General features: G+C 51.4%; 4 protein-coding genes and 3 long non-coding RNA genes across 19 annotated transcripts; 3 read left to right on the top strand and 4 right to left on the bottom strand.

The window, feature by feature from the left end:
• Positions 1-66,917: 66,917 nt before the first annotated feature.
• On the bottom strand, positions 66,918-134,088 carry SETD3 (SET domain containing 3, actin N3(tau)-histidine methyltransferase). 4 transcript variants are annotated; one of them, XR_005024131.2, is made up of 14 exons: positions 133,423-133,616; positions 123,508-123,617; positions 121,611-121,703; positions 119,086-119,234; positions 117,072-117,144; positions 116,519-116,775; positions 80,472-80,530; positions 79,557-79,671; positions 74,551-74,625; positions 73,267-73,433; positions 72,306-72,391; positions 68,853-69,013; positions 67,375-68,278; positions 66,918-67,072 (listed from the first exon to the last, which is right to left on the bottom strand). XR_005024131.2 is itself a non-coding variant. In XM_036882108.2 (13 exons), the coding sequence occupies exons 1-13, from the start codon at positions 134,086-134,088 to the stop codon at positions 67,829-67,831; spliced, it is 1,998 nt and encodes a 665-aa protein (XP_036738003.2). In that variant the 3' UTR covers positions 66,918-67,828. The 4 variants fall into 4 exon arrangements, 3 of the variants coding, with proteins under 3 accessions (XP_036738003.2, XP_036738000.1, XP_036738002.1); XM_036882108.2 differs by lacking the exon at positions 133,423-133,616 and adding an exon at positions 133,886-134,088 and having other exon boundaries at positions 66,918-68,278; XM_036882105.2 differs by having other exon boundaries at positions 66,918-68,278.
• Positions 74,637-79,539, bottom strand: LOC130679458 (uncharacterized). The gene is made up of 3 exons (XR_008992399.1): positions 79,395-79,539; positions 78,273-78,318; positions 74,637-74,753 (listed from the first exon to the last, which is right to left on the bottom strand). It is a non-coding gene; the product is annotated as an uncharacterized LOC130679458 (long non-coding RNA).
• On the top strand, positions 134,016-164,084 carry CCNK (cyclin K). 8 transcript variants are annotated; one of them, XM_036882115.2, is made up of 14 exons: positions 134,024-134,154; positions 143,652-143,713; positions 144,045-144,158; positions 147,574-147,662; positions 148,974-149,221; positions 149,716-149,797; positions 150,619-150,750; positions 154,606-154,711; positions 155,159-155,216; positions 155,893-156,062; positions 156,384-156,646; positions 157,264-157,294; positions 159,933-160,004; positions 162,732-164,084. In XM_036882115.2, exons 5-14 carry the CDS (start codon positions 149,025-149,027, stop codon positions 163,355-163,357), a joined length of 1,737 nt encoding a protein of 578 aa, XP_036738010.1. In that variant the 5' UTR covers positions 134,024-134,154; positions 143,652-143,713; positions 144,045-144,158; positions 147,574-147,662; positions 148,974-149,024; the 3' UTR covers positions 163,358-164,084. The 8 variants fall into 8 exon arrangements, with proteins under 8 accessions (XP_036738008.1, XP_036738010.1, XP_036738007.1 ...); XM_036882112.2 differs by having other exon boundaries at positions 147,574-147,703; XM_036882117.2 differs by lacking the exon at positions 147,574-147,662.
• Positions 164,085-164,541: 457 nt separating this feature from the next.
• Positions 164,542-235,660, bottom strand: CCDC85C (coiled-coil domain containing 85C). 2 transcript variants are annotated; one of them, XM_036882122.2, is made up of 6 exons: positions 234,663-235,657; positions 181,005-181,078; positions 173,386-173,493; positions 169,283-169,378; positions 168,496-168,594; positions 164,542-167,814 (listed from the first exon to the last, which is right to left on the bottom strand). In XM_036882122.2, the coding sequence occupies exons 1-6, from the start codon at positions 235,435-235,437 to the stop codon at positions 167,725-167,727; spliced, it is 1,242 nt and encodes a 413-aa protein (XP_036738017.1). In that variant the 5' UTR covers positions 235,438-235,657; the 3' UTR covers positions 164,542-167,724. The 2 variants fall into 2 exon arrangements, with proteins under 2 accessions (XP_036738017.1, XP_057344138.1); XM_057488155.1 differs by lacking the exon at positions 169,283-169,378 and having other exon boundaries at positions 234,663-235,660.
• A 232-nt stretch (positions 235,661-235,892) lies between these two features.
• On the top strand, positions 235,893-245,958 carry LOC118910713 (uncharacterized). The gene is made up of 3 exons (XR_005024133.2): positions 235,893-236,083; positions 243,790-243,862; positions 245,540-245,958. It is a non-coding gene; the product is annotated as an uncharacterized LOC118910713 (long non-coding RNA).
• Positions 245,959-246,062: 104 nt separating this feature from the next.
• LOC130679457 (uncharacterized) lies at positions 246,063-249,660 on the bottom strand. The gene is made up of 2 exons (XR_008992398.1): positions 248,309-249,660; positions 246,063-247,030 (listed from the first exon to the last, which is right to left on the bottom strand). It is a non-coding gene; the product is annotated as an uncharacterized LOC130679457 (long non-coding RNA).
• Positions 249,661-258,788: 9,128 nt separating this feature from the next.
• Positions 258,789-284,844, top strand: HHIPL1 (HHIP like 1). 2 transcript variants are annotated; one of them, XM_036881997.2, is made up of 9 exons: positions 258,789-259,088; positions 265,983-266,629; positions 269,165-269,308; positions 271,390-271,718; positions 272,165-272,291; positions 274,343-274,488; positions 277,490-277,571; positions 281,125-281,207; positions 283,282-284,844. In XM_036881997.2, the coding sequence occupies exons 1-9, from the start codon at positions 258,819-258,821 to the stop codon at positions 283,815-283,817; spliced, it is 2,364 nt and encodes a 787-aa protein (XP_036737892.2). In that variant the 5' UTR covers positions 258,789-258,818; the 3' UTR covers positions 283,818-284,844. The 2 variants fall into 2 exon arrangements, with proteins under 2 accessions (XP_036737892.2, XP_057344135.1); XM_057488152.1 differs by having other exon boundaries at positions 271,390-271,760.
• Positions 284,845-285,067: the final 223 nt, after the last annotated feature.

Here is a 285,067-nt window from a genome sequence, read left to right as displayed (position 1 = left end):
GTGTTTACTCTGCCAGGTGGAGTCCATCTGGGTCCACTCTGGGGCCACACGGTGGCCTTTGAGACAGAGAACAATGCCACATTGTGGCCCTGGCTTCAGATGAAAGAGAAACTTGGCCTGGTTGCCCAGGCAGCCACGACTGCCCTCCTAATACTAATACAAAAAGGGTGCGCCCACCCCACCCTCGCCACTTTCGCCGTTGCGGCGGTTGTGAAGACTGTGATCGCGCTGCCTTCTGATGGACGGTCAAAGGCCAGCGCGCCGGGCACTTTTATTGTCTGCTGCCTCAGTAATCTTTACCCTCCCGATGGCCAAAGGGCTGAAGCCCAGAGAGACAAAGCAAACATGGGCTGGGCACCAGGCTAGAGCGACTCAAGGGCACCAGGACTGGAGGGGGGCCGTTCACTGCCTCCACTGCCCCCGCTATAGCTGCCCAGCACCCCTAAGCCACGGAGCTGGTCCAAATGCCAGGGTCGAATGCGCAAGGCCAGCCCCCAGGATAACACCAAAATCTCTCTCTTGCTGGGAGTGTGATGAGGGAGCCCCGGGCAATGGCTGCTAGCCTGTGACTGCAGGTTCAGGGAAAGAGGGCACATGCTCACCCCAGCCTATGGCCAAGGTGCAGGGCTAGCTGGCACCACTCTAGGAGCGAACACTTCTGCTGGGGTCAGCCAAGGAGAGAAAGGGGCTAAGTGGGCAGTAAGATCCAGCCAATGACCACATACATCCCCATCGAACAGGCCTGGGGCTCGCCCGCCTCCCTCACTCATCTGCTCATTACCCCTGGGGCCTCAGTTGCCTCACCTGTGAAATGGAGGCACTGACATCACTCAGTGTCCCTGTAGGCTGCTGCCATGTACTGAGCATTCGCCACCACCAAGGACATACTTTGATTCAATTTTGACAACGTCCAAGAAGTGGGACCCCCCATCCACACTTTGCAACAGGAAAGTAGAATACAGAGAGGTGCACTTGCCCAGTGGTGACGCCAAGATCTGCCAAAGGGTCTCAGTGATCCCAAAGCTGCCCTCTTTCCACTCAACTGCACCTGGAGAGCCCTCCTGGCCAACGTGGACTGGGCCCACTCACGGAGGTGCTGAGACAGACCACAGCTCCTTCTGGAAGGTGAGGACAGTGGAGCTCCGTCCCTGTACTGTGAGCAGTGTGTTCCAGTTCACGCCTGAGCCCACTGATACCACATCCTTTTACTTCCTCTGAAATTGAGGAGGGCTGCCCACATCCATGGAAAACTATTCTTGTTGCTCTCATGAGAGCATTTAGACACAAAGCCAAGGACTGAATCCATTTTAAGGTGCAAAGACAGAGCCCCAAGATACCCTAATGGGCCCTGGCGAATCAAGGGTACCTGTGCCTGTCAGCAACCTCACTCTCTGATCAGAGCTCTTGTCACTGTGCAGGGAAAGGACAGAGTAGGAGAAATGGACCGAATCTAACCTCATCCCCACCCCAAGGGCAGGGGCTGCAGATGGGGGGTAATACTAGAGGTATATAGGGTGCTATTATTCTGGTTGGGATTCCTTGATCCCATTTCTCCACAAAGCTGGGTGGGCAGCTCCAGGTCTCTTGTACTGACAGAACTTCCGCCATCTCTGGCTGTCCAGGGCCAGGGCCCCAGCCAAGCCCTCACCAACCCTGCTAATAAAGTTACCTTCTGTGCCTGGGGCAGAAGGTCAGGAAAAGCCAGCAACAGTTTGAAGAAGGTTATGGTCTTGGGATCTGCACCAGGGTGGGGCATAGGGAGGGAGAAAGATAAGAGTGGACAATAAAAGATAGGCAGAAAGAGACAGTGAGGGGGAGGTTGGCACGGGAGTGTGGCCCCCGGTGGTGCCCTCTATTTACAGCCCATAAAGGGCACATAAACAGGCATCAGCAGCAGTCTTATCTCCCCTTCTGGATCTGTGAATGATCGTCCAGAACCCGCTGCAGGCCTCAGAAACCACAGCTGCCCTGGCCACACAGTGGGAACCGAGTCATCAGCAACAGGAAGCCCTGGACGGAGGGGCTCTGCTCAGCTCTGCCCACAGGCTGGACAGTCCTGGGCCGGCCAGCTTCATCCTGGGGCCACAAGGCCTTGGCTGCTGGGCAGCAGGGTCCTGGATGTTTTCTGTGAAACATGCTCTCCTCCAGGCCAGGGCGACCCCCTCCAGGAGAAGGTCCAGGAAGGACAGGGACCTCCCTTCCAACCGGGAGGCAGCCAGGACCAGCACGACATGTGGCTGGACTGCAGGGTCATGCCGGAAAGGGGAACTGACTGGTGCTTTCTGCACCTTTGTGAATGACTTAGCAGCACCCAAAGCAGCCCGGAGAACATTGTAGGCACCCCGTAAATGGTGAACGCTTTTACTACTCACGATCCACAATAATCCTCGTATTAGCCCGTGAGATGTGCCTGACTGTCTGGCCCCACGAGAACGCACCTTGTCAGCCTCCAGTCTCGGGGAGCTCCATTGACCTGCATCCGCCCCAAGCCCCTGCGTTGCTCTGGAAACCACCATCCCCGCTTTTGCAGCAAAGCCAAGGCCTGACTTCCCATGCGCTGCTCCCGTTCAAGGGCTGAGCAAGGCAGGGTCCTCACACCTCTCAGGGGCCAGTGGGCGTAAGGGCCTCAGGCCCCCTTCTAGGATCCTTCTGAAATACGCGGGGGTATCATGGATATGGAACGGGGTTCTTCCCGATGGCCAGGCACGGGCAGCCAGGGCCCAGGGCCGCTCGGAGGTTAGATGGCTGACCCTGCTGACCCTTCTCCGTGTGCCACCACCGGCCCACCCCACTACCCATTCTCTGCCCTGCCCTGCTCTGCCCTGCTCTGTGGCCCAGGGGCTGACAGCCAGCACTGTCGGGGTGGCTTTGCCATCTGACGTTCTGCTGAGTCCAGCCCGTGGGGAGCCCCACTGGGGCATAGGAGAGTGGGCAGAGCGAGAGCCTGGGTATTTCTTGGCTTTCTTAGCTTTGTGCCGCACGGCTGCAGCTTTTGTTGGGCGGCCCCCTCCCCTGCCAGCTGGGGCTCCCAGCTTCCCGCCATGGCTCCCCACCAGGGCACTGCAGTGACCCTGCTGGGCTGTTAGGCAGCTCACGCCTCTGTAAAGGGCCTGCTACTCCTTCCCTTCCTGCCTGGGACCCTGCTCACTGCAGGACTGGGGCTGGAGGCGCTCACCCTCAGCACGGCTGAGCGGCTGGCAGAAGCCCGGTGGCCCTTGACCCTCACCCCGGGCAATAAGAGCAGGTGTCCTCCCTCCCACACCTGCCCACCAGAGCGTCTCCCGGTCAGCCATCTTCTTGGGTGGCAGGGTGGCTGCCCACCCGAGCCCCCCTGGGAAGGGAAAGAGAACAGGAGAGGTGCACAGTGTCAGAGAGAGTGCAGTGCCTCACCTGGGGCTGTGGTATTAGCACAAGATAGGGGGGCACAGCAAGCACCGCTGTGTGTGATGGGGCACGTGAGGGTCCCCGCGGGCCAAGAAGACACCGAGCGAGGGGATGCAGCCTGAGCTCTGGCTGCCTCCTCACCCAAGATGGCCACCTCAGATGGGATGGGATGCAGGTGGGCATCCAGAGGCCACGGGATGACCTGATGCCAGGAGCCAGGCCACGGGTGGACAGGCTGAAGAGAGTCAGTTCTACAACACCAGGGACCTGTGGCCCTGGTGGCCCCCATACCCACCCCCCAAGGAGAGCCAGCGCCTGCACCAGGCTGGCCACCCAGGGGACGTCAGGTCTGCCGTCAAGGGCGAGGGAGCCCTGTGCTAGGTGGGAGGCTGGAGTTCTTAGCTGCCCTGGATTCTGCCCAAGGGCCCAAGAGGTTAAAAGAAAGGGCAGAGGAGATGTGACATGTCAAGATGGGCCAGAGAGGGGAGAAAGCAAAGTCGTTGGTCCCTGGGGTTTAAAGAGCAGGTTTGAAAACCTGAGAGAAAATTATCCTGGCTGGCAAAGCTAGAAATAAGACAATGCCTGGTCACCCTCTGCCTGCCCCCACACCTCCTACCCCTGTGCTCTGTCCCCTCTTGGGACACAGGTCTGTGCCTCCCTGTCTCATGCTAATACCACAGCCCCAGGTGAGGCACTGCACTCTCCATGCTCCAGGGGTGGACCTGACAGAGGGGCCGGCGCGACACACTGTCTCCTTCCGGCAGAGGCCTGGGATCCAGAGCAGCCTTGTGCCTGTCTCCAGCTCTTAAACATTTAATGCATACCTGCTACACGTCCATGCTGCAGTCTATACGCATCTTACTCGGTTCTCACAACGGCTTGGGGCCTCTGCGTGCTGCATGACCCTGTAGCTCTCTGAACCTCAGTTTCTTCCATTTAAAATGAGGCTCATAACACCCCCGTGGCTGTCATAGACTGCAGATTGGGGGGATATGCGTCCAGACTGCTTTGGAAATGGAGTGTCGCGAGCCCTCTGAGGGCACAGACCTGCCCTGTCTTGGCACCCAAGCTCCATGGATAAAACCTGACATGGTGGGGAAGAAACCCCTGGGAAGCATTTGCTAAGAAAATGAGTGTAGTTATTCACCTTTTTGTTTTATAAGTAACTTTTGGGCTTACTATTTTTAAGTAAAAGATTAAAGATATAGGTAAGTGGCATTTTGTGGAAACCCAAATTACAAGGATTAGCTGCAACATGATGTGTCATCATGAATGAAGTCTGTGAATAAACAGAACTGGCATTAAGGTAGCCCCCACCCCATCCCTCATTTTAAGGGTCAACAAGAAATCGCACAACTCCAATGTGGGCAGGGCAGAGGGCACTGTAAATGTGCTCCAGCTCTCGCCACAAGGGGGTGCCACTCTAGCTGGTAATCCCTTCCTGGGCCCTGGTCCTGCTGCCCTTCTGGTGGGAGGCCTGAACCTGGTGCGCCCATACCCCAGGAAGGCCAGGCCAGAGGCCCAGGGCAGCTGCAGGGTGTGGCCTGTGGGGCTGTCACACGGGCCCCAGTGCTGGGGGGCCAGGGGCCGCAGAGGGGTGACACTCCGGAGTCAGAGCCTGGGCCCCCGGCTGACCACACGGGCAGGCCGCCTGGGCAGAGCCTTTGTGGAGGGGGTGAGAAAACACCCCTGAGCTGAGCGTCACGCTGGTTCTCACCTCCACCCACCATGCGGAGGCCCCTGCCGCCACTTCCTCCCCAGACTGTCCTTAGTCACCGAGGCCCTGACTGGTCACTCCACTGGCGCCCTAGGACAGCATTCAGGAGGAAGGACACACTTGCACTGACGAGCCATTCCCGGTGGCACCTCACTCAGGCACACCTCCCCGGCTGCAGCTGTCAGGGCTCCACGGGAGGTCGCATGCCCAGCACAGGGAGAAGCCCCCAGCAGCTCGGGGTGAGCCGGCAGCCCTGGGGGTCCCTGCCTCGGTGATGCTGAGACAAAGCACCTTCCCAGCTGTTCCTGTCCTGCTCCCGGGCCACTCTGCTCAGGAGCCAGGCCAGAGGACCCCGGATCAGCTCACTGAGGACACCTGGCTTTCCTCACCCTTGTGGGTGGTACCACTGCCTGGTCACAGGTGTCGGCAGCTACACACTCAGTCTGTGACCAGACACACCCCAGGGGCCCCTGGGGCTGCTCTGCCAGGCCTTGTCATTCCACAGCTGGCTTACTGGGGGCGTTGGTGCGCACATGCGCACACGCACACGCACTCAGACATGTGTGCACACAGGCACACGCACCCACACACGCCTCCCCCTGCACAGGGGGCCTCAGGGAAGAGGAGTCTGAGGTTTCCAGGGCCTGCTTGCCGACATGTCTGGAACCCCAGTTCTCCCCGTCCACCCCCCCAGCCCAGTTCCCTCCTCTTTCAGTCCTGAGACCCACCCACAGGTCCTGTCCCAGGGAAGCAAGCCACACTTCCTCCCCAGCAGCCTGCCTGCAGTCCTAGCCCGGTTACCGGGGAAGCCTCTTCCGGCATGAGAGTGGTGCTGCGTGCCAGGACCCAGACCCTGGCCTCTGGCTGGTCGCCTGGCCTCAGGTCCAGGCCTCACCTACTTACGTCTTCCTGTGTGATCCTGGGCAAAACTCACCTAACACCTCTGAGCCTCCATTTCTTCCTGTTTTGAAATCTCAAACACATGCACAGGTGGAAACACACCTCCACCACCTCTACCACTTCTGCCTAATTCCAGTTTACTCAACCGCCCCTTCCTCCCGGAAGTCCTCTTTGATCTCCCTAGGCAGTCAGCGCCTTTACCCTCTGGTCCTGTTGTCTGTGTCACCTGTTCCTGTGACACTCCCTGCCTGCTGTGACTGCCCAAGGGCAGAAGCTGGTGTGACCCTGGTGCCCAAAACTGGGGGCCACGCAGAGCCAGGTGGTAGCACCTCTCTGGAAGGCCCCTGGCACCACAGACACCAGGAAGGGGTGGGAAGCAGGCTGTAAGGATGCAGGTTTCCCATCTGCTGGACTCACTCCTCCCCTCCTGCAGCTTTTGCCTGGCGACCCCAGCACCCCATGTTTCCCAACCCCCCCAAGGCTCCGGGAGGCATCCTCCTCCGGAACACGTTTGGGTCCTGGGGACTCTGCAGCGGGCTCCCCCTGCCCAAGGCAGATCTCCCTCCAGGCGCCCCCATTTCCTGTTCCCTGGCTGCCGCTGGCCTGGCATGCTCCTGGCCCTCCTCCCCAGGACTGCCGCCCGACCCTTGGCTCAGGCAGCATCTGTCCCCCCTCAAATCTCCTGCCTGCCTGGGCTCCGACTCCCAGCCCCTGCCCTCTAAGCCACCCTGTTGGAGGGAAGAGAGCAGGCCACAGATTGAGATGCTGAGGTCTGAGCTCGGCCTCTGAGTCACCGTTGCACCGGGGTCTCAGCGCTCTTACCTGCAGACTGGTGACAGAGGCCCTGGCCACGAGAGGGCCATGGCAGTGCAAGTGAGTGCGGGCACCTGCCCCAGACCTCCCGTCATACTGCTTCTGTTTCCCGTTTCCCTGCACCCCGACTGAGCCAGGCCCCTCCTGCATGGCCCTTTCCACTCCTTACCCTCTAGTGCCTCCTCCTCCAGGAAGCCTTTCAGTTGCCCAGCCTTAGGGATGGCTTTCCCCCCAGACCCCTCAACCCAGGTGCAAGCTCCGAGCAGCCTGCCTGGTTCTCCTCATTTGCTTCCTGTCTATTCATTTCTTATCTTCTCAGTCTCTTTGAAGGCGAAGAGAGGTTTTGCCCACAAGGAATTGCCCGGTGGGCACCCGGCCTGGGGGTCAGGGGAGCCCTGACTCCTCCCCTTGCAGCTGCAAATCACTCCACCTCTCCCAGCCTCAGTTCCTCATCTGTGCAGTCAGGGTAAAATGGGTGCCGCCTTGCAGGGCGCAGTGAGGGCTCATGAGTAACACGCCTGAGTACTTAGCCCAGGACTCAGCATGTGGCAGATGTTTAATAAATGGCAACTTAGAAAATAAAGCCCAAACAGTCAGGCCTCTTCCTCTTCCTCCTGTTTTCCTGTTCGGCTAGAACGTGTGGATCCCAGTCCTCGGCCACCTGGTGGCTCGGGTGATTCCAACTGCCAGCAAGCCTCTTCCCACTCGGGGCCTCTCTGTGAGTCTGGGCATTGCCAGCCTGGTAGTGCAGGAGCCCGGACCATTCCGGGACAGGAGGACGGCTCCACCAGCCCCAGCCCCAGGCAGTGGGGCACCCAGGGCACACGCTCCAAGCCTGCCTAGGCCTCCAGCTGAACCCAAAGGGCTAGCAGGCGTCTGGAGAGGCCAGCACGTGGCAAAAGACCTCAGGAACTGGCCCTGCCACTCCGCCTCAGCTATTGGGGGCCACAGCTGCCCGGTGGGTGCAAACCCCAGGGAGGAACACATCTCAGAGACACTAAGATATGAGAAAATGTGCACATTAGTGTTAAGGAGAAGCTGTCCTGGTGTCTGGGTCTGCTCAGCCGCCATAGCAGAATGCCACCAATGGGGGGGCTTCCACACAGAAATGTATGTCTCACCGGTCTGGAGGCTGGATGTCCAAGATCATTCTGAGGCCTCTTCTCTTGGCTTGGAGGTGGCCTTTGCTCAGCGTGGGGGGTGCGAGAAGGTGAGACTTCTGGCATTTCTTCTGAGGAGCACCCAATCCTATCAGATCGGGGTCCCACTCTGATGACTTCATTTAGCAATTCCTTCTTTAGAGGCCCCAGCTCCAAATACAGCCACCCTGGGGGTTGGAGCTTCAACATATGAATTTGGGGGACACAGACATTTAGACCATAGGGCAGGCGACAGCGGCACAGTCTGAATTCAGAGCCCAGTCAGTCCGGGGTGTCTGCCCCGGCCCCAAATGGGAGAGCCAGAAGGGAAGCAAGAGAGAATCGTCCCCCGAGGGTCCTCAGGCAGCTTACCCTTCACCCCTCTGCTTCAGCCCAGAGAGGGGGAAAGGCCAACCACTCGGTGTTCTGGGACCTTCCCACGGGACTCCTCCTGGGCACACGTGCAGGATGTGGCTGTGCACACATAGCCGCATGTGCACAAGGATATTCAGGTATGTTCTCCAGGTCACGTGTGTTGTTTTGTGGCCACATGTACATACAAGATCACATGTGAACACACACACTGCATTTCCCTATGCCCTCCCCTACATTTTGCTGTTATGCTCTTTTATGACAAGGTTTCCTACCAAATCTGAATTCCTGTCCTTGTCCTATCGCTTCAAGATTTATATATTCAAGATTCTGGCTTTTAAGGTCCCAAACGTGCAGAAGCAAACAGGAACCTGAATAGGAATGTGTGTGAGTCACCAGGGACTTCGAAGTCAATCACTGTTGGACTGGCAGGCCCAGGGCCTGGTGTCTCATTATCAGAATTCCACATGGTGGCTCCCCAGATGTCAAGACGGGGGCCTGGGACAAGGCAGGTTTACAGGGACCCGGAAGCCCAGTGGCCCTGCCTGGGGAGACCCTGAATGTGAATAGGAGCCTCAATTTGTCCTCGTCAGCTGAGCCCCATCTCCACTCCCAGATTAACCCAGAAGACAGGCTGGGCCAGACCTTAATTTGAGTCCAAGCTCCATATGCATTAGCTGTGTGACCCATGGCAAGTTACCTACCTTCTCTGAGCCTTGGTGTCATCATCCATAAAATGGGGATAATAGTGAGAATTAAATGAAATAATGTACATAAAGTGCTTAACACAGAGCTACTATTAAACACTAGCTACTATTATTGTTATTATTGTCAGTCGAGGGTCAGGGAACTGGGCCCCTCAGGCTCTATTTGCCTGAAGCCCAGAGAAGCCCCCTGGGAAGGGACCTCAGGCTCTAGGAAGAAGGTGAGTCTGGGTCAGGACCCTGGGCCCCTCCGGCTCCCCCTGGGGGCCATGGCTGTACCCTAGAGCCTCAGAACCTGCTCTTACCTCTGGGAGGTGCTGGGGGCGACTTGGCTCCTGGGGTCCAGTCGAGGTGACCCTGGCCCTGGAAGCCACAAAAGGCAGTGTCTGAAGGTCCCTGGGGGACTAGAGCCAGAGAGGGGAATGGCAGGCCTAAGGGGGGTCTCCTGGGGGGGCTTCACTTCCTGCTACAGCAGGCAGAGCTGGACCACGGAAATATCCCCTGGTTCCTGCATCCTAACCCTGATATTACGGAATGGGAACCACATTTGCTCTTCCTTATTGGCAAGAAAGCAAAAAGGTGAATCGGACATACAGTGCGACCCCCAGGAGGACACTCCAGCCTTCTCCCGCCCCCGTGTGTTCCTAAGGACGGTCCCCGCCGTGCCCTTTTACCTGTGCAGACTTACAGAAAACGATGCTGTTTGTTTACTCCACAAGAATTTCCCAAGCACCCTACACACACCAGACGCTGGTGATTCTGTGTCGGACAAGGCAGACCCCTTCCCTACCCACAGCAGCTGGCCACCCCTCAGGCGCCCGGAGCTGAAGGGGCACAGCTTCGGAGCCAATGGACAAGCTAGGCTTCAGATCCCAGCTCGGCCGCCCACTGGGCCAGACTCTGCTTGCCCATCTGTGGGGTGGGCATGGCCAGCCTGACTCGCGTGGTTCCTGGGAGGTTCATGCAAGGAGACGCCTTTCTGTGAAGTTTCGACAAGTAAAACTGAACAACATACCTTTTCTAATACTTACATGTGAAAAACGATGTGATTTTCTTTTTTCATTGCAAACACAGGAGTCAGGAGTGCAGTCACCCAGGCAGAGCGTGAGCCGGGGCCCTCGGTAGAAGCAAGTCACTGACAACTCCAGCTCTCACGGTGGATGGTGGGTCCATGGGGTTTACTAGTTACATACATGCAACATAAACATGCCCCGGAACCATCAGGAGCGAGTGGCATAAACCAAGGACCCTAATGATCCGGTCCTGTGTTCCTGAGGTTCTGGAAGGAATTAAAACAGAACAAAATGGTGCCCGTAAGGTGCCTGGCTCATAGGAGGCACTTGATAAATGCCTCCTCCCCATCTTCCTTCCTGAAATACGACATTTCCCTTGCTTTGTAAAAGCAGATTCGTGCCATCCCAGGGAATTTCAGATGAGACAAAGAGCACATCTCTGTCCTGAAAAACCAGCCTGCTTCCTCCACAGCTGCTCAGTCGTCACAGTGGCAGGTGACAAGCGTCTACTGTTGCAACCTGTGCTGGGCCCGTCCAGCACCTTGGCTGTCTGCAGCGAGGCCACCTGTGCCCGGCGAGGCCCTCCGCAGGCTGATGCCTGTGGGACCAGCCACAGGGAGCAGCTGCAGCTCCAGGGGCGGCCGTGACAAGAGCTTCCGATTCCCTGTCACCAGGTTCCCCAGACGGGCAGAGCCACCAGTGACCAGACATGCACACACACACGGACGGGCAGACAGAGACTGATTAGAGGGAAGTGGCTCCCGTGACTAGGGGGGCTGGCAAGCACCAAGATGCGCGTCCATCACACTGGAGATCTGGGACAGCCCACGCTGCAGTCTCCGTCCAAATCCGAAGGCCCGAGGCCCGGAGGGGCACACTGGGTGTTGCTCATGGGAGGTCTGGCAGGATCAAGGCCATGGAAAAACCGATGTTTCAGTTCAAAGGCAAGAAAAAAGGGGATGTCCCGGCCAGCAGGCATTCTGGCAGGAGGGATTCCCTCTTAGCTGGAGGAGGGTCGGCATTTTGGGGTGGGGGGTGGGGGCTATTCAGGCCTTCCACTGACTGGGGACGGCCCACCCGGCCCACGTTAGGAGTACACTGGTTTTCTCCGTCTACTGACTTCAGTGTTAATCTCATCCAAAACACCCTCACAGGAACGCCCCGAATAGTGTTTGAGCAGATGTCTGAGCACCCCGAGGCCCAGTGAAGTTGCCACACAAAAGTAACCACATGGGAGCTCAGCGTCAGGGCACCTGCTCACCCTGGACCCGTAGATGGGGCCTGGCTGAGCTGCCCTTCAGCACTACGCCCCTGCGCACGTTAGAGACAGAATCAGAAGCCTCTGGGACGGTTCCTGTTGAGCTGACCCAAGGAGGAGGCTGGCAGCCCCACTGCCCCACCTCTTCTGTGTGTAGGTTGCCAGATTCAGCAAATAAAAATACGGGACAGCCAGTCAAATGTAAATCAGGAAACTGATGAGCAACTGCCTCAGTAGAAGTATGTCCCTGCAATACCTGCCTACATTTGACAGGCTCACCCCTTCCGGCCTCACCGTTGTTTCCTTTATCCTGACTCCCCCACTTCCTTCGGGCCTGGGGGCTGTGGCTTCCCACCTCAGCCTCCCCTGGCAGAACTCTCTCCTCTGCTTGGACCTAAGAGATTTGTCCCCCCGTGCTCAGCTCTTGAATCAGACCTCGCGGGCTGAGCAAGCCTCATTGCTCCTGTGTCCTGACAGGTGTCCTGAGTGGCCCCAGGTCACTCCTCCAAGTGTGTCTGTGTGGCCCCAAAGGTGCTAGAAGCCTAGGTGCTCTGAGCCCAGCACATGAGGAGCCTGTAATGGAAATGCTAGTGCCACGGCCACCCAGTGAGATACTTCTGTTTGGTGGCACCTACACCTCAGCCCCCATCAGACATGCTCACCTGGCCTGTGTCTGATCAGCCATAAGAGATGAGTGCCCCAGACTGAGTTGGAGGAAGCGGGCCCCATCTTCCAGGGAAGGTCACTATGTGACCTTCAGCGAGCCATTCACCTTTGCTGTTGTTTCCTCATCACCAGAGCCCTGCTTGTCAGCCTCAAGTTTGTTCTCCCACCCAAAATCCTGCGATTCTGTTTCTGATGCAGCACATAATCTGGCTAGTGTCAGGAGAGAGAGGCTCAAGCAAGATTCAATCTGCCCCAGAATAAACATTCATCCATTTGTTCAACAAACAGCGAAGGTTTGCTCATTGATGGCGCTTAGAACGAAATCACCCACGCACTTGAAATGCTCACAAATGCTGACTTTCAACGATGCCAATTTTGTGGTGAAAACATTGGAGAGAGTGGTCTGGTCTTCCGAGACAAGATGCCGGCCAAGCCTCTCCAGCTAACGCCAAAAGGATCTGGTTGATCTTGACATTGTGTAGAGCCTACATTTTGCCATTTTATTTGTGTTATGCTAAGAGGAACAGACAGAAGAATGAGGGATGGAGGCCGAGATAAAGGGGATCTCAGGTAGAGAGCGATGGTGATGGAGAACCATCTGACCCTTCTCTGGATCCTGCAGGATGTGAAGGGAATCCTTGTTGGAAGGCAGCGAACGGGTCGATAATCAACTCTCTCCACCTGCTGTGAAGTTCAACATCATCTTGGTGGTGCAAAGCTTTTCCCCAAATGACAGAGTATTCTTAGGTTCCCCATAGGAACAACCTATAAGGTCTTCAGACCCTCCAGGACAGTAATAAAAGTCATTCAAGCCCAAAAGAACCATTAAAATTCAAACTGGGGTAATTGTAATAAATCACCTTCACCAAATATCTTAGCCCATGTTGTACAGATGGGGAGCCTGAGGCTCAGAGAGGGAAAGCGACTCACCAAGATTGCACAGGTGGGTGAGGTGGCTGACAGAGGACCCCCACTCAGGTCACCAAGCCAAATGAAGAGATTGTAAAAGTACTCGTGGCCATGTTATAGGGACCTTGCCCCCCAAACCACCGAGATACCAGTTTGGACACTGCAGAAAGCAGTGGCACCATGTCCATAGCCAGAAAGCCATGTCCATCTGCCCTGCTTCAGGCCACATGGGGGCTTTTACAGTTGCAGGGTGGTGGGAGTCCCTGCACCAGTCATTATTAATTGAATGGCCCTAGAAAACCAGACATCAGTTTCAAAGGGACTCTCCCTGCAGGTTTTAGACAGGGACAGTCGGATGATGGAAAGTCTATGCTGAGACCACACATATATCAGGCTGGCTGTGACGGTGTCTGGAATCCAGGCCGCAGGTGGAGCCCTGCTAACCCCTCCATCAAGCCCTGACACGCCGCCTGCATCTCCCTGAGTCTCTGTGCCTGAGAAAGGGTTGACCCCAATACACAGAGGAGATGAATTCTAGGAATTTGATCTTTCAACACCCAAGAAGCTGGAGCCTGGGGCCAGAAATTCCTGCCTCTTTAAGTGGCTTCGGTGTTTCTGGGACACGACATCCCTGCCCTTGATTCTCACCAGCCCTCCTTCACTCATCCATCCACGGAGGCAGGGAGCACCTACTGTGTGTCAGGCCTGCAGCCACTGGGCCTCAGACTGAGCACAGCCATGCATCCCCACCCCCTCTGTGCCCAACACCCTATGCCCAATTTCGGGGCACACAGCACCCCATCTTGCACCTGCCCTTGACATCTGTGAAACCCCCACCTGACTGTGACACTCACAGGTGGTGACCAACAGAGGACAGGGTCCAGTTAAGGTGAGGTCATGCGTGTGGACCCTAACCCAATGTGGCTGCATCTGTGCAAAAGGAGAAACGTGGACCCACACACAGGGACACGCCAGGTGAAGATGACGGCAGAAATCAGCACGATGCGTCTACAGCCCAAGGAACTCCAAACGCTGCCAGTGACGCCCCGAAAGCTCAGGGAGAAGCTGGGAGCAGGTTCTCCCTCCCAGCCCTCAGAAGGAACCAGCTCAGCTGACACCTTGGCCTCGACTTCCAGCCTCCGGAACTGCGGGAACATAACTTTCTGCCGCTGAAGCTGCCCGGCGTGTGGTCTTTGGGGCGGCAGCCCTAGTGAAAGCACACACGTTAGCAGAGGTCTGGTGGGATCCGACATGGCAGCGAGCCGAGCGCCAGCTTCCTGACTCGAGCGAAGGAGGCTGGGCTGCAGAGCCGGTGAGTGACGAGGATAACACGGCTCACCGCACGCTTCTGGGCAGTAGGCATCCTCTGTGACACGGTCTGTGCTCTCTCACCGGCCTTGCAAGGCAGGCACTGGAACCGCCCTCTATTTAGAGAGGAGGCCACAGAGGTCACCAGCTGGCTTGCTGGGCAGGGGTGGGATCTGCACCCGGGCCATCGTGCTCCGGAGCGGGCTCTGTGTTCGGTCAGGCAAGCATGTGTTGGTCCCAGCTCTGCCTCTTACCAGCCAGGCTATTTAAACAAGGGACTCACCTCTCAGGGCCCTGGTCTCCCCATCAACCAAATGGGGGCCCCATGCCCTCCTGGAGAGGTGCTGCGGAAAGGGGCCAGGTGAAGTGCCCAGGACTGAGCCTGCAGAGGTGACTTGCCTTGGGGGTGACTGTGATGAAGATTCATGCACTGCCAGCTCCGGGACAAGGCTGAGCGTGCTCCAGACCGTCTAACAGGGACAGAGGGAGGGCCGGGTGGGGTGGATGGGAGCGGGGTGGCCTCCTGAAGCAGTGGCCACGCCGTCACAGCTGGCCGGAAGGCTATGGTTAGCAGACCATGACACCCACAGAGCCTGAGTCTCGTCTCCAGAAGGCCTCTTTGCAAGCCCCTGGCAAAGTGCCGTCCACCCCTTTGCCACATTAGGACTCAGTGCTTGGGCCCGTGCCCGCTGGCCTCACATGCCAGGTGCTCCCAGTCCCCATGCCCTTCACAGGACCAAGGTGCCCGCTGCCCCTCTGCCGTTTCACCCTGGACTTTGCAAGGCAGGATTAAGGCCTCTCCTCACGGTCACCCCTCTCACCCACTGGCACATCCAAAGGCAGTTTGAGACAGTGGGGACGGGGGGACAAGCACACGGGAGGCCCACCCTTGGGCCACCTCTCTGAATTGTAAGGGTAAGCCGCCTCCTCTCTCACCTTATTGTCCCGGCCTTAAGCCCCTCTAGAAAGGCGCCCACTGCCCACCCCGATAATCCACCCCCCCCCACTGCTTTGGGGTTGTCCTTCCAAAATACGGCCGTGCTAGGGCCCACACCCAGGCCTCGATGGCCCCTCAGGGCCCTCAGGAGAGAGGCTGGCACTCCCTCCCGCCTGGCTCCTCAGCCTCACCCGCCGTCGCCGCTGACCAGGACCCCCAGCCACGCGTCTCGCACATCCGCCTCTCCCTCTGCCGCTGCTGCTGCATCCTCCCAGAAGGCCCTTCCTCCTCCTCCCAAATCCATTCCTCAACACCCTTGGCCACTGTGAAGGCTCCCCGAGAGCCTGGAGGGACCTCCCGGCTTCCTCTCCCCTTCTCACCCAACACTCCACCCTGCCCTAGAGGTCAGATTAAGTTCCCTAAAATGTGCCGAAAACCATGTGCCTCTCCTGCTCAAAAACCATCCATGGCTCCCACCACTTGTGAGAAAGCCCCCACTCTCTGCCTTCCCGTGCCTGCTGCCGGCCACCCCCCTGCTCCCGCTCACAGGCTGCACTCGTTCTATACCCTTTTTGGGGCTAGATGGACCTGGGTTTAATCTCTACTCCTTTGTAACCTTGGTCATGTCACTGAACGTCTGTCTCCAGGTCTTGGTGGGAAATATTCAACTACATGAGTCTCTAAAGACCCTCACACTCTGAGATGCTAGTGCCGGGGGAGAGGCCGGTTGTGAGAGTCCCTTTGCAGGGCCACCATGCACTCAGGAGCCAGCCAGCAGCTGCCAATAACTTTTGCACGGGGCTCGTGTGCATGACCCTGCGGTTTGATCTGCAGAAACCACTAACCTTTGGAGTCTCAGAGAGGATTAAAATAGGAAACCATCTCCGCCTCCCACGCGGGGCAGACAGTTTTCACAGCTCACACGGCACTTCGGCTCACTCAGAGAACTGCGGCTGCCGCTTTAGCATTTTCAGACGTGATGATCAATACTTAAAAACGGATAAAAACGGAAAGGTGAGTGGCGATGCCGGCAGGATGTCTGCTTACCAAAAGCCTTCACCTGCCTGCCAGAACATCTCCTCTTGCTTCTGGACAGGTCCAAGGTAGGACCAGCGCACACACATACACACGCACACAAGCATTTGTACAAAAATGTGCATAAAGAAATGCATGTAAACATACACTCACAAACATCCACAAATCTACACAGAGCCAAACCCACATGTATACCCTCACCTACCCACAGGTCCATCCAATGGCCAGATGCACACCAGGTTTCCCACCCACACACGTGTACATGCCCCACTCTCTTCTCAGGGTGATGCCCACCCTGACCCTGTGTCCACACCCCGGAGCGCCGCCTCTGGACTCTGATCTGCCTCTAGTCAAAACACAAAGACAGACCCGCACACAGCCTCGCTCCTTCTCTGTTATCTAACACATAAGCACACGCCGGCATAAGCTGCATACACATAAGTGTCCACTCCAGGGTGACTTCCTGAGAAGTGGAGGGGGCTCCAGTGTTGGGGCTCCTCCCTTGCAGGGCCCCTCAACAGGTCTGAAAGGAGCTGCGGATGGTGGGCATGGGGAAGTCGAGGCTGGAAGACCGGCCCCAGCTAGGCTGTTTTACTACACCACCACCAGAAGAGACACTCATCGCTCTGCATTTGGGAGCTGAGGTGGCCCTGGGGGGACCCTAGAGGTCATCCCCTTCCCCCATCCTGCAAACAGGGAGATTGAGGCCCAGGGATAGGAGCAGGTGGGAGGCCTGCTCCCAGGCTGGCCCTTTGTTCACACCTAGTATCCTTGCCTCTCGTGCTGGCACACAGGTGGCCTTTCCTCCTGCTGCCAGAAGGTGGTGGGCAAGTGTTTAGGCCTTGACCTCTACCTACCCCAAATGCTGAGCTCTGGGAGGTGTCATTTGTTCATGGGCAAATGCCGATGGAAGCCTCAGGGTGTAGAAACGAAAGTCGCACCTCTGTCCCGGAGGAGCTCCAGGGCTGGGGAGCCAGGTGTGCCCGGAGGCTGAGGCCAGACAGAATGCACAGGGGGCGGGGCCTCAGGGGCAAAGGGGCCTGGAGAGCCTTCGGGAGCGGCAAGTGGCCTGGCACGGCTAGAGTGGGGGGGGGGGGCGCTGCTGGCACTTGCCCATGGCTTGCCTGAGCGCCAGGGTGGGCTCCTGGCATCAAAGTCACTTCTTCTGGAGCTGCTGGCTCCAAGAACACCGAGGAGGAACTTCCCTCCGTTCCTAGCTAGCAGTTTGCTTTCTGGGCAACCTTAACCATCTCCGAGTTACATGCTCGAAGGAGATTTCAGGGTGTCACACTGACATTTCAACTCCTCCAAGCTGCTCGTCACCTCCGTGTTTTATTTCTATGCAGCGTATAAGAGGGTGGTGTCTGGCCAGCCCTGGAGGCCAAGGAGCAGGTCTGGATTTTTCTTGGGGAACATTTGAAAAGCTTTTGGCAGGCCCTTGAATGCATGTGGGAGGGGGCTGCCGGGCCCACTGGAAAACTCCAGAGAGGAAGGAAAAAGAGTTCCAGAAAGCAAGGGCACCTCCCGAGCCTCCAGTCTAAGGAAAGCACCTGCCAGGAGGCTTCCCCAGCCCTGGCTTAGATGTAGACAGGACGTAACCTGGGAAAGGTGACCTCTCTGTTTGATGCAGTGCGACCCAGGGTCAGCCAGGCTTCCGCTGCTGCAGGAGGTTTGTCTGCTTGATGAGGGTCTTGGAGCCTCAGTCTCGAGATCTACAAAACCAGGGCAATAATCAGTAGCTCATAGGGGCTCTGTGCTTTGTAAAATGGGAAACACCATCTGTACACAAGGGATTATTGTTCTCTAGTGGCAGACAGACAAAGGAAGAACCTGAATCCCAGAGTCACTACCAGGAGCAGAGCCGCCCACCAAACGGGAAGGATGTAGGAACCAGGGACCCTCTCCTGTCTTAGGATACCACGGTATTTAGGGGACACCTCTGTCAGCACAGCTTCCCCTGCCTCCCAGGACAGTGCCCACCGCCTGAGAGCATCATTTCATGTGTGATGCAATTTAACAGCAGCCAGTAAGCTGGGGTTTGGGAGCATGAAAGGAGCAGAAGCCAGCCTGGAGGAGGCCCGGGGCAGAGCATGGGAAAACTGAGTGACCAGTCTTTCAAGGTGTCTTCATTGGAAGGTCACTCGGGGTCAAGGGAGATTTTTTTAAAAGATCTTGAGCTGGTTTAAATATTGATGGGAAGGAGCCGGGTGTGGGAGAGGAGAAGAGGTGAAGTATGGGCAGGGGGAAACTAACCGATTGTCTAAGGTCCCTGAAAAGGGAAGAGATGGGATTTGGTGTGCAGGTTCAGGGACTGGCTGTGTGAGCTACCCATCTCAAGGGGTAGCTATTGGGGGTTAATAAATAATATGAACCGCTTATAAGCCAAGTACTTAGCGAGGTAGTCAGCACATAGTAAAAGCTATTCTGTGTTAAATAATATTATTTAAGAATTAGGAATAAATGTTCATTGGTCAAATACCTTTCAGGCATCTTTTGAGAGAATCACATATGGGGTTTTTCTTATGTAACCTACTGATGCAGTTTCTTATACTAATAGATTTTCCTTAACATTAAACCATTCTTACATTCCTGGGACAAAGTCTACAAACTTTGATGAATAATTAACATGCTATTGAATTTGACTTGTATTTTACTTAGAATTTTCACATCTGTGTTCATAAGACAGGTCAATCATTTTATTTTGAGGTTAGCTTTGATGTTTGGTGACATGATTATTTTAGTTTTGTAAGATTATTCGGGTAGTTTTTGGTCTTTTCTATGCTTCTGAAGAATTATACATCTGTTCCTTAAATATTCTAAGTCGCTTATATATAAAACTACCTAGCCTGCGACCTTCTTTTGAAGGTATTTTTATGAAAATTTCAATGTGTTTTCTATAATTATTGAAGTTTTTGATATCTTCTCAAGACATTTGGTAATTCATAGTGTTCCAGTTAATTGCCTAGTTTCATTTAGATTTTCAAGGTATTAGCATAATTATATATATATATTATTCTTTTACTGCAATTATATCCTCTTTGCCACATGGTAGTTTGTATTTTTTATTTAATTGAAGTCACCAGATTTTTGAAGTTTTTGTATATCTCAAATAAACTCACATTAGTTGGCTCTGTTTCTCACTGCATTAACTTTAGCTTTATCTTTTTTATACTGAGGTTTCAGTTTCCTCCTTTTCTAATTTACTGGTTGAATGCTTAACTCATTATATGTTTTACTGTTCTGTTTTGATAAATATTGCATTTAATACTATGAATCTGCCTTGAAGAATAGCTTTATTCTTATCAGGTATAGTGGTTTTATTTTCATTACTTTCCAAATATTCTGTAAATGTATTTTATTCCTCTATGTTCCCATAGTTAAGAATACTTTTCTTAAAAAAAGAGTTATGCTTTAATTTTATTTTGATCAGAAAATGTGATCTGTGAAATTTGTTGTTTTGGAATACAATGGGAATTTTCTTATGGCCTCACATATCCTGGGCTCTGGTCAATGTCCCAGGGATGCTTGAAAATAAGGTGAATTCTTGCCTGCTAGTACAAAGGTGGACACTTTATTGATATTATCCTTCTGAGAGTCCTTGCCTTTCATTAGATTATTTAACTCATTTCCAGCCTTATTGCTGTTTTCTAATTTTATGCTTCCTGTTTCTTGGCTCCCTTATTATTCTCTGCTCTCTCTTTCTTGCTCGCTATGTAAAGTTTTGCTCCCTTTTACCTGCTGTGGTTGGGAGGGAGAAAGGAGAAGTTACAGAGGAAATGTCTGGGGGATGGATCTGTTCACTCTCTCGCGTGTAGTCATGCCTAAGCTGGTGTCCACTTGTGCCAAAAGTTATGGACTCATACCCCTAAGGTATGCAGTTTCCTGAATGTCTACTATCCCTCAAAGAGCTGTTTGTTAGATGCTTGCCACATTGTTTTAAAAGATTCACATACTCCCTGGAGCTCACGCCCTTAGGACTTCAGCCTCCTCCCAGCAGTGGTCCAGCTTTGCACAAACTCTACGAGTGTGTGTGCCTTCCTCTGTGTTACACCAACGTGACAAACCCTTCTGCCCTGGCTTTGTCATCTAATACATTAGGGGGCAACATTTTCTTTCTATTAGTGATCGCCTTCAAAATAATCAAATGCACACGCAAGCTTACATTTCTACACTTGCAGAAGTCAAGACCAATAGAACAATACTTGACTGATTGCTATGCATTGTCCATAATTTCTCATGCTTTCCTCCTTACTTGCCCCCAGGTCTTTGTTGTTTCAGTCTGGGGTTATAGATCCAGCCCTTTTCTCGGGCAGTTTTTAATGTTATAAGTCTTTTCTTTTTTTTCATGAATTTCGGGGCCTTCTTCATTCAACTGTGCCGCTCTGCTTAGAGCGGAGTTTGTCCCTAAGCCTGCGTGTTCAGTCGGCCTGCGGGGCTTCCATTCCTGAGGTCTGGGTTCTGATTCACCTCCTGGGTGCTGTCCATCTTCGTCTAATTATTTTCCGAGGAAGAAAAATGAGCCGTATTTCTCCTAGTCTTTGCCTATCTAAGGACACTTCCCTGCAGCCTCCACTCATGAAAGACACTTGGCTGGTACATAACTCTGCCCACAAACTTCTGCCCTCACAAATCTAAAGAGAACCCTTTGTTTCTTCAAGTGTGTAGGATTCAGAGGAGAAGTCTGAAGCGAGCCTGTTTTTAATTCATTCTTAGGTAACTGCTTTCTAATATCTGTCTCCTCGGGGAAGAAAACTTGCAAAACACAAAGAAAAACAACTCATCACCTACAGTCACATCACACAGAGGTAAGACTGTGAATACGTCAGTGGGCACCTCTTTTTCATCTTTTCCACTCAGACGTTAAGACACAACCGTATCTACAAAGCTGAGCGGAGAACAAGAGCCACAGACAAAAAATATATCGAGAGATAATGTTTGATTAAACTTTTCAACTATTTGGAAGAGAATTAGGATGGGAATCTGATTCTATGACAACTTTTATTAGTAGAAAACCACTTTCTCTTTGTGCTTCTAAAATTCACTTTTAACAAATATTTAATGAATATCCATGGGGACTGGGAACAACTTTAATTCCTAATGGGTATGTGCGGACCGCATGCCTCACTGTAGGAGGAAAAGGAATCTGCCGTTCGTGCGGTGGTGCCAGCATGTACCCAGGGCCAGGCTGGCTGGGAAGCAGGACCTTCACCTCCCTCCCTCATGCGCGCCCTCATCTGACCAGTGGTGAAGGCCTGTCCTGTCCAGCTAGCCTGCCTGCTTTGCTCCCTGTCTCCCTGCCCCAGTCTAGCTGGGGCCACCCACCTCTCATGGGGACATGGGGACCACTACCTGTCTTGTCTGTTCCGCTCTCCTCACCCCAGATATATCACTGGGCTCACAGCTCGCTGATGCTTCAACAGAACCCCTGGTTCTTTGCATCTCTTGTGTTCTCTCTTCCAGAATGTTCTTACCTTCCTTGACCATCTCCTCACCATCACCTCAGCCTAATTACCCCCTCCCTCCCAGTTCAGCATTATTTCTATGCCTTATCCAAATACCACCTCCTCGAGGAAGTCTTCTCCAACTTCCGCTAAACTCCCCAGCGCTTTCTCCATCCTTCTCAGAAACATTTGCCACGTTATAGGATGGTTCTAAGAGGTGTTTTCCCGATGACCAAAATATTTTCCAAACCAAAATCCAGTGTGTATAATCTGTCTAGAGCAAATAGGCTTTGAGAGAGAAAGAAAAAAATAAAACAACACCACTTAATGAACTTGGAGCTTTTCCAGAAAATCTAGGATATGTGATTGCTAGATTGTTCTTCCTCCACCAAGAGAAAGTAAAACAAAATGGAGCCAGCGGACCTGCTTAACCATTTGCTATCCAGGCAGGCACACCACCCCTACAGCCTCCAGCATGTCACTGTGAAATGACTGTAATTACATTGTCATCGGGAGTACTTGATAGGAAAAAGAGGGACAGTGGTTAATGTGCTTATAATGAATGAAAATGAGCTTTGGAAATTACAAACTCTGTGAGTGGCTTCACGAGTGTCTCCTCTTTGTGTCCCCCTCCATCCCAGTGTCCCGATTTTATGGGAGGTTCAGGGAAAATCCCCTCCACCGGCCTGAGAATTTCTGTCATCACCATGTAACCATTTTCCCCTCTTAAGGAAAACAGATGGGATTAACAGATTGCAGCTATTGTCTCCTGTTCTTAAGCAAGGTACACAAGGATCTGTGTGTCCCCTTGCAGAAGACAAGCTCTATAACTACCACAGGGAAGGGAACGTGTGAGGGCTGCAAATATCCTCAGAGTTCCTCTTTGTTTAGAAGCCAAGCCTGCTTGGTGTATCAATCAGGATTGCACTCAACCACATGTGACTGAAAACCCAAAATAACAGTGACTAAAGCACCAGAGAAATTTATTTCTCTTTCACATTAAAGAGATCCAGAAGTAGGAAATGCAGGACTGACATGAGGGACACAGGACCGTCAAGGATCTGGGCTCCTTCTATCACTCTGCTCCACCATCACTAAGGTGAGACCCTCATGATCTAAAATGGCTGCTAGAGTTCCAGCCATCACATCCATGTCCCAGACAGCAGGACAGGGGAAGGATTGAAGAAGGGCATGGCTCCTAACTTTCTAAGGTGAACTTTGAAAGTTACACAGAACACTTCTTCTATCCTTAATTAGTCATAATTTTTTCATTTTGCTGCAAGGAAAACAGGAAAGCAGTCTTTTGGATAGGTAGCAATTGTGTGAGCTAAAAATCAAGTTACTGAGATGGCCCTAAACTCAGCTGGAAGAAGATTCCAGGGACTCCTGAAGGGGAAAGCATGGTGAGGAACAAGAGATCTTGCCAGGTCCCTTTGGCTTTTTTGAGGGGTGGGAGTGGGGGTTGTTGATGGAACGTGGTCTGATTCAGCCACCCTGGCACAGAAGGAAGTATCTAAAATGCCTATTAGGAGTCCCAGCCAATCCACTGGACCATCCTTCTCTGGTGACTGTTACGAAAATCTCCTACCTCAAGGGAGAGTGTCTGAGTCGCATTTCTGTTGTGACCTAAAGACCAAAGCCTGGAGCTCTGGATTGTGACAGGAGGAGACTTTAGGAAGGGAAGCATGACATTTCACTCCAGGACCCACACGGACGAGGGGCTCTGAGTGTGATTAATGCAGACAGTAAAAGGGATGTGTGTTAATATCTGTATCCTAAGCTGCTGAAAGAGGAACTATCAGTTACATGTGGAAACATGGAGTGTGGTCTGACTGTTCAGGGGGCCTGAGTCTGTCTTTTGCTGGGGAAACCTCAGGTATAAATGCAGGAGGGTGTGATGGGGCAAACTGGAACACACAAGCCTGTGTGAGCACATTAGCCTGACACTTGATCCTAGACATACAAAGAGCAGGTGCCAAGAAGTGTGGAGCAGCAAGGGCACTTAAGGTCACATGCATGCACACACACACACACACACATACACACACACATGCACACATACAGTATTCCAGAGAGGAAAGGACTTGGCCAAGGAGGCACAGGATGGAACCTGTTAGCAGGAGATAACCCGAGAGAGAGATAACTATGCCCAAAGCTACAAATGAGGGGAAATTAACTCCAGCCACCATTTGCCCAGGAAGATGGAAATGATTCTCCAGGAAGCAGATAAGCCAGGGCCCAGGAAGTGGGGCCCCATCCAGGGGCTCCCTGACGACTATCACACCACAAGGCCTGTCCCAAAGTCTGGAACTCAGCTTGAATTCAGCAAGTGGGGAAATCTGCAGAGATGTGGACATGTCCACCCAGCTTCCCAACAGAGGGATGACAAAGTAGGACACGTGTGACCACAGGGCAAGTCAATCTGTCCTGAAAAAGGGCCAAGCCAAGTGTTCCAAAGTCCTCCATGTCTGTCCCGAGGGACTGGAGACGGAGCTGAACATGGACTGATGGTAACACTGCACCAGCCCCCAGGGACCTGACCCCAGACACCTGAGGAATCTCAGGCAGCTCACATAACATTCCTGAGACTCTGCCCTCATCTGCCAAACAGGATGCCTGAACTAAGTGATCTCAAAGGGCCACAGCAGCTCTGAGAGTCCTGCTCCCTATGGAAGTCAGTGGGGACAGCATAAGCCTAGTAGGGCCAGGAAGGGGCGGGGGGAAGGGGAGGGAGGGGCGGCATCCAGGGCACCTGTGTACTGAGTGTAATTTCCATCTCCAAGTGCCATTTCTCCTCTCTGTGCCTCTGTGTCCTCATCAGCTAAATGAAAAGGAAAACCTCTGCTCTGACTACCTTATAGGATTGTTGTTAGGATCAAGGCATAATGCCTTGCCAACTGGCAGGCACTAAGTACCATGCACGGGTGGGCGTTTTTTAAACGTTGTTTTTAGTTAACTGGATGGGGAACGGAGAGGTGCAGACTCCAGGCATGTGACCCTGGGTGAGCCCCTGCTCTCTGGCCTGTTCCTCACTGTTGCAGTGGGAGATCGGTGCACCGGATCCTTGCACTCACGGGCCACTCTTCTGTGAACCAGATGCTGCCTCACCTGAGCCTCCAACGCCCTGAGAAGTAGGAAGTACCCCCATGTGCTGGGACTCTCGGTCCTGCACTGAGCGTGGTGACCTGCTGATGTCACCATCTGCAACTCCGCAGAGGTAGCCGGGGAGGTAGGAGAGGATTGGTTCATATTGTAGTATGTAGGCTGCCCACTAAGTTATTACATTTGTGTTTTATTTGACTCTAAGTGCCGTGCTGATGAATAAATGTTCCCAGAGGAGGCATCTGTCTTGCTTATCCTGGCTGTAGCTCATTTACGTGTCCATCTTGGCTTGCTTGAGTTATAAACCATTTTAGATAGCTGCAAAGAAGTGAATCCTATGCCCTCTGTCCTTTTTGACTCCATCACCCTATTTGGGCGATGTATTTTTTAACCCCCGAGGGCTATCCTCCAGGGGTACAAAGCAAACCAAGGTTTTGTAGAATGCCGTACTGTTCTGCCAAGGGTTTGTAACACTTGGTACTGTCACATGGAATTAGACGGGGTTCTATGCCATGTTCTAGGTAACGAGGTGCGGTTCCCAGATTTGCCAGTGGAGTTCCAGGAAGACTGGTGGGATTTCTCCCACCACTTCCCAAGCTGGGGGAGAGATCCCACTCGGTCTCAGATGGGAGCTGAATAGGGAAGATGGGAGCCTAGCAGGTTTGGGGAGATGGTAGATGCAAAAGGCTCAGGGTACTGAGGTTCAGGTGGCCAAGCCAAGGCCACTTACCCAAGGGAAGAGCCACTGAGTGGAGGTCCCAGGCACAGAGTGGGGTCTAAGTGGGGCATCGAGGAGGAAGCGGGGCCTGGACCAGAACCTTTCTAGAAGACAGCGAAGGAAGGGGTCCAGCCTCTGGGAGACCCTGATGGGCCAGGCCAGAGGCTAAGACAGAGCAGCCAGGTCCCGCGTTCCCGAGGGTAATCAGCGACCACAACAGGCAGTGACAATTAGAAAATGCACTGGATCTGAGAGCTAACTACATCGAAGGAAAAAGCATTTCATTACATCCCTGAAATATTAGTCTCCTAATACTGCTCTTTACTCTCAGTCTTTCCTTCCCCAGCCCCCAGGGCTCATGGGCCGTCCCTCCCCTCCTCCTGCCCCGGAGCTCAGCCCTAGGCACAGAGCCCTCGCGCCTGAAGCAGCCCAGCAACATCAAGACCCCCGTGAAAGTGTCACAGGGCCAGGAAATCGTTCCATATTCCGAGGGGCTGAATGGAAATGCAGTTTCAGCCCCTGCTCCGGCCTCTTGAACAGATTCAAAGAGCACACGGCTTTGCTCTTAGTGGCCTTCATCAGTCTGGCTACACCAGCAGCTACTAACAGCTTTATATATCTTTGCTTAAAAATCCAGAGAACAAATCAAATATTTCCTTAAAATTTCATGGTGTTTAGGAGACATCTTTTTCTAAAACGTGGAGTTCCTGGTGGAAGCAGAGGTAGATTAAGCCAGAAGGGAACCCCTGGCCTTTCTCCATGTTCTCACCCGCTCCGGGACTCGGGGGTCCGGAGAGTGGGACCCCCACTTCATCACACCCGCCATCTGCCTAGCTCAAACTGGAGCTCAAAGGGGGTAAGAATCCCACCAATATATTCGCTTTGTGCACAAATGTGGGGCCAGTGCTCCATGTTTCCTTCTCCCACCTACTACTGCAGACCCACAGCCCCTCCCCTGGCAAAGTCACCCACACATACACACACACGACATATCCACAACACAAGTACACGTGTGCACACACATACACACACACACACACAAGCCCAGGGATTTGGGGGGGTCCTCCAGAGGGTCTTACATAGGTGTATACACAAGAACAGAAGCTTCCGGCCAGTCATGGGGTGCACCCACTGTCTCGCTCTGGGTCCGGCCCTCCCATCACCTAAACCCACCCACCTGCCTGGCCCCAGCACACCTGGAGGGCACCCGTTGCTTCCTCAGGTCACCCTGCATCCCCGACACTACTGCTGCCCCACTACTGCCCTCGGGCTGGGGCTCGGGCTGGGGCGTGTGACAGTCTCCAGGCCACTCAGAGGGATCCCGGCGAAGGCGGAAAAGGATTCCCCCCCACATTACTGTTCCCTTCTGCACCCAGGCCTCATCTGCACCGTCCCCATGCTGACTAGTCAGGTCTGAATAGGAGAAGTTTATGGTTAGTCATCAAAAGAGTGCCAATGGAAAACAGTAGTATTCATTCGTCCACTAAACAGTTACCTTTTGACGACACCATGCTAGGTGCTTTCTGTAGATGAATTAGATTCATACATTTCAGAGCTTAATCTGGTAGAGGAATCAAACACAGCAATAAATTATTCAGAAAGGTATATTAAAGTACAGAGAATTGGTAAACTCTCTGTAAATGGCCAGAGAGTAACTCTTTCCGGCTTTGTGGGTCATGTGATCTCTGTCACAACTACTCAACTATGCCATTGTTGAGCAGCCCTAGACACTGTGTATGTGAATGGGTGTGTGTACCAATAAAACCTTATTTACAAAAACAGGCAGTGAGCCACATTTAGCCCTCAGGCTATGGTTTACTAACCCTCAGTGTAGGGTAATGTTAGCTGCTGCTATAGACAAACTTGAAAATGTCCTGATAGAAGTTTCTCTTCCACTTATGAAAAACCCTAAACAGGCATTTCTGGTTAGTGGGCAGTTGTCCTCCAAGTTTTAATTCAGATTCCAGACTCCTGCCACCCAGATTCCAGCATCTTCCAGCATAGCTCTGAGGGCACCCTGCTCGCCAAGCCCTTGAGAGGACAAAAGAGAGAACAGGAGTCCTGCTTTTGGGCGCCTTGCCTGGAAGTGGCACACGTCACTACCCGCAGGCCCAGCTGGTGAACACCAGTCACGAGGTCCCCGAGATGCCGAGGGACCTGGGAAAGTCCCTCCCAGCCATGACTCCACCCTGAGGCCAGCTGCATGGCCTTGGTGAACACCTGGCCTTCTCTGCCACAGACAGGTGATAGGAAATTACTGGAAGGAGGTACAAGGCACAGAAGAAGGCCTGATATAGTCTGGAAAGAACTGAGATTTTGAGGCACTGAAGTCCCTCGGATGCACAAGGGTGAAAAGGGCCTTATGAACTGAGAGCCCAAAGGAAGACAGGCAGGCAGCTGACAGCCAGTGGCGAGGGGGAGGCAGGTCCCGAGCAAGGAGGCCCTGGGCCAGGGCACGAGGATGCAGGCCTCCTCTTTAAGGCCACAGAGAGCCAGGAGTGGGGTGATTTTATTAGATGTGTATCACAGAAGAGTTATTCTTGTGTGGTTGAGATAAGAGAGCTTGGAGGCTGGGAAATCAGAGCTCCTCAATGGTATTTACAAGCAGGGAAAAGAGGGAGGGCTCTAGGTCATTTCAGGATGTACTGCTACAAATTGTGTCCACAGTTAGGCGTGCGGGTTTCTTGGCTCATGAGTGGGTGGGTGGTGAGGACACTCACAGAGATCAGAAAGCCACAAGGTGCAGATGTGGAGAGAGGAGATGAGTTTTTTGGACTTGCTGAACCGTCTGTGGTAGGGGACACCCAGATGAAGAGAGAAAGGGCACCAAGGCCGGGCCCGGTGAGCTGCCCACTGAGGTCTGGACATCAGGGCACCAGTGAGGCAGCAGGGGTGCATCTGCGAGACAGCGCTTGCCCCAAGGAGCTGTCTGGGGAGAGGGTGGACCAGGCACAGCGCAGGCGGTATGTCACAGTCTACACGAGAGAATATTGATTTCAAACAGGTGGGCAATACAAGCCAGTGAGGATAGACGGGAAAAAGACCTTGACAGCCATTCATCAGGGGTTGCGGATCAACAAGACCAGATGTTGCTGCACCAAAAATGCAAAGAATTTCATAAGTTATCCTGCAGACAAGAGAGCCTGTTAAGGTGGGGGCAGGCAGCCTGGAGTTGCAGGTCAGCCCGGAACTCTCAGGTGGGTGGGGGTGGGGAACGTGACAGCCGGTTACCAGCTGATGCCTGGCGGTGTCAGACACACACCTCCATCGATGCCTGCCATGGGGCAGAGATGCCACCGTGGAAAAGCAGCAATATCAGGATCCAGATGTCCCCGAGCTGGGCTCCTGGAAGGGGCCCATGTGACCCCAGCTTTCTGAACATCCCTCCTCTGGTGCCCTTGTGACTGAAACCCCAGTGTGGCTCTTGCCCCCCTTCCAGGGGCCAGGCCCTCCCCTGGGCAGGCCGCCCCCATGTTGCTGAGTCTCCGCACAGCCCAGGCCTCAGGGACTGCTCCCGCTATTTGCCTGGGGTCGGGGGCAGGGGAGGGAGTCCAGGGGCAGAGAAGGAAGGGATGTGTCCAGCCCCCACTGCCGGGACCCCACAGGAGCCATTTGCACACAAGCTTTGGAGTTAGAACTGGAGGTCTACAAAATAATGAGTTATAAGAAATACATACTTGGCCATTCAGAACAACCAAATATAAATTTCCCAGGCATATTTGGTCTCCATCCACAGTTCTGAAAAGACTTCAGAGCCTTGAAGGTGACATGGGAGTCTTGTCACATTAATGAGAGACTCTTAGACCCCACCCAAGGGCAGGGGCTGGAGACTGAATCAGCCACTGGCTGATGATTTAGTCAATCCTGACTAGGCAGTGAAGCCCTTACAGAGGGCTCTGAGGAAAGGAGGTCTCCCTTTTGCACCCTGCTTCTCTGCAGGAGAGAGCCAGAACACCTCCACGTGCCACCGAGCCAGGCCCCCAGCTCCATGAGGATAGAAGCTCCTTTTTTTTGCAACCCTGACCTGTGTATCTCTTTGCCTGGCTGGTAACTTGTATCCTTTACAGTATCCTTCATTAAACTGGCAAATGTGTTTTCCTGAGTTCTGTGAGTCGCTCTAGCAGATTAATGGAACCTAAGGGCAAGGTCGTGGGAACCTCCAGTCTGCAGCCAGTTGGTCAGAAACACAGTAAGAGCCTGGGGCTTCCCGCTCGGGCCTGGAGTTGGGGGGTGGAGGGCAGTCTTGTAGGATGGAGCCCTTAACCTGGGGAATTGGTGCTGCCTCCGGGCAGACTGAGAACTGAGTTGAGATCCTGGGCACCCACTGGTGTTTGAGAATCACCTGGTGTTGTGCACGGGAAGACGCCCGCCCCCCCATACAAGCATTAGAATCAGATCCGGTGATCTGAGAGGAGTTGCTGGGTGTTGAATAGAAGATCACATGAGTTATTATTTCTCAAGTGCTTAAAGAATGAATGGTCAATTAAAAAACACAGTTGGGACTCTCAAACCTAGTTCATTCTGTTAGGATCCGGTTCCCAAGGGGCCTGCAATGGTGTATCAGTGGTGCCTAGCTATTTTACACAGGCAGCATTACCCAATGGGTAATAATTTCTTTCTGAGTTTCCAGAGCTATGACATTTACTCTCACAGCAAAGCCTTGCATTCTGTGAAATCAAGGCCTCTCACCTGGGGGGGTCTGGATTCAAACTGAGCCCGGGGCATGTTGAGGATAGATTGGGAATGTGGGCTTGGCACCCCCACAGGCCAAATTCTCAGCAACACATCACAAGGTTCATACACCATGACCATGTGGGGTTGATCTCTGGAAGCAAGGACTCATCAACATGCACAAATCAATCAATGTGTATTAACAGAAAGGAAGATAAAAATCATACAATCATCTCAATAAATGCAGAAAAAGCATTTGACAAAATACAACATCCATTTATGATAAAAAGCTCAACAAACCAGGGACAGAAGGAACATACCCCAACGTAATAAAGGCCGTCTATGGCAAACCGCAGCTGACACCATGTTCAGTGGTGAAAGGCTGAAAGCTTCCCATCCAGGAGCAAGAACATGGTAGATGCCCACTCTCCCCACTCCAGTTCTCCAAGCCTTAGCTTGGAGCAGTCAGGCAAGACAAAGGAAAGGAGGAAGTAAAATGGTCTGTATTTGGAGATGGTACGCTCTTATACAGAGGAAATCCTAAAATCTCCACTAAAAATAACTGTTGGAACTAATCAACAGATTCAGAAACTTACAGAAATCAATTGCATTTCTATACACCAAGGACAAAACATCTGAAAAATAAACTATCCCATTCACAATGGCATCAAAAAATAAAATACTTAGGAATAAATTTAACCAAGGGAGTGAAAGATCCTTCCCATTCCACTGAAGCACAGTGGAAACTACAAGACTTTGATGAAAGAAAGTGACAAACAAATGGAAAGATTCCATGTTCAGAGATCAGAAGAACTACTATTGCTAACAGGGCCATACTACCCAAAGCCATCGGTAGGTTCAGTGTGATCCCCATCAAAATTGTGCCCCCGAATCGCTCCTTGAGAGGGACCTCACTAACTCAGCCCATCACAGACCCCCTCCCACCTTCCAGCCGCCTGCAGCCATGGCTGCTGCTGTCCTCCGCCCACCAAGAGCCCTGTGGGGACAGCCTCTGAAGCACCCACGGGAGGGGATGTTGGCAGCCGGGAGGTCTGCACTCAAGCCCCCGAACACACAATGATAAGCGCCAGCAGGGCAGGGAGACGGATGTGTAAATGACCATCTACACGCCCGCAATGGCCCCTGGAGGGTAGGTCTCTGCTCCTCTGTGTCCAGCCTGGGCCTGGCAGCTGGCAGGTGCCTGAGATGCATATGTGGTGGGGTCTGGAGGAAGGGGTGTGTAGCGAAATACTGAGGGGAGGGAGGCAGGCGTTTGGTGGGAAAGAACAGATTCCAGGTCGGGGGATTCCTCTGGGGCCACAGAGGGTCCCGGGTGGCTGCCTCGCTGGGCCTTAGGGAGAAGCCCCCACCCACGTTCTGTGTGGGCCTGGCCGCCCTCCCCCCAGGCCGGGTCAGGCATCCTTTCCCACAGGGCCGACTGCAGGTTCTCACCCACTTTCTGTGCCCCTCGCCAGGCTGGGACCTCCGTGGGTGCAGGGACACAGGCCAGGGGCATGGAGAACACTCAGCACTATTTGGACGAGGAGTGGACGGGCCTCTCTGAGGTTGGGGGCTGGAACGGGGCTGGATAGAGGCGGCGGTGCAAGGGGGAGGGGCTCCCCTGCTCCCCCCGCCCCCACCCCGGGCCCCTTCGGTCCCGAGTGGCTGGGCCCCAGCGAGGAAGCCGGCCGGCAGCGGCATCCAGACTGCCGGGAGTGGTGACTCAGCTGCCATCTGCTATTTAACGAGAAGATGACAAGCCAGTTGGCGTGCTTCCCCCCTTGTCTTTAATATGGCGAATCGAAAAATGTGACTTTCTTGATCTGTATTTTAATGATTCTGACTTGCTCACTCTTACTTCTCTTAATTCATCAGTAAATAAAGCTGTGATTTGCCCAGGAATCCCTACTAGGTGTTTTTTTTTAATTTTGCTTTGGGGGTTTGGGTCTTTATCGGGGTGCCAGGAGGGTTTTGCCACTTCACACCCTTCCCGACTGCCCCAGAAGAGGCCGGTTCAATTCAGGGTTTGCTCCTTGACTCACAAAGAAATAGGGGCTGGGAACCCTGGGAACACCCTCCCCAAATGCAGCCCATTTTAGAGAAGACGGGCGCCGGGTCAGGTGGCACGCTGGCCGCGCAGGGAGGTTGAAGCCGAGGCTGCCCGGTCCCAGGCGGGCCGTAGCTGGCCCCGCGGGACCCTGGGCAGGCCCCTCTCCGTCTCAAGCCTCAGGTGTGGGGCTGTGGGAGGACGGCGGCCTGGCCGATCCCCGGGGGGCCTGGGATTCAGCTCTACATTTCGGGTTCTCCTGGGCAGACTCTCTGTGGTTTGGGTGAGCACCACGTTCTAACGTTCCGGAGGGGACGCTGCCCCCACCACGTGCTGCTCACCTGACCTGGGGCGCCCTGCCCGGGTGCGGACATGCCTTGGGCTCAGGTCTGGGGGGGAAGCATGACCGTGCCCACTGCCCTCACCGAGCCCTGAGGACCGAGGGCTGCCATCCGTGCAGGCGCCCTGCCGGGCCCCCCGCGGGGCGGAGGCACCAGGAGGACCGCGGTCCCTGACCCTCAAGCCCGTCTGTCGTCAGGAGGGGCTGACTGGGGGCACCCCTCCTCGCCTGGGCCCTGGGCCTCTGACCCGCTAGCCCGGAGCAGGCTTTCAGTAGCTTCCAGCCAGGGAGGCCACTAGACTCGTGAGAACACAGCTTGCGGAGCGTAACAAACCAGAGACTGAATCTCTGAATGGGCCGCCTGGCCGTGGGCGAGAGACTCCTGGGACTCAGTTTCTCCGTCTGTGCGGCAGGGCTGGAATGCCCGCTCACCGTGGACAGGAGGAGCCCACGAAATCGTGTGCCATGTCACGGGGGCGTCTGGGTCTTGAGACGACACTGCTGCGTTTTCCTCATGGGCGACAAGCTCGGCTCAAGCGCCCAGGCACCGGGCACCCTGCCCCCGGCTTGGAGCCAGCAGACCCCCGCCCGGACAGAGCCCCCCGCGGGAGAGGGCTGCGATCCGGCCACGTGCTCTGCCGCAGGCCAAGAGCCCCGCTCACGTGACCATCGGCAGTGGATTGATGAAATTAAGCACAGATGGCTACTTTGTTGTTGTTCTTTGAACTGACAGCTGCTGGTATAAAAATAAATTAAATTAAATTTCACATAAGTCAGACTTTTTTGTGTTTTTTTTTTTTAAGTGATCTAAGTTTTTTGTGTTGTTGTCGTTAAATTGTTTTCTTTCTTTTTAACATACGGAGGCAGAGAAAACTCCAGGGCAGTAGAAACAAGAGTTTCAAGGAGAACACTCCAATGGGACGCCCGGACTTGGAGAAAAGTCCCACCTCACCTTCCCACAGCCCCACGCCCTTCAAACCTTTGAAAGTCAGAGAGGGGCAGGGTTAAAAAAAAAAATCTTGGCTCCTTTGTTTTAAGAGCTAAGGGCCAGGGAGTCAAACAGGGCTGGCTTTGAATCCACGTTCACAACCAGCTAACCACGTGCCCTTGGCCGAGTCATTCACCTTCCCTGCAGCCCCATGTTTCCTATCTGAGGGACAGATAATGGCAGTGCCTCCCTGGAAGGCACCTCAGTGCTCAGCAATTCTTGGCTTATTACAAACTGCGTGACCTTGAATGAATAGAGATCTGTAGTCCCAAGGGCGGGTTCTTATGAAGCCTATATGCAAGAGTATATGGGAAGAAGCCCCCAGGGCCACCTGTCTCCCAGCCAGCTCTCAGAAACCACCCCCAAGGCCGGCCTCACCTATCCACTCAACCTCTTCCACCCCCATTCCCCACACCCTGTGCTCCAGGTGTGCGCTGAGCACAGCCACATGCATACACAGAAGTGGGGGCTTGGCCTAGGTCTGGAGTGGGCGGCCTCCATCCCACCCCTGTGGCTATGTTCTTGGGCAGCCCACCTCCTGGCCCCAGCTGACTGGTCCTGAGGCATCATTTGGCCCAGGCAGGGCAATCAAAGCCCTTCCCTGGGAGAGAGAGAGAGAACCCTTGCGTGGTGGGTGATAAGCTGTGCGCCTCTGGAGAGGTGGTCTGGAGAGAATGAGGCCAGCCTGTGAATGTGGCAGAGGTGGGAGATGGGAGAGGAGGCCGGGTCTGCTCTCCTGCAGCCCCCCTCCCTCCTCACCCTTCCCCCAGTTCAGCTGCTCAACCTGGCTGCAGCTTCCTCCTCTCTAAGCTTGCTTCAGCTTGGTGGCTGTCACTGTGCCCCAAATGCTGCATGCATCCGTCCCTGGCCAGAGGACGAAGATACGCTACTGATGACAGTAGTAGGTAGAGCCCATGAAAGATCACAGGAGGGCTGAGACAGTAAGTGGCAGGTGCCCCAGGAAGCAAGAGGCCAGCTCTACAGGGAGTGTGAAAGCTGCCTAGGGGAGGCAGTGCTAGAACAAGGCAGGAAGGACAGGGTGGCTTTGGACATGGGGACAGGGGGACTTCCAAACAGAAGGAGCAGTGTGAGCAATGGCACGCGGAGGGGAAAGATAGGCATGCAGCCATGTGCAAGGTGGGGTGAAGGGAAGATGGGAAATGATGCCAGGGAGGTGGGCAGGGTCAGATCATAGAAGGCCTATGTGTCATGCTAAGGGGTAAATGTTTCTCTACAGTGAGGAATGGCCAGAATGTGAGTGTGCATGTGCGCGCGCACACACACACACACACACCACTACTCTTCCCTCTCAATCCTCTGGCAGGCACTTCTTATTGACCCAAGCATTCCTCCCCTCTAAGGTGAGACATGGCTTCAGAAGCCTTCTTAAGAATCAGTGTTCCAGGCTGACTGGAGGTGGCATGTGGAGTACAATCTATTTGCCACTCCAGTCACGCAGGATGCTAGGGCTCTGCACACACCCACCACCCGCACCCTACCCTCAGGAGACTGACTTGGTGCTGCCTGGGTGTTAGCAGGGGCACTGAAGGCTGCTGGGAAGAATCAAGCAAAGAGGCAGGGAGATGAGACAGGCGGCCATAGAAATAAACCAAATAGCCATGGTAGGATCAGAAGCCAAGATGGAGGAAAGGAAAGGCATGAGAAACTTTGAAGGGCTTGGCATTGGCTGGAGGTGAAGAAGATGGGAAGGGGAAACTGAGGACGAGTCCAGGTTCGCACCTGGGGCCTGGGGGCAGGATTGGGTCTGGGCAGATTTGGGTAACAGCTTTGCAAAGAACCTGTGACCCCTCTAGGGGCCATATGTCCAAGCCAAGCCTCCAGCAAGAGGGCTCTAGCCCCACATCTCCGGGGATGAGTTCTCAGGAAGGGTGCCGGGGTAGCCCAGAGGGTGGAGGAAAATAAGCAGGAGGCCTGAAGGCTGGGAAGGAAGGTGAGCTCACCTGCCCCCAGGAAACAGCTCCCTGAGAATCTAAAGGTATGGCCAGGCCCCGCGAGCTGGCTGCTCAGCCATTACTGGCTTTAGACAAGACCCTCCCCTTCCCTGGGCCTCCCACTGCTGTCCATAAACAAGGGAATGGACAAGACCAGCGGCTTTTAAGTTTGTTTTGTTAAGCAGTTGAACCCTTTTCTTAAATTCCACAAAAGCCCCTAAGTATATAGAAAGGGGTCCCAAATTAAAATCACACTCCACCTCTGTCTAGTGAGAGGAGGCAAAGAACCACTTTGGGTATTAACAGCTCCCTGCCCTGAGGGCAGAGGTGTGCCCCTTTACAGAGAGAAGAAAATCGGAGCCACTGCATTTCAAGGGCAGGAAAGGCGAGCAAGGCCCCTGAGAGAGGGAAGCGGCCTGATGCAGGGCCCTGGCCCAGCCCAGTTCTGATGAAGCACCTGGGCACAGGTTCCCTGGACCCCGGCAGCCTGCGGGACTGAAGTGCTGGCCTCAAATCCCGTGACCCAAGCTTGGCTTGGGGACATGGAGCACGGGCCTCCTCCACTGAGCAACAGGGGGCCCGCATTCTCCAGCAGACAGACGGGACAGTTCTGGACAGCACAGAGCCCCCCAGGAGGGAGCACGGGGCCGGACTCGGGCACTCTGGGCCGAGAAGGAGGATGAGCTGGCCCCCTTCCTGGATGGCGCAGCTCTGGGGAAAGGGCAGGGCCATCCAAGCAGAGGCCCTGGAACGCCCCGTTGATGGAGGAGCACTGCTGCTTCATTAGATAGGTGACGCACCACGGCCACATTTTCACTAGTTTACAGGGTGCTTCTTACTCATTTTGTGCAAACCAGGAAACAGAAGTTGCTCTTGTTGGAGAAAGATGACCGTTCCTGGATCTCATGCCTGCCCACCTGCCCCAGCAAGGTGGCCCTCTGGACCCAAAATACATGGTGGGACACCCAAGGCACAGAGAATTTCTAAGACTACCCCCACCCCCACCCACACACTCGAAATGCTATTCTCCATGGGGCCTGGAGAAAGCTCTGGACTAGAAGTCAGAAAAACAGGGTTCCCGGGCCCCGCTCTGCTGTGTAACAGCCAAGTGGCCCTGCACAATCGCTTCTCGCCAGCGCTGTCTGATAGAACTTTCTGCAGTGTCAAAATATTCCATACTGCACTGTCCAGCCACTAGCCACAGGTGCCTATTGAGCATCTGAAATGTGGCTGATACAACCGAGGAACTGAACATTTTAAATGTTATTAAATTGTAATAGCTGCATGTGGCACCCATGCTGGGAGTCCAGCTTCAAATTCTGAGTCTCTATTTTCTAATCTATAAAATGGGGCTGTGAATCCCTACCACTCAGGGGATGTGAGGGGTGAAAAGTGCTAATAGGTACAAAGGAACTTCACAAACCAAAAACTGGTGACACGTGGTCACCGTGCTGGAGCACAGGGCGCTCCTGACTCTGACGACAACACGTTATTCAGCAGGAACTGGGGCTGATGGATCCTTTCCCACAGGGAGCTGACAAGTCAGTCCAGCTGTTTGCAAATGCAGGTGCTTTTATTTTCACCCATGGAGGGGAGAAGAGGCAGAGGGTAAAACAGAGACCCCAGGTCAAGCACGGCATGATGCTTCTCCTGACTTGGTTTCCCAATTTTTAAGGAACAGAAGTTGCATCAGGTGAGCTTTTTGGTATGTAACTGGTTTGATGCTCTCTGGTTTCAAAAAATCTGTATAACAATAACAATCATTTGATGATGATAAACAGCAGTAGCAACTACCACTTTACAAATGCTTTGCACTTGTGTTTCAATCCCCATCAGTGAGGTACGGTTTATTGCCTTCCTTGGATAGATGATGAAGCCGAGGCTCAGAGAGACGAAGCAGCTTGCGCCAACTCAGCGCCCAGCCAGCACAGCTCCGAGCCACCCTCCTGCACAGCTCACAGTCCGATTCTACCTGTGACATCGCATCACTCCCTGCCTTACAGGGGCTGGCAGACCTGAGGCTGCCCCATGCCTGGAGTCACAACTCTCAGCCCTGTAGGCAGCACCTGATCACATCCCTCAGTCAAAAGTGGGGACCAAGGCCTTGAGGACAAAAGGAATTCACTTCAGCCACATGGCCAGTGAGCAGGGGTACATCAGACTAAAAGTGGCTCAGGGAAGATCAGAGAAAGGTTGCTTCCCGTTGTGATGGGCTCCTTGCTGACACGGGCAGGCCTGGGTGTGGAAGGAGCCCCTGCAGCAGACAGACAGACCGCTTGAGGGAAAAGTCCACTGAGCACTGCTGGCTGAGCAACCTTTGTGGAAAATGACTGCTGCCCCCTTCCCCAGCACAGGGAAGCCACTTTAGATGCAGCTGTCGGTACTCAGGGGCACTTCTGTCCAAGGGCTGAATCCAAGGACTCACGTCCAAGGTCCTAGCTGCTTATTGAGTACAGGTGCTTGTGACAGTCAGCAGTCCTGGCCAGGTGAGGGCCACCCTGCTGCCAAAAAGGTCCCTAGGAAGGGCATGGAGCTATGGACTGGCAACAAGTTCCTCCCTCCATGGGGCTGGTCCTCAGGCCTGGGTCCCCGGCCACATGGCCAGAACAGCCTGGCAGCTGCCTGTCCCAGTAGCACTGAGAGAAGAGGATTTCAAGTAAATTAAAAACAAGCATGTGTGTTTCTCCTTTGCCCATCTGTGGCAGTTTCTCGAAGCACCAGCTCTTGGAGAGGGGAAGGAACAAGGCGGAAGTAAAATGGCTCTTGGAGAAGCTGGAAAAATTAGCAATTAGGAGGGAAAATTGTAATGAGAAAATGAGCCTTAATAAGGCAAACACAATACTGCAGTGGCTTTTTTCTTGCTCTCTCGCCGAAAACAAGCGGTGACTTCATGTCTGGGTTTCTCTGCTTTCTTGTGGCAGAGCCAACTGGGAAAGAGCTGGAGAAAAATGCCTCCGTTGTCCCTAGACAGCGTCCCTAGCATCCAGGGAAGAGAAGGCCCCCTGACCGATGGTGAGCAGGAGAGTCCGACGGCGCCTCGTGTGGGACACCTGCTCCGCTCTGGGTGCTGCACGCTGGGCACACACTCCACTAGTCAGGATGGGCTCACTTGTGCTGCACTAACTACCCAGATTCTCAGTGGCTTAACCCAACAACATCTATTTCTCACTCATGCTATAAATCTGACACAGGTCGCTCAGCATGGTCCTTCAGGGATCTGGTTCAGCCAGAGGGTCTGTCCTGACACCCACTTGCATGGTTGTCATCTTCAGGGCAGGGGAAGGAGTGGGTACTGAACCTCTGGCTCATTCCTCCAGTTCATTGCCTAAGCCAGTCACATGGCCACACCTAACTTCAAGGGGGCAGGAAACTATAATCCTAATGAGCCCAAATGAAGACCTGGAAAATCTGTGACCAGCCCTAATGACCCCCACACGTGTGTCATCCATCCCTCGGGTAGGCAGCAGTTACTAATGCTACTGTCCTCACCTCCCAGGGAAGACTGAGCCTCAAAGATGGGACATGATGAGTTCACTCACTCACCCATGTATTCACCCAGGCTTGGCGACCTAGGTGTACATTCATTCAACAACTAATACACCTTGGCTTCCTGATTTTCTGTAATTCATCAACATCCAGCCAGCATTTCTTGAGAATAAGCACTGGGCCAGGCACCAGAGGTGGACAGAACACATAGTCCCTGCAATTATGGAGTTCATGCTCTGGGGGTAGACAGACTGAAAAGAAAGCATGTGAATAAATAAGAAAGTGACAGATTGTGAAACCTAAGAAGGAAATCATTAAAACAGTGAGATGAGCATTCTGGATGAATGAATGAGTACACACGTGAGGGAATGAACATTTTTCACACTTACCCCTCAAGACCCAGCTCAAGGGCTAGACAGACAACCAAGAGCGGGATGCTGGAATCAGAAGTCAAGGTGCAGGTTCCATTTCTGCCACTTTCTAGAAATATAAGTTAGATTACTTAATCTCTGTGGGCCTCAGTTTCCCCACTCTATGAAGAGGATAAAGTAACCTGCAAAGAAGTCTTTACTTATTTAAAGAGATTATATACAGTGTCCATCACAAGCCAGGCACCCAGTACACATTAAATAAATGGTGGCTGGCACTCTAATGATTGCCACTCACAGAACATAGATCAGATGAAGGGAGAGAAGCCCTAGAGGTGACTCAGATGCAAAAAAAACTGAGCAGGAGACTGGTGGGGGCTCGGCTCTGCTCCTGGCTGGGCCACCTTCCAGTCTGCAAAGTGGGAAGTTTGGGTTTTGCCTGGGCCTATGATTAACATCTTTAAGGGCCAGCAGACAGATACCCTCAGTGCAGAACAGCGGCCTCTTTTATAAATATCGATACTGATCAGTATCGCTGGGCCTTGCGTGCAGAACTTCAGCAGTCTGCAGACCCTGGAATTCATCCATGGTGACATTGCTGAAAGCCTGTACCTGGCTGGCTGCCCCCGAGCAGGCCTCTAGCCACCTCCAGAGGACCGGTCCAGGGACCCATCGAGGGCTCACCTGGCATCATCCGGGAATTCAGCCCCAGGGCACCAGCAGGGCGCCTAAGCAGAGCCCTCTGCCACAGGTCAGGGGCACGGCCATCACTGAGCACTTAGAGTGCCCCGTGAGCAGCTCTGATCGGCTCAGGTTGCTGCCCTCTGCGGTCGCCTTTGGCTCCACCCACGAGCCCCGGCCCAGCCAGCTATGCAGGCTGGGAACGCCATGGCACTGCGCTCAGGACAGCGAGCGGTGCCTGTTCAAGGCCGCCCCACTGCCAGGAGAGCTTGGTCACCTGGGCTGCCGCAGCCCCTTGCCCAGCACTGATCATGGGGAGCCACTTCCTCTTTCACCCGCAGAATGGGGCAAGTGGACTGACAACCCCTCCTGGTCCTGATCTGATCACCTTACACCCACGCAGGGTCTGATTCCTGGCCAACTCCTGCCCCATCCAGGAAAGGGCAGCCCAGCCACCACATGCGTGGACCTCAAGGACGCAAGGGGAAGGCAAAGGCATCCCAGAAGGCGGCCTGAAGCTCCCAGCCCCTTAGGTACACAGCGGGCGGGCAGCACCTGGGACACATCATCTGGCCTCTCCAAGCCATTTCCTCTCCAGCTGGCATTTCAAGCACCGGCCCAGCTAGCGGGGCACCAGCCCCATACCGTCTGTGGACTGAAGGCTCCTCTCTGCAGAGGATTAGAAGCGAGGTGAATTAAGGCCCAGAGTAGCCGAGCGTTTCCGGCCCTCCCACAGGCAAGCCGGTCCCTTCTAGCCCGGAAAGGCCAGCGCGGGAGAAACAGCTGGGCCGCCTGTGCAGTGTAAGTTAATGGGAGTTATAATTTCTCCGGTGCCTCGGTCTAGAAATGGGAGTGATGTGCATAATTTATGGGGGTCTGGGTCTGCGCAGCCAGGCGGGGCGCCTGCCTCCTCACAGTTGGATGGATGTGAGAGAAAAGTAAAGCACTCCAGGGGGGGCCTGCCCAGAGCTGCCGTCCTGGCCCGGATCCTCAGCCCGGCTCTTTGGAAAACTGAGCACCCGGGGGTGGAGGAGGGGCCTCGAGCTACCACTGCCCTGGGCTCCAGTTTCCTGGGGCAGCAAGGTGCAAAGGGATGCCCAGTGTTATCACTGGCGGTGACGTTTACAGCTTGGAGTCAGTCCAGCTGGAGAGGAGGCATTCCAGCAGCCACGGGATCCTCTCATTTGCGCAGAGTCCTGATGCCAAGCTGGGTGTTTATTTTTCGACTTACCCCCTCTAGAATATCAGCTCTATGAGGGCAAAGGTCCCTGTGGGTTTCATTGACTGCTGTTGCCTCGGCATATAGAATAAGGTGCAGTCCATATGTACTCAGTAAATATTTGTCGAATGACAGAGCAAGCTCAGGATCTCAGCAGAATGAAGGAGACAGGGTGTAGAGTTCAACAAGAGACACGTATTTGAATCCTATTTCTACCACAGACCTGCTGTGTGACCTTGAACAACTTAAACCTCTTTCTAAACTCTGTACCTCTGTTTCCTTCTCTGCAAAGTGGTAATTACTGGGTTGTCATCTTGGAACCCTCATGGGGCATCCTCAAGTCGGGAACAAGGCTAGTGAAGAAGACACAGCAGCCACGAGGCCCAGCTCCAGAGTCCAAGCCACTGACCAATGGTTTCCAACCGGAGGAGATTTTGCCCTCACCCTCTCCCACCCAGGAGACATTTAGCAATGGACACATTTTTCATTGTCACAGTGGAGGAATGCTACTGACATCTAATGGACGCAGGCCAGGGCTGTGGCCAAACGCCCTGCAATGCACAGGACAGACCCCTGACAGAGGATTACCCGACCCAAAATGTCAGTAGTGCTAAGGCTGAGAAACCCTGGTCTAGACCACGGAGGGTGTCAGGGCCTCAGATTCCCCATCTGCAAAATGAGAGAAAGTAAAGGTGATCATAGTAAGGGTGGACTGCCACCAACTCAGAGCCTTCCAGCCTCCAAACCTGCCATTGTTCAGAGGGCAGGAGGAGAGGGAACGGTGGGCAACAGGTGCCTCCCAGGGAGAGTATGCTCCCCTGAGCTCCTGAGGGAGCGGGTGAGGGAGCGGGTGAGTGAGCGGGGGGCTCAGGGTCTCTCCCCCAGCATCAGTCAGCACAGGAAGGGGGAGCAGGGGCAGCCCTGATGGATGGTGAGCAACTGTGTCCCTAGAAAGAAAAGATCTTTCCAGTGTTTCTTCCTTAATTATACCTTTAAAGGCAAACCAGACATCAGTCTTCACTCCTGCCAGGTGCCCCACAAACCACGTTTCCTTAGATGGGCCCTGCCCCCAGAAGGCTCAGGGAGGGCCCAGTGAGCTCTGCACAGGGTGACTGGGCGCTCAGGTGTCCAGACTGGGGAACAGGAGGTTCTAGAACCACCTCCACACTTCCAGAGCCACAGACTCTGAGGGTCAGGAAACACCAAGGTTCCAGATCCACCCACCAGGACTCTACAGCCAATGGCTGTTCGATTCGGGAACTGCACACCATGGCGTTGGGCCCTCTAGAACCATGCCCAGGAGCTCAAGGGAGCAAAGGTTCAGGAGCAGTGAGTCCCCTGACTCTGGAAGCAGGGGCTTGAGTACGCTACCTCTTGCTTAGAGACCCCGTTCCCACTGACCTCATGGGGTCCAAGCCATCACAGAGACCCAGGGCTGCCAGCCGCACAGTTCTGCATGTTGCAGTTGCATGGCTGACCGAGTGCTAAGACTAGGGTGCCCAGAATCCCAAGTTTTCCTGCTGGGCATCAGCTCCCTGCAGGAAGTGAGGGAAGAGTGTCGGCCACCCCGGAAGATCCCGCACAGGCCAGGCACCCAGGGCTGGCTCCCCCTGGAAGCGCATCCTTTAGGGCTTCTACCAGCAGGAACGCAGCTGAGCCGTTTTGTCCAGGAGTCTGGTTGGAAAGAGCCCTTGTGCTCAATAATACATTCCCCCAAATGAGGACATCCATCAGGTGGCAGAGGGAGCCGGCAGCCCCGCCTGGGTCAGGCCAGGACGGTGCATCTGTCCCGGCACAAGGCACAGGCTGCCTCCCGGAGCCCTGCCGCTTCCCCGGCCCACGGGGGCCTTTAGTGCGGCAACAGCTCAGCCAGCCTGACAGGCTCCGTTCCTCTGCCCAGCAGCCTGAATATTCCATGCGCTTGAATAATGCAGGCCTCCCCCACCAGCAGACCACCTGGGGCTGCCGGGAAGCGTGGAGGGAAAGCTGTGCTGAACTGCGGAGGTTCCTGCTAGGCTAGGGCCCAGGCCTGATAACATGCGGGGTCGGGGTGTGGGGAGAGGGTTCAGGGGCGCCTTCCCACTCCCACCCTCCGGGGCGTTTAAGCATCTGTGAGTTGGAAGGGAAAGAGGGAGGTGGGAGCCAGGTCTCGACCCCGTGACTCACGAACCGTGGGCCCTACACAAACCACTTGGCATCACTGAGTCTGTTTCCAAATCTGTACACTGAAGATACCACCTTGGGGCATGAAATGAGGCTGGATGGAGGAGAGGAAAGTGCCAACGGGAAATTTCAACATGCATTAACTCCCTCTGCTCGCCCACGTGGCATCGCCACCCCCACCCTCAGCCCCGCCGCGCCCCTGGACCGGGCAGGGGCCGGAGGCCTTGCGTTCGTCACACCCGCTGTTCTGACTGTAAAACATCCTGACCGCTTCACAGAGTATGTCTGGCCCACAGATTTGGGGGCTGGAAAGGAGGAACTTTGCTGAAGACAATCAAAATGTCTAGCTGCAGAAGGTCAAAGAAAAAATCCCCGAAGAAGAGAGTCCCCAAACCTTGCTGCCCAGCTCTTTAAAAACTCCTTTGTTTATTAAATTTAAAAAAAATAGTATATGCTCATTATAACAATTCAAATAAAAGCATACTTAAAACCCTAACAGCCTCTCCCACCCCAGCATAATCCCATAAGAACAATGATAACCAAGTGAATTAACGCACATTCATTTCTGTTTCCATGTTACTCTGTACTAGTCTGCTCGGGCTGCCGCAAAACAGTACCGCACACTCAGTGGCTTAAACAATAGGAATCCATTGTTCTCAGTCATCTGATCTCACTTGATGTGCAAGAAAAAGGTATCTGCAGGGCTGTGTCCCTCTGAAGGTTGGACAGTATAACTCTGGTCTACACGTGGTGTTTCCCTGTGAGGGTATTTTGTCCAAACATCTCCTTTTTGTAAGGACTCCAGCCATGTTGGGTTAGGGACCACCCTATTTCAGTGTGACCTCATCTTAACTCATTTCATCTGCAGAGACTTTATCTCCAAGCAGGGGCTGTCCTTAGGTACTGGGGGTTAAGAACTTCAGAGGGACACAATTCAACTCAACGCTTCTGCAACTTTCTTTTTTCACTTAAGCATTTATCATAAAAAATCTCTCCAGGTCAGTATATTGTTACATCTCATATATATTCAGCCATAAAAAAGAAAGAGAGCTTGCCACTTACCACAACATGGATGGAGCTAGAGGGTATTATGCTCACTGAAATAAGCCAGGTGGAGAAAGACAAGTAGCATATGATTTCACTGATTTGTGGAATCTAAAAACAAAACAAAACAAAATGAACAAAACAGCAGTAGACTCGTAGACACTGAGAAGTGAGTGGTGGTTACCATGAGGGAGGGGTTGAGGTGGGTGGTGGAGTGAATAAGGGGGATGAAGGGCCCAGAAATCTCAATTCATAATATGAGTTGGTCACAGGGACAGAAATAAAGCATGGAGAAGTTAGCCAGTGGTTCCGTAACATCTTTCTGTGTTGACAGACAATAACTGCACTGGTTGGGATAAGGAGGTAATAATGTGGGTAACTGTTTAACCACTGTGTTGTATATTTGAAACCAATATAAGATTGTGTACCAACTATACTTCAGTTATATATATATATATAGTTACATAGTTATATTATTATAGCTCATTCTTTTAACAAACAAAAACAGCTTTATTGAGATATAATTCACATACCATACAACTGACCCACTCAAAGCATGTAACTCAACGGCTTTTAGTATACTCATATACAGTGGACATCACAGTCAATTTTAGAATATTTTTATCATCTCAAAAAGAAACCCCTATTGTTTAACTATTGTTCACCCACTTACCATGCATCCCCTAATTTCCCTATCCATCCCAGCCCCCAGCAACCACTAATTTATTTCATATCTATAGATTTGCCTATTTTGTGCATTTCATATAAAAGGAGTCATATACTATGCGGTCTTTTGTGGCTGGCTTTTTTCACTTAGCATAGTACTTTAAAGGTTCATCCATGCTTAGCATGAATCAGTATTTCATTCCTTTTTGTAACAGAATAATATTCCATTGTATGGATACAGTACATTTTGTTTATCTGTTCATTAGTTGATGGGCATTTGTATTGTTTCTAACTTCTGGCTATAAATAATGATGCAATGAACATCCATATAAATAAATATCTGTATACAAGTTTTTGTGTGGACAAGTATTTTCATTCTTCTTGGGCATATACTGAGTAGTAGACTTGCTGAGTAATATGATAACTTTGTTTTAATCATTTGCCAGATGGTTTTTAAACATGGCTGCGCCATTTTATGTACCCAACAGCTATGTATGATGGTTCTAATTTCTGTATACCCTCATCATCGCTTGTTATTATCTCACTTTCTAATCTAGCCATCCTGGTGGGTGTGATGTCTTATAGTTTGACTTATATTTTACTAATGACAATGATGTTGAGCATCTTTTCAGCTGCTTATTAACCATTTGTATATCTTCTTTGGAGAAATGTCTATTCAAGTCCTTTGGCCATATTTAAATTGGATAATTTGTTTCTTTATTATTTATTGTTACATGAGTTCTTTATATATCTTACATATAATTCTCTTATCAGATACATGATTTGCAAATACTTTCTCCCATTCTGTCATGGGTTGTCTTTTAACTCTATTGATATTTTTGAAACAAAAAGCTGTAATTTTGATGAAGTCTATTGATCCATTCCTTTGTTGCCCTTTCTTTTCTTTTGTTGCTCTTCTGTTGTATGCCTCTGATGTCATATCTAAGAATCCATTGCCATAACTGAGGTCATGAAGACTTACCCATGTGGGGTTTTTTTAATTGAAGTATAGTTGACATAATGTTATATTAGTTTCAGGTATATAGCATCATGCTTCAAAATTTATATATTACAAAATGCTCAGCACAACAAGTACAGTTATACAGTTACCATCTGCCCTTGTGTCTTCTAAGAGTTTTGTAACTTCGGTCTAGTTTAGTTTGGTTTATCAGGTCATTTTGAGTTAATTTTTGTATGTGGTGTGAGGTAAAGATCCGACTTCATTCTCTTGCATGTGACTACCCAGTTGACCCAGAACCATTTATTGAAAAGACTGTTCTTTCCCCCATTGAATGGTCTTGGCACCTTTGTAAAAAATTTTTTAAAAATCAGTTCACCAAAGACACATGGGTTTATTTCTAGACTCTCAACTCTGTTCCACTGACCTATATGTCTAGCCTTATGCCCATACCACAGTCTTCATTACTGTTGCTTTGTCATAAGCTTAGAAATCAGAAGTGTGTCTTCTAACTTTCCCTTTTTCAAGATTGTTTAGCCATTCTGAATCCCTTGCAATTCTATATGCACTTTAAAAATTATCTTGGCTATTTCTACAAAGAAATTAGCTGAGACTCTGATAGGGATTATGTTGAATCTGTAGATAATTTGAAAAGCATTGCCATCTTAACAATTCTAAATCTTACAATCTATGGAAGTGGGATGTTTTGCCATTTATTTAGATTTTAATTTCTTTCAAGAGTGTTTTGTAGTTTTCAGAGTATAAGTTTTGTGCTTCTCTTTTAAAGTTTATTCCTAAGTATTTTATTCTTTTTGATGCTATCATGAATGAAAAATTTCAAGTAAATTTAAAAATATTTTTTAAAAACTTTTGTTCCCATTGCAAATGTGATGATTTTTCCATTTCCTTTTCTGTTTCTTGCAAATATAAAGAAAATCTTTTTTTTGTTACTTAGGTATCTAGTATCCAGCCACCTTAGCTTTTTGTTATTGAATTGCTTGAATTTTCTAGATACATAATTATATAACCTGCAAATAAAGACAGTTGTATCACTTCTTTTCACATGTAGAACAAAGACTATCTTCTTTGTTCATTTGCTTAAAAATTACTAGAGCTAGAACAATGTTGAATAATAATGGTAATAATGCATCCCCTCTTGGTCCTAAGTAGCCTTAGAACTTCTGTTTGCTGTTCAGTCTGGGTGACCCTTACATGTGTAAGTAGTTTTCTTATATTCCATTTTACTTAGGAGAGTATAGTATTTAAAATCATTGTCTGGAATCAGACACTATAAATCTCAATTATAAGTTACTAAATTTGTCACCTTAAAGAACTTATTCAATCAGTTTCCTTATCTGTAAAGTGGGACTAATAATGGTTCTAACCTTATAGTTGTTATGATGATTGCATTATTCCTCTATCTTCTGACGTCCAGGATGCCAAAGGGAAGTATGATTTTAATCTAGACTCAACTCTAATAGTTTAACCTTATTCCTCTGCCTGGAATTTTGAAAGCTTTAAAAAACTTTTCCCTGGAATTTAAGAATTTTGCCAGGCTAATCCTGCCTGAAATGTGGTGTGCCCTATTGATCTGAAAATGTTTGGGAGTCTATTGAGGGGGGTAAAAGGCAGTGACCTCAGACTTCTGTACTTGGTCATGATATCATTCATCTGTGAGTGCCAAAATTAAATATTTTTTTTAAATTCTAGACTATGATGATGTCAGTTATTGATGTTGATGTAGAACAACAGGAACTTTATATACTGGTGGGAGTGTAAATTACCAAAACCACTTTTTACACTATGTAATGAAGTTGATGAAATGAATATCCCGTGACCCAGCTTTTCCACCCCAGGGTGTAAACCTTAGAGGATTCTGGCGCATGAATCCTCTGGGATTCCACCCAAATTTCCTCCCAAAACGAAACCACCCAAATTTCATCAGGAGAAGAATGAACCCACAAACTGTGGTCTACTCATAGGACAGAATGCCACACACGGTGAAAAAGAATGAACCTCTCCATGCATGATCTTGGGAACATCACTTGGAGCAAAAAACAGAGAGGGCAGAAGGATAGGTACAAAATACTCAATTACAGAAGGATCAAAAGCATGCAAAACTAAACATCGCCATGCTTAGGGCCACACACACGTGGTAAACAATGATAAGAACTGCAAGAGAATGATAAATGACTAAAAATTATGGCGTATGATTGCTGAATGAGGGAAGGCAGGCAGAGGACGGGACCTGGGAGGGTCCACAGAGGGCTTCAAAGTTGATATCACCCCGTTTATTAAGCAAGGAGGTGGGTACACAAGGGTTCCTATATGGTTACTCTTTATACCTCGTGCATTTTCACAAATGCTCTTTTGTTAGCCTCACTGTCTAACTGAGCAAACATTTTATAAAGAATGTGGCTCATGAGGGGGAAGGGGCTTGCTGTGAAAGGGGGAGGCAGTAGCCAGAGGGCCATGTGGGGTTGGGATGGTGGCATACCAGTGTGGGAGTGGTAAGAGGGATCCATTCAGGGGCATTGTTTGTAGAGAATTTAAAACATACTCAAACCAACTAGCCTCAGTGGCCCAGACGGCACGGGCTGCCCACCTTCCACAGAGAGCCCGTTCATGACGGCACGCTTTCTCTGCACCATGTCACAATGCAAAGAATTAATACTTTTCTCCACTCTAATATCCCCAATAAATCTATAAATTCAACACAATCCCTATCAAAACCTGATCAAGATTTTAATGGGATTTGACAAGCTGATTCTAATATTCAGAGGGAAGAGTAAATGTTCAAGAATAGCCGAGACAGCTTGAAAAATGAAAAAACAAAGAGGGGAATTTTGCCCGACAAGATGTCAAAGCATATTATAAAGTAATTTTAATAAATATAATGTGATATTAGGACATGAATAGATAAATAGATCCTTGGAATAAAAAATAGAAGGTCAAAAAAAACAGGCCCAGGTATATGTTGGGATTTAATATATGAACAAAGGTGGTATTTCAAATCAGTGGGGAAAAGGTGGATTATTCAATAAATACTGAAATAATTTACTACCTGAGAAAAATAAAATTCCCCTTCATACCATTAACAAAACTTCATGGCATAAAGACAAATGTTTTTTAAAAACCTGCAAGAGTAATAAAAGAAAACATAAGAGAATATATTTATGACCTCAAGGAATCAAACAAGATTTAAAGAAAAGAAAAATTAATAAATTTCACTACAGAATTTAAAAGTCTGTATGAAGAAAGATAATATGAAGTTAAAGGAGAAATGACAGATTTACAATGTTTATAACAAACTAAGGATTAGTGCCCAAAATATATAAAGAAATTCCTTTAACAAGAAAATAAGGAGAAGATATGAATAGACAAGATGCAGAACAGAAATTATAAAGGGTTGAGACCCATATCAGAAGATGCTCAACTTATTAGTTAAAAAGGAAAATGCAAATTAATTTGACATATTTTTTTCCCGATCAGATTGGCAAAAAATTTGGATGTTTCAACAGCAAGTGTTAGAGAGCATGAAGGGAAATAGGTTCTCTCATACACTGCTGGTGAGACTATAAATGGGTAAAGTTACTTTGGGGATCAGTCTGGCAATCTCCATTTAAGTGGAATATGCAGCCTGCCCTCTTCCTTCTTTTTTTCTTGAATACTCAGATCAAAAGCCCCTGGGTAAGGCTGAGCAGGACATGGGAGCCTGGATTCTCACTGTCAGAGGAGAGAGTTACGGGTATGGAAAGGAAGAAAACGAGGATCAACTCCACGGGGCTGCAATGGAAGCAGAGGTGTGAAGTATGCATAGAGAGCATAGAGATGTAAATGGGTGTGTGTGACAGGTGTGCGTTTAGCTCTGCCCAGAGACAGCCTGGGAGGCCAACACCACAATAATAACGAGCACACCTACTGTGCAGATCCTGGCTGCTAATTCTAAGGCCCAAGAAACAGAAACAGGAACAGGGCTCCACGGAGAAACAGTTGATTATTGACAAGGTACATCTGTAATATCTCGTTGCAACAGAAGATAAGGAAGTGCTCAAGGAACGATGAGGACGTGAGGAACGCCTGGAAAGGCTGGTCCGCTGGCCAGGTAAGGGACACGTTGAATACTGAAATAAGGCAAAAAACAATCATAATGATGGTAATAATAGATGAGGAATGAGGTATTTCCATATCACACACACAAAATCAACACTCCCCCCTTGCACACACATAAGATACTTCCTAGTTACAGAGGGGAATGGAGTCACCCTGCAGTTGGCAAATCTTCCATGACTGAATGAACAAAGCCACCCTCGCTGGCCACAGGACGACTGGAGGTCTTGTACCTCCTCAGGGGCTGCAGCGACCAGAACAGAGCCACTTCTGCTGTGCTCCTGAGGAAGATGCAGAACCTGGATCTAACCATGAATAAATAAAACACACCCCAAATGAGGGGCACCCTATCACATCACAGGCTGGCATCCTCCGAGTGTCCAAGTCAGGAAAGCCAAGGGACTACAGAACTGAGGTGGCAGGACGCCCGGATGTGAGACGTAGTCTGGATCCTTTTGCTATAAAGGGCGTTGTCAGGACACTAGCTGAGAGCTGTCTGGGCTTCTCCTGCTCCTCCTGACCTTTTGTGGGTGTGACTGGGGGTGGGGCGGCCAGGAGCTCCCCAAGGGGTGGCCGGGTCTGTCTCTGTCACCAGGGAAGTGCTGGCACATTGTAGGCACTTTGTAGGTGACCTTTAAAAGGGGAGCGTTGGAATCACAAAGCCAACCTGCTTAGCAGGGAAGGGCTGCTCCTGGGACTGTGTTCATCTCTTGATTCCTTGAGGACTACATCAGCTTTGTGATTTGCGGCAAAATCTTGTAACTCAGCCTCAGTTTTCTTGTTGGTAAAATGGAAACGATAATAAGTTCGACTGGAAAATCTGTTGCAGCTACGTGGAGAGAAGCTGAGCTCCCGGTGTCCGTGACGGGACCCCCGGGTCACACCCTTCCTCTCCTTCTAGACTCATCTATGCTGGCTCCTGTCTCCCAGGGCCCTGTGGTCAGCCAGCCCTTGAGCCAGACACCTGGGGGCCAGGATAAACCAGCCATGGTCCTCCCTTCAGTCTGTTGGGAGCAGCAGACCATAAACCAGGACACAGTGGAACACATGCCTGGGGGACCCCCAGGGAAAGAGAGGACGGCTGCCCTGGGTTTGAAGAGCGAAACCACTGGACTGGACTGAGGCAGGGCCCAGGCGACCATTTCACCCCGGTGCCCCACACAGCGTGGAGTGGCATCAGTGACAAGCCCAAGCCACCCTCAGTTTGAGTCTGCTCTGTGCTAAGCAACCCATTCAAAGGATTTCACGTAACCCATAAAGCAAGCTTGCAAATAGGTGCTATTCCTGCTCCATTTTATAGATGAAGCAATTGAGGCATGGGGAGGTAAACTCACCCGCCCAGGCATCTATGACTTGAACACAGGCCTGCCTGCTTCCCATATTGCAGCCCCAGAGAATGGACAGTGGGGCCAGGGGGCCCTTCTGCAGAAACGCCAGCCTCCCCAGAGCCGGCTCCTTGCCTGGCCACTGGCCGGGGCCAGCGTCTGCCTGCCACACGGGCACCTGTGCAGCTGAGAAGGGGCCGATGAGCACCTCAGTTAGCCCAGAAGGATTTGCATTTTTTTATTAAAACTGTCACAGGAAGTCCAGACATTTGAAGCACTGCTGAGCGTGTACACATTTGATATTAATTAAAGCCAAAGATGACAGACTCCAGGAAAAGGAATAATTTTCTTCTCTCGGATAAATGACCTTTCAGGAGAGCTTGTTCTTCAGCTCCGGGTGGTTGTTACCAGAAATTACTGAGTGTCTTCAGTGAGGCTGGGATCACTGGCTCCAGTCACAGAGTCCAACCTTCTGGCCAGGGGAGGGGCTGCCCTCCCCAGGACCCTGGCCACCTGCTTCACCCGCCAAGCCACAAGTGATGTCCACGGTGAACAAAGAACAAACTCCGCTGGGGATGCAGCTCTCTGCCTCTCAGGGGCCCCTGCAGCCGCCCGGAGGGCAAGTCCTCACCCCGCACCTCAGCTTCCCAGCAACGGGACCTCCTGCTTCTCATCCGCCTCATCTCAGGCCCACGTCCACGGCCACCCCTGACCTTGGTCTCCCCTCCACAATGCAGCTCCAGCCCCTTTCCGTCTGTCCCCACACACCCCGCCTCCCCAGCCCCAGCACCATCACTTTGCAGTTCTGGGGCTCAGCCCGGAGACCCCGCCTTTTCATCAGCCTACCGCCCACCTCTCAAGGGCTCGCCTGCTACCGCCCCCAGAGAAGCCTCAGGCCCTCACACCCCGGCCCCTCTTCCTCTAAACCCCAAACTGCGGCTGGCATTTTGCCAAGTGGGTTGACCTTCATCCTCCATCCCTACACCAAAGCAGCCCACACGGCTGGAGAAGAGCGCCCGCTGTACTAGCAGGCTCCCCTGGAATCGGCGCTCACTGGGTCTCCTGGCACACTCACCTGGCACACACCCCCGTGTGCCAGCTCTGCCACCCGCGGGACCGCCTTTCCCCCTTTCCCAGATGTCTGCTCCTGCTCCCGGGCTTACTTGCCCTTCCGTCGCCTCCCTCCCCCGCCCACAGTGCGCACACTCTGCCTGCCCCCCAGGTAGTGCCCCTTGGCCTATCCACTGGTCATTTATCAGGCCGACCGGCCACCAGTGTTCCCCACCGCTGACCGCTCTTCCCAGATGCTCCCTTTTCTCCCGCCCGTGGGCATGGCCCTCCTGATTTCCCTCCCACCCCCCCAGCCTGAGTGTCAGGCTGTCCTGGACCCTCCTCCCAGTGCGCTGGCACGCAGGCAATCCTGTGCAGACCACCTGAGCCTCCGTGTACCACCGCCGCCCTGCCAAGTGCTGGTCCTGGGCCTGGACTGAGCACAGCTAGGGCGCAGGCAGACCAGGCGAGAGGGAGCGCCCCTGGCCCAGGATTCCCCACCAGGGTGGTGCACAGCTGCACTTCTAGTGGGGGTCCCAGGGGACTGTCAGGGAGGCTCAAGAGCCTTCTGTTCCCAAAGCCAGACTAGGCGGGAAGCCTGAGGCTGCAGGAGCCTAGGCCTGCCTGGACACATGCCAGGGCCACCTCCCAGGGGCCTGTGCACCTCCCTGTCCACCAGACATCAGGGCAGGAACTGGCCCCTCAGACCCGAGCCCCTCCACCTCTGTCACCCTCGGCTTGTAGGCTGAGGCAGCCTGGTCCAAAGTACTGTTTGGGAGCGAATGCTGCAAAAACCAGGAGGAGTCTGGCATGTCCGGACGCGCACCCTGGGCTCCAGGCCCTCCCTGCTTGCATGGCTCCACCTGCAGCTCTGCCTCCGTGCCCCCACCGTCCTCCTCACCCTGGAAACAGCTATCACCTCCCTGCAGCCTGGCCTACACCAGGTGCCACCCTGCTCACAGCCAGCTCAGCGTCTGGGCGCCCCAGTCCGCTTGCTCTCCCCACCCGGCCGCTGGCCTCTCATTGCCCTCACCGCACCCCCAGGCTCCTTTCCAGCCCAGGGGACCTGGGGCGGCTGCCGGATCATAGCTCAGCACGCATCACCTCCCTGAACCCGCCCACCCCACCCCCAGCCACCTGCCAACCTGCCCCGGCCTTCTTTCCCTGGAGGTTCTCCTCATCCTCTGAAGTCATCTTACCTGCTTCCTGGTTTGCTGAGTGATTCTCCCTGCAGAGCAGGAGCCCCACGAGGCCCCGAAGCTGTAGCCCCATCTCCTCCCTGATGCAGGGCCCAGGCGGCGCAGGGGCCGCACAGGCCAGGGAGCAGACGTGCCCAGCCCCAGTTCAGTGGGAGCCCAAGTCCAGCACTGGCTTTTCTCTCGGAGCCTTGGTTTCCTCGTCCACAAAGTGCACAACACCCCAACCCGCAACCCCACCTAGCTGGGGGCCATGCGGAATATCAGACCCGATTGCGTCTCGTTGGGGTAAGGGGTGCAAAGTTTCCTACATGACCTGGCCTCACACACGCTCCCTCTGCAGGGCTGCTGGCAAAAGCCGAGGAACTCCCACCGTCCGCCCACTCTGTGCTCCGTAAGCCTGTTTATTTTCACAAAAAGGTGTCTGGTGTCCCGAGCTATCTGTGCACGCCATCTGTGTCAGTCGGCGCACGCACTGCGGTGATCCACACCAAGCTCCCTCCTAATGGAGAGAAAGCTTCTCTAGGAGTACTGTTTTTTGCAAGATAAATAGCTGGTGGGAAAGAAATACCACATAATAGAAACAGTCAAGGAAGAGAATAATATAGCTGGATGCAGAGTGGGTAGTGAAAACAGTTCAGTTTGCTTTTAACTAAGAGGAAAGAGAGGTGAGAAGTGGCAGCCTCGGGGTGGAATTTCCCAGGCGAATGCCTGGCCCTGGAAGGCGTTCTTCTCACTGGTGACGCTGTGTCGGGGAAGGAGGATGCACCAGTCACAAGGCATAATAGCTTCATCTTCCCATTAACTGGGAGGGAACGAGTTTGCCCTCTGTGGGCCTCGGTGTGCCTCCTCGAGGCATGAGGGTAATAAAATCTACCTTCTGGACGTAGAGATTTAGCATGCATGGCAAGGGCGTGGGGTCGGAGGGATCTGCGCACTCTCATGGAGAAACAAGGAGTGGTTTCCAGTGGAGAATTCGGGCAGATGGTGAAGGCATAGCTAGGCCCATCACGTCTTTACATCCCCCTGCTTGGAGAAATGAACGTCCTTCAGGGAGGGGCACTGCGGGATGTCTTTATGACCCAGGGTTCAGAAACACGATGTCCCAAAGCTGAATCTGAGGAATCTCTGACCTTGGAGAATTCATGTTTTTTTTGTGTGGAGGCAGACAAAAACAGATCTTTAAGCCCCCTGGGAAGGCCAGCGGGAGAGGCAGCGGGAAGGACCTACTGGCTTCGGGGAGGTGCCACCTGGGCTACATTCTGCAGGAAAAGTTTTGGTTGTCATGGCAAGACGTGACTTGATCACTCCGATGTGAGGTCGGAAGGACCACTTCTAAGCCACCAGCAGGAGCTGCTATTGGCTGAGCTTGAAAACATGCCTGAAAAACCCTGTCCTTTTCCTTGTGTGGTCTACCAGGCTCTCAGCATCTCATTTGGAAAACCAGAAAGCACCACTTGGACCCTCTGTACCGCTACAGATTTGTCTGATGTTTCATCAGCAGTGGACCGAGGTTGTGCATCTTGGCAAGAATCTCACAGAGGCCATATTGTCCTGCTCAGTGTCCTGTTTGGGGATTCATGGTACCTGCGTCTCATCACTGTTGACATGGTCCTTGGCACTCAGTCTGCTGGGATTCTCCACTGTAAAGTTCCTGTCTTTCCCTGGTAATTAATAAATTCTTGGGGCAGGTACTCTGAGACCATGCAAATCTTGTTTCTGCACAGATGAGCAGATACCTGTGTATCCCCTCCTTTATCACAAGAAGGATAACAAGCTATAGAAACACTCTCTTACTTTTCTATTTTTGCTGAATCCTATGTCCATACCAGGTCACAGAGGCCTTCGTTCCCTTCTCTACGGCCGCGCAGTCCTCCATCGTGTGGAGGAACCAGGGTTTATTCAACCCCTCTCCTACTGATGACCTTTGGAGGGGTTCCCAATATTTTGCCATTGCAAACAGCCCTGTGATGAGTGACTGTGCACACCTCCTATGGCATCGTTGCAGGTGTACCTTCAGGATAGATTCCTCGGAGTGGGAGCACTGCACAAACAGGTGAGCATGTGTGCAGTTCTGTTTCGTGTTGCCAAGTTTCCCTTTGAAAGGCTTGCACGAATTTGCACGTGTTGCATGCGGGGCCTATTTCCCCACAACCTTACCAACAGAATGTGTGCTCGGTTTAATTTTTGTTCATCTGTTGGGGAGAAATGGTACTTTGGTGTCTCTCTAAACCGCATTTCTCAATGATGAGCAAGCTGGGGGAGCACTTCTTATGTTTGAGGCCTTTATGTGTGTGGATTGTCTGTCCGTGTCTTCTTTCCATTTCTCTTGCAAGTTTTTGGTCCTTCTGTCTCTTAATTCTTAAGAGTTAATGTATATAGTAGAGATACAGTGTTTTGCCCATGGTGATTGCTATAAACATTTCCTCCCAATTTGTTGGGAGAAAACATTTTTGACTTTGTTCTGGCAGGGTTTTTTTTTTCCATGCAATTAAAAAAAAAGTTATCTGGTCAAATCCATCCATCGTGTCTTGCCCCTGGGCTTTGAGGGACAGTTAGAAAGCCTTCCCCCCACCCTGCACAGTCCTTCATTGAGGACCCTGGGGCAAGACGGAGCAGGCAGAGGATGCCAGGCTTTGCTGGAAACAAGGCGGGGCCAGTTTCAGGGAGCTTGGGAGGATTGCAAAGGGACTTGCACAGGTGGCCCCTGCACACTTCAGCTTTGGGTAGATGTGTCAAAATTGAGGTAAACACCCATGCTTCATGAAGAAATCAGATGATTTCATGCGAGGTCCAACTGTGCAGGTCTCGGCCCTCGCCAGACACACCTGGAGAGAGGAGGGGCCAGAGGGGCCGAGCACGCGGGCATGCATGTGTGTGCGTGTGGTGCTGTGGCCGCTCCATGTTAAGGCGCCGCTCACCCATCTCACAGATGGGAACCTGATGTTCCGTCAAATAGCCTGCCACCGTCAGAGGCAGTGGTGAAAGAGCTGGTCCCGGTCCACCTCCCTTCCTCCTCAGCTCTGAGGCTGTTGGCAGCTGGGCCTGCTCACTTCCCTCAGGGCCACTGCTGCAGATGCCTGGGCACCTTCCCCTCCTGCCCAGGGCCCTGCTACACTGGGCAGGGCCCTATAGGGACCTCGCCAAAACTCAGAGGGCCTCCCTAGAGAAAAGCAAGCTTCTTTCGCCTGCCAGGGGAGGCGCTGTGACAGGCCGCAGTCCCCTTCTGAGGGGTCCTCATCATCAGCCCGGCCCCTGGCTCCAGCCTCCAGCCTCAGAACGGCTGGGCACCACCCACCCCACCCACCTTCCTGTCCACTGGGAAAGCTGCTGCTGTGTGCTGGGGGTAGGCTCCCTCGCCGCCTCCTCTGGGCGGCCCTTGTGGGGGCACTTGTCCTTCCAATGTGCCCAGAGAAGCCCTGACCCCACCCAGTTTGGGGGTCTGGCCCTCTGTAAATACTGAGCAAATTGTAGATACAGTAAAATCTCTAAAGCAACCTATTGTGGAAAAGGGAGCAGAGAGATGGGACGGCAGAGAGCAGCGGCCCCAGTGATGGACAGGGATGGAAAGCAGGGGAGCAGGAGGGCAGAGGAAGGAGGACCCAGGGAAGATGCCAAGTGGGGCGTCTTGCAGACTGCAGGGGCAGGTCCCCTAGCAGGGCAGAGGTCAAAAGAAAAATGAAGGCCAGAGTAGCCTTTCTATAGCTTCTTGTAGGCCACATGGCCTATTTTAGCACCAAGCCCCACAGAGGGCTCCTGGCGTCAGGTGTGCTCAGATTCCACGTGGTGTACTGCAGGGTACTTCGTTTGGGGCACATGCTGCTCTGCTCTCCCACTTTCCCTCCGTGGCATCTGCGTGCAGGTGGTCCTCACTGCACACAGTTCCTGAGGACCTGGTGCTAACGGGGTTTTGTAAACCAAGTCAAATTGTCTCTCAGCTACCAATCTTTAGGAAAGTGATCTGTCCTTCTTGAAACTATGTAATCACCCTCTGAGCTTCTGTCCATCAAGGCATCTGCCCACACTGTTCTCAGGCATGACCTTGGTGGAAGTGCTGAGAGTAAAGCATTATTTACTGACTATTAATAGTCAGTCACCATTCTAATAATTTCCCGAATTATATATATTTTTAAAAGACTACTTTTTGTTGTTCATAGTTCCAAGCCCTCTTGCTGAGCTAAACAGCTTGAACTCCTTTTTTCTTTGGCATTATTCTGGGCACCTGCGAGGTACAGCAGACAGACAGACGTGTAAATAGGGCCTCGGTATCAACTGCAAAGTGAAATTGTGGCCAGGGCGCCACGGAGACGGCCTCAGTTGTAGAGCTAAGCATAAAGGACAGGTGGGGACGACATCAGGGCCTGGAGACTATGGGGCGAAAGAGGCTGGGTACTGCATCCTTGGTGCTTGTTGGATAAAGGGATGCAAAGGGAATGTGGTTGTTACCTAACGATTCCATAACGCTGTGCTCATCTGTACTGAGCAGCCCTTTACACAACACGGTGACCACAGCAAGCCCCGAGCATACCCCGTGCAAACAAAGCCCACCTTCTGCATCAGGCTCTTGTCTATACCTGGGAAGATACCTGCTTTCGGCGGGGAGTGGGACGTGGGACGTGGGACGCAAGATCCGCACCTGGTGGGCCCGTCGCAGCCGGCACTGCCACCGGGGGGCGCAATCGGAGTAGGGGACAGGGGATTGCCCAGATAGGGGCTCCCACGAAGGCCTGTGGGGAGTTGGGACCCCGGACTGGAGAGGCGTGCAGGCTTGGTGTTGATGCGGGTGGAAAAGGAGGTATAGGTTTTCTTGGTGGACTTTGCTGATTCCCAGGCCGTGAACAGGTAGAAACCCCCTTCCTCACCCACACACCTGTGTGGTCCAATCTAGGGGGCTACACAGCGGTGTGGAGGAAGGGGCTAGAGCGCTCCCCACCATCATCTGGCACCCTTGGCGTCTGGTTCCGGCGACCCAGCCGCCTTGATTGCTCTTTCTGCCTGTCGTCTGTGGGTTCATTGGAGGGACGCCGCCAAGCAGGTGAAACTCTGGTTAACTCACGTTGTACTTTGTGCAAGTTTGCAGAAATTACTTATTTTAAAATATGCAGATTCAATAGTTGAAGCCTGAAATCTACATAATTGAATGACTAGAATCCTGAGATGATTTAACAAGCGCATATACTCATATTATCCTACTAACTGCACACATTATTTGGGCTTAATTTTTCTATTTCCTCAGCTTGTAATCTACTTTCCTTCCCATCAGATACACAGCATTCTATTCTTCCAGTATCAGCTGTTTTATGATCATCACCCTGACAGCAGAACTACATCCTTGTATTCATTTAATAACTATTTATCATACCCTATCTTCCCATTTTCAAAAAGGAATAAGTTAAGTGCTCCAGAAATTGGAAAAAAATTGAAATTTGACCTTTATTAACTGGGTTAATTGTCAAAATCTCTGCTTGTAAAAAAAATTAATGACCAAAAAGTGTAACTTTTAGAGTTTCAAAGATTAGGTTAATGTCCCAAGAAGTATAAACTTTGACCTTTTTGACACATGTCGTAAGTAACATCTACCCTAATAAATTGCTAGCTGTGAGCAATTATAAAATTTTCCGTGTATCCAATCATGCAGTTTAATTGCTGCTGGAAATTCTGGCTTCCTTAAAGATAACCTGGAGAATGACTTGATGCCTATGGGAGTCATTTTGTATTTGTTTTGGGGAGGTATTTGTTCATTTGGATTTCCAGACCCTGAAATGTCTATGGATGGAGAGTCTCAGCACCTTGACCAAAGGCCCCTGGGGCAGCCAGCACAGGGCTTGCCATGGGAACGAAGAGGAAGCAGAAAACTGGGGCCCTCTCATTTCCCGGTGACTTGTCCACTTTAGGTAGACTGGGGTAGTTGTGGCCCTGTGATTTTTTGTCTTATTGGCAGACAGTCAAGTCCACCCCAAATGGGCAGGGAGTTTTGAATGCCATTTGGGGACCAGTGTGTGGAAGTGGGACCCAACCCCCCACCATTCACGCTCTCATACACCATTCTCAGCACAGGTCTCGGTTTCAGCAGAGGACACAGGGACTGCTCTGTCATTTATGGAGCAACCCCCACACACACTGTGAGGCTGTGGTCCCCTCGTGTGCTTCCCTCCTGTGATGTACCCCCTTGCTGGGGATATGGAAGATCCCAGAATGTTGGAAAACCTGGAAACATAGTATCTACAAACATGAAGATGATCCTGGTTCCCTGAGGCATCTTTTCAAAGCATTTAAATTGTGAAGAGAAATCAGAGACTTAAATCCTCTATTATTTGGTGTACTATATATATATAAGGTGCACCTTATAAGAAATAGGAAATGCACCTTAGCCAAGGGAGGGGGGTAAAGGTTAGAAAGAACACACAGGTAATCTATGACTTTGCACACTGGGGAAGGAGAAGCCCCGGCCAGTCCCTTTCTGTTGGGAATAGAAGAAAGGAATGTGCGAGAAGACCTAGTCTGAGCGGCCTCCCAGCAGGCCCTCTGCAGCCGCCAGGGATGCACTGGGTGTGGTCCTGGTCCTCAGCAGGTTCCCAGCCCACAAGCGCTCCCTGCCATGTTTGGTACCCTGAGCCAAGGACAGTGCCACACACATCAGACACTCACTGTCAGGTGAGCCAGTGGCCGTCACAGACTGGAAGCACATTAGGAAAAACTGGCATGAGACTCCATCGCCGCATCTCACTTTCCCACCAGCTCAGCACGGTGAGTGGACCCAGCTTTGTCAGCTATGGGACAGGGCTTCTGCTGCCCACCTCTGCCATGCAGGTAAGCAGGTGACAGCAGATCACATCCACGTGGGCCTAGTGGGGAAAGACCTGCACCTTGAGGGCCTTGAGTCTCACTGCTTGGAGCCTCAGAGCAGAGTGGGAGTAACCCACGTCTCTCCTCTGCTGGAAACTAGGGTCCCGGGATGCCCTTCCTCACCCCTTGTCCCTTCCCCAGGCCAACTTCTGTTGAATGGCGTAAGGTGAATACCCAAAGGAGAGGAGAGCTCTCATGTCACCGCAAAGAGCTGTGAGCCACGTGTCACTTGGCTTCTGGCATACTGAGTACCCAGCCCAGCCGACTTGCACAGAGTAGCCAGGCCCACCTGTCAAACGGGCTTTGCCAAGATGGTAGCTTTTGTTCACGTCTTGGCACGGGAGTCACTGGCCCTGCAGCATCTCAACATGCGGTAAAAATGCACACAACCGGGCTGCACTCCACCTCCAAAGATGCTCAGCGCCCCAGTCTAGCAAAACTCACATTGTGCAGTCTTTATGTAAAACGCCACCTTGGTTAGAGCCCATGCCTCTGTTAGGGCTCCTGCTTGGTAAGGGAGGAGGACAGAGGGGGAGAAGGGAGGGAGGGAGGGTGACAAACGTGCCCGGCCCCACACAAGAGGGCAGGGCATGAATTCCTATTGCCCCGTCCCCCTGCGACCACATCTCAAAAACACCGTCAGGACCTTTTAAAACCCGAGGAGGGTCCCACCCACCTCCCGTGACTGTAATCACACTGCGGCCTTAATGGTGCAGCACTTAATGTATCAGCCAACAGAAGCCCAAAGCTAGTCTTCTGACAATCGCCAATGACCAAAATACAACTTTGCTTGTAATTTTGTACAAAAAAGCAGTAACTTTCTCTAGATGCATGTCAGGATTCACTTGACAGCATGATCTGGTGCCAGCTGGAGTATTACTTCCAGAACGAGGCCTGTGGAGGCGGCGCGGTCGCCACCGCTGTCTCTGGCAGTGCCGGCGGTTGTCATCTGCACCCGTGTTCAGAGGCAAGCTTGTTTTGAGTCGCCTGTTAGATTTACTTGAAAATGTAGAGCCAAGAAATTCAGAGGTGCCTGCTACAGGATGGTTCTTCATACTTAAAAATATATATGTAAAAAATAAGTAAATGAAATGTCTTCAGTCTAAGATACCTGCCAAGTGTGGGTGACGACGGTGAATGAGACAGTGACACGTTGAACTGGAGCCCCCAAGCTGGAACCACAGGGCCGATGGCAGATTTCACTGTCCACGCAAGACCTCTCTCTTCCAGGATACAAAGCTTGACTTCTACTATTAGTTGAGTTCACAGGCTCACTGCCTTACCCATCCCGTAACACTGGGAGCCATTTATTGAATACGTCCTATGACCCTGACACGACGCTAGACTGACATATTGTTGCGCGTTGTGTGGTTGCTCCATTTTGCAGATACGAAAGCCGAGGCCCCGGGCATTAGGACACTTGCCGAGGGCTCAGCCCACGCCAGGGAGCAGAGTGGGGGAGGGCTCTGCATTAGGGCGGCCTGACCTCGACGCCCGTGTTGTCTGGGCAAGCAGGTTCTTCTCAGGGCTGAAGTCTTACAATAGGCTTGAAGGCAACCTCCCGACGGGCCTCCGAGTCTTGCTAGTTACACTGCAGTGAGTCTGCTCATCAGCTCCTTTTAGGAAAAGCAAGTTTGGCATGAATCAAAGGTGGAGAGTGTAGGCATGGGGAGCTCCTGGGAGTCCCAGGACCCACTGTGCGGAAGGAAGGGAAGGGGGGCAGGGGACAAACCCACCACCGTCCGGAGGTGCACACCAGTGGCTTTTGGGGCCCCCAATTGAGGCAGAGGCTGCACCCTAAAGGCAGCTCCTCAAAACCATGTATTGTTAAGATGGAAAGAGATGTCCTGGGGTGCAAGTCACATCACACTGGACGACTTGACACGATTCCTTCTGACAGAAGATAAATAATAAGTTAGAGGAAGACACGGAGTCACAGTGGCCAGTGCAGACTTATCTGCTTTTAGCATCTGACGCAGGACCTCGGGTGCCCACAGCTAAGCTGGGTGGCCAATGGAGTAAACCTCATTGGAAACATACCTGGAAAGACTTGGGTGAGCCCACACGGTGGGGGACTGCACCAAGAAGGCAGAGCCCCTCGGGAACAATCCTTACACCCCAGCTAGCGGACCCTTAAAATGAGCAGTGGCTGCAAGGCTGCTGTGCCACTGCATGAAGACAGTGCCCGGAGGGCGGCTGCGGAGGCCCTGCCCTGCAGGAGGTACCGGACACAACTCCAAGCCGATGCGCGACTGACAGGGCCAGGGCTTTGGGGCTGGCGCTGGGCCACCCCCTTCCTGGCCGGCTTCTGCATGGCTGGCCAACTGCCTTTCCAACATCTCCGTGTGACTAACAGGCGGCAGGTCGTGCAATGACTGAGTGGCTCGGGAATGGAATACTGGCTACTCTGGTCATTCGAAATTCCCCCAATCCTGCGGCTCTTATCTGGTCCTCCCGCTCACCCAGCTTCACAGCTTGCCCCCTTTCAACCAGAACACTCTTGAAGAGTCAGGGCACAAGCAGGAACAGGAAAGCAGCGGAAGGAGTGGGGTCTTAATGCCCACTTGGTGCTGGAGGTAGGGCCTCCTACCGTGGGAGTGGCTGTCCCACCCATGCGGAAACCACCCCTGGTCGCAGCTCTAGGCCTGGACCATGCCACCTAACTTCCCTGTCGCCTGAAGCTGAAGAGCACAAGCTCCCAGAGTATTATACACACATATACCCACATCCATTTGTGCACATGTATACATGTATGTTTATGTGCATAAAATGGATAGATGGATGGACACACACATGCACACATGGGTGTGCTAGAGCTGGGCCACGAGTGGCCCCCAATGAGGCTAAAAGAGACCGGCAGCAAAGACTCAGAGTTGGAGCTGGTGAGTGTGACGACGTGTGCTAAACTGACCAACTCCACCAACCACACCAAGGAGTCACAAACACAGGCTTCTCTGCCTTTTCATGTTGTTTCTGAACAAAACACCAATGGTGGCATCTGTGTTTAAAGGAGCTGATCACCGCTGCGTTTTTGCACCTCAGAAAGCCTATCATTACAGGCAGGGGACATCGCAGTGCTCTCCTCACAGGCACCCGGGCCCCTGCCCGGGCTCAGCATCCAGCCCCCCGCCAGGGTTTCTCTGGGAGGCCTGAGCTTCCTGGCGAAGTGCAGGGTCTACCCCCTCTCTTGAAACATCTGCCTGGGTGATTTGTTCAAATGGCTGCCTCACCGCCGCAAGGGCAACAAGGATTTCCTAGGAATCTATGAGTGAGCCACAGAAGCTGGCAGCACCAGAGTGCAACTGTTGCTAAGTCCGGGCCTGAAGTTCCCTCATCCACGGGCACATGCAAGCTGCCACCTGCAGAGCAGGGTGACTTTGCTGCTCCAAGTCCCACTAACATCTTCCGCCTCGCAGGATCAGCTCAGAGTAAGAAAACCGTACCAACCAACACGTACTGAATGCTCAGCACATAGAAGACACTCTGCCAGAAGCTTTTATACGCATTACCTCACTTGGTCATCCCAGCAGCTGCCAGAGGCAGGACACAAGACACCCTAAAAGGAAGTAACATCCCAGGCCTGCCCCCATCCCCAGGTCCCAGGGCTAGCAGGAGGGCAGGCTGTCACTGGAACCCGTGTGTGTTCTGAACCTGCACTCCCAGCCACCATGGGCAGCCTCCCCTGGTCTCTGCAAAATGATTGATAAAATCAGAGTACCCGGACATTTAAAATACCCTCTTCATGTCCGCCGCCCCTCTGACGGCCGGCAGCCTGCCCACATCCACCTGAGCAGTGAGTGTGGCCCCTCCTTCTGATCCACAGGCTGTGACTACGCCGTCTACAGATTCCCAAGAGGTCCCAGTCCTCCTTTACCAGTCAGTTCCTCAAATACATGCCTTCAGGAATCATGTTCCCACAAGGCTTCCTCCACTGCCCAGCATGCCCAGGACCAGCGCTAAAGCTTCATTTAAATAACAAATTCACCCACAGTACATTTAAATACAACTCTGAGCTCCTCAAACTCAATGCATATGCAGAATTTTAGGAAAACACTGTATAAGATGCTGCTGATTACAACAGTAGGATAAGCCCCAGTGAAGTTATTGATTCCACTCTATACCGACCTGAAATTGACATTGAAATACAAGTGAGCCAAATTCTTGGGCCAGGTAACAAGCTATAGCCCATTAAACATGTTCATTTGACCAGTCAGTAATATAAACATGGCCCAAGAGATGCCATAAACAGCCTCTCACCAGAGCCATGGCCGGGGACGACACCTTTCCATCCGGGCACTCAGGGACTTGCCCCCTCAGAGCAACCACACTCATTCCCTGGTGTCTGTGGCCAGTGCTATTTTTAGCTCTGAACTCAACTCATTGGTACTCTCTTTGGATTGGTTTTTAAAAATTCTTTCACTCCAACATGTACGTATGAACCACCAACAAATATAATAAGCAATGATTCACAGGAAATTAATTCTCTCATTTTTAAATGGGGGTTTACTATAGCATAAACCTGTGTGTTGAGAACCTTGGGTTTATTTTTAATGTGTCACCCCATGTCTCAAAAACAAAAAATTACATACATCTTCTGGTGAGCCTATTCTAAAATCTATGGGAAGTCACCTATCAATTGCCAGTTTGTATGGAAAGACTGGGTGGTTTTTCTAGGCTGGTGAAATCTAATTGCTAACTGTTTACACAAATAACACACAGAGCTAACGAAACAGAAGCAGAAGCTGGCATTTTTCCAATGACTAGCCTCAACAGCCTCATATCCAAAAGCATTAAGAAAGTAAACTTTAAAATGATTTGAGGAAAAGGTCTATTTTCATGACAGATGGCAATGAGGGTTCTTCAATGCCAATTTCATCACTTTCCCTCAATTTTCAAATGCTTAAGTTGTGGCAAGTGTTTATGCCAACCGTCAGCGCACCAGCACTGATCTGCCCAGACTTCATGGGGCAAAGAGGGTGGCCAGCGTGTGCTGGGGTCCTGCCGACCTCCAACCGCTGTTCCGGGCCCTTCGGCCCCAGAGGAAAGTCATGCTGTTCACAGATACCTGCCTTTCAACACTGAGAAAATTCTGTTCTTATGAGTATCACTTTTATGTCACAAACACAGAGTGTCCTCAATTAGGAGCCTAACTTACATGATCAATTTTCGGTTTGATAGCCTCGGCCAGCAGACCCTGTCCATGAAGGACTAATGGGCAGAACAGTCTTCAGGTTTTAAAAACAGATTCAGCACCATCTTTCACCTTACAAGTAAATGTAGAGACAGGCCCAGGAGGGGACACTGCCATGCCTGTTAGCAGTGCCATGAGGGCAAGATCTTGCACCCCAACTCCAGGTCCCAGTGCCCTCCAGGGCCTTCTGGGCCCCAATCTTTCCAAGGAATATTTTGAGCACCATCGCACCTCGTAATGCTGTTTTATACCTGGGCTTTATATATAATTTCAAAGAACACACCTAATAGCTGGGCTTGAAAACTGTCCATCCGATGAGGGAACGTCTACAGGCGAGTCAGGCATGAAAGTCCTGGTCTCCGGGGTGTCTGCGCCAAGCAGAAAACTCCTTCAATGCCACAGTCCTTCTTGTCTTCTGGGAATTAATATGGGAGTTTCACAGACAACTTCATATTTTTGGTAAAGGATGTCAGGCATAAGACTGATGGTATTGGCAACCGCAGGCACACTCTTACTAAGAAGTTCAAATCGTGTACACATCAGCCATGTAGGGAAGCTACAGGCCCTCAACACCAGTACATGTTGCCAACCTCATGGTCAGATCAAAGCTGCCACTGGCATCGATGCAGCAGGCGGACCTGACCCACCCAGCTCTCTACAGCCAGGGGTCCTCAGGAAAGAAGCAAGCAATGTATCTGCTGATCTGTGTCTTTGCCAAGGAGAAACACTGACAACATCCTTAAAACTACCTATAGGCAGGAAGCAATGCTTGCTAAAATGGTTAGGTGAATAATTTATGTAGTGTTTTTCAAAATAAGTGATGTACTTAATAGTTAGGACATCAGAGACAATGTAAAACTTTGTAAGTGAGGAAGACTGGCAATGTGTGACCTGGAAACTGGTGGCCTTCAGGAGATAGACCCCATCCCCACCCCAGGTCCCCATTCCAAGCCTTTACTTCCCCTAAAACGCAAGTGCTCTCTTTTGTGTGTCCCTGCTGCCACCAGGCCCTCTCCGGGGAGCACTGCGGGAGCTGACTAGAGGCCTTTCATGCATCTGCGAGTTTCCAGGGCCAGCCCGACACACAGCACGGGCCAGTGCCAACACTGCCCAGGAGGTAGGTAAGATGGGCTGCATAGGAAGGGCTCAATGCAAAGGGCCTGGCCCACTCTGAAGAAAAGGAACAGACAAAAACATTAATCATGTTTTCCTTTTAATAAGGCTTTTTACTCAAAAGTGTAGCTTTGAAAATCTCTAGCTTGTTGTGAAAACCAGAAGAGCCAGGGAGCCGCCTCACTCTGACACCACTACGGGAAGCTGTGGCCACCGTGTTTGTAATCTCTCCATCACCAACGCTGGAAATCAAATGCACCACTTTAAAATCAGAGTCAACATTTAAAATTAGGAGGATGATGCATGTCCTATTTTGATTTGAGGAGAAAGGACAAGTTCTTAATACAGTGAAACAAAACACACAAAGTAAACAAATCTTTAGAAATCACTAGATCTGTGTGTGTGTGTCTTTATATAATTAGGATTATCATCAACATTTAAAACTATTAAAAATAAGGTTGCCACCTTACCTGTTCTTTTGGTACTGGGGTGTTTTTTTTTAAGGGGGAAAAAAAGATTTTGCCAGACTCTCAAATTTCCTAACCTGCAGCCTCATCTCCGCCGTGCCACTGCCCCACCTTCACGCTGGCGCCCAGCGCACCACCGTCAAGTCCTGTTGGCAGGAGGCAGAGCCGGCTCTAATTCTGCTTGTCAAGATGACAGGCCCACAAAAGCACGGCCGAGAGGGACTGAATTCTTCCCCAGGAAGAAAATACACGTGCCCACGACGGGTCTGCAGAATCTTCCAAGGCGCCTCTTTGCCTTTGTTGCCGTGGTTTGAGAGCTCGTCTGTTTTGCCAGGGAACAAGATGGCAATCTCAATCCAAAGGGAAGCTAGATTTTTAAATAACTTAAAAAATCATTTTCATATAAAGCAGCAAAAACATATTTTCCTCTCTGTGGAAAGAAAAATGTGAACAAGGAAACACAGCAATGTAAATGGACTGTTCACAAACGTTTACTAAACTGAATTCCCCAGCAGCCGGCGCCCCTCAGAGCTACCCTTTAACGTCCCCAGTGCTGTCTGAAGAAGATCCTTTGGCGTCTTCAGTCGCTCTTTTACTTTCCTCTTGATTTACATTTTCCTTTCCTGACCTGGCCCCGTTGGGGATAGAGTTTTCGCCATTTACGAGCCCATTTTCCACAGCCTTTGCCCTGCTGACGGCCTCTGAGAGGCTGAGGGCCTCCTGCCCGCCGGCCTCCTCCTCCAGGTTCCTCAGCACCAGGGGCAGCCGCGCCCCGGCCGCACCGATTTCCAGCGGTCCGGGGCTACTCTCCTCATACTTGGGGAGCAGGGCCTTCACCTCCATCTGTCTGCGGTAGTATTCCCGGTTCACGGATGCACTCTTCACTGCTTTTTCCAAAATCTCTTTCTCACCTAAGCGCAACTTGACAGCCATGGTGGCCCGAACAGAAAGGTCACAGTTTTTCAAGAAGGACTTGTCTTCCTAAAAAATGAAATACAGCAAAACTAATTAGAAGACGCCTAAATCAGCAAGAACACAGTGACGGAAGGCAGATCAGTTGGTGCCGAGGATGGGGACATAAAGGAAATATGGGGGTGTGACAGAAGGCTCTAGAACTTGACTGTTGAGGTGGTTGCAGGACTATATATGTCTATAAAAATGTTCACTTTAGAAGTGTACTTGATGAAACCATCATAACACAAGATAAGTCTAAACCAAACAATGCTCTGACACCTGTGACAGAGGACTCCTCTTACTCTCAGGACTGTCCTGCCGGGTACAGCGATGGAGCCCCGGGGCTCAGCGCCCGCCTGAATGAGTGAATGAAGGAGGGCCTGAAGTTACTGGTTTGACGGTAAACTTTGAAAGCACTGGTGTCTCAATGTGATCCTTGTTAAGTGCAAACATGCTGAGTGGAGAGATATTAATAAGTTGAATGGAAAATGTCAAATACCCAATGGTTTGCTGAAGAATTATAGTAACTTACATTTAGGGAGGAAATCTCTTACTAAAAGTCTTTAAAACATGACAAAGCTCATTCAAGCCATCTAATTACCTCAATAGTTGTTTTATATGTTTTTAGAAGCAGCAAGGCTCGATCTTCAAGAAATGTCCAAAGTCTGACTTCATTGTCCCAGCTGACAGGGTATTCAGAGTTACCCAAGGTGAAGATTCTATCGATAGCATTATCTCCTAGCAAATGCTCCTTCAGTTCTTCTACAAGAAATGCAAATGGCCATCTGTTAGGAGGACAGCATTACTTCTCATTTTAACAAGAAATCCACCTTAGAAAATACAATCTCTCACATCATCTTCTTGTGGGTAAAAGCTCTCTCCCTATTCAATCAACCAGGCCATTTCTTGACCCTCCAGAGGAGAGCCAGAGCTACGTTTCAGGAAGGAAAAAGAGGCGACATCTTCTTGATTTGGAATCCAGATCAAGCCCTGGCAGAGCACTCCATTTTTCCCTGTTCCTATGAGGGACACTGAGAGCCTTTAGACGGGCTCACAACACACCTTTAAAAGACCATCCACAGTGACATACCTCAGTCTAATAATACCCTTCTTGCAAGGATAAACTCAGTCACAACCGGGTCAAAAGACATTTAGGTGAGCAATGTAAACAGTAAGAGAGAACAGCACAATGATCCAACAATCTTTCTTAATTTAAATCAGATTGGTGCTTATTCCAGTAGTTGACCTGACAAAGCTATTTATCTCATCTTATAACAAGTAAGCCACAAACTGAAAGAAACAAGAAAATGGACTATAAAAATCTTAGTTAATGAAAAATGTGTTTTATCCCTCACTGGTCTGGAATTTAAGTAGGAATTCACAAATAAACACAAGTGAACATCTCAATTACCTTCAAATATATTTAAGAAGAGGCAAGAATTCAGCTACTGCTCTGAGCATTCTATCTCCTGGCACATTATCTTCAAGAGACCAAAACATGCCGATCCTTTTCACGTTCAAGAAATATACCCATGCTTCTTATGTAATTATGAGACAGTATCTCTTTCAGAGCAAAATGCCCCACAGCTGTCACTATTTACAATGCAAATGGAAGAACTTCTGCTGCCAGCAAACCAAACTTTTATTAGTATTAGTTAGAGTAATTCAAAGGACACACTGATTGTCTTGACATGCCAAATTGTCTTTCTATGACTAAAGAGAAACTAAAATGATTCCAGCAGGTTTTCTTTAAAAAAAAAAAACGAAGTTAATCTAATGTTCAAAATAGAAATGTATCAACACTAAACTATGTTTTCTACCTTTATCTTGTATCTACCTACCACTTCAGCATTTTATTAAAAATAATAATAATAAAGAGAGAAATGTGGTATCCACATATAAATCAAGTATAAAAACCAAATGAGTATTCATATTTGAACTGACTGTTTAGAGTTCATAATGCATGAGCAAAACCGAAAGTTTCTGTGATGACTGCCCTTGTACTGTTCACTATGTAACTTATTCATTATGTAAGAATTTGTTCTCCATGTAAGAACTTGTTTGTTATGCCTCAGAAGATTGGAGACTGACGAAAATTAGGCTTGGGGTGGATTAATGATTGTGCATTGAGCACTGACTCCCCTATACAGAATTTTATTGTTGTTAACAAGCATTTGATCAATAAATATGAGAGATGCCCTCACACACACACAAAAAAAAAGGACAGACTTCCAATGGTAAAATAAATAAGTAACCGGGATGTAAGGTATAGCATAAGGAATATAGTCAAGATATTGTAACAGCTTGGTAGGGTGATAGCTGGAACCTCAAATTATGTATATAAATGTTCTACCACTGTGTTGTACACTTGAAACTCATGTAATGTAATACTGTGCGTCAACTACCCTTCAATAAAAAATAATTATTAAAAAAAAAAAAAATAGAAATGTATCAAGCTGCATTTGTTAGCAAAAGATCATGGCAAAATTCAGAATTTTCAGGTTTTGGTCCCTCAGTTCATATTCTTTCTATAAAGTAATGAAGATTTAAAAACTTTCCACAGTGGTAGAACTTCTTTTCAGGAGACCCCAATATTAAGGTTACTATTCTCGTTTTCTTCCTCAACACACCCAACTTTTGCCTCCAGTGCTGGCGAACGGGAGGCAGAAGCGGCGCCTTTTCTCCAGACTCACTGCACAAAGGGAGAGTCAGAACCAACGAGAGGAGCCTGGGACAGCTTCGCCGGGAGACCTGCCCTGGGACACTGGGGAAGCGACCCAAAGGCTTCAGGAGTGGGTCTCCCTCCCTGCTTTCCTCTAGCTAACAAACCCCTGACAGAGTCCCCACACTTTGGCGTCGGCCCGACTCTCTGAGGGGCGTCTTGCCTTTTCCCGGCCTCCGTGGGAAGGTGTGCCTGTTCACCCCAGAGGCGGGCCGGAGACCTCGCTCGTGGGCCTGGCCCCACGTCGACCACTGGTTCCTCCTGACCCCTAGAGTGCCAGGATCTGCTCCACGGATTAAGTCATTTGTGAAGCAGCACAGTGGCTGCCTGGGGCATGGGCTCTGGGTTCCGAGTCAGGCTCACCCCTGCTAACTGCGTGGCCAGATCACAGATCACTCATCCTTGGACAAGAGTTTCTTTCCACCTCCGCACAGCACAGTGGGAATCCCTCTCTGTTGCAAGGCTGGTGAGGACTAAAAAAATGTGCACCGCATTTAGCATGGTACCTGGCACACAGTGGGTGCTCACAAATTACAGGCACTGTCATCACCACCCTTTCTCTTAATTATAAATCCCTTCAGGGTATGATCTGTGACCTTCAGTTTTGTAACCCGTATTACAGTACATGAAAAGCCCAGAGCCAACCCTTACCCGGTGTTCACTAAGTTGGACTGATGAACACTAAGTACACAATTGCCAAAAGCTCTCACTTGAGTGATGCTGAGTCTACAGCAAAATGGCTTAAGCAATACACATTATTTAACTCTTTCTGTGCCTGATTAGAGGCTACAGACAAGAACATTTTACACTTTAAATGGATTCTATTTGCAGTGTTATCTACTCTGACTGGATGCTAAAAGGCCTGCTGGCAACTTCAGATTCAGAATACAGAGCTGGTTAACAAATGAAGTCCTGTGGCCCACGTGGGCCATGGCTGACCACATGGCTTCACAGTGTCAGGGATCACTGCCTCTAGGCGAATTAGACAGAAGTATACTGTGGGGAAAATAAGGCTCTCACTCTTGGCTAATAAACACATCAAACACTCCCATCTATAAATACATAATTTTGATACATTTAAGACAATCCAAGGCATTTTAAATTTTCTTCCACTGCAGTACAGAATTGTTTTATTATAAGAGAATACTGACAACACATCAAGGATTTAATAAAACATTTAATCCACCTTCCTTCTCCAAAACTGGCATCTTACCTCCCCCCAGAAAGGGCTTTAGTTTTAAGCAATTTTATCCTTAACCTGAAACCCTAATGCTTTATTTATACTTCATGAATTTTTAAAAAGTCAACATTTTTTTTAATAAAATGATTTACCTTCCGTCATGCAGAATACTCGGAGAAAAGCCAGGAGCTGGGCGGAGATGGGCGGCTCCGTGAAATGCAGCGCAAACACGCTAGAACTGACAAGAGCAGGAAGCCAGATCAATCACCCTGTGTGGGCACCCACTTGCTCCCAAGCGAAATCCCTAAACCCACAATCCACATGCTCGTCCACTGGGCCAGGCACGAGTTACTCCAGTGCCTCATCTGAACCATGAAAGCAGAGTCTTCAGCCCATGCCAAACGCAGAGGGCAGGCATGGGTTGGCCGCTGAGGACTACGGCAGGCACCTCTGCAGGCAGTTCTCACGGCCTAACAGCCTCATATTCGGGTGCACACAACACACTGAGAAAATCAAGCATACCCACGGTGCTGAGTCAATGTTAACAATACCTCAGGTTGAGTTCACATTTTTATCATTAATTAAATATTGCCAAGTTCAATAAAGAAAGTCTGGATAATCCATTTTCACTAAACTTGGTTCCTCCATTCTCTGGAGAACTAATACATCATAATTCTTATCATTTTTATCATTTTGTACCTCAAATGCAAGAAAATCTTAAAGAATTTAACCAGAAATTCTTGAAATCACTGAGGGACATGACTTCATTACAGAAACTAATGGTGGCTAAGAATTACATTGAAACAAACTGATCCAGGTCAGTCACCTTTTCAAGGTGGAGTAAATGAATGCTACCAAAGTAATAACTTAATTTTATGAGGATTTGTGGCGATATTCTCTAGAACTGGTTGTGAATGCTCCCAATGACATACTATGTTTATATGAAAATGCTGGTAAATCACCATGCATCTCAATGCTTCAAATATGTAATAGGGACAAGGGGACAAAGACAAACTACTGCAAAGAAATTTTATTAACACACCAATTAGAAACTATGCAACTGGAAATATTTCAGGTACCACAGGAAAAAGCTGACCGATTTTGTCTACGTACGTGGGGATGCCAGCGCGAGCCAAGACCTCGGCCTTCATGGCGTAGAGTCTGTCACTTTTACTCACTCCAAGCTTTATTTTCACTCTGTCGTGTGAATTATTGTCAAAGAAAAAACCACTGTGGATCACAAACTCTGCATTTGACCGAGTGCCATAAAAAATGTAAATCTGAGATGCAGTAAAGAAAAAATAAAGGGATATAAAAGAAACTTAACATCCATTCTCAATACAGAGCCGGGCAAAGGATCAGTTCTCAAATAGTGCAACTTCACGCTAACGAGACCACATACACCTATTTTGAGTATCTCCTGTAGGCAGGGTGAAGGCTCACCAACACCTGCAGCTTCCCAACTTCCCAAGCTGTCTGATGGAAAGGAGCACCCACCCAGCCACTGGGGGCACAGGCCTGACTAGCATACAGAGGAAGGAGCAGCCCAGGGCCCAGAGGGCACCCAGCCTGCCTCACAATCCCCTTCTCCTTCTGAGGGACAGCAAAACCATTACTTTACAACTACACTTCACAATTCACCACGGTCTTCCCCTCCTTTTAATACAACAGAGTCTCTTCTGCAACAGAAGTTAAAGCAAGATCTGTCTCATTTCTAGGCCCTGTGGCAATTCTGCCCCTGGCAGGAGGGTTACCAACTTTCTGCAGAAGTAACAGATGAATACTTTGTCAGACTACTATTTTTCATTCTGTCCTAATTGCAACACCAATGGCTTATGTGACTTCTCTTTCTTGTATTATCTGCTTGGCCATAAGGCTGATAGGTAGAATGCAGGTATTTGTAGATGTGTGTTTTCAAACTTACTGAAAGGTTTAACCCTGCCCAAATTATTAGATAAAAATTCACAAATTAAACTCAAAGTACAAGAAGACAGATCTCTGGGTCCCAATTCCCTTATGTTCTTGCCACTTAAATTGCCTCTTTATAAAGAAGGTTCTAATCAACAGAACAGGAAATGAAAACAGTGCAGTTTATGCAATTGAAAAATTTGTTCTGTTGTCACAACAAAATATTTTCAGTTGACAGCATTATAAATATTAGGCCAATTGTACAAATAACTGCATTTAAATCTTTTTTTTCTTTGTAGACCAAAGTTCCAGTTTGAAACAAAATATGTTTATTACAACTTTAGGCCCCAAAATGTGTTTCCAAAACAATCCTAAATAAAAATCCCCAACTTTCCTGCCCAACTTAAATACCTTGTTAATGGTATCAACATGACATGAATTCAGTGCCCCCTGGCTAGCCTGTAAGATACCACATGAGATGAAACCAACCTGCTCTCCAGCCCGGAAATCCTGCAGCGCCACGCACTCGCAGCGGTCATCCTCCAGGTTGTAGCCAGTGGTGATCTAGTCAGGGAGAGAGGATGGAATGATAACAAGCCGAAGAGATCGACACGCAGGAGGCTTTTTTGATGATGAGAGGATAAAAGATATCCAAAGGTACTGAAGAGGGTGTACCAATGTGCTTTATAAAACTGACAAAAAACAGCTTGGTTATTTTAATTAATTCTGTTGACACCAGGAATTCCTATGGGAGATTCCATACCTGAAGTAAAGGACAAACTCTTAGGAAAATACATTGCATAGACAATCGTTTGCTGGTCTCAACCAAACAATCATTTATTACAAAGTTACTGCCTTTGAGCCCACAGACTGAAGGAGTATCTCCACCTCAAAACTCTAATTGATTGGCAAACATCATCTTTCCTTCGTATTTGGCACTAAGAAACAGAAGTGGGTCTTCTATTGGATAAAGAACCAGGGAAAAAGCTTTGTTTCTGAATTAAGTATATATTTTACTCTGAAATTAGAGAAACTAAAACTTTCAGATAAGGCAAGGAAAAATAACTTAGCTGTATCCTATTCACATTTTGTTTTCATAGCTGTTACAGATTTTATTATCTGTAGGGTTTTTTTCTTTATTGAGGTATAGCTGATATACAGTATTATATTGGTTTCAAGTATACAAATAGTGACCCGACAGTTATCTACATTATTAAATGCTCGCCCCAACTAGTGTAGTTAGTATCTGTCAACACAGAAAGATGTTACAGAACTATTGACTGTATCTACAGTCTTCCACTCTACCGGCTGAGCTGTGGACAGAAGTACCTATTCATTTTCTTTCTGTTGAGAGCTATATTGTGAGTGTTTCTGAGCACATTACAAATAAATACAGAAAATCCACTAACTACATGAAAAGCCACAGCTCGTCCTCATCTCTCCTGTCCTAGTGGGAGCCAAGCAACGTCATGGTCGCAGCACACAAGCACCAAGAAACTCTTCGCACCACAACTGGTCAGCATTTTATCTGCTGAATTATCCTTTGGATTATTTCCTTCCCTGTCAGTGCCCTGCATGGCTGAGGTCCTTACTCTTTCTTGCTTGCTTATGATTTGCAAAAACCTTCCAACTGGTCTCAAATTCCAGTACCGTCCCTCCTGTATCCATAGCAAAATTACAACACTGACCTCCTGTTTAAAACCCTTCAGTGCCTTCAGAAAAAAAAAAATCCCTGTTCTTGAGCAAGACCAAGAGGATCTTTACAAAGGGGCCTCCACCTCCCTCTGGCTTTTCTACAAGCCACTTGCCCGCCAGGCAGGCTCCCTCATGCCTGGAACTACCTTCGCATTTTGCCTGAGCCCGGGCTTCTTTGGGGACACCTCCCCTCACCCACCCACCTCTCCACCCCTCCCTCCCCTGATCCCCTGACGTCCCTCCCACCCAACACCGGGTATTTCTCTGTGCACCTGCCCCACTGTCAGCCCTGGAGCACCCTTTTGACTGCATCCCTGGTGCTTAGCACACTGTACCTAACACCTAACATTGCCTTTGAGAATATTTACTTGATGCATGAACCCCCAGAGCAAAGAAAAGGGTCCCCAATTCGTATTATAAGCTCCTGCTCAGAAGAGTCTGTCTCTCAGAGCAGCCTCCAGTCTCTCAAACCGTGTAAACTGTAAGTGCTCATTAATCCCTCTGACCTCCTCATTTTTTCTGGGAGAATCAAAATGCCAAGACAGCTACAAGTGCTACCTGCTAAGAGAGGCACCGACAGCTTGGAGCACAAGATTACTTCTGACTCCAGGAAACAGCATTCAGGGATGGAAGGCCATGTGATGCTAATCTTTAAACCCAGTACCCCCAAAACCACTGGTTTATCAATATATCCCAAAAACCTTCCTACTTCTGATTTGTAGGGACTAATGAGAAATACGAAAGCAATGAGAAATAAATGAAGCCAGGGATTCTGGCACACTTCCACTCACAGAACAGTTTAAACACCTGATAAAATCAGGTCCATGAAGTCCCTGCCCAACATTAAAACCACTTTTCTGACCCCAAAACATGACCTTGATAATAAGATATGGAATAGGAATTGCCCTGAAAGTCTGGCATTCGATGGTGCATTTGCCTGGGGACCTGACAGGTAGGTATGCAGGAGGGATGGGGGAAGGCCCACCAATACAAAAAATAAACAGGCAGAAATACAGGACACAGACAGTGGGGGTGACTACAGCAGGACAAGAAGCGAGGGTGCGGAGGGAGCTGTGGTGGTCTCACACCAGGTGCTCAGGACACCTTGTTTGAGGTCTGTGAGCAGCCACACAGACATCTCAGGAGCTGTGTTTCAGACAGAGGGCACAGCCAGTGCAAAGGCCCTAATGTGGGTGTGTTCTGGTGTCTGAGGAACCAAGCAGGCCTGTGTGTGTCCAGGGTACAGTGGGCATGGGCTGAGCAGGGGCCTTGTCTGCTGCTGTAAAAACTCAGGCTTTTACTTTGAGACTGGAAGCCTCATGAAAACCTAAATGTTTTAGATTTTTTTTGATACTCAAAACACAAATACTTGAGAAAGAGCCCCAGAAAAATTCACACATATTTTAAAGATATATTATTTCTTACAGCTTCACAGTACAGCTTATAAGCTTATCTAAACTTGTTTCTCCAAGTTCACATTTGCCAGAATCTCTTGGCCTAGGTGCCCATCCAGCATTTATTTTCTTCTGTATCTCCTTGTTGCTACTGGTGTGGGATTTCTGTCGCACACTTGACTCTCCCATCTCTACTCCCATAACCAGGTTTTGGGGACACTGTTAGGAACACACAGGGTTCCTGGGTTACAAATTTCTGCCTACTCCCTCAGTGACAGTCAGAATAGACAGACAACAATTGTCAGGATAGACACACAAGAAAGAAAACCTACTGTCTGAAAAGCCAGGCCTTAGCTTCAAGGACTTTATTTTTAAAAAGATTAACTGTTAATACATATAATATACAACTTGATAGTGTTAAAATAATCCTTAAATTCTATCTTTTTAAGAAGATTAGCTGTTACTACATGTAATATACAACTTGATAATGTTAAAATAGATCCTTAAATTCTACCTACTAGACAATATTTCCCATGAAGTCTTATAATTACAATGGGAAACAGTTCAATGAAGGTACAGTTAAGTATGTAGGAAAATAACCACTTTAATAAAAAGCACTAATGTCCGGTGTAAACCTTCTCAAGGTTAGCAATGTTTCTGCCAGGACTGTGGTAGTTAAAGCCTTCATAAACAGACTAGAGAAAATACAGCATTACTGGTTGTCATCGATTAATTATTTTTGAGATACTTTTTTTTTTTTTTTACTTCTAGAGGGTAAGAAGTGAATAGTTTAATCCTATTTACATAAAAGCAACACAAAAACCAGGTGTGTGGGTTTGTGAGGGTGCAAAAGAACAGCAAGGAGGGGTTCCCACAAAGACATTAACCAGTTACCCGGAAGTGCCGAGGATGGACCCAGGGGCTTCTGGGCCAGGGAAGCTCTGAGTTTACTGCAGGGGTTTCTGTATTGTTTGGTTGGTTTTGTTTGTTTACAATAAAGTATGATTTCTTTTTAATTTTAGAAATAAAAGAATAAACTCTAATGATCAATAAGGTTTGGGAACCAATGTCTAATCCAATAAAAGAAAAAGAAAGATACTACAGTCAAATATTAAAAGCTACCTGAATAATTTTAAGACTTCAATTTTTTCATCAGTTTAAAATGGCTCTGAAGGAAAAAAAAAGAACAAGAATGTAAAATTTTCTTCATTAATGAGAGTGAGTGACAAAATAGTCACTATTGCTTAATATGGCTAATTAAATTAAGCATCTAAATTAAGACAAAAATATAATGATAAAAGTGGAACTATTCTTTCTTTACAATTTAGGAGGGTACATATTGCTAGGCCTTCCCAAATTCACACTAGGATATTCTACCTGAAGTGTCTGGCACACATTACATGTGTTCGGGCCATGTAAGTATATGTGGAAGTATATGTGAAATACTCATTTACAGCATTGTTTTAGTGTATTTATAATACTGCTAATAACAACAGAGAAAGCTGATACTGAGAAAAGGTGAACACAGAAAACTAACCAAATCAGTAAATTATATAACATTTAAAAATTCAAAATATCCTGAAGTTGATCATATTTCTATCTACTAATATCGGGAAATCTTCTCAGACAACCATCTCCCAGAGAGTGTGTCAACCTCCACTGTCGCTTGGAATCCGAAGAATGCTGAGAAACAGTGCAGAATCCTCGGCTTCCTCCTTACCCATCCTCACTATACATCGTAATCAACAATCATCACATTTCCCTATTTCCTTAATGTCGCCTACCCAGTACTTCCTATGTCTGATGATGCCAACCAACTCCTGTGTTCAAGGCCAAGAGCCAAGCACCTTAGTGCGCCCTCTTCCCACCCCACACCACGGAAACCAGCACCAGCCCCTGAACAAAAGCAGGTTAATAAACAGGCCAAGGTTGTGTCAGAGTATCAGGTGGAGGGAGAGGAAACGGGAAAGAATGAGAGAAACATGCATAACTGGAAATACAGCCAGCAAAAAACGAAAACAAGGAACATAAAAGGAAAAACAAGAAAGAAAGGTTTTTTCAATAAATCAGTATTTTTAAAAAGAAACTTTGGATTAGTCTGTGGTTCAATAAGACAAGAAAATGAATGTTTAGGCTAGAATTATGGCTTAGCAAATAAATGCAGTTCACTGTGGTTTTAGAAAGGAGTATAAGATTCAAGTTCCCCGTTTGCAGGATTAAGTAAACACAGTGAGAGAAAAATACCAGTTTCCATTTGTGGGAGGCAGGGAGAGGTGGCCCCATTTGTCTTGTTCGGTCCCTTTGAAGGGAGGCAGCAAGGGGAGAATGACTGGTGAGTGGAACGCCCCCTTTCAAGCCTGACCATCACAGCTTCCCGGACTCAAGACAAGCAGGGAAGGTCGTTACCAGGCCGTTGGTGTGGTTGCACATGTCCCATAATGGAATCAGCGCCAGGGTTACCCGGGAGCCATCTTCCGTGGGAATTTGGTTTTGTCGGGTCATAACAGAAGAGACAGCCCACCTGTAACGATCAGAGCAGAGGTGACCATGGTGTGAACGCTTAGAAGCTGTCACAGTAATAACTCAACCAGAAACTAAGGTCGGACTTCTCTCCGACTATCAAAACCCTTCCTTAGTACCAAAGCTATGGCCGCCGTCCTTCACTGTCATTTCACATTATACACCTAGAGCTCAGGGAAAGAGCAGGGAAATGGAAGGGAAAGGGGAGCCCCAGGAAACCCCGGAGTGAGCGATGGCGGGAGGATGTCCAGGAAGAGAGAGGGCCCGGCAGGAGGGCCATAAACGGGGTCTTCACTTTGCCCAGACCCCTTCCCCCTTCCCCCTCTTATACCCAAATGCTGACTCTGCACCTATTTTAAGCTCAGTGAAAAGGAAACAGTATTAACTCCTTTCTGATCAGAAATCCTCTAAGAACTCTACAAAATGTGCCATGCTATTTTCCTTACGTTGTGCACTGAATTAAATCTCTTTGTTAAAAAAAAAGTCCCCATATTACACTAAATTAGTCTATTTAAAAAGAAAAAAAATCCTCAAGACCACCTGACAACTAATGTTAGTCTGTAGCATCACTTGGCTGCCTCCACTGATCCCCAACCACTACAGGTTAAGGGCGAGTTCTACATGGCTATTAAAATGCTGATATTTATCCCAGCTGTCCATTATAACTTCTGAAAGGCTTTAAACGGTCACAGCAGGTCACTACTTACTGAGGTATTTCTCACTTCCAAGTTCCCCCCACTCCCACAACACACACACACCCGCCATGCACATATCTACCCCAACACGCACACACATACCAACCTGTAGTCCTCGTAAGTGAAAGAATCCTTCAAGGGCAGTTTGTTGGCATGAGGATGGGTCTGGGAATTAGAAGTTTTGGAAAGCGGAGTGAAAAGACAGAAACGAAGTACAGAAGTCAGTCAGCAGAATTCCATTATTTCGTTGCCTACCAGGTCCTAACAAGAGCCAAATGAAGCAGGAGGCATCCCACCGAGCAACCGAGGGATCATCATGCTATTAAGCTCTCATACATCACTGTCAACTTAATTTGTTGTGCCCAGCAGCCGCCATAAATCTGCTTCTTCATATTTCGATACTAGAACCCACGGGCACCACACAAAAATAAAATTTAAGGTGGACCGACTTCACAGAAGTAGGCACACCCACACGATGAGTATCTGACCCAAACAGAGCCCTCGGGAGCCTCCGAGGTGGATGCCCCTCCAGGCCTACCCTCGGGTATCTGGCGTGATACCCTGCACATGCCTTACGAGCAGATTTCAATCTCTTCTCACTCCAATAAAAGGAATAATTAAAGGCATTCTAATAAATGGAAAGTTCTTTCATTCATCTCAGACTTAAATCATTTGGATGGGAATCACCTTGTTATGTGCAAATGAATCCCGTATAGTAAAATGCAGCTCAAGTACTGAAAATCAAGAAAAATAGATTTTTGAAATTATAAATGTCACAAACAAGACAAAGATAAAACAGAGACTGACATATTTAGATGTTACCACTTTTGGGGGGGGGACCAAAGAACATTTGGTAAAAATACCCAAAACTTCACACTTATGAGAAAATTTTATGCATTTCATATTCTCTCTTCACAATGCCCCCCGACCTCAGACCTTTCAGGCACTTACAAACTTTGCTTCAATTAAGAAATTAAAAGCTGTAACAGTATAATTTTAATCTTCAGTTTCAATTACAGTCTGATAGACAGATTGCAGTAAGTGATCAAATGAACAAATGGTTATTTCTGAGACACAAATGGAGTTCTGCTGCACGTCTGTGAACCACTGTTAATGCACGGGCTCCGTGCTGTATGCAGTTTTTACTCTTGACGCATTAGCATCACAAGTGCACAGTAATTCATCATCGCTCACTGTAATGTACTTGCTGGCACCGTACACAGGACAGTAGGGGATGAGGTAAAAGTGGCTCAAACCGTAAATCAATTAGAAAACAAAAGCTTGTGCTCAGTGCGCAATTTTAGGCAAATTATATATTACAAAAGACTGCCAATTGGGTGTTAGCTCCCAGGTGCCTGCTTCTTCCTCCTAATTCTTAGCCCAGTGTTAACCCTTTGGAAGAAAAGTCAAAATATAAAATTATAATTTATGTAATTTTAAAGCAATGTGATAATATAAAGGAAATTGAAGAAGATAATATGTACAGTAACATATTGCCCAGGATCATTTTCTAGCAGCTATCGGAAGATCAGGAAATCGTACCTGTGGTGTAACAAAAAAAAACCAAAAAAACCCAATACCATGGTCAACCACAGCGAGAATCCTAGAGACTGAAGCTTCCTATCCCCTGCTCTTCGCCATGAATGAACTCCACGGCTATGTTCTAAGAGTCCCAAAGATGCTTTCCATTCAATTATGAAACAATCACAACAGTGTTCAGCAGATAATAACATTCCCTCCACCCAAACCTAATCTGAAAGACCACAGAAAGACTTCAGAACTTTAAAGAAAAGGAATTCTATTGCTAAAATTTCCTTTCACTTATAACAACATGAAACTTCACATCTCAGCCCCTGGAAATGCTGCACACCCCTTCGCTTTCCAAACTCTAAGAGGTGGGAAAGCACTGCTGTTTTTGTTATTTTAAAATACTTTTAATTCATTTAAACTATGGAATACACTTCGGTATTTTGAAAGCTGGTAAATCCCAATGCTAAATTCAGCAAGTACTAAAATTTTGATCTGCACCCCCCCCCAAAAAAAAGTTTGACTTACTGAATAGGAGAAAATATGACAATCTTAAAAATTAGAATGCTGAACGTCAAAATGACTTCAGGAAGAATCTTCCAACATTAAAGATCTTGAAACAGCTTTGGATTCTACAAACACCATTCAAACAAGGGTGACTTTCTCAAGAACCAAAAAGATGGAAAATTAACCCTCCAAATGTTGCCCTTCCTACTATTTACATACATTTCTTACTGAAAATGTTAAGTGCATGCGTACAGTCCTGATGAAGCCATAAAGAGAACTCAAGAAAAGAAACGTGCAAATGCTTTCTTCAGATTCATTTTGAAGATTTCTTTGGCTATAATAGGGTTATGTAATATTTGCAGAATCTGTTAGAATTAATTGTTCTTATCTATTTAAAAAGATAGGGTGTGCCTACGGTACATAATTCTGGTATAAAAAGCTATTCTGCCACAGACACATGCACTTAACAGTTACACTGAAGCAAAATTCAATTTGACACGATGGAGAAAGGCAACTTCCATGTCAACAGGGCTCCCACTACTGTGACACTACCGCCACCTACCGGTGTCATGGTAGAATAGGTTACAGTCCACCACTGAATTACTTCCCGGGATAGGCCTTCATAGCAACTTACTGTAAGCCCTTACTGGGTTTACAGGGAACGGCTACTGTTTCAAGCTTTACTCAAACAAAATGCCGTTTCTAGAAAAACCTACACTACCTCTTAGAATCATTATCTAATTGTTTTACAAGGATCTTGAAACAGACAAATACTGAAAATGATTTACATATGAAAGACATTTAACTTTGAAAAGAAGTATTTTCACATATCATGAACAAGGTATAATGAACAAGAATAAGACAATGTATATTCCAAACATTTTTTTAAATTTAAGCTTTAGACATAATTTTCTTTTTTAAACACCAAGCCTTTTTTTCCTTGAAGAGAAGTTAAGGTTTAAAAGTACATCTTTGCAAAAATTATGATATAAACCTAAAGTTATTTGAAAGTCCCTAAAATGTTCTTAAATCAAAATATTTAAGGTCATACTTTACAGGAACTGAACATTCCTCATTTTGTAGAGCAAAATCCTCTAAGGGTTTTGTTTATCATGATATGATGTCTCCAAGAGAAGACATTCCTAACCTGCACTTTAAAAACAAAAATGTAAATTACAACAGGAACTTCTGTGGCCAGTTAGTCTCAGCTGTGATTTGTTTCCAAGGCATAACTGACTGCACACGGGATGCATGCGGCAGTCTTCTGGCAGTGTCAGAAGGACGGCAGTGATGGGGTCTCCCGGGGCCCTGGGAACCAAGGGGCGCAGGTCTGGGCTCTGCCAAAGTCCTAACTCCCTCCCCACCATCCACCCCCATAAACACGCAACACAGCTTTCTGGCAGATTTTTTAAGTGACTGATAATCGTACTGCTGTGAGCATCATAAAAATTTGTAGTTGGAGACACAAACAGCTGCTATAGCTCATAATCAGACTTGAAGCCCTGAAGAACTTGCTTTTAAAAGAGGATTCTCATTTCCTTGCGCTAAGCCAGACAATTCAATGAAGCTCTCTTACACTCCTTTTTCTACCAAAAGGAGGTACTCCCACCAAAAGAAGAGGCACAGTAATATTGTACCTAGTACAAAATAATCACTGTGTTTGGGAAAGATTAATATCTAAAATCGTTTGTTTGGCTTCAATAAAAGGAAGTAATATTGTTAAATATGTAAGTATGACATTTTGAAGAATTTACCATATGCACGGGCCTGGTAGCTATGCTTAAGGAAATTAAAACCACTACAGTCAGCATATTTGATCCTTATTAAAGTTCCGTCTTGAACTATCACTCACATAAAACAAAAATAAACCAAGAAGAAATTTAAATGAAACCTATGGATTACAAGAGTTTGAAGATGAAAAAATGAACAATATTCTGGCTTTAAAAAATTGATTTAGCATGCAGCTTCTCTTTATAGTCCCTTGATAAAAATGAAATCTCCCTAACAAACACTTAATAAAACCTGTCAATATCTCTGGAAAGAAAAATGACACAAATGCATTAAGTATTAAATACCCTTGGAAAAAGTCACATATTCCATGAATTTTTGATGTACTATCTTGACATTAATGTAAAACCTTGATATTTATAATTGACAGATATTTAATAAAGTATAAAAGAAGACGGCTGCTCTGCAGCATGCAAATTTCTTAGGATGATCAGAAATGAGAGATACAGACACATACTTAAACTAAATAAACAGTTAATATGTGTTATACGAATCAGCTGCAGTCTTATTTTAAGCTTGTACAACAAACCTTTGTGGAGAACCAAATAAGCAGAATTCATTATTATGTGAATTTCTAATTCAGAAACATCTAGTATATGAAACAGCTTTGAAACCTTAAGAGAGTCTGCAGAGGAACAAAATGCATTTAACTTAAAGGGTATTTTTGTTTGTTTTTAACATCTAACAAAAAGCATTTTTTAAATGAAATAAACACTTTCATATATAGATATATGTGGAGAGGTATTTCCTAAAACAATTCTCAACAAACATATCTAACCTTATAAAAAGATTCAAAACCCTCTAAGGCCAAAAACAAAAAAGGATTAGAATACATATATGGCCTCTAAGACATAAACATTTCTCAAAATCAGATCTTTACTTTTCTAATAAATGTGCATTCATCTCTACCTGGACTGATTTTTATAAGGAAACCAAGTTGAAAACATTTAATAATCACCTTCAATGAGGCATTCAAATATACTACATCTTGGCTCAGTTCGTAAAAATGATTCCTCAATACTGTATTTTAAAGAATTTATAGCCTGCTACAGTATATAATCAATTCTTAATTTCAAAAAAATATATAGTAATTCAGTGACTTATTAATGGCTCTACCGTATCAGAAATAACAAAATATAATGTAGAAGTTGTACTTAGTTTGTCCTGATAAAAACACCCATAAGAGCATGCAATTACGATTTTCTAACTAAAATGTCCAGCACTGTACGTGGCTTTACTTCTTAAGCATATATTAAAAGGGACAGTTAGGTTAACTAACTGTGGATAGATACACCTAATTCTAGTGATGGCTCCATTTATTTTACTTCCACAAGGATAAATCAGTCACAGAACCTCAGATTTGATCTTTTTGGGTGGATGCAATTGTAAGTTTTGGAAATGTGACCCCATCTCATACAACCAAGAGATCTTCGGTGCTTTCAATGCCACTTGAGAAATTCCTCCAGAGGACAGCCCTGTGGCATCCACCCCAAGCCCAGCACAGACCAGGTATCTCAACAAATGCTAGGTTCTCTGCAAGAAAAGAAATGGGAAGAAACAGGCAACAGGCAGCTTCACCAGCCCTGTGAAGCTGGACAGAGCCCCGCTCCTCTTCCTGCAAACCTACACCGACTGCAGAGGGAGAGAAGTAAAGAGGGATTTCCTCCTGACGGAAGCGGAAGGAAGGAGACATGGGAAAAGGGAAACAAAAAGACGAAAAGTAGAATCCTGAAAGGACAGCAAAAGATGGCAGGCAGAGAAAACAGAAGGAGGGTAGAAAGAAAGAGCAAGTGGGGCAGGGAGGCCAGAGGCAAATGAGCCCCGAGCACACTGAGGGTCCCCCTTTCCCGAGGAAGGCTGGTCAGGAGCAACAGGTAAGATGGCACGTTTCTAGAAGGTTAATCAACCCTCTGCTTAGATTTCATTTTCTAAGTGGACATATCATGGTTTAACAAAATGACAAATCAAAAAATATCTACTCAATCCAGAATTTAGTTTTGATTATCATAAATCAGAATCAAAGCATGGTACGTGAATTTGGCTCTTGAGGGAAAAAAGCAATTTTTAAGACTTTTATTTTTAAACACAGATTACATCCAACCCTTCAGGGAATTTTTCATCATGAAGTTCTTTGAATTCACTCAACACCATCAAATAAATATATCAATACACATTAAACTTAAATTGTTTGCTGTTCACTTATATATATTTAATTTTTCTATAACAAATATGCATTACCTTATAATAAAAAATTTTAATTAAGAAAATGAGATGGAGAAATATCAATATTGTTCAATAAATTTATAGATTACTTTAAGATGGAAGAATGGACTTTTTGAATTTGAAAGACATTTAAATCTATAACCTACATCCACTTTAACCTGAAAATTGTTGAAAAATAGCAAATGGTATGCCTCTTGAAAACCTGTTACCATTTGTAAACCCTGAAGATGGACAATAAGCTATGAACCAAATATAGTCATAATGAATCAACATTTTTGACTGTCGACCATTTATCCATTCAGCAAATATTTACTGACTTAGAGAAAAGATGAAAATAGGTTAGGACTAGAAATTCATTCACTCAACAAGTATTTTATTTCATGACTGTCTCTGAAGTGGAAGGCACTCCGCTAGGTGCTATGTGACAGATGAACAAAAAAAATGTTAACATCTTCAGGGGGTTCTGCCTAGCAGCAATCAGGTTAAGTGACTTAAAAAGAAAATAGGAGATGTTAACACTCAGATGCCCCTCCAACCACGTTTCCCTGCTCTGTGTCCCCCCAACCCCATTCTCTCCTTTCCCAGGCTGACTGTGCACATGCGTGTGTGTGCATGCGTGTGTGTGTGTGTGTGTGTGTGTGTGTGTGTGTGTGTGTGTGTGTCCATGTCTTTTTGACCACCAGGAAATCCCCAATGGAGATTCCATTCACACAATGCCACAAAGAAATCCTCTTCCTCCAAGTGAGAAGGAAACACTCCTGGTCCTTTTCCTGGGACATCATGGCAGACGCAAACTTAGATTTCCTGGTGGACTTAGATTTCCTCTCTATGTATCCATAATGTCCTGAATGACAAGTAAGAATACAGAAGGTGACAACTTCCCAAATCAGCATGACCCCAAAGGGGATGAGATGTAGGGCCCGGGCAGCCAGGTAATTGGGCTGTAATCCGATCACAACCCAGGGCAATCTGGCGTCCACCCTCCCCTTCAGAGAGCTCCAGCCCACACAGATAACCATGCTGCAGAGGCCTGTCCACAGGCTTCCGGAGAAACACCTTGGTTTCCTTCTCCTTCATCTTCCACTTCTTAAAAACAGAATATGTGCCCACCACCTAGGGGTCAGAAACCCTTCTCTCTCTTTTATCTTTTTCAATCTCTTTAAACATATTTATTTGAGAAAGCTCTATGCTATTTTAAGAATCTAACAAGAAGCAAAATGGACCAAGCCCAGCCAGCAGTCCACTGTACCAAATGCTCACCCCGTTTCTTTCCACCAAACTCCAAATCAGCCAGCAGAGTGCGCACCTGTGAAAAGGGCAGCCCCTCACTCAGAGCATCTCATGCCAGCACACCCAACCCCTGGGCTTCCGTTTCCTCACCTGAGGAGCAGGTCAGACAAGCCAGTTCTAGCTTCTTTTAAACTCTAAATCCTTTATTTATGTGCCTGTTGACACCGCCCTCCACCCCCAGACAAATGATGTCAATTTGCTGATTAACTTAAGGATCTTAAACCATGATTAAACCTCTGCTCTGGTCTGCAAAAAGATTATTCTAACACATGATCAGTGCTTATTCATAAGGTACATATACTTGCAGTTCCTCAAAGTTATCATTAAAGAAACTAGAAATAAACAGAATGGTAAAAAGCAGCTATTGTTTCAGAAGAACACATTTGCATCCAAAAAGAGGCTAGAATTTTTATCAGCTTCATAGTAATTTATCTTTCATTTCAAGCTATTTTAGATTTCAATGATTCAAGACAAAAACTTTGAAGAAATTTAATTTCTGGTTAAATTAATTAAGCTAGCATGATCAGAGCCACCAGGCATTTACAAAAGGAAAGCACTACGACCACCATTAGGAAAACAATTTCCTTGATAGGGTGACTGACATTCAGAGCATATAACCCTTTTTCCTAGAAAAGGTACTGACATGGCTTGGTACGTGGGAAAGCTCTCTGTATTTCTGAGAGAGAGAGAGAGACTGAGAGAAAAGGAGCAAATTACGATCTGCTAAGCACTCTTGAGAACTTTACATGTATTATATAATTTAACCACTGTGATTCCTATGAAATAGGCACTATTATTCGCCCCATTCTACTGATAAAAAACCAAGGGAGAGAGAAGTTAACAGCATGTCCTAGGTTACCCAGTTAATAAATGATGCGGATGGTATAATGACCTAGGCAACAGTTTTCTGAACAATAGACACAGAAAAAGCATTTGACAAAATTCAACATCCATTCACAATACAAACTCTCAACAAAGGGGGTGTAGAGGGAACATACCTGAACAAAATAAAAGCTGTATATGACAAACCATAGCTAACATCATACTCAATGGTGAAAAGCTGGAAGTCTTCCCTCTAAGATCAGAAACAAGACAGGGAAGTTCACTCTCAACACTTTTATTCAACATGGTCCTGGAAGTCCTAACCATAGCAATCAAACAAGAAAAATTTTAAAAAGGCATCCAAAATTGTAGCGCTCCAAAGTCTTACAACTACAGACTATTTACTGTTAAAAGAACATATGGCATGTGAACAGTCCCCAGGAATGGGTTGTTTTAATTTGTCTGATTTCTCTCAGACTGTTCAAGTTCAGTTGGACAATATCCACCATATCATAGATAAGTTTTCACAAATGCCTAAGGTGCCTTAATGGTTTTCGTGGTTTCACTGGAGATGGCTGGTAATTACAGGTATGCTTTGGTTAGGTAACTATACTCCTATTATGTTAATGTGTGTGCGCAATTTAAGTAGTAGCTTAAAACCTATATATGCTGAAGTTACTCTACAAGAAGATATGTCAAAGAAATAATCAATCTTCCCATGTTTTCTTCCGCCTGCTACTTCTATAGCTTTTCTTCTTCCTTCCTAATTACAACCCTTAAATAGAATTTGTGCCTCATATCAAATTTACCGAGTATCATAATTCTTCCAAGTGGTAAAGATACCTCAAGACAAATGCTGGGCATAGAAGCCACAGGGCATAAATATGCAAAGAAGTAAAAAGCTAACCATTTCAAACAATAAGGCTTCTCTCTCACTTACCAACTTTACATTTCCCTGTATGGCCCCGGAAGATGACTGGTTAGCCAGAGACGGGTAAGATTCCTCAAGGGAGGAACAACCTAAGACAGGCACAGTCACAGGGGGGTCATCAGATGAGAAATTGGGGATCAACAGAGGTGAGGCTTAGAACCTCACCCCCCCTGTTCTGAGAGAAATCTTCTGCATCCGTGGATGTTTTATTGCCCTTGTCTAGCTTGGATTAACACATAGTCTACAGGCACACACCTGATCATCTACATTTGCTCTCTTACAACACTAAACTATGTTTTCTACCTATATCTTGTATCTACCTACCACTTCAGCATTTTATTAAAAATAATAATAATAAAGAGAGAAATGTGGTATCCACATATAAATCAAGTATAAAAACCAAATGAGTATTCATATTTGAACTGACTCTTTGGAGTTCATAATGCATGAGCAAAACCGAACGTTTCTGTGATGACTGCCCTTGTACTGTTCACTATGTAACTTATTCGTTATGTAAGAATTTGTTCTACATGTAAGAACTTGTTTGTTATGCCTCAGAAGATTGGAGACTGACGAAAATTAGGCTTGGGGTGGATTAATGATTGTGCATTGAGCACTGACTCCCCTATACAGAATTTTATTGTCGTTAACAACCATTTGATCAATAAATATGAGAGATGCCCTCACAAAAAAAAAAAAAAAAAAAAGGACAGACTTCCAATGGTAAAATAAATAAGTAACCGGGATGTAATGTATAGCATAAGGAATATAGTCAAGATATTGTAACAGCTTGGTAGGGTGATAGCTGGAACCTAGAATTATGTATATAAATGTTCTACCACTGTGTTGTACACTTGAAACTAATGTAATGTAATACTGTGCGTCAACTACCCTTCAATAAAAAATAATTATTTAAAAAAAAAAAAAAAAGGCATCCAAATGGGTAAGGAAGATGTAAAATGATCACTATTTGCAGATGACATGCTACTGTATATAGACAATCCTAAAGACTCCACCAAAAAACTATTTGAATTAATCAACTCAGTAAAGTTGAAGAATACAAAATCAATACACAGAAATCTATTGTATTTTGAATATATATGAATAATGGAACTAGCAGAAAGAGAAACTAAAAAAAAAAATCCTATTTATGATTGCATCAGAAAGAATAAAATACCTAGGAATAAATTTAAGCAAGGAGGTGAAAGACCAGTACTCTGAAATCTATAAGACACTGACAAAAGAAATTGAAGACAATCTAAAGGAAAGATATACCATGCTCATGGATTGGAAGAATTAATATTGTTGAGGTGTCCACACTGCCCAAAGCAATCTACAGATTCAATGCAATCCCTATCAAAATACCAATGGCATTTTTTCATAAAATTAGAAAAATTCTAAAATTTTTATGGAATCACAAAAAATTCAGGTTAACCCTGAATAGCCTAAACAATCTTGAGAAAGAACAACAAAGCTGGAAATATCATGCTCCCTTCTTTCAAACTATACTATAAAGCTATAATAATCAAAATAGTATGGTACTGGCACAAAAATAGTCACATAGATCAATCAAACAAAATAAAGAGCCCAGAAATAAAACCACATTTATAAGGTAAATTAATCTACAACAAAGGAGATACAAATCTCTTCAATAAGTGGTCTTAGGAAAACTGTACAGTTACATGTAAAAGAATGAAACTGGACCACTTTCTTACACCATACACAAAAATAAACTCAAAATGGGTTAGAGACCTAAATGTAAGACCTGAAGCCATAAAACTAAAAAAAAAAAAAGAGTAAACTCTCAAACTTCATCATTAGCAATTTTTTTCTGGGTATGTCTTCCCAGGGAAGAAAAACAAAAACAAAAATAAACATGTGGGATTACATCAAACTACAAAGTTCTGCACAGTGAAGGAAACCATCAACAAAACAAAAGGGCAACTGACTGGATGGGAGAATCTGAAAATGATATATCCAATCAGGAGTTAATACCCAAAATAAATCCAAAAGAATTCATACAACTCAATACCAAAAAACAAATAATCTGATTTAAAAATGCACAGAGGACCTGAGTAGACATTTTTCCAAAGAAAACTTACAGATGACAAACAGACACATGAAAGATAGTCAACATCACTAATCATCAGGAAAATGCAAATCAAAACTACAAAGAGATATCACTTCACACCAGTCAGAGTAGCAGAAATAACAAGTGTTGGTGAAGATGTGAAGAAAAGGGAACCCTTCTGCACTTCTGGTAGTAATATAAAATGTTGCAGCCCCTGTGGAAAGCAGTATGGAGGTTTCTCAAAAAAATTAAAAATAGAAAAACCTTATGACCCAGTAATTCTACTTCTGGGAATTTACCTGAAGAAAACGAAAACAGTAATTTGAAAAGATACATGCACCTCTATGTTCACTGCAGCATTATTAACAATTGCCAAGATATGGAAGCAATCTAAGTGCCTGTCAATAAATGACTGGATAAAAAAGACACGGTGTATATATGTGATGGAGTATCACTCAGCCAAAAAAAAAAAAGAATAAAGTCTTGCCATTGTGACACCATGGATGGACCTAGAGGGTATTATGCTCAGTGAAATAAGTGAGACGACACTGTATGATTTCATTTACATGTGGAATCTAAAAAACAAAACACAACAGAAACACTTATACATACACAGAACAATCTGATAGTTGCCAAAGGGAAGGAAGTGGGAGAATGGGCAAAATAAGGGAAAGGAATTAGAAGGTACAAACTTCCAGTTACAAAATAATAAGACACTGGAATGCAATGGGGATATAATCAATAATACTGTAACAACTTTGGTGATGGACTGCAGCTATACTGTCATTTGCACTTTGTAATGCATATAAATGTTATCACTATGTTGTAAGCCTGAAACTAATATAATATTACTGTATGTCAACCTCACTTCAGTGAAATAAAATAAAAATAAAATTCAGCATAGAGCTATTTTAAAGGATATTATAAAGCTTAGAGGCAGGCAATATTAGCAAAACTAAGACTGAATCTATTATTTCCCAAACCACCAGAAAAGACACCATATTTAGCTAAAAGTTACTATCTATAGTCCTAAAACCCTCAGCCCAGATGGTAGCTTAAGAGATAATATGGCCCAACTGCCTTCACTGGATGTGAAGAACCCTGGTCCCAGAAAACATATACATACGAAATCTATGTATGTAGGTTATGCATACTCCTTCCCTTCGTTACATTTTACAACACAGGAGTCATATTTGGAGTTTATTTTCCAGTATTTTCTTCAACAGAATTATGCCACACTAGTGTCCCAACAACTTCCAATATTCCTATCATTTTCCTGATAGCACTTAACAGCCTCTACAAAACCCCACAGCTTCATCAATCATTAAACCAGTACAATCTCCAAGTTCCCACACAGCACTCTCTCTGCCTACTTTCAACTCCCCTAGTTATTCTGCGGATAGGGAAGTGAACCTTGGCCCCTTAAAGGTGAAGCTGAATTAGTTTATGAATAGCTGCTAATGAGAAGTGAGCTGTAGGGGTTGTACCCCTTAATGTGAGACCCCGTATATATCAGACCCGGGACTCTGACAAAGATGGGCCAAATTCTGATGAATCAATCCCAATGATTAGGAGGACCCCCACAATTGAGTGAGCCCCTGAAACATCCACATGTCAGGCACCCCACATGAATCCATACATCACATATGCTCCTTTGTCACCAGCTGCCATGAGTTTACTTTGGTAAATCCCAATGATAACAGAAACTAGGGCAAAGACGCCTGCTGCACCATGTCCGGGGCTGGATGCAGGAGGGCTGAGAACACAGCTCCAAGGCCCAGCACGCATCCCCAGGCACTGGCACACGGGGGCTCCTGGGCGCGGTCTGGGGACACAGCTAGTTGTGAGTGAGCTGGTCCCTTCTTCAGCTCAGGATTATTCATGTCCCTCCTTTTCTCTATTTCCCATGCTTAAACTGCTCAAAAGTTACGAAAGAGAAGATTACCAACACTATTTATCTGTGTCACTGTTGCTGGAGCAAAATTACAATTGCTCCAGGGGAGCGAAGAGGGGTGCAGAGGTGCCTGAACAAGAGTTAACCACTCCCTCTTGCTGTAACATACATCCTGCTAAAGAGCTAGTGCTCAGAAAAGCCTAGGTGCCCTCCTGAAAGGGGACTTTCAAACGTGATTACCCTGAAATTTGACAAATAAAAGAAATATTTTCATTATTAGTGGTAAAAATAGCCCCACTAAAACTGCAATGAACTGAATTATAGGGTTACATTTATTAGAGTTAAAATAGAACATTATTACAGTAAGTCAAGACACTCACTTGACTAACCAAATGTAATTTAAAATGTCTGTATGGCTTTGGCTAGAGTAGCTGAGAGCTTTTCTTTTTCATTAAGCAAAATTATTTTATATTCACTTTCAGTTAATAAAAAAAAAAATCCTCTCTCATTTTACTAAGTCCAAAATAGGTACCAGGACTCTTTCAAGCATTTTTGCACCAAAATGGGGGAAAAAAAAGATAGGCACTAAGATGTCATCAGTAATTTACTGGCTATATCCCCCACTGAGCATTAAACTTTCTTAGAAAAAGGAACCATAAAGAAACACTTTTGTTAGATCTCCATTAAAACTGAGCCAGGTATAGAATGGAGAAGAGGAACGGGGTGCAGGTAGGCTGCGCTGGGGCGACACCACGCTCTGCCTGGCTTCCATCTCTCAAGCCAGCGACGGTTAGCAGGAGTCAGAAAATGCACATCTGACTGCGTCCTTCTCTGTAAAAATGATCCTTTGCCTTATATTTTAATTAAATGCTTTACTGACCAGTAGTTATGAAGTGGATTTCATTCTCATTTTCTTCAGAAGAAATGTATCTCACGTTCTAAGAATAATACCATTTTGTTGGAGCAATTTCTGGGAATAAATTTTCAATAAAAGAATAGCTTAATCAGTTCCTATTGTTTAAGCACTATCTATAAAACAGACAAATATTAAATTGTTTACTTGGAACAGAAAGCAAGAAATATACTGAGTTAAGTAATCTTTTGATGTAAGATGACTTTTGATTATAGTCACAGGGGAGAAAAGATTTCAAACTGGATATTGAAGACCAGGTCTAACTCCTAACCCAGAGCCCTGAAACCTGGGAAGCACTTACACTCAGGGAACAGGAATGGCGGTGTGAGAGAAGCCCCGGGGAGGGTGAGCCTGAGAGGGAAGAATGGTGGCAGGGCGAGGAGGCTGTGGTCCCAGGACCCCCGAGGGCATGTCCCTGGCAGGGCAGTGGAGAGGACCCAGGCCGCAGGGGCTTGAAGAGCTCTGAGTGTGGAATAGTCTTGATAAATGCTGTGGTTAAGACAGAAGATGGACAGGACATTATCTCAAAGGCATAGGGACATTCTATACGGCGGGCGGATAAAGCTAGGATGGAAGGAAAGACGGAGGATGAAGGGAAACAAAGAGACAGAGCACAGAGCACTGTCACAAAGCTCCTGACAGGCCACGGGCCTGCCTTAGTGGCAGGGCGTCACCCCTCAGAGGGAGAAAAGGAAGTGAGAACATAAACTCAGATGCAGACAAAAGAACAGAAGTTGCTGTCACATGGTCTTAGTTTTCTCAGTGAAGGAAGAATGGGGGAGCCCAGGAGCAGCTCAGAACTGAGGAGACTCGGGAACAATTCCCAGAGGCACAAGGTGGAAGATGGCAAGGCATGGGGATGTATCTCTCTGCATATGACTGTATGCAGGCTGAGAAGGTTTGACTTGCCTCAGCGTTAACTGTTACCCAGACACTGTTCACAGCGCCCCAGAGCCCTGGAGCTGGGAGAGTGGATGATAAGGAGGCCGTGGGGTCATTGACAATCATATGCAGTAAAGTCAAGATGGGAGAAACCTGAGAGGGCATCGGAGGATGCCCATGGTGGAGGAAGGAGGGCTAAGTCTGTCTCAATGAAGGGCTGACAGCTGTGGCCACAGCAAGGCCAGCTTTATTTTACTCTCCACATCTTTGACAATAAACTGCACCATGTGAATGGTTACCGGCTGCATTACCACGTCAAGTAACACTCAAGTAAGGCAGGCAGGCAGGGACTCTGCCATCAGCACGCATACCATGGCCCTAACCTCGACAGTGCAGGGCGCCTGTGCAGCCAGCCCAGCAGGCAGAGAGCCCCAGCACAGTCCAGGGTCCAGGCAGCCTCAGTGCCCAGCCCGTGCCAGCTCTGCATGAGTGACCAGGAGCAAGAGCCCGAGGTTTCTGCGGGCGGGTGAGTGGTCTCAGCAAAAGCAAGCATTCAGAAAGCGCCAGCAGATATCTTCTCTGTCCCGCCATATCCACTCTATGCCAGTTGCAGGCAGCGTTCTGACTCCAAACGCGGCACTGACGGCCCCCTTGCTGCAGGCCTAGACACAGCCTGGGGCTACTGGTAAAGGGCAACACGGCCGCCTCCTTCATAAGAGACACGAGGCAAGTGGAGCTCAGATTTAGTCTCAAACTACGCAGGCTGGGGAAGGTGTAGAAGAGAACCTCTTCCCGAACACTTAATGAATCTACTGCAAAAAGAAAAAAATCTGTTTTCCCATCTGCACTTCCAGACACATATAATAAAGTGACATTTTCCAACATAGGTTTTTCTAGATCATTAGTTTTGTCAATTAAGACTCTATGCTCAGCAAGATGACCATTGTTTTTCCATTCATCTTTTAACTTCTGAATCAGAAAGTTGCAAAATCTGGAAGTAATCTTACTTTTCCCTTTAAAAACCTGATATGGAAAAGTATCCCCCCAATTTTCACAACTAATACTTGATGTTACTTTCAAATTAAAATAATATACCCCTTTCTACTGATTCACTTAGCCAAATCCTAAGATAGTCTAAGATCCCTCCTCCTCCAAACCTACATATGAACTCCAGTGACCTCTGAATTTCTAACACACGCAGTCTGCAGAACCATACATCGCACGTAACTTCACCCCATCTCACCCCATGTTGGATTGCTCAAGCTGCTCCACAGCACACGTTCACTCAGCAAGTATTAACGCAGGCTCCCTGCAGGGTGAGATGCCTGCCAGAAGGTGGAGAGGCAGCAAGGCGGCTCTTAGCTTCTGCCCCATGGAGCTTCGTGTCTGGCAGACGGTGGGATCAGACAGGGCAAGGGGGACAGTGCAGAGCAGGGAAGAGGGGTTCAGGGGCAGGAGACAGGTGGCTAGAGGGGCTGGGAGGGGGCAGGGCCTGCAGAGAGAGCCCAGGCCTTTCCCCTCAACCTACCAAAGCCAGGAGCTGGTAAATGTGCTGCATCCAGGCACACTGTTCTGGAGTCATCTTTTCCTGTCAAGTCACAAGCTCAGTTTGAAGGAAAAATGAGACTGCCTATCTTGTGGTGGTCATTCACCACTGTGGAGATTTCTTTTTAATTAGCCCTTTATTTAACTAATAAAGAGGGGGCCTCTCCAAAGCAGAGGCTTATTTGAATTAGAAGAGCAGCATGTGGATACCAGGAAAGGCAGCTCCCAGGCACTCCTGGGGGCGGAGTCCGCCAGCCTAGTGCACTTCCTTGTCTGCCTCACCCCCTCACACGAATATGCCCCAACACGCCAGACTCGTGTCTACTGATAAGGCAGGTGGGGCCCGTGGTCAGAAGTGTGGACTGGGGTTGCATGTGTGCTTCTGAAATGTGGCTGGAGAATCCAGGAGCTTGGCAGGCCAGTCCCATCACAGGTGCAATGAAAACAACGCCTACCCGCCAGCTAGGTTTGCTGGCACTTGAAAGGCATTTACACTTTGGTATCCCACCAGAGAAAGGGAATTAACTGGTGAATTAATAGAAATGATGAAGAGGGTCTTTAGGGAAAGTAATCTACCATAGGATGAAATCAAAATGGAATGGAGAAAGTAAGGAATGGGGAAGGGGGCCGTGAAGTTTGGGAATCTGTAAAAACTACTGCCTGATGTGGCAAGGGCCTGAAGGGGCCTCTGGCCAACCACCAGTAAGAAACTGAGGCCTTGAGGACCACAACCCTGCCGTCAGTCCTGGGAGTGAGCGTGGAAGCAGCCCCCTCCCCACCTGAGGCTTCCACGAGACCACACCCTGACTGCAGCCTATGACAGACCCTGAGCAGAGGGCATGGCGAGGCCACACCTGGATTTCCGATCCACGGCAACTGTGAGATAATGAATGTGTGTTGTTTTAAGCCTCAAAAAAAAAAAATTAGGAGACTGGGCTAACTTCTCAAAAAATTCACACAAGCACATACACCCTTTATTAGTCAGGACAGGCTCGGGTTTGCTGTAGTAACAAGAGTTTTCAAAATCTCAGTGGCTCCGAACAACCAAGTTCTGTTTATCACTCAGTACATGTTCACTGTGGGTGTGCTGGGCTCTGCTTCACAGCATCTTCACTCCAGAACACAATAAATGTTCGTGCCTTTTCTGCCTTTCAGGAAAGAGGAAATGAACATACTCGCAGGAAAAATGGAAGATGCACGAGATGGGGAGTAAGTGACATGAGGCCTGATACCACCAAGGGCCTGGGTAAGAGGCACAAGGAGAGCAAAGCGATGACAAAAAGGCTAGAGAAGATAAAGGGGAACTTTGAGAAGGACAAGGAGAGACCAAGGAAACTAAAGGTGGACAAAACACCTCAATTCTCTTTAAATTGGAAGCAGGAGATTTTGCTTAGAATGAGGGGTGACTGGTCTGTTTGATGATTACCATTAAAGTGGTGACACAATTTACTGTCCCTTTTGCCTCCCCTGCTCCCTTATGCTCAGCATTTACTCACTCTCCTGAGAAGTAATTCTCCATTGCAATCCTAAGTTTATAGCTTTTGGAGCTACCAAGTTCTTTGAAACATATGCTATATACTCTGAACAAAGGCACTGGCTAGTTAAAATGTGATAAACAGTTGCTTCTGCACTGGTAGTCTCAAGCAGCATCAAATCCAATATAGAAACCCATCTGAGTTCTCTTTAATTCCAAAGTCACTTATGAAAATAAGGCAGTCTCCATAAGGTCTATCTTACGTGCTTATGGATTTATTTTGGTCTCAGCGACTCCATACATGTTTTTGTTCTTTGAAACAGATGCAAATCTTGAAGCATAAGGGAAATATGATATTCTAGACAGGTTCTGATTGCAAGCACTTTGCGACCCCAAAGTCCAACAGTCCAGGACACTGTTCTCCAGGTGTGCTGCATCCGGGCCTTCAGCCTGCACCTACAGATCCCCAGAGCTGAGCCCAGGTAACACCATTCTAAACAATTTACCCAGGTGACTTACGCTCACTCAAGCTGAATCAAGGAACTGGTTTTATTGGTAGCTGCCACCAAGGAGGAGAATAGTCAGATCTCTGTTATCAATTAAACCCCTCCTGCCCTTGCATGAAAGATGGCAAAATGCAGTCTAGGAGAAGCTAAATTTCACACTAGGGTTTCTGGCTTCACCTTTATCCAGATATGCCCACATGAGTTTCTAGGTAATTGAAACCCTGCCAAACAGAATAAATAAAACTAAATTTTCCTCCTTAAGCTATTGTGTATTTTCTAATATTTTCTATTATACATATGCATATAATTTAAAAAATTATTTCACTTAAAAAAAGTCAAACAGGTCTCTGGCACAAAAGGTAAAAGACTCCAGGCACATCGCCCTTTTTCTCAGGGTCTCTAACATAGTCTGACCTGCAAATAATGAGAATTTATTCAACAGACATTTATTACGTGCCAAACACTAGGCTGGGAGCTGTAGAAACAAAATGGAAAAAAAATGTGTTCTCAGCCCTCCAAGGGCTCAAAATGGCCCAGCTAAAGAAATTGGTGAAATCCAGCAAGTGATCATTAATGAACAAAGTTCTGCATCTGCTACGTAAAGGAGAGGCAGGTAAAGTTGTGCCCTGGCTCACGTATCACTTTCTTTCCCCACAGCAGACCCACTGTGACCCATCACCCTACTTAACTTCACGTACTGAACACCGAAACATAGCATTTCCATTACTAGTCACACCTGCTTTCAGTAGACTGGTTGTTACATGCAGAACAGGGTCAGACTGGGGCAGGTCCTGAATGTCATTGTTATCCAAATCCACTCTCACAATAGCAATACAAACAATAAACATTTATTGAACACCTAGTATGCACCAGGCACATAAAACATCAGATTTTCACAAATGTCAACCTCACAGTAATGCTACAGGATAGGCACCCACCATTACCCGACATTTTACAGATAAAGAAATGCCCAGGCCACACTGCTAGTGCGTTTCTGAATCCACTCTCCTAATCACTTCAAGTGCTGTCTCTACATAACAGAACACATATCAGAGTAAGAACTTTTTTTTTTAATTGGTGGGCCCACAATGTGGGTACCTTCCATTGATGTGAATATTATAGTCCACAAAGCCCCTCCCACTTCCCATTTACTCCTTCCAATACCAAGAAGGCTGTGCCTGGGGCTCCATTACCAGGAGAGGGGACTGAGGCCAAGGGAGCCACCTCCCTGAGGTTCTTTAGAGGCAGAGCTGTGACTCAAACGCAGGTGTTGATTCCAAATCGAGAGCTCTTTCTGGTGTGTATCATTCACATAAATGCAGAGAAAGGGCAACAAGTGGTGCCCCAAAATAGGGACATGCATTTTTAAGGGTATTAAAGCAAGACCTAAATGTCTAACTCTAGATGAACTTCTTGCTGGGCTCAGTTTCAACAACAAAACAACTACCATCTCATGACATATACCAGACAAGGTGATTTCTTTCCCTCATCTGACTACTCTACAGCCGTAAATTCTTATATGAAATTAGATTTTAATGTAAGAATACTATGAATCTATTCGAAATGACCGTTAAACATGGGGAAAAGTATCCTAACAACTCTTCCATCCTTGCCAATCTCTTGAACAGCTGCCCACAAGGCTCAAGGACACCACTTCTGAACATACCTTCTCCTCCTCTCAACTATCCAAAAACATCACAACCCATTTTACTAGCATTTGTATATTTAAGTGGTCAGTTTTAGACCTGACAAATGTAAAGAAATCTGAACTGCAATGGCAAAAACACTTAAATTCCCTTCTGTGTGGCAGATGTCTAGCTAATCATAATGCGTCTATGCAAAAAAAGATTGGTAACAGTCTGATAAAACACAGCACACTTTAGAGTCTATGTATTTTATGAAATGAATCTTTTGTGCAGGAGTTTTCATTATGGTTGTAATCTGAGACTGAAAAAGCAACAACAAAAACTCTAAATCAAGTTCTTAATAATTGGATTGGACAGGGAAAAATTTTTTGTCTTTCTGCCCATGCCAGGCCATTTATGCTCATGCTCCAAATACTGCTTTTAGACTACCAACACCAAAACCTCAGTCCCACAGGTTTGTATGTTCTGTATAAATTTCCTGGTAATTCATGTACTGAGTTTTGCTTTCAACAAAAAGCTATGGGCACCGAGGTATAAGAATTGAGATTTCTCTCAGATTCTTCTCATCACATACACAAGGGCTCAAGAGAGAGATACCCTGACTTACGTGTGAAAGGTGAAGCAACAAAGCTTCTGGGAGCAGACACACATCACCACCTTCATGACCCTGTGCGAGGCCACGGTCCCCAGTCCAGCATCACTGACATCCGGGCCGGATCCCACTGGGGAACGTCCTGTGCACAGCAGGCTGAGCAGCACCCCTAGCCCAGCTGTGAGGGCCAAAAATGTCCCTAATCCCAGGAGGCAAACTGCTTGCAGCTGAGAACCTCTGGGCCAGGCGAAGACTTCTTTTAAAAGGACACAAAAAATACTATATTTAAAATATAAAACTGATAAATCAGACTTCATTAAAATTAAGAACTCTACTCATCAATTAAGAAAGTGACTAGGCAAGTGACAAACTGGGAGGACATGGTCACAAAACATGCCTTTTTAAGGATATGTGTCCAGAAGAAAATGCCAAATTATAAGCAGGTGATAGAGGGGGGAGATGGGGAGTTATTAACATTTACAGGGTTTCTGTTTGGGGAGATGAGAAGTTTTGGAAACAGTGGCGATGGTCGCGCAAATAAAGAATTTAAGTAAGGCCACTGAATTGTGCATTTAAAAATTATAGTCAAAATGGCAAATTTTATGTTATATGTATTTTACCACAATTTAAAAACCTCATAACATAATATACTGCCCCCAAAAAATACACACTGGATTTTGAATGTTTATTATAAAAAAACGTAAAATATATCACTAACCATTTTATACTGATTATGTGTTTGAAGGATAATCTTTTGTGTATATTGAATTAAATACATTATAATTTTGTTTGAAATGAGTAGATTTGAACAGGCACTTCCCTTAAGAGGAATCCCAAAGTTAGTAAGTATATGAAGGGAAGTGAAGTCAGAACTGCAATGAGAACCACCGCACACCCGTGAGACTGCCGAAAGCACACCCGTGAAGGGGCAGAACCCCCAGAAGGCCCACGCGTTGCTGGCAGGGCAAACTGGTCCCACCACTTTAGAAAATGGTTTGTCAGTGTCTATGAAGCTGCAAATGTGACTGCCCCCGGGTCCACAGGAATTCTGCTCCCAAGAGAATACCCAGCAGAAAGGCAAGCACGTACACAAGAAGGCGCACACAAGATTAGTCAGGGCAGCTTCCTTTATAATAGCCAGACACTGGCAACAACCAAACAGCCCATCCACAGGAGGACGTACAACAGACTCGAGGGCGCACACACGAGAGGACGAGGTACCGCTGAAGCCACGCCCGGACGAAGTCTCCTGGGCGTCAGCTACACTGAGCACAGACCCAGAGCTGAAGAGGCCACATCGTGCAACCCCACTTAAAGGAAGCTCGAGGACGGGCACAACGAACTGGGGTGACAGCCGGAAAGCAGCTACTTCCCTCCTCAAAGGATGGGTGGGTGCTGACGGGAAAAGGAGGCTGGGGAGCTCTCTAGGTTACCAGAGATCTTCTGCATCTTGATCTTGGTTGTGGTCACTCAGGATAAAAATGAATCTGTATTTAATACATGTGTACTTCATATGTGTAAGTTAGATCTCAATTCAAATAAATAAAAAGTCAACAGAAAATTGCCCAATAAATAAGTCAATGAGCATTTATGGAGTGAGGGACCAGCTCCCCACATTAGGGGTGAGGTCAGCGACATACAGTGGACAAGATACTTGACGGTCAGACAGGAATTTTAGTTCTGGTGCACCAGTAATTAGGGATGGAGGTAAGTCCCGGCATAGCCAAAGCAGCAAATAGGCCTCACTCTCTTCAACTGCCAAACAGGAATAACCACCACCAGACCTAGGAGGGCTGTTGTGAGGACTCAATGGAATTGTGCTGAATGCAGATCATGACGTTAATGGCTCACAAGTGCTACTGCACTAGTTCTGTTCCCTCTTGTCCAGACTCTGTCTCTCTCCGCCCTCATTTCCTCTGCCCCATGCACACCATCAAGTAGCCATGCTATGCCCTTGGCCCTCTACCTGGCAAACTCCTGGACCTTCTTCAGGGTCAGGTGCATACCCACCTCTGTGAAGCCTCTCCTGACTCCATGCTTTTTCTCCTACTTCCCTTGACTCTGGGCAGGCTCCCCACAGGTGCTATTATATCTCTGCACCAGATCTGGTTTTCCACTAGGTGAACACAGAAGCTGAGTCATCGTCTCTGGGCAGCCCCAGCACGCGACCATGCTCCCCATGGGTCAGTGGGGCTTGGTAACGCGTGGGAGCTGCTGGAGAGAAGGCTGGAGGTCTGACTGCGAGGCATGGGGGCAGTGTGCATGCGTGGGACAGACTGATCCTCCCGTGGGTCTTCTCAGCGTCGGGGTGCTCAGGGCACACTGGTCCTGTGCCTCACCAGCTCCAGCAAGCGCGACATTTAACTGCAACACTTTGTCACTATGCCGCCCCCTTCAGGTGACGAAGTGTCAGTGTTTAGACACGGCAGCTGTGTCGTGGTGGTCCCTCAGGTGGGCCTACTTGCCGTTTAGTGAGAAGCCAATGTCCTCACAGTTCTGGAACCCACAGCCACTAGCTCACTTTAGATTAATGAACGACCACACCCGAGAAAGGACTTCAAAGCCGGTGGTAGCATTTCTCATGGAAACGCCATTACATAAAAAACTGGCTTATTAATTTTAAGTGACTTCACAGCATTTAAGGAAAAAACATGAGACTGACACAAATATTTTAAAACTCATTAGAGCCAGTCTTGAAATCACAGATATATTTAAATTGAAAGCTGCTTGTCTGACAGCCTTTTATTCAGACACACTATTGTGTGTGTGTCACCATGGTTAAGGTTGAGTGAGCACTTCCATTAAAACCTTCACTTTCACAAGCTTATAATTTCACAATAAAAATCTGCTCCAGGCTTGACTTTTGCATACAAAAGATTTCTGCTTGAAATATATATTCCACAGTACAAAATAAACCTGTCTGGACTGAAAATTCAGATACAAAATTACTTTTGGTTTGTTGTGGGTTTAAACTAAATGTCAGAATAAGCTAGAAATTTCGGATTGAAAATTTCCTTCCTAAACCACAAACACTACAAATAGAGAAAGGTTGGTAGCTAGTTTAGTAGCAAGGGAGAGAAGGTAAATGTGAAACCAATTTATTCCAGAAATCTCAAGATCATCCTTAACTATCTCCCAAACTTCACATGCTTTTGTCACCAGATACTGTCAATCTACCCTTAAGAACTTCCCAAATCCCACAGGCTATGTGCTTTTCTGGCCTCCCCGCTGCTGAGGAGATACCTAGTCATTTCCAGGAGGGATACATCTGCCTCAGACATCTACATATAACACGCAGAGGAGGCTAACTCACTGAGTGACACAAAGAGTAAACACAGGGGTCAGAGCGGTCAGGAGGCCTGGCTGGAGAGGAACTTGGCATGGACACAGCCACAGGAGGGCCTCATCCAAAAGAAGATCTGGGCAGAAGGTACGGGAAAATGGCGCAGCATGAGTCTGCAGAGAGGCCTGTGAATCAGCCAGAGGCCGAGCAATGAACACTGGGTAAGGATGAAGGGAAAGCAGAAGCTAACAGAGCCATGGAAGCGTATTCGCATCACCCAGTTTTCTGGGGAGTATAGAAGGTACTTTTTTTTCTTTAACAAAGGAAAATACAGCATCCCAAGAGAATGCAAACCAGTCATCTGGAGAGCTGTCAGACCGAACCTGCAAGCAGAGGATCTGATCAATTGCCTCCTCACTGCAAATTTCCTCTCATGGAACACAGAGGAAGCAAGGATAGCACACGGCTGTCCCAAGCCACAGAACCTTGAGAAGAGTATGCATGTTCTGGTAGACTCGGACAGTCCTCATTAAGCTGGCTTCTCTGATGTCCTACCATCTTTCATTTGTCTCTGTAGAAACAAAAGTGTCTGATGGGACTTTTGTACAAATTAGAAAAGTAGCTATCCCTGAGGATGCAGCTCTGCAGGGACACAGCTTGGGGAGTTGGGGACAAGTTGGCCATACATGTGGAGACCTGGAAGGCCCTTGGTCCCCCCACTTAACAAGCCCTGGCTGAGCCTCCTGTGTGACAAGCCCTGGGCTGGCAGCAGTGCCACACTGGTGCCCAGGAAAGAAAGGTCCCTGCTGTGAAGCTCATAGTACAGCAGAGACAGATAACAAATAAATACAAAGCAATCACAGACGGTGACAAGTGTTGTGAGAAATAAACAGCATGTTAACTGGGATGGTTAACTTCATGAGTCAGCTTGGCTGGGCCATGGTGCCCAGATATTTGGTCAAACATTACTCTGGATATTTCTATAAGGCTGTTTTTGGATGAGATTAACATTTAAATTGGTGGACTGTGAGTAAAGCAAATTACCCTCTGTCCTGTGCCAGTTGAAGGCCTCATAGAAGGCCACACCCAATCAGTTCAAGGCCTCAACAGAAAAAGGCAGACATCCCCCAAGCAAGAGGAAATCCTGCCAGCAAATGGCCTTCAGACCCAAACAGCAACATCAGCTCTTTTCTGGGTCTCCACCCTGCTGGTCTATCCTATAAATTCTGGACTTGCCAGCCTCCACAATCACATGAGCCAATTCCTTAAAATAAATCTCCCCTCTCTATACACACACATCCTATTGGTTCTGTTTCTCTGGAGAATCCTCACACACTCACTAACACACTAACAGGATAAGGGGGATTACTTTATGGTGAGAGAAAACCTCAGTCAGGAAGCACCGTCTGAGCTAAGGGCAGAGGACTGAGGAGCCAGGCACTCACCGGACTGGGAAGACTGCCCCTGGCAGAAAGGAAGTAGACGACAAAGCCCTGAGACCAGAGGCGGCTGGAAAGACTGGGGAAGTGCTCAAGGGCAGAGGGGGCGGGCTCTGTGAGGGGGGAGGCGCAGCTGGCAATTGGGCCGAAGGGGGTAAAGGGGCCTCTCAGCAGCCCTGCCCTCTAGGTTTATCCCAGGTACAAGGGAAACTAGTGGCACGGTAACATGACTACAAGCTCCCCTAGCTCTGCACCCCGAGCTAGACTGCTGGGGCCAGGAGTGGAGGGACGCTCTAGAAACGAGGATGGACGGCAGCCTGGACTGGGGGGCAGTCACCACTGGAAGAAAAATGAATTCCAAAATAAAACAAAGATAGTAAGAAAGCTCCCAACTATTTTAAACAAGTACATCTCTCTGTAGACCAAAAAAATAATCTGACCTTCAATGTTAAGAACTTGTACATGTGTCACAGAATCACTACTGGTGGTCTTTTACAAATCAGGAGAAATAAGCCATTTGAGAATAAGAAGTAGGCAAAGCTTGCCATAAAAGTAGAAGAACTAAGCTAAGAACTCAGGTAACACCAGCCTGCGCCTGACCCCTTGCAGGTTCTGGAAGGGCTGCAAGCACATGCTCAGAGCGGTGGGACTCGGGGGACGCGTGGCGCAGGTTCTGCCCCTGAAGTGGGAGGGGGGGCTCTGGAGTCCGATCTGGATTTGGGACCCAGCCTGGTCTCTGCCTTGCCATGAGGCCTCAGCAGCGCTGCTTCCGCAGCCATAAAGTGAGGCGACCGTGCCTGCCTCCGGGCTGCAGGCAGGATGCAATGAAGCGACGCACGCGTGAGACCAGAGCTCTAGTAAATGTAGTCAATGTTGTTCGTTGCTGTTTCAGCCCCTGGCTAACTAACTGCTTCATTCATTCAGCAAACGCTCACTGAGCACCCTCTATGTGTTAAGCACATTCTAGCCAAGCATGAAACGAAGTCCTGACCTCGGTGGGCTTAAGTTCCAGCTGGACAGACAGACAGACAAATGAAGAAATACATAACACACTGTTGGGCACTGACAGCTTTAGGAAAGAAAGCAAAGTACGAGGGTAGCAAGTGCCAGGGAACATCTCTGAGATGTCAGAGCAGCAGCCCAGGGATATTCGTAATGATCCATCTTCACAAGAGCAGAGGGGCTCCAGCCGTTACAGTCAAGGAGGCAGATGGACGCAAACCCCATTCACCTCCGCCAGGCCTCCCATCCCAGCACTGGCTTTCCATCACCGACCTGGATGAGAGGGACGTCCACACATCACACTGCGAGGAGGAACCGTTAAAACGGGAATGCAGTACCTAACCACAAGGCCCTAAACAAATGCAAGTCCTCTTTCACATTAGTGAGAATTATCTTCCCCAAATGCCACTTCTCCCATTTTAAAAACCAAAGAAAAAAATCCTCCTCAAGCTTTCAGATGAAAGCACTCTTCCTTCTCTGAACTTCCACATTTCTCTTTTTTAAATCTGTGCCCTTAAATGTCACATTTACTAAATTAGTTATACATGCCCAAAATGTGAACTTCTAATTACTTTTTTAAACAATCAATTCCAAGCAGGAATGTCGCACAGGGAAGGTGTTTGCTGAATGAATGCTTCAGCTGGGGAGGAGGAGACAGGTGGGACAGAGGACTTGTGGCAGAAGATGGAATCTACTCCTCTGCTCTAAAGGTTAGAAATAAAACTACGAGTTGGAGGTTCTAGGGAGGTCTGTTCTGCCTCCACATAAAGAATGGCTATGTAATTATAGTCCTCGGACACTGAAAGGGGCTGCCTTGAAAAACTGGGGCAGAGAGACCAAAGGGTGGTCCTGGAAGTGGGCTGGACCAACACCTCTGAGTCTGGTGTGGGGCTGGGCACCTGTGTGGCCAGCCCTGCAGACATATCTGCTTCTTAATTTTTATATAGCTGGCAAGCAGGCATCCCTCTCCTTCCTACAGATAGAAACTCAGATGCCAACTTAACCTGACCAGATTTACCTGACAGGGGATAAGCTCAGACTCAGAGCAATGGTTCTGTATCCTATGAAACACTGATAGAAAGGTCAAAGCTGGCAAGCTGGGTGCAGAATGGACAACAGGGCAGTCAGAAGAACCTGCTTTAACAAGACTACTTCTAAACCTATTTCTTGGCACTCCTCTGGGTAATCTGCCCAGCAGAAACTTATTGCTGGAATGAATTTCCACAACAGTAAAAGACGTCCACCCTAGTGGGCTCTCAGCCCACAAGGGCTAGAATGAAGCACCAAATATCCAAATCAGGGTATCAGCCACATGGTAGGAGTAACATGCAGTACAAAGGAGGAAAGCAAACACCAGCGATGCACACCAAACCTCAGGCCCCCACGTCCAAGGATGCTGGGAAGACTGCACTTGCAGTTCCAATCACCCGCATCTTACAAACCAACAGCTATAGAACCGGGCCTGTCTGTGCACTCAACTCACCAGTTCTGTTAAAACAACCATCCTCACCATCTCAGTAGATGCAGGTCTATAAATTCGCACAAGCTCACCCAAGGCTAAGCTTGGTTCACTGTTCCACTTGGTATTCAAACGCAGCAGGAGCAAAAAATCCCAACTACGCTTCACGTTCAGCTGCTGAGAAGTTCCAGTCCCAATTCGATTAAGTTATATGTTAGTAATGTCAAGTGGGTGTCATGGAGGTCCTCCACTGTCTCCACTTCCTTTTTATGATTTATCACAAATGTCTTCTTGCAAGTTGATGATGGACACAAAGAGTGGCCATGGGATGGCTGCAGCCTAAACCACTAAGGTAAGTGTGGGTAAAGTGAAGGGTCCTGTGGCCAGGATTCTCACCTGGCCCTGGTCGGCTAGCTCACTACACACGTGTGGGCAGTATGTTGCTATTGACTCTATATAAAGATCCCTGCCCCGTGCTCTGGGTGACACCGTGGCACGGCTGCAAGACTGCAGGAGAGCAGAGCAGAGGTTGGAGTGGTGGCAGTGTCAAGGACAGAGGCCCAGAGGGTGGCCGTGTGAGCAGAGAGGCCCAGAGGACAGCTGTGCAGGTAGAGATGCCCAGAGGCAGAGACCAGCTTGCTGCATGCAGACTCGCTCTGAGTGGACAAGATTTTAGTGATTGACCTGCCACTATGGAAATAAAGTTGGGTATAACCCTTTCACCCCAAGAACGTTCTACTGTTATTTCTTTGGTCACACTGAATCCATAGTGAACTTGCCTGGGGCTGAAACCCATTGGCAAGATAATAAGGAAATGGAAAACAAGCCAGTTCTGCAGAAGTACAGAATCTGAGTGTCAGTAGTAAATGGTTACAAATGTGCCATGACTCGGAAGAGAGTTTTCAAAAGGGCACATAACCGAGTTCTCAGAAAATATAAACAGGTTCCCCTTTAAAACCCCAAACCAAAAGAAAACAAAACCACAACATTCCTGTCCCAGTGAGCAGGTAATATACTCACCAAACAACAGACCTTAGGGGGCACTAAGAAAAAAAGCAGGTTTCAAGGAAGATTTTTTTTGAAGTTTTTACTTTTTTTTTTTTAGACTTGAGATTTTCATAAAATGTTCTAATCATCAAACTTGTGGAAGAGCCCCAGGGCTGGTAAAGGGGGACTGAAGGGGAGAGAGAAGGAACTGTAAAAAGGAGGGGGCCGTGGGGACAGAGGGAGGTAGGGAGCATGCAGCCCCTTGGGTGGGACAGATCTGGGCATTGGTCAGCTTTTTTGCCCTCAAACTGTCTGCTCACCCATAAAACGAGGTGATGGCAGCTTTGGGTAATGATAGGGACTGAAGGAGTCCTGTCAAGCCCCTTGGCCCACCACTGGCACACAGGGGCATCTGCTCAATAAACACTACCTTCAGGGTTTTAACTGTCTCTGACCTGCTTTTACTTCTCTGGACAGAAGTTAATCTACCACCCACGTGGGCCTGATATTGGGGGTTTCTTCTGAGTCTAATCTGGTTAGTTCTGTCTCAGATGCTCACGGGAAGGCAGAATTTCCTGACTTCTTCGCCCAGAAGAATAAGAGGAGACCAAGTTGCAGAGTGCTGGACAGCCGGCAGGCAGGCCTGCATCCTGCCACTAGGGCGCGTGTCTGATCTTGTCCTGTGAGGTCTGGCTACTTCACCTGTGCAGCTGCTACCACTAACACACACACCTGGGTGACACGTAGGGCGGAGATGGGGGATGATCTATATGCCTTGCTTTGTTGGACAACTATGCCTAAGTATGATTGGCAAAGTGAGAGGTTTTTTGAAAAGGGCCCAGGGCTGGGAGTCAAGCAACCGGATTACAAAAAGCAGGGAAGCTGTGGTTCCCTGGCAGGTCCCAGAGGAGGGCGGCCAGTGAGAAGCCAGAGGGGCGGCAAGGGCAGGAGACAGCAGGCACAAGCACACAAGGCCGACGGGAGACCCTGGAATCTGTGCCTAAAGACCTGGGCAGGGGTACGCGTGGCCCCCCCACATGGACACACCCACTAATACCCCAGGAGCACCCACCCTCCGGCACCAGCACAGGAACACAGGCCAACGGGACTTCAGGCACAGCCTTCTCCAGTTAGAGCCGTAAACACAGAGAAAAGCATTTCATTTCCTGAGTCCCCCAAAGTCTGCCTGTCTGGATCACTGTAAGTGTGCAAAACAAGTGAACACCGTTAAAAACACAAATTAGATTTTTTAAATCTGCAGCCTTTAATTATGAAAATTAGATACATGTTGAGAATGAATAATTTATAAAATCAGAAACCTTCAATATGGACACAATAAGGACAATGCTCCTAGACACTTAACACAGATTAATAATGGTTAAGGTCAGCTGCCAGAAAGAGGCGAGGATCTGGGTCAGGGCAGCCCAGCCAGCCAGCCAGCGGCTCTCACGAAGATAAAGGCACTGGAAACTCTCCAGAGCACATGGAAGACTGAACTGCTTTTCCTAAGTTTTGGTGTTCTCACATCTTTTATATCATTAAAATCGAACAGTAAGGACCATAATAAAGAGACCAGTAGCTTCATCCCAGCCTGGGGGGAAAAGCCAACAGCTCTTCTAAGACTGAACATCTCCCACCTCCACGCAGTGAGAGATAGGGTGGGACAGGAGGCACATGCCTTTCCAGAGCTGGAGGAGAAAACAGCAGCTGGGCCCCGAGCAGGAAGCAGGGGCCTCACAGGCAGGAGAGCCACGCTCAAGTCTCCGTACACCACAGCCCAAGAAAGACCTTAAACAATACTGTTCTGCCCTTAAAACTAGACCACTTCTCTGTCCCAAAATTAAGACCAGAGACAGCTTTAGACACCAAAGGACCTGCTCCGAACCCAGCCCCACGGTGTGGGCGCCCTAAACCTCCGGTCTCCAGTCCTAGTTTGCAAAGGGAAGACCACCAGCTCCCTCACAGGTGACTGTGAGGAGTTCAGCCCTGAGAAGAGGGCAGACAAGGCACCAGGAATGTCCCTGGGTTCCTAGATGTGCTCAGGAGACACTCGAACCAACCTCAGCCCAGCCTGTTTCATCAGGCCAGTCCCATGGGCTCACAGCCCAGAAAACTACTTCCTTGATGGGCCCAGGCCCAGGCTAACTCAGCTGAACAACCTAAAAACAGAAACCATCCTTTCCCTGGACACTGAGTGACCCCTCCCCTGGGCCATCACTGCGGAAGCGAGGCCTAGCTCTGGATTCGCTGCTCACTAGCCCAGCACCTCCGGCCTCAGGCAGCCCACTAGACCCTCAGCCTCTCCCCTAACTGCTCCTTCCCCCTTCACTTCTGCAGCTACTCACAGATGTGACACAGACATGAAGCTGGCTCAGAACAAAAATGTCACCTATGGAACACGTATGCCTCCAGGGGAAACCTTAAGTGGGAAGAGGGGCAGGAGAATGGTATCTAGGAAGCAGTGCCCACCCATGGCTGTGCTTTCAACTTTGTACTATGTTTGCAACTTTTTTGTAGCTCTAAGAAATTATTTCAAAAGAAAAAGAAAAAAACTCATTGTTTCTCTAGAGATGCTAGTCGCTATTCCAGGTGCAGGCACTCACACACTTAAAAAACACTCAACATTATTAGTTGAATTAATTAATTAATTAAACAGTCAAGAGAAAATGGATTAAAAACATGAAGAGTAGTAAATCTAGGGTCAGGAGAAGGTGGTGATGGGCTAGTTTATCTGGGAAGGATAAAAAAAAAAAGTATTGGTTTCCAGGTGGGAGACGGACCAACGGCAGAGAAGGTGAGCAAGCAGAGCCCCTGCCACCTGAGAGAGGCCATGAGGAATACCACCTCTGCACAAGCTCAGCAGCGCCCGTCACAACGTCACCAAATGTGTGTGCACATTCTCCCGCACAGTGCGCGGGGCTACACATGTCTACAGACAGCTTTAGATGTTGACGCATATCACCTGAGAGTTTCAGGGTGTTGGGATCTTTAAGTAAACTATGCCCAGTGGTTTTTACTTTTATCTGTTGCTCTTTCCTTAAGGCCTTCTGTATGATCAGATTTCTATACGTACAAGCGAGTTTTAGGAAAGCACAAGCTAAATCTATCACTGCCAATTCACATATTATGCTGTTCTTGTGTGGCTGTCACAGACAAGCAGAACACTGAGAAATGGGAGAAGCAACTGTTTGTATTTAGCCACAACTGCCACAGGAGGCCAAGAGCCAGAAGTGCCATCCTTCTCCGCCTCTGGGCAGGCCCTGTTTCCAGCAAGTTGTGAGTGCGGCTGCTCAAATCTCCTGCCACAGCCCTGGCTAGGTACGCAACATTGCCTGTTCAAGGAAGACAGCCAACTTAAGACTGCCTTTTCCATCCTCGAGTGTAAGACAGGAAAAGTGGAAGCTTACAGCAACACAGGAAGGCAGAAGTCTTGCTTGTCTTGAAACAAGATTCATGGCAGTTTATGTGCAAATGAGTTTCTGCACCTAACATCCCTTTTCCTGCACCTCTCAACTCTTCAACCAACACATAAGAGCAAATCCAAGTGAGGTAGAACAAATCATGCGATCACAGGATCAACAGAAAATAGTTATTTTATAAATATGCCTCTATGGTAGCAAACCTGTATACTTGCATTTACTTAAAAGAACATATTCGAGATCAACAACACAGGGAAATGACACTGTTAACCTCAGGACAAGCTGGCATCCCACAGGGCAATGCCTGGTCCACCTAAGGACACTATCAATTAAATGAACAGTTCATTCATAGGATTTGTTCATTTCTCTTTCATTGACATGGGTGAGAAATATTTGGACTATCATTCATCTGTGTTAAGTCAAATTTGGTAAGATTCACTTCACGTTCATGCAATTACACTGCTTCAGAGCTGGGTTCAAGCCAAATCCTATTTCTTCACTGATTTCTATCACAAAACTAGTCATATGTTTCCATGCAAAAGTTCCAATTTGGAGCTGAATTTTGGAGTGTCCTGCTCTAAAAGTATACTTTTATAGGTTTAAAACTGCAACAGTTTTATATGCCAGGTCCTGGCTTCCACCTTACCCCTCTCTTCTTCCCTGAACCCCATTTCACAAATTGGAAGAAATTTTACCACCGCTTAGGTTTCTCAATCCACACAAGCCTTTTCCAGCATTTGGCTGAGCCACGACATCTAAATTTAGTCTTGAGTTTGGGTGTTGACATTTCTCAACCATTAAGCTGCAGTGTAATGTTTCACCAGCAGGTGCCATATCTTAACACAAGGTATGCTCTCTAAATCCCTTGAGTTTGAGGCTTCTTATCACATATTGTCATTTGTTGAAAAGCTAAAGGACACACTGAATACCTCAAAAAGAACACAATGAAAAAAAACTTATAAGACCATAAAGGCCAAGCCCCTACTATATAAGGATAAGCAGAGGCCAAGACTTAAACCCTGTAAAGCTACAAGTTAAAAGTTCTGAGCTAACAGGTGGCCACAATAAAAAGCCCCTGACCAAGAAAATATGCTGAAGAAAAGAGCACAGGAAATTATTTTTTGATTTTTTAGGAAAGAATAACCAAAGAGAGAGCAAGAAACACTTGAAAATTAAAAAATGCAATACAGAGAAATCTACCTGAAGGAATTTATAATCACTAGAAGTTAGTACTAGCACTGCTTTTCTTTTAGAATAAACACTCTAAAGCCTGAAGCCAGATGTAAGGCTGAACTACAATGCTTTTCTGTGCCCCTCTCCCAGGGACTGGGATCTCCACCACAGACACATGGAACCAAATCGTGCTTACTGTCACACTGTGGGCACACCGGGAGAGCGTGACCAAGAGCCATGGCCGGCAGCCCTTCAAGCCTCAGTCAGCTCAGAAGAAAAATAACGGATTTCAGATTAGGCAGACGGCTGGTACAGGCCCCAGGAAAATGAATTTCAGTGGGAAGTCAACTAAAAACTGCAAATCGGGATAGGAAATTTGGATTTCGCAAATGGTATGCAAGTGTTTGATACAGTGCACATCACATTTCTCTGGGGAGAGGGTTCCCATGACACTGAAAGAGATTAAGAGCCAGAAATCACATAGGGGCATGTCACTGTAATGGGAATGTTAAATATGAACTGATGACATGCTACTCACTCACTCCACCTGAGTGATAACAACCTACCAAGAAAGAGCAAAAGCCCAGAATGCGACCCTGGAAAAGCCTGAGAAAGAGATCTGGTTTGGCACCGAGGTGAGAAAACATGCCACTAATAAACAAGAGTACAGTAGTAACATTTGTGTTTGCTCTCAACTACTAAAGACTTCTGCAACCAATGAGAACATTCTAAAACCAGAAAAACAGCTAGAATCAAAATATGATTTTTAAAAAGATAATTTTTGCTTAAAACGGTTTTCTGTTATCATGAATCCTTATGCAAAAACCTTCCACTCCTTGGCCTCTACCCTCCTGGCTGTCACGGCAGTGCATCTCATTGCAGGCCGCCTGTAGCTCCTATTCCAACAGGCACTCATATTAAACCACTGATTAGGACATTTTCTACAAAACCTCATTATGATGCATTTTCAATTTATAATGATTCCCTTCTAACAGCCTATTTTTATTAATGTTAAATGACTGTCACTTTTCCTTCTTCTGAAAAAGAACCACCCCTAACCCAATCACAATGTTGGGATAACAGTGTTTACTACGTGCAAAGCTGTGCTTCTCCCCAGGAATGTGGGTGCCCCAGGGACACATGGTATGGCATAAAGGCTCACAGGGGAAACTGGGCGGTTTTCCTACAATGCCACTATGACTTGATGGTAAGCCATTAACATGATTTTAAAACCACAGCAAACATAAAATCCAACCCCACACGGGCTGCCAACAGCTATACTGAAAAATGAGTCTCATATTTTTATCTTACAGATCAGAAAACAGAGAGGGGTATAGCAACTAATTCCAAATTATATTTAAATAGCAAGTAAGATGTGGAATTAGGATTTCAACTCAGGTTTGTCTTACTACAAAGATTGAGTTTTTTCAGCACAGCCACTGGCCTCTCTCTTGGCCATGGCTGCTTATCCCATCGCTGCTTCAACCCTCCCTTGAATCACACTCAGGACTGTGCTCCTTTCCCTCCTTCATTCAAATGCCCCCTTCCTGATTAAACTGTCCCCAGCTAATATGGACAAGGGATGACACCCCAGCACATGGAGTTCACTTTCAAAATGCAATTCCAAGGATCTCAACTCAGTAACTCATCCAAATCTGCACTAGTTTGTAAAAAGTAATTTAAATTTTATGCTTAGATTTTTTTTCTATGTTGGTTCCCATTTTTATATCCTTAACAGGTCAAATGACTCCAAAAATGATTTTATATTTGTAGGTTGTTAAAAATAAGTGATGTTTGTTAAATGACAACAAGCAAGAATGCACTTTAAAATACGTTCTCTTAACCACACCAGGTGGCTAAAGCCAGGAAGGCTGTGAAATGAGCTAATGAGAAGACTTTCTGACATGGAGGTACAGTGACCAGTGACCAGTGTCAGTCAGGCCCCAGGCAATCAATCATTAGAAGGGAATGATAGTGATATTTGGAATCATGTAGGCATTTGAGATTATTTGTTTCTATATATATATATACACAGCGTTTCTCATCCTCAGCACTACTGACATTTTTGGGCTATGCACGCTTAGGGCTGTGCTTTACCACATACCTGGTAGAGCAGCCCAGGAGCTGACTCCTGAGCAACTGGGAAAGGGGAGACTCAGGAGGCAAAGACGCTGCCCCTCTCTCAGCCCTGGAGGAAACGAGCACCATCTAACTGCTGTGCAACTGGAAAGCAGAGATAATGCTGGCTGAAGCACCACAGCACAGAAAGGAGTAATCAGATGTAATTCCCATGCTCACAGCTGTACAGATGTTTATGACTTTTACTTAGCACGAATTAAAAGTAATACACAGTATACTCGGAAAGATATAAGAACTCAGTATTAGAATTTAGTAAATGAATTGTATTTTACCACACACACACATACACACACATGTGTATGTGTGTGTGTATTTATGAACCCACATATGAACTTTCATTTCCTTGGAAAATTTGTACATGGCACACCTTTTTTAATTAGATACATTTTATAGCTTCTAAAATTTCATTGCAATTTTTTATTTCAGAAAATCTTTCATAACTTAGTGACTTTCATAACTGCTGCTTACAGTAACACTGAACACTGATGAAGTCAGGTACATCAAACCATATTTCAGTGATATTTCTGTAAAAACAGAAATAGCAGACTAGAATTAGAATGCCTTTTAACTTAAAAAGCAAACTGTTAAGCACCCTAAATAAGATGTCAAGTGGCACATTTATGCAGTCACCAGCTGCTCACCTGGATGACTTTGTAGAAATAGGCATACTGCCGAGCTGTGTTCTTATACTGGCTGAAGACATCATGCACTGCTTGTGTTGACTGAAGATGCCGAACTTCATCTTCTTCAAAGTAGAGAGGTGTGTCGTACTCGCAGGGCAGGGTCTGAATGTAGGGCTGCCAGAAAGAGTTAGGGTCGGCTCGCTCACACAGTAGATGAAAGGCCAGCGTGATGTTTCCCATGGCTTGAAGAATTCGGTCTTGAGAATATAAGGGCCCTGAATTAACCCAGAAGTTAACAGCGTGAGTTCCATAACTACTTCAAAAAGTATTCACTCAAAATATGCATTAAAGTTAAGAAATAACTGAAAAGTCTGTAACATTTAAAGTAACATGCACCTTTCTTTTGACATCCTACTACATCAGATTACAAGCACCGAAGACATGACATAGATGTAGGAGAGTATTTCACTAGTTGAGAAAACAACCAAATATGGTGCTTAGCTCCACAAAATAAATCTTACATATTTTTGTCATTTGCACTTTGCCTTGAACAGTCAGAAATTATTCTCACCCAACACTGAATTTTTAGCAGATTCAACAGTCATTAGTAATTTTCGTGGAACCCATAAAAATAATTCTTCTGCCTAGGAAGAAAAACATAAGAAAACAGCAGAGTCATCGAAACACGGTTACAATCCTCAATCCAAGTACTATGGTTAGAAATCCAATCACGCAAGAAATACAGTTTAAGGTGTACATTAGCATTTCATTTCTTCGTTACTAATTATCAAGTGTATTTTTATATGTAAACATTTATGGTATAGTTAAATGAGTAGAAGCACAGTTTAAAATCCTGTTTCCAACAGAAAAACTAGGTATACTGAGAAGAAATTAAAAATAGGGCTTTCAACTTTAATTTGAAGCAAATATAGTAATTTGGGGCAAAGTACAAAACTAGTTATTCTTTGCTGTACTTGTATTTTTAAATTCTCAAAACAAAACATTTCTACCTCCAACAAAAACCCTAATTTGCCAACATAAATGACCCTGCTATTGAATTTTTGAAGCCAGAGTAACAGCCCTTCCTCCACATGCTTGTCTTTAAAGCACCTAGTAACCAGCAAAAACGCAAGCCCAAAAACATATTTTGGCTAATTTTCTTCCCCAAAGAATTATCTCATATTTTAACAATAGGAGATGTTTCGGTATGTCCTATGTATGTCTATCCTGCTTAAAACACACACACAGTAGTGGCCGGCCTATGGTGCTGGCACCACAAGTGTCCTCATTATGTCCAAACTCACCAAAATGTATAGATCAAACATGTACAATCTTTTGTATTTCAATTATCTCAGTAAAGCTTACACAAAAAAACATGCACATACTGAAGACAGACCACAGCTACGATGTCCGGGCAGCACTCACACAAATGATGCATCTCCTCTGATAAGAGGGAAGAACTCCTGCCTTTTACCAACCTCTGTGACCTGAATTATTTTTATGTGTGTCTTGTCCCTTACCACAGATTATAAGCAGCATGAAGAAAGAGATCTTAGTTTTTTGTTAAGCCTGGTGTAATAACAAGCACACATACTAGATATTTAACAGATATTTAAGAAACCAGTGTATAATTTATCAATGTATTGATGAAAGGTTAACTACAATTTGACCAAAAATGTTGCTGGAGGTTTGAAGGGGCCCAAATAAATAACACCCATTCCTGCACCCAAGTTCTGAACCAACCAAAAGAGACACAAGACTACAACAGATGGTCATCCAAAATATCACCTACTGAATCCCAGAATTAGACAGACTCCCCCACCTAGTTACAGGCAGAACTGGAGCCCCACAGGCCTCCCCACGTGTGGTCTGCCTCTGTAAAACTTTTAGGATGGAGAGAGAACAGTGGATAAATGCAGACAGGCAAGCAACCAAGACAGGTTCATTCTCCCCAAAATCCTCAAACTAAGTCACACCTTCCCTCGTGCAGAGGCACAGAGCCTGAGAATGTCTGTCTCTGCCTCTAGGCAGTGCTGCTCCTGCACCTGGAAGGAACGACCAAGAGGAGAGAAGAGCATTGGTCTCCCAGCAAATGCACACTCTCGTTCCCCTTTCTGCTGTTATGTTTCAGTAGGTGGTACGCCCACTCAGTTCCCACTCAGGTGCCACTCCAGGAAACTGCTCAATGTCCTTGACACTGTCCATCCTCCATCCCACATCCAATCTGTCACAAACAAGGTCCTGTGTGACCTCCCGCCAAACCACCCACATCCTTCTCTTTATTTAAATCCCAAATCCTCTGAGACATGCTCCATGTCTCCTAACAGAGATCAGAATTTGCCCCAAGTCCTTGCTCAGTAACACAGCTCCCATGGAGGACAAGATGGCAGGGGCTGCCTAGAGCACTGGGCCTCAGTGGTCAGTGTGCAGACTGCTGTGGAGGAGAGGGAGCATGGCTGCGCGCTGCCTGTTTGCCCACGAGGCCCAGAACAAACCCAAGGCGTGTCTCCGCACCCTGTGCCCTCCACACTGCACCACGATCCAAGCACACTAAGCCCCTCCAGACCAGCAGTTCAACAACTCACCTTGATATCTCTTGTGGCTCTCAAACCACAGCCCTCTTCTTTGAAGTTAACCATCTCAAATCCCTCGGCAGAAGCTCCATTTTCAGAGGCCCATTTCATGAGATCAGGAAAGTAATCTTCTCTTTTTCCATCAAAAGTAACAGACAGACCTACAGCAATCCATATGTTAGAAAACCAGAGCTACTTTTAGGGCATTTACCATTCAAGCTGCTCTCAGAAAATAAACAGACCATACATAACATTGGAAGTAGTGATAATGCTTCAATCTTTAAAAAAATCAAAAACTAATCACCAGAGACAGATGGTAATTAAACTTACTGTGGTAACCATTTCATAATGTATATAAATATCGAATTATGTTGTACACCTGACACTAATACAATATTGGAAGCCAATTACTCTTCAATAAAAAGGAAGAAAGGAAAGCATAAATAGGTTAAAAAATTTCTTAAATACACTGGAAAGGGCTGAAATCATACAAACTATGTTCTCTAACAACATAATTAAACTAGGAGTCAACAGAAAAGAAAGATATCTTGGAAGTCCCCAAACATTTGGAAATTAAACAGCATACTTCTAAATGACCCATGGGCAAAAGGAGAAATCACAAGGAAAAAAAGAAAACAGAAAACCTAATCACTAGGTAGTCACAGAACATAACTAGTGATGGGAAAAGCAGATTAAAATCCCCAACTCCCTGTCAGCTATGGAGAAATATTTAGTGATCTGAGGAAGCAGGAATATTGGCTGGTAGGTTCTGTTAGGTGAGAAGAGACACTGCAGACGGACAGGGCAGCTTTCCGCTTTAAGCCCAATGGCCAGTCTCTCAGGCTCATCCGGCTCAACACAAGTCTCATGAAAACCAAAACCAACAGCTCACATGAGTGCACAAGGGGGCAGGTGTGAGGCTGAGCACAAACTAGAAAGCTCTGCTGCACAATTCTGTGGGGTGACAAGTGAGTTGGATCTCTGTATCACTAGAAATAAAATATAACACTGTTTTTTTTAATTCAAGTGGTATGATACCATTCATGTAAATTTCTAAGACACCAATTACTATCATATATTGTTATGGGGTTTTACACATGGTAGGTAAACACTGTTAGTAAAGACAAACTTCCTGAGGAAGGGAAAGAGATGGAAGCACAGGGCTTCAGCTCTATCCGTAAGCTTATTTCTTAGAGACAAATACAAAAGCAAAACAAAGGGCAGAGAGAGGGGCAGGAAGACCAGGAGGTGGGAGGGAAGTAAAGAACTCGAACCAGTAAGACTTTGTGTAGATTCGGCTTGGGCAGTGGATTCTTAGGCACCGTTATGTTATTGTCTAGACTTTTCAGCATGTTAGAAATACTCAAAAAGATGAAAAGCTATGCACAGGAAAACCCATTATGTTCAGACAGATAAAGGGAGAGGACAGGGACTCCACGAACCCGATGTAATTACCAGTCAACTGGAGTCGTGAAGGGGCTGCCCACGCACTGCTGGCCACATGAGCTGGGCAGACGCCGCCTAAAGGAACAGACTGATGTGTCGGGGATAGTTCCCGACACAACTTGCTCCCACCTCCGGAGAACTAACCAACGATCTAGCTTTAGGGCCAGGTGAAGCAAACGGCCTCTACTCAGAAGAGATTCTCGGGATATATACACGTTTTTCAGCCTGATCTGGTGAGCCAGGATCAGCACAGTCTACCACGAAATGCAAATGAACACGTTAGAAAGGCACCTGTCACCATGTGGGGTGTGAGACCATCTGACCTAAAGACTGCCTTTGTAGAGGTGTATGGGAGAGCAAGAAAACTACTGCTTCTCAGAGAAAATAGAAAACAAACCCTCTTCTGATTTACTCTTATAACAATAAATAAAAAGAGCGTCTAAGCAGGTTTTTCTCATCCTTTTAAATGTAGGCTCCATGTTTCGTTTCTCCTTCCCCTGTCCTCGTGGCCCTGCATACCAATCCCTGCTTTCTTGCTTTGCAGACAAAAATGATCAGTATATTGAATTGGCTTTTTAAACTGACACTTGGCCCCATCACCAACCTGAGAATCATTAAGACGTCTGCTGAATTTACCCTGTAAAACACAGCTTAGGAAATAAAACCACATCTCTTACTTGAGGTCATCATAAATCTTGGTGAAACACTAACCAGTCAGTATATTCATGTGCTGCCCACTCACAGCATTATGCACTGACCTCAAACTCTAAAAGAAACACAATACGGAAAAGCATATTTCAATACCTGTTTCATTAAATAAAGGTGGTGTCATTTTAGCCCCCAGATACATTCATTTTTTCTCCCTAAACGCAACACGTTTACCCCCACAAAGCAGGCAACAGCATCCCAGTGCTGGGAGGGATCAGGGCAGTGTCCCAACACAACCTCTCTGCCGCCGAGGTGCCCTTCTAGCGACCCCGCAGAGAGGCACGGGAGGCACCGAGACCTCTGCTGCTACCTAGACCTTTCAGACTCAGGCCAAGTCTGCACACCACTTGATTAAGGTCTGATGATCATTCCAGATGATTTACCTTTCTGTTTTTTTCGAATTTTCTCGACTAGGGACCTGATCTGCACATACTCCTCCCATTCTTTTCCTGGACCCGGTGCAGGACTGCTGCATTCTGTAACAGAAAAGCCATAGAACTCAAACATTTCTTTCAACTCCACCACTTCATCTTCAGAACAGGATTTGGGTTTTGTTATTGCTAAAGGACAAAGATACCACAGCATGATGATAAAGGTGAGAAATATAAATCAAGTGTACTTTTCAAAGCATATAAACCAAAGCATCTGAAACCATTCAAATGCCGCTCATTAAACTCTGGCCCAGCACCTGAGTGTGAGCACCTAGCGTGCATCTACCTCATTCTTGTTGCTCTGATCAGCTTTCCTCAGAATACACTTGGAAACAGGAAAATCTAAAAAGCTGAGCTGAAATGCAAAGCATTTCCCTAAAAACTCCTCAAGATGGTAAAAAGGAGGTAATATTTAAAGTTGACGTTTCTTTCTAGTTAAACCCCGTAACAATGTCTCTCTGGGGGAACCAGTTAAATTGGACATAAGGACAATTAGTCAACAAATATTTCACATCCATGTGTAGGGCTCTATATTAAGCACTCTGGGGGAGTTACAAAAAGAGGTGGCACAGTTGCTGCTAAAAAAGCTGCTAAGATTCGACTGCAGGGCCAGAACCAAAGACCACGCTCGGCCTGGGAGGCTGCGACCCAGCACTGGCCTATCATCAGCACACTCCTTTGTGAACAGCCATCCTGGTTTAGACAGCGAGCCCCTCCCATGCTCCTGCCAGCCTTCCTGCCGCCTCTGCTCCCACTGAAGAGAGTCAATGTGGTAAATAATCCACAGAAAGTAGCTCTGTGCTAACCCAGAACTACTTAGGTTAACCAGACTTACTTCATTCTTCCACAAGCAAATACCGACTAAGGGGAGGGGAGGCCCTGCAATACAAGAAAGAACCTGTCCTCACACTGCTTACAGCCCAGTGGGCAAGTGAGGCAGGCAGCGGTTGGCACACAGTGCTCACACCACATGGCTCTTGGAGATGGAGTCCACGGAAGCACTTTAGTGGGACCTGACCCTGACTTGGTTGCTGCCTGCTTCTGGGCGGGAGAGAAAGCTAAATTTTTATTTGGGGTTTAGCCTATCACATAATCTAAACATAAACAGGCAAAGAAAATGAACTAAATGTAGCTAATGGAGTGACCACACCTTTGAAACAAGCAGCCCCAATTTAAATTCACAATTGAAAAAGGAAGTTACCAGGTTATGCTAAGTAACTAAAGCAAGCATAGGCACTGAATAGCTATCTAATTCCCTTGAACCAAGAACTCATCACTTCAGCTTGTGAAAACTCGAAAACTACTACTGAATTATGGAAAATAAAGGAACCACTCTAGTCAGGGCACAGAGTTCCAACGGTGTGCTGGCTGACAGGCACGCCGTGCTCATTTTGGGCTGTACAGCCCCTATCACACCTTCACGAGCAGTAGCTCATGTGGTCCTCATTACAGTCTTTATTTACCCATGTGGACACCGAGACTCAGGGATGAAGAAATCTGTCCAAGGCCACACTGTTAAAAAGTAGCAGAGCACATCCTTGCCCACCAGCCCAGGGAAGACATGTTTTGGGTTGCTGTGCTTTAGAAGTTTTACATTCAATCCACACAAGCCTCATTAATAGTTCCACAGTCCTGAAAGGCCCCAGCATCACCATTTACAGACGGGCGACTGTAAGGCAGAGGCGTTCTGCAACTCGCCCAGGTCACACAGCTAGGAGGCTGGGGTGTGAACACAAGTGTGTACCCCGTCATGCTTCGCCAAAGTGACTCTCCCTGGCAGCACCCAGGACGCAGAGCAGTGAAAGCGCACGTGCCCCACCTGAAGGCAGGAAGGCCGAGAGTAACTTACTCTGCAACAGCTCACTGGTTAGGTTCAAGGTTTCCTTCGGGGACACACTTGCTGGAGCACCAGTGCCTGATTTTTGTGTTTTTACTCGACTCTTCTTACCCATTTTCTGACTACAGAGAAAAAAGAAAAGACAGAGAAAAGCATTACATTTCCAAAGAACAAAGTCAAGTGATAAAATGTGGCATGCCAGTGGCATAGCCTTGACATGCTAATATCTTACCTCATAGGCACCATATCCTGAAGTTCCCTTCCAGAAAAAGAAATGCATAACAAATATTATATTTGGAGGCTGACTTGCCAATGGGTTTCAGCCCCGGGCAAGTTCACTATGGATTCAGTGTGACCAAAGAAATGACAATAAAACGTTGAAAGGGTTATACCCAACTTTATTTCCATGGTGGCAGGTCAATCACCAAAATCCCATTCACTCAGAGTGAGTATGCATGCAGCAAGCTGATCTCTGCCTCTGGGCCTCTCTGCACAGTTGTCCTGCACAGCCGTCCTCTGGGCCTCTGTCCTCAGCGCTGCCACCACTCCAGCCTCTGCTCTGCTCTCCTGCAGCCTTGCAGCCATGCCACCATGTCACCCAGACCACTGGGCACAGCTCTTTATATAGAGTCAATAGCAACGTATTGCCCACATGTGTGTAGTGAGCTAACCAACCAGGGCCAGGTGAGAATCCTGGCCACAGGAACCTTCATTTTATCCACAGAGGCTCTCAAATGAAAAACAATCTGCTTTTGGAGAAGACAAGTAATGACTCCATAACATCTTATTATGTTGATAGACAGTGACTGCAATGGGGGGGATGAAGACTTGATAACAGGTGAATGTTGAAAACACTGTGTTGTATATGTGCAACCAACGTAAGATTGTCTATCAATGATACTTTAATAAAAACAAGAGAAAAACAATTTGCTTTGTAGTCTCTGGAAGAAAAATTTGCTCCTTTTCACCTACAAAACTATAGCAGAAGCAAATTTTACCCTCTCCATACCTAACACTCTTAGGCCCTCTCTGTACCTCCTGAGGGCACCTCTGCAGAGGACCACTGCCCTTGCCTAAGAATAACAAAGGCCACCCATAAGTCTGCAAAGGACTTTGTTTTTGGTGGTTTTGTATTTTGGGTTTTTTCTGAAGTATAGCTGGCATACAGTATTAGTTCTAGGTATACAACATAGTGATTCAACATTTGTATACATTATGAAGTGATCACCAGGATAATGCTAGCTGCCATCTGTCACCATATAAAGTTGTTACAATACTATTAGCTGTACTCCCTCTGCTGCACAGTGCATTCTCATGACTTAATTTATAATTGGAAGTCTGTACCTTTCAATCCTCTTCCCTATCTTGTGCTTCCCCTTAGGAAGGACTTTAATCACAGTCCCAAACACAGCTTGGCAGGGGAGAACCATAGAAGCCCTGGCCTCTCCCCTCAGCCCGGCTGGCAAGCCTGCTTGTTTTAGGCTCTAGACAACTGGAGTGTTACTCTGCTGAGGCCCTCTGGGCACCCCCCTTTTCTTAGCAAGCCAGGGGGGAAGTGAGCCCCAGATAGCCATGCTCTCCTCCACCGGCCCTCACAGTGTGGGGACACCCAGTCTACCAAACAGGCTACCTCACTCTGCCCGCAGCTCCTGACCCCACTTCACATCTTCCCTTAAGGATCCCCCCAACTCCCATGGCTCCTCAGCATTTAGATACCTGTCCTGAGAAAATGATCATTAATTAAAATAGCAGAAGGAACCCTGTATGCAGCACTTCAACCTCTGCCAGGTCCTGGGCTAAGATCTATCTCATTCAATCTGCCTAGACCCTCTAATCAGCGATGTTATTCTCATCTTTTAGATGAGTTCTCAGAAAGGTCAAGTTCTTCATCTTTGTCCAAGGTCACATGCCAGGTAAGAGGCACAGCTAGAACTGGAACTCCCATCTGCCTGATCCTAAATCCTGTGCTCAGCCACTAACCCCCCTGCCTCTGCTAACATACAGTAGAAAAGCACAGGGCGTTAGAGGCTAGAGGGTCTGCCAGAGCCAACATCCAGCCATGTCCTGCCAAGTGCCTTCGCCCTTGGGAGTCTCAGGCCACCTGCTCCAACGCATCGCTTGATCATCTCTTACTTAGACAGTAACTCTAGTCTCTTATGTGCCTCCCTGCCCAAACCCACCGCTACTGCTCTGTCCCCAAACTGTCCCCCCCACCCCAGCACTTGGGAGACCAGCAATACCAGTGGCAGCCAGCGCCTCACACGCCTCTACTCTGTCCCGCTGCTTCCTCCACTACACCCCTCACCTACCACACTTGAGTCTCTGGTTAACTCTTGCTTTCTCCAAAAACCCTGCTCAGTCTTCCCCTTCCTAATACTCCCTTCTTCTGTTACCCGCGGACCCCACTGCACTGAAAGACATGGGCCAGCATCAGTTTTCCTCCTAGATAACAGGCTCCCTGAGGGCACCCTCCCCGTCTTACTTCTGTTTGTGTCTCCAACTTCTAGCCCAGAACTCAGCGTGCAGCAGGTGCTCGGCACAGGATGCTCTGTGAGTTCCTAAGGAACAGCATTCCTTCCTTCAGGCAGTTCTTATGTGAGGTCAAATCTGTATTCCTGAAGTCTCTACCCAAGGGCCAAGGTTTCTATCTCCTTGGAACATCCAGAAAATGTCTACTTCCTGCTCCAATGAGACTATTAAACATCTGGTCACAATGACCTGCAAACACAGTAGATTCCTCTGGCAGCAACATTTTGTAGTCAAACACTTACAGCTCAAGTTGTTCTCAAGATTTCTTTTTCCTTAAGCCAGGTAACTGCTGGCTTTTAGAAATTAGTAATTGGCATAGAAATATAACACAGATGAAACTTTGAAACACATCAGTAAATTAGCACCTGAGAGAGCAGCTATACAGAGTGTAATCTACAAAGGCCGGTCACTGAAGCCACTCCCCATTAAGACTCTCACCCCAACTCTTTCCTCCCTTACTGATTCATTTCTCTGCCTTTTTTTCCCCCTTTACATTCACAGTAATTTTTTAAAAATCAGTACACTCATGTCGTGGGCTATTATGAAGGCAAGGGAAGGATACTGTGGAGTCTCAACATTCCAGGGACTCTCCCTCCCCACCACTCTACCCAAACCTTGCCTTTATAAACAGAGGGGTCACTACACACAGGGAAGCACAGCACCTGATGGCCACCACCCCAACCAGGGAACCAGCGTACCAAGCCCTCCAAGACTCCCTCAGCCTCTGCTACTCACAGCCATCCCCATCTTTTGACTAATATGCAAATGGCACCCATAATCAACAACTGCTTACGACCAATCAAGTGATTCTTTTACACATAATCTGTATAGTGGAATGAATACATCAGGAGAAAAAAGATAAAGTGCATTTAGAGACCTTGGCTGGCTGGGGTGATGGGCAGTGAAGGACGGTACTGGAAATGTCACCCATTTTTCAAAGTACAGTTCACATATACTGAACCTGAACAGACTGAGATGGAGTTTAAGCTGTGTTTTTGTTTTAATTCTAAATGGAAAGGATATATATTTGTATTTTTCCTGAATTGCTTTCAACAAAATATAACCAGAATAAACATTTTGGATTACATTTATTTGGCAATTTATCCAGGAGACCTTAGCTTTAACACAGCATCTGTTTTTCAATGTATCCAGCGACCCAGCTTTTCAGATGGATTGACGGAAAGAGAGAGTGATCCTATGGTTTCCTCCTACCTCAGGCACCCAGCTATAAATGTACTTGAAGGGAGTGTGAGAAACTGTCTAATCTTTATGTAGGAAGAAAAGAATCTCGCTAAAATATTTTGCAGGCCATTAGGATCAGATTACTACATTCCAAATTAAATACACAACTTAAAAGGATGATGGTTTAGGAAAATGAAGCACTCCCAAATTGGAAAGTATTTCACTTTTCTCTCCTGTGTGATGTTTTCTCTCCTACAGAAAATGGTAATATACAGTCCTTGCTATGTTAACTGACACCAGTGCCTATCACAAACATGTTCTCTCTTTGCACAGTAGCAGGGCCCAGTTGTAGGGTCAAGCCGAACTAACTCATACCACTTTAAATGGCTGACTAAGCACCCATCAGTCCAATCTCTATCGAAGGAGGTGCTAATGTGCCACAACTCAATACCAACAAGTCAAGGCAAGGAGGCAAACAAGAGGGTAGAATTAGCTTCAACTGAGTAGCTACTTAAGTACCAAGATGAATGTAGACCTACGAGGTTCATGTAAGTAAAATTTAATCTTTATACAGAATAATTTGGCCATCAGAAAGACATAGAGATATATAAACACAAATTTTAGATTTAAAAAAAAAAACAGATGTTTCTTGCTACAATGTTTTTTGCTATTTTTCCACTAATTTACACGATAATTTTAGAGACACGTAAACCATTTCTGATTGACTTTTCAATATAGGATAGTTTCAGTTCTAAACTGCTGAATTAAGTTATAAATACACTTAAATTGAAATGAGGCTTCTATTTAAAGGATGTTGAAAAAAAAACCCTCATAAAGCAAATAATCATTTGGTATCATGAATAATCCTTTCCTATTATATCTCTTTAAAATAAAATAGAAAAATGTTAAGCATGAAGGAACAGCGGTAATCTGCCAAGAAATTACCTTCAAACCACCCACATTCCTCCAATAAAGGTTCAAGACTCCAGAATTGTGGAATATCAGGTTTGGAGAGATTTTGGGGGTTCTCTGTGTTAATCCTCAACCATGAACAGTTTTAAAATAATGGTGTCTAACGCTACACAGCAGTGGTGGCTGGCAAAGTGCTTTGCCATCCACCGCGAAACTCCAGTCTGAACACCCTGGGGCCGCGTCATCCCCATAAGAGACGCACCACCAAGGCCAGCTTCCGCGGCCAAGTACCGGAGACAGGAACAGAGCAGCGGTGCAGAGGATGCTCCTCTGCTCGCCCACAACAGGCCCCCGGCTGCTGTGCATTCACTTCCGTGGCAGAGCTCCTACTACTGTTTGAAAGTTCCTCATCCTATTTAACCTGTTCCAATTCTGCCTTTCAAAGAGAAACAACCACCCTTCACATTTTTGAAGACAGCTTTCTGACTCACCAAAGTCTTCTTTTCTCCAGACCTAACATGGCCCCTCGTGATTTACCTCTCCAAAGCGGACCAAACCACCTCTGCATACTACACCTCAGTGAAAGGTTTTTTCCTCAGTCAACAAAACCCTTCATATGTGCTCTGAGAGGGGCACAGTTCAACAGGACCATTGCCTTCCTGGAACACAACTCACAGAGGTTTTACTGACACACAAGAGACCTCCCTAGCTCTTCTACCAGCCAAGTGAGCAAGGGAATTACTTCATTCCTTCAGTGTCCATTTCTTGAGTCATGCAAAGATGAGTGAGATAGGGTCCCATAGCCTTTAGGATAAGTCAGTAATCAACTAAAGCCTTTTGTTACATAAACTGACCTCCAGTAAGATAGAGGCACTGCAATGATCAAACAACTGAGTTTTTGAACCCAAATGCAATTATTCATGCTAACTGTCATACTGTGTTTCTAGGCTACTGAAATTATGTCATCCCTGCCACATCTGGGCCCTATGGCAGGTCCCCAACATGATCATCTTCATAATTTCAGCATTTCAGCATTTACTTTATCAGAACTGAGGTAAGCATTTTACACAATCGATAAAGATACATTATGCCCCCTTTACAGATGAGAAAGTTTAAGTTTAGAGGTTGATTAATTTGATGCAAGATTATCGATAGATTCTTCGGTGGTGGCAGAGCCTCACCAGCACATCTTGAAAGAAAACTTTACTGATAATAATATTTCATGGATTCAGCTCAAAACTAAGCACTTACAAAGGTTCTGAAGGTTTGTTATCATCTCTGAAATACAAAGTAACAATATTCCCTTACAGCAGTAAAACTACGATGTAAAGATTTTATCTTTAGCCTTTTAAAGCATGGAGACGTTTTGCTGGCCTTGTTCAAATACATGGGAGTGGCCTCAGCCCAAACAGGAGCCATGAGCAGAGCTTCCAAATTAGCTTGTGCCCATTCCCACATACCCAACACTGATCTTTGTGATGCCACTCTGGTCATGGATCAAAAAACTGCAGAGACCAATTAGATGTTCATGACATGTAACAATGCTAAATCATTAAATCAACAAGTGAAAAACTTTATTAGTCATTAGTAAATGTGTTACAGTAGAAGCAACTTTACTGAGTATCTTTCAACACTAATTCTTACTTTCTCTTAACTGTACTTAATAGAAAACTATTGCTATTGAAGAGTCATGCCTATTTTCTGATTGAAACCTTTAAAGCACTTAGTCATAGAACTTTTTTAGACCTTGTTATGTTCTAATGAATTATATCCTAAAAAAAGTGGAACATGAAACTCAGAGTCATAAATAGGTACGTAATAAGCCTAAAATAATATTGCTTATTTATCAAGAGTTCTATGTAGATACCTAATTATCTACATTCTCTAGACAATTCTTTAGTCCTTCTAAAAAACAGGGAAAACATTTCTTTCTGGTCTGTCCCTTTTGCCCTTCCCTCCCTCCACACCCTCATTACTGAAGCTATGTATGTAAAACATTAAAATTTTACTTTGGCTTGGCAATCAGTATCCCTCAGATCTCTTTCAAAATCTTAACTTCAGAGTTGGACGTGTCTTTCAGTGTCAGCCAAGAGTGTTTGGACATATCTTGATTATTAATTAACTTCTATTTGGAAGTACTTGATTAAGAAAGGGTTTCAAAGTCTTAACTTTGGCATTTGAATTTTATAATCATTTGGAATCACTTTTCTTCAAATTGATTTCACTTGAAAACTGTCAATACCTGTATCTGTACCTCTTGTTTTACAATCTGTTTATTTCCAAAACCTAGAGGACACTCCCAAATGGTAATGGGGTCTATGGAGCTAAACTCTGGCTTGAGTTACTGGATGAATTTAACAACAACAAAAAAAGCAGGACTTCTAATCTTGCCAATTCTGATAAATAAGCTTTTTTTCCCTAAGACTATTAAGTGACCTAATAAAAAGTCTCAACTCCTTTGTAATAGAAAAATATATGTGTGTTAACATTTTGTCAGAAGTTTTTCTTTAAGAATAAATGTTATGTAATTTAATTATAGTATTTACAGATCAAAACATTTAACCTCTCCTATTTTATGAGTAGAAAAATGAGATAAAAGGAAATCCAATATACAGAAGTCAATTTTGCCAAGTAAGATACACGTGTAAATGCAACTAAAGTGAAAACTGGAAAAATTTCAAAGCAAGGAATCCTTAATCTAATACTCTTAACTGGTTAACTATGACTCAGAATGAACTAATACCAAGATAAACAGTTCTGTGACTATAGCAAGAGAAAAAGGATGCAGCAAATTAAAATATTTTTCACTGATAAAATAATGGGCCCAAATGTAGTACTAATTGAGAAAACAAATTGGCCACGAGCAACTTCCAAAGTAACATAAGAATAAAGATACAGTCAATGTACTGTTAAAAATGCTTAATGTCATCTTAATAAATGGCTCCTATTCCTCTGTGAGGAAACCAAATCATGGCTGCAGTCCCAGGACTGAGGAACAAGTAGAGGAAACAAGCTTCTAACTCTTTCTCCACACCCCCAACGGAAGCACCAGGCACAGACAACGCACCAGGCACAGACAACGAGTTTCTAAAGACAATCTCCCAGTAAAAGGTATTCATCAAACTACACCAAAAAAAGGTAACAGTATTAGTCACATTTCTAAAAGCTACTTCAGATTAGTGATAAGATAAAAGGAGACATGATATTCAAACATTTTAAGTGCTCTGGAAAGCCTCAAACTGAAGGACACCCAGTAAAAATGAATCCAAAGTAACCCTGAGCTAGCAGCTCAGATTTTTACACAAATTTTTACTAAAATTCCACACCTGGTTTTACTGAATTCAATGATTATCTACTGGATATTTACTTCAAGCAAGCCTCGTGCTAACCCTGATACTTTTCTCTAGCTGTTGTCTTTGTCATTCTTTTCTAGATGTGAGAGCCCCAAGTTTTTAGGATGCTATTGTGAGCTCTCAAAAAAAATTTTTCCAACGGTTGAACTTTAGAGTGGAACGATATTTGAGTACAACCCTCACATCTTTCTTATTTTCCAGTGGCTTTTAAAGCAAAGGTTTGGTCATCACTGAATATGTGGCCTAAAAGTTCACTGCACAGAGCAGCTCAGTAAGTGTTACTTTCTTAGTGACAGTCTTACTGCATTCCTGACAGAACTGAACCAAAACTTTCATTTCCACACCACATTCAGGTGTAAATGTTTTAATCTTTAAGTCCAACTTCATTCCTATGCCAGGAAAAAAGCACTGAGAAATGTTAGCATAATGGAGAAGAGATGAGAAGCAGCAACCATTTTACTCTCAGACTAGAGCTCCATGTCAGATATTTTCTTGCAATTTTAAGTGCATACAAAACAGAGCAGACAGGAAGGGGCAGCAGGAGCCTAAAAACAGAGGTTGTTTGGGGTCCCAATAAAGAGGCTGTTCTGTGGCTCTTGAGAACTCGGCTTACAAACCACTTTCTTGGGCCACAGAAAACCACCTCCTTAAATTGCTGGCATTTTACCAAAATATCAATCACAGCAGCCCTGGGGACTAATTTGGGTAAGGAAGGACTACATACATAGTAGCCTGTATAGACACAATGTATCACAGTTCAAGCAAGTCTTGCCAAACTTTCACAGTGGAGAGGAACGCAGCTTTTTATTTTATTATATTCTCCAGCTAAATGCATTCACTTAAAATGGGGGAAAAAAAAAACTCTCCAAGATTATTCCTGGCTAGTTCAGTTTTGAAATACAGTGGGGTTATTTAAAAAAAAACGGGGGAGGGAGAGGTTATCATTTACTACACACGATAAAATTGACTTGAAGGTGTCCAGGTGAGTTTTGACAAACTCACACCGCTGTGCAGCCACCACCACTATCAAGCTATGGATTGCCGAGCGCTGAAACATTAACTCCGGGGATTCTTAAAAGCAAAATTAACCTGTCACATACTTTAAAAGTATTTTGGCTTTTGAAACAACAACGCCTTCATTTGGAAAAGGAAAACAATACCATTCAAGCTATCCTCAAGGTGTCAGTACTCGGCGGAGGTGAGGCCCCCGCAGCAGCGGCGCCCGTCACCTACGGGAGGCTTTTCCCCGAGTGGAAGCGGGGCTCAGAGCTGCGTCGCCAGGCCGGAGCCACGAGGAGAATGAGTTTAATGCCAGAACGACGAACTCCAAAGCACTGAATTTTTCTCCCTAGTAGGGCACAGAGCGTGTGGAAGACGGCCAGAGCGCGTGGGAAGAAAATGACCTATTTCCAACGACTGTTTTTATAACTGGACAGTGAGGGAGAGAAGCAGGGACCGGTCCCCGGGACCCGAGGTTTGGAGAAAGGAACACACAAGCCGCACAGCCCTCCCCGGCAGCGCTGACGGCGGGAGGAAGGAAGGAAGCGCGGGCGCGAGCCGGCCGCACGCAGAGCCGAGCCGCGAGGGCCGAGGGCCGAGGGCCTTCCCGGTGGGCACCGCAGCCCAGAGGTCCCTGCACCTGCCGCCTCCTCCCGGCGGGCGTAATAGCGACCGGAGCGTGGGGCGCCCGAGGGCACACGGGGCTGCAGACAGCGCGCCCCGCCCGGCAGGGCCGGAGGGCAAAGGCCGAGCGGCGCCTCCGACTCCGCCGGGCCCCACACCAGCCTTCCCGACCGGACATACGGCACACGCCGCCCTCCGCACCCACGCCCGGAGCGGCGGCACAGATCTGGCCGGACACTGCCGCAGGGCGCCGGCCGGGCGGGTGGGGGGCCTCGCAGCGCCCGGGGGGCGAGGGCGCGCGCGCGGAAGGATGGCCGCCGGCACTCACCTGCCCGCTTGCCCCTTCGCGCAGCCGCGGCGGCGCCACACTCCGGCCGGTCCCACCGTCCGCCTCAACCAAGCCCCAGGCGGTGGTTGCGGCGGCGGCGGCGGCGGCGGCGGCAACGGCGGCAGCGGCAGCCGGACTGCAGGGGCGGGACGGCGGCCTGAGACGGCCCCGCCGCCGCGGCCCAACCCGGCTGCTCCCGCCCCAGGGCCCCGCCCCAGGACCGCCGCCGCCATCGCCCATTGGCCCACGGCTCAGACGCGTGGAGGGCCACCCGTCAACCAATCAGAAGAAAGTAGAGCTCCCAAACCAGGGAAGAGTCGCCAGTCTCCTCCCAGGCCCGTCCCCCGGGTCGGTCGTCGCAGCTGACAGGAGGTGGGCCCGGCCGGGGTCGCATCTCGTCGGTCTGGCCTCCCAGGGCGATCGGGAATTCGAGAGCAACCAAACGTGCTAACGGAACTCGGACCTGAGAGGCGGGGTCCACGGCACCACTCCTCCAGTCAGCGCCGGGCGTGGAAGCAGTCCAGCCAATTGTGGTCTCCGAAGCAGCCAGGGACCGGGCCGGCTGCTGGTCAGGGGAAGAACGGTTAGGAGGCGGCAGAGCGAGGCCGCGCCAAGTCGCTGGTTTTCCGTCGTTGACGCAGTGCGATGACGTAGCATCCCCGACATTCCATTTCCAAGATGGCTGCGGTCGGCGAGGAGAGACGTCGCTAAGAGGCTTGCCTGAGGCGAGGGGTGAGTGACCAACTGACCGCGGACAGCGCTACTCAGCTCCCGCTTACCAGGAGGTCGGAGTAGAGTATGACCACCTGCTTCCATCCCCTGGCGGAGTCTCTCTTCCCGAATTCCGCCTCTTGTACCCCACCCCCCCGGTACAGATCGAAGTTAGCGGGCGACGGCGGGGCGGCGGGACGGGCTTCGGGAGAGGGTCTGGGGCGCAGGAGCGAGGCAGGGAGGCCGGCGCAGACGGTAGAACAGGTAGTGGCCCTCGCAGTTGAGGGGGGCGGTTTGGGTTTGCGGACTTTCTGTTAGGTGAAGAAAAGGGGCGGGGGTCTTACACATGCGCGCGCACGCAGCCTCAAAACTGCACACTGCTCACATCTTCCCAGTTATTTCTCAGTGTGACGGTCTCATCCTTGGTTAGGCCCGAGACTTTAGGTATTCTACATCTGGGATACTCTGGCTTTGGAGTCCGAAGAGCCGCCTAACAAGGATGGGTCTAAGATTAAGGAAAAGGCCCTTCCGCGGTTAGGTTCGTTCTTGCCAGCACACGGTCTTACCGACCCTCTTTGGTGTCTGACGAAAGGAATTGTTCTTTGGAATGTTGAGGCCTAAGTCTAGAGGTTATCTGAAAGCTCTTAAGACTATTACCAGCACAAAGCACGGTCAGTAACGCTCCCTGAATTTGAATTGATTGCCAGTTCAACGGAGCTTTCGCTAAATCATCTGACGTTAGGAACGACTTCTAAGAGCAGTTACTTGAGGGTAGCCTTTTATGGTTGTTAAGGTGAACTCGAAAATGCCCGTGTCTCTCGCTCTAAATCGCTCTTTAGAGATACCTAGCACTGTGCCTTGCCATTGTAGGCGCTGATTAAAGGTTTGTATGAATGATGTTGCTAGAATGAGAGCGCTTTCTTGTATCTTCAGCACCTGGAGCAGCGCGTGACCTTTAGTAAGCTCTTACTGCTGAATGAAGAGTAGATGAATGATGATAGTCATGGTGGTATTGATAAGACATTTTGGTTAGCATTGTATGTGTTCTCAGGATGCTTGACTGTTAAGTAATTTTGACTGTAAATGTAATAGTTAACCAGGAATTTTTTTTCCCCCGGAGGCAGTACCATTGGTGTCTCGTTTTAGGGTTTGTTTTCCTTTGCCTCATTTTGATTATATTGTGATGCATTATCTAGACCTATTGAGTTGATTCTTGCTTAAAGTCTGTGTGACTTTTATTCCAGTTTGAAAACGTAGTTTGCACCAACAACCAATGAAGAAACATTCTAATTGCTAATGAGGTCCTTAAGTTTTAAATGCCATTTCTAAAGTTGAATGTCATAAAAAATTGGTCATAGTTTTGGCCTGCAAATGAATGACAGTTGACCCTTGAACAACATGGGGTTGGGACACTAGCACCCTTTCACCCTTCAGTGGAAAATTCGATAACTTTTGCCTCCCCAAAAGCTTAACTATTAATAGCCTATAGTTGAGGGGAAGCCTTCCTGATAGCATAAACCACCCATTAACACATTTTTTACATTATATGTATTATCTACTGTATTCTTACAATAAACTATGCTGGAGAAAAGATTTTTTTCAAATTGTCACAAATCTCCAAAAATTTGTCCAATTTATTTAATGAAAAGAAAATGCGTGTGTGAGTGGGCCCACGCAGTTCATCTCCCATGTTGTGTTGTTCAGAAGTCAACTGTGGTTTATTTCAGGAGTTTATGTTTGAAAGCAATGAATTCACTGAGTGTCTAGAAGAAAGAAAAATGTTTTCTTTTTTGTTTTTGCGAAAACTGGTTAAGGACAAACAAGATCAAGAGGAGTAAGTCCAAGGTAATTGGGATTATGGAGAACATCTAATTGCATTGAATCTAATTCATATTTTTAGGGTCAGCTAAGTGATATACCAGAGTTCTTGTAGATAAGTTTGTAAAATCATTGTTCATAGCTTTCTGAGGAATCCTAACAGTGCAGTTAATGATAGAAGACTGGAGTCTGGTAAATATTTCAGTTCTTGCAGAGAGCAATTAGATGGCTCTTGGATGATAAAACTTGTTAATAATCTATTTTAGAACCTTGTTGGGAGAGCAAAAAAAGAGTTTGTGAGTACTTAGGAAAGGAGGATTCCCTCAAACTAGCATAGCTTCCATAAAAGGCCAGGTGACACAAATCATGTTTACTTTTGTTAAAAGTTTACCAAACTGTGGTGGTGTATACGCAATTGCTGAACATGAGCCCATTTAGGTTTCCTTACGACCCTAAACATAATCTCTCTTCTTATCTTGGTAGACACAAGAGATGAATGTACACTGGATAAGGTCTGCTTAGATGGAATTATATCTACTCGTATTACCAAACGCAAAATATTGATAAATGGGTTGATACCTGACTGAAGGGAAATCAGAGATAAGCTACAGAGCTCTGGTCTTGCCCTTACTCTGGTTAACACTTTTTTATCACCAAGTTTAAATTTTTTTTCTTTTTACTTCTCTAATATCTTTTATTCTTTTTAATACTTACATGATATTTGTTTAAAGCAAATGAATTCTTAAAAATTTGACTTTTTTTTTGTTGTTGTTATCATTAATCTACAATTACCATGAAGAACATTATGTTTACTAGAGTTCCCCCTTCACCAAGTCCCCCCCACAAACCCCATCAGTCACTGTCCATCCACGTAGTAACATGTTGTAGAATCACTACTTGTCTTCTCTGTGTTGCACAGCCCTCCCCATGCCCGCCCCACATTATGCATGCTAATCATAATACCCCTTTCTTTTTTCCCCACCCTTATCCCTCCCTTCCCTCCCATTCTCCTCAGTCCCTTTCCCTTTGGGAACTGTTACTCCAGTCTTGGGTTCTGTGATTCTGCTGCTGTTTTGTTCCTTCAGTTTTTCTTTGTTCTTATACTCCATATATGAGTGAAATCATTTGGTATTTGTCTTTCTCCACCTGGCTTATTTTACTGAGCATAATACTCTCTAGCTCCATCCATTTTGCAAATGGTAGGATTTGTTTTCTGTTATGGCTGAATAATATTCCATTGTGTATATGTACCGTATCTTCTTTATCCATTCATCTACTGATGGGCACTTAGGTTGCTTCCATTTCTTGGCTATTGTAAATAGTGCTGGAATAAACATAGGGGTGCATCTGTCTTTTTCAAACTGGGCTGCTGCATTCTTAGGGTAAATTCCTAAAAGTGGAATTCCTCAGTCAAATGGTATTTCTATTTTGAGCTTTTTGAGGAACCCCCATACTGCTTTCCATAGTGGTTGAACTAATGTACATCCCCACCAGCAGTGTAGGAGGGTTCCCCTTTCTCCACAAACTTGCCAACATTTGTTTTTGTTTGTCTTTTGGATGGTAGCCATCCTTACTGGTGTGAGGTGATATCTCACTGTGGTTTTACTTTGCATTTCTCTGATAACTAGCGATGTGGAGCATCTTTTCATGTGTCTGTTGGCCATCTGAATTTCTTCTTTGGAGAATTGTTCAGCTTCTCTGACCATTTTTTAATTGGATTGTTTGCTTTTTGTTTGTTGGGGTGTGTGAGCTCTTTATATATTTTGGATGTCAACCCTTTATCGGATCTGTCATTTATGAGTATAGTCTCCCATACTGTAGAATGTCTTTTTGTTCTATTGATGGTTTCCTTTGCTGTACAGAAGCTTTTCAGCTTGATATAGTCCCACTTGTTCATTTTTGCTTTTGTTTCCCTTGCCCGGGGAGATACGTTCATGAAGAAATTGCTCATGTTTATGTCCAAGAGATTTTTGCCTATGTTTTTTTCTAAGAGTTTTATGGTTTCATGACTTACATTCAGGTCTTTGATCCATTTCAAATTTACTTTTGTGTATGGGGTTAGACAGTGATCCAGTTTGATTCTCTTAAAAGTAGCTGTCCAGTTTTGCCAGCACCATCTGTTGAAGAGACTATCATTTCCCCATTGTATGTCCATGGCTCCTTTATCATATATTAATTGACCGTATATGTTTGGGATAATGTCTGGAGTCTCTTCTGTTCCACTGGTGTGTGACTCTGTTCTTGTGCCAGTACCAAGTTGTCTTGATTACTGTGGCTTTGTAGTAGAGGAGCGAGATCCCCCGCACTTTATTCCTCCTTCTCAGGATTGCTTTGGCTATTCGGGGTCTTTGACGGTTCCATATGAATTTTTGAACTATTTGTTCCAGTTCGTTGAAGAATGCTGTTGGTAATTTGATAGGGATTGCATTGAATCTTTATATTGCTTTGGGCAGGATGGCCATTTTGATGATATTAATTCTTCCTAGCCAAGAGCATGGGATGAGTTTCCATTTTTTAGTGTCCTCTTTATTTTCTCTTAAGAGTGTCTTATAGTTTTCAGGGTATAGGTCTTTCACTTCCTTTGTTAGGTTTATTCCTAGGTAGTTTGTTCTTTTTGATGCAATTGTGAATGGAATTGTTTTCCTGGTTTCTCTTTCTATGGGTTCATTGTTAGTGTATAGGAAAGCCACAGATTTCTGTGTGTTAATTTTGTATCCTGCAACTTTGCTGTATTCCAATATCAGTTTTAGTAGTTTTGGAGTGGAGTCTTTAGGGTTTTTTATGTACAGTATCATGTCATCTGCAAATAGTGACAGTTCAACTTCTTCTTTACCAGTCTGGATTCCTTGTATTTCTTTGTTTTGTCTAATTGCCATGGCTAGGACCTCCAGTACTATGTTAAATAACAGTGGGGAGAGTGGGCATCCCTGTCTTGTTCCCGATCTCAGAGGAAAAGCTTTCAGCCTCTTGCTATTCAGTATGATGTTAGCTGTGGGTTTATTATATATGGCCTTTATTATGTTGAGGTACTTGCCCTCTATACCCATTTTGCTGAGAGTTTTTATCATGAATGGATGTTGAATTTTGTCCAATGCTTTTTCAGCATCTATGGAGATGATCATATGGTTTTTGTCTTTCTTTTTGTTGATGTGGTGGATGATGTTGATGGATTTTTGAATGTTGTACCATCCTTGGATCCCTGGGATGAATCCCACTTGGTCATGGTGTATGATCCTTTTGATATATTTTTGAATTCGGTTTGCTAATATTTTGTTGAGTATTTTTGCATCTACAGTCATCAGGGATATTGGTCTGTAATTTTCTGATTTGGTGGGGTCTTTGCCTGGTTTTTGTATTAGGGTGATGTTGGCTTCACAGAATGAGTTTAGAAGTATTCCCTCCTCTTCTATTTTTTGGAAAACTTTTAAGGAGAATGGGTATTATGTCTTCTCTGTATGTCTGATAAAATTCCGAGGTAAATCCATCTGGCCCGGGGGTTTTGTTCTTGGGTAGTTTTTTGATTACCGCGTCAATTCCTTTGCTTGTAATTGGTTCGTTTAATTTTTGTGTTTCTTCCTTGGTCAGTCTTGGAAGGTTGTATTTTTCTAGGAAGTTGTCCATTTCTTCTAGGTTTTCCAGCTTGTTAGCATATAGGTTTTCATAGTATTCTCTAATAATTCTTTGTATTTCTGTGGGGTCTGTCATGATTTTTCCTTTCTCCTTTCTGATTCTGTTGATGTGTGTTGATTCTCTTTTTCTCTTAATAAGTTTGGCTAAAGGCTTATCTATTTTGTGTATTTTCTCAAAGAACCAGCTCTTGGTTTCATTGATTTTTTTCTATTGTTTTATTCTTCTCAATTTTATTTATTTCTTCTCTGATCTTTATTATGTCCCTCCTTCTGCTGACTTTAGGCCTCATTTGTTCTTCTTTTTCCAATTTCAATAATTGTGACGTTAGACTGTTCATTTGGGATTGTTCTTCCTTCTTTAAGTATGCCTGGATTGCTATATGCTTTCCTCTTAAGACTGCTTCGCTGCGCCCCACAGAAGTTGGGGCTTTGTGTTGTTGTTGTCATTTGTTTCCATATATTGCTTGATCTCTTTTAATTTGGTATTTGATCCATTGATTATTTAGGAGCATGTTAAGCTTCCATGTGTTTGTGAGCCTTTTTGCTTTCTTTGTACAATTTATTTCTAGTTTTATACCTTTGTGGTCTGAAAAGTTGCTTGGTAGGATTTCAGTCTCTTTGAATTTACTGAGGCTCTGTGGCCTAGTATGTGGTCTATTCTGGAGAATGTTCCATGTGTACTTGAGAAGAATGTGTATCCTGTTGCTTTTGGATGTAGAGTTCTATAGATGTCTATTAGGTCCATATGTTCTAGTGTGTTGTTCAGTGCCTCTGTGTCCTTACTTATTTTCTGTTTTGTGGATCTATCCTTTGCAGTGAGTGGCATGTTGAAGTCTCCTAAAATGAATGCATTGCATTCTATTTCCTCCTTTAGTTCTGTTAGTATTTGTTTCACATATGCTGGTGCTCCTGTATTGGGTGCACATATATTTATAATGGTTATATCCTCTTGTTGGTCTGAGCCCTTTATCATTATGTAATGTCCTTCTTTATCTCTTGTTACTTTCTTTGTTTTGAAGTCTATTTTGTCTGATACTAGTCCTGCAACACCTGCTTTTTTCTCCCTGTTGTTTGCATGAAATATCTTTTTCCATCCCTTGACTTTTAGTCTGTGCATGTCTTTGGGTTTGAGGTGAGTCTCTTGTAGGCAGCATATAGTTGGGTCTTGCTCTTTTATCCATTCTATTACTCTGTGTCTTTTGATTGGAGCATTCAGTCCATTTACATTTAGGGTGATTATTGAAAGATATGTACTTATTGCCATTGCAGGCTTTAGATTTGTGGTTACCAAAGGTTCAAGGTTATCTTCTTTTCTATCTTACTGTCTAACTTAATTCACTCGTTGAGCTATTATAAACACTGTCTGGTGATTCTTTATTTCTCTCCCTTCTTATTCCTCCTCCTCCATTCTTTATATGTTGGTTGTTTTATTCTGTGCTCTTTTGTGTTTCCTTTAAGTGCTTTTGTGGGTAGTTGATTTTATTTTTTGCCTTTAGTTAGTATTTGGTTGGTCTGCTTTCTTTGCTGTGATTTTATATTCTCTGGTGACATCTGTTTAGTCTTCGGAGTGCTCCCATTTGGAGCAGTCCCTCTAAAATACCCTGTAACGGTGGTTTGTGTGAGGCAAATTCCCTCAACTTTTGCTTATCTGTGAATTGTTTAAACCCTCCTTCATATTTAAATGATAACCGTGCTGGATACAGTATTCTTGGTTCAAGGCCCTTCTGTTTCATTGCATTAAATATATCATGCCATTCTCTTCTGGCCTGTAAGGTTGCTGTTGAGAAGTCTGATGATAGCCTGATGGCTTTTTCTTTGTATGTGACCTTTTTCCTCTCTCTCGCTGCCTTTAATACTCTGCCCTTGTCCTTGATCTTTGCCATTTTAATTATTATGTGTCTTGGTGTTGTCTTCCTTGGGTCCCTTCTCCAAGTTTAAATATTTGAGGCATGCTTCTCAAATTAATAAATGCACTCAAAACCTTTAGTGGTAACCAGCCAGTATGTTAGATGACAACCAAGATTCAAAGAGTTCTTAAGGGCTGAAATAATTGGCCAAAACGAACAAGATGTGAATTTGCCAGGAATGATTAATGTACACAAACTCAGTTGTGTGTGTTTGAGATAAGGAAGACCTGACCTGAAAAAAAAAATGGTACTAGAATGTCATGTTCCAGTTATGAAAGCAAAGTGTAGTATATTCCCCCAACTGAGGGAAAGCAGCATCTTAGTCTAATGACAAATGGGGGCTCTACCATTTACTTTTTGAATTAGGCAAGTTACTTCCTGTCTCTTGGCTCCATTTTCTCTGTGATGAATTGTAAAGATAAGGAAACATAGCCTGCAGGCGTGCTGCAACTAAGTGGGCACACAGTGGGCATGCTGCTGAGTATTAGTAACCTCCCCTCCTCCGTGTACTATGCAGATCCAGATCGCATGAAGAATATTGTTTTGCATTTTGATTGCTGATGTTTGGGGAGATCTTAAAACACTAAAAACCATGTTAAAAAATGAAGGTGTGTTTTTACCCTGCAGAAGAAAAGGGAATGGAGAAATTGTCGAGAAAGGTGTTTTCAAAGCTAAGGGAACTAGGCAGGCGCTACTGAGAGTTATTGAAAGGTAGATTTCATTCATTCATCCATCAGATGAATCAGTCTGCCCCACTGCACTTCTGAAAAGGTTTTTCTATTTGCATATGTGCATATCTACCTTATTTAGATAATTCATATACCATACAGATCACCCATTTAAAGTGAATATCTACCAGATCTAGGGGATGAACAGAACAGATAAACATCAGTATCAGACTAATACAAGAATTAATGTGAACACCAGTTATGGATACCCAGTAATGCCATAGGCTGCTTTGTTGACTTTTAAGGTCCCATTAATGAAAGTGGCCAAATGAAGTTACTGAGTGACCAAATATTACTGATGTTTAGAGGGAATTTCTGTAATGGGTGAGAAAATTGAGTAGTGACCTTTATATTATTTCCAACTTGTAAGTGTCCATAATTCTAAATTTGAAAATGCATTAACCTTTCATCATGTAAAATGGTATATCTAAAGCACATTTCTGAAAGACGCCAAAGTGCCTTGGCATGCTGCTTATTGATGGAAAGAGTTTTACTCTGTGGAGCTCATAAACCTCTCAGTCATTTTCACAGTAATCATGAGCTGCTAATGAGAAAATGTATAACTTTAGGGTCTTGTGAAAAAATAATTAAAGAGTAATAGGGAACAGGGTTTTACAATTGAGGCAAGAACTTTTCCAGGGCCATGAATGATTTAGAGGACTGTTTTATTCTGTTTATATATGTTTGTTTTCACTGTGTTGCATGTGTTCTCGTTCTGCCCCAGGGTCTAAAGGCAGCTATGCTAGATTATTAGCATGGGGTTTGGCCAGCGACAGCAAGGTCAGACAGGCTTACCCGCTGTGACTTGGCCGCTTGTGGACCCAGTCTTCTCCATCCCTTCTTCATTCCTGCTGGGTTCTAACCCTCTTCCCCACTCTGCCCCCTTCATCTCAGCAGGTGTCTTGGCACTCCACTTACCAGAGAAATTGAAGATACTCTTTTATGATTTATTTCCTTCCCCTTAAATAAGTTTTAAATAGCTTCCTCAAACTTTGCCTTTCCTCTGTCTCAGAAAAAGCTTTTCCTTCCTAAAGATAACTGTTTTACTATGCTTTTTGTTATCCCTTGGCTCATACGCCTCCTCTAGTGGCTCCCTCCCTTCTGGTTCAGACATCCTTCACTATTCAGACATCCTTAACGCTCTTCTATGCAGAAAACAAAAACCAAAAAGAACCTGTTCATTATTTAAAACCCTTTCTAGTTTTCATCCTGCCCCACTGCAGTTCTGAAAAGGTTTTTCTATTTATATATGTGCATGTATCTACTTTACTGAGGTAATTCATATACCATACAAATCACCCATTTAAAGTATAAGTGGTTTTTAGTATTTTTACAGTTGTGCAACCATCACAATAATCAGTTTTCAGTGTCTCTTAAAACTAATCACCACTACTAGTAACCTTTCCTTAATTCCTTGTCCTTTAATTTTTCTTCAGCATTTGTCACTGTTGACAACCACCTCTGGCTTAAAGCTGGTATCTTTCGGTTTCTTGTGCAGGTAAGGTTGCAGATTTTCCCACCTTTTGGCAATTCCTTCCCTTCTTTCTTGTGGTGCTTCTTCCTGCTTCCTCAGCTTTAGAGTTCTGTCCCCAGACCCCTTCTTTTTTGGTCTCCATCTGTCACCATGACTTTAGTTGTCAGTTCCATACAGATGAATCCGAGTAGGTATGTTCTTTTCAGATTTCAACAGGCCTGTTAATCTGCCTGGTGGACATTTCCCCACAAGTGTCTTACAAGTTCCTCATGCCTGATATTTATAGAACCACTTCTTTTCCTTCTCCCCATCCCCCACCAGAACCAGCTCTTTCTCTTCCCCATTTTTCTCATAGGTGCCACCCTTCTCTGTCAGTCAAACAAACTTGAAGTCATCTCTTGCCATTCTTTGCCTCACAGTCAGTTATGATGCCTCTCCACTCCCGTTGTGGGGGGCAGGCCCTCCTTGGGTGAGTTCACCAGCTGCTGTGGTCCCCTGACTGCTCTTCCTCCTGCAGACCTCTAAACAGCCCCTATCTCATCACTCTCACTCCGCTTACCATGCTTAGTTATTTTCCACGGCACTTACCACTCCCTGACAAATACTAACCATATTTGTTTCTCTGTCTCTGTCTCTGCCACTAAAACATAAGCTTCTGGTGGGGCAGAGACCTTGCCTCTCTTATTTCCTGCTGTGTCATTGAGGCCTGACTCATAGTAAATGCTCCATAAATATATGAATGAATGAATAAGTACGTGGAAACTGTCAAGTTCATATATGTGAAAGTAGAGACTCCCAACTATCACACATGAATAAATTACAGATATGCTGAGAGAGCAATTCCCTCAGCCAATTGGCCAGCTGCCTTCTCTACAAGAATGTACATGAATCTTTATTACTTTATTAATAACCACATACCAGGAACATCTCAAATGTCCATCCACAGTAGCATGTGTAGATAGTTCGTGTTATGTTTATAGACTGGATACTGTGCAGCAGAATTTCTCAACTTAAGCACTGTTGACATTTTGGAACAGTTAGTTCCTTGCCCAGGGCGGGGGTGGGGGGTTGTTCTGTGCATTGTAGAATGCTCCGCAACATTCCTGGCCTCTACCCGCTGTGCCAGCCTCAGCCCTCCAATTACAACAACCAGAAATGTCTCCAGACAGAGCCAGATGTCCCCTGCAGGGAAGGTTCACCTGTGGCTGGAAACCAGTGCTATACAGTAATGAATGGGTACTGCTTTATGCAACAAGGATGAACCCCACAAACATCACATTGAGCAAAAGAAACCAGTGGTAAAGAGTGATGCCATATCATTCCACTGATGGAAATAAGAGGTCAAGATAGAGGTTATAGTGATTAGAAGAATGAGGGGAATTTCTGGGGTGTTGGTGATATTCTGCTTCTCAACTGTATGGTATTACACAAGTGTCTCATTTTGTGAAAATTAATAAACTATACACTTTTTTAATGAGTGTACTACTATTGTATGCTATACTGCAATTAAAAATTGTTTTAATTTATAAAACCACTAGCCACACATAAGTATTTGGCTTTTGGGAAATTCTGATCCAGAGGGGATGAGTCCTCCTGGTCTCCTAAGCACTTCATCTGAGTTTGTCCCCCAACTTTTTATTAAAAGTGCAATGACTCCTTGCTTATCTATGGCCTAGACTGGACACATGTTAACATTTTGCCACCTTTGCTGTGTGCTTGTATGCATTTGAAAGTGAATTGCAGACATCATGATACTTTACCCCTAAATGCTGCAGCCTAAGAATAAAATCACTCTCCTGTGTAATCCCAATATCAGTATTACCTGTAAGAAAATGAACAAAATGGAGTTAGAGGGTATTATGCTCAGTGAAATAAGTCAGACAGAGAAAGAAAATACCAAATGATTTCCCTCATTTGTGGAGCATAACAATGAAGCAAAACTAAAAGAAACAAAATAGCAACAGACTCACAGACTCCAAAAAGGGACTAGTGGTTACCAAAGGGGAGGGGTGGGGGAGGGAGGGAGAAGGGGATTGTGGGGTATCATGATTGGTGCACATGGTGTGTGTGGGGTCACAGGGAAGACAGTGTATCTCAGAGAAGACAAATAGGACTCTGTGGCATCTTACTACACTGATGGACAGTGACTGCGGTGGGGTATGGGGGGGACTCGATAATAAGGGTGAATGTAGTAACCACATTGTTTTTCTTGTGAAACCTTCATAAGAGTGTATATCAGTGATACCTTAATAAAAAGAAATGAACAATCCCATAGCCTCTAACAGACACCATCTTCAGATTTCTCTGTTCAAAATTTCTTTTATACCTTTTTTTTTTAAACCAGGATCCAGTCAAGGTTCACGCATTACATTTGATTGTTATGCCTCTTTAGTCTTTTTAAATCAAGGAAGGGTTGCGCCTACCTTTTTGTTTTTTTATGACATTAGCTTTTTTTTTTTTTCTAAGAGACCAGGTCAGCTGAAGAATGTTGCACCTTCTGGCTGTGACTAATAGTTTCCTTGTGCTGTTTAACGTGTTCTTGTGCCCCCAGTATCAACCGTACCCTGGAAGTTACAACTAAAGGCTTGGTTGGATTTAGGTTAAGCTTTAGGAGAGTAAGAATACTACTTGGGTGGTTAGTACTTCATTTTGTAACACATCAGGAAGCACATACAGCAGGTTTTCAGTGTTAGCAATGCCAAGTTCAATTGTTTTTGTTAAGGTAAAGATACTTTTTTCACAATAATTATCACCAGTGCCAGCGAAGTGAATTTGTCTTACATATATACATTTTTTTAATATTACTGTAGACTCCTGGATTGTTTATTCTCTCTTTTACAGTCATAGTCATTTCTCTTTTTATTATTCACATTCCCTGACTTTGTCCAGTGGGAGTCCATGCTGGCTCCTGTGTCACTAAATAAGCTTTCCAGGCAGGCCCTGACTCCAGACTACGAAGGAGACCAGTTCCTTTGAGAGGGTAATAGTGCTGAAAACTAAGATTTGGGCCCTAGGTATATTCCTCAGTATAAGAATGTCATTGCTTCTAAGTACTTGAAATGAATAGGGCTAGGATATTTATGTGTACATTTTTAACCATGATTTAATATTTTCAATTAAAATTTAACATTACAGGTTCTTAACCTTTGATCTTGTGTGTGTATATATTTCCTTTGCACTAACAATCTTGATTTCTAACATTAACATTTATACATTTGCTTTTATCCTACATTATACAAAAAAAACTGATTTAACAATTTCAGTATCAATGATACAAACTGTGTCACTAAAGAAGTTGAAGATTTCTTTGCAGTTTTTTTGGTCCTTGGAATATATTTCATTCAGCACGGAACAAGGTCAGAAATTACTTACAATGATTTTCTGTGTGGTTATCTTGCCTTTTTGTTATATACCAGGTTTTATTTTGAGTTTTAGGATTTGCTTTTGTCTTTTTAGTTAAGTTCATGAATATGTCAAATATTTGCATGATCCAAAAGTCAAAGTTGAAAAAGGACTCAGGAGCCAACCTGAAAGAGCTCCTGCCAGTGGCTGTAGCTGGAAAGATTTGAACAAAAATAATGATAGTATTGGAGAACGACTCACAGAACAAAATCAATACTAGTAAGTCCATATTAATATAAATAAATGATTGAATAAGTGAGTGAGGGAGAAGGAAAGAGAAAAATCACCATTTGAACACCACAGGAATAACTTGCAGGTCAGATCCTCAGATGAATACTAAAATTAATAGGCAAAACTTGAAGAAGAGACTGGTACTTCGCATAGTTTTTTGTATTGCAAAATATTTTCCCTCAAGGGTTTTTACTAATTGTTGTGGTACTTTTAACATATGTCTGCACATTCTTCTATATTTGTCCTTCCAGGAGGTGGAGCTGGAGTCCTTGTGTGTGGGCTGGACCTTATGACTCACCTCATAGGAATAGGAAATGGAAAGGGAGAAGAATAGCTTACAGTGAGAAACCTGGCGGGCCCCATCTTAACAAAAAAATCATGGTTAATATCAACTCTAAGAAGCCATTCTGATGTCATCTGTCCCCTAATGGGAGGGGAGAGGGCACTTCACCTCTGGCACTGTTCCTTAAAATTCCAGTCTATTCTTGGGAAAACGTCAGACAAACCTAAATCTGAGACATTTTAATCTGCCTAGTACTCTTCATAACTGGCAAAATCATGGAAAACAAGGAAACATGAGAAACTGTTCCATGTTAGAAGATGTGACTGTGGAAATATGACACATGAAGGTGGTGGAGCATCCTGGATTAGATCCTGGAGCAGAAAAGGGATTTTTTTTTTTTTTAACTCAAAATCCCAGTCAAGGCTATAGTTCAGTTAACTGTGGGACTCCCGGGTGCAGGGAGGGGCACACCCAGCCCCGCGCTCTGCCCCATCCCCTCTCCCACGACAAATGAAGTGGGGGCCCAGAAAAAGTTTGGCTTCCCGGTTAACTGCCAGCTTTGGACCAGAGCCTGGCCACAGTGCTGCTGTTCCCTTGGCAGCCAGACTAACCTGTTTCTAGCTGCCTCTTTGGAGCCCTTCTGTTGCCTATCCGAGTAATTACCATTCTCCATATTATTTGTAATCTTTGCCTCCATTGTAATATGTTAACAACTTACCTATATCAGTGGCCTCTGAATGAGAACCCTTGTTTTTGTTTTCTCAACCTGAAGCCTTTGGACAATCTCTATTCTAAAAGAGAAAAGGATGAGAATAGAAAAATGTAAAGGAGATCCTTCCTCCTCCTGTGCACCCTCTCCCTCCACCCACTCCCCCCATACCCAGTTTATATTGCTCTCAGTTCAGTGACTTGTGCACATGTGAATTCATCCAGTTTGGTGGCTCTTCCAGGTGAATCAGTAAACTAAAGGGAAAACTTTATTGGGTGCTGGATGGAAGAGGGGGATAATTTTGGAACATAAATCTTTTTTACTGGGGGTCAGGGTAAGACAGACATGGGTTTTACTGGAGAACAAGATGTAGACCAGCATGAGGAAACTATATCTGATGAAGAAAGGCAGAAAAATGCAATGGAAATACCCTGCCATTTAAATGACCATGAAATCTGGCATTTATTGTACTGTGGTCACTTAACGTGTTAAATTGGCTTTGGAGGTGAGCCTGGGCTTCAAACTGCCAATCAGTAGTATTGCTTCTGTGGAAAATTTAATCTAAAATCAAGTACAATCTGACAGTAGATTGTTTACAGTGATGGGATTGCTTAATGTGGGATACCCCTTTCAACTTTGCCTCTTCTTGTTCTCTTAAGATTCTAACATTTTCAGAAAATCTTTTGGAAAGAACAAGTCTACTTCAATAAATGAAGGAGAATAAAGAAAATTCAAGCCCTTCGGTAACCTCAGCAAACCTGGACCACACAAAACCATGTTGGTACTGGGATAAGAAAGACTTGGCTCATACACCCTCACAACTTGAAGGACTCGATCCAGCCACTGAGGCCCGGTACCGCCGAGAAGGGGCTCGGTTCATCTTTGATGTGGGCACACGTTTGGGACTGTATCCTGAGTCTCCTTGGAATCTATCATAGACAGGCTTCCTACCACCACTACCAAGAATTAAATTAGATACTACAGACAAAATATATAGTAATATCTCTCTACTAAAATGGCTCTTAAATGTCTTTGTTATATAAATGTTATTTCTGATTTGTTTAGCCTCTTCAGAGGATCTCTGTTCGTGTTCATCATTTAAATGTATAGCCTTAGCCATTGAGCAGTGGCCACTGCGGGGGAAACAAGCACCCAGTGATGACAGTAAAGATCTTCCTAAAGGATGGTGGGGCCCTGCTGCACTAAAAGCATAGCCTTCAACTTGTTCCTTCTTGTACCAACATTCTGACACCCCAAGCTTCCTATCCACCTGCTTTGCCACTGATAGTGTTTACTTTACCACTGATTTTGTTGTGACTGTTTGCCTTTATCACTGCTCCACACTTAACTAAGAACGTAACCTGCAAAATTCTTGGCTAAAGTCCTTAACCAGAACAACAGACACTATGATACCCTGGCAACTGGAATAATTTATTTTCATCGCTTCTATATGTTTCATTCCTTCAAGCAATTCCCAAGATATGTAAGTGTTTGAATATTGTGATGATTCTCTATCACATATATTATTTCCACAGAGTTTAGTGGACTCATTGTAGTCTCTCTTATTTTTATATTTTCCAGAAAGTATTTTTATATGGTATATACTATATATAAGCAAAATCAAGTTTGAACTTTATTTTTTTCCAATTAATCATATTCATATCTTTCTTTAGACCAGTATGGACCATGGTCATATTGGTCCTTGTGTGAACATGTACTTCCTTCTTACCTTTCCTGAGGTAAAATGTGGGCTCACAATTGAGGCCAAACAATGGCCAAGATGGATGAAAATTCTTCATGCCATATGTCTCATTCTTCAGTTACTCCTTAAACGTGCTCTGTGCACTGTCTTGTGCTCTGTGGGCAAGCCTGCCTCAAGTAGCTTCCAGTCCAGGGTACATGGTGTGAGACGTACAGAGCACACGGTAGAGAGTGCAGCCATAGTAGGGGCACCACAGGAAGGCTGTAGCATTCTAAGGAGAGATTAATTACATCTGAGGGGGATCAGGGAACATGCTAGGGAGGAGTGCATTTTTGTGACTTTTTTCCTTTCTGGCATCTACTTTGCTAACATAACATTTTCTCCAGAAAATTATATTTAAAATAATTTATGAAGCCAGATTCAGGGGTGGTTATGTATGTAAAATTTCCTTCACACTTTTAGAATGCCAGAGTATTTATAAATGAGGAAGAGGAAGGTGGGAGAATGAGGGTACCAGTTTATAGTGAAACCCAAAATTCCTTGCTTCTGTTCCTCTGTGAACTTTGGTAATAGTATCTGAGGAGCTTCTGTTTCCCTTTCAGGTGACAGGAGCTTGTTGTCTGTTTTTGGCTGGGAAAGTAGAAGAAACACCAAAAAAATGTAAAGATATCATCAAAACAGCTCGTAGTTTATTAAATGATGTACAGTTTGGCCAGTTTGGAGATGACCCAAAGGTAACTTCCACCTTCAGATCTTGATTCCTCATAGCAATGTTATGATAGAGTTTCCAGTGTTGACGGTGGCTGTGGCCCCTGTATCTGCCAGTCCCTTAAGTCCCAAAGAAAGCCTCATCAGGCAGGTTCTCTTCCTGGCTTCTGTAAAAGAGAAGGGAACTGTAGTCTACACTGAGGTGGTACTCGCCCATGTGCCGAGCCATGTTCTGAGCACTTTGGGGTCAATAGCACATTTAATGGGTAGAAACAAAAATCTTCTCATGGCTGTTAACACTCCCAGATCCAGAAGTAATTTGGCTTCTTAGGTTCAGCAGTGATGCAGGGCCAGCTTCTGGGTAGACTGAGTACAGGTGCTCTGTGTACACACAAGTGTCTCCACATGCTGTGTCTTTTGCCTCCCAAGAACGCTGGAAAGCATTGACATTTGCAGCTGTTTTCAGACACCCAAATTGATATTGGTCATACCATCCATCCTGTCCCTTCCCCACAACCCCTGCCAGTGTCAGGAAATGGTGCTGAAATAATTGTACATATGTTTTTATTGTTATAAAGAGACCACTTTCAGAGACCAGTGGCAGCTTTCCGACACCCCCACTCCTGTCAGTGTCCCCATTGTAGCCCTAATAGCACTTGTTAATTATCCTTCATAACATTTAGTAGAAGTTTTTAATTACATAGATTTTAATCAAATAATCACAGAACTCTCCTCAGTTATAAGGCTAAGAGAACAAAGACCCTGTCTGTTTTGTCTGGTGCCTAGTACTGTAACTAGACAGAGTAGGCATTTAGCAGATACATGCTAAGTAAATGACAGGCTAATGTTACAGGAAGAAATGCAAAATCACAGTTAAAGCAAAGCTAACCAAGATGAAGTTCAACACCATACACAGTCTTGTTTTTTTCAAATTGCTGGTATTACCTGACACAACAGTTACCCTCTCTGTGCCAACAGTATCAGATGTGTATATGTAAAATATGTGTGTTCTTTTTCCTCCTTGCTTTGAGGAGCTAGTTAACAGAGGTCTAGAATGCATTTGCATATTTCATGGTTGTGATTAAAATGTAGGTGACCCTTAAACAACACAGGGGGTTAGGAGCACTGACGCTACCCTGCATACCCAGTAATCTGCCTGTAAGTCCTGACTTCCCAAAAACTTTCCTGCTGTTGACTGGAAGCCTTACAGATAACTTAAACAGCAGATTAAGACATATTTCATATATTGTATTTTTATAATAAAGTAAGCTAGAGAAAAGATCATTTTCAAATTGTTGCAGATCTCCAAAAATTTTCCAATTTCTGAAGAAATCCACGTATAAGTGGACCCACATGATTTAAACCCATATGTTGTTCAAGGGTCAGCTGGCTGCACTGTAGATGTGGGTGACTCTGTCCCTTGAACTTAGTTATAATTCATTCAAATGTGAGCCTATTAGGAATTCCTACTAAGAGTGATCAAAAATGCAATTTTATAAATATCATGTAACTATCAGGTAGTTTTCAACACCAGGGTTTTGGACTCCTACGGATAGGAAGATAGCTGTAGGAATCTGCGGGCCTGGGTGCAGGCACTGTGCCGCTGTGTGTCCGAGGGGGCCTTTGGAGAAGTCTTTTTTTACTTCCAGGCTTTACCCACTGTTTGGGTTTTGCACAGGAAACCAAGACCAGTCCAGGCAGTGAGGTAGCTGTGCGGCTCACGTGCTCCCGAAGGTAGAAGAGGGGAGTAGCCTTGCGAGACGCAGCTCTGCACCCTGGCCCTCCTCTCCTGTGTAGTCTGCCCAGACATGGCCTGGGGTGCAGTGGCAAAAGGGAGAGGCCCTGGGATCTGGGAGTAGTGAAAACACTGTGGAAGGTATTTTCCTGGCCCAAGAGGAGAACAGAATGGTTATGTTGGGGAGGCAATGTAAGCAGTCAGGAGAAGCAAGGTGGTGAAGTATGTGGAACTTCTTGCCAGAACTAGCTTTGCTTTAACTGTGTGGTTCCCCCGAGTATGTTAGTTTCTTCCATATTCAGCAAATACGTGTTCCAGTCACTGTTTGACAGTAGACATAAAACGGGTGGCAAACAGACGTGGCCTTTGCCCTCATGGGTTTTACAGTTGAGTGGTGGGATAGATTTTAACCAGATAATCAAGTAACTATCTGATTATGACTGTGGTAAGTCCTGTAAAAGACTACGGGAAAGTGCAGTGAGGGCATTCAAGCTGGGACCTGAGACGAGGCCCCAGACAAGGGTGCGGGCCGAGGGACAACTCCCCGAAGGATGGTGTTCACACACAGACCTATAATTACCCCATTGCTTGAATGTTTGGAAACACAAAGGGAGGCCAGGCCTCGGGCTCTCTGTAATCCTATACGGGCAGTCACACTTGGTAAAAGAGTGCTTTAAATTTAGAAGATACACTGGAAAACAGGTGATAACAAAACCAGGCAAAAAATTTTTAAAAATCGTGTTAGCAGGATTTTTTTATACTGTGTGAAAGTTTCTAGGATTTTAAAAAGCTTTCCTGAGAGAGCACTTGGGAAATTAGGGTAAAGAAAGCTTAGTCCTGCTGTGCATTTGGAAAAATAAACCAAGAGAGAGTCATCTTTGTATTCTGGGTCTAAAGCCATTCCCCAAAGTGAATGCCAGTTACCTGCATGTCTTAGCTGCCTGGAGTTACAGAGAGCCTCAGGGCTCCATAAAGCCCTTTGGTCTCTCTAAATAAGTGATTTTCTCTAATTGTTCTTCCTGCATCTTGACTGTATTTTACATTGTCCTTAAGTTCTTAGATACACTACATCAGGCTGTACAGAGGTTGAATTCTAGAAGTACCTGTTTGTGTGCAGTAGCTAGTTAGAAAGTATAACAAAAGAGATTCTATTTTACATAGCAACAAAGAAAAATATCCAGGAATAATAAGCCTTATAAGAAATTGTGAAAACCGTATGGGCATTAGGGAAGTGGGGGAAGCGTTAAAACTACTGAAGGACTGAGAACATTTTAATAAATAAATTTTTGATAGAAAGAGTTAATGTAGTTAAAAATCTACTTTCCCAATATTGCTTTCTAAGTTCAGTAAGTTCCCAATCAGAACATCAATAACTTTGATATTTCAGAGAGAGATACTAAGTAACATGATACTAAAATTCAGGGTGTAGGGAACATGCAGAAACAAACAACTTTTTGAAAGAGTAGTAATTGAATTTTCCCTTCCAAATGTTAAATCCCTTGATCCGGGTACAGAAGTAGACAGATCAGTGAACAGGAAAGATTTCATGTGCATATGCGAGCACATATAGATAGTATAGGATCTGGTTTAATAAAGGAGAAATGAATGGTTTATTCTGTAAATGATGTTGGATAGCTTACTTCAAATAGCTGAAGGATTTAAACAAAAATGTGCCCACTGTTTACACATTATGTATATATATTCAACTGGTACAACTCACTGAGTTTAAATGAAGCTACCATTAGCATATAATCTCTTCCTTGCTTAAAGTTTCCAATGAAAATTCTTAAGGGATTGCATTTTTTTGATGGAGGTCTGGAAAAAAACTATAGTTGAGTTAACTGATCTATAAAGTAAATATCTGCTTTGTAAAGCATGACTCGTGTATGGAAGATGATAACATTTCTAAGAATGTTTATTTTAATAGTTTCCGGTATGTTAAAGAAGTTAACTTTAACTGTTTCATTCTTTTCGGAGTTTATCATTGTCTCTGAGCATGTTAAAAGCCTCAGTGGGAGAGAGAAAAAAATGAAAATATTTGTAAAAATGTAACTTGAGGGGAGAATAAATAGGAAAGCTCTCTTTTTTAGTGCTACTTCAGACCTAATTGAAATTACTGTCCCAACATTCGTTATTTTATTTCTAGGAAGAGGTAATGGTTCTGGAGAGAATCTTACTACAAACCATAAAGTTTGATTTACAAGTAGAACATCCATACCAGTTCCTACTCAAGTATGCAAAACAACTCAAAGGTAAGGGCACAGAATTATTTAGAGTTTCCATTTTGAAATCAAGTCTTTATAATTTGATGACACTCAGATTATGCCTCTCACGAAGCAAGTAGGGAAGTTTGTTGCGTGGTGTACCCAGACATTGCTTATGCAGACAATTCTATATTCTAGCCATGAATACTATTTCCTTTTATGTGTAAACAGACTCTGTCATCCACTTGCCAAGTGATACAAGGCAGGGAAATGAGTCAGAATTTTTTAAATAGCTAAAGAAAACCAGCCTTGGAACCAAGTCTCCCACGAATGGTGGCTCAGCACAGGTAGAGTGGAAGGAGACTGTAGGTGGGACTTGTACCCGCTGGGTGGTGCTAAGTGTACCGTGGGCTTTAAATAAATACCTGCTGCTGCCGTGCATCATTTTTTTCTTTCTTTCATCTATTCTAATCTACCTTCTTTTCTCATTTCCAGGTGATAAAAACAAAATTCAAAAGTTGGTTCAAATGGCATGGACATTTGTAAATGACAGGTACACATGTTCAAATGTTGATTTCATTGAATATTATGGGTCATTTAACCCAATCAAGGAAACTGACTTGCCCCAACTTGAAGAGCCAGCTAAGGGCTGAGCTGGAGCTAAATTCCAGGTCTTCTGCGTCCCAGCAGAGTCATGGCATGCATATAAGAGGCTAAAATCTTCTGTTTCAAACATAAGTCCAAAACCACACACCTGAGAATTTTGACAACAAAATACTTAGAACCCATTTGGTTCTGCCCAAATATGCTTCCTTATAATGGTTTTAGAGTCTTTATGTTCTTAGAGCCCAGGGATCTAATAAGGTGCCATGTGGGGAACTGAATGCCTGTGAGTAGGTTTGTCGTCATTTGAGGAGACATGTCCATTGCTAGGATTTCAACAGTTTAAATAAAGAACATAAGCCATTCTCATTTGTATTTTATGACAGTGATTTTTGAATGTGCTGAAATTCTGATTTTTTAAGGAACAAATTAATAAACTATGGTAAAAGTATCTTATTTTGATAACTTTTAGAAGATGTAAAACTTGCTTTTTTATCTCTAATGCTTTACTTGTTTAAGGAAGATTATTTAAGCAAACTGACATTTACATATGTTATCTTATCTCTATGCCTGGGATGATCATACACGTGTGCTCATCCAAGTCACCTCTTTTTCTTGTTGAATAGCCTCTGCACGACCTTGTCACTGCAGTGGGAACCAGAGATCATAGCAGTAGCAGTGATGTATCTTGCAGGACGTTTGTGCAAATTCGAAATACAGGAATGGACTTCCAAACCCATGTACAGGAGGTGGTGGGAGCAGTTTGTACAGGATGTCCCCGTGGACGTTTTGGAAGGTACTGGACACACTGAGCTCTCGTTCTTCTCCATGAACCTTGAATCCCAAGAACAGGTCTCCCCACCTAGGCCCATACATGCTGTTAATTCATTTCTCTGATGGTGATGTTCTCTCCAGCCCAGCACTCAGTTTCAGTGAGCTAAGTACACACACCAGTGCTGTGAGCAGAGAGTTTGGGTAGGTTGCAGATACGATCCTCGCTTACTGATTCTTGTAGTGGAATCATACCTGAAAGTGGGATGGGCTGGGTTTTCCCTAGGTCAAATTTGACTTAAAATGCATCGATTTGTCATAAATGTGATTGTTGCCTGTTGTTTAGATATCTGCCACCAAATCCTGGATCTCTACTCACAAGGGAAACAACAGATGCCTCACCACACACCCCATCAGCTGCAGCAGCCCCCATCTCTGCAGCCGACACCACAAGTGCCACCAGTGCCACCGTCACTGCCGCCCCCAGGCTCTGACCCGCCCCCACCACCGCAGAAGGACACTCAGCAGTCAGCCCCGCCGCCACCAGCCCCACCGCCCCGGAAGCCCTCCCCCCAGCCCAGTCCTCCCCGACCAGCCAAACGAGCTGTGGTGAGTGGGCTGGCACGCAGGCCCTGCCATTTCTGAGGCATTGCCGGGACGCTGACAGCAAGGGTGGCATGTCTGGCTCCCCACTGTCACATCCATGTGTAGAGCCTGAAGACTAGTGTCCTCGCCTGCAGGGCCCTGAAGCCCATGAGGGCATCATCTCCACGTCTGCACCCCAACTGCTGAGTGGGTGTCCAGTCCTCTGGCTCTGTCGTCTTCGGTGCTTTGAGTGACACGGAGAATGGGTAAAAGTTTCTCCCAGCGGCAGCAGTCCAGCCAGTGGAGGAAGCCCTTGGTGGTACACAGCTGGCTCCCAAAGGCAGCCGGCAGCAGAGTCCGCTCTTGGCCTCAGGGCAGTGTGTCAGAGGGCCTGAGATAGCCTTGCTCAGAACGCACCATTCAGAAAAGTCAGTGATTCTGTTTGGAAAAGGGGAAGAGGAAGGAAGCAGAAATGATGGTCCGTTACATGCCAGGTTCACCCTGCAACTTGACAATGTTAATTTTTGTCTGAGGCTTTTTTTTGTGTTCTGTGCTCTGATCCTCGTAGCGCCTGGATGAATTGGTTTTTCCTTACTGCCCCCAGGGTCTTGGTTAACAATTGGTATTTTCTGTTTTAACAGGTTGTTTCTCCCAAGGAAGAGAAAGCAGCAGGTAATGTCCTGTCCTCATGTTTTGTTTCTTCGGTTTATGTTTATTAATCAAAACCTTAAATTCTTGGTCAAAATTCTTGCCTTTCAAATGTAGATTGGCCTCAAAATTTAACCTCATAGCCCATCAAAAACTACCCTGCCTGCTCTCAGAAAAAGTAGATTGTCTCCTCTGTCCTGACTGTATTTTTAGACTAGTCTGACAAAAATCATCAAAAAAGATTCATGGCAACAAAAATGTATGCAGTAACATTTATAAACATGTAGCTCTGATGTAAGAGAACTGTCACCATTCTAAAAATGCTTGTTTTTAGTGGTTAGTTCAGTCCACCAGAGTAGAGAGAGTGCAGGGCCCCAGGCGTCCCCACACTACCGCCAAGCAACCGCGTGCTGGGGAGAGAGGGCGGCATGGCGCACAGCGGGGACTGGGCCCTGCTGCTTAGGGGGCCAGACCTTTCAACACTGTTTTTGTTTTGTTTTTTGTTTTTTTGTGGAGCCTAAGCTAAAGTTGGGTAATTTGTTTCTATATTGGAAATAAAGCATGAGGAAAATCTGGAAGATAACAGAGCAGAAAATTGGAAGTGTTTCGTGTCTTGTTCCTCAGCCCTGATGCACTGAACTCTTTGAAGGAACAGACCATATTTACACATTTCTGTTTCTGTTGCTTTGGTTCCAGAATAGGAACTCAGTGAATTATTTATTGAACTATGGTGAGATCTTTAATTTACGAAAAACCTCCATTCTTACCAGGATCTTTCAGGAAATGATGAGTTGAGTATAGGTGAAATTTTTTTTAGCCACCAACAGGCAGCGTGAGACATGGAGAGTGGGCTGTGCTCCTTGCCCCGTGGACTTGCCGGCGAGCTGCGCTGACTCCTGCGTCTGTTAGGGAGGCAGGCATGAGCCAGTGGTGGCCTTGGGCGGCTTGCCTTTGGGTGGCCGCCACTGAGGGGGGCGGAGCCTTTAGGCTGAAGGACACAAGAGCAAAGGACTTGGAAATAGAGAGAGGAGTCTGGAGTGTGAAAAGCTGAAAGGGAGTAGGTTTTGATAGGGCTGAAGGGGTGAAACCAGATGATGGGGGCCTCCTGGGGGAATATTAGTTTTACATAAACAGTGGGAGTCATCAGCGATTTTTGAGCAGAATGGCAATGTCTGAGTTCATTTTAGAGTTTCCTGGCAGCAGTAATAGGACAAATGGTGCAGAACCAGGCTTGGCAAGTATCTGACTGAGACTGGGCAAAGGCCAAGTCAGAATGGGGTCTTGGGGCCAGAAAGGGAGGGAGGCTGCACACCCAGCCTCCAGGTAGGGTCTCCAGCACACAGCCGCAAGTGGCAGGGGCCGTCGGGAGCTTGAAACATGGCCAGCTCAAATTACCATGTGCCCCCGATGCAGAAGCCACACAGGGTTTCCAAGAGTTAGTAAGAAAAAAGAATGTAAAAAATATTACTAATAAATTTTTACATTAATTACACATTGAAATCAAATTTTTAATGTATCACATTAAATATTAAAATTTCACCTCTTTTTAACATGGCCACTAGGAAATTTAAAATTATGTGAATTCTACGTGTGTCTCTCCTTAGACTTCTGTTGAGCAGCACTGGTAGAGACGGTGTGGGCTGGCTGGCTGCGGAGGGGTGGCTGGAGGTGGCGTCCAAGGGCAGCGCGATGCCCGAGACGGGGCTGTGTGTCTGGCGCTGTCTGCCAGGCCTCTGGCTGGACCTACAAGTCAGGACCAGGGCTGCGGAGGAGGAGGAAGCTAGAGGTGTAGATCTGCAGTCCACACACCTATATTCTGAGGAAGAGGATAGGGAGAGATGTCCCTGGACCTTGAATTCGGCCTGTGCTTGGAACAGAGGAAGCCAAGAAAGTGGTCAGCAGTGCCAGAGTAGAATCCGATCAGAGCAACGCACAAGCCAGATGAAGTGAGCTTCGGGAGGAAAAGGCCAAAAAACACAGAAAGCGGAGTCTTGTTTGATCGTGTGCACATCTGCCTTTATGAGCAAAGGGGTTGGACTTGGGGCCTGTCTTGGCGACTTGACGTTGTCCCTGTGGTGGCTGTTCACGTGTAGCTGCCTGGACCCTGAGGGTGGGCTCTTTCCTCTGCCCCAAGTGGTCCCAACTGCTTCTGTGAAAGCTCACCAGCCCCCAGTCTCTGCTGGGGCCAGTCAGTGTGCTTCTGATGCACTGCCAACTGGGAGCAAATACATGTGAGAGAGAAAATAAAATGTGCTGAGTGAGAATAAAAATGTGGGGCTTCTCCTGTGAGCTCTCGGGCCTTTCTGTGTGTTCCGTGTGCCAGCAAGCACTCCGATAGGGGACCCTTGGTAACTGAGAAGGTGCTCGTTGGGAGGGCTTGTCTTAATGCCGGCAGTTGGGTCGATGTGGAAAATGGGCTGACTCTAAGAGAAGCTAGGGGTTGCTTTCTGGAGGGTGCTAGGAAGGTGTTTGATTTGTTCCCTTGAAAGGACCATACAGTGGTTTAGCTGAGGGCTTCCTCCTGCCCCCTAAAGCCTTGGTCATGCTGCTCTTTTTCCCCTAAAGAAATTCCTAAACAGTGTATTTGTCTTTCTTTTGCCCTCTGACATGTTTATTCACATGAAGGGTTATGAGTGGCTTTTTAATCTGTTTTTCTTTTTAGAACCGCCACCACCTAAAATTCCCAAAATTGAGACCACTCACCCTCCATTGCCTCCAGCCCACCCACCTGCAGGTAAGTGTGAAAGCCGCTTGGGAATGCCAGCTCGCCTCTCCTTGTTAAAGGACAGACTTGGGGAGGCCTGGGGGAAAGTTTGTAGAAGGGAGACTGTAGGGAAATATAAAAAGGTAATGGCCACGGATCTTACAAAATTCTTTTGTTTTGTTTTTACAAACAATTTACAAACATTTTGAGGATGTTGTAAATTCTAAGTATATCTTGAATATCCTCTCACCTCTCACATATAGAAATGCTGAACAACCCAGGATAAATGAATCTAGAGTCAGTTTTAGGAAAACAAAGCCCAGCCAGCATAAGATCATGTACCCAGTCCCAGGCAGTATCGCTGTGGGTCTCAGACTAGAGTCTCTCTCACATCTGTTTCCTCCTGGCAGGATATCTTCTCTGTACATTTTGAAGAACAGGTAATTATTCATACAGTCACATGGAGAACAAATTTAAGAGTTCTCAACAGGTACACAGTGAACTGGGAAGCTTCCTTGACATCATTACAAATAAAGAATAGTCATGAGGAATGTAGCATTCTTCACCTGTGGCAGCATTTTGAAAGACAGAGCATCAAACTGGAGAAGGCAGGAGTTGTGTTTTCTGCAGGGTGGTGCATATTCCAGAGACTTCTCTGAACCCCTGCCCGCACCTCCTGCTTCAGGGGGCTGCACTAACGCTGGTTGCTGCCTATAGCAAGCTAATATGTACTGCTAATTCAATTTCTTCTGCTTATAGTCAGTCCTGGTAGTTGATAAGCTTTGAGAAAACAGGCATCATTTTCTACTCTGGGACAAAGCCCACAGTTCCCAGTTCAGTATGAAGCTTGCTTAAAAAGACACATGCAGCTGGTCCTTGGAAGTTAGGAAGCATCTCCTCAGGAACTGTGATTCCCAGCGCCTGGGCCGGGAAGCCCAGGACAGGCGCAAGCGGCACACAGCAGAGGCCAAGGCCAGTGCTGGCATGGCATGAAGAGCTCCGACTGGGGCAGCGGGGGTGCGACCCAGGCCTGGCAGCCCTGGTGCCTGAAGCAAGAGGTCGGCAGGTCTGGCTGCAGAGCTGTCTTCGGCGAGGCCCCAGTCACTCTTCTGTAGTTGTTTATGGCAGACGGTGGTGGGGAAGCAGGGCTTGGAGGAGGAGGAGCAGGAGACTGTGGTGTTGCGGGGGGAGAATGGAGGTAGAGCCGCGGTTCCTGAGAGCCAAGAAGGGAGGAGGCGCGTAGGGCACCAGGCGTGTTTCAGCGGGTGGGCGGCTGCTGGTGGTCAGATGTCAGCAGCACATGCAGCTGGGAGCTGGGGTCCCAGGCTGACTGCGCTGCTGACCTGAGGAGGCAGCAGACTTGCATGTTATAGGAGGTGGTCTCTTCACGTTGGAAGAGCACATTGGACTCAGGTGGCCATGGGGTGACACACAGGAGGGACTCAGGGTGATGGGCACTTTTCTGCACTGGCCTTGGGCTCATACTTTGTGTCCTCTAGTCAACTTCTAGAACCAGAGGGTCTGGCCCTGCCCAGGGCCCAGGCCAGCTCTCCAGGGTGTGTCTGGCCTTCTGACTGGGTGAGCACAGGCGGGCCCAGGGACATGTCTGTCGCTGAAAGATGTCCTGGCCAGCCTGAAACTCTGCTGTACTTTGGCGAGAACAGTAAGGGAACAGCAGACACCGCAGGCCGTTGGCTGACAGAGCAGTGCGGGTGTGGCTGTGTCCCGGCACACTGGCCTCACCGAGCCACCTTGAGCACAGTCAGGCCTGTGCGGAGCTCCAGGGGCACCTGGGACAGTGCTGGGGACTGGAAGCCACTGCATGGCCTGTGGCCCCTTTGTTGTGTTCTCTGCAACCAGAGGTTTTGCTCCTTTGATTTCTGGGCTGCCTTGAGAAGAGATGTTCTTGGTGATGGGCTCCCCCGTGGGGGATGCAGTGTTGTTCCCTCGGAGTCTGACCACGGATGAGCAGGGGGTTAGTCGCAGGGGAAAACGTGAGGCGAGGCTCAGGAAGAAGTGGGTGGGCAGGCAGCACTAGGGGTGGGGGGCATAGTGGGGAACCATGACTCCTCGGGCGCTGTGCGAGCATGCAGTGGGGCTGCATCTCGTCCCAGAATTGCTACTTTGGTGACTGCATTGGGACCACCAGAGTTTGTCCATTATGTTTTTTTATATTAAGGTGTCATTGATATACACTCTTATGAAGGTTTCGTATGAGCAACATTAGTCTGTCCATTCCTTTCTAAATGCCCCCTGACTCGTTTGACCAGCTCCCAGGCTGTGGGCTAGATGCGGTGCTGCAGACGGTAGCACAGCACGGCCCTGCCACAAGGAGACACAGGCAGAGGGGCCCCAAACGTGTCTGCAGGTGTTCGTACCGGGACGAGGAGGCTGGGTCCCTGGGGCAGCAGGGGCTCCATGCTTGCGTGCAGGCTCTGCCAATGGCTGGTGTGAGGACAGAGTGAGGGGACCCAGAACAGCAAGGGGTGGGATGGAGGCCCGTGTAACAAGGAACAAGCTGATGGCATCAGGACATGAGCACAAACTGCAAAGGTAACAGCTACTTGCTGCTCTCTGTGAAAGTGGCACTTGAGGAGCAACAGCCTACCGGTGCTGTCCCAGGGTCCAGGCATCCGGGGGTGGCCTGAAGAGCCGCTTTGTGGCCCGGGCCCTCCCCACCTTCCCCCGGAGGCAGTCAGTGAACACACCCCTGTGGAGCCGCCCAGGGCTGGCCAGTGACTTGTCTCTCCTCTGCAGACCGGAAGCCCCCCCTCGCGGCTGCCTTAAGTGAGGCTGAGCCACCGGGCCCTGTGGATGCCAGTGAGCTGCCCAAAGTCCAGATTCCTCCTCCGGCCCACCCAGCCCCTGTGCACCAGCCACCACCGCTGCCGCACCGGCCGCCGCCACCCCCACCTTCCAGCTACATGACCGGGATGTCCACCACCAGCTCCTACATGTCCGGAGAGGGCTACCAGAGCCTGCAGTCCATGATGAAGACCGAGGGCCCATCCTACGGCGCCATGCCCCCAGCCTATGGCCCGCCAGCCCACCTGCCCTACCACCCACACGTGTATCCCCCCAACCCTCCCCCCCCACCCGTGCCCCCTCCTCCAGCCTCCTTCCCCCCGCCTGCTATTCCTCCCCCAACTCCAGGCTACCCCCCACCCCCACCCACCTACAACCCTAACTTCCCACCCCCACCCCCGCGCCTGCCCCCCACCCACGCAGTCCCACCTCACCCTCCTCCAGGCCTGGGCCTGCCACCAGCTAGCTACCCGCCCCCAGCTGTCCCCCCCGGAGGACAGCCCCCCGTGCCCCCACCCATTCCCCCACCCGGCATGCCTCCAGTTGGGGGGCTAGGGCGGGCAGCCTGGATGAGATAGCCTGATGCCTTTTTTTCCCTTTGTTTTTTTTAGCAAATGTTTTTCTAATAAACTTGAAGAGTGGTTCAAGGGGGTAAACAGCAGGTTATCTGTGTAATACTAGAGTTTTACAGCGTGGGAGGAAGCGGACGCGCCACGAGATGAAATCCGGTGGTCCTCCGACGTGTGGAGCAGGGAGACGGCGGCTTTCAGTGGAGCCTGGGCACCAGCTGTGCCTGACTGGCTCCGTTCCAGCTGGTGTCGCCGGAGCCCTGCACCCGGCTGCTTTATGCTGGTGAGGATGTTAACCAGCCACACTGGCTCAGCAAAGAGCTTCAGCCAGGAGTGAATTTCCTTCTAGAGATCAGTGCCTATTTTACCTGGAAACTCAAGTTTTCAATTTTCCAGTTCCATCTGAAGTTAAGCTGTTGTCATCACTTTAATTCTGTGATGTCCTCTCCCGTGACACCCAGTAGATCAGATGAACCTCTTTTTTTATTAAGGAGATATTTACGTCTTTTGTATTAAAGTTATTTTGAAGGGGTTGCCTTGGATGGCTTTTTGCTTGTTCCTCCAGGGAGAAGGGGAGAAATGTACTGGGAAAGTAATGTATGTTTACACGGATTTGCAAATTCCTGTACAGAGATATATTTTTTAAGTGTGAATGTAACAGCATACTGTGAATTCCACCTTCGTTACAAACAAGACTCCTTCAGTCAGTTATTCAAATAAAATCATTCTGAAAATACCACTGTTTGCTACTGGTGGAAGGAAGGTGGGGCCTCGGGTCGTAAGCAGCCCCCGGTTTGAAGTCTGGAACAGAGCAGGCTCTGGCCCCACGGCCGAGGAGCGGGCAGCGGGTGGGGGAGTCTGCCAGGGCACTGCCCTCCAGGCCAGACTCTACACACTGCACCTGCGCTGCCTTGCTGGGAGGAGCCAGTCTGGAACTGCCAAACGTACCTGCGTGAGCACAGGTTCCCAGGTTAGACAGGGACTTACTTGGGTGTGAAATCCTTTGTTTCTGGCCTGTGACTATAGACAGAGGCCATGGGAATCACAGTTAGTGGTCCATACCATCTACCCTGGGGCGGGACTGGCTGTCCAGGGGAGGGGGCTGCTCGCGGCCGAACCCCCATCTGAGGGCCTCCCAGGGACTCCAACCCTGGGCCCAGCAACCCCACAGCCCAAGACAGACAAGCACCATGCACCTGCCACGAGGCTTGCAGAGAGCCTTTATTTATCTAGTGCAAAGTATACACTATCACAATCTTCTCTGTTGCTCCTTTTACTAAAATAGTTCAAATCAGTGTTTTTACCACGCTATCAAAAAGTTCTATTTTTTCCTCTCCCCAAATGAATGTGTTTCAATCGCAGGTAGAAACGGCCCAGGAGTCCACAGCTCCCAGCTCTTCCCGGGGCTGGGAGGGGACTGGCCCCGTTTTCCCAGCATCCTGGTCTGCAGCTGCCAGCCGGGGACAGGAACCAGACGTTCCAGCCCATCCCAGAAAGCAGCACAAGTATTACCCCCTCCCCCATTATGAAAATATGCACCTCTACCGCTCTGCAGTCATGCATTTAGTTTCTTTAAAAAAAAATTCAGTAGTATGTTTCCTCTCAAGTTCTCAAGAAAAAAAACAATGAAATATCACTTCTTTCAAACACTGATGTGTAGCTAATAACTTTTGGATAAAAATGTGCCACCCTAAAAAATGTGCTCAGTAGATTCCGATTCCAGGATGAGCTTGGCCACCTGGTGTGAGGCTGGAAGGGTGACATCATCACAGTGGGAACTGAAGCCACGGAACAGGTGCCACACTGGGCTTCAAGGTCTAGAGTCAGAGTATTTGAAACAGAAAGGGGCCCTCATGTAAGGACACCGAGTTCAGTAACACCCTCAACCCCACCATGAGTTTTAGAGCTAAGGCTCCAGAAGGTTGGAGTCACCCAGTGTCACCCCATGCGTGCTCCGTTAGTGGCAGAGCTGGGACCCGAGCTGAGCTGGCCCTGACTGCCCCTGTACCGAGGCCCTCTGACCCTCCCCAGCCTGCCCACCGTGCCCCCCTCATGGAGTCAAGCAGAGGCGCTGCTGGTTTTTAACAGCTCATTACATTAGGTGACTGTCCTAGAAAGCCACCCGCATGCAGTGCTGGCTCGGACACAGCAGGGGCGGGAAGGAGAGAGACCTCTGTACCTGGCTGCTGCTGCGTCCACAGCAGGCGGGCAGCTGCTTCCGGCAGAAACGCCCCACCTACACTCTGGTGCCACTGCAGCATGAGACAGGGCGCTTCCCCCAAGAGAGGAAGGTCCCTCGGAGGCTATTCTTCCCGGGGTGTGTTTGCAGGAGAGCTGCAGACACCAGGAGCCTTTACTTATTGCTTATTTTCAGTGGTGGCCAAAACAACTGCACCCAAGTGTGACAAATGGGCTCCCAGATGTGGCTCCCACCCGAAATGGACCCATACCCACCTTGGGGCTGCTCTGTGAATCTTTGGATTACAAGACCCAGAAAGAGCGTCTGTCTCCCCCAGCTCACTGGCCACTTGAGCAGGAATCACCCAGTGCCACAACCAAAGATGTTCCCCAGCTCCCACGCACACCTGCGGTGACAGGGAGCTCACCACCTGACCTGCGGTGAGCTCCTTCCTGAAAGAGCCCAGAGCTCCCTGTAACACCCAGGGCAAGAGGGACACACCTATCACCACTGGAAGCCCCACTTAGCACTTCCCTGGGCACAACAGGCCACCAGACTTTCCCCTGAGAGTAAGACCCAAGGGGGACAGTGGCAAACAGGTGGAGACGCTGCTCAGAGTCCCTGCTGGGGATCGGAACAGGACTTAACTTTACGTCCCCTGCCTGTCCACATCCCTCGCGTGGGCCTGGACGAGGCCTGCCCCACGGGAAGACAGCCGGGATCCTTCAAGCCACAGGAGGCCCTGAGTCCCGCTGCGAGTGCAGGGCGTTGGCTGGCAGGTGAGGACCTGGACCGACTAGTAGACGCCAGGGCTGGTCACAGCATTCACGGTGGCCTGTCTCACCTTCCAGCGTCTGGGAGCTCATGTGCCACGGGTCATTTACCCCTCTGGCCCTCATTTCCTCACAGATTCAGAGATTTATATATCGCACTTTACAGTTTGTACATGGCCATTTACACCAAAGGTTTCATTTGATCCCCAGGCCCCTGCAAGGACGGCCTTGCGCCACCCATTCTACAGCGGAGGGCACAGACCCGGAGAGGGGAGGCTACAGTCCCCCGCTGGAGGGAGGGAGGCGGCGGGCCTCAGCTCGGGCCCCGGCTCCGCCCGGCCCACCCGCCAGCAGCCTCCCCAGCAGGTGGGCCCCGGCAGCTCGCGGCCATACGGGCACAAGCCGACCAAGCCGATGGCCTCGCACGGTGGGGTGCAGCCGGAAACCCGGGACCTCACCTTCCCACCGGGGGCCTAGAGAGGCCGAGCGGCTTGCTGAAGGTCACCCAGCAAGTGGGAGCCAGAGCCAGGGAGGCCAGGCTCCCCCAGGGAGGGCAGAACTCGCCACCTGCAGCCCACACAGCTCTGTCCCCAGGGCCCAGGAGGGGGCCAGGCTCAGGGTGCCACAGCTGAGCAGAGGCCAGCCGGAGACACCCCCACAGCCCTCCTACTTCCTGGCCCATCGGGTGAACCACACAAAGGAAGATGCCTCAGGCACCAGGCACGAGGGACCCGAAAAGACAGGGCACAACCTGGCATGGGGTGGGGGACACAGCAGAGAATGTGTTTTGGGGTGAGGGTGTGAACTAAAAACAAGCAGCAGCCTGCAGCAGGGAGCTGGACAAGGGGGGCAGAGGATGGGCCTCGGAAGCCTCCAGCCAGCCTTGGGCATAAGTTTCCTCGTCCCTGACTTGGGACCCAGCGCTCGGTGAGCCAGCATCCAGGCCACAGCAGGTGGGTGAGAAGTGGTGCCCCGAAGTCAGGTCCAGCTGCCAGTTGCCTCTCCCCCACGAGGGTGGCCGCCAGGGGTAGAGGGCTTGATGAGGTACCCTTCCTTAAGGCTGGGCTCGGCCTGGATGGTTCCTGGGCTGGCCTCTCAGAGCAGCCTTCAGCCTCCCACCAAGGCGCCCAGAGCCCAGCCCGGCAGCAGTAAGGAGGCCGTCCAGGCCACTGCACGGCAGAGAACGGTGGCCGCCACTCTCGCAGATTGCTGGTGTGTGAGAGGCAGGAGATGGAGGCCCGGCTGTCCATGTGCTGGACCCACGGCAGCCAGGCGACGGTGGGCAGCGGCCTATATACAGTTCACCACAGGAAAACAAGGTGACTCAGCTCGAGGGCCTGCCGACTCCCCCTCGGGCCCAGCAAGACCAGTCCGTGTCCACAGGGCCCCAGGCAGGGCCAGTCCGTGTCCGCAGAGCAACGGCCCTACAAAGGCCCCTTGAACTGGTTCCCAGACAGGTGCTGCCGGATGGAGGGCTTGGAGCTGGCGGCATCTCCCAGTTTCCTCCAGACCACCTGCGGGAGGGGTGAGATGTGAGTGGGGAGCCACCTGAGCCTGCCTGCTGGCCTGTGCACACACCGCCTCACTGCTCTGCAAAGTCACCCACAGCCCCAGAGCCAAGCGGCCGGGAGGAGAAACTGAGGCCCCGTGAGGCCCAGACAGGTCTTTGCACGTCCACCCTCATGGCTGTGCCTGCCGTCCTAAGTAGGTCATCGCTGGGGAGCAGACTTGGTCTCGCAGCGGTTCAGGGGGTCCCATGAACCCAGAAGCAGCCTAGAAGGGGGTTCAGAATACCCCACCCCACATGAGGCCTGGGTTCAGCCCCATGAACCTCCCTTCCCTGCTGGCTCCTCTAAGAGCCCAGATACAACCTGTGCCAGCCAGCCGATCATGGAGGAGGCTCTCCCGGGCAGACCCAGAGTAGCCCAGCTTCCAAACACAAAGCCCTGCAGGTGCTCGAGCCCCGACGTAAGTGCCACCTGAAGGTCGGCCGCCACCAGAGGCCCCAGACACCCAGGGAACGCGGGGCTCCTGGGATGGACGGACCTGCAGAATCAGGCACCCTCTTCTCTGGGTGGGGCAGGGGGATAAGAGCGGGTCGGGGCTCCACCCTCCCACACAGGGAAGGCACGGCCACAGTGGCAGCGCTGGGCCCAGGACGCCCTCCACTGCGCCCAGCCCGGGAGGGGCCTCACGTTGCACATCTCGCGGACAATGGCCTTCTCCTTCTCGCTCAGGTCCTCCTCACAGCTGTCCTGAAGCTGCCGGTCCAGGTTCTCGTGCACCTCCAGGACCTGTGGGGACAGTCCCGAGGCTGGGCAGCGGGGGCCAGATGGGCACAGCCATCTCAGACAGGGGCTCCCTCCAACTTGCGACTAACAGGCACAGGACCGGAGGCTGGAGCCAGCTTGCGCACGTGGGCCATGTGTACACACACAGCTGCATGTGCGTGTGTGTGTGCCCGCATCCCAGCTACTGCCCCAGGTGCAAAGTGTGCCTCCCCACCCGCACACCCACCCTGGGGACGGTGCACTGTGGCCGCACACACACAGGTGAAGGGATGCGGGGATGTGCTCCAGGTGGTGAGCTGCCCCAGGAGAAACCAGCGCCTCCTGGGACCCTCGCCTGGAGGCCCCAAGCAGGGAGGAGGGGCTGGGCCTGGAGGCCTAAGCCCAAGGCCTGCCGCAGTCCTGCCCCAACTCTCTGCCCAGGGGGAGTGCCTGCCTCCCTCCCCCACCTGTTTCCCCAGTCATGGGCGTGACACGTGGTTCACACACTTGCTACCACCCCCCAGCTCCTATGAACCACTCCCCCAAAGTGTTCCAGGCAGCCCCCCACAGAGCAGAAAGCCCCCATCCTGCTGCTCAGATGCTCCTGGACTCAGAGGAGAATGTGGGGTCAAGGTCCCATGGTCCCACCAGGGATCCAGGGGCTCCCAAGGGAGTGAAAATGGGGTGAGGGTGGGTAGGGCTAGCCCCTCACCTTCATGGCATGCACAACAGCCTCTGGCTTCTGTCCTGCAGAGCTGTAGCCAGCAGAGACGGGCGAGGACAGCTCAGCCCCCAGGCTGGCTGGGCCCTGCGGGAAGGAATCACACGCCTTGCCCCAAACGGCTCCCAGGTGGCGGCTGCAGGCGTGAGCAGCAGCTGAGAGAGGTCCCTGCCGGAGCTCGGACTGGGGGAGCTGGGGCCGGGCCGATGAGGGTGAGGAGGTGGGGTGGGGGGCGGCCGGGCCTGGGTTGGAGGGCAGCACCCAGATGCACCCCCAGCACTCTGCGGGCTCCTCTACACAGCCCATGTGGAAGGTCACAGACGTCACCAGTGCAGCTCAGAGAGGACAGAGACTCAAACAGCTCACCTACCGAAGCCCAGGGGCCTGACTCCACAGACCTTCCCACCAGCCAGCCAGGACGTGAGTTCAACCGGACCCCACCCACAGGGCACCCCCGCTTCCTGGTCCTGCTCCCAGCCCCCAGCCTTGTCCAGGCACCTGGGGGAAGCCCCCTCGTTCAGCAAGCACTCTTATTGGAAACCAGGTGCCCAAGTCCCACATCAGCCTGCAGGAGCCGGGCTGAGGCAAGGCAGGGCTCCAGCCTCCCAGCACCCTGCCCCCCTGTGTGCCCAGGGCCCCCCAGCGTCTCCTCTGGGGTTCTTGGCCCAGGTGGCCATGGGGTAGAGAGCAGGGCTTCTGCCTTGGGCTACAGGGGGTCGCTGGGCCCAGGCCCCCATGAACAAGCTCAGCAGCAAGGCCCCAGGAAGGAGCCCGCAGGCCCGGCAGGAGCCACGAGGTGGGGAGACACCGGGAGTGGGCCTGGGGAACCAGCAAGCACCAGAGACCGGAGGGAAGACGCCAGCACCCAGCGAGCTCCTGTGCAAGGGAAGCTGTGCCCCCTGCTCATCCTTCCCTCCCCTGAGCCGTGGCCCCCTGCTCGGGCAGTGGGTCCACACGACTCCTCCGGTGCCCAGGCGGCTCACTGAGCTCCGCGGATGGGGCCACCACCCTGGCCACACTGTGCAGAGACCGACCCTCGGGGCCCGGGACCTTCTGCTGCGGGCCGACCCCTCCGCACTCCCCTCGACTGCCCACCGACCTGGATCTGCTCCCAGGCCTTGCGGGCTCCACTGGGCAGGGAAGCGGGGCTTGGGCGAGGCTCTACCGGCCAGGACTCGAGGCAGGGCAGGACCCATTCAGGGCCTCGGTTTCCTTGTCAGGACAACAGAAAGGCTCCTGGTCCCCGGGTGTGTTCAGTGTGCTGGGATGCTGCCCAACAGCTGTTTCCCTAGCTCCTGGCCAAGCTGCCTGGCCTCTGGTGCCCGGGCCATATTTGTCATATGGGAGAACCCCAGAAGGGGAGGGGTGGATGGAAGGCGGGCCACACGCAGGTGCACCTCCTGAGCCGGAGGGCTGCACTCCTCCGACTGGCCAGCAGGGGGAGACAGCCACACACGTGCCTGACCCTTGGCACCCCTGGCGCTACAACCCCCAGGAACCTCAAAACCACTGTGCTGAGAGAAAGAAGCCACAGAGGACGGCATGTTAATTACAGGAAATGTCCAGGATAGACAATCTACAGAGGCAGAAAGCGCGTTAGTTGCCAGGGACTGGGGAAGGAGGAGCAGGAAGGGAATGCTAAGGGAGACAGTTTCTTTTGGAGCTGATGAAAACGCACTATTGTGATAATTGCACAAATCTGAAAATATACTAAAAAAACCACTGAATTCTGTGCTTAAAAATAAAGTAAACTGACAAAAAAAACTGGGGGAGCCAGCTTCCCCAAGGGCCCTTGAGCCTCCTCTCCACCGACAGCTTCCTCCCTGGGCCCTGAGTCCGGGGTCCAGTGGGGTCCCTGCACCCTGCCCCACGGCCACGTGGACCAGTGACCCAAATCGGGGAGAAGCTGGGGGTCCCTGAGGGACACTCAGCCGGTGGTGCAGGCGGGCGGGGGGGGGGGGGGAATGGGGAGGAGGGGAGTAGGCTGGGATGGCCAGCCCGGCAGGGGTGTCCTCGCCCCACAGGGCCACGGGCTTCACCTTGGGACCCACTGACACATGGCCTCTCTGCTCACCATCCCCGGGACCTGCATGTGGCCTCACGGAAGATGTGCCCAGGTACTGAAGAGCCAGGCCCAGAAGCCTCAGGGCACAGAAGGTCCCCCCATACAAGCCCTCACGTGCTAGACATGGGCTCCCCAGGACCCAGGAAGGGCGCCGAGCCCTGTGAACACCCCAGGAGGCCTGACCTCTGAGCCTCGGCAGCCTCAGTGGCTCTCCATCCTCTCCACCAACCCCACGGACCTGCCCCCCAAACCCTGGAGGAGCCCCAGCTGGCCTCTGGCCTCCAAGCCCAAGGCAACCTGGTACCAGCACTAACTAGCCAGCGGCCCCGGCAACCCACCCACCCCTTGGGCAATCCCCCCCTCCTGTCCAAAGTGGGGTGACAGCCCCTCACATGCAGCATGCTCTGCAGGGTGAAAGGAGGTGAGGCTACAGAGCCCCTCCCATGGCCCCCTTGAGAGAGCCTTCCAGAACACTGATGGGCAACACGGAGGCCTCAGGGGCTCAGCCAGGGGAGTTCTCTCCAGAGAGACTGGGGAGTGAGCCCACGGACCAGGCTGCACCGTGCTTCACAGTTTGCAGACCACTGGGAAGGCTTCAGTGCCCCACGCTCTGTAACCATGGGACGTTCAAGTCCCACAGAGGAGCAGAATGAACAGCAGGGACAGATGAGGACAGGAGCATGAAGGACTGAGGTGCCAACCCACCAGGGCACCACCCAGCTTTACAGAGCCTTCATCAGGAAGCACGGGGAGCCTTGTTCAGCCACAGGCTCCTGGATGAACGTCTGGACTATGTGCCTCAGCAGCCACAGTCCTGGAGCAGGTGTGAGGGCCTCCGCAGAGACAGAGCGCTTGGCCAGCAGCCTGCAGCAGTACCAGCCTGCTTCCGCCCGCACCGAGCCCAGCGGGGCTCTGCTGAGGACCCTGAGGCCACCCCTGCTGGCCAGGTGGAGGGAAGGCCACCTCCCTCCTCCTGTTGGCCACCTCCTGCTGGCCAGGAGCCCAGGGCGGAAATCCAGGCACGTGTGCCCACCTTGCAGAGTGGCCTCAGGCCGGCCCAGTTCCTCATCTGTTCCATGCGGACAGTCAGGGTCCCTGCCTCGCTGTGGGGCCTACATGCATGGAGAGCCCCCTGCCCAGCACTGCTCCCAACAGACACTCAACAAACGTGGCTGTTCTTACATCACCTACAGAGCATGCGGGTAAGTGCTCCTTGGGTGGTGGGCTTTAGCACACTCACAGATTGGTGTAATCACCACATTTTCATCATGCCCAGAAGAAACTCCATACCCGTTAGCCACCGCCCTGCCCCGGCCCCTGCGACCACTCTGTGCTTTCTGCCCCTAGGCACAGGCTGTCACACAGGGATGACAGGTGCATGCACCCACAGGGCCATCCACATCCCAGAGCGCTGGCCCCACACCGCCCCCTCCCTTCTCCAGCAGGGCAGGTGGTAGCCCGGGACAGTCGGGGAGGCCCCGCTGATACCTGAGGCACACAGCCCACAAACTGAGCTCCTCCCCACCCTCAGTACAACCCGCGCGCACACCCCACATTCCCACCCAGAGCTCCAGCGCCTGCCGGGCTTCCTCCCCACAGTGGGGAGTGACACGGGCTGCAGAGCCGCCCAGGGGCATAACGGCCAGGCCTAGGCAGCTGCTCTGTGTCCTCCAGGCTGCCCCAAGCTGCCACAGCGTCACCCGAGCTAGGCCTCCACCTCTGCCCATACCCTGGGCCCCTACAGGGCTCTAAGGGTCAGGGAGCCCAGGCCCTTTCTGGGAAGGGGGAGGCCAGGGCCGGAGTGAGGGGAATGAGGAAGGCCAAGCCTTGACCCACTGCCCTCCCTGACCTGGAAGCAGCTCGGGCAGAGGCCGAGGACCCCGACCCTGGCTCGGCCACAGAGCACCCACGGGCCCCCGCGGGCCGCTGGCAGCTCTGAGCCTTGCCCCTCCACTGGCATGTGGACAGGGAATTCCGGAGGCACTGGGTCCACATGTGAACAGTGAGCTCCGAGAGGAGGGGCTCTTACGTTCTGCAGGGCGTCCTGGTAGGAGGGAGGCAGGCTCGCCAGCTGGGACTCTGAGTGGTACGGAGAGAAGCCTTTACGCAGCGTCCGGAACTCTCCAGGGCCCGCCAGCTGCAGGGGAGACAGGAGAGAGGGTAGATGCGAGGCGCTGAGCGGACGGGGCACAAGGACTTGGGCTGCCCACCGGACCAGACACCCCTGCCACGGCCTCCGCGTGGCTGATGCGCCTGCGTGCGGCCCTGCTGTGTCCGTCCTCACAGCATCATCCACAGCCCTTCACACCCATCCCCCCACGCGATATCGCTGCCACATCGCTGCCACGGGGTCAGGGACTTTGTTTTACTCCACGACATATGCTTTATAAGCATCTGTTGAGCGGCCGAATCAAACAGCTGAGTGAATGCGTGCATGACCTCCCCACCCCTGACCTGGTTCTTCTGCTCCAGCGTCCCGCACAGGGGGGCCTCGCCCCGGGCCTGGGGCACGCCGTGCCCTCTCCGGCCCCGAGGGCCCGCATCCATGGGGAAGTCCTCCTGCCTCCAGCAGGCGCTGGGGCTCCCCCCAGAGTGGGCCTGTCACGGTGCTCAGCTCAGGCAGCCTGTTAGCCTCCACATCAGACAGGAGCCCCCAAATGTGGACACTGGTCTCAGCCCCCTGTGTCCACAGAGACCAGGACAGGCTGGGCTCCTAATGGTGCCCAGTGCATGCTTGGGGCTGGGGGCCAAAGGAGTTCACAAGTGAATGAATGAATGATCGAACAAATGAACGAATGAACAGACACATACATGGCCTTTGGTGGCTTCCGTTGGGGCAAAGCAAACACCACAGAGGCTGGGGGCCAGGAGCCAGCGCAGGAAAGGACCCATGGGTCACAGTCGGCCCAACGCAAGCCGCTGGGCCAGCTGAACAGAAGCAGGCCTTTCGGGGCTCTGTCACTGAGACCTGGGGCGGATTTCTGGCCCAAACACTTTTCTTCTTCGAAGGAACAGGGGGAATGCGGTTGGCAGATAAAATGCTGCAGAACATCCCATCAAAGCCGTGGCCGGGCCTGGGGCTCCCTCCTGCAGCTCGCCCGCGGGCAGCCCACAGGGATCTGCACCCCCCCTGCCGGCCAGGCACTGGGCCCAGGCCCCCGTTCCCAGCAGGGTCTCCAGTCCCACTGACTCCCTGGGGTTTTCTCTCCCGCCCCATCAGACCCAAGTCAAACCCCCCAGGTCTCAACAGGATGCTCAGGTGGCGCACAGCAGTGCCTGGTAGGCGTCTGTGGGATAAGGTAGAAGGAGGCACCCCAGGAGTGCCAGAGGGGACACTGCACAGAGTGGCGCAGGCAGGCCATGATTAAAGGCTCCCCCAGGGGCCTGCTGGTACTATTCCCGCAGTTGTGGCCTCCGGGAGGACATGAGTGACATAAAGGTCCCCAAGGGGCACAGAGGGGAGAGAAGTGCAGACTGAACCTCCATGATGGCTCCAAAGTGTGGCAGCGTCCCACCAGGGAGACCCTGGACATGGCCCTCAGTCTTTGACCGCTACCCCCACTCACGGCCATGCCTGGGTTCACAGGAGGCATTAGGGCCCAAGGTACAGTGCTCCTGACCCAGCCAGGGGTCCAATCACGCTGAGCCTCGGAACCACCAAGCACCAAAAAAAGAGAAAGAGGCCACAGCCCCTGCCCCGCCCCGTGGCCCAGCACTCACTCACCCCCCACCATGGCTGGGCACCCTCATCAGGGGGCCCATGCCCCCCTGGCCCACCTCCTTGGAGGGGGGACAGTTGTCACCGCCAGCTCCACTCAAAGGCAAAAATCCCAAACCAAGTTATTTTCCTGGCCAATCTGCAACAGTTACAAAACCTTCTCCAGTGTACCCAAACACCCAGAACGTGCACACCTGTTGCACAGAGCACCGGCCTGGCCCTGACACGCTTCTGCAGGAACCTCCCACCTGCCTCGCAGACTGGTGAGAAGAAGGGACCAGGTGTCAGAGCTACCTGGCCCAACAAGCACAGTGACATTTACTTGGCCAGGGATCTGAGCCACTGCTCCCCTGCCAGTCCCTGGGACCAGGACAGCTGGGCGCTGAGTGTCCTTTGCTGCATGCCGTCTAGATCCTGTTCTGGGCTGTCCCCTCCTCCACGGCTCCTCTGGCCCTGGACCAAGTGGCTTCAGCAACACACATGCCATCACTGAAAACACTGGTTTGTCTTGTCTCCTCCCTCCCTCCAGATAATTTCCTTGGGAGGAGCTGTGTACAAGGGGTGGGGAGTTTTTTAATTAGCAGCATGCAATTCCCACCCCTGCCTTCAGTGATCACCTATAAATACTTGCACATCCACAGAACTTTATTAGCAAGCCACAAAGCTGGCAGGAGAAATGCACAATCTCTCATTAGGGGCAATGTGACTAATGATGCATCAAAATCAGAAACCACAATTGCACTTAAATCCAAATTTTAAATCCTGGTATTCACCCACAGGTGTCCTGGAAGAATGAAATCCCAGGGTTTTTATTGCTGAGGGGAAGTGGAGCTGAAATAGCCTTCTAGGGTGACTGGGTCTGCACCTGGCAGGTAAGGAAGGTTCGGGAGAAATGGGCACAATGCCGCTCACCAGGAGAGGGTGGGTGCCTGCCCTGCCGCCTGCGGTCTCCCCACCATGGATGGGTCCTTCAGAACTCCGGGAGCAAGGAGCTGACTCCCAGAGCAGGTGGTTCCCGAACCCTTAGAAGGGAAGGAAGCAAGCGTCTACTGCAAACCCAGCCCTGCCCCTTCTACCCAGCCCGTCCCCAACAGGGGCAGCTCGAGAGGAAGGCAGTGCCTGACACCTGAAGTGGGGACCGCAGGGCGGGTGCTCATGGGTAAGCACTGACCGGGGCGTCCCCAGCGGCAGCCTGCCCCAGGCGACCGCTCAGACCGCCGACTCAGGGCCCAGGCCGATCCGTATGCAGTGACCAGCGACAAGACCCCTGTGAGGGCATCACCCCAAGGGACCTTCCGCCCGCTGGCCCTCTCGGTGCAGGGAGGGGTGGTGTCTCCAGCACGCAGAAGGGGCTCCAACCCCCAGGGGCAGGGGCCAGCACTGGGTGCCCTGGGGCCCCTCCTTCCTCCAGGCAGCTCCCAGATCTCCTCCAGGACCCAGACCCACTCCCCACTGGGGCCAGCTGGGAGCCACCACTGACTCATGCAACCTGGACAGACCCCTCCTCCCACTTTGCACCGAAGGGCTCTCACTGCAAAGTGGGGGTACACTGACTAGCCTGCTGCCCTCACAAGTTGGGCAAATCCGTTGAGAGACGGGTGGGAAGGGCCCGTGTGCAGCAGCCCGGGAGAGTCTGTTGCTATTGCTCTGTAAAGCTGGGGATTAATGCCAGCTCAGAGAGAGGGCAGATCCTGGAAAGAAACCCCAAGGCAGGACCAGGGCACCTGGGCGATGGGCAGCGCCCAGGAAGGGGCGGGAGGATGCTGGGGGGAACCCAGAGAAGACAGGGCACCACACGGCCCTCAAAGCAGCCCCCACCCCAGACACCACTGCAAACGAGTCCCGGCAGGCAGTGCTACCTGGAGCCAGTTTCCTGGGCGGCCACAGAGCCGGGGCAGCTGCAAGGGGAGAGGGTAGTGTCACCCAGCACACCCCAGACATGACCCTCACCTCTGCCACCCCTCCCCTGGACACCCGTTAGCCCAAAGCCACCGGGCTCAGCTGGTCCGCAGTGGGTCCAAGGGCAGGGATAGGGAATCCCCACAGTGCCTTACAGGAGCTCCCCAGTTTTCAAAGCCCCAGCTTCAGCAAGGACAGAGCACCTGCCGCACGGGGCAGGAAGGCCTGCCCAAGGCTCCCACAGGCAGCAGCCCTTCTGAGGGGCCCCCAGATCCAAGCCAGCTGCGAGGGGCGCTCCCACAGATGGCCGCGGCTCGCCCAGGGAGACGGAGCGCGGCAAGCGCTCCTTGCTCTTCCGTACAGCAGGCTCTGGGCCCCCACGGCGGCTTCCTTCATCCGCCCAGCAGGAGAGTTAGATAAGGGAAGGCCAGGGCGGAGGCCCGAGCGCCGGTGACAGCCACCCACAGCCCAGCCCGGCCGGGCTCGAGAGCCCACAGGAAAAACGGCAGTGCGCGCGGGGGCTCTCGACGAATCACAGCAGGGGAAGCGGCTGTGCTGATGAGATTTTAGAGCTCCCATGAGAAGGAAAACACGAACTGCAATCCAGTAATTTCGTCTGTGAACGCTCTGGCACGTTTTTAATGAAAGCTGTTTGGAGTTAAATAGCGGCCATGGGGGCAGGGGATGGGCCCGTGGGCGCGGAATCGCAGACGCTCTCCGCCCTCCCGCCCAAACCCAGGTCGCATGCCCTTAAGACAGAATAATGCTGCTCCCTCCTGCTTTTCGCCAAAAGGCAGATTTCCCACTTTGCACAGGGCTGGAGGCTTCTGAGCGACTTGATTTCAATGAAAGGCTGAAGTACCAGCATCACAGGTTCCCCAGCTGAAGCCCAGGCGGCCGAGGCCGGAATCCCTCCAGGGCAGCATTCTCCAGGACTCCCAGGGACGGTTACCCATCACTTGATTACCTCCAGAGATGGTATGCTCACTACCTTATGAAGCAGCTCGCCCTTGGGCAAGCAGACCTCCCTTATTCTGGGCAAGAACCAGCCTCCCCTCTTGGCCGAGAACTCGGGTGAGGGCAGCCAGGGGCTCCCCACGATGCAGCCACCCAGCCCAGTTGTGCTGAATAGTGGAGGCACAGGTATGACCACTCGGAGCCTGCAGCACGTCCTTGAGTAGCTGACAGTCCAGCAGAGGTGTGGGCCAGGCTCTCCAAGGCAGCATCACGATACCCTATCAGCCAGCGAGGGCAGCCCGTGGGGCTGACAGCTCACAGCAAGTGCCACGTCCCCTGGGGTGGCCGGGGAAGGCTGTTGGCAGGAGGCTGTGCCTGGGCTGGGAGCCCCTGACTTGCAGGAAGCCAGGAGGAAGAAGGCTAAGTCAACCCCACCTTCCCTGGCCCCCCTTAGAAGGAGGCAAGTACTCTCAGTGTGGGTCCTGCCCACAGGGCTCTCCCCACCTGCACTGTCCCCTAGCAGCCCCCTTGTGCTCGTGAGTCCTGAGCGCTGAGACAAGGAGGTAGTCAGATGAGGGTGCGAGCAGGACTGGACAGAGAGCTCCCTGAGGGCAGGTTTCGACCCGGTCAGCCCTGCACGCCCAGGACCATGCGCACAGCAGGTCACCAATTTCACACTAAGTAGGTATGCAGACTGGTCCCCTCTCAGCCACCCCAGGAATCCAAAGGCAAATGGGGGTGTTAACTGCCACCAGGAAGCCTTGAGCACCCAGGAGGGCCCTTCTCCGACTCGGAAAAACCGTGTTCCTCTATGACTAACAGAACCCACCTGCCCTCAGGGCCAAACTCTGGTGACAGCAGGTGGCAGGGGCTGTAGGAGCCCATCTATAACCCACCAGCCCCTGGGTGCCTTCTGGCTGTAGGTTGAGGGCCAGTCCCTCTGCTGCCGCAAGAGGACAAGGACCTGCGATGCCCCAAGGGGCCAAGTCCCTAGCACCAGACGCTGCCCCCTTCTTGGGGTGCTGGGTGGGGCCCTGATACTTGCCTACTGGGAGACCCTAGACAAGCCCCCTGCACACCGGCAGAGTCCCCACTGAGGAAGAGATGAGGGCTGGGTCCTGGGTGCCCCCTCCCCCCCTGACACACACAAGCCCACTCGACGACCATCCTGCTTCACAAGATTTAGCTGAGGAGAAAGATAAGTTCTGCTAGAGAAATACGGCACCTGGCACATCTCCAGCATGGTCTCTGAGTTCCCAGCACTCCCCCGTACCAGCACTAAGCCGGGCACAGGCACAGTCTCCCCCTGCAGCCAGCAAGCCTGGGTCCCAGTGAAGGTCCGTACGACCCCCCCGATGGGCATCTGGCATGCGCCCAGACGGAGACAGACCCTCACTGCTGCGACCCCCAGACCGATCGCTTGGAACTGAGGTGCATTTCCCTAGGGGGACAATGTGGTCCAGGACAGGAGGGGACCCTCTCATCCCTGTGCAGAAGCAACCACAAGCAGTGCCCCACTTGGACAGCGGAATAACACTGCAAACAGCATCCCAAATTCGGGGCTTGAGCGCCCACCCTGCTGCTCTGAGAGAGCAGCAAGACGACAGCCACACTGCAGCACTCACAAGGCCGCCAACCCCAGCGGCCCAAGGCTTCGGCCACCAGCACGTGGTCCTGGTGTCATCCCACAGTGCAGTGGCTGGGGTGAATGACACCCTGCCCTGTTCTCTGGGTGGGCACCTGCTCCAAAGCAGAAGCCCCCCAGTCCTAACGCTTCCCCCACCACCCTGGTTTCCTGGTGTCATTTCTGCAGTCTGCTTCTTAGCAACCATGACCAGCCCGGGTCAGGACCTCTTGGAAGGTTTGGGTCTAAGGAGACCCAGCCACAGGCAGCAGAGACCCAGCCCATCCCTGGGCTCGCCAGCCCTGAGGTGGCACATGTCTTACGGCCACGCCCTTCTGCAGTAAGGGACCTTAAGCCAACATACAAAGTCACAAAACCAGCCTTGTAAAGCAATGCCTGGCTGCACACCTGAGCATGGGTGTGGTGGAGGAATGGGGGGACCTGACTGTGGACCGTGCTCCCCGAGTCCTACAGGGCTGTGGGGAGTGTTCACTCTGCCTGGGCAGGGGCAGGGCATGTGAGGACAGTGGGGCTGCACGTGGTCAGGGTCATCAGCCTCCCAGCAGCCACCCAGTGGGCAGAAGGGTGCTGCAGGCTTCCTGAGCAGGGCAGTGGCACCAAGCCCACTGGTCACCTGGCAACGGGACCAGCAGTGAAGCCTCCCTGGGGTTGGTTCCCAGAGAAATGCTCTGGGCATCCCAGCTGACTCCTTAGGGGCAGGGGTGCAGCAGGGGAGGGGCAGAGGACAGTAAGCAGGGATGGGTACAAAGGAGAAAGAAGCTGGAGCCCAGTGGGGCTGACCACAGCCCCCCACCAGTGGGGAAGGCCCCTGGTCCTGGCAGTCACTCTCCCTCCGCGCTGCAGCTGCCCAGGGTGAGTGGAGACGCAGGCCCGTCCTCCCGTGCCCCTGCCTGCCTCTCACCCTCCGTCACCTCCACCCCGCACCGCCCTCATCCCCGAGTGGCTGACCCACCATCCCTGTGCTGGGGACATAATAGGATGAGGCATGGCACTGTCTGTGGGCACTGGCCAGGCCAAGTGGGGGAGCGTCCAGGGGCAAGGAGGCCTCCACGCAGGTCTGAGCGAGAGCCTGCCAGCCCACCTCTCGGGCCTCGATCTAACTGTCTGCAGGCCAGGCAAAGCAGCCTATTTCTTCAGCAATTCTGCGTTGCACCATGTCTGGGACGGCCCAGTGCTGGCCCTCAACGAGCTCAGACCTCCGGGGGCTATGACAGAGGGGACCCTGGAGGTCTTGGAGCAAGGATTAGGTCTATGGCCCCAGAGTTGCAGGAGGTGACTCCAGGCTGGAATGGGGGCAGGTGGGATGTAAAGGGGAAAGGGAGCTGCTGGGAACAGGGGTGGACGCTGGAGCAGGGCGTGGGCAGGGCTCACACTGACCTTCGGGTGCAGCAGGCACCGCCCACTGCCATCCACCCACATTCCAGCCTACCTGTGCAAGGGGCTTGTCGCCCTCGAGCAGCCGCACCTCAGACTCCAGCTGCCGCATGTAGGTGGACGAGGGATCTGGAATGACATAAGGGAGGGCACGTCAGCATCAGATGCAGGGTCCAGTGGAAAAGGCCGGCCTCCTCCACTCCCCACTGTGGGCCTCTGGCCCTGGGTTTCTGGGACCTGCAGGAAGGAGACCAGGTTGTCCTGGACAGATTCCTTCAGCCTCCACAATGCCTCCAGTCCAAAAAGAGTTCTCCCAACACCCCCAATGGGATCCTACAACCAGGGGACAGCCCACCCCACAGTCCAAGTTCAGAGAGCCCCCTCCTCTACACGGCCGGCAAAATGAGGCTCCTGACCTGGGCACATCAGTATCTGGGGGTCCCCTGCTCCCCCTGCCTGACGTGCAGGGGACATTACTGCAGGCAAGCCAGTGCCTTTCCCGTGGGACTCTTGTACCAATGAGAGTGGTCAGGAGCCAAGTGCCGGGCCAGGCCAGGGAGCCGCTCCCCAACCAGACACCCCCACTTTCTGACTGTACCCATGGGTGAAATCCACCCACCCTCCCCGCCTAACCCTGATTTATAGTCACGTCAGAAAAGCAGGCAGAACCCTAGTCCTATCCCCCCATCAGGCTGGAAGCCAGTATCAAAGGAAAAAAGTGACCACTAAGTCACTCCAGGCCAGGTCGCTAGGAGGGAAGCTGTCTGGATGGAGGCCAAGGGCAACAACCTAGGGCAGAGGTGCCAGAGGGACGGAGGAGGAACACAGGCCAGGAAATGTCAAGGCAGGCGCAGGTGCAGAGGGAGGAGCGGCGGCGGAGAGTCAGCTCCCCAGCCAGACGGCACCTGGTAAGGGACGGGCCGCCTCCCACCGGCAAGAGCACCTCACCAGAGCTCACAGGGCTCAGACAGCGGCCTGGACACATCTGACCCCTGGCCCGTCCCTGCTCTTCCCGCCACACCCTCCTGCCCCTCCAGAGGACACAGGGGCCTCCCAGACTACACCACCAGCCCTTTATCTCAGAAGGCACCAGACCTTTGACCAAAGCCAGCTCTCTAGTCCCCACACTGCTGCCTTGGGGGGCTCTGAAACAGACCCCACAAACTCTTGACACTCCTGGGTGAGCAGTGGGGGCTTGACGCTGCTGGAGGACACGCTGGACAGTCTGCAGCCGTGGGAATGATGAAGCCCCTCGGGGTCCTCCCCACTGCATGACCTACAGGGATGTCACACCCCTCCCTCTTGATGCCCTGCAGGACTGGGGCGCCGCTCCCTCCCCAGAATGCCATGACCTTCCCACACTGGGGCTCGGCCTAGGCCCTAAGGGTTCCTGCCCATCAGCATGGCCATCCCCAGTTATGCCCCCTAACCTGCCTGCCAAGGGTCACTCTGTTCCCCAGGCCATGGGAAGGCCCCCCCAGGAGCCCCACCCACCCGGCCCCGACAGACCCAGGAGCATTCAGCCCAGCCCTGGGCAGGAATGGGGGGGGCCAGCCACACCCACTGGCTGCTGGGGAATTACACAACCAGCTCATGCTCCAGTGCGCACCAGTCACCTCTCAGGAATGTGGAGCCTTCTAGAAAGGGAGGGGGACGCTCCCCGGCAAGGCCCACCACTCACCCCCAGAGCCAACACTGGTAACCACAGGCCAGCCCCATGTGCACACCCAGCACCGTGCAGATCCCACCACTGGGGCAGGGACCCGGCCAGCCAGGGTGCCACAGCTGTCCAAAGGCACCACTCACACCTTTCTAAAGCCGGTGGTCCCTACGGCCCATGCCCTGTGCCTGCCCCCAGCCCCAGGTAACTCCCCCAGCAGCCAAAACCGAGTGGCTCCCACCCCATTTCCCACAGCCAACCATGCAAACAGGCCGGACGGGAAAGGCTTCCGTGGTCAGGGTGTGCTGAGCCCCTCTGAGCACAGGGACAGAGGTGGGGGTCAGCCCGGCCTCCAGCCCTATGTGTCCCTGGCATGCTGGTTGCAGGAGGGTTTCCTGGGATGCTACCCAGGAAGCAGAGGACGAGGTGACCCCCAAGGCACTCCCAGCTCTCATCCTTATACATTAAGACAAGGAGGCCCGAGTAACAACTACCTGACCTTTGTGTGGTCTCCCTCTGTGTGGGAGCGTGTGGTGGCTCTGAGCAGAGCTGACAGAGGCTCCCAGAAAGGAGGCACTGGTCAAGCCTCTCTCCTGCCCAGTCCTCGGGGGCAGCTGCAAGCCAGCACCCCATCCCCCATAACCTGCCACTCACCACAGCCCCCAGCAGGGGACACTTCCAGGCACAGCCCTGAACTCAGGAGGCGGCCCAAGGGCCCAAGGTGGGTCGCTAACTCACACACTGGCTGTAGAGCCACAGAACCACAGAGCTCCCTGGCTGTGGGCATGGTTCTGTCTCCCTCTGCCCTTTCTAGGGGGTGATCCAGGAGCTCCCAGCACGCCCCTTCCTGGTCAGATGGCAGTCAGAGTCACGGACTGGGATGGAGTACGCAGACGTGCCACCAGCCTCAGCGCCCTTGCTGGGTAGCAGGCAGGCCAAGCACGCCTGCTCCCTTGGCCACAGTGGGGGCGACACCAGAAGGGACATGGGATGCACCACAAAGCCCAACGACACACCAGCCTCCCGCCACCAGCACCAAACCTCAGGCCCACAGGCCACAGTTCATGAGCCAGCAGCCCTACCTCAGGGGCCACACGTGGGCACAGACGGCGAGTCACCCCCGGCTCAGCCTGGTGGGCTTTGCCCCAAACCCCAACCCACTGCTGAGAACAAAGCATACGTCAGACCACTAGGGGTGTTGTATTCTTCTTTTCAATTTCAAAAGAACAATATGAGGATCTTAAAATATTTGAAATCATCCGGTGCAGCCAATGGAATCCATCTTAAGAATTAATTCTAATTATGAAGAATGCAGACGGCATTACAGTGGCCAAAACTGGAGGCAATTATTAGTTCAACAATGGCAGAGAGTTAGTCCCCGTCATCATTCACACGATGTTTAGCAAGTTTCCCTCCTAAACAATATGGAAAAACACTTAAACACCAGAGGAAAGAACTAGACACACAATTATATATATAATTGCCACTATGTTTAAAAATATCTATGCAGCAAAATGAAGTCAGGAAGGGGGCACACTGAAATATTGACAGTGGTGTTGCTCACATGAGGGAACAAGTGAGTTTGTATTCATTCACACCATTTCTTGTTAAGTTTCAAATGATCTACTTCTATAATAGGGAGAAACCTGTCTTTTATTTAAAAAAAAAAAAAGGAAAATGGATTAAATGATTGCACCTGCACCTTGCAGAGCCATGCACTGATGTCACTGAAGCAGAAGGGTGGCCCAGACAGGCACACCCAACGGCCACCGCCTTCCCTCAGCTCTGGTCTGGGCGCCTTTCTCAAGACCCAGCCCTGAGGCTGCCTGACCCTGCAGAGCTCAACGATACTCAGGGCTGCCTCCCGGAAGTCCTGGAGAAGCTCTCCTGCCACGTTGGGCCCCTTCCCCACATTTGGCCCCCCAAGACCAGGCTCTGCACACTGCCAGGGGCTAGCGAGCCGGGCATCTGGTCGCTGGTGGGTCAGAGCAGGTCCCTGCATCAAGGAAGAATGGGAGCAAGGTGGACCCTCTGGGGCAGAAGGAAGGATGGGCAGGAGGGTGGGGGACCCAGGGAAGGACCTGGCTCCCTGGGAGGATGAGCCCTCCAGGCAGCCCTGGGCAACCTGTGATCCCACTGGGCACCTCTGAACCCCAGCCTCTTGGAGACAAGCATGTAATTAAATTAATCTCAGGGCTGGCAATAGGGAGGGACGGAGCCACACGGGAAGGACACGTCATTTCCCAGCTTGGCTGCCTGTGGGGAAAGTGAGGGGGCAACTACGGAAAGGACCTCAGGCTGGGCTGGCCAGGGCGTCTCACCAATCTTCCCCGGCTCCTCTGAGGGCCTGCTGGACCAGCTGCGGGGGATTCACGGTCCCGCATCCACCTCGGGGCGTGGGACTCCATGCAACACTCTCACTTTCAGGGTCCAGAACATCGGCCCTCAGTCGCTGCCTCCTCACAGACCCTCCGTCCCTGGAGTGGGCTGGATGTGTGCAGCCCGCTGACGGGCGGCGGCAGCCTTGGAGCCTGCGGGGTCTGTGGCCCCTCCGCACCGGCACTGTTCAGCTCCATGGAGGACCCCACCCTGGGGCCTGGTGCTGGCCACCGGGCTGCCCTGCCTCTTGGACGCTGTGAGGCCAGCCCAGGCCACACCTCCCTTCCTGGCCTGGTCTCCTCCATGGCTCACCTGCAGTCCAAGTCAGGGACCCTCCCCACCTAGCTCACCACAGGCCCTGAGCAGGCCCCCAGAAACTGAAGCCCAAGAGGACTTCACCCTGTTGGGGGAGCAGGTTCTCAATCTGAGGAGCTCCTCCTGCGGCAGTTGCAGTGGGAGTAAGGGGCACTCCCAGCCTGTGGCCATGCCAGGCTGCACCCCACCGGGACACCCAGACAAGGAGCTGCTGAGGCCACAGGAGGCAGAGGGTGGGGGCGCCTCCATCTCACCCAGCAGCACTGGCCACTCGTCTCAGCCAGCCTCGCTGAGAGGGGGCATCACACCCTGGGTGAGATGGGGCTGCAGTTACGAGCAGGTTACCTGGGAGGCGACCCGGGAAGCCCGGGTTGGAGTGTGAGGAGGGAATGGCAGGCGCTAAGGAAGGGGTGTCATCCACTGGGGAGCCCTGGGGGTCTCAGAGTTACCCACCTGCCCCTGGGTTCACCGGTGGGGGCTGCCCCTGACAGGAGGGGCTGTTAGTGCCCCAGCACTGCCCACCCACAGAGTGGACAGGAAAAGCTGCCAGGCAGAGCTGCGGGTACCAACAGGTGAAGTGGGAAGTGGGCACAGATGCAGTTAGCACCTCGGGGGCCTGGGCAGCGCGCCAATGGTGGTGCCATCAGAGGAAGTGGAGGCTGGGGGTGCAGTGACACACAGGGACACACGGAGCCTGCCTCTCCAGCCACTGCCCTTTCTGGGGACCCCTCCTCCCTGCCCCCCTTCCAGCTCCCTCCCACTGAGTGGGGTCCCCACAAGGTGTCCAGGACAGGCAGGATACTGGCAGGAGACCCAGCCACACCACACCTTAGGCTTCCTCCCTGGGGGCTCAGGCCCGGTGCTCCCAGGCTCTGCCTGGAGATGGCTGACATTTCCACGACGCTGCTCGGTTGATTAAACTCCCTTCTCCTTCCACTTCATTAGGAGGGGTTGGCGTCAGAGCCGCAGCTCCGTGGGGCCAAAGGGCCTTATTAAACACACGCACCATCCTCAGTCCAGGCTGCCTTCCCACTGCCGCTGAGGATGGGAACAGCACTTGAGAGTGTCCACATTCCTGGGAGTTGATTTCCTAGCTTCTTTCCTTTTCCCCCAACCAGGACGCACCCTCAAGAGGACAGGCAAGTGCCTTTATGTACCCGCAAGTCATGGAAACCGAAACCCAGTAGGGCCTGCCTGGGAGATGCCCCCACTCTACACCATGGAGCCTGTGTCTCCAACCACACGCCCTACCCACCTCGTGACCCGATGGGGCTGTCAGCCCTAACACGGCTCAGCCCACAGGTAACCTCAGCCCCTTCACCCTGCCCCCAGCCCCCACCACAGGGAGGTACAGCCCCTCCCCCAGGAGTAGCGACGCTCCTAGTCACAGCCAGGTCACATCCAGGGCCAGTGGGAGAACCAGCGGCAGGGAGCCCTGACCAGTGCCAGGCACAGGGGCACTGCAAGGGTCTGAATGTGTGTGCCCCCCCAAATCCCTATGTCAAAACCTAAAGCCACTGCAACAGTGTTTGGAGGTGGGGCCTCTGGGGGTGAATAGGTCACAAGGGTAGAGCCCTCATGGGCGAGATTAGTGCCCTTCCAGAGGAGAGCCCAGGGAGCTCCCTCCCCGCTCCCACCATGCCAGGGCAGAGTACAGAGACGGCGGTCTAGGAACCAGGAATCAGGTCCTCCCCAGACCCTGAATCTCCCAGCACCTTGATCTTGGACTTTCAGCCTCTGTAACTGTGGGAAACAAATTCCCATTGTCTACAAGCCACCCAGCCCGTGGCATTTTGTTCTAGCAGTCTGAATGGGGGAAGGTGCTCCCGCAGAGCCACCAACAAGCCTGCACTCGGTGGGCCTTACACATGTGGGCTCTCAGTGTTTCTCACTGTGAGCAGGGGATCAGCCGCCGGCTTACAGATGAAACTGACCCCTACGGAGGTGAAGTAACTGTCACAGACCAGGCAGGATGGAGGTGCCTCCTCTTCCCAGACAGCCTCCCCTCCCCTCCAGCTCGGTGCAGCCCTGCACTTGAGGTGGCAGCAAAGGCCACCCTTCTCGAAGCAGCCCATCCTGCTGGGAAGCCGCTGGCCCTTGGCTGGTGCTCAATCCCAGGCGGTGCTGCCCCTGCCCTGCCCAAGGCCACACCTCGGATACACGACCACGGCCAGGTCTCCCCCCGCAAGGCCCAGGCACCAACCCAACAGAGCCTGGAAATGGGCCTGTCTTCCTAAGGGACTCGGAGGTGTTCGGACCCCAGGCCCACCTGCTGCCTGGACCACAGGCACTCTCAGCGGTTACCAAAGAATGGAATTCCTGCAAAGCAGAGAGACCCCAAGTCTAGGGCTGGACAGTGAATGATTTCACAGCAGTCCAGACAGCCAGTGAGGGGTGAGCTCCCCATCACTAGAGGAAAGCAAGCAAAGGCTGAATGGACTCTTGCTTGGGCATCCTCTGTTGGACAGAAGCCCCTGGAACACAGAAGGCTCCCGATAGAGCTGTGAGGAGGCACGGGAAGCCACTTACCGACCTCACTCTTCCGCCCTCTAACCCTCCCAGGGCCCTTCCAGTGGGTGGCAGAAAGCCTGTCCTATACAGGAAAAACAGGATGCTCAGAGAGTGAGTGGGTCTGCCCAGGGTCACAGAGCCAGGTGCCAGCAGGACCAGCACTCACACACGCTTGTCCAGGGGCATGGTCCCCTTCTGCGAGGGTGCCTCAGCCTCACAAAGGAGCTGCAGGAATAACCACGTTTGTTGAAGGCCAAGAGTGGAGTGAAGAGGTACAGCCCAGGGGTGAGGGGGAGAAAGCAAGGATGTGCTGAGAGGGAGAGATCAGGGACTCCTTCCTGAAGGAGGCGGCATCTGAGCTGAGCACTGATGAACAAGCAGGACTCTGATAGGCAGAAAAGTGGGTTGGTAGGTCCACAGCATGTGCAAAAGCAGAGTAGGTTCAAGAGTCCCTGAGCTGATGCCCAGTAGCATTTGCCTCCTGGCACTCACAGCAGCTCCTGAGGTGCGGGCTGAATGTGAGACGGGTATTATTTATGGATGAAGGCAAGAGGGCTGACGGAGGCATAGCAGGGGAGCATCAGGTTCTTACGAGGACACCTGAGCCGGCCAGCTGGGAGAGCTGGCACACTGGCCCCACCGCTCCCTCCCCCAGCCTGGCCTGGCCCCCTGAGAGCCTGTGGTAGGTCTGCAGGGTGGTACGGGCCACAGCAGCCATCTGCACACTGAAGCCATGACCTCCAGGGCCCTGGGTAGGGGCAGGAGTCCTCACGTCCACACAGGGCATTGAGAAGGGACCTTCTTTCCATCTGCACACGCAAACTTTAGCGAGCACCTCATGGGTGCCCCAAGCAAAACCCGACCCTCCTGTCACGCACGTCACCCCACCCAGCTGATGGAGGAAGTCCTGTTACTACAACCCCTGTTTAGAGAAGAGAAGCCTGAGTCTCAGAGAAGTTAACTAGCAAATGCAAAGTCACACCGTGGAAACAGCACCGGCAGCCTCTAGGCCTCTCGGGGTCACGATGTCCAAAGACTGGCCCCAGCTCCCCCAACATGCCCAGAGACACGGCATGCATGGAAACCTCAAATCCCACCTGGCCAGCTCTAGAGATGAAACAGAACAGCCATGAGCAGGCCCCTACCCTCTCCACCCTGAGCCACAGGGGAAAGAAAAGTAATGGGCACAGAGATAAATCAAACAATTATATAATGAAAACTGGGATCTCTCCACGCTGGCTGCTCAGCCTCTCCAATGAGGCGTGTGGCTGTCACCTGGCTGCCACTTGCCCCTCTGTATGCCCTGTGTGCGCCTCCAGGGAGCCCCACGGATCAGCGCTCTGCCCACCCAGGGCCAAGGGGGTGCCAGCATTTCGTTCCAGGAAAGCCATGAGCCCCCCGACCTTGAGGCAGCCTGTCCAACTGAGCTCAGTTAGAACACACCCTGGTTTGCGCCTGCCTGGCAGCCCCTGGTGTGCTCAACCCAAAAACGCACTCGTTTCTCTGCCTGTGGCTTAGGAAGCCTGGCAAGTCAAGCTGAAAGGGTGGCATTGTTTCAAACCAGGAGGGAAGAGGAGAAAATGAATTCCTTTCCTGGGTCTTCAGTTTTCACACCCAGAAATTAGGCTGTGTGTGCAGGTGACCATGCTGGTGACAGTGCTGTTAATGTCCCCTCCCCTACAACCCCAATTTCACTCCAAATGGTTGCAAGTTACTGATGGAGGCCAAGAGTAGATGTCCCTGGCCCTGCCTGGCAAGAACATCAAGCCGCACAGAAGCCAAGTGGCACAGGGCTGTGGCTCTCAGCACAGCCGCATACACACGCACCCGGCTGGGGGCCTTTTAACATGCGATCTCTCCGCCACCCCAAGACCAACTGAACTGGACTCCAAGGGAGGGCCTGGAAATTGACAGACACTTCAGACACCCTCCAGGTGAATTTAATGTACACGTGGGGCTTGGAACCCCTGATCCATGCTGAACAGTGACCATTCAAGTTATTCACTTCTCAGACTCGGTTCCCGAGGGACTCCAAATCTGCCTGGCCCTGACTATTAATTGGGGGGCTGAACTACAGAGATAAGAAGAAGATAGGACATGCAGAATTGAGGTCGGCTGGGGGGTGGGTACATTTATTGAACCCTGGACTATATGTGCCAAGCCACTCAGTAGCAAAAAAGGGGAGATCTTTGCTGGTTTCAGAAGAATGGGAGAGTTGCTTTTATCATTAGATGTCAGCCAAGTCTCTACTGAGTGCCAGGACCTGCGTGAGGGGTTGGTGGAGCCAGAATGGGGCCAACTGTCCAGCAGGAGGTAGGCACATGGGGAGGCCAGGGTGGGGCAGGACACCAGGGGGTGTGCAGAGGAGGGAGGTGTGGCCGGTGGGGCAGGCTCAGGAAACACGGAAAACCTTGGTATGGCTGGGTCCTCAGACCCAGGGCACCTGCTCCCAGAAACAGGGGAGTGGCTGGAGGTGAGGCCTGCAGGTCCGACTCAGAGGTGGGACTCAGAGGCTCAGCTTGGAAGCAAAAGAAAGAAGGGGCTCTAGGCAGTCAGCTCTGGTGGCAGCGTCAAGCCTGGACAGTGTTTCCCTGACTCAGTGAAAACAGGAATAAATCATTTCAAGCCAGGTGGCCGGGTTCCAGGGCTGTGGGGAATCCAGACAAGAGCTCCATGTGGATGGTGTCCATGGAGGACAGGCTGGAAGCCTGCAGACCTGGCCCATGTGGCATTCTGTGCCAGTGGAGGAAAGACGGACTGTTCCCTGAACAGGGCTGCAGCAACTGGCTGGCCACCAAGAGGAGTACAATTCGATCCCAACCTCACACCGCACAGAAAGCAGTTGCAAGAAAAGTCAGAGAGTTGTATGTGAAAAGTCAACTTTTAAAACCTGGGCTTTTCTGATACATGCTACACCATGAATGAACCTTAACAACTTTACACTATGGGAAAGAAACCAGTCACAGAAGACCACATATTGTTATGATTCCATTTATGTGAAATATAGAATAGGCAAATTCCCAGAGCCAGAGAGCAGCTTAGTGGCTGCCAGAAGCCAAAGGGGAAGGTTCAGGAATGGAAGTGACTGCTAATGGGTACATACTTTCTGTCAGGGAAGATGAAAATAATCTGCAATTAGTGGAATTAGTTGTGCAACTCTGAATATACTAAAAAGCACTGAATTATACACTTCCACATATATATTTATATATACAAGCCACATGAATTCTATCTCAACACAGCTGTTATTAAAAAGACCAAATGCAGCTTTCAGGTAAGAAAGGATTTCTTAACCAAGAAATGAAAAGAACCAGTCATTGAAGGGAAAGTCTGTCAAACCTGACCATGTGACGTTACAAGCCCTGCCCAACAGTGGACAGGAGATTTGTGAGCACAGCTGGGGGCCCAGGCACCCTGGGAGGGGCCGTGTGCAAGTCCCATGTTAGGATGGAGAAAGGAGCATAGAGAACACAGAACTCCCACAAATCAATGGGGAGACATGGGGAATAGGCAAGGGCTACGTGAAAAGTGAGTCAGACAGAAATGTGTGAGAAGCCACCCAATTGCATGCGTAACCAGGGAACCACAAATTAAGACCACGAGATGCCACTTTAGTCACTGGATAGGCAGAACATGAAAAGTGGTAACACAATGTGGTGGTGGGTATGTAAGAATCAGTGCCTGTGGGGTGCCTGCCCATTGGCACAGCAGATCGGACAGCAGCAGGCACAGTTTCCAAATGCTGAAGACGTACGTTCAGGTGCCTGAGAAACCCCGGGACAGGTGAACAAGGAGACACGTTCAAGAGCACACCCCCAACACCGGTTAAAGTAGCGAAAAATTGGAAACCGCGTAATTGTCCTCCCCTAGAGGCCAGATAAACTGTGGTTTAACCAAAGGATGAGATACTCCACAGAGCTAGAACTGGAGTCCCACAGATGAACGAGGACGCAGCCCAAACATGTGATGTGGCTGGGGGACAAGGAACTGAGGGATGTGCACACATGTGATGCCTCATAGTAAGTGTGGGGACCTGCAGGGCATTACCACACAGTATTTATGGCTCTATGACCTGCAAGAGAAATAAACTACTATGGAAGAGAATCATGAGCACCAAAGTCCAGGCAAGGCTCTCACTGGGGTGGGCGGAGGTGGCATGCAGGGCACCTCTATCCGCCTGTAACACGTCGTTTCATAAAAGGCAAGGATCTGAAGCTAAAATGCTTTATAGATGACAAGCTGATAAAGGCGGCCAGTGGAATAAATCGTTGTATCATTGTGCTCCAAGCTTGTTGCTTTTTATATATTTCTTAACAAAAAAATGCTTTTTAAATAAAAGGAAGAAAGTCGGGGCAGCACCATAGACCCTCTGGCGTAGACACTGGAAACTCTGGTGTTAGAACGCCCCCTCCCGGGTCCCAGTTCCCAGGCTGTCCGTGGAAAACCTCACAAAAAGCCCTGCAATGGGATCTCCTTTGCCGCCCCCCACCCTCCACCCCTTGGGAGAAACCCAACTGCAGCAGGTTAAGAGCCAGTGGGGAGAGAGGGGCTCACAGGGCACGGGAGGCTGACAGGAGCAGGAAGCCGCCCTCCTGCAGACAGGGGACAAAAGAGGGTCCTCTCCCTGCCCTGACCTGCCCTGTGGCCGTGGACAAGCCCTTCCCATGCTCAGGACCCAGAAAAATTGGGACAGGAGGCCCATACAACCCAGAGAGCAGGACAGGGACATGACTCAGCACCCCTGCAAGATAGCAGCGCTGTAATTAGGCCGGGCAGCGAGGACCCGCCTGCTGAGAAATGGCAAACTCAGTGTGGGGACAGCACACTGCACTGCCCTGCTCTCAGAAAACCCACGGCAGGGTGACTGTTGACCACAGGATCATGGCGAGGCCAGCTTGATGGTGCCATCTGCCCAGAGGTCTGGCGGGGGGACATGCTCTTCCAGCAGTGGTGAAGGACCAACTCCTTCCATACACAGGACATGTTGCAAGAGGAGAAAACTGGTGCCAGCAACTCAAACAACGGAAGCCGTGCACACGGGAGAGCTCCAAGATTCCTGTCAGGCAGAAGCAGTGCAGGGAAAGCGGGTCAAGGGTCCCAGCCCTGGCCACACCCTCCATGCAACTCGGGCCTCAGTCTCCCCATACGACATCACAAGGGACTTGTTCTGGATAAAGATCTCAGCCTGGACTTGTGAGCTATACCCAGCAGACTGCCATGCCCCCCTAGATGCCCCCCGTAACTCCCCGCATCTTCAAATACGTGACCTCAGAGGCAAAAGAGACTCTGCAGACTGGACTAAGGTTACGGAACCCAAGAGGCGAGGTCAGCCGGGGCCATCCGGGTGGGCCCCCTCTAAGTGCCTAAGACAGCCAACCTCCCCACACTGCGGGCACAGAGAGTGTGACTACGAAGGCACGGCCAGAGAAATGTACCCCCACCAAGGAATGCAGGCGCCCCTAGGGGCTGGAACAGGCAGGGGGCCCCCTCTCCCCTCCAGGCTCCTGAAGGAGCAAAGCCCTGCTGACACTTGATTTGAGCGCGTCTGGCCCCCAGAATGGTCAAAGAATCGGTGCTGTTCAGCCACCAAGGTGTGGGAATCTGTGACAGCAGCCACAGGAAAACAAAAGTTTGCAGCTGTGTGACTTCACGCCTAGCCACTCTGAGCTTCAGTTTCTTTTAAAAATAAGATAAAAAGCCAACTTTGGATGGCTGCTGTGAGGACTAAGAAGGGCAGCAGCTCTGAAAGCCCCCAGCACATGCCTGGAACTCAGTAGTCGTTCAATAAAAACAACCCCCTCCCCACTGCTCCCGCTGATGGCACGACCTTGAGGGGAAGGAGCAGAGAGCTGAGGCTGCCCCGCTGCCGGCCGGGACAGGCCCACCTCAAGCTGAGCCACCAGCTCAGCGTGGAGTCGGCATCACACCGGGCCCAGGGCATCAGGCCCCACTCGGCCCCACTGCAAGACTGCCCGCCTGGGGCCCCCACCTCCCGTCAGAGCCAGCAGACAGTGTATCACCACGAGCTGTAAAAAGTGGGCTATGAACCCTACTTAGGAAGGTCACACCTGAGTGTTATTTGAAGCAAACGCGGTAGCATTTTTCCATAAAGCGAATGCCCTCTTCTCTATTTCAGGTCGAGGTTCTCATGCAGGGTAGAGTGCTGGGACCACCAAGCTGGCTGTGACATGGGAACAAGCAGCCTGGTTCCACACGTAGCAGAGAAGAAGCCCTCCCAACCATGAACGGAGGCCAGGGCAGGCGAGAGTCCCGGGGCAGGGACACACGTGCACGTGCCCCCCGAGGCCATCGTGGGGTCTCCTTGAGGCTGGCTGCAGGGAGGCAGGGACTGCCCACCCGCCCAGGCCAGGTCCTCATTCCAGCTGACAGGGAGGAGGCGGGCAGAGCCTTATTCCCCACCATGCTGTGCGAGCATCTGGGCATGGGGTCAGCAGGTCTGAGCTGGCTGCTTGTGCTGGGCAGGAGGGTCCCCCCACAAGCTCAGTGTCCCTTGGCTCAGTGGGACGTCTCAGGCCCCCAGAGATACCCAAAGGGAAGGGCAGGCATCCTGCAGGCCACCCATCCAGAGAAGGGCTGCAGTGCTGCGAGCACTGGTGTGATGGGGGCTCTGCATATCCGGAGTGCAGGGGGCCTGCGCCCCAGCTATCACCCACTTGCATTTCTGTCCTGCCAGCTCTGCAGTGACCCTCAGGCCTGGGCTGCCTTTCACCCAGGCTGCTTTTCAGCTGAAGTTGCCCTTTGGACCCACGGTTCTCCCCACAAGGGGCAGGGTGCACACGCTTTCAGTACTCAAAGGTCACCTGCTCCCCTTGGGTAGGGCTTGGAAAACCCTCCACTCCCCACTGTGACATCAGTGGGTGGCCCAAAAGAGGAGTGACAGGCCAGGAAACTTGTCCTGATGGCCAGGCACTTGGTCACCGCGGGCCAGGGCATGTGATCCTGAATGGGACAGTAACCTCCCCTGCAGGGCCAGAGCAGATCGGGCAAGGCCTGGTGCCAGCCGGGCCTTCCTGTGATCACAGCTGTGTGACCTCACACCAGTGACTAAACAGCTCAGCCTCTGCATCCTCATCGGTCATGGGAGGCATGATGCCCCCTCGATGGGCTGCCAGGAGGATACCAGGACACCCAGGCCAGGCCAACACAGCTCAGGAATTTGGGGGGCAGTAAACAATCTCACGGTCGTTCCAGAGCCTTCACCAGTACATGCTCAGAATTTGAATCCCCAAATGGCCCCTGAGCACAGGACTTCCCTGGGGCCTCAGTGCCACCACCCATAGAGGAGGCCTACCTCTCAGAGCTCTCCTCAGTGGGCTGCTCCACAGTGGCCTGCCGAGTCCCCCCAGACCCGCAGCTGCTGGGGTGGTCTTGCAGCACTTGCTCCCCAAATCCCTCCTCGCTGCCTTCCCCCCTAAACTCCCCAGCCTCACTCCTCCCTGCCCTGGACGCTGCACTCTGCCCCTGGTCTGAAGTACAGGCACCTCTGCCGCTGGGGCTCCCCCAGCCCCTGCCCACTGCAGCCGGCTGGCGCCCCCACCTGGGTGCAGGGCCCGGGCCATGAGTACTTCCGCACTGGAGCCCCCACGCCTCCTCACAGACTCCTGCAGGGCTGCATCACACACCATGCCAGGGTTAGAGGAGGCTGGCCACCCTCACATCCCCGCACGCCGCTCAATGCTGGGACAGAGCAGGAACCATTAGCCCCCCAGCACTGAACACCCGCCTTGGGCTCTGGGAGGTGCTGGTGAAGCTCCTCATTGTAAAGGGCGCCCCGCAGGAGAAAAATCTGCCCAGGCGCCTGGGCTCGAGTCCTGGCCCCGCCACCACGAGCTGCATGACCCTGAGCAGGCCCCTCCCCTCTCTAGGACCCAGACCATCCCTCTGTGCAAGGGAATTGAAAGCCACCATGGGCCCTTCTGGCATAGGTGGGCATGGAAGGCACGGGGGGGGGGGAGGGCACAGGTGGGTATCGTGGGGACTGGTGGGCACAGGGGAGTGTGGTGGGGACAAGTGTGTGTGGTGGGCATGGCAGGCACAAGGGGGTGGTGGGAACAGGTGGGTATCATGGGCATGGTGGGAACAGGGGAGTGTGATGGGGACAGGCATGTGTGGTAGGCACAGGTGGGCATAGTGGGTACAGGGGATGTGGTGAGGACAGGGGGTGTGGTGGGCATGGTGGGCACAGAGGTGTGTGGTGGGCACAGGTGGGTATCATGGGACAGGTGGGTATTGTGGGTGTGGTGGGCACAGGTGGGCATGGCGGGGACAGGTGTGTGTGGTGGGCACAGTGGGCATGGTGGGCACCGGGACATGGTGGGGACAAGGGGTGTGGTGGGCACAGTGGGCACAGATGGGCATGGCAGGGACAGGGGGTGTGGTGGGTATGGTGGGCATAGGTGGACATGGCAGGGACAGATGGGCATAGTGGGCACAGGGGATGTGGTGAGGACAGGGGGTTGTGGTGGGCACAGTGGGCACGGGCCCGTCACTGTGGCACACTGCCTGCCTGTGCAGCTGCTTCTTTAAGAGCAATGTGAGGAGAAGCGACCGGAAGGTCGGTAGAGCCTGCCAGGATGAGGTCAGTGTTTGGTTACTAAGGAGGATAAACAGGCCCCTCCTGGAGAAGCACCTTAGGGAAGTGAGGTGGGGCGCGGGGTGCTAGGGAGGTGTCATCACTGCCACAGGTGACAGGTGGCAGCTGGCTGCCAAGAACTGCCCCACAGCCAACTCCAGGTCTCAGTGGGGAGGGCAGCACAAGGTCTGGGAAGGGACCCCGAGGGTCCTCAGGGGTCAAGACTAGAGGGCCTTAAAGGTCAGCGTGTCCCACCCTCCCCTAACATTGGGGTGGACGGGGGATCCCAGCTGTTCACCAACCAGTCCAAGGTCGCAAGCTGTCTGCAGAGCAGCCAGGACAATAGAAGGCGTCCTGGGTCCCCTGCTTCACGGTGACCCTCTGAGGACACAAGTCAAACCACAACTCGCTTCTCCTCCCTGGTGTACAGCCAGTTGCCTGTCCCGGGCAAGGTGACAATGACAACAGTAATGAGAACCAGGGATTACAACCACACTGGATAAAGTAAGAATCCTAGTGTCCACACTGACAAAAAACATGTCCGTACACAGGCTGATGAGGGGGGAGGGGTAGGCCCCTCCCGTCAGAACACCACCGCCAAGTGTGGAAGGACAGCAGGCATCACCAGGGCCAGTGGAAGCTCACCCAGCACCTGGTGAGGACCCAGACGCCTGCAGGGCCCCAAGGTGCCTCCCACAGTAACTTATTAAGGGCAAAGATCTGCTCCCCAGCGGCACCATGGGCAGACCCATGGGAAACCCCCGGAACCAAATGCCGGAGCTTCACTCCCAGGACTGGCACATGCCAGGTGTCTCCTGACAGGACGTGCCCACAACATGGCCTCCCATCCGGGACGTTCCTGCCCAAACGCAGCCTGAATCCAATCGTCAGGCAACGGAAGACAGAGCCAAATGCGCAGCTGGTCTGTACTCCCCAGAGATGTCCGTGAGGTGTCACAGAAGACGGAAGGCCAGTTCCGAATGAAAGAAGGTGCAAGCGAGTATACACTGTGCGACCCAGACTGGCTCCTGGGTCAGAATATAACTGCCTAAATCTTCGTGAGGGCACAAGCAGTGTGTCCGCGTGCTACTTGCTGTTGCCGGCCTGTCCTGTCACCGTGGAAGTGAACATCTGTGTTCTTCAGGAATGCACACCAAAACACTTAGTGCAGGAGAAAACAGCCCACATACAAAGAAGGAAAACGCAGTGAGGTGGCGCCAGGGGATCCACACACCTGCCCTCAGAGACGTCTCAGGGTAAAACGGGGGAGAGTGCCCAGGACATTCTAGTCACACTGTATCCCACCGACGTGAGGACCCTTTAGCTGTTTCCCAGAGACTTCCATGGAGGTGACTCAGTGCCCCGCCGCGGTCCCCAAGCCAATCAGGACCACCCAGCCAGAGGTCCACTGCTGTGGATGAGAGGCAGCCGCCTGTGCCATCAGGAAGCAATCTTGTGTTCATCCATACACGTTACATAACTCCCGGTTAACCCACTTGAAGGGATGTTTTTATAGACACTGACGAGGTTTACAAAGACCAAGAAGGAAAAAATATCTCAGGCAACGTTGAATGAAGAAAGCCAGATTCCTCATTAAATACACACTGAGATTATCAGCAGCCCAAACACTCATCCAGGGACAGAAAACAAACAGTTGGATCACAGGGGAGACAGTCTTCAGAGCAGGATCTGGGCACTGCGCTAAATGTGTGTTGCGCTTTTCTGTCTACTTTTCCACGTCTTCCTGTTTCTCTAATCAATATATGTATCTTCTGAGAAATAAATCAGTCCAACCTGTGCCTGGGCCTCACTCCGGCTCTGCACACAGCCATGGGATTCCTCTCCTGGCAGGAACCGGCTCACACCAGCTGAATCCCTGGGCAGATGGGCCCTGGACACCAGGGACGGGGACCCAGGCACTCTCAGCCCACAGCTGCCTCTGAGTGGGTGCCACCACGGCTTTGCCCTTGCCCTGGCAAGCAGAGGGCCCCCAGATGGCACACGCAGCCTCACAGCTGCCCACATGCACAGTGCGGGAGGACTTTTAGCTCAGACACTGCTGGGACAGGGCCTCCGTGGGGCAGGGGCAGGTGGAGGCAGTGGTGGGAGGGGGTCTGGACTGGGATATCTTAGGATGGCTCCAGAACCCGCTGGGTCTCAGTTTTCCCATTTGTAAACTGGTGCAATCACTGGAACTAACTTCTGCTGGCAAAACCACCTTGAGTAAAACCACAGGGCAGGGGGAATGGCAAACACCTCAGGCGGCATTTCTAGAGTCCTCTAACATGCCACACACTGGACAGGCACTCAGCACTCTGAATTCTGATTCTCAAAGCAGGGACCCAAGGCGGCAGGTGCCAGACTCACTTTGGAGCGGGAAACGGAGGCTCGGAGACATCCAGCCAGGCCTGCCCAGGCCCTTTCCACGTGAACATTCCAATGCCTTTGAATGAGGGTGCAAAGGAGATGCACGCTGTTGGAGGGCCCTGGCGCGAGCTCGGCTACCCGTGCCCTTGACAGCGACCCCAGCCCCAAGGCCTGGAGGAAGGGCCGTGTGAGCCGCACACCCCAACACGGGCACAGTTTGGTTGACCAACAACCACAGCCCAGCTCTGTCCCATGAGGGAGCCCATGAAAGCCTGAGAAATTCTTTCTACAGAAGCGAACCAAGGTCCAAAGAGAAGGGTCAAGCCTCCCAGGGAGTTGCAGAGCCAGGAGAAGCCAGGCCCTGCCCTGCCAGGGCCTGCCCACTGCCCACCACAGTCCCTGTAGGGATTCCCGCTGCACTGGGTGGGCCAAACGGCTCCCCGAAGCCCCAGGGCCAAAGAGCTTAACGGAAACACAGTCATGCTCTGAGAGTCACCCTTTGCTTAGCCAAAGCCACACTCTGCTGTAGCCACGGGCCAGAGCACTCCGTCCAGCCAGACGACTCAGTCACATGAAGGCACCAGCACTGCTGCTGACCCCACAGGGCACCGGGTGGGAGCGCCAGTGGTTACTCTGTGCTGGGCCAGGCCAAGCCCTGGCCTATAAACCCTCACCATGTCCACCTTATTCAGTGGACTGGACCAAGTGACCTCTGACCTGGTTCTCCACTCCTCGCAAGGTCCTTCTACCCCAAGGCCCAAACACAGCCTGGCCAAGGGAGGGCCGGCCATGCCAGGGCCAGGCACTGGGACAGTCCCCTGCCCTTCTCCCTGTTTCCCAGGGGGGATGCATTCAAGGGGGCTCTGCCACCCTTTCCAACAGAGCCTAAGAGACACTGACCACTCAGCTCCCAACTCGGTGCGGAGATTCTGCTCATGCAACAAACACAGGGCCGGCCTCCACTAAGGCACCAAGGCAGAGGCCAGAGGGGGGCAGTTGCCATGGCGCCCGCCAGGGCTCCCCACAAACCAGCACCTGAAGGGGGTCTGGTCCCCTTGGACCCAAGGCCAGAGGGTCTCTGAAAGGACAGACGTGAAAAGACCCCACAGACCCAAAGTCAGGGCTGGGAGACCCTCAGCCCCCAACCCACAGGACTTAGGGAGACCAGGGGCACCTCATCCCCCCAGGGTCCAAGATAATGTCCAAGGCTGTGTCGCTGGGATGAGCCAGTGGCTCAGCAGGTGGTCAGGCCTGAGCCACCCTCAGTGGCCGCAGAGCACGGGACCCACACTTGGCCTCCCTCCCTCCGGGAGGCAAAACTAAGCCTCGGAATGTCTGGGTCTGAGCACTGGGAGGGCAGGAGCTCGGGGGAGTTACTCTGGTAACCAAACCACACTGGCATTGCTCCATTTACCTGGCATGAAAAGACGCTCGCTCAGGGAATCCGCTTGGGACCGGCCAGGGCCTCCTGGGACAGCAGGGTCAGAGAGACGAGGGCTCCAAGCCACAGAGCCTGGGGACCCACAGCTGTCCCGCGGATGGGCACAGCCAGGCATAATGCCCACTGGGTGCCCCCTCTGTGCTGTGCCCTGGACTCACAGCCTCCAAGGACAGGGCCTGCCCAGCAGCTCAGAGCAACAAAGGGGAGGATGCCAAGGTGAGGCACCCACAGACTGGGGTGGCACCCACAGATGGGGGCAGCACAGGGGGCCAGGCTGTGCCAGGGCAGGCAGGGCCTCTGCCTGGGAGCCCAGCTCTGCCATCACATTCCACACCCCTTGGGCCCCCCCCACCCCCGCCCCCACCCCTTCCACATCAGAGCACGGCCATCGGAGCACAACAAAGGCCAGAAGCAGACTCAGATGCTCCCAGGCCTGGAATGGGGGAGCTGCTTGGCTAAGCACAGGCATAGCTGGGGAACTGGGACCCCCAGGGCCACAAGTGCAACGCCGGGGCTCTCAGAGAACCCACAAGCTCCCAGCACCACGCCCCCCACACATTGGGGCCCAGGAGTCAGCAGGGAGGCCAGGCAGAGGGCACACGGGTGGAGCTGGGGAGGGAAGGCGGTGGAGAGGGGCTCTATGCCTGGACCCACCTGCTTACTTTGGCACCTGAACATCTGAGCTGCCACGTCCCCAGCCGTGACCGCAGCTCCTCTGCAGCAGCACCAGGGCCAAGATTAAATTGGTCAGTGGGTCACGGTTCGTGGAAGGCCTAGTGCCGCATCTGACCCAGCAATCTGTGTCCCCTCCCCTGGGCACCACATGCTGGCCTCAGCACAGAGATGTTTCAACGTGATCCTTCCCCAGAAATGCCCACCAGGCAGCCAGCCCAGTGTCAGCCCCACAGGTGAGGACATGCTATGCCACGGCCCGCATCTTTGGGGAAGGCCACCCTCCTACAAAATGCACAGCGTGGGACAGAGGGGAGCGGCACCCTGGAGCAAGCCGGCACAGCCCCGGCCTGTGCAGCCCTGAGCAGGCAGCACGTGTCCCCAGGCCTCAGGTCCTGTGCCCCATTCTGCCTCTGCTGCCATGACCTTGTCCCCTCGTGGCCTCGAAAGCAGTGGCAAGCCTGGCTCATCTCTCTGCCCCCACGAGCCCCCACCCGCAGCCACACTGAGGTGGAGTCAACACTTCTCAATCGGCAAAGGAGAAGTGACGAACCCCTGGGGGTCCAGCCCACGGGGTGGGAGGTGGACACAGTCACCTCACTAAACAGGGGCTGAAACCCAGGCTCCGAAGACGGGCAGCCCGGGCACAGCCACGGTGTCAGAGCCAGGGTTTGAATGAGGGCTGCCCCACATAGAAGACCACATCCAAAACCCCGCCCCGGGACCAAACGGGGCTTGTACATAGGAGGAAAGCTTATCCAGGACAGGGTCCCGCCTGCCCCAGGTGATGTGTAAGCCCAAGGGCTGTCCTGGACACCAGAGATCAGAAAGGGGCTACCTCCTCCTCCCCCTGTGCACCTCACATATGCACGAGTGCACACACAGGTATGCACAATCACGCTCACACCCACCTGGGTACACACTCACAGGTATATGCACATTCACATACACATGCCCTGCCACTCCAGGGTCCTGACGCTGAGGGAAAAACGGTATAGAGTTGGGAAGCAGTCAAGGGGTCATTTATTTTAATTATTAAAACAGCAGCCACTTGCTCGCAGGCCATCTATAATGCCACTTAATTACTTAGTACATAAAACTGCCTCAGCATCTTAGCAGAGCAATAAATCAGCTCAGAACCAGAGTTGTTCAATGCATTCTAGCTGAAGATTCCTCGGGGTGAGGAGTCATTCCTTGACATTTCCCCCAACAAAAGAGATAAACTGGATCTTGCTCTGAATCCGCGGCTGCAGCAGGACAAATAGGACCGGCTCCCGCCTGCAGGATGTGTGCTGGGAGGCCCCTGCCGGCATCCTCCCTCCTGCTTCTCTGTCTGCTGGTCCAAGCCAGCCTTCCCCTCTGCGCTCCATCCTTTGTGTGGCCCACAATAGCCCCACCAGATGGCGTGGCGTGGTGAGCAGCCTCTTCAAGCCCATCAGTCATCCTGTTGGGACCCAGCAGGGCTGTGGACAGGACACCTGGGAGCTGGCCCAAGCTGTGCCCCACTTGCTCTGCCCTACCACATCCTGGTCCGTGGGCACAGCCAGCTCAGAGCAAGGCTGGGCCTTTGGAAGCACCTCAAGCAGGTGCAAGCCCCCCAGGAGAGCAGGAAGGACCACCAGGTGATTCGGTGGTCACTCTGCCTCTGTGAGACACCAGGACAAAATGGGGAGGGCGAGAGCAGGCAGGGAGACGCCAGCACTGTGCCCCTCTGATGCTGGCAGAAGACACAGGACAATGCTTGCCAGCAGGCAGACATAAATCACCCCTCCCCACAGGCAGTCTTAGCCCCACATGTGCCAGCATCCCCAGCACACTTCTCTGCGGGCAAGAGGTCCTGTGAATGGCACACGAGGGAGCAGGTGGGCTGTGCCATTCCTGGGCCAGAGCCAGACCGGCTGGTAGAGTCTAGCCTTCCCTCTGAAGATGGTCCCCTGGAGCGCGTGGAGGTGGTGGGCACCAGTCCTCGGCAGTGGATCCCTCCCTGGGCTGTCTGCAAACCTGGCCGTCACAGATACTGCTCCAGTGAGTGGTCTGTGCATGTGCCATTTGCTCATGGACCAGTTTACCTGTAGGGCAAATTCCCAGAGGTAAGATCACTGGGCCAAAGGGGACACGCCTTTACAGTTTTCTAAAAATCACCACATCCCCTTCCGCCCCCCACAGGGCCTGGCCCCACACCCTGCCCTCAGTGTGCAGCAGAGAGTTCTCTCCCATGAGCACATATGAGGGAAGTTTCCTATTCTGTTCTGGGTTCTTGGAAGAGAAGTCAGCCGGCTGGAGGCCTTTTAGCTCCACAAGCTGCCTCCTTGCTGCTTTCTGGTCCTCTTACCTGGGAAGCGCCTCCTCTGTCCCAAGTCACCGCCCCCTCCCACCCCTCAATATCTCGAGAATGGCTGGAAAGGCGGAGCAGGACCCGGCTGACCCCAGGACACACCCCCCTGCAGAGGCTCACCCTGCAGCTGCACGGTGCATCCTGGGGTCAGGCTCAACAAGACTGAGCCAGTACTTTCCTGAGGCCCCCTTCCTCCACAGAGCCTCCTAGGGTTGCCCCTGGGGCTGCATGCTCTCAACTACCTGCCCTCTGCACCAGAACCTTGAGCTCTTTTTGATTCTTGTCTCATCTTGTAACTTTTTCCTGAATCAGCCTCCACCATCTGTGAGCTCCCTGAGGACAGGGGCTCATCGGAGGTGTGTGTGCATCCCCTAGGTCCGGCATGGAGCCTGGCATGGGTCCCGATGGCAGGAAGGGTCTGGGTAAGGCCATCAGGAAGCTTGTTGGTTCGTCCAGGATCCTCTCCCGACAAAAGAAGCAATGTCTGGACTGTTATGTCCCCTAAGTAATTGTCCAAATTAAACTGTCCTTACAGAAGACGGGCACCAGCCAATCTGAGACCTTCCGGATGACTGGGTTGGCTTAGAGGGAGACTGGGCAGAGGGGGGAGTTGGGGGGGGGGGGGCAGTGAGGAACGTGCACTTGTCCACAGAACGCTCAGGGAACTGCCAGGAATCTGCACAGCAGCAGCGGCCACTGAGGACAAGCAGTCCCTTTACAGGAGAAGGGGAAACGGACCCTCCCAGGGCGTCCTCCGGCCACTTAGCACGCAGCCAAGCGGCTGCACTCGGAGCTTAGTCACAGGCCACTGAGCGCACTGTCCCCAGCTGGCTTTGCCAACGAGAGCCAACCCAGACTAAAGCACAGCCACTTGTCCCTGGTCCCCACGTACCGCAGTAACTCCCACCGCCCTGTCGACCCCCCGCAGCCCAGCCTGCCACAGCCCCTAAGAGCCCCAGGGGCTGAGACGCTGCATGGTGCCTGGTTGGGAGGACCGCAGGCTGCGGGGTGAGGAACCGGCTTCCCAGGGTCGCATCGCTCAACGGTGGCAGGTGCAGGACCAGACGAGATCCCTGAGCTGCCGAGTATGAGTGCATCCCTGGGAGGGAGCTGACCTAGCCAGGCTGTTCCAGGGGCTTTAAAAAGCTTCAAGGTGCACAGACACCGAGCTCACTCCCCCCATCCCTTTGTTGGAGCCTCACAACAAGCCCTTGGAACAGCTTTCATTAAGTTCTCCATCTTACAGGTGAAGAAACTGAGGTTCAGAGAGAGTCCATGACTGACCAAGCTTACTCCGCAAATGAGGGTGCCAGAATTTGCACCCAGATCACCTGCCTGCAGACCCAGGCAGACTCCATGCCCCACCGAGGGCATCGCAGGGCCTGGTACAGACACCTGCCCACCAGTCAGGCAAACGCAGCCGCATGCAGGGCTGCAGGGACCACATGAACACGCAAGCTTGCACTGCGCCACAGAGCATGGCTTCAGCACACCCCTCTGTCCCCTCTGAAGGTCCAGGAGTTAAAACACAAGGTCCAGGGATGGACACAAGAAAACCCCTGCCCCAGAGGTGAGCTGCCAGACCAGGGTCTCTGGGACGAGGAAATCAAGGGAGGAAGGGCAGCCGAGTCCGCTGTGGGGCTGGGCCTGGGGCTCCTTCTGCATTCCCCACAGCTTTCAGTGAGCAGGCGGCAGATGGTTTTGAAATGTCGGCTGGGAAAGGCTGTGCCAGGCACCAGGGGCCTCCAGGAGCCCTGGAAAGAGGCAAACGCAACAATCAGCCCTTCCCCCAGGAGCAGCCCGGCTAGTGCGATGGCCTCTGCGCTGCCCAGCCTGCTCTGACAGACGTGCTGTCCCTTCCTCACAGCGGCCCGCTCCTCAGCTGCCACCAAAGCCAGGACTCGGGTCTCAAGGCGATCTCCTCGGTCATGGAGCTTCGAGTGCTGGGAGGCCATCTGACCCCGGGGTGGGGACACGGGGCCTGGCACCTCTCTGCCCTGCTTAGAGGGAAGAATGTGGGCTTCAATCACCCCATAAAGGTCAGACAACCTAGGCCCCTCCACAAGATGATTCAAAACCTGAGCAGCAGTAACCGGGACAAATGCAAGCTCCGGAATGAGGGCAGGCCCAGAACTTAGGCCACTGCACTGCACGTGCACTGCCCCTGGGGCAGCCTGGTTCCCGCCATTTACGTAGCCACAGAAGGCAGCACACTTGCCCAGGCCCAGACCAGGAGGTGGGCAGGCAGGACTGGGCAGTGGGAAGACCTGCCTGGCCGCACCTACCGCCACCTGCCTTGCCCTGGATGTGGGAGCCCAGCAAGACGCCAGCGCCCGCCCCGCCAGCCCCCACTGCCTAATACCCATTGTTCCATTAATGCATCCACACTGGGCACCCCAACCCAAGCAGAAAAGACACCCTAAGAGCCTCGAACATAAACAGCCGTCCGGCACGCTGAGCAAGGGCAGGGGGGCCCAAAGGAAAGGCATAACAACACATAAGGGGCACACTGGCAGCCCCCCCAGCCCACGGCAAGGCAAGGGAGCTGCAGGCGAGCTGAGGCCAACTGACGCGGCCAGCTTTCCAGGGGCGGGGACATCAGGGAAGGAAGCCGCAGGGTCCCGCTCGCAGGGCGCCTGCTCCTTGGGAAAGTGCTTTAAGACGCCGTCTTCCTGAACTCCAACTACCCGGAAGCTCGCCCACAGCCACCGCCACCTCTCCCAAAGTGTGCTCAGCACTCACTGTGTGCCAGGCACTGTGCCAAGCCCGTCACACCATTTACCTTGGACCTGCGAGGTGGGCACTCTCACTGCCCCACTTCAGGTGGGGAAGCTGAGCGTCAAGGTGGTGGTATAAACCACCCACATCACCCACAATGGTACCTGGTGCGTCTAAGGCTTTGGACCAGGGCGGCCCCACTCAGAGCCAGGCTTCTCATCACTGACCCAGGGCCTCCTGCCTCCCCTCCCTCCCCCAGGCCAGGGGAGGGGGATGGGCATCCTGTTCACAGCCTCCTGGACAGTGAGCAAGGTGCCAAGGTCCCCTGACTCCCTGACACGTAAGCACCTTTCCCCCGCCTGCCTCTCTGAACTCTGCACCCATTCACAGCAGGGAATCCTCATGGTGGCAGAGGCCTCTGAACAAACCCCGCCCCATGCCCAGCAGCCCTGGCACCTGGACAGGAGGCCCGCACAGCACACCACATCACGTCCCTCCCGGCTAGGGTGGCCGCCTCCTGAAGAAGGTGGTAAGCTCTCCAGGCCAAGGCCTCGGTCACTTCCCTGTCCCTCACCCTCCGCTGAAGGGAAGGGAGGGGCCAGGTGGCTCCACCCCACGTTGAGCTGGAACCTCAACTCCATCCCCACATCCCAGCCTCCGAGGTCAGGGGGCTGCTGTGACATCCAACACACCCACGGGTGGGGCCCCAGGCCCACGCAGCCCAGACCTGTCTGCCCGTCTAGCTCGGCCCATCTCTGGGCCTGCACTCGGCCCCCCTCACCTAGGAGACAGGGTGGTCAGTCCCACCCTGATCCCCAGTCTGGGCTGACCTCGGGAGGAAATGCCAGGGGCAGGCAGGAGACCTGGAAAAGCATGTTGTTTCCCCGCACTCTGGGCCCCACTGCAGGTCTGCTCTGGGGCAGCAGGGCGCGGCCCGGTGACGGCGGAGGCAGGGCCACTCTCGGGACCCAAGGGCATGCAGCAGAGGGGCCTCCGTCCACCCCGGGGAGTCATGGCAGCGACAGCCGTTCTTCAGGTGGACGAGACAAGGGAGCCCCCTGCTCTGCGGCCCCCGAGGGCCCCTGGACACTCGGAAGGAGCTCCCCATCGCAGAAGGGACCCAGCCGGACACGGCAGACACCAGCTCTTTCAGGATGGGGGTGCACTGCCTCAAGGCCTGTGTTTGGGACCTTTCCCTGCTGCCCACAGATCTGCACCCAAACTCCTGGCCTCGCTGGCCTGGGCTAGCCTGCACAGGACCACTGGACCAGACCTGCCCATTCAGGGCCCTGTGCCAGCCCCTGTCCCCTCCTGCCCCTGCTTGGGGAGGGTCGGCTCAGGGCCAGGGTCCCAGAGTCCTAGTCGCCTCTGCCACTTGGGTGCCTTAGCCATCTCCTGCTGGAGCGGAGGGCCGGTCTTACGTATGTGGGGGTGTCCACAGCTGTTCTAAAGCACAGCGGCAGGAAAGGCCTATGGCCTCTTGGCTGTGCCATAGCACACTGAGCAGCCCAGGTCCCCGCCCCAAGGCAGGGGTCCGCTGGCCAGTGCGTGCATTTCCAAAGAGCTGAGCTGGGCCAGGGTCCCTGGGACCCTCCCCAGGCTTCTACAACCCTCTGCCCTCTTCACACTGGAACCTCTGCCCAGGGCATCCTGAGGCATGTCCTGCCTCCCCAGCTGCCGTACAGGGTTGGGGGCCAGCCCCAGGGGTCTCCTCTGTGAACCCTCAGACACAGGCAAACGCTAAGAAGGCAGAACCCTCCTGAAGGGCTGGCAGGTGCGCCAGGCAAGGACATGAGGCTGCTGCTCAGGAGGGGAACAGCCACTGGGCCTGGGACAGTGCTGAAGGGCGTGAGTGACACGGAGCCGAGCTGACGAGGGCGCAGCAGAGGGGCCCTCGAGGAGGCTGAGGCTGGACCTTCCTGGGGTCAGGGACAGGGCAGGCAGCCACACATCCCACACAGATGTGAGGATTACTGTGGGTCGCGTTGCTATTAGTGGTTTGGCCAAAAGCCAGACACGGCCTCTGAGAAAAAGGCAGATAAAGCCTGACTCCAGTGAGGCTGTCAACAAAGGGGAGGATTTTACAACATGGACAGAACCGACCACGCGGGGGTGGGGAGGGGCTTCTGCAGGGCCTCTGAAGGGCCCCCACCCTTGCTCCGCCTTGAACGTCATCCTGGAAGGCAGACAAGGCCCTACACCCAGGGGAGGCTGGCACCTCACACAGTGACGGGACCCCGGCCTTTCTTTGAGAGGCGGTGGGCTGACAGAGTCCCAGGGATCCCCCGAGGCAACAGCTGAGGAGAAGGTACTGTAGGGGTCGGGGCTCAGGGGACAGACAGGGCAGGTCACATCCTAACTCTCGGCCTGACTGTCCAGCCGGTGTCCCCAAACCCAGCCACACAACATCTGTCTTTAACGAAAGAGCCACATGACCCATCTGCCTTATCCATAAGGATGCAAACCCTAACCCCCAGGGCTGGCCCTCCTGCACGGAGGCTAAAACCAGGAGCCAGGAGCCCGGCAATCATGCCATATGGGTCTCAGGTTTCTGGAGCTGATGTCCCTGAGCAAACACCGCTGGGCCGGGGGGCATCTGCCCAGCTGGGCCAGGCGGTATTCCCACAGTGCCCGTGTCCAGCAGCAGCCCCCACCATGGCCTGGAGTTCAGGCAATTACAGGCCAGCCTGGCACTGGGACAAAACCCGCAGCCATGACCCTCAATCCACCATCCAGGGGGTCCCAGGGGGACAAAGCCAGGCACATCCAGCCCAAAGCGAGATCCCACAGCACCCTGGCTGCCTGGGATTAGGGGTCCTCCAGGAGCCAGATACGCCCTGTCCAGATGGTAACCTTCCCAGCCACTGACCGAAGCAAACACAGACCTCATGAGCACACGCAGCTTTGGAGGAGCAGCAGAAAGACCCAGGCCCTGAATATAAATGGAGAGGCAGAGGCCACCAAGGAGAGGGGTGGGCACAAAGGCCCAGCTGGGTGGGCACATGCCACTGACCGGGGCAGGCAAACAGTCTGGATGGCCCCTAGAGATGGAAAGGGGCCTCCTTCTTTCCCGGCTCCTGGGCTCCAAGCAGCAAAACTACCCCCCACCCCACTGCTCACCCAGCCTTGCCTGCCAGGGGCTCACTCCCTCCAGCAACCACCCGCCAAGATGGCAATGCATGGCAGGAGGGATGGAGACAAAGGAGGGCCAGACACAGGGACCACCAGGCCACCAGCCAACCAAATACCAGGGGTGACCAGAAACACAGCCATGGGGAAGGAAGGGGCTGGAGACACCAGAGACCAGCCCCTCCAGGAGTGCCAGTCAGGAACCCAATCGTCCCTAGGGTACCTCACCAGGGTCTGCCTGCCAGGGGTCCTGCAACCATCAATCACAGCACCAGTGACCATCCTAATGGCTACACCCCAGCTCCCACGGCTGCGATGACCAGGTGTCTTTGCTACACAAAATGGTGCCAACTTTGTACAACAGAGCTGTACCCTCAGCCCCATTTGATGGATGAGTACAAGTTCGGAGAAGCACAAAAATGGCCCCAAGGCAGTGGTGACCAGCGACCCTGGGCCAGGTTGCTCAGGAGAAGAGAGGCCAGGGCCCTCCACCACCAGGAAACTCAAACAGTCGAGGAAGGTAGACTTCTCTAGTGCCTTAGATTCTTTGCTTCCCCACCATTCACAGAAAGATTTATACCACCAGGAACTCCTTGGAGAGAAAGGTGGACAGGAAATCGAATCATAGATATAGGGTAATTTGGGGCCCGTCCGAGGCCTGATGCATTTAAGTATTTCACACCAGCAGATGCCCGGCTCCGTGACCCTGTAGCTGTTGTTGTAACCCCGGCTCTGCCAGGCTGATTAAGACAAGAATCCCACTCCCCTTACCCTCCTGTCCTCTGACACGTGGGTGACCAGGAACATCACAGTTGCCCAGCTTTCTGTCCCTCTCTCTTGACCAGGGGCCATAGGGGCAAAGGGGTTGGGGCACAAGCAATGAGCTAGAAACTGCTCGGCGTGGGTATCCTACCCCACAAGGGCATCTCCAGAAGCTGGAGGTCCAGGGACTCCCCACACAGTGCCCTTTAACCCCAACCCAGTCCAGCCCCTGGAAGTCTCTGGAAGTCAGTGGCAGGGGTCAGATTCCCCTCATACCGTCCCAAGCCTTCAGCCACACATTCACAGGGCAGTGGGCAATGAAGGAACCAGAGGGTGGGGTCCCACCACAGCCAGCCTGGCAGGGTCCCAACAATGTTCCTGAATGGCTAAACTATGGTCCTCCCTGGGAATTCCTCCATCCCCAGGGGACAGCTGCACCTCCTCCAAAAATGAAGTGTTTTTTCCAAAAAATAAGAAATACTTCAGACATAAGTCCGAAGGTCAGAATATTGGGGGTGTTTGCACCATTGCTGCCAGCTCCCACCCCACTTTTTCACAAGGACGCTGAAGGCTACCCTTTGTCACCGAGATGTCGCAGGGCCTCCCATGTAGCCTCCACCCCATGCTGTCCTCCACTGGAAGCCAGACAGCCTCAAGGAGTGTGAGTGAGATGGTGCCACCTCCGCCTGGCTTCACATAAAACCCCAACTCCAACATCTCTGCCCCTCTGCCCCTCAGTCACCTAAGTCCAGCCACCACGGCCTTCGTCCTGCCTGAACACCTCCAGGGACAGCCCCCGGTCACTGAAGCCCTGTCCAGGCGGCCCTCCTCCCAGATGCCACGCCTGCCACCACTGGTCATGTGCCCTCCCCACACTCACAAGTATATGAAACCAGCCTGTCCACTGATTTGTTACCAGTTTGTATGTCTCCCCGCCAAGACCTCCGTGTGCCTTGCTCCTGGACGTATCCCAGAAACGAGACAGGTGCAACATGAAACAGGTATCAATGAGCAGCTGACAGAGGAGGCACCCCAAATGCTGTGAGCCGCTCAGGACTGGACTCCACTTCCTCTTCTCTCGTGGCACTGGGGCCACCCTGACCAGGCTACCGCACCTCTGACCCCCCTCCTGTCTATGAGGCTGGATGACCTCAGAGCCAGAGTGCTGTGGCGACCACGGTGACACCACGTGTGAGGCCAAGAGTAGAGCCTGGTCCTAAAGGGGGCAGGTAAAGCTGCCACGGTTTCTGGGATGGCCACTGAATGTCTCCTGGAGCCCCCAGCGTCCCTGTCCAGCCCTGCTGTTGCCATTGTCCAGCAAGCCCACAGATCAACCAACCACCCAGACTCAGTGCCAGCAGAGCAGTGCCAAGGGCAGGTGACAAGACCCCCTGGCTGTCCCCTTCAGGGAAGGAGCCCCCAGGGAGCTGGCTCAGCCTAGTTTGCACACTGGGGGTTGCTATGAGCTGAATGTGTGTGTTCCTGCACAATTCATGTGTTGAAATCCTTACCCCTAGGGGGATGGCATTAGGAGGCGGGGCCTCTGGGAGGTGCTTCGGCCATGAGGGTGGAGCCCCATGATGGGACTGGTGTCTTATAAGAGGGGCCCCAGAGAGTCCCCCAGCCCCTTCCACCACGTGAGGACACAGCAAGAAGGTGCCAGTTGTGAACCAGGAGGCAGGTTCTCACCAGACAGCCAATCCAGCTTCCAGAACTATGAGACTTAAATTTGGGTTGTTTATAAGCCAGCCACTCTGTGTATTTTGTCAGAGCACAAGAGATGGATAAGAAAGGGGTGCTGCTCCCAGGTCCCCATTTTCCCAACCCCTCAAGGAAGTTATGTTTTGAGAACCACGGAAGGTCATTTAGTTCACACACAGAAGGACCCTCTGCTGTCACCGATAAGAGCAGAGTATTCCAGCCCCTCGGCTACCAGGAAGCGTCAGCTGTCACCAATGTGCGGGGACCGGCCAAGGCTACAGCCTCCAAGTCAGCCGCCCCTCCTCAAAGCTGGGCCTCAGTTTCCCCATAGATGAGTGGGCTAAAGAGCAAGTGGTCAGTGATGAGGGTGATGAGGCCCCCAGGGCTCGGCTGCTCCAGCAGCCTCAGCAAACACTCCGCGTTGCCCTCGTGCGCAGGGACCCTCTGCAGCAGCATTTGGCTCCAACTGCTGCACCCTCATCTCGGGATGGCAGCCTTCAGGAGGACTCACAGCCACGGCCCCTGAGTGCACCGCTCACCACCACCTCACCCTCTGCACCTCCTCAGGGCAAGGGCGGAGGGTGAAGACAGGCAGGTCTGGGTAGGGCCCCCCGCACCTGCCGGGTGACCCTGATCAAGTCCCCCACATCTCTGAGCCTTAGGTTTCTGGAAATGCTGATACCTCTAGCCCACTCCCTAGGGCCCATGTGCAAACGAGGGGCCCGCCAGGGGAGTCTCCCAGATCCCGCCTTGCTGAAATTCTGCTCATCACCCTGCAACATGAAGGAGAGATGGGGGAGGCCGCATTCAGGAACTGCCTCATGGGACCTGAGACCTGGACTGGACATCCTCGCTGACAGAGGGCACCCTCAGCTGCCAGCTTTGTGCAGCAGGTCAATTCTGGGCCCTGAGGACCTGCCTGTTCCTCCTATACAGCTGCCCTCTCTGACCTCCACGACCTCACAGCCCAGCAGGGAGCCTGCCCCTGGGGCCACTCAGTGAAGCCGTGAAGAAGTAAAACCCGCTCTGGGACTTCCCTGTGTGCTCCACAGCAGAAGCAGTTAGACGTCAGCACGAGTCTCGCCTGGATCCCAGAGGCCAACGTGCTCTGGCTGGACAGTATCCCGACCACTGCCCGCTCTCCCCACCCGACCCCGCAGGGCCTGGGACCCCCTCCAAACACACACACACACACTGCCCTGCCCTCCCAGGAAAGTCCCACCCAGAGCCAGGGCACTGGGGGTTAGGGCGAAGGAGACCCGGGAAGCTCACCAGGCTGGTGAGGTGGGGCACCAGGGAACCAGGGAGGCGGGGCCTGGAATTCAGGGAATGTAGGGAGATAAGGAGAGCCGGGAGACAGCTGGCACTGGGGGCCACATCCAGGGGATTCCAAGAGCCAGCTAGGGGCTGTAGATGTGATTCGGTCAGTCCTGGTGCCCGCCCTGAGGGCAGTCCCGCCTAGCAATGGCTCCACCACTCTCAGCTCTGTGACCTGGGGGCATTCCTAAACCTGTTTCCAGTTCTGCAAAGCAGAACCAATGGAGGGCCGGCCACAGGGGTTTCTGAAGGCTAATGGACTCATGGGTCATGTCCTCACCCAGGGACAGCCAAGCAAGCTGCTCAGTGGGGTGCTGGCCAGCCCTTGGGTCACCCCATTTTTACACCCAGAGCCCCTGAGAAGCGAATGACTGCCAAGGTCACTGAGCAAATGGTTGCAACTTGTGCAGGGAGGAAAGGCTTCCTGGAGGGCCGGGACTGCAGCCAGAGGGTGGCCTTTCGGATCCCAGCTGGGATGGTCGGTGCTGCCTCCTTCCTGTTTAGCTGGCACCACCCCCAGGATCTGGCCTGTTCTGCTGGAGTTCCCTGACACAGCAGACTTGGGGTGGGGCCCCTTCCTGGCCAGACCCTCGGCCAGTGCGCAGGCATCAGGATGCTCAACAGCCATTAGTCGGCTGTGACTGCGCACAGCGTGTGACAAAGACCTTGAGAGATGCGAGAAGCCCCGTGACTCCGGAGCACAGATCCTGGTCGCCCCCTGCCATCAGGTCCCCACCGGCTCTGCATTCACTCTGCCGGCCCCAGGCCTTCTGTCACGGAAGTGCCCAGCCATGCAGCACTCGGCTGGCACCAGCACCCTGTATTGCTCAGAGGAGCTCAAAGCCTACAAAGCGCACACTGCCAACATCAAAGGAAACCATCCAGGTGTCCTGAGCTGGACACCTAAGGGGCAGGGGCCCCACCTGCCTCTGGCCCTCGGAGTCCCGCTCTGTGCGCAGGGCCTTGCTCCGCTCAGCTCCAGTCCTGCTGCTGCCAGACATGCACGCCAAGAGACCGCCCCACTCCAGGATCCTGGCCCTGCCCCAAGGGGCCAGGACATTCACAGCCCATCAGAGATCAAACAAAACCCATGGGGAGGCGGCTTCTGGAACCAGGAGCCTGCCCGGGAACACCCAGGGCTGCAGGTACGGGCTGACCCTCACATACCCTCATATCCCTCACACACAGGCTGTTTCATGGCTGCTGGCGAAAGGCAGCGGTGGACATCAGGAACCTGGGTCACGTCCCTGGCTAAATCAGATCCCTGTGAGCCGAGATGATCCCCTCCCTTCCTGTCCAAAACTCAAGCTGCAACGGAAAACCCCAGCTTCACATACCACCCACCCTGCAAACCACCCCTGTTCATGGGCCTGTCGGGGGGATGACTACGCTGATGGTCACTCTCCTCCCACCCCCGAGGAGAAACCACAATCCCATAAAGGGGGCCAAAGGCATGTCCAAAGGTCTGACAGATCGCAAAGTCAAGTTCTGATATTTAGTGGAGGTTTCTAGATGCCTTAGCAAAAGCTGGAGCGTGGCTGCTAGCCTTCTCCATTAACATCTAAAACCCAGGCCTGGAGGCAGTGAGCAGGGCCCCTAGGGTCACTGCAAATGCGGGGAGCCAGCCAGACAGCACACAACCTCGCGTTCTGCTCCGACTCAGGGGACCAAGCTGGCCCAGGCGAAGTTCCTCCCAGGAGACTCACCCCAACCTCTGCCTGGTAACCGTTGTCCTTAGGACACACAGGCCATGATGCTCACTGTGGGACCTGTCACAGGCCCTGCAGACTTGCCTCTGAGAGTCTGTGAGATCAAGGGAGTGTTCAACAAGGAGCCCAGTCCCACATCCACACGCAAATGCTGGGGCATGCGGGGTGCCGATGGTTACAGAGCTCGGGCAGGTCCCTTTCCCACCCAACCTGGTGAGAAGAACAGGGCCCCTGCGGAGAGCTGCGGGGGACCAAGCAAACATTTGCAAGGCCTCTTTGGGTGTACAATATTCCCAGCCCAAGACATTGTGGGAATCTGGCAGAGAAGGACAGACCATCAGTCACTCTGCAGGAAACCAGGGCTCAGAGAGGGCAAGGCATATGCCCAAAGTAACACAGAAAGTCAGCAACTCTTTCCACGCCACCCTCTCCACCACACCACCCAAGGACCCCCACTCCCTGAACAGCTCTGCAGTTGCCTGGAGGCCTCATGTTAACACAGGGAGTGGGGTGCAGGGGGAAGCAACTGCACCTTTACCGCCCTAGGCCAGTTTCAACCCACCCCCAGAAACATTACTCCTGGCCCCCCACCGTCTGTTTCTGAGTCTGCATCTTGCTGATCATCTGCTCAGGCCACGGAGTGAACACATAATGAATAAACCGCAGCACTACTGCCTCTCCAGAACCTGCTGCATGCTGGGTGTGTGTCGGCGACAAGCATGGAACCACCTGAGAGTCCCGGAGCCCCCTTAACAGGCAAGGACACTGAGGCTCAGAAGCAAACAATCTGCCCAGCGAGCAGCTGGCAGCAGTGGGTCACACTGGGCCTCCACAACACATCTCCAGGGCTCCTCCTCCACAGCCAGGCAGGTCCCAGGGTGTGCCCCAGGAACTCGGGAGAGGATGCCACCTGCCACGATGGGTACCAGACTCGCTGGACCCGGCGTCTCCCTGGCACCATCTCTCGGGGAAAACACACACACCAGAGCCGGCTGGGGGCACCTCGGGACTCCAGGCTCCCTGGCTCCAAAAGGCCTCCAATCCGTGACCTGGGCAGCTCCTTCCTGCTCTGTGCCTCAGTTTCCTCACCTGCAACAAGGCCTTCATGAGCAATAGACAGGGGGGTGCTGGTTCCCAACCCCTGCTGGGACAGCATGGGGGTGTGGGTCAGCAGTGACCCTCCGCCACATGCTCAGCTGGGGCTGTGGAGGGAGGGCAGGAATGCGAGCGTGTAAACACTAACACGGATGCAGCCTGCATCCACTCCTCACCTAGAACCTTCCGTGGGCAAAGTCACTCTGCTCAGCAGATTATTAAATACTCACCCCAGGAAAGAGCTTGGAGAAGTCAGCCCTACCCTGGGGAGGGGATGGGGGAAGCAGCATTGATATTAAAAGAATGAAATTGTCCCCTCTCCCAATTACACGTGAAGAACTCACCAATGGCGCAGCAGTTGTGAGCATTTTACCAAAGAGTGGAAGCAAAAATAGAAGCTGTGGGGAGGGCTGCTTTCAGGCCACTGAATGTGACCAAGGGGAGTGGGTGCAGGGCATGTGGGCAGACCGTGGAGACACACTCACACACACTCTGTGGTGTAGACACATTCTCACACATACTCACATGGACCCACACATTCTCATATACTCACGCACACTCACACAGATGCTCATGGATACACACTCATGTAGACACACATACATGCTCTCACACACACACCCCTTGCCCCTTCCTGCCTGCTGCACTCCGTATCTTCCCCAGGTCAGCCTCCTCAGCAGCCCTACAATCCAGGACCCATTTCCTCTCCTGCTCCATGCTGGGCACTGGGCCCTGGGTAGGCCGGGCAGAACCCAGCACGCTGTCCTCGGGCACCTGGTCAAGGTGAACACTGGGAGGCCACACACCCCTTGCCTCGGCTTCCCATGCCTGTGTCTACAGCTCAGTTAATCTGAGAAGCCCTGGGGGCAGGCAGAGGGCACCCCCCAACCCCAGGCTCTTGCCGGCTCACCCCACAGGACCCCCAGGGCACCCACCAAGGGCCCAGGGTGTTGCAGACACCCTCTGGCAGCCAGGGGCCACTGACCAACTCACCCGCACTCTGCTCTGAGCCTTCCAGACCCCAGTCCCAAACAGCTCTGCTGAGAAACACAGAAGGACCATGCGGGCCCCAAACGCAAGGACACAGGTCGGGGTGGATGAAGGCAGGGTAAAGTGGGCAGCGGCTAGCTGCTGCCTGGGGACCCTCGGGCGCCCTGCCAGCTGCCCCACCCTCCCAAGATGGCTGGGAGAGGCTCACACACCAACTCCTGCTGCTGTCACCTCTCCTGACCCTCACCTTCTTCATCTTACTAATGGGGACACTGAGGCCAGAACCCCCAGCGGGCTCAGTCCCACAGCTCTGAGTGTCTCAGCCTGTGGGGCAGGAGGCTGGGAGGCATGGAGTGACTCCAGCAGCGTCCACTCTGGTTGGGATCACTGGGGTGGGGCCGCCCTTCATCTCGGCCTCTCATTCCCGGAGACACTGCTGAAGAGCAGACAGCTTCCAAGCACTCAGTCATCCAGGGGCCCCTGGGACAGGAAGCAACGGGCCTGGTCCCTGGGCCCAGAGGAAGGAGGGGCCAGGGAGCTCAGTGTGACCCTCAGGTGACACCACAGGGCCCAAGGGCCTGGCCTGCCCTGCCAAGGGTCACCAAGCACCCACTGGTCATGCCTGGGGCACTCCCCAAGCAGGTAGGGGTGCCAGGCCAACGACCGTTAAGATGCAGTGTCCTAAGAATTCACGGCAGAGGCTGGCTCTGAAACACTCCCAGTCCGACACCATGACACTCATCTCAAGGAGAGCCACACCAAGCTCCCAGGGGAGGCAGGCGGGACTATTCAGACAATGAGGGAGGGCAGGCGGGCGTGGCTAGAAATGGGAACCGAAGGAGCCGCATTTCAGCCACAGCTTGAAAACAAGCCGGGTTTTCCAAACCAGAGGCGAGCAGGCAGGGAAGGGAACTGGAGCTCAGAAAGACAACCAGGGCAAAGCAGGGGCACAAACATGCCTGCATGCGATTCAGGAACTGCTACTGGCCTGGGGCCGTGGAAGCTCTGCGGAAAGAGCAGAAAATAGCCTAAGTTAGACCACAGAGTACCGAAGCTTTGTTCCCAACTCTACGCCGAGGTGAGGGTCCCTGCAAGGGCAGGGGCAGGGCAGGGGCCATGTGCATGAAGAACATTCCAGAGAGGCAGGGTGAGGCCTCCAGGTGGAGGCCCTGCAGGCAAGGCCAGCTGGGAGGCCCACACCGGTCTAGACCCCGCCTGCACAGGATGTGGCTCCAGAAGTTCCACTCCAAGTTCCCTCCTGGGACGGAGCTGCCAGGCAGGACAGAGCATGGCACCTCAGGCCTGGGGTCTGGCCTCAACTCCCTCCATCACAGCAAGCTGGTGGGCAGCAGTCCAACGGCCCGCCCTTGGGTCTGCGTGCCCTGGCCCAGGGCATCCACTGACCCCACCCAGCTGGCCCCAACCGTTGCACCTTTTGTTTCTAGGGCCCCATTGTCTTCGATTCTCTCGCCTGCCTGCGCCAGGCCAAAGGAGGATTTGCAAAGGGATTTCTCAATGGGCTTGCAGAAACATCCTGTCAGCAGGACCTGCTGCTCACGGCCTGGCCTTGAAAGGCCATAAAAGGACAGGCAGCACCAGGTTTGAGCAGCTATTCTAAACCAAGCCATCTTCGGGCTGCGTGGTTCTATACAAGGAGCAGGTTGGAGAAGAGGTTGTTGAGGCTCAAAAACTAATCTGTGGTCTTAATCACTACTGATCCAGTCACAGCAAGTCCCTGCATTTTGCAAACACTCACTTGCTTCTCCCAGCAGCTGTGAAGGTCACCCAAGTGTGCCACATGTGCCCTGGGGGACACTGAAGCTCACAGAGTTGATGGAACTCATCCAAGATCACGGGCCCAGCATGGGCAGAGTTGGGAGTGAACTGTTCCTCTGCCTCACTCCACCCACTGCCATCTGGCCCCTGCATGACCTTGTCCCGTCTGTCACAGACACACACCCTCCTGTTCACTCAGGTTCAACTGTCCCCCAACCAGTGGGGGCTGGGGGGACCCCCGGGAGAGGCTTGTGTGACTCCACGGCTGTCCCCTCCTCACACGCAAGGGGTACCAGGACTGCCCCTCACACCACCCCAATAGGAAGGGGGCTGAGCATCATCTCTCCTGAAAGGTCCCAGGCAGGGACGTCCACATGAGGCAGGAACAAGAAAAGAGCCACTCAAACCGCGAGTCCGAAAAAGTCAATCACTTGATAAGATATTCTCAACTTCTCCTGGGAGAAGAAACGAGATTCCAACTGTAGGAAATCATATGGCAAAATTTGTTTTTTAAAAAGTGTGCCTTGGGTAGGATCCTGAATGAGGTATTACATAAAGGATAATATTTATCTATTAAATATTTAGCCTGAAAAAAGTGCAGATTCCAGTTAACACTAACTCATCACTATAGGCCCATTCATTATAACAAATGTGCAATACACTGTAGGAAGTCAGTCCTGGGGGACACGAGATGTGTGTGTGTGTGTATGTGTAGGATTTGTGGCCCTCTACCATCTTCTCAATGATTCTATACATTTTAAAATAAATAGCAAAATTTATTTTTTAAAGTGTGTATAACACCTCTATACATGTGACAAAACCCCATAAAACTCCACGCACACAGATGAGAGCAGGTAAGAACAGGGGCCGTCTGACTCCAGCGTGTAGGCTGGTCGCCGTGTGCTGAAGCTCTGGTCATCTGGGTGGTGGTCAAGCTCTAGGCTTACGTAGGATGCCACCACCAGGGGGAAGCTAGGGGGAGGGCACGTGGGAGCTCATATTACCTTTACAACTTCCTTTGAGTCTGTAATTAATTTCAAAATAAAAAGTTAGAACTCCCTCTGGACCCAAGCATTTCCTCTTCCAGGACAGAACAAAATGTTTACATCATTTCTCTCCAGAGGGTAGGATTATGGATGATTTTTAAGTTTTGACTTTGAACTTCATGCACGTCTTCCATGCTTTCCACAATGAGCGATGGATTATTTAGGGGAGAGCGAGCCTCTGCATCTCCACCAGAAGTAGATGATGGGAGTGGGGAGCTGGGGCGTGAAAGGGTCGGGTGAGAGGACAGCTAGAGGGCGCTCCGTACCCCCCCCGCCCCCCGCCAGGCCGCATGTTCGTGGGAATGCGCCTGGAGCCCCTGCAGGTGCCCCCCTCCCCTCCCTACACACACTCCGGCTCTCAGAGCCCAAAGAAGGGGCCACCTTGCTCCCCAAGGGGTTTGCACATCGGCAGGCATGCCAGCCTCTGGCGCTCCGGTCAGGGGATCCCAGGACATACTAGGAAGGCTGAACTCAGGCTCGTGGACGGGATCAGGGGGTCTCAGACCAAACCAAAGGCTGAGGCAACATCTGGGGTGTATGACGACGCATCAGGAGAAATCTGTGACATGGGGCTCCCTGGGGAAAGCAAATACCATGTGGCTTCGGAGCCAAGAAATGCCAGAACAAGCATTCAAGTTCATCAAACTGCCCCCTGCCCACACAGAGGAGAAAACTCGCACCGGACTCCCTCCCCACCCTGCACACAGGCGGCACACAGGCACAGGGACGAGCGGCAGATGTGAAATCTCACGGGCTTCCTTTCCTCATCTGTGCCATGGGCCTGAGACCAGCCAGCCCCTGCGCCGGGGGCACCTCTCCTGAAGGCTCACAGTGATAAACGCACTGTCAGGAAGCAAGCTCTTTAATGAGGCATCGTCTCCCCACGCCAACTCATCACTCCGGCTTCACGAGCAGCTCTTCTGGCCGAGCAGCTCAGGTGACGTGCGGGTGAGTCCCTGGCCCCCACTGGCTGCCCCTGCCACTGCCCATCCAGGTCCCCCAAGCGGAGGGAAGCTGTGCCTGCCGCACACGCGGCCCCCAATCCTACCAGGTGGCCACAGAGCTGGCGGGCCACACTGAGCCTCCAGAGCTACCCAGGGTGCCCTGCCTTTCTGACCCAGGGGCCTGCTTGTGCCTGCAGGTGGGGGTGGGAAGGGCAGACCCAGCAGGACAGGAGCACGCACAGCAATGGCCAAGATCCAGGCCAGGCCTGCCAGTGCCTTGCAGTCCCCCCGACCAGGGCAGCCTGTCCGCTGGGACCTTCCCCATCCCACAAACTCCCCTCCTGGGGGCATTAAAGAACAAAATCTAGGGACAAGAGTAAAGGGCATCCCATCCTACTCAGCCACCTGCTTCAGGAGAGGCCCTGCACCCCAGGTTCAGAGCAGAGCCCCCTCGGGCCTGAGTCCCCCTCTGCCATCAGTCACCCCCCTCCCAAGACCTCGTTCTCCTCATCTTCCATGAATCATGACCAAAAATAGCTTCACTGCCTGATGTTAATGGTCAGAACTAAGGCTTGTTCAAGGCCTCTGAGGGGGATTGTTAGCTTCCTTACTTATTACAAAAGAAAAAAGAATCAAGAATGGTGTTCATGGATTAATTCCAACCCTCAGTGAGATCGCCTTAGAGATCCCTTATCCAGGGGTCAGAGGTGACAAAGCAGAGCCAGAGGGGAGAGGGGGGAAGAGGGGCCAACTTGGTCACTCTGCCGTTGGCCATCCCCTGCCGGAGGGTCTCCCCTGCCACACTGGGCCAGCCTCTTGGGGAGACAGTCTTGGCAGAGCAGGTGCACCTGCCCCAGGACCGCCTTCCACCTGCGGACCTGTGGCTCTCCCTGCCCAGGCCATTTCCCCACCGCAGCAGGCAGAGGGCCACTCTCCCCGCTGCAGGCAGGCAGCCGCTCCACGTCACAGGCGGCCTCAGAAATTTCTGCACACAAATAGCCTCGATTCCCCATCAACGCCCCTTCCACCTCCCCAGGCTCACCTCCATCCCTACCTGCAGGCCCCTGCACCCCGAGACACACCCGGGCCTCCTTGGCCACGTTCTCCAGTTGCGACGGTCCTTCCAGCTCCTTCCAGCTGCCCATCAGAAACCACCCAGGGGCAAGCTGAGGACAATGCTGGGCAACAGGCATCTCAGCAGGATCAGGTCCCTCCTCCCCTGCCCCCCTGGCATCCAGGATGTAAGGAAATAAGCCAGCATGTGAGGAAATAAGCACCATTCAGAGCCAAACATCCCTGGCTGGTACTCCAGGACCCAAACCACCTTCTCCTCGCCCCAAGGACTCCTCTGGGTGCCCCCAAGCCTGCCATTTTCATTAAGGTGAAAGAGGCACCTGTGTGTGTGTATTTAGCCACAGAAAAGGGAGGCCCACAGACCTATTCAAAAGTCACCAGAGGCCTGGTCTGTAGTAGGGAGGAAGGACCAAAGTTGCAACTGAAAAAAGAAAATTAGAAGACTCTCCTGATTTCATTCTCCTCCTGCTGATGGGGAGTCGGCACACAAGGCCTGGGAGAGGGAAGCCTCAGTGGGTGGGGAGAGGGTGGCAAATGATCCCTCCTGGCTGCTGCCTGCTGATTCTGGGTCAGATCACTCCCCCACCTGGGCAAGCACTTGGAAGGTGGGGGCTGAGGTTAGAAACTGGGCCACTGCGGGTCCTGAAAGCCCCAGAGCAGCAGGAATGTCAAAAAAAAAAAAAAGGCCACCCAAGGGGCATGAGCTCAGGTGGATGAGCTGGGAGCAGCTGCCTGGGAGGCCCCGGGCATCTAGACTTTACCAGGTTCCTACAGGGTCTCTGAGCCCTGAGCACCAGGTCCAACTGCTTCATCTCACAGACGGTAAACCGAGGCCCAGGGCAAAGGCGAGAGACCCAGGCAGAAAGGAAACAAGGAGAGAGAAGTCCAGAAGCTCAGCAAAGATTTGCATGAAAATACCTACCCAGCCCCCAAACCTGCACATAAATATGAACAATTTCAGGAAAGAGGCAAAGTGCTGTGACCCCTGACACGGTGGGCACCGAGCTTGCCATCCGAGTCTGCCTGGTGACAGGCATGAACCAAGACTGTCGGTGTCCAGGATGCCCGGCCAGCCAAGGGAGGAACCCATTTGATTTCACCCTCTGCCTCTGCAGCCTGCGTGGGGTTTCCTGGCCGTGAGCACACATTAAGTCTGTTTATCTTTATTTTTTAAAGGCTTCAGGGAGCAGCCTCACTAATCCTCCCACTACAGTTCTTGGTCTTTCCTGGACCACAGACCACTCTCAAACTCTGATAAAAACTATGCGTCATGTCCCAGGAAGAATGCATTGGTGACGGTCATTTCAGGGACCCAGGTCTTTTCTGAAGCCTGTCGTGCCCCTGCCCCCATTAAGGAGCCCACTGAGCCACACCTGCTGATGGCTCAACACCAGGAGGGGGGCAAAGCTGGCCCTGAAGGCAGCATGGACTGCCTGGGCCTCCTGTCACACCCCTAAACCCCTAAAAGAAGGCCCTATCACCAGGAGACTCCAGCACTCCTATTAGGGCCGAATTTTTGGAGGACAGACCTAGTGGGCTGCCCCAAGGCCTCCCTCCTGCCGAGAGGGTAGGGTTGCACCCAAAACAAGGGGTCTTTTCATCCCTCCTCAGCCCCACAAGTTGGGAGCGGATCAAGTTGCCCATGGCCAGGCTGGCACTCACGGGAACGAGGTCTTAACTCGGTGGAAAGGGATGATGGACCAGGTGGCAGCAGTACCAGGCTGGGGAGCACTGGGGGGGCACCCCAGGGCCTCCCAACCATGCTCTGGGAGCTGCTCCCTGCAGCTGAAAGGAGGAGGAATTCCATGGAGGGCAAAGGCCACAGTGCCAGCAGAGGCAGGCCCTGGTGAGGCCCGGAAACGACCTCAGGCAGGGCAGAGGTACCCGCAGGAGGAGGATGGGCCAGCAGGTAGAGGTGCTGGGCACCTCCAGGGCAGGGCACTGACATCAGGGACCCCCCGCCCACCACCGTCACACCACCACCACCACTGTCACTGCACTTCCCGAGCAAGACCATTTAGAAGGGGCTCTCCTCTGACCCTCTCGGCCCCCGAGGTCAGGGAAGCCCGAACATTAGCCCCTCCTCTCAGGTGAGGCTCTAGCCTCAGCCAGGCCCTCACAGGGGGCAAGGGTGGGAGCTCCACCCCACTGGGGTCTCACCATGTCCGGGCTCAGCAAGGACACAAGGAAGTCCAGTGAGCAGCGGGGCCAAGCCCGGGGCCAGCGCCTCAGGTATGGCACATAATGGCCTCATCCACCAGGGACACGCTGGCGTAACGGCCCACAGCTGGACCCAGGCGGCTCATTTAGGTCAGGAAGATGAGATGGTGAGATCGCCCCTGCCCGCCACAGCCGTGAACAGCCATCAACACAGGGGGCAGGAGGGCAGCCACGCTCAAAGCTGGCAACAGCCCAGCCGGGGTGGGCCTGCAGCTGGTCCAGGACGCTCCAAGCAGAGGGGAGAGGGGCTGGGGGCATGGGGACGTGCTGGCCTGTGTCCATTCCTCTACCACACCACCCCACCCCACCCCACTGTTTTAAGAGCCATTTTCTTTGTTTTCTGATCCTGCAGGCCTCTTGGCCTCATTTTGAGGACAAGAAGCTTATGGCTGGAAGCAAGGGGCTGGGTTCTGTGGGGGAGGCCTCTGGGGCTCCCCATGTAAACCCACACACAAGGCCACTAGCAAAACTGGCATCCAGGGCTGCAGCACAACCACCAAGAGCCCGGCTCAAGGCTTCCGAGTGGACAAAGGCAACTAGTCACACATCCTGACTGTCTACCCCTAAGGGTTGCCCTAAGCCTCAAAGGAACGGTAGGATTTCAGTGGGTAAAGGGCAATCCTGCCAGCCGAAGCCCTTAGAGCCTGTCGTGTGTGTGCCTGGGGCAAGCAGGGCCTGAGGCCGGGGGGAGGGAAGGAAGGTCTGACACCACCAGTAGCTTCCTCTGCAGACCAGGGGAGCCCACGGGCCCGGGAGTTCTGCAGATCAGCGCTGCCCACCAGAGCGCCTGTAATGATGAGAATGTCCCCTTTCTGCACTGCCGACAAGGCACGAAGCACTTGCAAGGGAGCTAGTATGACTCAGAAACTGAAACTTTTTGTGTTACTTAATCTTAATTGAATTGAATTGAAGCAGCCGCTGTGGCTAGCGGGCAGCTCAGGGCAGGAGCCAGGAAACCTTGGGGGTGGGGGCCGCCCATGAGGCAGAGGGCACCGGTCTGCTGCTGAGAGGGGGAGAGGCCCAAAGCCACCATGCACAGAGTCAATAGGACAGTGACCCCAGGACACGGGAAACCTAGGCCTCAAGGTCAGGAGTGAGAGGTAGAGAGAGACTGGGAGCTGCGGCCGGGAGAGAAGGGGCAGGAGAAGGATCCAGAAGCTGACGTCTGGGAGGATGGAGGCCACCACCCTGTTCTAGAAGACAAGCCCAGAGTGGGCATCAAACATCACCCAGAGGTCAGGACAACCGGAGCCACAGGACCAAGCCAGGGCCGCTTCCCAGGGTTGGGCCAAGAAGCGCCGGGTGGGAAGGAGGTGGCTGGGTGTCTAGTGCTCCTCGGAGAACTGGGTGGTGAAGGGAGGGAGCCTGTGGGACAGGGCGACAGAACGGAGAGTATTTTGTTTACTGCTTTGGACTAGGAAACATGAGCCTGTTTGCAGAGGAAGGAGCCCGGAGAGGAACAAGAGGAAGGAGACAATGGCAGAGGGAGGTTCCTCAGGAAGAAGGGGGAGAGGGGGAAGGGAGCACCCCACCTCCCACCAGCCAGGACAGAGGCGCTGAAAGGAGAAACCCGCTGTTTAATTTTCTGTCCCATACAAAAGTCATGTGTGCACATTCCAGAAAACATGCAAAACACAGAAAAAAGAGAAAGAGCAGGGCAGGAGCTTCCCATTGTCCCACCAGCTCCGAGAGGTGGGCGGCCGGAAACGGAGCCCTTGGAGAGCCCTGGCCAGCAGCGTGGCCGGAACCGCCACAAAGGGCCACTCCCAAGACAGGCTCATTAGGCAGAGGAGCCGGTAGGTCCATGGTGACAGCAGGCCATTCAGGCCCTCACTGCACACAATTGGGCCCTTGTGGGGGGCAGGGGGCGGGGTGCTCCCAAGCCTCTGATTCCAAGACAAGAGCGTGCCTCCTTATTGCCTTACAACCCAGGAGACAGGAAAGACATCTCCGGGAGACAAAGAGGCGCTTCCCCTGACAGTGGATGGGCTGTTTTTGGAAATGGGTCGACTCTTCTCCATAGCAGCCGTCTCAGTGCCACGGGCCCTGCCTGCATCTGACCCCCTGAATGCAGCCCAAAAAGCACCCCCCACCCCCAATCTGGGGCAGCCCCTCACTCCGTGGCAATGCCAGGCAGTCTGTTCCAGCTCCCAGAGTAGGGAGGTTGGGAAGAGAGCCATTGTGCACCCAGAGCCGGGATAGGTGCTCAGGCAATGGGTGCCAACCCAGCCTTCCACTGCCACCAGGCAGCCCCCTCCGAGCACACCAAAGCCATCTCACTGGTGTCCACACAGCAAAGGTCAGCAAGGGGAATACACAAACAGGCCCATTTTCCCCTCATTGCTAATGTGAAATGACACAAGCCTCCCGACCAGAGCTGGCCGGGCTCTGCCCTGGCCCGGGGTGGGGCAGCACCCTCACGCCACTGACCTGCTGACCCCCCATCACATGCGTGAGTGGCCCCAGCAAGCCCAGCGGCTTCTCTCCTGCAGCCTCTCCCCAGGGGCTCTGGCTGCCCAGCAGAACCCCCAGGAGCTCCCACAATACTGGGGCCTCCTCTGGGGGCAGGTTTGTAAGTCCCCAGAGTGGTAGCTAAGGTGCAGCCACAGTTGAGCAACCCCTATAAAGGCGTGTGTGTATTTGTTAGTAATGGTGAGGGAGACGGGAGGGGAGGTATGCAGGTCACCACCCTTAGGGGAGCCTTGATTTTTCTGGAGGCCATTTGGTGCCAAATGGAGCAAATGAAAAAAGACAGCCAGGTGGCCAAAGTGGCTTGGTCATTGTCGGATCCAACACAAGAGGGAGTACCTCATCCAGGGCGTCCTGGCCAACATTCCTCACCCCACGTGTGCTGAGCACCCACTCCATGCCAGGAAGGCGGCTATCGACTGAGGAAGTGGCGGGATATAAACAGGGGAACCTTAAGGTGAGAACAGGCGGCCTTGTCTCACGCAAACCCCGCACGGCCCGCGCAGGAAGCGGAGCCCATGGTAATGCCCCAGGCGCCAAACCCATAACGTAGTCCTGTCAGAGGTGATCGCGTGGCGGAGGCAGGTGATCCCACTGGCCCTTCACCAGGCCAGCCTGGCCAGGCAGGGGTCTTGGCCCTAGCCAGTGCTGGACAGGTCACCTCCACCAGCCTGGGTGCTCCAGCGTGAGACCTCAATCCTTGGTCCCCAAGCTGAGGACCGACACCAGACAAGAGACAAAACCCCAAATGTGACAGGAGGGGCAGGAGGGGCAGGGCAGGCGGCCCTTTCCTTGTGCCTCTGTCCATAGCAGGAACCCCAAGTCCAGGGCCAAAGAGTGCTGGGGTCTCTGGACCCTTGGCACTACCCATTCAAGCCTCCCATTTTACAGATGGGAAAATGCGGGCCCAGAGAGAGGAAGGGGCTTGCAGACTGTCAGGTCGTAAGTGGGCTGAAGCTATGGTTTACCTGTGTCATCCAATCTCCAGAGCAGTGCACCCCCAAAAGCCCCAGGCCTGGGGAACCCTCAGCTGACAGGCTGCTCTCCAGCCTGGCGGGTGGTCTATGGCCAGGAAAGTAAATGACAGTCTATTTCCCTTTGCTCCTGGCTTCTCCACTGGCCAGAGGCCCTTTGCCATTTGTTATTTCCTGAATTCAAAAATGAGCATCTTCCCTTCCCTGCCACCACCACGGTGCGTCTTAGGATCAGTGTGTGTGTTTGGTGTACCGCCTTCCCCTCTCTCGCTCTGGAAGGCTGTTAGGTACTCGCGGCACTGGTGACTGATGGTATCTTGGCGGAGAGGAAATGCCGTGCCTGGGAAAGCCGGAAACCCCTAAGCAAACCACACAGAGCCCTAAGGGCACTCCAAGGAGACTTGGAGAGGAAGGGGAGCCGCCCCAGGCTTGGCCACTCGGGTGCTGAGCCCTCCCTGTATCCCCACCTGGGGGCCCTCAGCCTATGGTGTCCATCTTTCTGTCTCTGAGCTTGTGAGGCCACGGCTCTGGGTCTCTTGACTCCCAGCCTTGGCACAGAAGGGCGGGTTCCAAAAATGTCTTTTGGCTGGAAACAAAGGTGCCTGGCACTGGCTTCCCACAACAGGGAAAAGCCCTGCTGGGCCCTAGTGGGATCCCCGCTTCAGCTAAGAGCTCAGAGCAGAGAGGCAAGTCACGCTGGGTGGTGTGCAGGTGGGGGTGGGGCCAGAGCTCCATCCGGGTGACCCTGGGGCCTGCACATGCCCAGGTGGCCCTTTCCTCCTGGCCTGATCATTCATCATGCACTCTTAGAAGAGCCCTGGTTTGGCCCTCAACCTGTTCAGGGTGTTGGGAGCTCAGTGGATGGAGTGGCCAAAATTGGGAGCTAGGTCAGACCTCAAAGAGAGAGCAGGGCAGCATGCCAGGCATGGCAGAAGGAACAGCTGGTGCCAGGCATGCAGTGGTCCAGTAGCATGGTGGGGGTTGGGGAAAGCAGCACAGGGGTGGGCCAGGGGGCATGTGGGGCAGGTGGAATCTCTGAAGCTCCTCCTGCCGCACCTGCAGGCCCACTGAAGCCCCTCCCACCCAACCCCACCACCTCACGCTCTTCCTCAGGCTGTGCATAGTGCCAGCTGGAATCTTTTCTGATAGGCTTTTCCAAGTGGATCTAGAGATACCTGCTAATGATCCACTCAGAAACCTTTACACAGCAACATCTCTCCCTTTCCCCTGCTCCCCACTTGCACCTCTGTTTAAACATCCCAAGAACACTTACAAGAAAGACTCCTGATCCTTCTGCTGTGCTCCCTAGAGAGCCGGAGATGGGCAGTGATTTGTTCAAGAGCAGACATCCACCACCGGGTGACCCAGCTGCAGACCTGCCCCAGAGCACTCCACCCACCTGCCCCTGCCAGCCTGTGGGGTAGGGGAACGTGACAGCAGCTGGCTCTGGCGGTCTGCTAGGAGGGGGACCGTTGCTGACTTCTCATGACCAAAGGAGCATCACGTCCTTTTAGCAGACAAGCTTATTCCTGTCGCCAAACCTTTGGGGAAGCCACTAAGGTCCCCTGTCAGCTTGCTCCGGGGAGATGGAATGCCTACTTCCTAGCTCTGAAATTCCAGAGCAGTCCTTGGGGATCCCAGGTATGGATCCGGGCACCCAGGTTGGAGGCATGGGCAGAACAGCTGTGGCTGTGAGCAGGTACAGAGTGAAGCTGCAGACAGCAAGAGTAGGTCGCCCATAGGTGCTGCTCCCTGAGCCCCAACAGCTCAGAACTGCATGACCCATGAGGTCACAGGTCATAAGAATAGGGGCTAGGGCAGACTTCGGAGCAGACCTACCTGCTCTGAGAACCTGCAGAGAAGATTCTCTCCCATCCACCACCACTGTCATGGCCACCCAGAGGCCCCAAGGCTTCCACCCCTGGGCCCCCAGCCCAGTCTACACCACAACAGAGTCCAGATTAATGCTCCTGAACTGCCGCTCCCGGAGCCAGGCCACATGAATGGCTGTGTGTGTGGCACAACTCAGACAGAGTAACCGCTTAATAAACATGTAAGGTTTCCCTCCCTGCTTAAGAGGCAAATTCTCTCAACAACCCAGCCCTGCCCTCACCCACCCCCACCTAATCTCTACTCACACAACCCAGGTCCCAGAGCTGTCTGGGGTGCCCTATGGCGGCGGAGCCCTGCGCTGCGCTTCACCAGATGTCCACACTCCTAACGGAGAGCTCCCCACTTCCAGGAGCAACACAACAGTCGCCCAGACCACTCTTCTGTGAGCGCTGAAGTCTGAAACGCTGGCGTTGTGGGGCTCCAGCTTGGGGCTGCACGCTGGGCTGACCCCCTCGGGTACACAGCCCTCAAGGAGCGGCTCCCTGGCCCCAGGGCTCTTCTTCCTGCTCAGCATCCCAGTTCTTTCTGTTCACAGAAGGAGGCTTCCAGCACCTGCGCCCTCCAACTCCTCACACAGGTTGCGAGGATGCCTCACAGGTCCCAGGCTCAGACACGTGGTGCAGGTGCAAACCTTAGCAGGCAGGTTCCTGCTGGAAGGCTGTGTCCCTTCAATTCATCTGAAGGACTCGTTTGGCTCTGACACAAGTTAGGTGCTAAGCTCTCCTCTCAAGCATGTGTCGGAGGGTCCCCCATCCCTAGCCCCAGGAGAAGTCTGCAGAAGTCCAGGCAACAGTGGAGGACCTCTGAGGCCCAGCTCTAAGACCAGGGTATTACTACCCTCTGGACAAAGATGAGGAAACAGAGGCTTAGAAGTTCGGTAAGCCGCCATGCTTACACAGCAGATGGCGAGGCCAGGGTTCACTCGGGTCTCCCTGACCCGGAGCCGGAGCCCTAACCAGCAGGCTGCTCCGGGCCCTGGGCCCACCCAGCGCTGAGTGCTCCAGGGGGAGGAGGGCGAGGAGGCGGTGGGAGACGGCCACGCCACACAGCTGACACACGTCACTATGCTCCCTCTTCCCTCAATGCAAAGGCTGCTCATGGCTTCCCACCTTGCAGGTGAGAAACAGAGGCCCACAGAGGGTGTGGAACTCGCATAAGGTCCCAGGCTTCCAGGTCCCTGTGCTGCATGATCTGGAAAGTCCCCATGGGCGAAAAACACAGATAATGAGTAACAAAGGATTTCCTTGCTAAATGGGCTGTTTCGGGGACGATATTAAAGCAAGTTTGTGTCTTAAGAGCTGAGAGGCCAGGCCACGGCTGAGGGGTCTGATGGGGCCACCACAACAGAGGGAAGCTGGCCTGGCAGAGAGGTGGGAGGGAAAACACGAGAGGAGAGGAAGGACTCCCCAAAGTGGGCACCATGCTCACACACCCCCACTGTATGGCTCTCCAAGAGCCACGCTGCTCCGCACAGGGACAGGAGAGGCTCGGGGTCTGGCTTCCTAAGAAGGGACGCGACGTCTTTGCTGCATAGGTCCCACCCTGGGGCTCCCTCCCCACCCTCCTTGCATCCAGGGGTCACTGTGGCCCTGCTGGGGACCAAGCTCTGGGGAGGCCTTCCATTGCTGGCAGAGCCTCCCCTGCAGTCTCTCCCCGTCCAACAGAGGCTGACGGTCCCAGCCCACAGGGGCAGACGGTACAGGGCTCAAGCCTCGACTCTGACCCAGGCACCCCCAGCCAGTCCCACAGGACCTGGAGCAAGTCACATCCCCTCTCCAAGCCTCAGTTTCCCCATCTATGACTGGACACCTTTGGGAGCTCTGAAAAGAACAGAGTTGGGACTGGGACTTGGCATAAACTGTGACGTGCTGGGCATACCCTGGCCCTTCCCAGGGTTACCTGCCCGTTGGCTTCTCAGGGCCAGCCTTCCTTTTGTGCTTAGCCCTTGGGGCCCACACCCTGGGGCCCATAGGTGGAAGGTCAGGGTCAGGTGGGGGAGGGAGAGGGAAGGGTTTATCTAATCCACCCCATTGTCTTCACTGACCTGTGCTCCCAGGCCTGTCAGGGTTCAGGAAAAGCCTTCTTATAGCTGGTCTGGCCCAGGAGGCCCTGAGCTGGGAGGCCCCTCACAAAAGACCCATTCAGGGCCAGCAGGCTCTGTCTTTTTTTAAAGGCCCAGACCACCCTCGCTCCAACCTCCCTTTAAACCAACAAAAACACAAGCAGGAGAACAAGACCATATTATTTTGAGAAACTCACGTTTTTAATCCAAACTTTTCAAAGTGACCAGGACCCATACAAAGGCTCGCTGGAGGTCGTGGTTTCTCTAGGCTAGCTAAAGCCGAGTGGGCCACAGCAGTGGGGGGTAGGGAGGGACTTGGGGGGGAGAGAATGAAGGTGGGGCACAGAGGACCACGGAGGGGCAGGAGAGAAATCGCTGGAAAGGCTTTTGTTTGGAAATCGCATCAGCGTAAGTGGGCAAACCCGACCTCCTGATTCTGGGGGTTCACCTACCTCTGCCCCCCCTGGATTAGAGCAAAGAGCACTCTTGCTGAAGGCGAGCCCTCTGTCAAAAACAGCGGGAAAGAAGACTCTTTGCATACGCATTCACAGGCCCGCTAAGCCAGGCCCCAGCCAGGGACAGCCTTGAATACAGATGACCACCTCCTTCCACAGCCTCTGGGGCCTTTCAGGTCCCCCACAGCTTCCAGGAGAGGGCTACTGGGGCCAGGTCCGGCACATCAGCAGGTGCAACCAGACTCAGGCTCGGCTGCAAACATTCAGGCGGGCTGTCTAAACAGCAAACAGAGCTGTGAAGAGAACACGGAAATCTGTTTGACAAGCCCCCAAAGGGGTCTCTACCATTTTCCAAGAGGAGCCTTAGGAGAAATATTCACAACAAGGATTCTGACAACTACTGGCAACTACCATATGCAGATCCTGATGCCCCTTGACCTTGTGCGGATAAAGGAGGCACTTTACGGAAGAGCAGAGAGAGGCTCAGTGAAACGAAGTTACTTGCCCAAGAGGAGTGGAGATTCAAAAGCAAGACAGCCTGACCCCTCTGGGTAATGGGGTTATCAACCATCTGCTCCGTGGTCACTGATAAGGAAGTGACACTTCCCAGGCTGGAAGAATGAGGGCAAACCTGGGTCAGGAATCCAGAGAAGGGAGTCACCAGTGTCTGCTGATTAATGGTATCCGCCAAAAAGTGACAACAGGGCAGAGATGCAAGCCAGCCCAGGGTCTGAGCAAAGGAAGACCTGGGCAGCTCCACCCAGGCAGCCCCAAGCAGGGACCTGAAGCTGAGACACTTCTAATCTCAGTTGCCTCCCAGGCAGAGCTCAGAACCTCTCTGAGCCTCTACTTGCTTGTCTGTAAAATAGGAATAAGACTGCTTCTCAGGGTTCCTGTGGGATAAGCTGAGACCATGTACCTAAGACACAGGTCCAGTACAGGCCCCCACTTCCTGCACCACACGAACTGAGGCTCATTTTCTTGCTCATTTCCAGCTCAGTCTTCCCACAACTTAAAACTATAGGTCTGAGTACAGAAAGTGCTTTTAAGAGAAGGGCCTTTCCTTGTTTCCAGGCATCCTCTTCATATCATTGGTAGAAAGAACATCCCAAGGCCACGCACGACTTTAAGAGACAAAACTTAACAGTAGCAATCCAGCCTGTAACTGAAAATGGTGATAATAATGCAGAATGCATATCACCCACCACAAAGCTTTGCCACCACAAAATCTGCAGCTGTCCTGGTTCCGAGATTGTCTGGGGGCTTGAGGTGGGGGTTATGGATTCTGCAGGAAACCCCCTCATCCCACCCCACCCCCAGTGCAGTGGAAAAACTTGGGTGGAGCCAGGCCCCTGCCCCTGCATCACTCACCTCTGTAACCCAAAACCTGGGCCAGATGGGGGCTGCCCCTCCTTGTCTGAAACAGGACAGAACGTCCCTGCAAATATGCTAGGACACTCAAGCACTCAGTGCCCTGCATAGCATCACTCTCACCAAGTGTCATGACACAGCTGAAAACCAACATTTCATTTCCCAGCCACCCACTGCAGCGATCCCTTCCTTCTCACTGCATTTGGGGAAACTGAGGCCCAGAAATCTGACCCTCCCAAGGCCTCCAAGAGTAGAAGCCAGAGAGGCTGGAAAGGGACTCTTCAAAGCCCAGACCCAGAAACACCAACAAATTAAACCACCGAACTTGAAGATACAGTCTCTGGCCTTAAGGAGCCTTTGGTGGGGTGGGGGTGGATACAGTCATAAGGAGAAACCCAAGGTGGAGTTGTAGATTGCTAATCTGTAACAAAATATCCCTCCCAACCCAGTCCTGCCCTGAACACACAGGCTGCGAAGGTAAATAAAGGGAAAACTCTGCTGCCAACACCCCACCTCCACCCAGCCAGTTCACACCCCAACACCTGCAGAGGCCACTTGGCCACCAATCCAAGAGACAGCCTCCCTCCTTTGCTCAGCCTGTCACTCGGGGGAAGAACAGTCATTTAAGGCCTAGACACATTTTCTCTGACCTAAGAAAGCCTTTAAAGAGAACCAGAAAGGGCTGTTTAATCTCCACCTTCCAGCATATAGTTCAGACAGCAACAATTGCCCCCATAACTGGGAGCCAAGCCACCAAAAATGTGGAAGAACAGGGAGGCAAGAGAGGAGCCAGCCAGCCAAGTGGAGGGCTGGGAAGGGGAGCTGGCTGCTAGGCTCCACGGACTCAAACTAGGGGGCTGTGCGCTGGACCCACAGCCACATGGGCGTGGAAGACCAAGGCTGAGCTTTCCTGAGGCCAAAGGTCCTCCCACCCACACCCTGGCCACCAGCAGCGGTAGCACATAAGTTTTGAAGTCCCTTCAGAGGCTTCACTTCCACCTCAAATCCGCATCCACAAGGCAGAGATGATCATCTCCATTCTACAGATAGGAAAGTGAGACAAGCAGAGGAGAAAGCCAGGATGCATTCCAAGCACATATCCCTCTGGGAAGTCCTAGAGCCTTGGGTGACAAAGGTCCCCCCACCCTGAGAAGTGCAGGGCTGAAAGCAAACCAGGAAGGCTCTTAGTTGGCCCTGGGTCCTCTGGCCCAGCTGCCCTCGGACCTCAGCTGGGCTCTGTGCTCCTTCCCAGCACTGCAGGCAGCACCGGAGGAAGCCAGGAGGAACTCCAGCCTCGGAACATATGTGGACGCTGCTCGGGTTTGAAGCTTGTCTGTTGCTCCAAATAAGAGGGAATATTTACTTGCACAAGAGCCTTTCATTTTTTTCCCATGAATAACTTCCCCCTCCGGGGCAAGGAAGGATTTCCAGGCTGGAATAAGGCGCCCCCCGGGCAGCCCTGCTGTGAGGGACACTAACACTGACAATTCAGCAGAAGAGGAACTTTCCTGGGGTCTGGCGGGTCCGGCCCCGCTGCGGATTTGGAGCTAGGCAGGGACACACCTCCACCACTAGACCAGAAACACAACTGCCAAGGGACCCCTGAGGGTGGGCGCGGGACGTCCCTCCGCAGAGCCTGGAGGCCACCCGGAGGCGACGTCTGGAGCGGCGGCCACCCCCGGCGGAAGAGGGGGTGGGCCTGAGACCCGCGTGGCGCCGCCCGTGCGGTCCTTACCATGCAGGCCGTTGGGGATGCTCCGGTGGTGCGATGGCGCCGACAGGTCGTCCATGGACCTGCGCGTGGCGACGGGCTTGACATCGGGGGCCTTGTGCGGCCCGGGAGGCAGCAGCGGGGCCGGGCCGTGGAGGTGATGGTCCGGGCTGCCGCCGCTGCCTGCGCTCGATGTGCTGCTGCCGTCGCCCACGTCGCGGGCCCCCGCGCCCGCCGCGCCTCCCGCCAGCGGCCCGCTCAGGCTGGCCTGGCTGTCGATGGAGCTGCGAGAGCCCGCGCCGCCACCACCGCCGCCGCCGCCCGCGGACCCCGCCAGCGCGGCGCGCTCCTCGTCCAGCAGCAGAACCAGCTCCTTGAGCTCCAGGTTCTCGCGCAGCAGAGCCTCCTGGCGCGCCTCAAGCTCGCGCAGCTTCTGCTGCGAGCGGGCCACCTCGTGCCACACGGCGCCGGCCGCGTGGCGCCCGAACCTCTGCCACTCACGGGCCAGCTTGCGCCCCTTCTGCCGGTCGTCGTCCAGGAAGCAGCAGAGCTCTCGCAGCTCCTGGTTGTCGTCCTGCAGCCGCTGGTTCACTTCCTTGAGGCTGCGAATCTCCAGCAGGTGCTGCTGCAGCCGCCGGTTCACGTCGCGCATCAGGCCGCCGTGCTCCAGCATGAGGCCCACCTTCTCGCCCTCGGCGCGCCGCAGCCGCCGCGCCAGCTCCTCCTTGCTCCAGCGCAGCAGCTCCTCGTCCGGCACTTGGCTCAGCTCCTCCGACGACGACGCCGGGGGCTTCGCCATGGCGGGGCCGTCACCGCGGCATCACCCGCGCCCTCGCCGGGCCGGCGCCCCCCGCGCCGGGGCTGCGCTGGGCCGGTCCGCTCACCGGCGGGGGACGACCGGGGGCGCGTGCGGGCCGCCCCGCCCTTCCCGCGCGCCCTCCCGCAGCGCCCGCACGGCCCTCCCGAGGACCCGCGCGTCTCGGGCTCAGCTGGTGCGGACGGCTGCTGCGTCGGCGGCCGCCGTACCGGGCGCTCTCCGGGCTAGAGCGAAGGAGGCGGAGGCCCGCCCCCGGCCCCGCTCCGGGAGCCCTGCCGCCCCGCCCACTCCGGGCGGGGCGGGGGCGGGGCGAAGAGTCCCGACCCCGCCTCCGGGAGAGCGAGGGGGCGGGTAGAGGGGGCTGCCTGCACCCGACGTTCCCCAGCGCGGTGCGCCCGCCCGCCCGGCGCCGGGCCAGAAGAGCTTTTGAGCCGCGGGCCCGCCCTCCCGCCCGTCCGATTGGGCCTCTACGGGGGTGTGTGGGAGGGGCGGGGCGCACGCGGGGGACGCCGCGTAGTGGTACAGTCCACCCCCTGGCTTCCAACCCCCTCCTGGCGGTTCAAGTTTCTACGCCCGGAGGACGCGGCCTGGGCCAATCCCTGGGCTACAGGGCGCTTTTAAAAGGCAGGTAGGGCTGCGGGGAGGAGGACGGTGGGAAAGGTAGGGCTGGGCTTCCCTTAAAGGAGACGCGCGGGAGGGGGGGCACGCGGGAGTGGGGGACGCGCCCCTTCCCGGGCCCGCGTCCCTTGTCCGCCCTCCGCCGCCCCAAATAAACAAATACCCACGATCCGGAGGTCAGCTCCCCTTCTCCTCCTGGGGGCACCAGAGTCCAGAGTAGTCTGAGGTGCGACGAACAATAGGACTCTGACACGGGGTCGCTCTCCCTAGCGGCAGGCTGGCTCTTTGTCCCCTTCCCTGCCCGTCCCCTGCCGGAGCGCGCAGAGGGGCTGCGTTTCCACTCCAGGCCAGAGCTGTGGCTCCGGCGTCCGCGCACCCGAGGGCCAGGGCCTCACTGTCGGGTCCCGGAGCGTGGTCCGTACCATCTTCCCTTCCCGAGGGGGCGGGGGCGCCGGGAACCTGCCCGACCTCGCTCCCGGCTCGCAGCGGTTCCCGGAGCACCGCTTCCCCGCCCACCCGACCTCTAGTCCCTGGGATTCGGGGGAGAATCTTTGGTTCGCGAGGTGGAGACCACGGGAGGATGGAGGAAGGTCTCCCACTGGGGCCTTAATCCCGGGGCCGGGGGCGCAGAGCCCGAGCAGGAACCCCTCCGCGCCGGCAGCCTCGCCCTGCACCCGGATCTTCCCACAGCCTGAATCTCTATGGTTATACTAGCGTCTCCAAAGCGCATCTAAGGCTTATCCGCTGCGAGCTAGTCGGAGGGGGGCGTCCTTCCCCCGGGACCCGCAAGGAGAGAAAACCCGTGCACTCGACTGTGAGCAGTCACTGCTGGGGCGCGCGGCCGAGCAGCAGCGTTCCCATTTACGGTCGCTCAACCATTCACTGGTTAACTGTTAACGCAGCGCCTACTCTACTTCAGGCCTACTCTAGACCGCCGGGGGATTCTGCAGGGCCACTGCCCTCTGGGGGGACGTTAACACGTGGGGGTGTGGGGGAGAGAAGATAATAAACCAGATAACTATGAGACTGCACTAAGTGCTGTGCAGGGGATTAAGACAAGCTGCTGTCACAGAAAGTGATAATCAGTTGCCTTAGATCCCGTGGTCAGGGAGGACCTCTGAGGAGGTGCATCTAAGCTGAGATCTGAAGAAAAGGGACAAAGAGGACGGGTACTCCAGGTGGAGGGAACAGCTAGTGCAAAGGCCCTAGCGTTGTCTCGTTAGTGGCCTTTTCAAGGAAGGCCACGGGTCTAGGAATCGGCGGGGCAAGAGGTGTTAAAAGTGAGGTGGGAGGGGCCAGATCCTGTTAGATTCTTCGGCAGCTGGGAAAGCAGTGGGGGGTCAGCGGAAAGCAACGTGACCTGGTTTGCCTTTTAAGAGGCTAATTCTAGCCCAAATGGGACAAAAGAGAAGGAAGGTACACAGAGAGGTCCAGATTCAGTACTTCATTCCCCATTCATCTGCCCCTCTCCAGATAGCTGTTCAGGAGAGGATGAGCCAGAAGGGCATAGCCTGAAAGGTTAAGCCCCAGGGGAGCTGAGGGTGCCCCAGACACTGCCCAGGTGAGCCAGCTCCTGGCTCCTGGGTGGAGGGGGGCATCCTCCCCGCAGGGCGCCGTGCTCCACAGGCACAGCCCAGCACACCTGAGTTCGGGTTTGGAGAGGGAAAGGTTTCAGCTCACACCTGGGGAAGCTGTGAATCATTTCTACCCTAGGAAGCCAGATTATAGTAGTGCCCGCTTAGCTGTGGGAGATGCCTTCCAACATCCCCAGCGGATGCCTGAAACCATGGACAGTACCGAACCCTATACATACTATATTTTTCCCTATACATACAAACCTATGATCCAGTTAATTTATAAATTAGGCACAGTAAGAGATTAATAACAATAACTAATAATGCAATAGAACAATTATAACAATATACTGTAATGAAAATTATGTGAATGTGGTCTATCTTAAAATATCTTAAGGTACTGTGCGCACCCTTCTTGTGATGATGAGATGATAAAATGCCTGTGTGATGAGATGAGGTGAGGTGAGTGCTGTGGGCATTGTCATGTAGCTGTTAGGCTAACTATTGACCTTCTGACAATAAGTCAGAAGACATTCATCTTCTTCCAGACCATGGTTGATCTCAGGTAACTGAAACCCCAGAAACTTGAACAGTAGATAAGGGGGAACTATTATGGTTCCCTGGAGGCCACAGAGGCATCTTCAGCTGAACTTTCCCAGAGAAAAACGAAGCCACCATCTAGACTGCATTTGTTTGCATCATCTACAGACTGTGGACCAAAAGCCCCCCGTCAAGACCCATAAGTGCATCCCTGACATACCCTGAGGTAGCAAAGACAAGGGGCTGAAAATGAGGCCGCTGGGTGGCCTGAGGAAGAGTCTCTGCTCCCTCCATCATGGCTGGACAGGCTTGGGCAAAACAAAATAGGATGGCAGGAGGATGAGAGGACCCCAAGTTGAGACAGGGTCCTGAAGCAAGAGGGACCGTCCAAGCCAGAGCCCCCTGCCTGAGGGCCTGTATGTCCCAGGGTCAAGCAAGAAGTGCCAAGCCCCCCAGAACATCCACAGTCCAACAGATATTGTACCCTGAGCCATGGTCTCAGAAATGTCAAGTGTCTTGGATTTTTAGCGCCATGCCATGACCAGCTCTGCTCCCCAGCATGGCTCCCCAGCACAGTGAATCTCTGGATGCCCAGTAAACCTACTTGGGGGTCTTTTAAGAAAGAAAGATGCGCCACCCTTCCTGCCCCCTTTTTTTTTTCTTCAAAATTTCCTGGGCTGTGTGTGTCCATCGAAAGCCACAGAAATGTCTTTGAGAGCCAGGCGGGGCAAGAGCTGTACGCTAACACATAGCAGACAAAATATTCTCAAATGCAGGGTCTGTGAGCCTGGAGAATGATAAGGACACACTGGTGGGAAGCAGATTCTCTCCCCACCGGGAGGGGAAGGAGCTTTCTCATTCTCCTCTGTGGCCAGCTCCCTGAGCACAGACTCCAGAGCAGGCACCATTTGATGTTTGCTGAATGAATGCTTGACCCTTCAGTGTATGACCAATTGAATCTGAGCCCTTCATTTTGAAGATGAGAAAAATGAGCCCCAGGAAGGGAAATGACTTGCCCTTGGTCACTTTCATTCATTGATTTACTGAATACACAAACATAATTAGATAGGTATTTCTACTTAATGCATATATATGCACAATCATATATACACAGGTGCATATATACATATGCATATACAATGCATGTAAATTGTACCACGGTGGTAAGTACCACAAAAGAGACAGCAGTACACATCACCACAGGAGCATCCTAAGGCAGTGGGAGCAGCTTCCTGCAGGAGGTGGCACCTGAGTTGCATCTGGAAGAGTGGGTAGGAGTTTTTCGGATGAGGGGAGGGGAGGGGAGGGAATACTCCAGGTGGAAGGAACAAGCGGAGGTCCAGAGGTGAGCAACAGTGTGATGTGTGAGATATGGGTGCCTTATTGTCAGAGCACACAGAGTGGAAGGACACAGCAGGGGCGAGTCAGCAAGAGGGAGGCAATGGGGCTGGGCTCCAGAGGGCTCTGTGAACGGTGAGGGGAAGCAGGGCTGCTCCCCGGGGCTGATCAGTAACAGCATCAACAGGCAAAAGTCACCACCGCCACCACCTGCCACTTACCCAGTGCCCACCAGGTGCTGGAAGCTATGCTAGCCTTCCCGTGATGATCATAACAACCCCATGGGACGGGGCCGTTAGCCCATCTAGCACTCAACATGGATTCCTGTTGGCTTGGTGGTTGGTCCCCATGAAGCTCAGGTCCCAGTGTGTGGCCTATGGGCATGTGTAGAGGCTTGTGGACACCCAAGGACTCTGGTATGGACAGCAGTGGTGGCCAAATGTTTCTGCAGGTCAGAGAGGCAGTGGGGTTGGTCTGGGGTTGGAGTTGGGTTTCTTTCCTGGCGGCCTTCCCCTGGGTGGGGAGGGGACACTGAAATAGGGGGAGCACTATGCAGTGCTGAAAGATGTGTCCATAAGAATTCAGGGCCCATAGAGAACGACTCTAATTAGTACTAATAAAGTATTGTCTGACTTCGCACCACCTGTGCACCCAGCACATGCTAGGGCTTTACACAGATTGTCTCACTGAAGCCCTGGGAGACGGAGTGCTCTGTCCCCACTTTACAAAGGGGGAACTGAGGCTCACACAGGTTAAGCCACCTGTTCAAGGTCACACAGCTAGCAAGCAAATGAGCCAGGATTCAGATCCAGGACCATCTGATCCCAAGAGAGCACCTTACCCCATAGACTACTGCCTCCCCCACCTCAACCACCCCTTCTCAGAGAAGAGGAGTGGATGGTGTGTGCGGCAGCTCCGTTGTGCTATTGATGCTGGCCACCTGCACTGTACCAGGACCATATCCACCTTCGGACCCACCAGCCACGGTGGGCGCTTCCGGCCATTCATGCTGACAGATCACTGCAGGTTGTTAGCTGGTCTCCCAGCTCCTCTGTCACTGGCTTGCTGGGTGACCCCACTCTCTGACCCTTTCTGAGTCACAGTTTTCTCATCCAAGCTCTCCTCCAACAGAGCTGGTGTCAAGGACCTAGCAGAGCTTTTGCAAAGCTCTGGAGAGGGGAGCCTCACCTCCTGTCCCTGTGTGGCCTCCCCATCCTCTGGGTACCCATTTTCCGCAGGCGAGCACCAAGGCACACTGAAACAACAACTGTCCAGGAAACCTAGTTCTAGCCCCTTGCAAACTTGGCTGCAAAGGATACTGGGTATGTCTCTGGGCTGCCACCAACTTCACTTTGGGACGGGGGCAGCACAGAATATGGGGAGCCTCAAGAACCTAGAGTTTAGTGCTCAAGAGTCTCAGTGCCCATATTTATAGGTGGGACGCTGCACTGAAGATGGGCTACCAATAGGAGAGTTTGCCTGGATGTTGGCCCCCTGGAGGGCAACAATGGGAGGGCTGAGGGGAGAGCCGGCTCACTCACACCCTTAACCAACTGCCAGGCCCCATTCTGGGGATCAGAAGCCAGCAATGCAGGACCGGTGCCTAGACCCACTGATGCGCAGTAGGATGGGTACAGCTGAAGCTCAAAGGGCCTCATGGGCTGGCAAAAACCTCAAGGTTAATCTGAAGGCAGTGGAAGCAACAGAGAGGCACAGAGCAGGAGAGAGACACGGCCAGACTTTCATTTGGTAGAGAGCACACGACAAAAGGTGTCAAGAGAGGAATGGGTCAGAGAGGGTCAGCTGAGCCTGGGAGACCATGAGGGGGCTGCAGAACCAGACTGGCTAGAGGCCAGAGTTGGTCCCACTGGCTACCACGGACAGTCTCTGTACCGAGACACAGAATGACTGCGTCATGCAATGTCCGTGTCTTCAGCTTAATTAAATGATGCCAAACTGCTTTCCAAAGAGGTGGTGTTGACTCACAGGGTATAGAATGAGTCTTGCTGTGGTGATGGCTGGTGTTGTCACTCTGGTGGGTGAACTTTTGTGTACCTCCCACCACCCACTTTGTCTACCTCGGGGCTCTCAGCAAGAAGCCCCAGCCAGATTCATAACCCAGGACATTAGGGGAAAAAGGAGAAGCAGCAGTATACACGTGTACCCTCTGGTGATTTACTTGAAATGTTTATATTTATCAAATTGATGCTTTCACACATGCACAGGTTTGATGCTGCATGATTTATGCTACTTGTAGGATAATTACAGTGTTTATTTATCCAGGCGATACGTTCCAGGCCCCAGACACATGGTCTTTGAGCCCACTGTGTATCTCTGTGACTGTCAGCATCACTGCTCTGGGAGGGGTGAGGCCAGGTGGGTGGCCCCAACTATGACAGGTTTCCATCTGCCTCCCGCTAACTGTATGCTCCTTGACGACAAAGCCTTGCTCTTCTCTGGGACCCTCAGGGCCTGGGCCTGGTGGTGGTCTTTGGGTGTCTGCCACTGTACCACCTGAATCAGATGCCTCCGGGCCACACCTGTCCAGGCCCACATCCACATCCCCTGGATGCCCTGCATGCCAGCCAGGCCCTGCATGCTGCCCTAGGCCCAAGGTCTACAACCAGCGAAGCTGCCCCACTGCTGAGATCAGAGACCAATCTCCTCTGGTGCCTGAATATTTCATGCACTGAGGGTGGAATGAAAGTCAGCAAAGACCTTAATTGTTAATGTGCTTCTGTCAGTGCAGGCCTAGCCCTCCCAGCCCCACCCCCCACCCCACCCCCGTTTGCCCCCTTCTGTTTGATAACAGCAGTAGCAGTAACTCCGCCTGTCCCTGCCCTCTCCTGATCAGCTCTGGGTGAAGGTGGGCTGAGATGAAGTTGCCCCCCTGCATCCCCACAGGTGAGCCTACAGCTGGGCAGAGAAGTTGTGACCTTAGTAACTCTAACAACCACACCATGAGACCTACCATTTTGTTCACTGATGCTCCCTGTGCCCACTCGGCATAGAGACTGGGGGCTCCGTGTTTGTTGATTGAATAAACGATAAAGGAGGGAGATGGATTAAGCAGAAAAGCCCGGATCTAGAGTCTGTGTCTGTGCTGTGATCCTTAACAGCAGGTAGCCCTGGCCAAGTCACACTCCCTCTCACACGTCTGGATCTCACCTGGAAATGGAATCATTTCATCCTCCTCACGGGGTGGAGGGGGTGGTCAAATGTACATGAAAAGGCGGCCTCAGAGCCTAAGCAGCACAGTGGGTGGGTGCTGCTGCGCTGGGGAAAGGGCTGAGAGGCCTGGAGTCACCCAGAGCCCAGACTGGAATGAGGGTCTTCAGGCTCTGGAAACCTGATGGAGCTGCTGAGCAGGCTTTGCTTGGCCAAGACCCAACAGCAGGACGCACAGCTTTGCAATGAAGAATCGCCTTCAGGGCATCCTGAGTGCTCAGAGCCCCTGCAGGCGGGTCAGGGTCCTCAGGGGGCAGCTGGTGAGGCTCTCCAAACAAGGCCAGTGCGACTGCTCAGGGGGTCTCAGTCCTAGGCACTACTAAAAGCTGGTAAAATGCAGATGCTCAGGCCTACCCCAGACCAATTCAATCAGAATTTCTGCAGAAGGTGAGTCTAGCGGGCAGGCCTGAGAAGCACTGGGTTAGATGAAGCCCTTGTTCATTGGCATCATACTGTGCCACAGGGAGACACCCTCATTCCTGAGCAGCACACCCTTCCCCAAGTATCTGGACTTAGAGATCTTTCTCTAAGCTTAGCCAAATTTCCCAAATAATCTTCAAATGTGCTGTCTAAGACAGGGAAGGGGGCTAGGGATTCTGGAGCTCACTATGGTTCACTTAAGGCCCCTATTTTTATTTTTTATTTTTGCCCTGGATCTAATGGAATAGGATGTAGGGAAGGAAAGGATTACAGATATAATACCAAAATATTATCTGGGACTGACGGACACAAAGGGCCGGAATAGAACTGAAAAAGAGACCAAGCTGGGCAGATCATTATAAAATTTCAGGACACCATGACTGAGGAGATCCTAAAAACATCCAGAAAGAGAGAGAGAGAGAGAGAGGGAGAAAGAAGGCCACTGAAAATCAGGATCAGAATAACACTGGCATCCTCCATGGCAATTCCAGAAGCTGGAAGACTAGAGCAAGGCCTCCAACATTCTGAAGGAAATGAATTCAGCACCCAAGCAATCAAGTGCAAGAGAAGGGTAACACATTTTCAGATTTTTGAAAATTATTATTTTATTCCCCAGACATCCTTTTCCTAAAATTAGGGATGAAACCAAGAAACAAGAGGACATGGAATTCAGGAAACGGAATCCCAAGGTAACGGCATAAGGGAAGCCAGAGGCTGAGGGCTTGGGACCGGGAGCCATCAGTGCAGAATGGAACCAGTGGGGAGGCCCCCAGGAGGAGTGGGCCAAGAGAGAACACGGTTCACAGACCTCCTGGGGGCTTGGCTGTCGCTGGAGGAATATCACAGCTCTGTCATAGTTTGGTCGTAAGTTAGGGAGAAACACAAAGAAAACCAAGCAAATTTGAAAACAAGGAGGCAATTATTAATCCCTAGGGAAATCCAAAAGTCCTCCAAGGAAGGAAATTCAGTCATAGGACATATGGTGGCTCAGTTGGCCAGAATGCCGATATAGTATAATATGTAAACAATATTGGTTTAACCCAAAATTGTGATAGAGCCATATGGGGGCTGGGGGAGGGGCTGGCACTTGAGATCAGGGACATAAGTGGACTTAACCCTCCTGATCCACAAGGAGAGGCAGTGATGGTACCTAAATCGGAGTGACAATAAAAAGCATGATAAATGTGTTGTTTTCAAAGATGAAGGTAAGTCGCAGGAGAATCAGAAAGTAGCTGTTTCTGGGAAGGCCGAATCAGGGTGGAGTCATGAGGCAGGGAATTTTTTTTTTTCTATTTTAAAAAGAAGCCTTACCTTCTCTCTCACTTACCAACTTTACATCTCCCTGTATGGCCCCGGAAGAGGACTGGTCAGCCAGAGACGGGTAAGATTCCTCAAGGGAGGAACAACCTAAGACAGGCACAGTCGCAGGGGGGCCATCAGGTGAGAAATTGGGGATCAACAGAGGTGAGGCTTAGAACCTCACCCCCCCTGTTCTGAGAGAAATCCTCTGCATACGTGGATGTTTTATTGCCCTTGTCTAGCTCGGATTAACACATAGTCTACAGGCACACACCTGATCATCTACATTTGCTCTCTTACAACACTAAACTATGTTTTCTACCTTTATCTTGTATCTACCTACCACTTCAGCATTTTATTAAAAATGATAATAATAAAGAGAGAAATGTGGTATCCACATATAAATCAAATATAAAAATCAAATGAATATTCATATTTGAACTGACTGTTTATAGTTCATAATGCATCAACAAAACCGAAAGCTTCTGTGATGACTGCCCTTGTACTGTTCACCATGTAACTTATTCACTATGTAAGAATTTGTTCTCCATGTAAGAACTTGTTCGTTATGCATCAGAAGATTGGAGACTGACGAAAATTAGGCTTGGGGTGGATTAATGATTGTGCATTGAGTATTGACCCCCCTATACAGAAATTTATTGTGGTTAACAACTATTTGATCAATAAATATGAGAGATGCCCTCACAAAATATATATATATATATAAACACACTTCCAATTGTAAAATAAATAAGTAACCGGGATGTAATGTATAGCATAAGGAATATAGTCAAAATATTGTAACAACTTGGTATGGTGATAGCTGGTACCTAGAATTATCATGTATATAAATGTTGAATCACTGTGTTGTACACCTGAAACTAATGTAATACTGTTTGTCAACTACCCTTCAATAAAAAATAATTATCAAAAAATAAAATAAAATAAAATAAAAAACAAACAAAAAACAAACAAACAAACAAAAAATAAAAAGAAGCCTTACAATTTTATTTGGTTTTTGAAACTCTGCATTTATATTTTAAATTTTTTTAAAATGTTTTTTTAAGCCTGGCATTGGACTTCTCATTAGAGACCCTGGAAGCTAGAAGACCACAGAGCAAGCAATCAGTTTCCTTAACAGTCTGTGGGAAAAGGATTTCCCCCCTGGATTCTATGCCCACGGATAGAATCAGCCAAGTATGAGACTGGAATATAAACACTTTCAGAAATGCAAGATCACTAAATAAATAAATAAGTAAACTAAATACCTGTTGGGCATCCTCTAGGAAGCTTTGGGAGCACATGCCCTCCTAGGCAGTGAGAGAAGACCCCTAGGAGGAAGGGCCCCTTACTGGGTGCAGTGAAGGGCAAGCCCTGAGGCCAGCTGGGCTCCAGCCCCCCACCCACCCACCCTCATCAGAGGCCCCAGAGCAAAGGGCGAAGGGTTTAGCCTGGAAAGGCGCAGGGTGAACGGGGTGAGTTGCATCAGACATTCAAATGCCTGAGCGTTTGGCAGTACTGTCACCAGGTTCAGAGTGTACCCGATGGGAAAATCAAGGAAAGACACACAGAAATACCTTGTAAGGTTACTTTGGTTTTTTGGCTGGTTTTTAATGCATTACACTCCAGGGCATAAACAAAACCGAAAGAGCAAAGGACTGTCACTGAACCCCTTAGTGACTTTCATGGAGTAACATTTACATAATCATAATAAAACCCTTGACCAGAGGTTAAGGAAGAACTGGATGAACCCCTTAGGGGATGCCAAGGGATGTAGGTGGAAGCAGGAGATCTGAAGCCTCATTTGTCACGACCAGAAGGTAATAAAAATGTCTGGAATTGAAACATCAATAGCAGTGGGAACACTTACTGAGAACTGTGGAGGCCAAAACCCAAGGAACAACCACAGTGGAAACTGGTCGTTCTGGGGAGTGACAAGGCCAGGAGGGCCAGGGAGATAGTTCATTTCTTCTGAACATTTTAGGGTTATTTGACTTATTCTTTTACCTAAGTGTGTGCATTATTTTTGTTTACAATAAAAATATAATGTATCTAAATAATCATAAAATCCACCTCTGGGCCACGGCGCGTGAAACAGTGAAGGAGGAGCAGATATGCGCCCTGATGGCAGCCCAGGCCCTGAGGCTTCTTGCTTGAAGGCTGGTGCTGTCAGCCCCCCAGTCTTAGCAGTCATTTCCAGTTTACAAAGTGCTCTCCAGGCAGTCTTGTGTCCTCCCAGCAAGACCGCAAGGCAGGCGGGACTTACTATGCTCACTGAGCAACAGAAGCTGAGTGTCATGAGAGTATTTGGGGGCCCTTAGCAGGTGCGTCCTGCTGGGAAGGCGCGTGGAGGACCCAGCCAAGCGCTACAGGAGAAGCAGCCACACCGGAATTTCGGAGCTGGAGTCACTGCTCCTGGTTCAGGGGCTCTCAGCAGGTGGAGCGTGGTGGCGACCCTTGCAGAATCATCACAGCCAGCTTCCAGATGAGGTACTTGGCTGCTCCCCTGCTGCTGGACACGAGGGTTATTTCCGGGGCTGTACTATTATAAGTAACTCCTGTGGGGACATGTTTGTGCTCAGCCTGGTTTTCCTGTTGGATTGTTTCCCTGGGATAAGTTCCCAGAAGTGGGATTCCTGAGTGGAAGGATGGACATTTTCCCACTTCTAATCCCCAGACCTAATCTAGTCTGGCCCCAGATTGAGGATCCGGCTTTTCTCTGGCTTCAAGGAGGGGCAGCTGGCAAGTCCCACCTGTCACTTCCGGAGGAAAATGACAGGTCAGGCCCTTTCCTGTAAGAGCTAATTACCGGCTCGATGCATTCACGGCTGTCAGAGCAATGAGCGCCCAGGTGACTCAATGCCATCTTTCTGGGGCCTGCCTGGATTGCTTTGCCAGGTGGTGGTTGATTTTTCTCTGTGGAGGTCACAGGAAGTCACAGGACTGAGAAAACCATCCCTTGGTCCTGGGGAGGCAGGACTGTCAGCAGCTTTGAGAAGAGGCCTGGAAACCCAGTGGGCAGATAATTCCTCCTCCCTTCAGACAACAAAGGGCTTCAGGCCCCTGGCCCCTCTGGCCTGCCAGGCAGGAACGGCTGGCTGTTTTCAGGGGAAGAGGCACCCCCGGAGAGTCAAGGAGGCCCCTGCCATGATGTGGGCTCCTGGCCAGAGCCCCTCCAGTGCCTCCCATCCCAGCTTAGCAAACTCAGTCTGGGGGCAACGTGCCCACTCCTCCCAAGGCAGTCCTTCCCCCACCTATTTAGTCTGAGGTCAGGAGTCAGCCCTTCACAGAAGGCCCTGAGACACACCTTTATATGTCCCCATGGAGGCCCCCAGAGTCCCCTCTCTCCTGAGGGAGCAGAGAGAGAAGGTGGGGTGCCGGGAGCTGGGAGCTGTCCGGGCCCTGATCTCCCAGCTCCCACAGGGAGGCTGGGGTCTCAGCACAGGGTCTCTCCCTTTCTCTGCAGCGGACAGGTGGGCCAGGCCTCCGGGCAGGGCCTGAGCTGAGGGTCACCCCTCCAGGGCCTGTCTACGGGACACTGTGGCCCTGCCCCCATCGGGAGCACCTCTGATAGGAGCAGGGGGTAGCCAGACCTGTGAGGTCAGCCTCTCGGTGTCCAGGGGGTCCCACAGAGCCTGGCATCAGTTTGTGTCCCCCACGAGATTGTGAATCCTTTGGAGGCAGGGCCAGAGCCTGCTTTGTCTCAGACTCAAGGCAGTGACTTCTCTGTTCCTGCAGGTGGAAGAGCTGAGGCAGCAAGAACATCTCAGGCGGTGTGGTGCTGGGCGGGGGTCTGAGAGCTGAGTGCCCACCCTATAGCACTGACCAATACTTACCCTGCTCTGTCCGCCACGCCCACGTGACAGCCGAGGAAACCAAGGCGCAGGGCCACGGGGGCTTGCCTGGGGGTCTGAAGACAGCTGTCTCATTCAGGAGCCGTCGCTGCTATTCAGGCCTCCCTGATCCTCAGCCTCCCCCAGACCAGTCCTCCCAGCCACCGTCCACAGCTCCTCCCAGGCACAGGTGGCCGCCCTCTGTTCCTACCCCAGGAAGGGAATTTTATCCCCACCTCCCCACCCAAAGCTGCTGTCCACCTGGCCGTGGCCCTCCTGGTCTCGGGCAGCTGGATGACTGTGCCTGGGTGGGGCTGGGGACGTTCATGTGGGTCAGGCCAACCCCAGCTGTGTGAGTGGGCAGGGCAGCCTTACGGCGTTGCTGGGCTGGCCCTTCCTGGTGCAGGGCCGCTGGCCACCTCCTGTGAAAGCCTCTCCCACGACGCCCAGTGGTGTGGAGCAGCACCCACAGAATGTCCACGGAATGTACCGAGAACCTTCTGGGCACAGGCCCAGGAAACAGACCTCCTGGTCTCAGCCTCAGGAGATGTACTTTTGAAAGATAATTTGGGAGGAAAAAAAAGCCTTGCCAGTAACTTTTCCATTTGTGCAACTGGCCCTGGGCCCCTGGACGCAGGTTATTCTGGCTCTCCCTGTTCATTCTGCCCGGCTGGTTTCCGTCCCTGTTCCACCTGCCGAGGCGTCTGGAAGTGCCAGGCTCTCGTGGGGCGTCGCCACTGGCACATCTAATAAGCAACCTTGTCTCCGGGCCGCTCTGGCTGAGAGCTGGGACTTCTCCTAACACCTCCTCTCCAGCACACATTTTCCACTCCACCAAAAGGAAAACATAAAGAGCTGATTCCCCAGGCACATCATTCTGTCACAGCTCCATGCTTTCGCCACAGTGCTCCCTTAGTCTCAGACACCCTGCTCCTCTTCCTCACCGGCTGACCCCCATGCCAGGACTTCTCCATGCCCCCTCCCGACCTGCCAGGCTCCCACAGGCCCCAGGGCTCCCTGATCGTGGTACCGCTGCACTGTGCTGGTCTCATCTGCCTACCTGCTAGGCCCCGTTTACATCCTGGGGTCCTGGGGTCCCTGTAGGGGCGGCACTGTGCTGTTGAAAAAGCCCAGGCTCAGGTCCAGCCAGGCTTGTGCAAATGGCTGAACCTCTCTGAGCCTGTTTTCTCATTTGTCAAATGAGGTTCCTTGTCACCTTAAGCGTTGTGGCATGGATCACATCCCTCGTGTATACGATGTTCAGCACGTGAGGGGCCCTCCGTGTCCACCTGCGATCACCTGCAGAATGAGTGAGCTGCAGTTCCTGTCCTCAGGTCACAGTCCCGCTGTGGCAACTGAGAGATGGGCTGCAAAGAGACCAGTGGATGACGGGAACACGGAGGGAGCAGGGACTTAGACAGGAGCTGGGAAAGCTTCGTGGCAGCACAGAGGAGGTGCTGAGCCTGAAAGGGGATGCCCAGCTCTATAGGCAGCGGAGGTGGGGAGAAAGGTGCAGGGAATAGCCCCACTTCCCTGGCTTTTGTCACCATAGGGGTCTGTGTGTGTCTGATTCAATAGGAATGTGAGGGGCTGGAGCGCCTTAATCTGCATGTTGCCCCATGCCTGTCCCTTTAAGGCTGGCTCTGAGAACCACAGGTCCTTAAGGGATGAGTGCAGGGAAATCCTTCTCCATTAGCTCAAGACTGAAATGAGCTCAGCCCAAGAGAATGTGGGAGATTCGGGGGAAGTGGTGCATTTGTGATGAGATAGCCACATTTGGCAGGAAGGAGGGCCCAGAACCCCAGCCTCCCTGGGACTGCTGCTCAAGAGATTTGGGGAATACAGGGGGCTCCTGGCTGCCGGTGCCCCACCAGCACTCAAGCCAGTTCTTAGGACAAAAGCTTCCGTTAAAATGTAAACGTTTTGTCTGGGAGAGGGAACACTTTGCTTTATTCCTGAGGGAAGGAAGGTGGAAGGTTATTTTTATGGAGTACCTGTGCACGAGATAGGCTATACCCTCTTCAGATCCACAAGGCAGCCTGGCAAGGTGAGCACACAGAAACCTGTGGGGTTGCCAAGTGCTTGGCAAGCCAGAATTGGGGCCCTCCACCTCACGACACCAGCAACTCATCCTTCTTGGCACATGGCTCCCTGAAGTGTGACATGAGACAGCGCAAGGGTTCAGGGGGTGCCCATCCCCATTTCTGGGGCAGCCCCACCTCCAGTGAGTTGTGTGGCCTGAATAAGTACTGCACCTCTTGGGTTTCTCCTCAGCTGTGGACGGGGTACAACAGCACTTCTTAGGCCATGCCTGGAGGACAGAAAGAGATGGGCAAAGTCAGGGACCCGGATCTGGGCCTAGGTTGCAGTGCAGGGCAAGGCTGCTCTGCTTACCAACTCACTCAGGTGCAGACATTTACAGCCCCAGCCCAACGCAGGGAGCTGATTCTGGCAGCAGCCGGAGTGGAAACCCACTCCATGCTCCCTGTGTGCCCCTCCTGGGATCTGAGGGCAGAGGGCAGAACAGCAGCCTTAAGTACAAGTTTGCTCATGGGACTGGTGGCCCCTGTGAGCCACCTGACCTTGTGGTCCCCCGATCAAGCGTGCAACCACCATCCACGTCCCAGTCTCTTGCGTCAGGAGCCTTGTTCAGAACCACACAAAGAGGCCAAATGCAGAGTCCTTGCTTGGACCCTGACCTCTTGCCCCTCTCTAAGGCCAGACAGAGCCCCCGGCCCCCTGTGTCAGCCTATCTCTAGAACAGGTGACCCCTCCAATCCATGTCTCCCGGGTGGAGAGGACTCTGGTGAAATAACAAGTCCTGCTCTTGTGAAATCTGCGGGTAACTTGAGGGTGAAGTGTGTAAGCCGCTGGCCGAGGAGAGCTCTCACAAGACCTGAGAACGCTTGAACACTGGTGGATTTTGAACTGTGGCTTCTGTGGGAAGCTGGTAGGCTCACCCTAAAAGCATGCGGCCATGTCCTGGGCCTCGCTTCCTGTGGCTGCTGCTGGACCAAGGCCCTGCAGCTGAGGTGTGTCCCAGGTCTGCCTGACCACAGTACCAAACTGCCTCCCGTGGTTATTATCATCATCACAATAGAATGGTAATAATAGTTGTAATTATTGAGGGTGGTGCTCCAGGCAGGCTGGTCTAGGTGACTATGTCACTGGGGCCAGGTGCCCAGAATTAGGCAGGGCCCTGTCCCAGCTGGCCCTGGAACCCTGCTAAAGCTGTGACCCATCACGCAGCCTGGGTCTGTGGCCTGGAGGTCACAGCAAGGGCCTCTGTCCATCAGACCAGGCACCTACTCCAATCCATCTGTTCCTGGATGTATTTGGTGACGGACCCAGTAGAGATTCAAGATTGGGAACACTAAGAACTCAACCAGAGGCATTCATTGTTTTTATAAAGCACAACCCCCAGCCCCCATGCAAGCTAAGCAGCCCCCTCTGCCCAAAAGGCAGCATGTCCTGCCTGTTACAAGGCAACAAACCCGGGCTTAAGTCCTGCGGCTTCTGCTCACTTTGTGACCCTGGACAAGGGATTCACCTGTTGCTCCATTTGCTCATCGGCACTCAAGGTCATTGTGAGGACTGAGTGAGACAGAACTGTGCCTGGCCCACACTGGTGCTCACCCTAAATGTTTCCATCATTTCCCCTCCAGGTGGGTACTGCTGAAGAAGGGGCTGCCTGCCCTGACGCTGGAGGGAGAGTAGGCTCACTGACACGACTGCCGACCAAATTATGGGTGATTTTGACTATGGCATGTCTGGGTTCAAGTGTGCTAAATGTGTAAATGATAAGCCTGGGACAGTCCTGTGGCCCCAGCGGGCACTGGTTCTGGGCTGATGAGGCCAGTGGGCTTGCTGTTCATGGGGCCCCAGGCCCCTGTGTTCGAGTTTGAGATCCCTGGCCCCCCCGGTTCCCACAGAGCTGAGGCCACCATGAAGCCTGCCGAACAGGTTCCTGGCTTCCCTGCTCCAGTCAGATTCCAGCTGGATCCTGTCCTGGTCTGTGCTGCCATTTGGGACTAAGGGAAAAAGACGGAAAACTGCTCAAAGCCCGTTGCTGGCTCTGGTACATGACCCATCCAGCTGCTCCAGTTCTGGGCTTTGGGGGCCAAGTCTGCAGCCACAGGCTGGGGGAATCCAGTGCCCGTGTCTGCCCAGAGCTCCCAACAGGATGGATGCTGGCTGCTGGCTGCCCGAAAGGGAATGCTCTGCTGCCAAGAGGTTGGGAAGGGTGGGGGCACCTGGGACTGAAGCACCAGCATGAGCAAATGCAGGAGAGGTGGACCTGTCAGGTGCCTTTGGAGACAGGCCAATGGGCAGAGCAGAGGAGACGGGGTCCCCCAGGGCGTGATGCTCAGGCAGGCTGGGGCCCCGTGTCCAGGCGGTGCTCAGGGGACGGGACAGGGCCGGGCAGTGGGCTGTGAGTGTGTGGGCAGACAACTTCTTCCTCTCTGGTTTCTCTGAAGGAAAACAAAAATGCAAAAAACAAGTGTTTAAAAACTTTTCTTTTCCGGAGAGGTGAGTGGGGTCATGGGTGACCTTAGCTTCTTGTCCCCATATTCCTGGACAGAGAGAATGGAGGGGTGGTGGAGGGAGGCAGTGCTTCTGGAAATTCAAGAAGCCGGCTCCCAGCCCAGGTGCCTCCAAGGAGCCGCTGTGCTGTGCTGGGCGCCTCTGGAGGTGGTGTGACCACCAGCAGGCCCGGGCAGCTCCAAGGCGCCCCCTGGTGGCCTGCGGAGTTGCTGCAGCCACTCGGGCCGAGATGCGTTCACGCCAACATCATTGACACAGGACCTTTCTAGGAGCTCCAGACCCGTGCCAGACACGGTGCCACTGGGGTAACATCTTCCTCCAGCCCTGTAAAGTAGGCATCACCCCCACTTTATGGATGTGGACACCTGGAGGGGACTGTCCCATACCATCAGGCTGCTGCCAAAAATCCACTCTGAGGGAAACAAGCAAGAGACAGACAGGCAGAGCATAAATAAAAACAGCATGAATGTGTATTTATTTCCCAATCTGGAAAGACCCTCTCTGTGGACTGAAACTTATCTCCCTGGTTTAAACTGCTTCTCCTGGATGATCTTTTAAGCATCTGCAGGATGTCTAGTGCTAGCCATGCACCCCCAGGTGCCGGGGGCCTGCTTTCAGCCCCCAGCAAACTAAGAGTCCAGCTTCTGGAACTTCAGTCATGGGTGGGACTCTGAGGCCATTGGGTGGAAGCCCCCAACCAAAGAGGGATTCGCCCACCACACACTGGGCAGGCAGCTGTCTGTAACCGGGGAAGCCTGGCAGCCCAAAGCCGCTGTCCCCTCACTTGTAATCTCACCACTTCCTCCTGGTCAGCTCTGCAGAAATGCCTCAGCGATGGGATGGGAGCTCATGCTTTGCCCTGGGATGTTCTGATCATCTGACTGGTCATCCAGTCTCAACCTCCCTGAGCCTCGGTTTCCTCACCTGTAAAGTGGGGTTAATAATGATACTCAGCCTAGAAGGTGAGGATCGAGTTGGGATGGTGGTGATACCCACTGTGGGACACGATGCCAGGACTTAAACCCAGGACTCTTGATTACTACCCCACATCGCTTCTCACACCATGGCTCACAGTTCCTCATGTTTTAAAAAGGATTTAAGACATCTGAAGCAATATGTCGTCAAATATTCATGTTGGTAAAATCTGGTGGTACGCTCATAGGTGTTCCTTCCTCTCTTCTTTGTAATTTCCTATAGGTATGCAATGTTTACAAAAGCCCCTGGGCTTGGGTTTGAGGCCTCTGCTGGCCCCAGGCCCCTTTCCCAGCCATGCTCCACATCATACAGGTAGTCTGGCTGCCAGAATGGCAGAGCAGTGACCAGCTCATCCCCAGTGCTCACAGGCTGACTTCTGGCACATTCTCCTGCTGTGGCTGATGGCCAGAGGAGGCCTGGGCCCTGGGGAGAAAGGCTCAACCAATACCTGGGCTGCTCCCCTCAAGACAGGGAGCACAGGTGCCCCAGTGGGCCAACAGACTGCCCTGTGGCTTCTCCGTCATCCTGAAGCAGGATCTATTGACCATGTAATTAGCGGATGTCTGGTCTGCAAGGGGCGATGGTTGCCTGCCCACACTGACCCTGTCTGGCCAGAAGTGGCCCTGGGTGTTCCGCTGGACTATGTGTCCTGGGCTGACAGCTGACAGTGCCCACTGGGCTCCTGCACAGGTGGGCAATGCAGCCTTCAGGCGAACGGGCTGGGACTCAGCTGCCAACAGCAGCCTGGTCTCACCTCTTCCCCAGCCCTACTCAAGAGGTAGGGAAAGGGGCTGAGGGTGGAGGAGGGTCCTGCGCGGGGTCACTGGGGAAGTCCACAGCAGGGCTGGACATGGCCCTCAGGCCAGGCTGGGCCTGGATGGATGAGAAGGCAGCCTCTGGGGGCCTTGAATCATTTGCTGATGACATGAAGCCAACATCTCGGAAGAAAATCCAGAGGTTTTCTAAGCCACAGGGCTGGCTTCTGGGGCTGTTTCCATCACACAGGACTTGGGGGCACATCAGCTCAAAGGACCTGCTTTGTCCTGCTGCTGAGGCAGTGTCCTCCCCCACCCCCGTAAACATCCTTGACTCCAGAGGCATTTGGTGAAATTGTCCAGGCCATCTGGCCCTTGGCTATAGCAGGATCTCAAGCCTGGTGGAAATAGCAAAGCTGGAGCATTCATTCATTCGCTCACGCATTCATTCACCTTTTTGTCCATTCATGTCCTCATTTGTTCATACAAATAATAGAATTCCCAGCCTGTGTCAGAGGCCGGACCCTGGGGGTCAACAGCCAGGATTCCTGCCTTCAGGCTGCTGTAGAGGGGACTAGAGGACCAGTTCTAACTTCTAATATTGAAGTTTGCTTTGTTTGAAATTTGTGTAGCTATTTCAGGTTCCTTCTGATTAATAGTGGTGTTTTGTCTTTCTCCATCCTTTGATTTTTAACCTGAGTCTTTCTATTTGGTAGACAACCTATAATTGGGCCTTATTTTTTATGCACTCTGACCATCTATGAATTTTAATTGATATATTTCCATCATTCACATTTAAAGTGATTATGGATAGAGTTGTTATTGCTAGTTAGTATCTACCATGTGTACTATTTTCTATTGATTACACGTGTTCTTGTTTTTTCCCTCCTTTTTCTCTCTGATTTTACATGAGCATTTAATATATCATTTTATCTCCTTTTTAAGCATATCAACTATACTTTTAAAAATTACTGATTGCTCTAGAGTATGCAGTATGCATTCTGTTTATGCTATAATTTTTTATTCAGAATTTATTTTAGAAAAATTTTAGATTTATAGAAAATTTGAGAAGATAGTACAGAGGAATTAGACATTTCTTTCTTTTTTTTTTTGCTATCATTACTCCACTATTACATGAAGAACACCATGTTCACCAGGCTTCCCCCCTCACCAAGTCCCCCACACACACCCCACCACAGCCACTGTCCATCAGTGCAGCAAGATGCTGCACAATCACCACCTGGGAATTAGACATTTCTAACTAATAAAATTCCACCTTCAAATAATACTGTTTTGTTTCCCATGCAGAGCAGGTACCTTGAAACAGAGTATTTCCAATTCCTCCCTCCCATCCCTTATGGCATTGCTGTCATTTATTTCACTTATCCACATGCTATAATCATCCAGCACATTGAATTTCTATATCATTTTCCTTTTCCCTGAAGTATTTCTTTAAATATTTTTTGAAGGGCAGATCTGCTGGTGATGAATTCCCTCAGCTTTTGTTTTTCTGAGAAAAGTCATTCTTTCTCTTTCACATCTGGAGGATAATTTTGCTGGACATAGAATTCTAGGTTGATGGTTTTTAATTTCACCTCTTTAAATATTTCACTCTCTTTGTTCTTGAATGGTTTCTAATGAGAAACTTGCTGTCATTCTTCTCATTCCTCTCTGGTAAGGTATTTTTTTTTCCCTTCTGGCTTTGTTCAAGATTGTCTTGTTGTCTCTGGTTTTCAGTATGATATGCCTAGGTATAGTTGTCTTTGGTATTTATCCTGCTTTACATTTTCTTAGATTCTTGGGTCTGTTGTTTGGTATTTGTCATTGATTTTTTTAAATTCCCATCCATTAGTACTTGAAATATTTCATCTGGTACATTCACTCTTTCTTCTCTTTCTGGTTTTCTAATCACATATTTGTTACACCTTTCAAAATTGTCCCATGGTTCTTGAATGCTCTGTTTGATTTTTTAACTTTCTTTTTGTATGCTAGTTTGGGACAATCCTACTGACACATCTTCATGCTCATTGATTCTTCCCTTGGCAGTGTCCAGTTTCCTGGTGAACTCATCAAAGACATTCTTCATTTCTGTTATGGTGTTTTTCATTTCTGCCATTTCTTTTCAGTTTTTTTTTTTCTTAATGGTCTCATCTCTCTGCTTATATTGTCCAACTGTTCTTGCATGTTGTCAACTTTTTCCATTAGAGACCATAACATATTAATCGTAGTTATTTTAAATTCCATCTCTGATAATTCCAAATTCTGCACCTTACCCAAGTCTGGTCCTAATGCTTTTTCCCTTCAGACTGTGTCTTGTCATTTGTCATGCCCTGTAATTTTTTCTTGAAAGCCAGGTGTGACGTATCAGATAATAGGAACTGAGGTAAACGGACCTTCAGAGTGCAGAGTTATGTTGCTCTGGCTGGGGGTTACCCTGTGTTTCAGGTTTGCTCTAGTGTAGCAGCAAGGAGCTAAAGCTTCAAAGTCCTGTTTTTTGTCTCCCTGTTGTCTTGAGAACTCCCTCTCAGATAGAGTGAGTATCTTGCAGCTCTAGGGCTGTAACGGTTATTGCCGCTGGAGGCCTGCTGAGGTCTCAGCAGGGAATTGGGGAGAAGAAATATTCTACAGCCGTATGTCCTTGGACTGCGACATTCACTCGTGCTTCTTAGCTCTTTCCACCTGGGTAAGACAAAGAGGCTAAAGGCGGTTGGAGTTGGGGATAGACCCTCCCCCCGACAAGGGACAGGCTCTGGTAAAGTCTTTTTCTCTAGAGGGTAGGGAGATTTCTGCAGATAAAATTACAAAACTGTGTCCTCCTCTTTTAGACTGTAACCCTTCGGGAGTTTCTCAGCTTGCGTTATTGCACATATTCAGCCCTCAGCAATTCATTAAAATAGCCATTTAAGCCATCCTGCCGAGTTATGGCTGGGGACTTTTTGCTGCAGGGGAGCAGACCTCAGCTGAGACTGGCTTGCTTGTCTCCACATTTTGGGGTGGCTGTTGGCTCTAAGACCTCAGTTCTCTAATGGGTCTAAGAAAAGTCATTGGTTTTCAGTGTGTTCAGCTTTTTTTTTTTTTTTAATTGGCTGTACAGGAGTGAGGACTTCCAGGCTCTTGACCCGTCAGAGCAGAAACAAGCCTCCTGGGCTCTTGTTTTTGTATAAACAAAACATGTTTTTTTGTTTTCTGATCCCACCATGCGCCTCTGGGTAGCCTCCCGACTCCCTTTGAGCCCGTGTTCTCTCATCTGAAAGAGGACCCTTACCTTAACCCCGGTGTGTGACATAGGGCAGAAATGGGGGCAGGGGCTGCAGGGTGGAGAGCAGGAAGGCTGCGCAGGTGGGTGAAGAAGTGGCAGGAGGCCCAGCTGTCGCTGCTGTAGGGCAATCTGCTGGCCCAGGAAGGGGTAAAGGGAAGACGCCTGGGGTGGTAGCCAGATGTTCGCCACGCTCTGCAAGTGCCCCACGCTCCCTCCCCAGCCCCGGGCCCAGATTTCCCTTCTTCTGAGTCCTGGGGCAACACCGCCTGCCCTTTATGCTGCTGTGTCCCCATTTTTAAATGAGTCCATGAGAATTCCCAGCCACTGGCTCCTGTCCCTCCCCTGGCCCAGTCGAAGCAGGACTGGAACCCAGGAGTCCAGGCCTCGGGGCACAAATGTGAAACACAGCGGACACCTGGGTCCCCAGGAGGAGAGGCCATTGACGTTGTACTTGGAAAGTCTCCGGGTCCGGGTCCGAAGGAAGGGGCAGCTCAGACAGCGGAAACAGAGGTTGTGCGGTGCTCTGACTTCTGCGCCTCCACCAGGCAGAGCCTCCTTCATCCTTGAGGACCACCTGAGTGACCTTCCTTTGGTGAAGCCTCTCTTCGCCCGACTCCGTCTGAGGGCAGAGTCCCCGCTCCTGCCCACGCCAGGTGTGGCTCATTTTCCTCTTAAATGCGTCTGATTTCCCAGCGCCCAGCTGGAACCGGGTGGGTAACGAGGTCAAGGCGGGGAAGCCTTTCTTCAGTTTTCCCGGGACGTCCTGACCGGGGGTGACCTCCTGGCCGGGGAGGTCCCCCGACTCGGGCCCTGCGGAGTAAGCCCGCCCCTTCCCCGTGGCCGGGAGCGCCCCGGAGGGTGCCGGCCAGGCCGGAGGCGGTCGCTCAGGGCGCGGCCCGCGGCTCCCCAGGGCCGCGCCGGGCCGGGGGCGCCCTCCCTCCGCCTCTTCCTCCACGGGCCGGGGCGGGGCGGCGGCGGCATGGCGGGCCGGCGGCCGGGGCCCGGGGCGCTGCTGGCGCTGCTGGCAGTGCAGGCGCTCGGGGCGGCGGCGCACCCGCAGTGCCTGGACTTCAGGCCGCCCTTCCGGCCGCCACAGCCGCTGCGCTTCTGCGCGCAGTACTCGGCCTTCGGCTGCTGCGGGCCCGAGCAGGACGCGGCGCTGGCCCGCCGCTTCGGGGCCCTGGCGGCGCGCGTGGACGCCGCCGAGTGGGCCGCGTGCGCCGGCTACGCGCTCGATCTGCTGTGCCAGGTGAGCGGGGGCGCGCGGCGGGAGGGACAGCGACTCAGCGGGCGGGGATCCGGCTTGGGCCGCTGGCTTCGGACCCCGAGGCCCCTGGCGGGAGTCGTTTGGCACGGGGAGGGGAGACCGGCTTCCCGGCACCGCCCTGGGCTTTGCCATTCATTAGCAGTGTGGCTCGGGCCTTCTCCAGACCTAAGTTTCCCCTCGAGGAGCAGGAGGGACGGACAGATGATATCATCACTCTCCCAGAGTTTGGGGGCACCTCTGCCCCGGCACCTCCTGGAGTCAGTACCGTGTCGGGTACCAGGCTGGCAGGGAAGCCTTTGTGCAGCTCAGTGCTTCCCCTCACCGCCCCCCGGGGAGGTGGGCGCCGCGGGGTCCCGCAGAGGGCACCGTCAACGCGCCGCGCTTGGGTGGGTCGCGGGGTTGGGGGAACACTGTTCCCAGTGAGGGCCCATCCCCCGCCCTGAGGGGCAGACTCAGAGCCCCTCCCTCTGCCCCGCCCCTGACGTGCGCTGGGTGAGCCCCAGGCCTGCGATGCCCTGGGCACAAGCAGCTCCCACCTGGGCTCATGCTGTGCCCTCCCCCCAGGCCGCCTCCACTAGGCAGAGCCTCCTTCATCCTTCAGGACCACCTGAGTGACCTCCCTTTGGTGAAACCTCTCCCCCGACTCTGTCTGAGGGCAGAGCACCAGGTGTGGCTCATTTGCCTCTTACGTGCATCTGATTTCCCAGTGCCCAGCTGGAACCGGGTGGGTAATGAGGTCAAGGTGGGGAAGTCTTAAGGCTGGTCCCGGCCCACCAACTGGGCAGAGAGAGGAGGGGGAGGGATCCCTTAGGGTCTGCACTGCCACCCAGCTGTCCACCCGCAGGGGCAGGCTGTGTGTGGAGGAGTGGAGGTCTGGCTTGGACTCACACTCAGCTGGGTTTGATCCCGGCTCTGCCGCTTCCTGGCTGGATGACCTGGGCCAGGTCGCTGCTGCGTTTCAGTTGCATCATTTTCAAAATGGGGCAATCTTGGCTGCTCTTCGGAGTTGCTATGCAGACTAAACGGCACGTGTTCAGGGCTCGGGCTGATTCCGGTGGATTTCTGTAAAGCTTCCTTAGCCTCTACTGGTGGCCCAGCCCTGGGTGGTGATTGAGTGGGGCTTGGAGGCCAGGCCAGAGGGGCAGGGACTTGCTTGGTGGTCACACTGCCCAGTAGCGGCCATGGCGGGCATTTGGGCCACACTCATTGCCAATGTAAGCATGTCATCTCTGTGGGAAATAAGATGGGCTGGAAGTGGATGATGAGGGGGCCCCTGGGGGCTCTGGAATGCAAAGGTGGGGGACCACATGCCTTTGTGATTTCTGCTGAGCCCCCTCACTGTGTATCTCAGGGGAGCCAGGACAGTCTGGTGAAGCATCTGCCTTGCTCACCAGCCTGGGGACCCCTCAGGACTAGGTCCTGTGGTCTCCCCAGGCCCAGGCACATAGGTGGCTTGATGCATCCACCCCACATTTGTTTAGTGAACACTTGCTATGTGCCAGGCTCATTCGGGCAATAAGGTGGTCAGGTCGAAGGAGGAAGGGAGGGTCAGTCCAGCTACAAAGACCTGGCAGGACTCTCGCCTCTCTCCTTGGGATACTTCCCAGTATGGCCTGGCCTCGAGCACCCAGCGGTGCAGTGGCTCCTAGTGTCTCACCCCAGACGTCTCTGGGAGTGACCTCATGTCTGGAGTGAGCTTGGAGGGGGCAGCCGAGGCCAGATCATGGTTTCCCTGGTGGGGCCTCCGAAGAGGGCTGGAGAGCGCTGGCCAGAGGAGGACTCTGTGAGCCAAGGCTGTGTCTGATTCAGCACCTCTTGGTTTTCCTCAGGGAGGTGTTTCAGCCAGTGACGGCATTCAGGCACTCACATCTGCCTTGGGGAGCAGGACCTCAGGCATGAGAGAGAACCTGAGGTCCTGCTCACCACCCCCCACCCCACCCCCATCCCACCCCCAGAGCCTGTCCCTGTCTGGCACCTAGAAAACCCCTCGAGGTACCCAGGAAGGCTTCTTAGCTAGAGGGAAGTCGTCCCTCCTGGCCCTTTCAGACTCTTTCCTAGGGCTTTGCCCTCACCCAGCAGATTCCTGTGTCATCAGGAGGAAAAAAGCAGCTTGTGACATGTGGCATCCCAGGTCCCCACTGTAGTTTGGTGTGAGCCATTCTACATAACCAACTTCCCGTAAAACTGAGACTGCCTACTTTGTCATCAAAGCCTGGTTTCTGATGCATATCTATGCAAAACATGCTCTGCAGGATCATGTAGTAGGCAGACATTTCCCAGAACCTGCTAGGAGTTGGCCCTGTACTGGGTGCTGAGCCCACAGGCAGTTAGCAAGTCACAGGCCCAGCCTCAAAAATCCCTCATTCAATTCAAAAGAAGAACACACAGATACATACCCAGAATGCACAAAAAATTCCCAAGGGTGACCAAAAACTATGGGGGAATGGGAAGAAAGGCCACACTTCCCCTGGAAAAGTCAGGGAGGGCTTCTGGGAGGAGGGAACATTGAATTGCATTTTGATGGCCTACCTTGTTTGAGCATTTACTAAACACACACGCATCATCTCATTTTACTCCTCCTAACAACTCCACAAGGTTGGAATTCCTTTCCCCTATTACAGACGAGGACATAGGCACAGGGAGGTCAAGGAACTTGCCGAAGGTGACACAGGGAATGGCAGACTCCGTCTCCGGTGTGCTCTGACTCCAAAGCCCTTTTCTTAATCACTTTACCATATTGCCTGCCTTCTTGTATCCCCAGTCTTTGCTAGGCTCTGGGGTCCCTGCCCTGGAGTACCCCACAATCTTTGGGGTGGTCAGACAAGCAAAGAGACAAGTAGGTCCTAGCCAAGCAGACCAGTGGAACCATCTCTGACAATGGTGAGATGGTAGCATACGTCAAGCTATAGAATTACATTGTGGTGAATGTAATTGTGTCTGAGCTAGGGACAGAGGGCTGTAGGATCATCCCCCCATCCATAAGGACCAGTGGGGGGTCAGGGCCCTGGGAGAATGAAAGAGTAAGAAAAGATTTTTGAGTTGAGCTTGGAGTCATGAATAGGAGTTTGCTGGATGGAGAAGTGGGTGAAGAGGGAACATCCTATCAAGAAAACGTTGTCTGGAAGGACTCAGTCCTCCTATAGGATAGGTGGTGGACATAAGAAGCTATCAGGACTCAGAATCATGAGTCTTGAGTGTCGGCAACTGTACAGTGACAGCAACTGCACAGTGACAGCCTTGGGACAGGAAGATGGGCAGGCTGTTTGCTCCTGCACTGAATGGCCCGGGCCACTGAGCAGTGTTAGAGTGGTCAGCTTCCTGTGGGTTTCCTGCGGCTCCCCCACTGACCACTGTGAGGCTGTTTGCTGACTGTCCTCCTTGCCGCTAGTAATCACTGTCTCCTCTTGCCATTTCCTGTGTGTGGTACCAGGTTTGCTCTGTATGTAAGTAAGAGCACATAGGCCACGGTACTTCAGGTGTGGGTACCAGGTTTGCTCTGTATGTAAGTAAGAGCACATAGGCCACGAATAAGGGCTTACTGGACCCAGCTTGGTGCATGGATGCTGAAATTCTCACCTGGGTCCCTGCAGGACCTCCTTGCTCCCTCTCTAATTCTGGGCTGGGCTCTGATGAGTGGAGGCTCTCGGGTTGGCTTCCGTAGCTCTGTTCTGCTCCCCACGGTATTTCTGGAACTGACAATAGTGCCTGTTACACAGTCAGCATCCTATAAACACTTGTTGATTGAAACATTGCTGACTAATCTGGAAAGAGCACCAGTCTGGGCGTCATGAGGGCTGATCTGAGCCCTGGCTTGACCACTTCTTGGCATGTGGCCTTCTGTGGGCCTCAGTTCCTCCTCTGGACAGTAGGAGTCACAACCACCCTAACTCACGAAGATCAAATGAGGAGTGTGTGCACATAGACCCTCCCTGGGCCACCCAAAGCCCCTGGCTGGACTCACAGGAAGCTCCAGGGGAATCATGGTGCGATGGCACTGTGCAGAGGCCTGGGCCTGGCCCCCTGGCCTATTGGTCGGCCAAGTGGAACATGTGAAAGGTGGTGTCCCCCTCTGGGCCTGGGACAGTGACTGAACAGAGATCCCCCAAACATACATCACCAAATGGCCCTCAGACCCACAGTAGCAGTAGAGGGTTCTGGAGAACAGGTCATGGGGTGACCAAAAACCACAGTGGTTTAAAGGGAGGGAGCAGCCCCTGGCCCAGAGCCTGAGAAAACAGCCAGGAGGGCAGCCTGCCACCCACTGCCCCTGGAGGCCCCCTGCTGGAACCCAGCCTGGCCCTGGCCCTGCCTGGGGGGAGGAGCATGTGACTGTCAGTGGCTTTCCTCCTGCACATAGAGCCCCTCTGAGGCCTCCAGGGGCCCAGGGCTGAGTAGACTAGGCCGTGGCCTGGTGAGCTCATGGTGGGCAGGGGCCTAGGGGTGTCACACAGACATAAATGCACTTGACCCTTGAGCAGTGCAGGGGTTGGGGGCACCAACCCCAGCCCCCATCCACACAGTTGGAAATTCATGTATGACTTTTGACTCCCCAAAAACTTAACTACTAATAGCCTACAGTTGACTGGAAGCCTTACTGAAAACATAAGTGGTCAACTAACATATATTTTGTATGCTGTACATATTGCATACTGTATTCTTACAATAAAGTAAGCTAGAGGATGTTGTTTCAAATTGTCACCAATCTCCAAAAATTTTTTCCAATATATTCATTGAAAAAAATCCATGTATAAGCAGACCCATGCAATGTAAATCCATGTTGTTCAAGGGTCAGCTGTCATTACATCTGCTCGGGTCTGGGGTTCCAACTGAGGGAGGCCCTAATAGAGTCTGGGGAGCTGAGGCCTGTGCTCTGCTCAGGGTGGGGAACATTAAGTGGGGGTGGCTAGTGAAGAGTCAGGCAGTGAAGCTGGAAAATGCCCCCGCTTCTCCCTTTCTCCCACCCTCCAACTCTGGTGCACCCTGGCTGTGACCTCAGTTAGTGGCTTCCTTCTCAGAGTCTCTGCTGCCCCATCTGTACAGTGGCAGTAAAAACATCTATCCGGCCTGCAGTTGCCTTGAGGAAGAAATCACAGAATCCCTGGGGCACCCCCGTCTGCTGAATGCCCAGGAGCTATTATTATTGTTTAATCAGTGGCCAGGTTATTATGTGAGGATGAATAGAATTCTGCTTGCGGGGCAGGGCAGGGCATAATATGCCTGCAGAAGGAACAGTGTGTGCTGAGGCTCAGAGGTGAAAATGGCCAGAAGTGTTGTAAATGGAAGGTGGGCAGGGGTGGGGTGGGAGCTGATGGGAGTGCATGATTGGGGGGGTATCTTTTCATGGACTTGCAGGCTTGCAGGTGGAGGGAGTAGGGGTGGGAGTTGGGGGCTTGAAGCTGGGGAGAGGGCTGGTCAGTTTACTCACCTCTGCCTGGGTTCTGGTTTCTCAGAAAGAAAAACCTGGGGCAAAGCTCTGGAGCAGTTTCCTTCTAGGGCGAGTGGGAGGGGTGGAGGCAGCCTAGTCGAGCAAGGGGGCGGTTTTGAGCTGGCTACTGTTTGATGTGACCAGCGCTTGAGCCGGCGGGACCACGGTTACAAGAGACCACGCAAACTGCGAACTCAGAGGTGGGACAGGCTTTCTGTGGGTGACAAGGAAGGCAGGACAATTTGTCCATCAGCCCCCTCCTCCCAGGGGTCAGAGGCTAACGCCCGGGAGGCATTAAGTCTCCACATTCTGACTGTGGCCAAGTGGGCACTGAGTGGGGTACACAATGTCTTACAGAAGGGGAGCCATCGGTGGGAGGCGAGGGGTGAGCCACGGCTAGGACAGTGAGGCCCCTGGGCTTTGCGCTGTGATGCTAGAGCCCGGCAGAGCTGGGGAAGGGACCATGAGGCTGAGCGGGTCTGATCCTCCTGTCCCAGAGGGCAGCTGCCCTGGCTGACACCCCATGTCCCCAGTGGGGACACCCCATGACCCTGCCTGGGAGGGCTGCACTGAGGTGCCTGAGGGGTAGAGAAAGAGGGCTCAGGGGTCGGGGATATGTTGGCATTGACCTTATGGACTCAACTCACACAGGTACATGTGCCAGCCTCCAGGTGCTGGCGAGAGCAGGTCGCCAAGACCAAACCAGCCTCCTCCACTCCAATTGACTGGCGCTGAGTGACCTGGGGGGCAGGCTCCCCATCTGTCATGCTCTCCCCTTCGTGGGCCTCTTGAGGATTACGTAGATAATGGAGGAGGAGTGCTTATTTGCTCTTAATGGCTGGTCAGTGTAAGTTATGACTCAACACATTCCCAGAGGACTCACTGTGGGCCTACTATGTGCAAGGTACTGTCTTGGGCTCTGAAATATACAGTGACCAAGACAGGCAAAATCCCTGCCCTTGTGGAATTTGTGGTCCCAGGAAGACAGTCAACAAACATGTAAACACCTTAATTTTTATTATGACATCAGGTAATGTTAAGTTTTAGGGTTTTTTTTTATCCAAGTGGTTGGAGAAGACCTCTGTCTTGAGTGGGGACCTAAATAAAGTGCAGATATAGGGCAGAGGCATCACATTAAAAGGGAATGTCTATCAGAGGGCCTCAGAGCCCTTCTGGCACATAGTAGGTGCTCAGGGCTAGCTGCTGATGACGCCATTAGTGGTAGTAGTCACAGCTGTGATTTGTCCTGACAGAAGCATTAGGCAAGAGAATGAGGATGCAGGTGAGCAAGACGAGGCCCAGGACAGCGGGTAGGGTAGAGACTCATCGTGGTAACAGACAGATGGTGTCCCCACTTTGGGGGTCAGCTGCCTGAGGCTCTGGGAGGTGGGTGACCCGCCCAGGGTCACACAGCTGGTAACCACCACCCTGAGCCGTCCCTCTCTCTGCAGGAATGCTCACCATATGCGGCCCACCTCTACGATGCTGAGGACCCGTCCACACCACTGCGGACTGTGCCTGGGCTCTGCGAGGACTACTGCCTGGGTGTGTGGCAGACCTGTCGGGGTCTGTTCCGCCACCTCTCACCTGACCGAGAGCTCTGGGCGCTGGAGGGCAACCGTGCCAAGTTCTGTCGCTACCTGTCCCTGGATGACACGGACTACTGCTTCCCCCGTCTGCTGGTCAACGAGAACCTCAATTCAAACCTGGGCCGCGTGGTGGCCGATGCCAAGGGATGTCTGCAGCTGTGCCTGGAGGAGGTGGCCAACGGGCTACGCAATCCCGTGGCCATGGTGCACGCCAGGGATGGCACCCACCGCTTCTTCGTTGCTGAGCAGGTGGGGCTGGTGTGGGCCTACTTGCCCGACCGCTCGCGACTCGAGAAGCCCTTCCTAAATGTCAGCCGGGCCGTGCTCACCTCACCCTGGGAGGGCGACGAGCGGGGCTTCCTGGGCTTGGCCTTCCACCCCAGCTTCCGGCACAATGGCAAGCTCTACGTCTACTACTCTGTGGGGGTCAGCTTCGAGGAGTGGATCCGCATCAGCGAGTTCAGGGTCTCCGAGGACGACATGAACACCGTGGACCACGCCTCTGAGAGGTGGTTTCCCTGGTGGGGGCAGGGCTGAAATTCGGCTGCATGCATCCAGATGCCCTGGTATGACCGTACCGATTCTGTTGTATGCTTGCACGGGTTGCTAAAATACTTTGCAATCATACCGAGTGAGGGGCCTGAACCCCATGTTGTAGGGTCAAGGGAAGGCCAGTTGCAAAACAGACATCACAGGATCAGGTCAGAACTTCTGGTTCAGGTACTTGAGATGGTTCGTTTCACTTGGTTCTCACAAAGCCCATTTTACAGGCGAGAAAGTAGAGGCTTAGAGAGGAGAGGGGACCTGCTAGGTCACACAGCTGGGAAGCATCAGAGCTGGAATCCTGGTCTGTCTGCCAAGCTCATCACTATGGCCTGGAAGCACCATTCTTGTGTCCCACCTGCTGCCTCTCCTTACCAGGGCCCTCCACCCTTCCCTGACCCCAGCAGGTGTATCCATTTCTGTTCCTCCCAGCACCATGTGTGTTCTCTATATATTATTTATGCCCCAACTGTCTTAAAAACTGCTTTGACCCAGCCTGGAATGGACACAGGCATCAGTCAGGGCCAATAGGAAAATAAACACTGTACCAGGTAATTCAATAGGCAGAATTTGATCCTGGCATCTTGTTACTCAAGTGTTAGAAATGAAAGAACAATCCAGGCAAGAAGGGAGGCAACTCCGAGTTGACCGACTGAAGGAAGCTGCCTCCGCTTCTTAGGCTGGAAGGACAAAGTGAGAAGGTAGGGTTACCGGAGCCCTGGAGCTGGAACCACTGTGGGCCAGGGTGGGGAGAGTTGGAGACACTGCCTGAAGCAGAGAGGGAGTTGGGGAGAAACACCTGGAAGCCAGCTAGCAAAGGAGCATGGGAAATGTAGTTTGTAGGAGCTGGTCCTCTGAGGCGGAGAGCAGGTAGGGGAGGGCCAGGATTGGAACCGGGCAAACAGGCAAGTAACGGCACATCATGTTTTTGATGATACTGTAAAATCTTGACAGCGAATGTATAAACAGAAGAAGGGATCAAATATGCTGGCTAAGGTGAGGAGGGCTAATGTAGATCTTTCCATGTAGCATTAATTTTGACTATGAGCATCCTAGCAGTCAGAGCAAAGGGAGAAAACATAATTCTTGCTATCTTACATGAGGCTGCACAACCAGTTCTCCAGGAAAGATCAAGTTTATCACATGGGTCTCATAGAGGAACAATATGGATATGCTTCAACGATGACTTTTTAAAATTAATTCCTGATAAAGACTGAAAGTGGAACACAAAATATACAGATGAGCATATTTCAGAGTGAGGGTTCAGCAAGGATCCTCAGAGGACCTCCCAAGTATAAGCCTAGACCCTGATTCATACCGGGGCAGAGGCAGGCAGGGCTGGCTCAGGAGGCAGGGCCAGGAATGAGGGGTCACCCTTGCTGAGTCAGCTGTCAGTCTGTTCCCAGGGCTGGGATCCCAGTGCAAGGTGGCCGGCTGACAGTCTGAGCTGTTCTCTGCAGGGAGGACCTGGAGTCTGGGGGCTGTGTATGGCTCACCAAGTCATGTGTGTTGGCCTCACATAGAAAGGCTTCCAGCATTGGTTCTGAAAGCCCCAAGTTCTGGGTTCAAGTTACTTGACCTTTCTGTATCTCAGTTTTTCTTGTGTGTATTAATAAGGGATTAGTAAATCAGTGACCAATCCTAAACCAGCTGAAGCATTTCAGTCAGAGGGAGTTGCCTACAAAGGTAGTGGGAGGGCTGGAGAGGGAAAGTCAAGTAGCCCCAAGAAGCTAGGGGGACAAATGGGAAAGGTCTTCATACTGCTGAGCTTGCTGCTCTTGGTACCGCATGATGTCTGGGCGGAAAGCCAGGAAGCCACATTTGCCAGCCACTGTTGCCATCTCTTTAACCACCACTTCTGGAGGCGGTGCCAGAAGCCAGGGACACGTGCTGTTCCCCTTTCTCTGTCTCCTGCTCTCCACTGGCAAACACCAGCCGCAAGCCAGCTGCCTGGCAGTATAGCAGAAGGTATCCTACCATGGCAGTAAAGGAGGTTGCTGAGGGGTGAGTGTGTCACTGAGCACAAGCCACACCCAGCCCATCTCCTTAGAAGTTACGGCACTCACCAAATGAGGGCAGGTGCAGGAAGGCTCAGCCTAAGGAGCTGGCATTGGGGTAGGTGTGATGATGAAGAAACCAGTGTGCCACTGGCTGGGTCAACAGTTCTGCGTGATCATAACAAGGCAGGTGCTAGCAGTGGGGAGTGGTAGAAAAAGCACCAGACCAGAACTAGGCCTGAGTTCTCAGCCCAGCTCTGCTCCCTATGGGCTGTGTGACCTTGGGCAAGTAGCTCAACCACTCTGAGCCTCCAGTTCCTTATTAGCACAATGGAGTGATTTTCCCTGCCCTGCCTACCAGATCCTTATGAAGATCTCCTGCTCTAAAGTATGTATATAGTCTTTTCCACTGTGAAATGGTGTCTGAGAAAGGAGGTATGATCTTCTTTTGTGTTTTTAGCTGAGTTTCTTTTGGGGTTTGGGGGATGGGTTATCTTCTTGTAGGATAATCCTGGAGATTGAAGAACCAGCCTCGAACCACAATGGGGGCCAGCTGCTATTTGGAGACGATGGGTACCTCTACATCTTCACTGGAGATGGCGGGATGGCCGGAGACCCCTTTGGGAAGTTTGGAAATGCTCAAAACAAGTACGTTCTGCTCCTGGTTGGCTGGTGGGTTGGTTTACATAAGTCTTCTAGAGGGGGCGTTCCTTCCTCAGCTGTGCAGCAGCGCAGTAGAAAGGGCTTTGGGCCCCAGCACTGGCTGGAGCCAGCCTGCTGAGACCCCAGGGGAATCATAATAACCCCCTTGTGGAGGCTTGTCATGAGGAGTAAAGGCGATCATGCCTGTCTAGGGCCAGGCACAGAGGTCGTTCGTCACAGGTGCCTGATAGGTGACATCAGAGAGCCTCTGGGAGGTGAGATTTTATCTCAGGTCAGCCAAGCCTGCAGGAACCAGGGAAGAAAAGAGGTGCTTTCCCCCCAAATAGGGAGGGCGACTTGGTTGGAGCAAGGCTGTGAGGACACCTGGGTGTTCTGCCCCAAGGGTCACCCACGATGGCCCAAAAACTGAAACATGGTCCTACTGTCAACTACTCACTTCTTGGCCTGAAGATGGTCTGCGCTTATCCTATTCCTCACACACCTGTACACATATGCGCGCACACACACACACACACACACACAGAGTCTTGTGAGTGTAGATGAGGATATCCAGGAGTATCAGGGCAGCCTCCCCCATTCTCTTAGCTGAAATTATAAAACCTCCCTCAGCCCAGAAAGTAAAAATAGCACACATGATGTTGATTACAGTAATTAAAGTGTCACTGTTTGGGACATGTGCTTTCATATGTGGCAGTGTAAGACTTGCTGCAGCTTTCTCATGTTTGGGATGTGTTTAGAGATGAAGTGGAGAAAATAGAAATTAAGGATTTATGGATAATTAGACAGAACTTAAAACATTATTTTGCTGCTATGAGTTTTGCCCACTTACATAACGAAGCTGGGCACGTGATGTGTGAGCCGTGGGGTGTAATGTGTAGCTGGGTGCTGAGCAGGCTGGGGTGCATAAAGGACTCACTGGGGCAAAGGCTGAAAGTCCGAGGGAAAGGAGTAACTGTGGCGGCTATTGGGTGGGAGCATTTTGTCACCATTAAAGAGGATACTTGTAAGATGTCCTCTAATGAGGGAAATGCTTGGATGCTGATAATATGTGGAAATGACAGTACACAGTTTTATCACCTGTGTAAACCACACCAGTCCTGCCTCGAAGGGCAGCCTGGAGAGGGTGCACCAAGATCCTACCAGCAAGGAAAAAACCCGTGTGGTAAGGAGGTGCATCAAACATCCCAGGTAGAAAGGACATGTTCCCTCAGTATGTCTTCAAGCACATGGCAGATTTTCCCATTGTGTGTCAATTTTATCATGGGATCAATGGAACCCACAAGCTACTCACTCCTGGGGTCCGGCCCAGAGCTTCCTGGGGCTTCTGGCAAGTCAGACCCTGTTGGAAGCTGAGTAGCCTCATCTTTGAGGTAGGGGTGCTGGGTGTGGAGTGGGTGGTGAACTGAATCGCACATGCTGAGTTTCTGGCTGGGATGGCCCTGAGCATGTGACACAGAGAGAGAGAGCAAGAACCAAGAACCTCAGCCTCCCGGCTCCTGCTGAGATCTGCCATGTTCTCCCTTGTATGTGTACCCTTGGATGGTGCACGTGACTTTGGTCGCTGTCCTTCATTCATTCAGTCACCAATGAGCGAGCACCTACTACCTGCCAGTCACTGTGCTGGGTATTGGAAGAAAACTGCAAATATGAGGCATTTTCAAGAGGCATTTTCACCCTGTAGCACAACCCAAAGTAGGCAGGGAAGAGAGGGACAGGATAGGCACCGGGAGGTAGAACACTGCTGCCGTGGAGAGCTTGGTTTCTGCCCCAGGCTGCCTGGCTGGACCCCCGCCCCACCATACAGGCAGTGTGGCAGGCGGGCACATTAGGCCACCGTTCGGAGCTCAGATCCTCCATGGGGATCACAGCAGTGCCCACCTACCTAAAAGGTTTGGTGCATATAAAACCAGGCTGTAGAGGGTATGCATGTCACGCCTCCGCTAAGGTGCGGGGTAAATGTTAAATGAATGGATGAGGTGACCAGCCAGTAAGGAGCGGAGGCAGCCGCGGCTTGCCTCCCACCTGGCGCGACCCCGAGCCGGCGCCTTCTCCCACCCCGAACGCAGGTCGGCGCTGCTGGGCAAGGTGCTGCGCATCGACGTGGACCGCAACGAGCGCGGCCCGCTCTACCGCATCCCGCGCGACAACCCGTTCGTGGGCGACCCCGCCGCGCGGCCCGAGGTCTACGCCCTGGGGGCGCGCAACATGTGGCGCTGCTCGTTCGACCGCGGCGACCGGGCCTCGGGCGCGGGCCGCGGGCGCCTCTTCTGCGGCGACGTGGGCCAGAACAAGTTCGAGGAGGTGGACCTGGTGGAGAGCGGCCGCAACTACGGCTGGCGCGCGCGGGAGGGCTTCGAGTGCTACGACCGCAAGCTGTGCGCCAACGCCTCCCTCGGTGACCGTCCCCGGGGGCCCGCCTCCGGGACCTGCCCTCCCCGCACGGCCGTGCGCCAGCGCCTCCCTCGGTGGCTGCCTGCGCCCCTGGGGACCCCTGGTCCCGGATCCGCCCTCACCCCATGAGACGTGCGCCAGCGCCCCTGCCCTGGACCTCCCTTCCCAGGCTTGTCCCCCCTCCAGCGTTCCTGGGCCGTGCTAGCGCCCCCCCCCCCACTCCATCTCCCCACCCATCCCCGTAAACCCATGCTCTCCTCCCGCCTAACTCAAGTTGTAAGCGCCTCCTGTACTTGGTGACTGTCTGGAGCCCCCGCTCAGGCCCTCCTGCTGACCTCACAACCTCTGGCCCCGCGGGACTGAGGACCACCCACCAAGGTTCTGGGGGAGGGGCTGACTCCGCAGAGGAACCTGCAGGCCACAGGCTCACCCCCGCCTCTCCTCCCGCAGATGACGTTCTGCCGATTTTCGCCTACCCGCACAAACTGGGCAAGTCGGTTACGGGGGGCTATGTGTACCGGGGCTGCGAGTACCCCAACCTGAACGGCCTCTACATTTTCGGGGACTTTATGAGCGGGTGAGTGGCCGATGGGTTCCTGTGCCAAGGCAGGCCCACCACACTAAGATCCCCTGGCTACTACCACTGGCTCCCTGGAAAAAATGTGTGCGTGCGTGCTTTGCATGTGTGAGTGTGTGCAGGTGCACGGTTGATAGCTGCTTTTGGACAGGGATACGGTGTGAGCCAAGCCTCCTTCAGGAAGAAGTCGGGAGTCACATGGCAGGAACGCCCCACCCCTCTTCTCTCCTGATGTCCTTTCTGAGCCTCCCTAAGCAGCACCTGAAGGCACAGTGTGCGACTGTAAGACTGGGCGCTTGTTTAAATGCAGACCCTCAAGTCCTCTGCTTCCTCCTGAGATGCTTGGCCAGGGCCTGAGAGTAGTTCTGACAGGCAGGGAGGGCAGAGGTGGAAGGTGGGGTAACTCGAACGACGTCCTTGACAGGCTCTGTGCCACGTGGCTCCTGAGGAAGCCAGGACCTGTCCCTGCACCAACTGCTCTGGTCCAGAAGAGGCCAGAGACGCCACCCTGCCAGGGACAGGGGAGCTGGGGCTCAGCCGAGGTCTGACCATGGGGGCCCATGGAGCCTTGTCATCCGCATCCCATGCTCTATGGCAGTGCACCCTAAAGGGGGGTATGTGTGTTTGCCAGGGGTGGGAGGTTGGGGTGAGTCACCCCTAAACAGGTTTGGAGAGAGGAAAGAGAACAAACCTCCCAAGCCTGCTGTGGGTCAGATCCTTTCCCCAGGGGAACCTCGTGACCACCTCATTCTCCCACTGTGCAGAGGAGGAAACTGAGGACCAGAGAGGCTGGGGAAGACACTTACCCAACACCAGCCACAAAGCGCAGCTGAAATCGCCTGGGGCCCAGCCCAGCCACTTACTAGCCCTGTGACCTGGAGCAGTTACTTTACCTCTCTCGGCTTCAGTTTCCTCATCAGCAAAATGGAAATAATAGTACCTGTCTCCCAGGATTTGAGGACTGAATCAGTCAACACATATCCAGCACTTAGAATCTAGTTTTTGCTCAGTATCTGGAGGTTCTTTATTCCTTCCCTAGCCTCCCCACATGAGGGCAGCTGAGAAGGACTCCTTGGGAGAGGAAATGAGGACGCCTGAGGCTGGCAGGGGAATTCTCTTGCAGGCTGCTGACCTGAGGTTGGCTTGTGGTCAGTATGTCTGCATCTGGAGCTGAGAGAACCCTGACCTGGGCCCCTGGATGCTGGGTCTTTCTCCCAGCTCCCCCACTTCTTTGGGGCTGCCTCTGGGACTCAGCTTTCCCAGATGGAAAATGGGTCTGAGTGAAGCCTCTGTTTTTACCTCTGATTCTCCTTTCTGCCTCCCACCCTCCCCGAGGCATGCCTGAGCCAGCTGACCACAGAGATTCAACTAACTGAGAGCCTCTCTGCTGTGTCAGCCTTTGGTGAGGACAACAGAGCCCCTTGTACCCAGGTCATGGAGAGGAATCCATGCTCTGTCCACTCTAGTGCAGCCTTAGACAGCCTGTGTGCAGTGCTGGGGGGTGCCGGTGAGGGGGCAGTCAGGTGGGCTTCCCAGAGGAGGGGATGTCCGAGCAGGTCTTGGAGTATCAGCGTGATTCACAGGCGGAGAAGGGAGTAAGGGGCAAGACCCACACATTCCACAGAGGTCTAAGCCCCATCTCATGCTCTGAACCAAAGTCAGCTCCTGCCTTCCTTGTGCTGGTTGGGGTGGGCCTGAGATGTGGGGACAGGAGCTGAGCTGGTCTTGCTCCCCGCTGTGCTTCTCTGGTACACAGTAGGTGCTCACTGAAGTGTGTACACTGGCCAGCTTTATGGATGTGCAGCCTGGGCAGTGGCACCGGCCCCATGATCAGAAGGGCCAACACGTGGTTTAATGCTCTGCTGTCATTGTCTTAAAATTCTTAGTACTTTTTGAATCTGGGGCCCTGCATGCTTATTTTGCACAGGACCCTTGCAAATTAAATGTGGTCCTGGTTTCATGGATAATAGATGAACTGATCGATGGATTGTGGGTGGGGTTCCCCCGGGCACCATGCCAGGCATTACCCCACAGTTCATTCTCCTTTGCAGGCGGCTGATGTCCCTCCGAGAGAACCCGGAGACAGGCCAATGGCGGTATAGCGAGATCTGCATGGGCCGTGGCCAGACCTGTGCTTTCCCAGGCCTCATCAACAACTACTATCCACACATCATCTCTTTCGGGGAGGACGAGGCTGGTGAGTGCTCCTGATCCGGGCTGCACATGCCTGGGACTCAGCCTCCTCCTCCTGGGTCCTTCTGGCCTCTGATTCAAGAGATGGGGCCTCAGGCCTGGAATTACCTTAAGGCCGGGGAGCAAGGTGTTCAGTGGGCTCAAGACCTTGCTTGGGCATCAGGCCTCTCGGGTCTGAGTCTGAGCTTCTGTTTCCTCACCTGGAAGTTGGGAGTAATGGTGCCCTCCTGCCACCCTCACCCACCCTGGGCAGGGCTGCTGTGAGGGTGAGAGCATGACGTGCCAGGAAAGGCTCTGTGATGCTGGAAATGGGGGCAAGTGGGGGAAGAGCCCCTCCGGAGGCCTCCACCAACCTGGAATCCTGATGACCAAGGTATTGGGACTCTAAAAGGAACCACATTGTCTTCAGAAAGTGGGCAGACATGGCTGTTGGTGGGTCCCTCGTTCAGGCTCTTGGGTTTCAATGTGAGGAAGGGGGCCACGGAGACTGGATCCTGCTCCAGCCTCCTGCCTCTGTCCTTGGCCCTGGATTGTCCCTGGACAAAAGCTGAGGGGCCCCCAGTGGGGCCTGGGGGATGCTTGGCAGGGTTGCTATGCAACGCCCACCCGGGGGCCTTTTGAAGTTTATCCCCTGCCAGGCCCAGGGCCCAAAGCCCCCAGGCCAGAGTCTGGGAAACTGTTGTTGAATCGACAGCAACAATGGCACAGTCTAAATTTTCAAAAGGGCAGCCCCAACCCCCACTGCCCTCCTGGAGCCCCTGGGTCCTTGAAAGCTGTTTCTTTTGGTCAGTAGGGGGTTAACATGTTTGGGAAGGAGAGGTGCCCTCCCCCAACCCCCCCCCACAATGCCCTGCCCCACCAGAGGAGGGGCCTAGATGGTACAGTTCCCCAAGAGCCCTTCCTCCCCCTCAGTGAAGAGTGATGGGCAGCCAGGAGGGCCGGAGGAGGCCCCTGTAAGACAGAGCCCCCAGGGACTGCACGTCGGCAAGCCCGTGCAGGCAGCCCCTGGAGGCACACAGCCCTGGGGACCAACGCAAATGCACCTCTCCCAGTTCCCAGCTCCCACTTTGCCTGTCTAGTTATTCTTCTGACATTTGCACATTGCAAAACAAGGACCTCTGCTGGCCTAGTGTCCTCCAGGGACAGTCCACCCTGCAGCGTGGCCCTGGGCAGGGCTCGACAATGATGGTGGGGGCCTCTTGCCCACGCACCATGGCTCCCACAGATCAGGGCTAAAAGGGGTCTTGGAGTGTGCCACGTCCATCCCTCTCACTTTATAGACAGGGAAACTGAGGCTGGCTATTCATACCCAGTTGTGGGGTCTGCAGCCCTGTACCCAGCCTGGCCCCTGGAGACCACTCAGAGCAGGGCCTTAAGCTCAGCTTGGTAAGCCTAAGGAAGATGATGGAGAAGGGCATTCCAGGCCCAGGGAGCAGTATGTGCAGGGAGCCCCAAGTTGCTCCAGGAGGTTGGAGTGTAGGGGTGAGGGCTGCACAGCCAAGGGGCAGACAGTGGCTCCCAAGGACCTCTCTCCAGAAAGAGGTCCAGAGAGGCTGGGGCAGCCCAAGACTACACAGCAAATTTGTGGCTGAGCCTATGAGTTCCCCATCTTGCCGTCCTGCCAGGTACCCTGCTCCCTTCCACAGGTACACCATCACCTTAGGGACTTATTAACACCCGCCCCCCCAACCACTACCACCAAACTAAAGCAGGGCTCGTGCTCCAGGTGGGGTTCAGAGGCCCGTGACTACTCGGCTTCTGGCCTCCCCTAGCCAGAGCTTGGTCAAGGGTAGTTACACAGGTCCCCTCTCAAGTGTCTTCCCCTTCATGGAATTCCCTGGGTTTCCTGGGCCTTGATTCTCAGACCCTACCCCCGGGCAGCCCTCACTGACTACGCCAGTACCTGGGGACATGCCTTCCTCCAAACTCCCACTTAGCTGTCTGCCTCAGTCTCTCTTTGGGACCTCCCCATCCTTGGGAGAGCTCTCTCCTCTCCTCTCACAAGAACAGAAGGTATTAGCGTGGCTGAACCATCACATTGAGTCACATGTGGCCTGTGTCTGGGCCTCCCAGCCACCATGTGTCCTATATTGGTGTGGGCTTGCAGGCGGCAGGCGTTACTGAGTTCTGTGCCTGGCTTGACCACCCACTAGCTGTGCAACTTTGGACAGGTCACTTAACCTCTCTGAGCCTCTGTTTTCTGACCTGTAGGATGGAAATAATGAAGCCTATTTCCTGGGTATAGGACCAGAGGATGGGATAGGGTGGGATGGTTGAGGGGAGAGGAGAAATCACCTTTCCTGAGAGCATCCTCAGCACCAGTTCTCCTGACTCAGACCCCTGAGAGGTGGAGGAACTGAGGCTCTGAGTGGGGCTGTCCCAGAGCTGCTGGCTCTCAGTCTGGACTCCCCAGCCATATACTCTTCTGTGCCTGCTACATGCTGGTGAGGTATCAGCTGGTCAGCAGACAGAGGGTCCGACCTCCAGGACGTGGCAGGGCCTGATCCTGGATGACGATGACAGTAGCCACAGCAGGGACAGCGAACACTGGTTGAGCACCTACTATGTGGTCTTCTGAACCTTATTGTGAGGCATCTCATGTTGGGGATGAGGAAGCTGAGGCTCAGAGAGCCGGTGTGCCCACCACCACCCAGTAAGCAGTTGGTAGGGAGCTGGCTATGGACCCTCACTTGTGCCCAGAGGTGTGCCGTGCTGGGCATGATGTCAGGCAGGGACCGGGGCTGGGGCTGGGTGACCAGGGAGGAGGCAGGAGTGGAGGGCAGAGCCCAGTGGGCTGCAGAGTGCCCGGCAGTTGGGACACTGCTGCAGCCACTCTCGGACATGTCTGAGTGCCTTTGACAGCCTCTGTTTCCAGTCCTGGGTCTGCAGAGCTCCCTCCCCTCAGCTCACTGCAGCTGGAGTCCCAGGGCCCGAGGGAGCCGGGGGGGCGCCTGCGACAGTATTCCAGGCAGTGGTCTCACTCTTGGCCTTGCTTCTTGTCCAAGGGGAGCTGTACTTCATGTCAACAGGTGTGCCGAGCGCCACTGCTGCACGTGGGGTCGTCTACAAAGTGGCAGACCCCTCCAGGTGAGTCCCAGCCGCCGCGCTGCATGAGCTCCCATTGTCTGCTGGGAGCCCTCCCCCCACGGCCTCTTTTTTCCCTCTGTACCACTCCCTAAGGGAGTATGATTAATATGCCCACTTTTCAGATGAGAAAACCGAGTCCCCGAGATAGGAAGTGACCAGCCAAGCCTACAGTGCCAGTGAGAGGCAGATGCGTGTAGGCCTGACTCGGTACTTACCTGCCCCCCATACCCCTGTACTGTCCTCTCCCCTCCCTGGCATGCCCCTCACTCCTAATTCCCTTGAACGCCGCCCCCTGCCCCCTGCACCAACCCCAGCCCTGACTTGCCTCTGAGACCCCCTGAGCCGTCCGTCTCCACCCTGAGGCTGCCCTCCTCCTGCAGTCCCACCTTCCCCTGGGGAAGCCAACACGGGCTGCCTACTGGATGGAACAGGCTGGGGCTTTCAAAACCCCTTCCTGACTCTCCCCACACGCATCTCCGTCTGCTTCGCTTCTACACTGAAAGCCCCTAACTCAGTGCCAGGCTGTGTTCTGGCTCCTTCCATGTGATGCTCACTGACTTCTCAGACACCCATTTTATAGGGGTAGAAACTGTGTGAAGTCAGTCACCCTTGTCCCAGTGGGGCTGGGCCCAGGCGGCTGGCTCTAGAGCCCTGCCTTAAGCCGTGGATGGCATGCCACTCTCCACAGGCCTTCTGCCTCATCGCCTGCCGGGGGCCTCCTCCCCTGGGCCCTTGTCCCGTCCTCTCCACAGCCCGCACCACTCAGACCTGTCATCTCTGAGCTCCATGACCCTCTCCCCCTGGCTAAGACTGGACTCCTTCACCCCTGCAAAGCACGGAGCATGGCTCTGGTCTGGCACGGAGCAGAGACTCAAGAATGTTTGATGAATTAAGGAGTGATCATCCTTCTTAAGCTCCTCTCAGCCCTGAGGTTTCTGCCTCTCAGCTGGCTTCCCGCTCGTCTGCCCCTCCATTCAGCACCCGGGCGGGCTGCCCAGTGAGTGCACAGTTGGTGCTCGCCCCCAGCACAAAGCCCTAGGCGCTCTCAAAGTTTCTGTTCCTATTTGGCAGAACCCCAACTTGGACAAAGTTGTCCTAAACTTTGAAACACACTAGGTTTGAAAAAATCCTGAGACACCACCACCCTTTTTAAAAACAATTTTTTAAAAATTTAGAATAGTTTTAAATTATTAGACAAGTTGCAAAGGTAGTTAGAGAGTCCCATGTACCGTCACCCAGCATACTCTGTTAGCATCTTACATTATCCTAGTACACTTGTCATAATGAATGGACCAATATTGGTGCATTCCGATCAATTAAACTCCACACTTTTTAAAAAATTCAAGTATCACTGATATACAATCTTATGAAGGTTTCACATGAACAACATGCGGTTTCAACATTCACCCATATTATCAAGTCCTGCCCACACCCCATTGCAGTCACTGTCCATCAGCGTAGTAAGATGCTATAGTGTCACTACTTGTCTTCTCTGTGCTGCACTGCCTTCCCCCTGACCTACCCATATTGTGAGTGCTAACTATAATGCCCCCCAATCCCCTTCTCCCTCCCTCCCCACCCACTGTCCCCAATCCCCCCCCTTTGGTAACCTCTAGTCCCTTCTTGGAGTCTGTGAGTCTGCTGCTGTTTTGTTCCTTCAGTTTTGCATTGTTGTCATACCCCACAAATGTAAACTCCACACTTTTTAAGGATTTCTCTGGCTTTTCCTTGTTGTCCTTCTGCTCCAGGACCCCCTGCAAAGTTCCACGTTACTTTAGTCATCATGTCTCCTTGGCTTCCTCTGGTCTGTGACAGCTTCTCAGACATTCCTTGTTGACCACACTTTTTTTTTTAAAAGCACAACTCTATTAATTATTGACATCACTGTTTATTAAGAAAAACATAAGCTCTTCCTTCCATGGCCCCCTTTCCATTTCACAGAGGTTCTGTCCATTTTTATCAGCATAGTGCCTGAGTTTATGTCACTGTGGCAGAGCACAGAAAAACGTTGCATTTTTCTTTGTTCGTTTACCTCTATTTTGTATAACTATTTCCACGTGGCTACATCACTCTCAGAAGAATCATTTTAATGGTTGCATGATTTTCTGTTGAGCCACTATGCCATGATTGTCTTACCCATGCCCTGGACATCTAGGCTATTTGCAATTTTTTTTAAAGTGTGCGTCTTTAAGGAAATGTCACACAGGTGGAGCCCCTAATCCGTGCCAGATGCTGCCTTAAACCCATCATCTCCTTCCATGGACGCAGCCCCCCATCTTTGCCTGGTGGCTCATGGTCTCCATACAATGGAGGGAAACTGAGACCTGGGGAGTCTCTTCTGGAGGCCTCATGGGTCGGAGGAGCCAAAACAGGCCAGACTCCCTCCCTTCCCACCCTTCCTGACCCTTCTCATCCCTTTCACATTTCTCTCGTGGAATAAATGTGTTTCTTTATACCCACTGTATACTGTCTAGAGGGCCCATTACAGAACATCCGAAAGTAAGGCATCATGCCCAGACGAAACCCCTGTGCCGTTTTGGGGTGTATCTTCTATCTTCTGCATAACAAAACTGTGCTGGGCCTGTCTGAAGTGTGGGAGTGTTGTCTGGAGTTCAGAGCAATCAGAAAACCCACTCTTTCTGCAGCTTTGAGAAGCATGTGTGTGTGACTGTGTTTCTTCAGCCTCTGGGGAGAAAGGCCATGTCTGTCCATCCTCTGCTTCACTCCTTTGCCAAGCCTGTCTGGACAGCCCCGTGTCACGTGGCTGCTTCCCCTGCTGGGCTTTCCCCTCAAGCTGTGGAATCTATTGAAGTCTCGGCCCCACGTGGGTTGGCCCCATTCAGAGGCTCAGAGTGGCAGCCAAAAACTAATTAAAATGGGATTCCATTCCTTACTTGTGCCTCTCAAAGACGTCAAAGGAGACCCAGTTCACAGCCCCGGCAGCCCTTCGCACAGTCTTTTCTCTTCCACCTCTCAACACCCCCTGAGTCCCAATCCCTCCGCTCTGCTCACAGCCTGAGGTGCTCGTGCCCCCTTCATTCTTTAGAATAATTTAACCTTCCCTCTCAGATTTGCATCATCAGAAACCGAGAACCAGAGGGGCAGAAAGACCCGCCTCCTCCAAGGCTGTGGGGTTGGGGGCCAGGGTCGGGTGCAGCAACTGGACTGCGGTCACAGTCACTGGACTTGGAGTGGCGGTGGGAGGAAAGGGCTGGCATTCCATCACATCGAAGACAGTTCATGCTCTGAGTTAGTGGTCCAGGAAAGGGTGAGCTGCTGGCCAAGTGCTCCTCAAGCAGAGTCTGCAATAGAGATTCCTGTCCTAGGGTTGGGTTCTCAGAGCCCTGGGGGCCTAGAGGGAGCAGGGATGCTGCAGGCCACACAGCAGGTGCTCCACAAATGGCCACTGTCCACCTCCTGTCCACACCTGCCCAGGCCTGAATGCACCCTGGCCCTTCCCCTCTGCCTAGCTGCAGGGGCAGGGTGGATGTCGGAGGGACATGCTCAGGGAGGGCTCCCAGGGTGGAACTCATGCCCTCCTGTGTGTCAGCAGACGGGCACCACCCGGCAAGTGTCAGATCCAGCCCACCCAGGTGAAGGTGAGGAGCCGCCTCATCCACTTCGTGCCCAAAGAAAGTAAGTGTCCAATAACGGGGACCTAGCAGGGGCTGGGGAAGGGGAGCTCCTGCAGCCCACACCCAGCTGCCCCTCACCAGTTGGACCTGGATGCCCTCCCTTGGCCCCGGAGCCTGGCATGGTACTTGGCACACATTAGACACTTGAAGTGGGTGGAGCTCCTTAAGCCCCGTCCACTCCTGTGGTTGCACCAGTCCCAGACCATGGGGGCGTGGCCCCAAGGGCCTGCAGGCCTCAGAGGGGGCCCCGCAAAGGGAGAAATAGCTGGTGCAAGAAGGGGTGCACTCAGAGATTTGGGTGAGACAATAAGAAGGCATGTCTGTGTGTTAGCAAGACTGGAGAGAGCTTTTCCAGGCGCAGGGACCCCCATGGGCGGGGGCATCAGGACTGGGCCTGCCGAAAAGATGCTTTCCTCTTGACAAGCTTGATGGGGGGAGGAGGGGTGCAAGCCTTCATGACCTGAGGGCCAGACAAGGCCAGAAATGATGCCTCTGGGACCTGGGACCACCTGGGAGGGATATGCCCTGAGGAAGGGGCTGTTCCCCTGGACCTAGGCCGGGTGGGAACAGAGACTCAGTGTTGCCAGACCTTCCAGTTCTCAAGAGAAGCAGGAGCTGAGCAAGATGGATCCGTCCCTGACTCCTCAGGCTGTTTCATACATCTTCCAATTTGAAAATGTTGGCAATTAATTCAAAAATGTAAAAACCACCCCACGGACCAAAGGAAATACTTCAGTGGGTCAAATGTGCCCAGCAGGTGACCAGTTGGCAGGGTGGGGGGTGGGGTGTCAGGAAGAGAGGGTGCCAGGCCCTGAGGAAATGGTGTTCCTGGGCAGAGGAACATGAGAGGAAGGGATGAGCTGGGTGTTAGGGGAAGTTACTTCTAGCCACAGTCGGTTTCAGGCCCTGGAGAGCTTTCCATTCTCTCATCAGCAATTTCTGGCACTTTTAGACTCTCCGGGTGAGTTACACCCTTTGGGCTAGATGCTGAGGCCACAGGAGAAGTCAGACCAGGCCCTGGGCCCCGTGACAAAAGCATATACCGGGTGCTGTGGAGACCCAGAACAGTGTGGGACTGGGTGGGGGTTCCCAGAGGCCGAGAGCGGAGGCTGGTGCGGAGGAAGGATGCACTGTAGCCGGGGGTGGGGCTGTCTAGAGTGTCTGGTCCATGTCCCCCTCTTCCTGCCCTGCCCTGCACTCAGCCTTGTGCAAGGCCCTTTCTCAGCCCACATCTCAGTGGTTTTCCAAGTGGGACTGACTGAGGTGGGGGGATTATAGCGTTTCGGAATGGTGGTCCTAGGCTCCCTCTCCACAGTCACAGAGTAGGCTGGGGGTTCTGCCACCCCTGAGGGAGGCAGTGCCTGGCCAAGTGTCTGATATACAGCAAGGTTTATCCCCTTGGGTGACAGGGCTAAGTGTGGACCAAGGGAGTTGCCCAGCTCAGTGCCCCCACTCCTGACATACCCAGGCCCTGTGGTGTGGTAGGTGGGCAGCGTGCCCTGCCCTGCTGCCCCCAGCTCTGGCCAGTGTGGGCCCAGCCCTGCTTCCAGAGAGCTCCCATCCAGCCCCCTGTGACAGGCAGTGGAGCCAGCAGCCTTGGGAACCTGGACGGGGGATCTTCACACTGACTGGAGGGGCCCTAGGACGTCCGGTTCCCTTCCTGCAAGGCTTAGACCCTTTGCAGTTTTTCTTCCACCAAAGGATGGAGTCAGAAAGGGACACTTGCTCTGAGAAGCCCTCCCAGACACCCCTTCCCTTCCACTGGGCTCATGAGTTTACAGTGTGAGGGTCCATCCACCCCACCCCACCCCAACTTCCAGGACGACAGGGCTCCCAGTGGGGGGAGACTTAGCAGCAGACTGGCACAAAGCAGCTGACAGTGAGTGTCCATGGAATGACCGATGAAGCACCTTGCACCCAGCTCCAGGCTGGCATCGCCAAGAGGCACCCATCCTCAGGGACAGAGAGGAGGACAGGAGGACATCTTTCCCTAGGGGTCTGCATTCAGGGGTGGAGAGCTGGGGTGAGTTGGGGCAGCCCGGGTCCCTCTGACCACAGGCTTTTTTTGTGCACAGGGTTCATCCGGAGGACGGAGACCCCCCAGCGTTCCACAGCAATCACGCCCACCAAAGCGCCCCGCCGCAGCCGCCCTACAGCTGCTCCGCCCATGCCCACCCTGCGTCCAGCACGGCCTACCCGGCGGCCCAGGGGCCGGAGAGTTGGGGGGCGGCGGCGGGAGCGGCCCGGCACAGCGGACCTGGTGCCCTCCAACGGCGCGGTGCGCCTGGTGCGGCCCGCAGGCCTGAGCCCTGGTCGTGGGCGCGTGGAGGTATTCGTGGGCGGACATTGGGGCACTGTGTGCGACGACGCCTGGGACATCAAGGCCGCAGCCGTCGTGTGCCGCCAGCTGGGCTTTGCGTACGCCGTGCGCGCCGTCAAGCACGCCGAATTCGGCCAGGGCCTTGCGCTGCCCATCCTGCTGGACGACGTGCGCTGTGCGGGTGCCGAGCGCAGCCTGCTGGAGTGCGCGCACGCTGGCGTGGGCACACACAACTGCGGGCACCAGGAGGACGCGGGCGTCGTGTGCAGCCGTGAGGACCCCGACCTATAGATCAGCGTCATTTGTGCTGCCAGGCCACCCTCTGTCCTGCTGGAGCTGGGCAGGGCCTCTCCACCCTGTGCCACCTGGTGTGTGCACATGAGTCTGAGGGTGTCCAGCAGTGGGTGTGGTGAAGGAGGTGGCCCATCTGTAATGCTGTCCCATGCAAGGTGTGTGCTGTGCACTTGTGTTCTCTGTGTCCCATCCACATGTTTTCCGCACACTGGAAGCCACAGTATGTGCTGGGGTTCACATTGCTCATGGGGTTGTGTGGACACAGGCCCAGGTGTTCTGTTCTTACCTCCAAGCATCTCAAGCAGCAGCAGGAACACAGTCTGGTCATGGAACCCTGAATACTGGGGGCTGCCATCCTTCAAGTGCAGACACAGCCCCTGGCTGCATCAACAGAGGCACAGCCAGCAGACTGAGGGAGGGGACCAGGCCTGCCCTGCCCATGGCTGAAGTGGAAGGCCTCAGAAGAGAGCATGAAGGTGGCTGGACAGTCAAAGGTGCTGAAGAGAACGGGAAGAAGTCCAGTGAGGTGAAGGGCAACTGTCAGACCAGTGGGTTCAGGGTGACCTGTGGGCCGTGCTGCCTGAGCAAGGGCCAAGTTGTCTAGGAAGAAGCACGCACCTGGGAGAGCTGGCTGGGGCAGAGAGACAGGGTGACCTCTAGGAGAAGCCTGCTGGCCATCCTGGACCTCATCATCAGGCCCTCCTGGGTGCTCAGGGGATGGTCCTGGCTCTCCCCTGCTCCCCAGGGAGAAGCCATCACACTGGCTGGGCTGCTGTCCAGCCAGCCATTCCAAGTACCACGGCCCCCAGTGAGCAAGTGGACTTTGGGTTGCTCCACGTTCCACGCTGTGTCAGGAACACTGGGGCCCTCTCTGTCATGTGCCTCCCGCCCTTGCCCAGTGAGACCCCAGGGACCCTCTGATTCCTCCAGCACCACCCAGGGTGTAACCAGGCTGAGGGTCCAGCGAGACTACTGATGCGCCGTCACCCAGGGCTGTGCCAACAACCGACTGTTTACAACCCCCTTCCTGCCTCTTCTGTGTGACCGCCCTCCTGGGAGCTGGGGTGGGGTCCTCTGGGGAGGGGCTACGCCTACAGCCTCCCTGCTACCCCCAGGTGGAAGCTCCTTTGCCCACTAGGGACCTCAGCCCTGGCTTCCTGGGCTGTCAAGGGACGTCAAGTACAGCTGGGCTCAGCCTCTGATGGGGGGCTGGGAGGTAAGCAGATGGCCACCCAGCATCGAGGACA

This window comes from Manis pentadactyla, chromosome 11 (assembly GCF_030020395.1).
Source record: "Manis pentadactyla isolate mManPen7 chromosome 11, mManPen7.hap1, whole genome shotgun sequence".
Taxonomy (NCBI): Eukaryota; Metazoa; Chordata; class Mammalia; order Pholidota; family Manidae; genus Manis; species Manis pentadactyla.
This window is presented reverse-complemented; position numbering and strand designations above follow the sequence as displayed.

What these genes read in the sequence shown, in the direction of transcription:
- SETD3 (XM_036882108.2), bottom strand. Translation starts at nt 134,088, where the DNA reads ATGTCGGGGATGCTACGTCATCGCACTGCGTCAACGACGGAAAACCAG. An exon ending in AACCAGTGAGCTGTTGCAGA is followed by an intron (nt 121,704 to 123,507) that starts GTAAGTTACTCT and finishes TTTCTGTTACAG; the next exon opens with AATGCAGCAGTCCTGCACCG. An exon ending in GCTCGCGCTGGCATCCCCAC is followed by an intron (nt 72,392 to 73,266) that starts GTACGTAGACAA and finishes TGCTCTTGTCAG; the next exon opens with TTCTAGCGTGTTTGCGCTGC.
- CCNK (XM_036882113.2), top strand. Translation starts at nt 149,025, where the DNA reads ATGAAGGAGAATAAAGAAAATTCAAGCCCTTCGGTAACCTCAGCAAAC. An exon ending in GTGGGCACACGTTTGGGACT is followed by an intron (nt 149,222 to 149,715) that starts GTATCCTGAGTC and finishes CCAGAACAACAG; the next exon opens with ACACTATGATACCCTGGCAA. An exon ending in GTATGCAAAACAACTCAAAG is followed by an intron (nt 154,712 to 155,158) that starts GTAAGGGCACAG and finishes TCTCATTTCCAG; the next exon opens with GTGATAAAAACAAAATTCAA.
- CCDC85C (XM_036882122.2), bottom strand. Translation starts at nt 235,437, where the DNA reads ATGGCGAAGCCCCCGGCGTCGTCGTCGGAGGAGCTGAGCCAAGTGCCG. An exon ending in CATCCCCAACGGCCTGCATG is followed by an intron (nt 181,079 to 234,662) that starts GTAAGGACCGCA and finishes ATGTCATTCCAG; the next exon opens with ATCCCTCGTCCACCTACATG. An exon ending in GCGACAAGCCCCTTGCACAG is followed by an intron (nt 173,494 to 181,004) that starts GTAGGCTGGAAT and finishes TCTCCCCTGCAG; the next exon opens with CTGGCGGGCCCTGGAGAGTT.
- HHIPL1 (XM_057488152.1), top strand. Translation starts at nt 258,819, where the DNA reads ATGGCGGGCCGGCGGCCGGGGCCCGGGGCGCTGCTGGCGCTGCTGGCA. An exon ending in TTTGGAAATGCTCAAAACAA is followed by an intron (nt 269,309 to 271,389) that starts GTACGTTCTGCT and finishes CCCCGAACGCAG; the next exon opens with GTCGGCGCTGCTGGGCAAGG. An exon ending in TTCGGGGACTTTATGAGCGG is followed by an intron (nt 272,292 to 274,342) that starts GTGAGTGGCCGA and finishes TCTCCTTTGCAG; the next exon opens with GCGGCTGATGTCCCTCCGAG.